The sequence below is a fragment of the Calliopsis andreniformis genome, chromosome 11 (assembly GCF_051401765.1).
Source record: "Calliopsis andreniformis isolate RMS-2024a chromosome 11, iyCalAndr_principal, whole genome shotgun sequence".
Lineage (NCBI taxonomy): Eukaryota > Metazoa > Arthropoda > Insecta > Hymenoptera > Andrenidae > Calliopsis > Calliopsis andreniformis.
This window is the reverse complement of record NC_135072.1, coordinates 10,421,153-10,709,510: the sequence shown is the minus strand read 5'-3', so window position 1 is coordinate 10,709,510 and position 288,358 is coordinate 10,421,153.

Sequence of the window (288,358 nt, the reverse complement as noted above, 5' to 3'; positions counted from 1 at the left end):
TTGCAACCAGTTTGAAAGTGATGGCCAATTCTACGTTCCGGGCAACCTAGGCTTCACTCTATTGCGTTGCTCCACCAGATCGAATAGTTAGTGCCTTAGGAGTCAACGCCAGAAGCATAAAATACAATATAAATACAACAGTTTTTCCATCGAATAAAACGAATAATTGCAACCAGTATGAAACTTATGGAAATTTCTATTTTCCGAGCAACCTAGGCTTCACCCTAGGGCGTTGCTCCAACAGATTGAATAGTTAGGGCCTTAGAAGTCAACGCCCGAACCATAAAATGCAAGAAAAATACAACAGTGTTTCCATCATATATCAGGAATAATTGCAACCAGTTTGAAAGCGATGGCCAATTCTACGTTCCGGGCAACCTAGGTTTCACTCCAGGGCGTTGCTCCACCAGACCGAATAGTTACGGCCTAAGAAGTCAACGCCAGAAGCATAAAATACGATATAAATACAACAGCTTTTCCATCGTATAAAACGAATAATTGCAACCAGTATGAAACTTATGGACATTTCTACTTTCCGAGCAACCTAGGCTTCACCCTAGGGCGTTGCTCCAAAAGATTGAATAGTTAGGGCCTTAGAAGTCAACGCCCGAACCATAAAATGCAAGAAAAATGCAACAGTGTTTCCATCATATATCAGGAATAATTGCAACCAGTTTGAAAGCGATGGCCAATTCTACGTTCCGGGCAACCTAGGTTTCACTCCAGGGCGTTGCTCCACCAGACCGAATAGTTACGGCCTAAGAAGTCAACGCCAGAAGCATAAAATACGATATAAATACAACAGCTTTTCCATCGTATAAAACGAATAATTGCAAACCAGTATGAAACTTATGGTCATTTCTACTTTCCGAGCAAGCTAGGCTTCACCCTAGGGCGTTGGTCCGACAGATTGAATAGTTAGGGCCTTAGAAGTCATCGCCCGAAGCATAAAATGCAATAAAAATACAACAGTGTATCCATCATATAACAGGAATAATTGCAACCAGTTTGAAAGCGATGGCCAATTCTACGTTCCGGGCAACCTAGGCTTCACTCCAGGGCGTTGCTCCACCTGATCGAATAGTTAGTGCCATAGAAGTCAACGCCAGAAGCATAAAATACAATATAAATACAACAGTTTTTCCGTCGTATAAAACGAATAATTGCAACCAGTATGAAACTTATGGACATTTCTACTTTCCGAGCAACCTAGGCTTCGCCCTAGGGCGTTGCTCCAACAGATTGAATAGTTAGGGCCTTAGAAGTCAACGCCCGAACCATAAAATGCAAGAAAAATACAACAGTGTTTCCATCATATATCAGGAATAATTGCAACCAGTTTGAAAGCGATGGCCAATTCTACGTTCCGGGCAACCTAGGTTTCACTCCAGGGCGTTGCTCCACCAGACCGAATAGTTACGGCCTAAGAAGTCAACGCCAGAAGCATAAAATACGATATAAATACAACAGCTTTTCCATCGTATAAAACGAATAATTGCAACCAGTATGAAACTTATGGACATTTCTACTTTCCGAGCAACCTAGGCTTCACCCTAGGGCGTTGCTCCAAAAGATTGAATAGTTAGGGCCTTAGAAGTCAACGCCCGAAGCATAAAATGCAATAAAAATACAACAGTGTATCCATCATATAACAGGAATAATTGCAACCAGTTTGAAAGTGATGGCCAATTCTACGTTCCGGGCAACCTAGGCTTCACTCTATTGCGTTGCTCCACCAGACCGAATAGTTAGTGCCTTAGAAGTCAACGCCAGAAGCATAAAGTACAATATAAATACAACAGTTTTTCCATCGTATAAAACGAATAATTGCAACCAGTATGAAACTTATGGACATTTCTACCTTCCGAGCAACCTAGGCTTCACCCTAGGGCGTTGCTCCAACAGATTGAATAGTTAGGGCCTTAGAAGTCAACGCCCGAACCATAAAATGCAAGAAAAATACAACAGTGTTTCCATCATATATCAGGAATAATTGCAACCAGTTTGAAAGCGATGGCCAATTCTACGTTCCGGGCTACCTAGGTTTCATTTCAGGGCGTTGCTCCACCAGACCGAATAGTTACGGCCGAAGAAGTCAACGCCAGAAGCATAAAATACGATATAAATACAACAGCTTTTCCATCGTATAAAACGAATAATTGCAACCAGTATGAAACTTATGGACATTTCTACTTTCCGAGCAACCTAGGCTTCACCCTAGGGCGTTGCTCCAAAAGATTGAATAGTTATGGCCTTAGAAGTCAACGCCCGAACCATAAAATGCAAGAAAAATACAACAGTGTTTCCATCATATATCAGGAATAATTGCAACCAGTTTGAAAGCGATGGCCAATTCTACGTTCCGGGCAACCTAGGTTTCACTCCAGGGCGTTGCTCCACCAGACCGAATAGTTACGGCCTGAGAAGTCAACGCCAGAAGCATAAAATACGATATAAATACAACAGCTTTTCCATCGTATAAAACGAATAATTGCAACCAGTATGAAACTTATGGTCATTTCTACTTTCCGAGCAAGCTAGGCTTCACCCTAGGGCGTTGGTCCAACAGATTGAATAGTTAGGGCCTTAGAAGTCATCGCCCGAAGCATAAAATGCAATAAAAATACAACAGTGTATTCATCATATAACAGGAATAATTGCAACCAGTTTGAAAGCGATGGCCAATTCTACGTTCCGGGCAACCTAGGCTTCACTCCAGGGCGTTGCTCCACCTGATCGAATAGTTAGTGCCATAGAAGTCAACGCCAGAAGCATAAAATACAATATAAATACAACAGTTTTTCCATCGTATAAAACGAATAATTGCAACCAGTATGAAACTTATGGTCATTTCTACTTTCCGAGCAACCTAGGCTTCACCCTAGGGCGTTGCTCCAACAGATTGAATAGTTAGGACCTTAGAAGTCAACGCCCTAACCATAAAATGCAAAAAAAATACAACAGTATTTCCATCATATAAAAGGAATAATTGCAACCAGTTTCAAAGTGATGGCCAATTCTACGTTCCGGGCAACCTAGGCTTCGCTCTAGGGCGTTGCTCCACCAGATCGAATAGATAGTGCCTTAGAAGTCAACGCCAGAAGCATAAAATACGATATAAATACAACAGTTTTTCCATCGTATAAAACGAATAATTGCAACCAGTATGAAACTTATGGTCATTTCTACCTTCCGAGCAACCTAGGCTTCACCCTAGGGCGTTGCTCCAACAGATTGAATAGTTAGGGCCTTAGAAGTCAACGCCCGAACCATAAAATGCAAGAAAAATACAACAGTGTTTCCATCATATATCAGGAATAATTGCAACCAGTTTGAAAGCGATGGCCAATTCTACGTTCCGGGCTACCTAGGTTTCATTTCAGGGCGTTGCTCCACCAGACCGAATAGTTACGGCCGAAGAAGTCAACGCCAGAAGCATAAAATACGATATAAATACAACAGCTTTTCCATCGTATAAAACGAATAATTGCAACCAGTATGAAACTTATGGACATTTCTACTTTCCGAGCAACCTAGGCTTCACCCTAGGGCGTTGCTCCAAAAGATAGAATAGTTATGGCCTTAGAAGTCAACGCCCGAACCATAAAATGCAAGAAAAATACAACAGTGTTTCCATCATATATCAGGAATAATTGCAACCAGTTTGAAAGCGATGGCCAATTCTACGTTCCGGGCAACCTAGGTTTCACTCCAGGGCGTTGCTCCACCAGACCGAATAGTTACGGCCTGAGAAGTCAACGCCAGAAGCATAAAATACGATATAAATACAACAGCTTTTCCATCGTATAAAACGAATAATTGCAACCAGTATGAAACTTATGGTCATTTCTACTTTCCGAGCAAGCTAGGCTTCACCCTAGGGCGTTGGTCCAACAGATTGAATAGTTAGGGCCTTAGAAGTCATCGCCCGAAGCATAAAATGCAATAAAAATACAACAGTGTATCCATCATATAACAGGAATAATTGCAACCAGTTTGAAAGCGATGGCCAATTCTACGTTCCGGGCAACCTAGGCTTCACTCCAGGGCGTTGCTCCACCTGATCGAATAGTTAGTGCCATAGAAGTCAACGCCAGAAGCATAAAATACGATATAAATACAACAGCTTTTCCATCGTATAAAACGAATAATTGCAACCAGTATGAAACTTATGGTCATTTCTACTTTCCGAGCAAGCTAGGCTTCACCCTAGGGCGTTGGTCCAACAGATTGAATAGTTAGGGCCTTAGAAGTCATCGCCCGAAGCATAAAATGCAATAAAAATACAACAGTGTATCCATCATATAACAGGAATAATTGCAACCAATTTGAAAGTGATGGCCAATTCTACGTTCCGGGCAACCTAGGCTTCACTCTAGGGCGTTGCTCCACCAGATCGAATAGTTAGTGCCTTAGAAGCCAACGCTAGAAGCATAAAATACAATATAAATACAACAGTTTTTCCATCGTATAAAACGAATAATTGCAACAAGTATGAAACTTATGGTCATTTCTACTTTCCGAGCAACCTAGGCTTCACCCTAGGGCGGTGCTCCAACAGATTGAATAGCTAGGGCCTTAGAAGTCAACGCCCGAACCATAAAATGCAAAAAAAATACAACAGTGTTTCCATCGTATAAAACGAATAATTGCAACCAGTATGAAACTTATGGACATTTCTACTTTCTGAGCAACCTAGGCTTCACCCTAGGCCGTTGGTCCAACAGATTGAATAGCTAGGGCCTTAGAAGTCATCGCCCGAAGCATAAAATGCAATAAAAATACAACAGTGTATCCATCGTATAACCGGAATAATTGCAACCAGTTTGAAAGCGATGGCCAATTCTACGTTCCGGGCAACCTAGGCTTCACTCCAGGGCGTTGCTCCACCTGATCGAATAGTTAGTGCCATAGAAGTCAACGCCAGAAGCATAAAATACAATATAAATACAACAGTTTTTCCATCGTATAAAACGAATAATTGCAACAAGTATGAAACTTATGGTCATTTCTACTTTCCGAGCAACCTAGGCTTCACCCTAGGGCGTTGCTCCAACAGATTGAATAGTTAGGACCTTAGAAGTCAACGCCCTAACCATAAAATGCAAAAAAAATACAACAGTGTTTCCATCATATAACAGGAATAATTGCAACCAGTTTGAAAGTGATGGCCAATTCTACGTTCCGAGCAACCTAGGCTTCACTCCAGGGCGTTGCTCCACCAGATCGAATAGTTACGGCCTAAGAAGTCAACGCCAGAAGCATAAAATACGATATAAATACAACAGCTTTTCCATCGTATAAAACGAATAATTGCAACCAGTACGAAACTTATGGACATTTCTACTTTCCGAGCAACCTAGGCTTCACCCTAGGGCGTTGCTCCAAAAGATTGAATAGTTAGGGCCTTAGAAGTCAACGCCCGAACCATAAAATGCAAGAAAAATACAACAGTGTATCCATCATATAACAGGAATAATTGCAACCAGTTTGAAAGCGATGGCCAATTCTACGTTCCGGGCAACCTAGGCTACACTCTAGGGCGTTGCTCCACCAGATCGAATAGTTAGTGCCTTAGAAGCCAACGCTAGAAGCATAAAATACAATATAAATACAACAGTTTTTCCATCGTATAAAACGAATAATTGCAACAAGTATGAAACTTATGGTCATTTCTACTTTCCGAGCAACCTAGGCTTCACCCTAGGGCGGTGCTCCAACAGATTGAATAGTTAGGACCTTAGAAGTCAACGCCCTAACCATAAAATGCAAAAAAAATACAACAGTGTTTCCATCATATAACAGGAATAATTGCAACCAGTTTGAAAGTGATGGCCAATTCTACGTTCCGGGCAACCTAGGCTTCACCCTATTGCGTTGCTCCACCAGATCGAATAGTTAGTGCCTTAGAAGTCAACGCCAGAAGCATAAAATACAATATAAATACAACAGTTTTTCCATCGTATAAAACGAATAATTGCAACCAGTATGAAACTTATGGACATTTCTACTTTCCGAGCAACCTAGGCTTCACCCTAGGGCGTTGCTCCAACAGATTGAATAGTTAGGGCCTTAGAAGTCAACGCCAGCAGCATAAAATACAATATAAATACAACAGTTTTTCCATCGTATAAAACGAATAATTGCAACCAGTATGAAACTTATGGTCATTTCTACTTTCCGAGCAACCTAGGCTTCACCCTAGGGCGTTGCTCCAACAGATTGAATAGTTAGGACCTTAGAAGTCAACGCCCTAACCATAAAATGCAAAAAAAATACAACAGTATTTCCATCATATAAAAGGAATAATTGCAACCAGTTTGAAAGTGATGGCCAATTCTACGTTCCGGGCAACCTAGGCTTCGCTCTAGGGCGTTGCTCTACCAGATCGAATAGATAGTGCCTTAGAAGTCAACGCCAGAAGCATAAAATACGATATAAATACAACAGTTTTTCCATTGTATAAAACGAATAATTGCAACCAGTATGAAACTTAAGGTCATTTCTACTTTCCGAGCAACCTAGGATTCAGTCTAGGGCGTTGCTCCAACAGATTGAATAGTTAGGGCCTTAGAACTCAACGCCCGAAGCATAAAATGCAATAAGAATACAACAGTGTATCCATCATATAACAGGAATAATTGCAACCAATTTGAAAGTGATGGCCAATTCTACGTTCCGGGCAACCTAGGCTTCACTCTAGGGCGTTGCTCCACCAGATCGAATAGTTAGTGCCTTAGAAGCCAACGCTAGAAGCATAAAATACAATATAAATACAACAGTTTTTCCATCGTATAAAACGTATATTGCAACCAGTATGAAACTTATGGTCATTTCTACTTTCCGAGCAACCTAGGCTTCACCCTAGGGCGGTGCTCCAACAGATTGAATAGCTAGGGCCTTAGAAGTCAACGACCGAACCATAAAATGCAAAAAAAATACAACAGTGTTTCCATCATATAACAGGAATAATTGCAACCAGTTTGAAAGTGAAGGCCAATTCTACGTTCCGGGCAACCTAGGCTTCACTCTATTGCGTTGCTCCACCAGATCGAATAGTTAGTGCCTTAGAAGTCAACGCCAGAAGCCTAAAATACAATATAAATACAACAGTTTCCATCGTATAAAACGAATAATTGCAACCAGTATGAAACTTATGGACATTTCTACTTTCCGAGCAACCTAGGCTTCACCCTAGGGCGTTGCTCCAACAGATTGAATAGTTAGGGCCTTAGAAGTCAACGCCCGAACCATAAAATGCAATAAAAATACAACAGTGTATCCATCATATAACAGGAATAATTGCAACCAGTTTGAAAGCGATGGCCAATTCTACGTTCCGGGCAAGCTAAGCTTCACTCCAGGGCGTTGCTCCACCTGATCGAATTGTTAGTGCCATAGAAGTCAACGCCAGAAGCATAAAATACAATATAAATACAACAGTTTTTCCATCGTATAAAACGAATAATTGCAACAAGTATGAAACTTATGGTCATTTCTACTTTCCGAGCAACCTAGGCTTCACCCTAGGGCGTTGCTCCAGCAGATTGAATAGTTAGGACCTTAGAAGTCAACGCCCTAACCATAAAATGCAAAAAAAATACAACAGTGTTTCCATCATATAACAGGAATAATTGCAACCAGTTTGAAAGTGATAGCCAATTCTACGTTCCGGGCAACCTAGGCTTCACTCTATTGCGTTGCTCCAGCAGATCGAATAGTTAGTGCCTTAGAAGTCAACGCCAGAAGCATAAAATACAATATAAATACAACAGTTTTTCCATCGTATAAAACGAATAATTGCAACCAGTATGAAACTTATGGACATTTCTACTTTCCGACCAACCTAGGCTTCACCCTAGGGCGTTGCTCCAACAGATTGAATAGTTAGGGCCTTAGAAGTCAACGCCCGAACCATAAAATGCAAGAAAAATACAACAGTGTTTCCATCATATATCAGGAATAATTGCAACCAGTTTGAAAGCGATGGCCAATTCTACGTTCCGGGCAACCTAGGTTTCATTCCAGGGCGTTGCTCCACCAGACCGAATAGTTACGGCCTAAGAAGTCAACGCCAGAAGCATAAAATACGATATAAATACAACAGCTTTTCCATCGTATAAAACGAATAATTGCAACCAGTATGAAACTTATGGACATTTCTACTTTCCGAGCAACCTAGGCTTCACCCTAGGGCGTTGCTCCAAAAGATTGAATAGTTAGGGCCTTAGAAGTCAACGCCCGAACCATAAAATGCAAGAAAAATACAACAGTGATTCCATCATATATCAGGAATAATTGCAACCAGTTTGAAAGCGATGGCCAATTCTACGTTCCGGGCAACCTATGTTTCACTCCAGGGCGTTGCTCCACCAGACCGAATAGTTACGGCCTAAGAAGTCAACGCCAGAAGCATAAAATACGATATAAATACAACAGCTTTTCCATCGTATAAAACGAATAATTGCAACCAGTATGAAACTTATGGTCATTTCTACTTTCCGAGCAAGCTAGGCTTCACCCTAGGGCGTTGGTCCAACAGATTGAATAGTTAGGGCCTTAGAAGTCATCGCCCGAAGCATAAAATGCAATAAAAATACAACAGTGTATCCATCATATAACAGGAATAATTGCAACCAGTTTGAAAGCGATGGCCAATTCTACGTTCCGGGCAACCTAGGCTTCACTCCAGGGCGTTGCTCCACCTGATCGAATAGTTAGTGCCATAGAAGTCAACGCCAGAAGCATAAAATACAATATAAATACAACAGTTTTTCCATCGTATAAAACGAATAATTGCAACCAGTATGAAACTTATGGTCATTTCTACTTTCCGAGCAACCTAGGCTTCACCCTTGGGCGTTGGTCCAACAGATTGAATAGCTAGGGCCTTAGAAGTCATCGCCCGAAGCATAAAATGCAATAAAAATACAACAGTGTTTCCATCATATAAAAGGAATAATTGCAACCAGTTTGAAAGTGATGGCCAATTCTACGTTCCGGGCAACCTAGGCTTCGCTCTAGGGCGTTGCTCCACCAGATCGAATAGATAGTGCCTTAGAAGTCAACGCCAGAAGCATAAAATACGATATAAATACAACAGTTTTTCCATCGTATAAAACGAATAATTGCAACCAGTATGAAACTCATGGTCATTTCTACTTTCCGAGCAACCTAGGATTCAGTCTAGGGCGTTGCTCCAACAGATTGAATAGTTAGGGCCTTAGAAGTCAACGCCCGAAGCATAAAATGCAATAAGAATACAACAGTGTATCCATCATATAACAGGAATAATTGCAACCAGTTTGAAAGTGATGGCCAATTCTACGTTCCGGGCAACCTAGGCTTCACTCCAGGGCGTTGCTCCACCTGATCGAATAGTTAGTGCCATAGAAGTCAACGCTAGAAGCATAAAATACAATATAAATACAACAGTTTTTCCATCGTATAAAACGTATGTTGCAACCAGTATGAAACTTATGGTCATTTCTACTTTCCGAGCAACCTAGGCTTCACCCTAGGGCGGTGCTCCAACAGATTGAATAGCTAGGGCCTTAGAAGTCAACGCCCGAACCATAAAATGCAAAAAAAATACAACAGTGTTTCCATCATATAACAGGAATAATTGCAACCAGTTTGAAAGTGAAGGCCAATTCTACGTTCCGGGCAACCTAGGCTTCACTCTATTGCGTTGCTCCACCAGGTCGAATATTTAGTGCCTTAGAAGTCAACGCCAGAAGCATAATATACAATATAAATACAACAGCTTTCCATCGTATAAAACGAATAATTGCAACCAGTATGAAACTTATGGACATTTCTACTTTCCGAGCAACCTAGGCTTCACCCTAGGGCGGTGCTCCAACAGATTGAATAGTTAGGACCTTAGAAGTCAACGCCCTAACCATAAAATGCAAAAAAAATACAACAGTGTTTCCATCATATAACAGGAATAATTGCAACCAGTTTGAAAGTGATGGCCAATTCTACGTTCCGGGCAACCTAGGCTTCACTCTATTGCGTTGCTCCACCAGATTGAATAGTTAGTGCCTTAGAAGTCAACGCCAGAAGCATAAAATACAATATAAATACAACAGTTTTTCCATCGTATAAAACGAATAATTGCAACCAGTATGAAACTTATGAACATTTCTACTTTCCGAGCAACCTAGGCTTCACCCTAGGGCGTTGCTCCAACAGATTGAATAGTTAGGGCCTTAGAAGTCAACGCCCGAACCATAAAATGCAAGAAAAATACAACAGTGTTTCCATCATATATCAGGAATAATTGCAACCAGTTTGAAAGCGATGGCCAATTCTACGTTCCGGGCAACCTAGGTTTCACTCCAGGGCGTTGCTCCACCAGACCGAATAGTTACGGCCTAAGAAGTCAACGCCAGAAGAATAAAATACGATATAAATACAACAGCTTTTCCATCGTATAAAACGAATAATTGCAACCAGTATGAAACTTATGGTCATTTCTACTTTCCGAGCAAGCTAGTCTTCACCCTAGGGCGTTGGTCCAACAGATTGAATAGTTAGGGCCTTAGAAGTCAACGCCCGAACCATAAAATGCAAGAAAAATACAACAGTGTTTCCATCATATATCAGGAATAATTGCAACCAGTCTGAAAGCGATGGCCAATTCTACGTTCCGGGCAACCTAGGCTTCACTCCAGGGCGTTGCTCCACCTGATCGAATAGTTAGTGCCATAGAAGTCAACGCCAGAAGCATAAAATACAATATAAATACAACAGTTTTTCCATCGTATAAAACGAATAATTGCAACCAGTATGAAACTTATGGTCATTTCTACTTTCCGAGCAACCTAGGCTTCACCCTAGGGCGTTGCTCCAACAGATTGAATAGTTAGGACCTTAGAAGTCAACGCCCTAACCATAAAATGCAAAAAAAATACAACAGTATTTCCATCATATAAAAGGAATAATTGCAACCAGTTTGAAAGTGATTGCCAATTCTACGTTCCGGGCAACCTAGGCTTCGCTCTAGGGCGTTGCTCCACCAGATCGAATAGATAGTGCCTTAGAAGTCAACGCCAGAAGCATAAAATACGATATAAATACAACAGTTTTTCCATTGTATAAAACGAATAATTGCAACCAGTATGAAACTTATGGTCATTTCTACTTTCCGAGCAACCTAGGATTCAGTCTAGGGCGTTGCTCCAACAGATTGAATAGTTAGGGCCTTAGAACTCAACGCCCGAAGCATAAAATGCAATAAGAATACAACAGTGTATCCATCATATAACAGGAATAATTGCAACCAATTTGAAAGTGATGGCCAATTCTACGTTCCGGGCAACCTAGGCTTCACTCTAGGGCGTTGCTCCACCAGATCGAATAGTTAGTGCCTTAGAAGCCAAGGCTAGAAGCATAAAATACAATATAAATACAACAGTTTTTCCATCGTATAAAACGTATATTGCAACCAGTATGAAACTTATGGTCATTTCTACTTTCCGAGCAACCTAGGCTTCACCCTAGGGCGGTGCTCCAACAGATTGAATAGCTAGGGCCTTAGAAGTCAACGCCCGAACCATAAAATGCAAAAAAAATACAACAGTATTTCCATCATATAACAGGAATAATTGCAACCAGTTTGAAAGTGAAGGCCAATTCTACGTTCCGGGCAACCTAGGCTTCACTCTATTGCGTTGCTCCACCAGATCGAATAGTTAGTGCCTTAGCAGTCAACGCCAGAAGCATAAAATACAATATAAATACAACAGTTTCCATCGTATAAAACGAATAATAGCAACCAGTATGAAACTTATGGACATTTCTACTTTCCGAGCAACCTAGGCTTCACCCTAGGGCGTTGCTCCAACAGATTGAATAGTTAGGTCCTTAGAAGTCAACGCCCGAACCATAAAATGCAATAAAAATACAACAGTGTATCCATCATATAACAGGAATAATTGCAACCAGTTTGAAAGCGATGGCCAATTCTACGTTCCGGGCAAGCTAGGCCTCACTCCAGGGCGTTGCTCCACCTGATCGCATAGTTAGTGCCATAGAAGTCAACGCCAGAAGCATAAAATACAATATAAATACAACAGTTTTTCCATCGTATAAAACGAATAATTGCAACAAGTATGAAACTTATGGTCATTTCTACTTTCCGAGCAACCTAGGCTTCACCCTAGGGCGTTGCTCCAACAGATTGAATAGTTAGGACCTTAGAAGTCAACGCCCTAACCATAAAATGCAAAAAAAATACAACAGTGTTTCCATCATATAACAGGAATAATTGCAACCAGTTTGAAAGTGATGGCCAATTCTACGTTCCGGGCAACCTAGGCTTCACTCTATTGCGTTGCTCCACCAGATAGAATAGTTAGTGCCTTAGAAGTCAACGCCAGAAGCATAAAATACAATATAAATACAACAGTTTTTCCATCGTATAAAACGAATAATTGCAACCAGTATGAAACTTATGGACATTTCTACTTTCCGAGCAACCTAGGCTTCACCCTAGGGCGTTGCTCCAACAGATTGAATAGTTAGAGCCTTAGAAGTCAACGCCCGAACCATAAAATGCAAGAAAAATACAACAGTGTTTCCATCATATATCAGGAATAATTGCAACCAGTTTGAAAGCGATGGCCAATTCTACGTTCCGGGCAACCTAGGTTTCATTCCAGGGCGTTGCTCCACCAGACCGAATAGTTACGGCCTAAGAAGTCAACGCCAGAAGCATAAAATACGATATAAATACAACAGCTTTTCCATCGTATAAAACGAATAATTGCAACCAGTATGAAACTTATGGACATTTCTACTTTCCGAGCAACCTAGGCTTCACCCTAGGGCGTTGCTCCAAAAGATTGAATAGTTAGGGCCTTAGAAGTCAACGCCCGAACCATAAAATGCAAGAAAAATACAACAGTGATTCCATCATATATCAGGAATAATTGCAACCAGTTTGAAAGCGATGGCCAATTCTACGTTCCGGGCAACCTAGGTTTCACTCCAGGGCGTTGCTCCACCAGACCGAATAGTTACGGCCTAAGAAGTCAACGCCAGAAGCATAAAATACGATATAAATACAACAGCTTTTCCATCGTATAAAACGAATAATTGCAACCAGTATGAAACTTATGGTCATTTCTACTTTCCGAGCAAGCTAGGCTTCACCCTAGGGCGTTGGTCCAACAGATTGAATAGTTAGGGCCTTAGAAGTCATCGCCCGAAGCATAAAATGCAATAAAAATACAACAGTGTATCCATCATATAACAGGAATAATTGCAACCAGTTTGAAAGCGATGGCCAATTCTACGTTCCGGGCAACCTAGGCTTCACTCCAGGGCGTTGCTCCACCTGATCGAATAGTTAGTGCCATAGAAGTCAACGCCAGAAGCATAAAATACAATATAAATACAACAGTTTTTCCATCGTATAAAACGAATAATTGCAACCAGTATGAAACTTATGGTCATTTCTACTTTCCGAGCAACCTAGGCTTCACCCTAGGGCGTTGCTCCAACAGATTGAATAGTTAGGACCTTAGAAGTCAACGCCCTAACCATAAAATGCAAAAAAAATACAACAGTATTTCCATCATATAAAAGGAATAATTGCAACCAGTTTGAAAGTGATGGCCAATTCTACGTTCCGGGCAACCTAGGCTTCGCTCTAGGGCGTTGCTCCACCAGATCGAATAGATAGTGCCTTAGAAGTCAACGCCAGAAGCATAAAATACGATATAAATACAACAGTTTTTCCATCGTATAAAACGAATAATTGCAACCAGTATGAAACTTATGGTCATTTCTACTTTCCGAGCAACCTAGGATTCAGTCTAGGGCGTTGTTCCAACAGATTGAATAGTTAGAGCCTTAGAACTCAACGCCCGAAGCATAAAATGCAATAAGAATACAACAGTGTATCCATCATATAACAGGAATAATTGCAACCAATTTGAAAGTGATGGCCAATTCTACGTTCCGGGCAACCTAGGCTTCACTCTAGGGCGTTGCTCCACCAGATCGAATAGTTAGTGCCTTAGAAGCCAACGCTAGAAGCATAAAATACAATATAAATACAACAGTTTTTCCATCGTATAAAACGTATATTGCAACCAGTATGAAACTTATGGTCATTTCTACTTTCCGAGCAACCTAGGCTTCACCCTAGGGCGGTGCTCCAACAGATTGAATAGCTAGGGCCTTAGAAGTCAACGCCCGAACCATAAAATGCAAAAAAAATACAACAGTGTTTCCATCATATAACAGGAATAATTGCAACCAGTTTGAAAGTGAAGGCCAATTCTACGTTCCGGGCAACCTAGGCTTCACTCTATTGCGTTCCTCCACCAGATCGATTAGTTAGTGCCTTAGAAGTCAACGCCAGAAGCATAAAATACAATATAAATACAACAGTTTCCATCGTATAAAACGAATAATTGCATCCAGTATGAAACTTATGGACATTTCTACTTTCTGAGCAACCTAGGCTTCACCCTAGGCCGTTGCTCCAACAGATTGAATAGTTAGGGCCTTAGAAGTCAACGCCCGAACCATAAAACGCAAAAAAAATACAACAGTGTTTCCATCATATAACAGGAATAATTGCAACCAGTTTGAAAGTGATGGCCAATTCTACGTTCCGGGCAACCTGGGCTTCACTCTATGGCGTAGCTCCACCAGATCGAATAGTTAGTGCCTTAGAAGTCAGCGCCAGAAGCATAAAATACGATATAAATACAACAGCTTTTCCATCGTATAAAACGAATAATTGCAACCAGTATGAAACTTATAGTCATTTCTACTTTCCGAGCAAGCTAGGCTTCACCCTAGGGCGTTGGTCCAACAGATTGAATAGCTAGGGCCTTAGAAGTCATCGCCCGAAGCATAAAATGCAATAAAAATACAACAGTGTATCCATCGTATAACCGGAATAATTGCAACCAGTTTGAAAGCGATGGCCAATTCTACGTTCCGGGCAACCTAGGCTTCACTCCAGGGCGTTGCTCCACCTGATCGAATAGTTAGTGCCATAGAAGTCAACGCCAGAAGCATAAAATACAATATAAATACAACAGTTTTTCCATCGTATAAAACGAATAATTGCAACAAGTATGAAACTTATGGTCATTTCTACTTTCCGAGCAACCTAGGCTTCACCCTAGGGCGTTGCTCCAACAGATTGAATAGTTAGGACCTTAGAAGTCAACGCCCTAACCATAAAATGCAAAAAAAATACAACAGTGTTTCCATCATATAAAAGGAATAATTGCAACCAGTTTGAAAGTGATGGCCAATTCTACGTTCCGGGCAACCTAGGCTTCGCTCTAGGGCGTTGCTCCACCAGATCGAATAGATAGTGCCTTAGAAGTCAACGCCAGAAGCATAAAATACGATATAAATACAACAGTTTTTCCATCGTATAAAACGAATAATTGCAACCAGTATGAAACTTATGGTCATTTCTACTTTCCGAGCAACCTAGGATTCAGTCTAGGGCGTTGCTCCAACAGATTGAATAGTTAGGGCCTTAGAAGTCAACGCCCGAAGCATAAAATGCAATAAGAATACAACAGTGTATCCATCATATAACAGGAATAATTGCAACCAGTTTGAAAGTGATGGCCAATTCTACGTTCCGGGCAACCTAGGCTTCACTCCAGGGCGTTGCTCCACCTGATCGAATAGTTAGTGCCATAGAAGTCAACGCTAGAAGCATAAAATACAATATAAATACAACAGTTTTTCCATCGTATAAAACGTATATTGCAACCAGTATGAAACTTATGGTCATTTCTACTTTCCGAGCAACCTAGGCTTCACCCTAGGGCGGTGCTCCAACAGATTGAATAGCTAGGGCCTTAGAAGTCAACGCCCGAACCATAAAATGCAAAAAAAATACAACAGTGTTTCCATCATATAACAGGAATAATTGCAACCAGTTTGAAAGTGAAGGCCAATTCTACGTTCCGGGCAACCTAGGCTTCACTCTATTGCGTTGCTCCACCAGATCGAATATTTAGTGCCTTAGAAGTCAACGCCAGAAGCATAAAATACAATATAAATACAACAGCTTTCCATCGTATAAAACGAATAATTGCAACCAGTATGAAACTTATGGACATTTCTACTTTCTGAGCAACCTAGGCTTCACCCTAGGGCGTTGCTCCAACAGATTGAATAGTTAGGGCCTTAGAAGTCAACGCCCGAACCATAAAACGCAAAAAGAATACAACAGTGTTTCCATCATATAACAGGAATAATTGCAACCAGTTTGAAAGTGATGGCCAATTCTACGTTCCGGGCAACCTGGGCTTCACTCTATGGCGTGGCTCCACCAGATCGAATAGTTAGTGCCTTAGAAGTCAGCGCCAGAAGCATAAAATACAATATAAATACAACAGTTTTTCCATCGTATAAAACGAATAATTGCAACCAGTATGAAACTTATGGTCATTTCAACTTTCCGAGCAACCTAGGCTTCACCCTAGGGCGCTGCTCCAACGGATTGAATAGTTAGGCCCTTAGAAGTCAACGCCCGAACCATAAAATGCAAAAAAAATACAGCAGTGTTTCCATCATATAACAGGTATAATTGCAACCAGTTTGAAATTGATGGCCAATTCTACGTTCCGGGCAACCTAGGCATCACTCTATTGCGTTGCTCCACCAGATCGAATAGTTAGTGCCTTAGAAGTCAACGCCAGAAGCATAAAATACGATATTAATACAACAGCTTTTCCATCGTATAAAACGAATAATTACAACCAGTATGAAACTTATGGTCATTTCCACTTTCCGAGCAAGATAGGCTTCACCCTAGGGCGTTGGTCCAACAGATTGAATAGTTAGGGCCTTAGAAGTCAACGCCCGAACCATAAAATGCAAGAAAAATACAACAGTGATTCCATCATATATCAGGAATAATTGCAACCAGTTTGAAAGCGATGGCCAATTCTACGTTCCGGGCAACCTAGGTTTCACTCCAGGGCGTTGCTCCACCAGACCGAATAGTTACGGCCTAAGAAGTCAACGCCAGAAGCATAAAATACGATATAAATACAACAGCTTTTCCATCGTATAAAACGAATAATTGCAACCAGTATGAAACTTATGGTCATTTCTACTTTCCGAGCAAGCTAGGCTTCACCCTAGGGCGTTGGTCCAACAGATTGAATAGTTAGGGCCTTAGAAGTCATCGCCCGAAGCATAAAATGCAATAAAAATACAACAGTGTATCCATCATATAACAGGAATAATTGCAACCAGTTTGAAAGCGATGGCCAATTCTACGTTCCGGGCAACCTAGGCTTCACTCCAGGGCGTTGCTCCACCTGATCGAATAGTTAGTGCCATAGAAGTCAACGCCAGAAGCATAAAATACAATATAAATACAACAGTTTTTCCATCGTATAAAACGAATAATTGCAACCAGTATGAAACTTATGGTCATTTCTACTTTCCGAGCAACCTAGGCTTCACCCTAGGGCGTTGCTCCAACAGATTGAATAGTTAGGACCTTAGAAGTCAACGCCCTAACCATAAAATGCAAAAAAAATACAACAGTATTTCCATCATATAAAAGGAATAATTGCAACCAGTTTGAAAGTGATGGCCAATTCTACGTTCCGGGCTACCTAGGCTTCGCTCTAGGGCGTTGCTCCACCAGATCGAATAGATAGTGCCTTAGAAGTCAACGCCAGAAGCATAAAATACGATATAAATACAACAGTTTTTCCATCGTATAAAACGAATAATTGCAACCAGTATGAAACTTATGGTCATTTCTACTTTCCGAGCAACCTAGGATTCAGTCTAGGGCGTAGCTCCAACAGATTGAATAGTTAGGGCCTTAGAACTCAACGCCCGAAGCATAAAATGCAATAAGAATACAACAGTGTATCCATCATATAACAGGAATAATTGCAACCAATTTGAAAGTGATGGCCAATTCTACGTTCCGGGCAACCTAGGCTTCACTCTAGGGCGTTGCTCCACCAGATCGAATAGTTAGTGCCTTAGAAGCCAACGCTAGAAGCATAAAATACAATATAAATACAACAGTTTTTCCATCGTATAAAACGTATATTGCAACCAGTATGAAACTTATGGTCATTTCTACTTTCCGAGCAACCTAGGCTTCACCCTAGGGCGTTGCTCCAACAGATTGAATAGTTAGGACCTTAGAAGTCAACGCCCTAACCATAAAATGCAAAAAAAATACAACAGTGTTTCCATCATATAAAAGGAATAATTGCAACCAGTTTGAAAGTGGTGGCCAATTCTACGTTCCGGGCAACCTAGGCTTCGCTCTAGGGCGTTGCTCCACCAGATCGAATAGATAGTGCCTTAGAAGTCAACGCCAGAAGCATAAAATACGATATAAATACAACAGTTTTTCCATCGTATAAAACGAATAATTGCAACCAGTATGAAACTTATGGTCATTTCTACTTTCCGAGCAACCTAGGATTCAGTCTAGGGCGTTGCTCCAACAGATTGAATAGTTAGGGCCTTAGTAGTCAACGCCCGAAGCATAAAATCCAATAAGAATACAACAGTGTATCCATCATATAACAGGAATAATTGCAACCAGTTTGAAAGTGATGGCCAATTCTACGTTCCGGGCAACCTAGGCTTCACTCCAGGGCGTTGCTCCACCTGATCGAATAGTTAGTGCCATAGAAGTCAACGCTAGAAGCATAAAATACAATATAAATACACCAGTTTTTCCATCGTATGAAACGAATAATTGCAACCAGTATGAAACTTATGGACATTTCTACTTTCTGAGCAACCTAGGCTTCACCCTAGGGCGTTGCTCCAACAGATTGAATAGTTAGGGCCTTAGAAGTCAACGCCCGAACCATAAAATGCAAAAAAAATACAGCAGTGTTTCCATCATATAACAGGTATAATTGCAACCAGTTTGAAATTGATGGCCAATTCTACGTTCCGGGCAACCTAGGCATCACTCTATTGCGTTGCTCCACCAGATCGAATAGTTAGTGCCTTAGAAGTCAACGCCAGAAGCATAAAATACGATATAAATACAACAGCTTTTCCATCGTATAAAACGAATAATTACAACCAGTATGAAACTTATGGTCATTTCCACTTTCCGAGCAAGATAGGCTTCACCCTAGGGCGTTGGTCCAACAGATTGAATAATTAGGGCCTTAGAAGTCAACGCCCGAAGCATAAAATGCAATAAAAATACAACAGTGTATCCATCATATAACAGGAATAATTGCAACCAGTTCGAAAGCGATGGCAAATTCTACGTTCCGGGCAACCTAGGCTTCACTGTAGGGCGTTGCTCTACCAGATCGAATAGTTAGAGCCTTAGATGTCAACGGCCGAAGCATAAAATGCAATAAAAATACAACAGTGTAGCCATCATATATCAGGAATAATTGCAACCAGTTTGAAAGCGATGGCCAATTCTACGTTCCGGGCAACCTAGGCTTCACTCCAGGGCGTTGCTCCACCTGATCGAATAGATAGTGCCATAGAAGTCAACGCCAGAAGCATAAAATACAATATAAATACAACAGTTTTTCCATCGTATAAAACGAATAATTGCAACCAGTATGAAACTTATGGTCATTTCTACTTTCCGAGCAACCTAGGCTTCACCCTAGGGCGTTGCTCCAACAGATTGAATAGTTAGGACCTTAGAAGTCAACGCCCTAACCATAAAATGCAAAAAAAATAGAACAGTGTTTCCATCATATAAAAGGAATAATTGCAACCAGTTTGAAAGTGATGGCCAATTCTACGTTCCGGGCAACCTAGGCTTCGCTCTAGGGCGTTGCTCAAACAGATCGAATAGATAGTGCCTTAGAAGTCAACGCCAGAAGCATAAAATACGATATAAATACAACAGTTTTTCCATCGTATAAAACGAATAATTGCAACCAGTATGAAACTTATGGTCATTTCTACTTTCCGAGCAACCTAGGATTCAGTCTAGGGCGTTGCTCCAACAGATTGAATAGTTAGGGCCTTAGAAGTCAACGCCCGAAGCATAAAATGCAATAAGAATACAACAGTGTATCCATCATATAACAGGAATAATTGCAACCAGTTTGAAAGTGATGGCCAATTCTACGTTCCGGGCAACCTAGGCTTCACTCTAGGGAGTTGCTCCACCAGATCGAATAGTTAGTGCCTTAGAAGTCAACGCTAGAAGCATAAAATACAATATAAATACAACAGTTTTTCCATCGTATAAAACGTATATTGCAACCAGTATGAAACTTATGGTCATTTCTACTTTCCGAGCAACCTAGGCTTCACCCTAGGGCGGTGCTCCAACAGATTGAATAGCTAGGGCCTTAGAAGTCAACGCCCGAACCATAAAATGCAAAAAAAATACAACAGTGTTTCCATCATATAACAGGAATAATTGCAACCAGTTTGAAAGTGAAGGCCAATTCTACGTTCCGGGCAACCTAGGCTTCACTCTATTGCGTTGCTCCACCAGATCGAATTGTTAGTGCCTTAGAAGTCAACGCCAGAAGCATAAAATACAATATAAATACAACAGCTTTCCATCGTATAAAACGAATAATTGCAACCAGTATGAAACTTATGGACATTTCTACTTTCTGAACAACCTAGGCTTCACCCTAGGGCGTTGCTCCAACAGATTGAATAGTTAGGGCCTTAGAAGTCAACGCCCGAACCATAAAACGCAAAAAAAATACAACAGTGTTTCCATCATATAACAGGAATAATTGAAACCAGTTTGAAAGTGATGGCCATTTCTACGTTCCGGACAACCTAGGTTTCACTCCAGGGCGTTGCTCCACCAGACCCAATATTTACGGCCTAAGAAGTCAACGCCAGAAGCATAAAATACGATATAAATACAACAGCTTTTCCATCGTATAAAACGAATAATTGCAACCAGTATGAAACATATGGTCATTTCTACTTTCCGAGCAAGATAGGCTTCACCCTAGGGCGTTGGTCCAACAGATTGAATAGTTAGGGCCTTAGAAGTCAACGCCCGAAGCATCAAATGCAATAAAAATACAACAGTGTATCCATCATATAACAGGAATAATTGCAACCAGTTCGAAAGCGATGGCAAATTCTACGTTCCGGGCATCCTAGGCTTCACTGTAGGGCGTTGCTCTACCAGATCGAATAGTTAGTGCCTTAGATGTCAACGCCCGAAGCATAAAATGCAATAAAAATACAACAGTGTAGCCATCATATAACAGGAATAATTGCAACCAGTTTGAAAGCGATGGCCAATTCTACGTTCCGGGCAACCTAGGCGTCACTCCAGGGCGTAGCTGCACCTGATCGAATAGTTAGTGCCTTAGAAGTCAACGCCAGAAGCATAAAATACAATATAAATACAACAGTTTTTCCATCGTATAAAACGAATAATTGCAACCAATGAAACTTATGGTCATTTCTACTTTCCGAGCAACCTAGGCTTCACCCTAGGACGTTGCTCCAACAGATTGAATAATTAGGACCTTAGAAGTCATCGCTCTAACCATAAAATGCAAAAAAAATACAACAGTGTTTCCATCATATAACAGGAATAATTGCAACCAGTTTGAAAGTGATGGCCAATTCTACGTTCCGGGCAACCTAGGCTTCGCTCTAGGGCGTTGCTCCACCAGATCGAATAGATAGTGCCTTAGAAGTCAACGCCAGAAGCATAAATTACGATATAAATACAACAGTTTTTCCACCGTATAAAACGAATAATTGCAACCAGTATGAAACTTATGGTCATTTCTACTTTCCGAGCAACCTAGGCTTCACCCTAGGGCGTTGCTCCAACAGATTGAATAGTTAGGACCTTAGAAGTCAACGCCCTAACCATAAAATGCAAAAAAAATACAACAGTGTTTCCATCATATAAAAGGAATAATTGCAACCAGTTTGAAAGTGATGGCCAATTCTACGTTCCGGTGAACCTAGGCTTCACTGTAGGGCGTTGCTCTACCAGATCGAATAGTTAGAGCCTTAGATGTCAACGGCCGAAGCATAAAATGCAAAAAAAATACAACAGTGTTTCCATCATATAAAAGGAATAATTGCAACCAGTTTGAAAGTGATGGCCAATTCTACGTTCCGGGCAACCTAGGCTTCGCTCTAGGGCGTTGCTCCACCAGATCGAATAGATAGTGCCTTAGAAGTCAACGCCAGAAGCATAAAATACGATATAAATACAACAGTTTTTCCATCGTATAGAACGAATAATTGCAACCAGTATGAAACTTACGGTCATTTCTACTTTCCGAGCAACCTAGGATTCAGTCTAGGGCGTTGCTCCAACAGATTGAATAGTTAGGGCCTTAGAAGTCAACGCCCGAAGCATAAAATGCAATAAGAATACAACAGTGTATCCATCATATAACAGGAATAATTGCAACCAGTTTGAAAGTGATGGCCAATTCTACGTTCCGGGCAACCTGGGCTTCACTCTATGGCGTAGCTCCACCAGATCGAATAGTTAGTGCCTTAGAAGTCAGCGCCAGAAGCATAAAATACGATATAAATACAACAGCTTTTCCATCGTATAAAACGAATAATTGCAACCAGTATGAAACTTATAGTCATTTCTACTTTCCGAGCAAGCTAGGCTTCACCCTAGGGCGTTGGTCCAACAGATTGAATAGCTAGGGCCTTAGAAGTCATCGCCCGAAGCATAAAATGCAATAAAAATACAACAGTGTATCCATCGTATAACCGGAATAATTGCAACCAGTTTGAAAGCGATGGCCAATTCTACGTTCCGGGCAACCTAGGCTTCACTCCAGGGCGTTGCTCCACCTGATCGAATAGTTAGTGCCATAGAAGTCAACGCCAGAAGCATAAAATACAATATAAATACAACAGTTTTTCCATCGTATAAAACGAATAATTGCAACAAGTATGAAACTTATGGTCATTTCTACTTTCCGAGCAACCTAGGCTTCACCCTAGGGCGTTGCTCCAACAGATTGAATAGTTAGGACCTTAGAAGTCAACGCCCTAACCATAAAATGCAAAAAAAATACAACAGTGTTTCCATCATATAAAAGGAATAATTGGAACCAGTTTGTAAGTGGTGGCCAATTCTACGTTCCGGGCAACCTAGGCTTCGCTCTAGGGCGTTGCTCCACCAGATCGAATAGATAGTGCCTTAGAAGTCAACGCCAGAAGCATAAAATACGATATAAATACAACAGTTTTTCCATCGTATAAAACGAATAATTGCAACCAGTATGAAACTTATGGTCATTTCTACTTTCCGAGCAACCTAGGATTCAGTCTAGGGCGTTGCTCCAACAGATTGAATAGTTAGGGCCTTAGAAGTCAACGCCCGAAGCATAAAATGCAATAAGAATACAACAGTGTATCCATCATATAACAGGAATAATTGCAACCAGTTTGAAAGTGATGGCCAATTCTACGTTCCGGGCAACCTAGGCTTCACTCCAGGGCGTTGCTCCACCTGATCGAATAGTTAGTGCCATAGAAGTCAACGCTAGAAGCATAAAATACAATATAAATACAACAGTTTTTCCATCGTATAAAACGTATATTGCAACCTGTATGAAACTTATGGTCATTTCTACTTTCCGAGCAACCTAGGCTTCACCCTAGGGCGGTGCTCCGGCAGATTGAATAGCTAGGGCCTTAGAAGTCAACGCCCGAACCATAAAATGCAAAAAAAATACAACAGTGTTTCCATCATATAACAGGAATAATTGCAACCAGTTTGAAAGTGAAGGCCAATTCTACGTTCCGGGCAACCTAGGCTTCACTCTATTGCGTTGCTCCACCAGATCGAATATTTAGTGCCTTAGAAGTCAACGCCAGAAGCATAAAATACGATATTAATACAACAGCTTTTCCATCGTATAAAACGAATAATTACAACCAGTATGAAACTTATGGTCATTTCCACTTTCCGAGCAAGATAGGCTTCGCCCTAGGGCGTTGGTCCAACAGATTGAATAGTTAGGGCCTTAGAAGTCAACGCCCGAACCATAAAATGCAAGAAAAATACAACAGTGATTCCATCATATATCAGGAATAATTGCAACCAGTTTGAAAGCGATGGCCAATTCTACGTTCCGGGCAACCTAGGTTTCACTCCAGGGCGTTGCTCCACCAGACCGAATAGTTACGGCCTAAGAAGTCAACGCCAGAAGCATAAAATACGATATAAATACAACAGCTTTTCCATCGTATAAAACGAATAATTGCAACCAGTATGAAACTTATGGTCATTTCTACTTTCCGAGCAAGCTAGGCTTCACCCTAGGGCGTTGGTCCAACAGATTGAATAGTTAGGGCCTTAGAAGTCATCGCCCGAAGCATAAAATGCAATAAAAATACAACAGTGTATCCATCATATAACAGGAATAATTGCAACCAGTTTGAAAGCGATGGCCAATTCTACGTTCCGGGCAACCTAGGCTTCACTCCAGGGCGTTGCTCCACCTGATCGAATAGTTAGTGCCATAGAAGTCAACGCCAGAAGCATAAAATACAATATAAATACAACAGTTTTTCCATCGTATAAAACGAATAATTGCAACCAGTATGAAACTTATGGTCATTTCTACTTTCCGAGCAACCTAGGCTTCACCCTAGGGCGTTGCTCCAACAGATTGAATAGTTAGGACCTTAGAAGTCAACGCCCTAACCATAAAATGCAAAAAAAATACAACAGTATTTCCATCATATAAAAGGAATAATTGCAACCAGTTTGAAAGTGATGGCCAATTCTACGTTCCGGGCTACCTAGGCTTCGCTCTAGGGCGTTGCTCCACCAGATCGAATAGATAGTGCCTTAGAAGTCAACGCCAGAAGCATAAAATACGATATAAATACAACAGTTTTTCCATCGTATAAAACGAATAATTGCAACCAGTATGAAACTTATGGTCATTTCTACTTTCCGAGCAACCTAGGATTCAGTCTAGGGCGTTGCTCCAACAGATTGAATAGTTAGGGCCTTAGAACTCAACGCCCGAAGCATAAAATGCAATAAGAATACAACAGTGTATCCATCATATAACAGGAATAATTGCAACCAATTTGAAAGTGATGGCCAATTCTACGTTCCGGGCAACCTAGGCTTCACTCTAGGGCGTTGCTCCACCAGATCGAATAGTTAGTGCCTTAGAAGCCAACGCTAGAAGCATAAAATACAATATAAATACAACAGTTTTTCCATCGTATAAAACGTATATTGCAACCAGTATGAAACTTATGGTCATTTCTACTTTCCGAGCAACCTAGGCTTCACCCTAGGGCGTTGCTCCAACAGATTGAATAGTTAGGACCTTAGAAGTCAACGCCCTAACCATAAAATGCAAAAAAAATACAACAGTGTTTCCATCATATAAAAGGAATAATTGCAACCAGTTTGAAAGTGGTGGCCAATTCTACGTTCCGGGCAACCTAGGCTTCGCTCTAGGGCGTTGCTCCACCAGATCGAATAGATAGTGCCTTAGAAGTCAACGCCAGAAGCATAAAATACGATATAAATACAACAGTTTTTCCATCGTATAAAACGAATAATTGCAACCAGTATGAAACTTATGGTCATTTCTACTTTCCGAGCAACCTAGGATTCAGTCTAGGGCGTTGCTCCAACAGATTGAATAGTTAGGGCCTTAGTAGTCAACGCCCGAAGCATAAAATCCAATAAGAATACAACAGTGTATCCATCATATAACAGGAATAATTGCAACCAGTTTGAAAGTGATGGCCAATTCTACGTTCCGGGCAACCTAGGCTTCACTCCAGGGCGTTGCTCCACCTGATCGAATAGTTAGTGCCATAGAAGTCAACGCTAGAAGCATAAAATACAATATAAATACACCAGTTTTTCCATCGTATGAAACGAATAATTGCAACCAGTATGAAACTTATGGACATTTCTACTTTCTGAGCAACCTAGGCTTCACCCTAGGGCGTTGCTCCAACAGATTGAATAGTTAGGGCCTTAGAAGTCAACGCCCGAACCATAAAACGCAAAAAGAATACAACAGTGTTTCCATCATATAACAGGAATAATTGCAACCAGTTTGAAAGTGATGGCCAATTCTACGTTCCGGGCAACCTGGGCTTCACTCTATGGCGTGGCTCCACCAGATCGAATAGTTAGTGCCTTAGAAGTCAGCGCCAGAAGCATAAAATACAATATAAATACAACAGTTTTTCCATCGTATGAAACGAATAATTGCAACCAGTATGAAACTTATGGTCATTTCAACTTTCCGAGCAACCTAGGCTTCACCCTAGGGCGTTGCTCCAACGGATTGAATAGTTAGGCCCTTAGAAGTCAACGCCCGAACCATAAAATGCAAAAAAAATACAGCAGTGTTTCCATCATATAACAGGTATAATTGCAACCAGTTTGAAAGTGGTGGCCAATTCTACGTTCCGGGCAACCTAGGCTTCGCTCTAGGGCGTTGCTCCACCAGATCGAATAGATAGTGCCTTAGAAGTCAACGCCAGAAGCATAAAATACGATATAAATACAACAGTTTTTCCATCGTATAAAACGAATAATTGCAACCAGTATGAAACTTATGGTCATTTCTACTTTCCGAGCAACCTAGGATTCAGTCTAGGGCGTTGCTCCAACAGATTGAATAGTTAGGGCCTTAGTAGTCAACGCCCGAAGCATAAAATCCAATAAGAATACAACAGTGTATCCATCATATAACAGGAATAATTGCAACCAGTTTGAAAGTGATGGCCAATTCTACGTTCCGGGCAACCTAGGCTTCACTCCAGGGCGTTGCTCCACCTGATCGAATAGTTAGTGCCATAGAAGTCAACGCTAGAAGCATAAAATACAATATAAATACACCAGTTTTTCCATCGTATGAAACGAATAATTGCAACCAGTATGAAACTTATGGACATTTCTACTTTCTGAGCAACCTAGGCTTCACCCTAGGGCGTTGCTCCAACAGATTGAATAGTTAGGGCCTTAGAAGTCAACGCCCGAACCATAAAACGCAAAAAGAATACAACAGTGTTTCCATCATATAACAGGAATAATTGCAACCAGTTTGAAAGTGATGGCCAATTCTACGTTCCGGGCAACCTGGGCTTCACTCTATGGCGTGGCTCCACCAGATCGAATAGTTAGTGCCTTAGAAGTCAGCGCCAGAAGCATAAAATACAATATAAATACAACAGTTTTTCCATCGTATGAAACGAATAATTGCAACCAGTATGAAACTTATGGTCATTTCAACTTTCCGAGCAACCTAGGCTTCACCCTAGGGCGTTGCTCCAACGGATTGAATAGTTAGGCCCTTAGAAGTCAACGCCCGAACCATAAAATGCAAAAAAAATACAGCAGTGTTTCCATCATATAACAGGTATAATTGCAACCAGTTTGAAATTGATGGCCAATTCTACGTTCCGGGCAACCTAGGCATCACTCTATTGCGTTGCTCCACCAGATCGAATAGTTAGTGCCTTAGAAGTCAACGCCAGAAGCATAAAATACGATATAAATACAACAGCTTTTCCATCGTATAAAACGAATAATTACAACCAGTATGAAACTTATGGTCATTTCCACTTTCCGAGCAAGATAGGCTTCACCCTAGGGCGTTGGTCCAACAGATTGAATAATTAGGGCCTTAGAAGTCAACGCCCGAAGCATAAAATGCAATAAAAATACAACAGTGTATCCATCATATAACAGGAATAATTGCAACCAGTTCGAAAGCGATGGCAAATTCTACGTTCCGGGCAACCTAGGCTTCACTGTAGGGCGTTGCTCTACCAGATCGAATAGTTAGAGCCTTAGATGTCAACGGCCGAAGCATAAAATGCAATAAAAATACAACAGTGTAGCCATCATATATCAGGAATAATTGCAACCAGTTTGAAAGCGATGGCCAATTCTACGTTCCGGGCAACCTAGGCTTCACTCCAGGGCGTTGCTCCACCTGATCGAATAGATAGTGCCATAGAAGTCAACGCCAGAAGCATAAAATACAATATAAATACAACAGTTTTTCCATCGTATAAAACGAATAATTGCAACCAGTATGAAACTTATGGTCATTTCTACTTTCCGAGCAACCTAGGCTTCACCCTAGGGCGTTGCTCCAACAGATTGAATAGTTAGGACCTTAGAAGTCAACGCCCTAACCATAAAATGCAAAAAAAATAGAACAGTGTTTCCATCATATAAAAGGAATAATTGCAACCAGTTTGAAAGTGATGGCCAATTCTACGTTCCGGGCAACCTAGGCTTCGCTCTAGGGCGTTGCTCAAACAGATCGAATAGATAGTGCCTTAGAAGTCAACGCCAGAAGCATAAAATACGATATAAATACAACAGTTTTTCCATCGTATAAAACGAATAATTGCAACCAGTATGAAACTTATGGTCATTTCTACTTTCCGAGCAACCTAGGATTCAGTCTAGGGCGTTGCTCCAACAGATTGAATAGTTAGGGCCTTAGAAGTCAACGCCCGAAGCATAAAATGCAATAAGAATACAACAGTGTATCCATCATATAACAGGAATAATTGCAACCAGTTTGAAAGTGATGGCCAATTCTACGTTCCGGGCAACCTAGGCTTCACTCTAGGGAGTTGCTCCACCAGATCGAATAGTTAGTGCCTTAGAAGTCAACGCTAGAAGCATAAAATACAATATAAATACAACAGTTTTTCCATCGTATAAAACGTATATTGCAACCAGTATGAAACTTATGGTCATTTCTACTTTCCGAGCAACCTAGGCTTCACCCTAGGGCGGTGCTCCAACAGATTGAATAGCTAGGGCCTTAGAAGTCAACGCCCGAACCATAAAACGCAAAAAAAATACAACAGTGTTTCCATCATATAACAGGAATAATTGAAACCAGTTTGAAAGTGATGGCCATTTCTACGTTCCGGACAACCTAGGTTTCACTCCAGGGCGTTGCTCCACCAGACCCAATATTTACGGCCTAAGAAGTCAACGCCAGAAGCATAAAATACGATATAAATACAACAGCTTTTCCATCGTATAAAACGAATAATTGCAACCAGTATGAAACATATGGTCATTTCTACTTTCCGAGCAAGATAGGCTTCACCCTAGGGCGTTGGTCCAACAGATTGAATAGTTAGGGCCTTAGAAGTCAACGCCCGAAGCATCAAATGCAATAAAAATACAACAGTGTATCCATCATATAACAGGAATAATTGCAACCAGTTCGAAAGCGATGGCAAATTCTACGTTCCGGGCATCCTAGGCTTCACTGTAGGGCGTTGCTCTACCAGATCGAATAGTTAGTGCCTTAGATGTCAACGCCCGAAGCATAAAATGCAATAAAAATACAACAGTGTAGCCATCATATAACAGGAATAATTGCAACCAGTTTGAAAGCGATGGCCAATTCTACGTTCCGGGCAACCTAGGCGTCACTCCAGGGCGTAGCTGCACCTGATCGAATAGTTAGTGCCTTAGAAGTCAACGCCAGAAGCATAAAATACAATATAAATACAACAGTTTTTCCATCGTATAAAACGAATAATTGCAACCAATGAAACTTATGGTCATTTCTACTTTCCGAGCAACCTAGGCTTCACCCTAGGACGTTGCTCCAACAGATTGAATAATTAGGACCTTAGAAGTCATCGCTCTAACCATAAAATGCAAAAAAAATACAACAGTGTTTCCATCATATAACAGGAATAATTGCAACCAGTTTGAAAGTGATGGCCAATTCTACGTTCCGGGCAACCTAGGCTTCGCTCTAGGGCGTTGCTCCACCAGATCGAATAGATAGTGCCTTAGAAGTCAACGCCAGAAGCATAAATTACGATATAAATACAACAGTTTTTCCACCGTATAAAACGAATAATTGCAACCAGTATGAAACTTATGGTCATTTCTACTTTCCGAGCAACCTAGGCTTCACCCTAGGGCGTTGCTCCAACAGATTGAATAGTTAGGACCTTAGAAGTCAACGCCCTAACCATAAAATGCAAAAAAAATACAACAGTGTTTCCATCATATAAAAGGAATAATTGCAACCAGTTTGAAAGTGATGGCCAATTCTACGTTCCGGGCTACCTAGGCTTCGCTCTAGGGCGTTGCTCCACCAGATCGAATAGATAGTGCCTTAGAAGTCAACGCCAGAAGCATAAAATACGATATAAATACAACAGTTTTTCCATCGTATAAAACGAATAATTGCAACCAGTATGAAACTTATGGTCATTTCTACTTTCCGAGCAACCTAGGATTCAGTCTAGGGCGTTGCTCCAACAGATTGAATAGTTAGGGCCTTAGAACTCAACGCCCGAAGCATAAAATGCAATAAGAATACAACAGTGTATCCATCATATAACAGGAATAATTGCAACCAATTTGAAAGTGATGGCCAATTCTACGTTCCGGGCAACCTAGGCTTCACTCTAGGGCGTTGCTCCACCAGATCGAATAGTTAGTGCCTTAGAAGCCAACGCTAGAAGCATAAAATACAATATAAATACAACAGTTTTTCCATCGTATAAAACGTATATTGCAACCAGTATGAAACTTATGGTCATTTCTACTTTCCGAGCAACCTAGGCTTCACCCTAGGGCGTTGCTCCAACAGATTGAATAGTTAGGACCTTAGAAGTCAACGCCCTAACCATAAAATGCAAAAAAAATACAACAGTGTTTCCATCATATAAAAGGAATAATTGCAACCAGTTTGAAAGTGGTGGCCAATTCTACGTTCCGGGCAACCTAGGCTTCGCTCTAGGGCGTTGCTCCACCAGATCGAATAGATAGTGCCTTAGAAGTCAACGCCAGAAGCATAAAATACGATATAAATACAACAGTTTTTCCATCGTATAAAACGAATAATTGCAACCAGTATGAAACTTATGGTCATTTCTACTTTCCGAGCAACCTAGGATTCAGTCTAGGGCGTTGCTCCAACAGATTGAATAGTTAGGGCCTTAGTAGTCAACGCCCGAAGCATAAAATCCAATAAGAATACAACAGTGTATCCATCATATAACAGGAATAATTGCAACCAGTTTGAAAGTGATGGCCAATTCTACGTTCCGGGCAACCTAGGCTTCACTCCAGGGCGTTGCTCCACCTGATCGAATAGTTAGTGCCATAGAAGTCAACGCTAGAAGCATAAAATACAATATAAATACACCAGTTTTTCCATCGTATGAAACGAATAATTGCAACCAGTATGAAACTTATGGACATTTCTACTTTCTGAGCAACCTAGGCTTCACCCTAGGGCGTTGCTCCAACAGATTGAATAGTTAGGGCCTTAGAAGTCAACGCCCGAACCATAAAACGCAAAAAGAATACAACAGTGTTTCCATCATATAACAGGAATAATTGCAACCAGTTTGAAAGTGATGGCCAATTCTACGTTCCGGGCAACCTGGGCTTCACTCTATGGCGTGGCTCCACCAGATCGAATAGTTAGTGCCTTAGAAGTCAGCGCCAGAAGCATAAAATACAATATAAATACAACAGTTTTTCCATCGTATGAAACGAATAATTGCAACCAGTATGAAACTTATGGTCATTTCAACTTTCCGAGCAACCTAGGCTTCACCCTAGGGCGTTGCTCCAACGGATTGAATAGTTAGGCCCTTAGAAGTCAACGCCCGAACCATAAAATGCAAAAAAAATACAGCAGTGTTTCCATCATATAACAGGTATAATTGCAACCAGTTTGAAAGTGGTGGCCAATTCTACGTTCCGGGCAACCTAGGCTTCGCTCTAGGGCGTTGCTCCACCAGATCGAATAGATAGTGCCTTAGAAGTCAACGCCAGAAGCATAAAATACGATATAAATACAACAGTTTTTCCATCGTATAAAACGAATAATTGCAACCAGTATGAAACTTATGGTCATTTCTACTTTCCGAGCAACCTAGGATTCAGTCTAGGGCGTTGCTCCAACAGATTGAATAGTTAGGGCCTTAGTAGTCAACGCCCGAAGCATAAAATCCAATAAGAATACAACAGTGTATCCATCATATAACAGGAATAATTGCAACCAGTTTGAAAGTGATGGCCAATTCTACGTTCCGGGCAACCTAGGCTTCACTCCAGGGCGTTGCTCCACCTGATCGAATAGTTAGTGCCATAGAAGTCAACGCTAGAAGCATAAAATACAATATAAATACACCAGTTTTTCCATCGTATGAAACGAATAATTGCAACCAGTATGAAACTTATGGACATTTCTACTTTCTGAGCAACCTAGGCTTCACCCTAGGGCGTTGCTCCAACAGATTGAATAGTTAGGGCCTTAGAAGTCAACGCCCGAACCATAAAACGCAAAAAGAATACAACAGTGTTTCCATCATATAACAGGAATAATTGCAACCAGTTTGAAAGTGATGGCCAATTCTACGTTCCGGGCAACCTGGGCTTCACTCTATGGCGTGGCTCCACCAGATCGAATAGTTAGTGCCTTAGAAGTCAGCGCCAGAAGCATAAAATACAATATAAATACAACAGTTTTTCCATCGTATGAAACGAATAATTGCAACCAGTATGAAACTTATGGTCATTTCAACTTTCCGAGCAACCTAGGCTTCACCCTAGGGCGTTGCTCCAACGGATTGAATAGTTAGGCCCTTAGAAGTCAACGCCCGAACCATAAAATGCAAAAAAAATACAGCAGTGTTTCCATCATATAACAGGTATAATTGCAACCAGTTTGAAATTGATGGCCAATTCTACGTTCCGGGCAACCTAGGCATCACTCTATTGCGTTGCTCCACCAGATCGAATAGTTAGTGCCTTAGAAGTCAACGCCAGAAGCATAAAATACGATATAAATACAACAGCTTTTCCATCGTATAAAACGAATAATTACAACCAGTATGAAACTTATGGTCATTTCCACTTTCCGAGCAAGATAGGCTTCACCCTAGGGCGTTGGTCCAACAGATTGAATAATTAGGGCCTTAGAAGTCAACGCCCGAAGCATAAAATGCAATAAAAATACAACAGTGTATCCATCATATAACAGGAATAATTGCAACCAGTTCGAAAGCGATGGCAAATTCTACGTTCCGGGCAACCTAGGCTTCACTGTAGGGCGTTGCTCTACCAGATCGAATAGTTAGAGCCTTAGATGTCAACGGCCGAAGCATAAAATGCAATAAAAATACAACAGTGTAGCCATCATATATCAGGAATAATTGCAACCAGTTTGAAAGCGATGGCCAATTCTACGTTCCGGGCAACCTAGGCTTCACTCCAGGGCGTTGCTCCACCTGATCGAATAGATAGTGCCATAGAAGTCAACGCCAGAAGCATAAAATACAATATAAATACAACAGTTTTTCCATCGTATAAAACGAATAATTGCAACCAGTATGAAACTTATGGTCATTTCTACTTTCCGAGCAACCTAGGCTTCACCCTAGGGCGTTGCTCCAACAGATTGAATAGTTAGGACCTTAGAAGTCAACGCCCTAACCATAAAATGCAAAAAAAATAGAACAGTGTTTCCATCATATAAAAGGAATAATTGCAACCAGTTTGAAAGTGATGGCCAATTCTACGTTCCGGGCAACCTAGGCTTCGCTCTAGGGCGTTGCTCAAACAGATCGAATAGATAGTGCCTTAGAAGTCAACGCCAGAAGCATAAAATACGATATAAATACAACAGTTTTTCCATCGTATAAAACGAATAATTGCAACCAGTATGAAACTTATGGTCATTTCTACTTTCCGAGCAACCTAGGATTCAGTCTAGGGCGTTGCTCCAACAGATTGAATAGTTAGGGCCTTAGAAGTCAACGCCCGAAGCATAAAATGCAATAAGAATACAACAGTGTATCCATCATATAACAGGAATAATTGCAACCAGTTTGAAAGTGATGGCCAATTCTACGTTCCGGGCAACCTAGGCTTCACTCTAGGGAGTTGCTCCACCAGATCGAATAGTTAGTGCCTTAGAAGTCAACGCTAGAAGCATAAAATACAATATAAATACAACAGTTTTTCCATCGTATAAAACGTATATTGCAACCAGTATGAAACTTATGGTCATTTCTACTTTCCGAGCAACCTAGGCTTCACCCTAGGGCGGTGCTCCAACAGATTGAATAGCTAGGGCCTTAGAAGTCAACGCCCGAACCATAAAACGCAAAAAAAATACAACAGTGTTTCCATCATATAACAGGAATAATTGAAACCAGTTTGAAAGTGATGGCCATTTCTACGTTCCGGACAACCTAGGTTTCACTCCAGGGCGTTGCTCCACCAGACCCAATATTTACGGCCTAAGAAGTCAACGCCAGAAGCATAAAATACGATATAAATACAACAGCTTTTCCATCGTATAAAACGAATAATTGCAACCAGTATGAAACATATGGTCATTTCTACTTTCCGAGCAAGATAGGCTTCACCCTAGGGCGTTGGTCCAACAGATTGAATAGTTAGGGCCTTAGAAGTCAACGCCCGAAGCATCAAATGCAATAAAAATACAACAGTGTATCCATCATATAACAGGAATAATTGCAACCAGTTCGAAAGCGATGGCAAATTCTACGTTCCGGGCATCCTAGGCTTCACTGTAGGGCGTTGCTCTACCAGATCGAATAGTTAGTGCCTTAGATGTCAACGCCCGAAGCATAAAATGCAATAAAAATACAACAGTGTAGCCATCATATAACAGGAATAATTGCAACCAGTTTGAAAGCGATGGCCAATTCTACGTTCCGGGCAACCTAGGCGTCACTCCAGGGCGTAGCTGCACCTGATCGAATAGTTAGTGCCTTAGAAGTCAACGCCAGAAGCATAAAATACAATATAAATACAACAGTTTTTCCATCGTATAAAACGAATAATTGCAACCAATGAAACTTATGGTCATTTCTACTTTCCGAGCAACCTAGGCTTCACCCTAGGACGTTGCTCCAACAGATTGAATAATTAGGACCTTAGAAGTCATCGCTCTAACCATAAAATGCAAAAAAAATACAACAGTGTTTCCATCATATAACAGGAATAATTGCAACCAGTTTGAAAGTGATGGCCAATTCTACGTTCCGGGCAACCTAGGCTTCGCTCTAGGGCGTTGCTCCACCAGATCGAATAGATAGTGCCTTAGAAGTCAACGCCAGAAGCATAAATTACGATATAAATACAACAGTTTTTCCACCGTATAAAACGAATAATTGCAACCAGTATGAAACTTATGGTCATTTCTACTTTCCGAGCAACCTAGGCTTCACCCTAGGGCGTTGCTCCAACAGATTGAATAGTTAGGACCTTAGAAGTCAACGCCCTAACCATAAAATGCAAAAAAAATACAACAGTGTTTCCATCATATAAAAGGAATAATTGCAACCAGTTTGAAAGTGATGGCCAATTCTACGTTCCGGTGAACCTAGGCTTCACTGTAGGGCGTTGCTCTACCAGATCGAATAGTTAGAGCCTTAGATGTCAACGGCCGAAGCATAAAATGCAAAAAAAATACAACAGTGTTTCCATCATATAAAAGGAATAATTGCAACCAGTTTGAAAGTGATGGCCAATTCTACGTTCCGGGCAACCTAGGCTTCGCTCTAGGGCGTTGCTCCACCAGATCGAATAGATAGTGCCTTAGAAGTCAACGCCAGAAGCATAAAATACGATATAAATACAACAGTTTTTCCATCGTATAGAACGAATAATTGCAACCAGTATGAAACTTATGGTCATTTCTACTTTCCGAGCAACCTAGGATTCAGTCTAGGGCGTTGCTCCAACAGATTGAATAGTTAGGGCCTTAGAAGTCAACGCCCGAAGCATAAAATGCAATAAGAGTACAACAGTGTATCCATCATATAACAGGAATAATTGCAACCAGTTTGAAAGTGATGGCCAATTCTACGTTCCGGGCAACCTGGGCTTCACTCAATGGCGTAGCTCCACCAGATCGAATAGTTAGTGCCTTAGAAGTCAGCGCCAGAAGCATAAAATACGATATAAATACAACAGCTTTTCCATCGTATAAAACGAATAATTGCAACCAGTATGAAACTTATAGTCATTTCTACTTTCCGAGCAAGCTAGGCTTCACCCTAGGGCGTTGGTCCAACAGATTGAATAGCTAGGGCCTTAGAAGTCATCGCCCGAAGCATAAAATGCAATAAAAATACAACAGTGTATCCATCGTATAACCGGAATAATTGCAACCAGTTTGAAAGCGATGGCCAATTCTACGTTCCGGGCAACCTAGGCTTCACTCCAGGGCGTTGCTCCACCTGATCGAATAGTTAGTGCCATAGAAGTCAACGCCAGAAGCATAAAATACAATATAAATACAACAGTTTTTCCATCGTATAAAACGAATAATTGCAACAAGTATGAAACTTATGGTCATTTCTACTTTCCGAGCAACGTAGGCTTCACCCTAGGGCGTTGCTCCAACAGATTGAATAGTTAGGACCTTAGAAGTCAACGCCCTAACCATAAAATGCAAAAAAAATACAACAGTGTTTCCATCATATAAAAGGAATAATTGGAACCAGTTTGTAAGTGGTGGCCAATTCTACGTTCCGGGCAACCTAGGCTTCGCTCTAGGGCGTTGCTCCACCAGATCGAATAGATAGTGCCTTAGAAGTCAACGCCAGAAGCATAAAATACGATATAAATACAACAGTTTTTCCATCGTATAAAACGAATAATTGCAACCAGTATGAAACTTATGGTCATTTCTACTTTCCGAGCAACCTAGGATTCAGTCTAGGGCGTTGCACCAACAGATTGAATAGTTAGGGCCTTAGAAGTCAACGCCCGAAGCATAAAATGGAATAAGAATACAACAGTGTATCCATCATATAACAGGAATAATTGCAACCAGTTTGAAAGTGATGGCCAATTCTACGTTCCGGGCAACCTAGGCTTCACTCCAGGGCGTTGCTCCACCTGATCGAATAGTTAGTGCCATAGAAGTCAACGCTAGAAGCATAAAATACAATATAAATACAACAGTTTTTCCATCGTATAAAACGTATATTGCAACCTGTATGAAACTTATGGTCATTTCTACTTTCCGAGCAACCTAGGCTTCACCCTAGGGCGGTGCTCCGGCAGATTGAATAGCTAGGGCCTTAGAAGTCAACGCCCGAACCATAAAATGCAAAAAAAATACAACAGTGTTTCCATCATATAACAGGAATAATTGCAACCAGTTTGAAAGTGAAGGCCAATTCTACGTTCCGGGCAACATAGGCTTCACTCTATTGCGTTGCTCCACCAGATCGAATATTTAGTGCCTTAGAAGTCAACGCCAGAAGCATAAAATACAATATAAATACAACAGCTTCCCATCGTATAAAACGAATAATTGCAACCAGTATGAAACTTATGGACATTTCTACTTTCTGAGCAACCTAGGCTTCACCCTAGGGCGTTGCTCCAACAGATTGAATAGTTAGGGCCTTAGAAGTCAACGCCCGAACCATAAAACGCAAAAAGAATACAACAGTGTTTCCATCATATAACAGGAATAATTGCAACCAGTTTGAAAGTGATGGCCAATTCTACGTTCCGGGCAACCTGGGCTTCACTCTATGGCGTGGCTCCACCAGATCGAATAGTTAGTGCCTTAGAAGTCAACGCCAGAAGCATAAAATACGATATAAATACAACAGCTTTTCCATCGTATAAAACGAATAATTACAACCAGTATGAAACTTATGGTCATTTCCACTTTCCGAGCAAGATAGGCTTCACCCTAGGGCGTTGGTCCAACAGATTGAATAATTAGGGCCTTAGAAGTCAACGCCCGAAGCATAAAATGCAATAAAAATACAACAGTGTATCCATCATATAACAGGAATAATTGCAACCAGTTCGAAAGCGATGGCAAATTCTACGTTCCGGGCAACCTAGGCTTCACTGTAGGGCGTTGCTCTACCAGATCGAATAGTTAGAGCCTTAGATGTCAACGGCCGAAGCATAAAATGCAATAAAAATACAACAGTGTAGCCATCATATATCAGGAATAATTGCAACCAGTTTGAAAGCGATGGCCAATTCTACGTTCCGGGCAACCTAGGCTTCACTCCAGGGCGTTGCTCCACCTGATCGAATAGATAGTGCCATAGAAGTCAACGCCAGAAGCATAAAATACAATATAAATACAACAGTTTTTCCATCGTATAAAACGAATAATTGCAACCAGTATGAAACTTATGGTCATTTCTACTTTCCGAGCAACCTAGGCTTCACCCTAGGGCGTTGCTCCAACAGATTGAATAGTTAGGACCTTAGAAGTCAACGCCCTAACCATAAAATGCAAAAAAAATACAACAGTGTTTCCATCATATAAAAGGAATAATTGCAACCAGTTTGAAAGTGATGGCCAATTCTACGTTCCGGGCAACCTAGGCTTCGCTCTAGGGCGTTGCTCAAACAGATCGAATAGATAGTGCCTTAGAAGTCAACGCCAGAAGCATAAAATACGATATAAATACAACAGTTTTTCCATCGTATAAAACGAATAATTGCAACCAGTATGAAACTTATGGTCATTTCTACTTTGCGAGCAACCTAGGATTCAGTCTAGGGCGTTGCTCCAACAGATTGAATAGTTAGGGCCTTAGAAGTCAACGCCCGAAGCATAAAATGCAATAAGAATACAACAGTGTATCCATCATATAACAGGAATAATTGCAACCAGTTTGAAAGTGATGGCCAATTCTACGTTCCGGGCAACCTAGGCTTCACTCTAGGGAGTTGCTCCACCAGATCGAATAGTTAGTGAATTAGAAGTCAACGCTAGAAGCATAAAATACAATATAAATACAACAGTTTTTCCATCGTATAAAACGTATATTGCAACCAGTATGAAACTTATGGTCATTTCTACTTTCCGAGCAACCTAGGCTTCACCCTAGGGCGGTGCTCCAACAGATTGAATAGCTAGGGCCTTAGAAGTCAACGCCCGAACCATAAAATGCAAAAAAAATACAACAGTGTTTCCATCATATAACAGGAATAATTGCAACCAGTTTGAAAGTGAAGGCCAATTCTACGTTCCGGGCAACCTAGGCTTCACTCTATTGCGTTGCTCCACCAGATCGAATTGTTAGTGCCTTAGAAGTCAACGCCAGAAGCATAAAATACAATATAAATACAACAGCTTTCCATCGTATAAAACGAATAATTGCAACCAGTATGAAACTTATGGACATTTCTACTTTCTGAACAACCTAGGCTTCACCCTAGGGCGTTGCTCCAACAGATTGAATAGTTAGGGCCTTAGAAGTCAACGCCCGAACCATAAAACGCAAAAAAAATACAACAGTGTTTCCATCATATAACAGGAATAATTGAAACCAGTTTGAAAGTGATGGCCAATTCTACGTTCCGGGCAACCTGGGCTTCACTCTATGGCGTGGCTCCACCAGATCGAATAGTTAGTGCCTTAGAAGTCAGCGCCAGAAGCATAAAATACAATATAAATACAACAGTTTTTCCATCGTATAAAACGAATAATTGCAACCAGTATGAAACTTATGGTCATTTCAACTTTCCGAGCAACCTAGGCTTCACCCTAGGGCGTTGCTCCATCGGATTGAATAGTTAGGGCCTTAGAAGTCAACGCCCGAACCATAAAATGCAAAAAAAATACAGCAGTGTTTCCATCATATAACAGGTATAATTGCAACCAGTTTGAAATTGATGGCCAATTCTACGTTCCGGGCAACCTAGGCATCACTCTATTGCGTTGCTCCACCAGATCGAATAGTTAGTGCCTTAGAAGTCAACGCCAGAAGCATAAAATACGATATAAATACAACAGCTTTTCCATCGTATAAAACGAATAATTGCAACCAGTATGAAACTTATGGTCATTTCCACTTTCCGAGCAAGCTAGGCTTCACCCTAGGGCGTTGGTCCAACAGATTGAATAGTTAGGGCCTTAGATGTCTACGCCCGAAGCATAAAATGCAATAAAAATACAACAATGTTTCCATCATATATCAGGAATAATTGCAACCAGTTTGAAAGTGATGGCCATTTCTACGTTCCGGACAACCTAGGTTTCACTCCAGGGCGTTGCTCCACCAGACCCAATATTTACGGCCTAAGAAGTCAACGCCAGAAGCATAAAATACGATATAAATACAACAGCTTTTCCATCGTATAAAACGAATAATTGCAACCAGTATGAAACATATGGTCATTTCTACTTTCCGAGCAAGATAGGCTTCACCCTAGGGCGTTGGTCCAACAGATTGAATAGTTAGGGCCTTAGAAGTCAACGCCCGAAGCATAAGATGCAATAAAAATACAACAGTGTATCCATCATATAACAGGAATAATTGCAACCAGTTCGAAAGCGATGGCAAATTCTACGTTCCGGGCATCCTAGGCTTCACTGTAGGGCGTTGCTCTACGAGATCGAATAGTTAGTGCCTTAGATGTCAACGCCCGAAGCATAAGATGCAATAAAAATACAACAGTGTAGCCATCATATAACAGGAATAATTGCAACCAGTTTGAAAGCGATGGCCAATTCTACGTTCCGGGCAACATGGCGTCACTCCAGGGCGTTGCTGCACCTGATCGAATAGTTAGTGCCTTAGAAGTCAACGCCAGAAGCATAAAATACAATATAAATACAACAGTTTTTCCATCGTATAAAACGAATAATTGCAACCAATGAAACTTATGGTCATTTCTACTTTCCGAGCAACCTAGGCTTTACCCTAGGGCGTTGCTCCAACAGATTGAATAATTAGGACCTTAGAAGTCATCGCCCTAACCGTAAAATGCAAAAAAAATACAACAGTGTTTCCATCATATAACAGGAATAATTGCAACCAGTTTGAAAGTGATGGCCAATTCTACGTTCCGGGCAACCTAGGCTTCGCTCTAGGGCGTTGCTCCACCAGATCGAATAGATAGTGCCTTAGAAGTCAACGCCAGAAGCATAAATTACGATATAAATACAACAGTTTTTCCACCGTATAAAACGAATAATTGCAACCAGTATGAAACTTATGGTCATTTCTACTTTCCCAGCAACCTAGGCTTCACCCTAGGGCGTTGCTCCAACAGATTGAATAGTTAGGGCCTTAGAAGTCAACGCCCGAAGCATAAAATGCAATAAAAATACAACAGTGTATCGATCATATAACAGGAATAATTGCAACCAGTTTGAAAGCGATGGCCAATTCTACGTTCCGGGCAACCTAGGCTTCACTCCAGGGCGTTGCTCCACCTGATCGAATAGTTAGTGCCTTAGAAGTCAACGCCAGAAGCATAAAATATAATATAAATACAACAGTTTTTCCATCGTATAAAACGAATAATTGCAACCAGTATGAAACTTATGGTCATTTCTACTTTCCGAGCAAGCTAGGCTTCACCCTAGGGCGTTGGTCCAACAGATTGAATAATTAGGGCCTTAGAAGTCAACGCCCGAACCATAAAATGCAAGAAAAATACAACAGTGTTTCCATCATATATCAGGAATAATTGCAACCAGTTTGAAAGCGATGGCCAATTCTACGTTCCGGGCCACCTAGGTTTCACTCCAGGGCGTTGCTCCACCAGACCGAATAGTTACGGCCTAAGAAGTCAACGACAGAAGCATAAAATACGATATAAATACAACAGCTTTTCCATCGTATAAAACGAATAATTGCAACCAGTATGAAACTTATGGACATTTCTACTTTCCCAGCAACCTAGGCTTCACCCTCGGGCGTTGCTCCAACAGATTGAATAGTTAGGGCCTTAGAAGTCAACGCCCGAAGCATAAAATGCAATAAAAATACAACAGTGTATCGATCATATAACAGGAATAATTGCAACCAGTTTGAAAGCGATGGCCAATTCTACGTTCCGGGCAACCTAGGCTTCACACTAGGGCGTTGCTCCAGCAGATCGAATAGTTAGTGCCTTAGACGTCAACGCCAGAAACATAAAATACAATATAAATACAACAGCTTTTCCATCGTATAAAACGAATAATTGCAACAAGTATGAAACTTATGGTCATTTCTACTTTCCGAGCAACCTAGGCTTCACCCTAGGTCGTTGCTCCAACCGATTGAATAGTTAGGGCCTTAGAAGTCAACGCCCGAACCATAAAATGCAAAAAAAATGCAACAGTGTTTCCTTCATATATCGGGAATAATTGCAACCAGTTTGACAGTGATGGCCAATTCTACGTTCCGGGCAACCTAGGCTTCGCTCTAGGGCGTTGCTCCACCAGATCGAATAGATAGTGCCTTAGAAGTCAACACCAGAAGCATAAAATACGTTATAAATACAACAGTTTTTCCATCGTATAAAACGAATAATTGCAACCAGTATGAAACTTATGGTCATTTCTACTTTCCGAGCAAGATAGGCTTCACCCTAGGGCGTTGGTCCAACAGATTGAATAGTTAGGGCCTTAGAAGTCAACGCCCGAAGCATAAAATGCAATAAAAATACAACAGTGTATCCATCATATAACAGGAATAATTGCAACCAGTTCGAAAGCGATGGCAAATTCTACGTTCCGGGCATCCTAAGCTTCACTGTAGGGCGTTGCTCTACCAGATCGAATAGTTAGTGCCTTAGATGTCAACGCCCGAAGAGATAAAATGCAATAAAAATACAACAGTGTAGCCATCATATAACAGGAATAATTGCAACCAGTTTGAAAGCGATGGCCAATTCTACGTTCCGGGCAACCTAGGCGTCACTCCAGGGCGTTGCTCCACCTGATCGAATAGTTAGTGCCTCAGAAGTCAACGCCAGAAGCATAAAATACAATATAAATACAACAGTTTTTCCATCGTATAAAACGAATAATTGCAACCAATACGAAACTTATGGTCATTTCTACTTTCCGAGCAACCTAGGCTTCACCCTAGGGCGTTGCTCCAACAGATTGAATAATTAGGACCTTAGAAGTCATCGCCCTAACCATAAAATGCAAAAAAAATACAACAGTGTTTCCATCATATAACAGGAATAATTGCAACCAGTTTGAAAGTGATGGCCAATTCTACGTTCCGGGCAACCTAGGCTTCGCTCTAGGGCGTTGCTCCACCAGATCGAATAGATAGTGCCTTAGAAGTCAACGCCAGAAGCATAAATTACGATATAAATACAACAGTTTTTCCACCGTATAAAACGAATAATTGCAACCAGTATGAAACTTATGGTCATTTCCACTTTCCGAGCAACCTAGGCTTCACCCTAGGGCGTTGCTCCAACAGATTGAATAGTTAGGGCCTTAGAAGTCAACGCCGGAAGCATAAAATGCAATAAAAATACAACAGTGTATCCATCATATAACAGGAATAATTGCAACCAGTTTGAAAGTGATGTCCAATTCTACGTTCCGGGCAACCTAGGCTTCACTCTAGGGCGTTGCTCCACCAGATCGAATAGTTAGTGCCTTAGAAGTCAACGCCAGAAGCATAAAATACAATATAAATACAACAGTTTTTCCATCGTATAAAACGTATATTGCAACCAGTATGAAACTTATGGTCATTTCTACTTTCCGAGCAACCTAGGCTTCACCCTAGGGCGTTGCTCCAACAGATTGAATAGTTAGTGCCTTAGAAGTCAACGCCAGAAGCATAAAATACGATATAAATACAACAGCTTTTCCATCGTATAAAACGAATAATTGCAACCAGTATGAAACTTATGGACATTTCTGCTTTCCGAGCAACCTAGGCTTCACCCTAGGGCGTTGCTCCAACAGATTGAATAGTTAGGGCCTTAGAAGTCAACGCCCGAACCATAAAATGCAAGAAAAATACAACAGTGTTTCCATCATATATCAGGAATAATTGCAACCAGTTTGAAAGGGATGGCCAATTCTACGTTCCGGGCAACCTAGGTTTCACTCCATGGCGTTGCTCCACCAGACCGAATAGTTACGGCCTAAGAAGTCAACGACAGAAGCATAAAATACGATATAAATACAACAGCTTTTCCATCGTATAAAACGAATAATTGCAACCAGTATGAAACTTATGGTCATTTCTACTTTCCGAGCAAGCTAGGCATCACCCTAGGGCGTTGCTCCAACAGATTGAATTGTTAGGGCCTTAGAAGCCAACGCCCGAACCATAAAATGCAAAAAAAATACCACAGTGTTTCCATCATATAACAGGAATAATTGCAACCAGTTTGAAAGTGATGGCCAATTCTACGTTCCGGGCAACCTAGGCTTCACTCTATTGCGTTGCTCCACCAGATCGAATAGTTAGTGCCTTAGAAGTCATCGCCAGAAGCATAAAATACAATATAAATACAACAGTTTTTCCATCGTATAAAACGAATAATTGCAACCAGTATGAAACTTATGGACATTTCTACTTTCCCAGCATCCTAGGCTTCACCCTAGGGCGTTGCTCCAACAGATTGAATAGTTAGGGCCTTAGAAGTCAACGCCCGAAGCATAAAATGCAATAAAAATACAACAGTGTATGGATCATATAACAGGAATAATTGCAACCAGTTTGAAAGCGATGGCCAATTCTACGTTCCGGGCAACCTAGGCTTCACTCTAGGGCGTTGCTCCAGCAGATCGAATAGCTAGTGCCTTAGAAGTCAACGCCAGAAGCATAAAATACAATATAAGTACAACAGTTTTTCCATCGTATAAAACGAATAATTGCAACCAGTATGAAACTTATGGTCATTTCTACTTTCCGAGCAACCTAGGATTCAGTCTAGGCCGTTGCTCCAACAGATTGAATAGTTAGGGCCTTAGAAGTCAACGCCCGAAGCATAAAATGCAATAAGAATACAACAGTGTATCCATCATATAACAGGAATAATTGCAACCAGTTTGAAAGTGATGGCCAATTCTACGTTCCGGGCAACCTAGGCTTCACTCTAGGGAGTTGCTCCACCAGATCGAATAGTTAGTGCCTTAGAAGTCAACGCTAGAAGCATAAAATACAATATAAATACAACAGTTTTTCCATCGTATAAAACGTATATTGCAACCAGTATGAAACTTATGGTCATTTCTACATTCCGAGCAACCTAGGCTTCACCCTAGGGCGGTGCTCCAACAGATTGAATAGCTAGGGCCTTAGAAGTCAACGCCCGAACCATAAAATGCAAAAAAAATACAACAGTGTTTCCATCATATAACAGGAATAATTGCAACCAGTTTGAAAGTGAAGGCCAATTCTACGTTCCGGGCAACCTAGGCTTCACTCTATTGCGTTGCTCCAACAGACCGAATAGTTAGGGCCTAAGAAGTCAACGCCAGAAGCATAAAATACGATATAAATACAACAGCTTTTCCATCGTATAAAACGAATAATTGCAACCAGTATGAAACATATGGTCATTTCTACTTTCCGAGCAAGATAGGCTTCACCCTAGGGCGTTGGTCCAACAGATTGAATAGTTAGGGCCTTGGAAGTCAACGCCCGAAGCATAAAATGCAATAAAAATACAACAGTGTATCCATCATATAACAGGAATAATTGCAACCAGTTTGAAAGTGATGTCCAATTCTACGTTCCGGGCAACCTAGGCTTCACTCTAGGGCGTTGCTCCACCAGATCGAATAGTTAGCGCCTTAGAAGTCAACGCCAGAAGCATAAAATACAATATAAATACAACAGTTTTTCCATCGTATAAAACGTATATTGCAACCAGTATGAAACTTATGGTCATTTCTACTTTCCGAGCAACCTAGGCTTCACCCTAGGGCGTTGCTCCAACAGATTGAATAGTTAGTGCCTTAGAAGTCAACGCCAGAAGCATAAAATACGATATAAATACAACAGCTTTTCCATCGTATAAAACGAATAATTGCAACCAGTATGAAACTTATGGACATTTCTGCTTTCCGAGCAACCTAGGCTTCACCCTAGGGCGTTGCTCCAACAGATTGAATAGTTAGGGCCTTAGAAGTCAACGCCCGAACCATAAAATGCAAGAAAAATACAACAGTGTTTCCATCATATATCAGGAATAATTGCAACCAGTTTGAAAGGGATGGCCAATTCTACGTTCCGGGCAACCTAGGTTTCACTCCATGGCGTTGCTCCACCTGACCGAATAGTTACGGCCTAAGAAGTCAACGACAGAAGCATAAAACACGATATAAATACAACAGCTTTTCCATCGTATAAAACGAATAATTGCAACCAGTATGAAACTTATGGTCATTTCTACTTTCCGAGCAAGCTAGGCATCACCCTAGGGCGTTGCTCCAACAGATTGAATTGTTAGGGCCTTAGAAGCCAACGCCCGAACCATAAAATGCAAAAAAAATACCACAGTGTTTCCATCATATAACAGGAATAATTGCAACCAGTTTAAAAGTGATGGCCAATTCTACGTTCCGGGCAACCTAGGCTTCACTCTATTGCGTTGCTCCACCAGATCGAATAGTTAGTGCCTTAGAAGTCATCGCCAGAAGCATAAAATACAATATAAATACAACAGTTTTTCCATCGTATAAAACGAATAATTGCAACCAGTATGAAACTTATGGACATTTCTACTTTCCCAGCAACCTAGGCTTCACCCTAGGGCGTTGCTCCAACAGATTGAATAGTTAGGGCCTTAGAAGTCAACGCCCGAAGCATAAAATGCAATAAAAATACAACAGTGTATGGATCATATAACAGGAATAATTGCAACCAGTTTGAAAGCGATGGCCAATTCTACGTTCCGGGCAACCTAGGCTTCACTCTAGGGCGTTGCTCCAGCAGATCGAATAGCTAGTGCCTTAGAAGTCAACGCCAGAAGCATAAAATACAATATAAATACAACAGTTTTTCCATCGTATAAAACGAATAATTGCAACCAGTATGAAACTTATGGACATTTCTGCTTTCCGAGCAACCTAGGCTTCACCCTAGGGCGTTGCTCCAACAGATTGAATAGTTAGGGCCTTAGAAGTCAACGCCCGAACCATAAAATGCAAGAAAAATACAACAGTGTTTCCATCATATATCAGGAATAATTGCAACCAGTTTGAAAGGGATGGCCAATTCTACGTTCCGGGCAACCTAGGTTTCACTCCATGGCGTTGCTCCACCAGACCGAATAGTTACGGCCTAAGAAGTCAACGACAGAAGCATAAAACACGATATAAATACAACAGCTTTTCCATCGTATAAAACGAATAATTGCAACCAGTATGAAACTTATGGTCATTTCTACTTTCCGAGCAAGCTAGGCATCACCCTAGGGCGTTGCTCCAACAGATTGAATTGTTAGGGCCTTAGAAGCCAACGCCCGAACCATAAAATGCAAAAAAAATACCACAGTGTTTCCATCATATAACAGGAATAATTGCAACCAGTTTGAAAGTGATGGCCAATTCTACGTTCCGGGCAACCTAGGCTTCACTCTATTGCGTTGCTCCACCAGATCGAATAGTTAGTGCCTTAGAAGTCATCGCCAGAAGCATAAAATACAATATAAATACAACAGTTTTTCCATCGTATAAAACGAATAATTGCAACCAGTATGAAACTTATGGACATTTCTACTTTCCCAGCAACCTAGGCTTCACCCTAGGGCGTTGCTCCAACAGATTGAATAGTTAGGGCCTTAGAAGTCAACGCCCGAAGCATAAAATGCAATAAAAATACAACAGTGTATGGATCATATAACAGGAATAATTGCAACCAGTTTGAAAGCGATGGCCAATTCTACGTTCCGGGCAACCTAGGCTTCACTCTAGGGCGTTGCTCCAGCAGATCGAATAGCTAGTGCCTTAGAAGTCAACGCCAGAAGCATAAAATACAATATAAATACAACAGTTTTTCCATCGTATAAAACGAATAATTGCAACCAGTATGAAACTTATGGTCATTTCTACTTTCCGAGCAACCTAGGCTTCACCCTAGGGCGTTGCTCCAGCAGATTGAGTAGTCAGGACCTCAGAAGTCAACGCCCGAACCATAAAGTGCAAAAAAAATACAACAGTGTTTCCATCATATAACAGGAATAATTGCAACCACTTTGAAAGTGATGGCCAATTCTACGTTCCGGGCAACCTAGGCTTCGCTCTAGGGCGTTGCTCCACCAGATCGAATAGATAGTGCTTTAGAAGTCAACACCAGAAGCATAAAATACGTTATAAATACAACAGTTTTTCCATCGTATAAAACGAATAATTGCAACCAGAATGAAACTTATGGTCATTTCTACTTTCCGAGCAACCTAGGCTTCACCATAGGGCGTTGCTCCAACAGATTGAATAGTTAGGGCCTTAGAAGTCAACGCCCGAACCATAATATGCAAAAAAAATACAACAGTGTATCCATCATATAACAGGAATAATTGCAACCAGTTTGAAAGTGATGGCCAATTCTACGTTCCGGGCTACCTAGGCTTCACTCTAGGGCGTTGCTCCACCAGATCGAATAGTTAGTGCCTTAGAAGTCAACGCCAGAAGCATAAAATACAATATAAATACAACAGTTTTTCCATCGTATAAAACGAATAATTGCAACCAGTATGAACTTATGGTCATTTCTACTTTCCGAGCAACCTAGGCTTCACCCTAGGGCGTTGCTCCAACAGATTGAATAGTTAGGGCCTTAGAAGTCAGCGCCCGAACCATAAAATGCAAAAAAAATACAACAGTGTATCCATCATATAACAGGAATAATTGCAACCAGTTTGAAAGCGATGGCCAATTCTACGTTCCGGGCAACCTAGGCTTCACTCCAGGGCGTTGCTCCACCTGATCGAATAGTTAGTGCCTAAGAAGTCAACGCCAGAAGCATAAAATATAATATAAATACAACAGTTTTTCCATCGTATAAAACGAATAATTGCAACCAGTATGAAACTTATGGTCATTTCTACTTTCCGAGCAAGCTAGGCTTCACCCTAGGGCGTTGGTCCAACAGATTGAATAATTAGGGCCTTAGAAGTCAACGCCCGAACCATAAAATGCAAGAAAAATACAACAGTGTTTCCATCATATATCAGGAATAATTGCAACCAGTTTGAAAGCGATGGCCAATTCTACGTTCCGGGCAACCTAGGTTTCACTCCAGGGCGTTGCTCCACCAGACCGAATAGTTACGGCCTAAGAAGTCAACGACAGAAGCATAAAATACGATATAAATACAACAGCTTTTCCATCGTATAAAACGAATAATTGCAACCAGTATGAAACTTATGGACATTTCTACTTTCCCAGCAACCTAGGCTTCACCCTAGGGCGTTGCTCCAACAGATTGAATAGTTAGGGCCTTAGAAGTCAACGCCCGAAGCATAAAATGCAATAAAAATACAACAGTGTATCGATCATATAACAGGAATAATTGCAACCAGTTTGAAAGCGATGGCCAATTCTACGTTCCGGGCAACCTAGGCTTCACACTAGTGCGTTGCTCCAGCAGATCGAATAGTTAGTGCCTTAGACGTCAACGCCAGAAACATAAAATACAATATAAATACAACAGCTTTTCCATCGTATAAAACGAATAATTGCAACAAGTATGAAACTTATGGTCATTTCTACTTTCCGAGCAACCTAGGCTTCACCCTAGGTCGTTGCTCCAACCGATTGAATAGTTAGGGCCTTAGAAGTCAACGCCCGAACCATAAAATGCAAAAAAAATGCAACAGTGTTTCCTTCATATATCGGGAATAATTGCAACCAGTTTGACAGTGATGGCCAATTCTACGTTCCGGGCAACCTAGGCTTCGCTCTAGGGCGTTGCTCCACCAGATCGAATAGATAGTGCCTTAGAAGTCAACACCAGAAGCATAAAATACGTTATAAATACAACAGTGTATGGATCATATAACAGGAATAATTGCAACCAGTTTGAAAGCGATGGCCAATTCTACGTTCCGGGCAACCTAGGCTTCACTCTAGGGCGTTGCTCCAGCAGATCGAATAGCTAGTGCCTTAGAAGTCAACGCCAGAAGCATAAAATACAATATAAATACAACAGTTTTTCCATCGTATAAAACGAATAATTGCAACCAGTATGAAACTTATGGTCATTTCTACTTTCCGAGCAACCTAGGCTTCACCCTAGGGCGTTGCTCCAGCAGATTGAGTAGTCAGGACCTCAGAAGTCAACGCCCGAACCATAAAGTGCAAAAAAAATACAACAGTGTTTCCATCATATAACAGGAATAATTGCAACCACTTTGAAAGTGATGGCCAATTCTACGTTCCGGGCAACCTAGGCTTCGCTCTAGGGCGTTGCTCCACCAGATCGAATAGATAGTGCTTTAGAAGTCAACACCAGAAGCATAAAATACGTTATAAATACAACAGTTTTTCCATCGTATAAAACGAATAATTGCAACCAGAATGAAACTTATGGTCATTTCTACTTTCCGAGCAACCTAGGCTTCACCATAGGGCGTTGCTCCAACAGATTGAATAGTTAGGGCCTTAGAAGTCAACGCCCGAACCATAATATGCAAAAAAAATACAACAGTGTATCCATCATATAACAGGAATAATTGCAACCAGTTTGAAAGTGATGGCCAATTCTACGTTCCGGGCTACCTAGGCTTCACTCTAGGGCGTTGCTCCACCAGATCGAATAGTTAGTGCCTTAGAAGTCAACGCCAGAAGCATAAAATACAATATAAATACAACAGTTTTTCCATCGTATAAAACGAATAATTGCAACCAGTATGAACTTATGGTCATTTCTACTTTCCGAGCAACCTAGGCTTCACCCTAGGGCGTTGCTCCAACAGATTGAATAGTTAGGGCCTTAGAAGTCAGCGCCCGAACCATAAAATGCAAAAAAAATACAACAGTGTATCCATCATATAACAGGAATAATTGCAACCAGTTTGAAAGCGATGGCCAATTCTACGTTCCGGGCAACCTAGGCTTCACTCCAGGGCGTTGCTCCACCTGATCGAATAGTTAGTGCCTAAGAAGTCAACGCCAGAAGCATAAAATATAATATAAATACAACAGTTTTTCCATCGTATAAAACGAATAATTGCAACCAGTATGAAACTTATGGTCATTTCTACTTTCCGAGCAAGCTAGGCTTCACCCTAGGGCGTTGGTCCAACAGATTGAATAATTAGGGCCTTAGAAGTCAACGCCCGAACCATAAAATGCAAGAAAAATACAACAGTGTTTCCATCATATATCAGGAATAATTGCAACCAGTTTGAAAGCGATGGCCAATTCTACGTTCCGGGCAACCTAGGTTTCACTCCAGGGCGTTGCTCCACCAGACCGAATAGTTACGGCCTAAGAAGTCAATGACAGAAGCATAAAATACGATATAAATACAACAGCTTTTCCATCGTATAAAACGAATAATTGCAACCAGTATGAAACTTATGGACATTTCTACTTTCCCAGCAACCTAGGCTTCACCCTAGGGCGTTGCTCCAACAGATTGAATAGTTAGGGCCTTAGAAGTCAACGCCCGAAGCATAAAATGCAATAAAAATACAACAGTGTATCGATCATATAACAGGAATAATTGCAACCAGTTTGAAAGCGATGGCCAATTCTACGTTCCGGGCAACCTAGGCTTCACACTAGTGCGTTGCTCCAGCAGATCGAATAGTTAGTGCCTTAGACGTCAACGCCAGAAACATAAAATACAATATAAATACAACAGCTTTTCCATCGTATAAAACGAATAATTGCAACAAGTATGAAACTTATGGTCATTTCTACTTTCCGAGCAACCTAGGCTTCACCCTAGGTCGTTGCTCCAACCGATTGAATAGTTAGGGCCTTAGAAGTCAACGCCCGAACCATAAAATGCAAAAAAAATGCAACAGTGTTTCCTTCATATATCGGGAATAATTGCAACCAGTTTGACAGTGATGGCCAATTCTACGTTCCGGGCAACCTAGGCTTCGCTCTAGGGCGTTGCTCCACCAGATCGAATAGATAGTGCCTTAGAAGTCAACACCAGAAGCATAAAATACGTTATAAATACAACAGTTTTTCCATCGTATAAAACGAATAATTGCAACCAGTATGAAACTTATGGTCATTTCTACTTTCCGAGCAAGATAGGCTTCACCCTAGGGCGTTGGTCCAACAGATTGAATAGTTAGGGCCTTGGAAGTCAACGCCCGAAGCATAAAATGCAATAAAAATACAACAGTGTATCCATCATATAACAGGAATAATTGCAACCAGTTTGAAAGTGATGTCCAATTCTACGTTCCGGGCAACCTAGGCTTCACTCTAGGGCGTTGCTCCACCAGATCGAATAGTTAGTGCCTTAGAAGTCAACGCCAGAAGCATAAAATACAATATAAATACAACAGTTTTTCCATCGTATAAAACGTATATTGCAACCAGTATGAAACTTATGGTCATTTCTACTTTCCGAGCAACCTAGGCTTCACCCTAGGGCGTTGCTCCAACAGTTTGAATAGTTAGTGCCTTAGAAGTCAACGCCAGAAGCATAAAATACGATATAAATACAACAGCTTTTCCATCGTATAAAACGAATAATTGCAACCAGTATGAAACTTATGGACATTTCTGCTTTCCGAGCAACCTAGGCTTCACCCTAGGGCGTTGCTCCAACAGATTGAACAGTTAGGGCCTTAGAAGTCAACGCCCGAACCATAAAATGCAAGAAAAATACAACAGTGTTTCCATCATATATCAGGAATAATTGCAACCAGTTTGAAAGGGATGGCCAATTCTACGTTCCGGGCAACCTGGGTTTCACTCCATGGCGTTGCTCCACCAGACCGAATAGTTACGGCCTAAGAAGTCAACGACAGAAGCATAAAATACGATATAAATACAACAGCTTTTCCATCGTATAAAACGAATAATTGCAACCAGTATGAAACTTATGGTCATTTCTACTTTCCGAGCAAGCTAGGCATCACCCTAGGGCGTTGCTCCAACAGATTGAATTGTTAGGGCCTTAGAAGCCAACGCCCGAACCATAAAATGCAAAAAAAATACCACAGCGTTTCCATCATATAACAGGAATAATTGCAACCAGTTTGAAAGTGAGGGCCAATTCTACGTTCCAGGCAACCTAGGCTTCACTCTATTGCGTTGCTCCACCAGATCGAATAGTTAATGCCTTAGAAGTCATCGCCAGAAGCATAAAATACAATATAAATACAACAGTTTTTCCATCGTATAAAACGAATAATTGCAACCAGTACGAAACTTATGGACATTTCTACTTTCCCAGCAACCTAGGCTTCACCCTAGGGCGTTGCTCCAACAGATTGAATAGTTAGGGCCTTAGAAGTCAACGCCCGAAGCATAAAATGCAATAAAAATACAACAGTGTATGGATCATATAACAGGAATAATTGCAACCAGTTTGAAAGCGATGGCCAATTCTACGTTCCGGGCAACCTAGGCTTCACACTAGTGCGTTGCTCCAGCAGATCGAATAGTTAGTGCCTTAGACGTCAACGCCAGAAACATAAAATACAATATAAATACAACAGCTTTTCCATCGTATAAAACGAATAATTGCAACAAGTATGAAACTTATGGTCATTTCTACTTTCCGAGCAACCTAGGCTTCACCCTAGGTCGTTGCTCCAACCGATTGAATAGTTAGGGCCTTAGAAGTCAACGCCCGAACCATAAAATGCAAAAAAAATGCAACAGTGTTTCCTTCATATATCGGGAATAATTGCAACCAGTTTGACAGTGATGGCCAATTCTACGTTCCGGGCAACCTAGGCTTCGCTCTAGGGCGTTGCTCCACCAGATCGAATAGATAGTGCCTTAGAAGTCAACACCAGAAGCATAAAATACGTTATAAATACAACAGTTCTGCCATCGTATAAAACGAATAATTGCAACCAGTATGAAACTTATGGTCATTTCTACTTTCCGAGCAAGATAGGCTTCACCCTAGGGCGTTGGTCCAACAGATTGAATAGTTAGGGCCTTGGAAGTCAACGCCCGAAGCATAAAATGCAATAAAAATACAACAGTGTATCCATCATATAACAGGAATAATTGCAACCAGTTTGAAAGTGATGTCCAATTCTACGTTCCGGGCAACCTAGGCTTCACTCGAGGGCGTTGCTCCACCAGATCGAATAGTTAGTGCCTTAGAAGTCAACGCCAGAAGCATAAAATACAATATAAATACAACAGTTTTTCCATCGTATAAAACGTATATTGCAACCAGTATGAAACTTATGGTCATTTCTACTTTCCGAGCAACCTAGGCTTCACCCTAGGGCGTTGCTCCAACAGATTGAATAGTTAGTGCCTTAGAAGTCAACGCCAGAAGCATAAAATACGATATAAATACAACAGCTTTTCCATCGTATAAAACGAATAATTGCAACCAGTATGAAACTTATGGACATTTCTGCTTTCCGAGCAACCTAGGCTTCACCCTAGGGCGTTGCTCCAACAGATTGAATAGTTAGGGCCTTAGAAGTCAACGCCCGAACCATAAAATGCAAGAAAAATACAACAGTGTTTCCATCATATATCAGGAATAATTGCAACCAGTTTGAAAGGGATGGCCAATTCTACGTTCCGGGCAACCTAGGTTTCACTCCATGGCGTTGCTCCACCAGACCGAATAGTTACGGCCTAAGAAGTCAACGACAGAAGCATAAAATACGATATAAATACAACAGCTTTTCCATCGTATAAAACGAATAATTGCAACCAGTATGAAACTTATGGTCATTTCTACTTTCCGAGCAACCTATGCTTCACCCTAGGGCGTTGCTCCAACAGATTGAGTAGTCAGGACCTCAGAAGTCAACGCCCGAACCATAAAGTGCAAAAAAAATACAACAGTGTTTCCATCATATAACAGGAATAATTGCAACCACTTTGAAAGTGATGGCCAATTCTACGTTCCGGGCAACCTAGGCTTCGCTCTAGGGCGTTGCTCCACCAGATCGAATAGATAGTGCTTTAGAAGTCAACACCAGAAGCATAAAATACGTTATAAATACAACAGTTTTTCCATCGTATAAAACGAATAATTGCAACCAGAATGAAACTTATGGTCATTTCTACTTTCCGAGCAACCTAGGCTTCACCATAGGGCGTTGCTCCAACAGATTGAATAGTTAGGGCCTTAGAAGTCAACGCCCGAACCATAATATGCAAAAAAAATACAACAGTGTATCCATCATATAACAGGAATAATTGCAACCAGTTTGAAAGTGATGGCCAATTCTACGTTCCGGGCTACCTAGGCTTCACTCTAGGGCGTTGCTCCACCAGATCGAATAGTTAGTGCCTTAGAAGTCAACGCCAGAAGCATAAAATACAATATAAATACAACAGTTTTTCCATCGTATAAAACGAATAATTGCAACCAGTATGAAACTTATGGTCATTTCTACTTTCCGAGCAACCTAGGCTTCACCCTAGGGCGTTGCTCCAACAGATTGAGTAGTCAGGACCTCAGAAGTCAACGCCCGAACCATAAAGTGCAAAAAAAATACAACAGTGTTTCCATCATATAACAGGAATAATTGCAACCACTTTGACAGTGACGGCCAATTCTACGTTCCGGGCAACCTAGGCTTCGCTCTAGGGCGTTGCTCCACCAGATCGAATAGATAGTGCCTTAGAAGTCAACACCAGAAGCATAAAATACGTTATAAATACAACAGTTTTTCCATCGTATAAAACGAATAATTGCAACCAGTATGAAACTTATGGTCATTTCTACTTTCCGAGCAACCTAGGCTTCACCATAGGGCGTTGCTCCAACAGATTGAATAGTTAGGGCCTTAGAAGTCAACGCCCGAACCATAAAATGCAAAAAAAATACAACAGTGTATCCATCATATAACAGGAATAATTGCAACCAGTTTGAAGGTGATGGCCAATTCTACGTTCCGGGCTACCTAGGCTTCACTCCAGGGCGTTGCTCCACCTGATCGAATAGTTAGTGCCTTAGAAGTCAACGCCAGAAGCATAAAATATAATATAAATACAACAGTTTTTCCATCGTATAAAACGAATAATTGCAACCAGTATGAAACTTATGGTCATTTCTACTTTCCGAGCAACCTAGGATTCACCCTAGGGCGTTGCTCCAACAGATTGAATAGTTAGGACCTTAGAAGTCAACGCCCTAACCATAAAATGCAAAATAAATACAACAGTGTTTCCATCATATAACAGGAATAATTGCAACCAGTTTGAAAGTGATGGCCAATTCTACGTTCCGGGCAACCTAGGCTTCGCTCTAGGGCGTTGCTCGACCAGATCGAATAGATAGTGCCTTAGAAGTCAACACCAGAAGCATAAAATACGATGTAAATACAACAGTTTTTCCATCGTATAAAACGAATAATTGCAACCAGTATGAAACTTATGGTCATTTCTACTTTCCGAGCAACCTATGCTTCACCCTAGGGCGTTGCTCCAACAGATTGAGTAGTCAGGACCTCAGAAGTCAACGCCCGAACCATAAAGTGCAAAAAAAATACAACAGTGTTTCCATCATATAACAGGAATAATTGCAACCACTTTGAAAGTGATGGCCAATTCTACGTTCCGGGCAACCTAGGCTTCGCTCTAGGGCGTTGCTCCACCAGATCGAATAGATAGTGCTTTAGAAGTCAACACCAGAAGCATAAAATACGTTATAAATACAACAGTTTTTCCATCGTATAAAACGAATAATTGCAACCAGAATGAAACTTATGGTCATTTCTACTTTCCGAGCAACCTAGGCTTCACCATAGGGCGTTGCTCCAACAGATTGAATAGTTAGGGCCTTAGAAGTCAACGCCCGAACCATAATATGCAAAAAAAATACAACAGTGTATCCATCATATAACAGGAATAATTGCAACCAGTTTGAAAGTGATGGCCAATTCTACGTTCCGGGCTACCTAGGCTTCACTCTAGGGCGTTGCTCCACCAGATCGAATAGTTAGTGCCTTAGAAGTCAACGCCAGAAGCATAAAATACAATATAAATACAACAGTTTTTCCATCGTATAAAACGAATAATTGCAACCAGTATGAACTTATGGTCATTTCTACTTTCCGAGCAACCTAGGCTTCACCCTAGGGCGTTGCTCCAACAGATTGAATAGTTAGGGCCTTAGAAGTCAACGCCCGAAGCATAAAATGCAATAAAAATACAACAGTGTATCGATCATATAACAGGAATAATTGCAACCAGTTTGAAAGCGATGGCCAATTCTACGTTCCGGGCAACCTAGGCTTCACACTAGAGCGTTGCTCCAGCAGATCGAATAGTTAGTGCCTTAGAAGTCAACGCCAGAAGCATAAAATACAATATAAATACAACAGTTTTTCCATCGTATAAAACGAATAATTGCAACCAGTATGAAACTTATGGTCATTTCTACTTTCCGAGCAACCTAGGCTTCACCCTAGGGCGTTGCTCCAACAGATTGAGTAGTCAGGACCTCAGAAGTCAACGCCCGAACCATAAAGTGCAAAAAAAATACAACAGTGTTTCCATCATATAACAGGAATAATTGCAACCACTTTGACAGTGACGGCCAATTCTACGTTCCGGGCAACCTAGGCTTCGCTCTAGGGCGTTGCTCGACCAGATCGAATAGATAGTGCCTTAGAAGTCAACACCAGAAGCATAAAATACGTTATAAATACAACAGTTTTTCCATCGTATAAAACGAATAATTGCAACCAGTATGAAACTTATGGTCATTTCTACTTTCCGAGCAACCTAGGCTTCACCATAGGGCGTTGCTCCAACAGATTGAATAGTTAGGGCCTTAGAAGTCAACGCCCGAACCATAAAATGCAAAAAAAATACAACAGTGTATCCATCATATAACAGGAATAATTGCAACCAGTTTGAAGGTGATGGCCAATTCTACGTTCCGGGCTACCTAGGCTTCACTCCAGGGCGTTGCTCCACCTGATCGAATAGTTAGTGCCTTAGAAGTCAACGCCAGAAGCATAAAATATAATATAAATACAACAGTTTTTCCATCGTATAAAACGAATAATTGCAACCAGTATGAAACTTATGGTCATTTCTACTTTCCGAGCAACCTAGGATTCACCCTAGGGCGTTGCTCCAACAGATTGAATAGTTAGGACCTTAGAAGTCAACGCCCTAACCATAAAATGCAAAATAAATACAACAGTGTTTCCATCATATAACAGGAATAATTGCAACCAGTTTGAAAGTGATGGCCAATTCTACGTTCCGGGCAACCTAGGCTTCGCTCTAGGGCGTTGCTCGACCAGATCGAAAAGATAGTGCCTTAGAAGTCAACACCAGAAGCATAAAATACGATGTAAATACAACAGTTTTTCCATCGTATAAAACGAATAATTGCAACCAGTATGAAAGTTATGGACATTTCTACTTTCCGAGCAACCTAGGCTTCACCCTAGGGCGTTGCTCCAACAGATTGAATAGTTAACGCCTTAGAAGTCAACGCCCGAATCATAAAATGCATGAAAAATACAACAGTGTTTCCATCATATATCAGGAATAATTGCAACCAGTTTGAAAGCGATGGCCAATTCTACGTTCCGGGCAACCTAGGTTTCACTCCAGGGCGTTGCTCCACCAGACCGAATAGTTACGGCCTAAGAAGTCAACGCCAGAAGCATAAAATACGATATAAATACAACTGCTTTTCCATCGTATAAAACGATTAATTGCAACCAGTATGAAACTTATGGTCATTTCTACTTTCCGAACAAGCTAGGATTCACCCTAGGGCGTTGCTCCAACAGATTGAATAGTTAGGACCTTAGAAGTCAACGCCCTAACCATAAAATGCAAAATAAATACAACAGTGTTTCCATCATATAACAGGAATAATTGCAACCAGTTTGAAAGTGATGGCCAATTCTACGTTCCGGGCAACCTAGGCTTCGCTCTAGGGCGTTGCTCGACCAGATCGAATAGATAGTGCCTTAGAAGTCAACACCAGAAGCATAAAATACGATGTAAATACAACAGTTTTTCCATCGTATAAAACGAATAATTGCAACCAGTATGAAACTTATGGTCATTTCTACTTTCCGAGCAACCTATGCTTCACCCTAGGGCGTTGCTCCAACAGATTGAGTAGTCAGGACCTCAGAAGTCAACGCCCGAACCATAAAGTGCAAAAAAAATACAACAGTGTTTCCATCATATAACAGGAATAATTGCAACCACTTTGAAAGTGATGGCCAATTCTACGTTCCGGGCAACCTAGGCTTCGCTCTAGGGCGTTGCTCCACCAGATCGAATAGATAGTGCTTTAGAAGTCAACACCAGAAGCATAAAATACGTTATAAATACAACAGTTTTTCCATCGTATAAAACGAATAATTGCAACCAGAATGAAACTTATGGTCATTTCTACTTTCCGAGCAACCTAGGCTTCACCATAGGGCGTTGCTCCAACAGATTGAATAGTTAGGGCCTTAGAAGTCAACGCCCGAACCATAATATGCAAAAAAAATACAACAGTGTATCCATCATATAACAGGAATAATTGCAACCAGTTTGAAAGTGATGGCCAATTCTACGTTCCGGGCTACCTAGGCTTCACTCTAGGGCGTTGCTCCACCAGATCGAATAGTTAGTGCCTTAGAAGTCAACGCCAGAAGCATAAAATACAATATAAATACAACAGTTTTTCCATCGTATAAAACGAATAATTGCAACCAGTATGAACTTATGGTCATTTCTACTTTCCGAGCAACCTAGGCTTCACCCTAGGGCGTTGCTCCAACAGATTGAATAGTTAGGGCCTTAGAAGTCAACGCCCGAAGCATAAAATGCAATAAAAATACAACAGTGTATCGATCATATAACAGGAATAATTGCAACCAGTTTGAAAGCGATGGCCAATTCTACGTTCCGGGCAACCTAGGCTTCACACTAGAGCGTTGCTCCAGCAGATCGAATAGTTAGTGCCTTAGAAGTCAACGCCAGAAGCATAAAATACAATATAAATACAACAGTTTTTCCATCGTATAAAACGAATAATTGCAACCAGTATGAAACTTATGGTCATTTCTACTTTCCGAGCAACCTAGGCTTCACCCTAGGGCGTTGCTCCAACAGATTGAGTAGTCAGGACCTCAGAAGTCAACGCCCGAACCATAAAGTGCAAAAAAAATACAACAGTGTTTCCATCATATAACAGGAATAATTGCAACCACTTTGACAGTGACGGCCAATTCTACGTTCCGGGCAACCTAGGCTTCGCTCTAGGGCGTTGCTCCACCAGATCGAATAGATAGTGCCTTAGAAGTCAACACCAGAAGCATAAAATACGTTATAAATACAACAGTTTTTCCATCGTATAAAACGAATAATTGCAACCAGTATGAAACTTATGGTCATTTCTACTTTCCGAGCAACCTAGGCTTCACCATAGGGCGTTGCTCCAACAGATTGAATAGTTAGGGCCTTAGAAGTCAACGCCCGAACCATAAAATGCAAAAAAAATACAACAGTGTATCCATCATATAACAGGAATAATTGCAACCAGTTTGAAGGTGATGGCCAATTCTACGTTCCGGGCTACCTAGGCTTCACTCCAGGGCGTTGCTCCACCTGATCGAATAGTTAGTGCCTTAGAAGTCAACGCCAGAAGCATAAAATATAATATAAATACAACAGTTTTTCCATCGTATAAAACGAATAATTGCAACCAGTATGAAACTTATGGTCATTTCTACTTTCCGAGCAACCTAGGATTCACCCTAGGGCGTTGCTCCAACAGATTGAATAGTTAGGACCTTAGAAGTCAACGCCCTAACCATAAAATGCAAAATAAATACAACAGTGTTTCCATCATATAACAGGAATAATTGCAACCAGTTTGAAAGTGATGGCCAATTCTACGTTCCGGGCAACCTAGGCTTCGCTCTAGGGCGTTGCTCGACCAGATCGAAAAGATAGTGCCTTAGAAGTCAACACCAGAAGCATAAAATACGATGTAAATACAACAGTTTTTCCATCGTATAAAACGAATAATTGCAACCAGTATGAAAGTTATGGACATTTCTACTTTCCGAGCAACCTAGGCTTCACCCTAGCGCGTTGCTCCAACAGATTGAATAGTTAACGCCTTAGAAGTCAACGCCCGAATCATAAAATGCATGAAAAATACAACAGTGTTTCCATCATATATCAGGAATAATTGCAACCAGTTTGAAAGCGATGGCCAATTCTACGTTCCGGGCAACCTAGGTTTCACTCCAGGGCGTTGCTCCACCAGACCGAATAGTTACGGCCTAAGAAGTCAACGCCAGAAGCATAAAATACGATATAAATACAACTGCTTTTCCATCGTATAAAACGATTAATTGCAACCAGTATGAAACTTATGGTCATTTCTACTTTCCGAACAAGCTAGGCTTCACCCTAGGGCGTTGGTCCAACAGATTGAATAGTTCGGGCCTTAGAAGTCAACGCCCGAACCATAAAATGCAAGAAAAATACAACAGTGTTTCCATCATATATCAGGAATAATTGCAACCAGTTTGAAAGCGATGGCCAATTCTACGTTCCGGGCAACCTAGGTTTCACTCCAGGGCGTTGCTCCACCAGACCGAATAGTTACGGCCTAACAAGTCAACGCCAGAAGCATAAAATACGATATAAATACAACAGCTTTTCCATCGTATAAAACGAATAATTGCAACCAGTATGAAACTTATGGTCATTTCTACTTTCCGAGCAAGCTATGCTTCACCCTAGGGCGTTGGTCCAACAGATTGAATAGTTAGGGCCTTAGAAGTCATCGCCCGAAGCATAAAATGCAATAAAAATACAACAGTGTATCCATCATATAACAGGAATAATTGCAACCAGTTTGAAAGTGGTGGCCAATTCTACGTTCCGGGCAACCTAGGCTTCACTCTAGGGCGTTGCTCCACCAGATCGAATAGTTTGTGCCTTAGAAGTCAACGCTAGAAGCATAAAATACAATATAAATACAACAGTTTTTCCATCGTATAAAACGTATATTGCAACCAGTATGAAACTTATGGTCATTTCTACTTTCCGAGCAACCTAGGCTTCACCCTAGGGCGGTGCTCCAACAGATTGAATAGCTAGGGCCTTAGAAGTCAACGCCCGAACCATAAAATGCAAAAAAAATACAACAGTGTTTCCATCATATAACAGGAATAATTGCAACCAGTTTGAAAGTGAAGGCCAATTCTACGTTCCGGGCAACCTAGGCTTCACTCTATTGCGTTGCTCCACCAGATCGAATAGTTAGTGCCTCAGAAGTCAACGCCAGAAGCATAAAATACAATATAAATACAACAGCTTTCAATCGTATAAAACGAATAATTGCAACCAGTATGAAACTTATGGACATTTCTACTTTCTGAGCAAGCTAGGCTTTACCTTAGGGCGTTGCTCCAACAGATTGAATAGTTAGGGCCTTAGAAGTCAACGCCCCAACCATAAAATGCAAAAAAAATGCCACAGTGTTTCCATCATATAACAGGAATAATTGCAACCAGTTTGAAAGTGATGGCCAATTCTACGTTCCGGGCAACCTAGGCTTCGCTCTAGGGCGTTGCTCCACCAGATCGAATAGATAGTGCTTTAGAAGTCAACACCAGAAGCATAAAATACGTTATAAATACAACAGTTTTTCCATCGTATAAAACGAATAATTGCAACCAGAATGAAACTTATGGTCATTTCTACTTTCCGAGCAAGCTAGGCTTCACCCTAGGGCGTTGGTCCAACAGATTGAATAATTAGGGCCTTAGAAGTCAACGCCCGAACCATAAAATGCAAGAAAAATACAACAGTGTTTCCATCATATATCAGGAATAATTGCAACCAGTTTGAAAGCGATGGCCAATTCTACGTTCCGGGCAACCTAGGTTTCACTCCAGGGCGTTGCTCCACCAGACCGAATAGTTACGGCCTAAGAAGTCAACGACAGAAGCATAAAATACGATATAAATACAACAGCTTTTCCATCGTATAAAACGAATAATTGCAACCAGTATGAAACTTATGGACATTTCTACTTTCCCAGCAACCTAGGCTTCACCCTAGGGCGTTGCTCCAACAGATTGAATAGTTAGGGCCTTAGAAGTCAACGCCCGAAGCATAAAATGCAATAAAAATACAACAGTGTATCGATCATATAACAGGAATAATTGCAACCAGTTTGAAAGCGATGGCCAATTCTACGTTCCGGGCAACCTAGGCTTCACTCCAGGGCGTTGCTCCACCTGATCGAATAGTTAGTGCCTTAGAAGTCAACGCCAGAAGCATAAAATATAATATAAATACAACAGCTTTTCCATCGTATAAAACGAATAATTGCTACCAGTATGAAACTTATGGTCATTTCTACTTTCCGAGCAAGCTAGGCTTCACCCTAGGGCGTTGGTCCAACAGATTGAATAATTAGGGCCTTAGAAGTCAACGCCCGAACCATAAAATGCAAGAAAAATACAACAGTGTTTCCATCATATATCAGGAATAATTGCAACCAGTTTGAAAGCGATGGCCAATTCTACGTTCCGGGCAACCTAGGTTTCACTCCAGGGCGTTGCTCCACCAGACCGAATAGTTACGGCCTAAGAAGTCAACGACAGAAGCATAAAATACGATATAAATACAACAGCTTTTCCATCGTATAAAACGAATAATTGCAACCAGTATGAAACTTATGGACATTTCTACTTTCCCAGCAACCTAGGCTTCACCCTAGGGCGTTGCTCCAACAGATTGAATAGTTAGGGCCTTAGAAGTCAACGCCCGAAGCATAAAATGCAATAAAAATACACCAGTGTATCGATCATATAACAGGAATAATTGCAACCAGTTTGAAAGCGATGGCCAATTCTACGTTCCGGGCAACCTAGGCTTCACACTAGGGCGTTGCTCCAGCAGATCGAATAGTTAGTGCCTTAGAAGTCAACGCCAGAAGCATAAAATACAATATAAATACAACAGTTTTTCCATCGTATAAAACGAATAATTGCAACCAGTATGAAACTTATGGTCATTTCTACTTTCCGAGCAACCTAGGCTTCACCCTAGGGCGTTGCTCCAACAGATTGAGTAGTCAGGACCTCAGAAGTCAACGCCCGAACCATAAAGTGCAAAAAAAATACAACAGTGTTTCCATCATATAACAGGAATAATTGCAACCACTTTGACAGTGACGGCCAATTCTACGTTCCGGGCAACCTAGGCTTCGCTCTAGGGCGTTGCTCCACCAGATCGAATAGATAGTGCCTTAGAAGTCAACACCAGAAGCATAAAATACGTTATAAATACAACAGTTTTTCCATCGTATAAAACGAATAATTGCAACCAGTATGAAACTTATGGTCATTTCTACTTTCCGAGCAACCTAGGCTTCACCATAGGGCGTTGCTCCAACAGATTGAATAGTTAGGGCCTTAGAAGTCAACGCCCGAACCATAAAATGCAAAAAAAATACAACAGTGTATCCATCATATAACAGGAATAATTGCAACCAGTTTGAAAGTGATGGCCAATTCTACGTTCCGGGCTACCTAGGCTTCACTCCAGGGCGTTGCTCCACCTGATCGAATAGTTAGTGCCTTAGAAGTCAACGCCAGAAGCATAAAATATAATATAAATACAACAGTTTTTCCATCGTATAAAACGAATAATTGCAACCAGTATGAAACTTATGGACATTTCTACTTTCTGAGCAACCTAGGCTTCACCCTAGGGCGTTGCTCCAACAGATTGAATAGTTAAGGCCTTAGAAGTCAACGCCCGAATCATAAAATGCATGAAAAATACAACAGTGTTTCCATCATATATCAGGAATAATTGCAACCAGTTTGAAAGCGATGGCCAATTCTACGTTCCGGGCAACCTAGGTTTCACTCCAGGGCGTTGCTCCACCAGACCGAATAGTTACGGCCTAAGAAGTCAACGCCAGAAGCATAAAATACGATATAAATACAACAGCTTTTCCATCGTATAAAACGAATAATAGCAACCAGTATGAAACTTATGGTCATTTCTCCTTTCCGAGCAAGCTATGCTTCACCCTAGGGCGTTGGTCCAACAGATTGAATAGTTAGGGCCTTAGAAGTCATCGCCCGAAGCATAAAATGCAATAAAAATACAACAGTGTATCCATCATATAACAGGAATAATTGCAACCACTTTGACAGTGACGGCCAATTCTACGTTCCGGGCAACCTAGGCTTCGCTCTAGGGCGTTGCTCCACCAGATCGAATAGATAGTGCCTTAGAAGTCAACACCAGAAGCATAAAATACGTTATAAATACAACAGTTTTTCCATCGTATAAAACGAATAATTGCAACCAGTATGAAACTTATGGTCATTTCTACTTTCCGAGCAACCTAGGCTTCACCATAGGGCGTTGCTCCAACAGATTGAATAGTTAGGGCCTTAGAAGTCAACGCCCGAACCATAAAATGCAAAAAAAATACAACAGTGTATCCATCATATAACAGGAATAATTGCAACCAGTTTGAAAGTGATGGCCAATTCTACGTTCCGGGCTACCTAGGCTTCACTCCAGGGCGTTGCTCCACCTGATCGAATAGTTAGTGCCTTAGAAGTCAACGCCAGAAGCATAAAATATAATATAAATACAACAGTTTTTCCATCGTATAAAACGAATAATTGCAACCAGTATGAAACTTATGGACATTTCTACTTTCCGAGCAACCTAGGCTTCACCCTAGGGCGTTGCTCCAACAGATTGAATAGTTAAGGCCTTAGAAGTCAACGCCCGAATCATAAAATGCATGAAAAATACAACAGTGTTTCCATCATATATCAGGAATAATTGCAACCAGTTTGAAAGCGATGGCCAATTCTACGTTCCGGGCAACCTAGGTTTCACTCCAGGGCGTTGCTCCACCAGACCGAATAGTTACGGCCTAAGAAGTCAACGCCAGAAGCATAAAATACGATATAAATACAACAGCTTTTCCATCGTATAAAACGATTAATTGCAACCAGTATGAAACTTATGGTCATTTCTACTTTCCGAACAAGCTAGGCTTCACCCTAGGGCGTTGGTCCAACAGATTGAATAGTTCGGGCCTTAGAAGTCAACGCCCGAACCATAAAATGCAAGAAAAATACAACAGTGTTTCCATCATATATCAGGAATAATTGCAACCAGTTTGAAAGCGATGGCCAATTCTACGTTCCGGGCAACCTAGGTTTCACTCCAGGGCGTTGCTCCACCAGACCGAATAGTTACGGCCTAAGAAGTCAACGCCAGAAGCATAAAATACGATATAAATACAACAGCTTTTCCATCGTATAAAACGAATAATTGCAACCAGTATGAAACTTATGGTCATTTCTACTTTCCGAGCAAGCTATGCTTCACCCTAGGGCGTTGGTCCAACAGATTGAATAGTTAGGGCCTTAGAAGTCATCGCCCGAAGCATAAAATGCAATAAAAATACAACAGTGTATCCATCATATAACAGGAATAATTGCAACCAGTTTGAAAGTGATGGCCAATTCTACGTTCCGAGCAACCTAGGCTTCACTCTAGGGCGTTGCTCCACCAGATCGAATAGTTTGTGCCTTAGAAGTCAACGTTAGAAGCATAAAATACAATATAAATACAACAGTTTTTCCATCGTATAAAACGTATATTGCAACCAGTATGAAACTTATGGTCATTTCTACTTTCCGAGCAACCTAGGCTTCACCCTAGGGCGGTGCTCCAACAGATTGAATAGCTAGGGCCTTAGAAGTCAACGCCCGAACCATAAAATGCAAAAAAAATACAACAGTGTTTCCATCATATAACAGGAATAAGTGCAACCAGTTTGAAAGTGAAGGCCAATTCTACGATCCGGGCAACCTAGGCTTCACTCTATTGCGTTGCTCCACCAGATCGAATAGTTAGTGCCTTAGAAGTCAACGCCAGAAGCATAAAATACAATATAAATACAACAGCTTTCAATCGTATAAAACGAATAATTGCAACCAGTATGAAACTTATGGACATTTCTACTTTCCGAGCAACCTAGGCTTCACCCTAGGGCGTTGCTCCAACAGATTGAATAGTTAGGGCCTTAGAAGTCAGCGCCCGAACCATAAAATGCAAAAAAAATACAACAGTGTATCCATCATATAACAGGAATAATTGCAACCAGTTTGAAAGCGATGGCCAATTCTACGTTCCGGGCAACCTAGGCTTCACTCCAGGGCGTTGCTCCACCTGATCGAATAGTTAGTGCCTTAGAAGTCAACGCCAGAAGCATAAAATATAATATAAATACAACAGTTTTTCCATCGTATAAAACGAATAATTGCAACCAGTATGAAACTTATGGTCATTTCTACTTTCCGAGCAAGCTAGGCTTCACCCTAGGGCGTTGGTCCAACAGATTGAATAATTAGGGCCTTAGAAGTCAACGCCCGAACCATAAAATGCAAGAAAAATACAACAGTGTTTCCATCATATATCAGGAATAATTGCAACCAGTTTGAAAGCGATGGCCAATTCTACGTTCCGGGCAACCTAGGTTTCACTCCAGGGCGTTGCTCCACCAGACCGAATAGTTACGGCCTAAGAAGTCAACGACAGAAGCATAAAATACGATATAAATACAACAGCTTTTCCATCGTATAAAACGAATAATTGCAACCAGTATGAAACTTATGGACATTTCTACTTTCCCAGCAACCTAGGCTTCACCCTAGGGCGTTGCTCCAACAGATTGAATAGTTAGGGCCTTAGAAGTCAACGCCCGAAGCATAAAATGCAATAAAAATACAACAGTGTATCGATCATATAACAGGAATAATTGCAACCAGTTTGAATGCGATGGCCAATTCTACGTTCCGGGCAACCTAGGCTTCACACTAGGGCGTTGCTCCACCTGATCGAATAGTTAGTGCCTTAGAAGTCAACGCCAGAAGCATAAAATATAATATAAATACAACAGTTTTTCCATCGTATAAAACGAATAATTGCAACCAGTATGAAACTTATGGTCATTTCTACTTTCCGAGCAAGCTAGGCTTCACCCTAGGGCGTTGGTCCAACAGATTGAATAATTAGGGCCTTAGAAGTCAACGCCCGAACCATAAAATGCAAGAAAAATACAACAGTGTTTCCATCATATATCAGGAATAATTGCAACCAGTTTGAAAGCGATGGCCAATTCTACGTTCCGGGCAACCTAGGTTTCACTCCAGGGCGTTGCTCCACCAGACCGAATAGTTACGGCCTAAGAAGTCAACGACAGAAGCATAAAATACGATATAAATACAACAGCTTTTCCATCGTATAAAACGAATAATTGCAACCAGTATGAAACTTATGGACATTTCTACTTTCCCAGCAACCTAGGCTTCACCCTAGGGCGTTGCTCCAACAGATTGAATAGTTAGGGCCTTAGAAGTCAACGCCCGAAGCATAAAATGCAATAAAAATACAACAGTGTATCGATCATATAACAGGAATAATTGCAACCAGTTTGAAAGCGATGGCCAATTCTACGTTCCGGGCAACCTAGGCTTCACACTAGGGCGTTGCTCCAGCAGATCGAATAGTTAGTGCCTTAGAAGTCAACGCCAGAAGCATAAAATACAATATAAATACAACAGTTTTTCCATCGTATAAAACGAATAATTGCAACCAGTATGAAACTTATGGTCATTTCTACTTTCCGAGCAACCTAGGCTTCACCCTAGGGCGTTGCTCCAACAGATTGAGTAGTCAGGACCTCAGAAGTCAACGCCCGAACCATAAAGTGCAAAAAAAATACAACAGTGTTTCCATCATATAACAGGAATAATTGCAACCACTTTGACAGTGACGGCCAATTCTACGTTCCGGGCAACCTAGGCTTCGCTCTAGGGCGTTGCTCCACCAGATCGAATAGATAGTGCCTTAGAAGTCAACACCAGAAGCATAAAATACGTTATAAATACAACAGTTTTTCCATCGTATAAAACGAATAATTGCAACCAGTATGAAACTTATGGTCATTTCTACTTTCCGAGCAACCTAGGCTTCACCATAGGGCGTTGCTCCAACAGGTTGAATAGTTAGGGCCTTAGAAGTCAACGCCCGAACCATAAAATGCAAAAAAAATACAACAGTGTATCCATCATATAACAGGAATAATTGCAACCAGTTTGAAAGTGATGGCCAATTCTACGTTCCGGGCTACCTAGGCTTCACTCCAGGGCGTTGCTCCACCTGATCGAATAGTTAGTGCCTTAGAAGTCAACGCCAGAAGCATAAAATATAATATAAATACAACAGTTTTTCCATCGTATAAAACGAATAATTGCAACCAGTATGAAACTTATGGTCATTTCTACTTTCCGAGCAACCTAGGATTCACCCTAGGGCGTTGCTCCAACAGATTGAATAGTTAGGACCTTAGAAGTCAACGCCCTAACCATAAAATGCAAAATAAATACAACAGTGTTTCCATCATATAACAGGAATAATTGCAACCAGTTTGAAAGTGATGGCCAATTCTACGTTCCGGGCAACCTAGGCTTCGCTCTAGGGCGTTGCTCGACCAGATCGAATAGATAGTGCCTTAGAAGTCAACACCAGAAGCATAAAATACGATGTAAATACAATAGTTTTTCCATCGTATAAAACGAATAATTGCAACCAGTATGAAACTTATGGACATTTCTACTTTCCGAGCAACCTAGGCTTCACCCTAGGGCGTTGCTCCAACAGATTGAATAGTTAAGGCCTTAGAAGTCAACGCCCGAATCATAAAATGCATGAAAAATACAACAGTGTTTCCATCATATATCAGGAATAATTGCAACCAGTTTGAAAGCGATGGCCAATTCTACGTTCCGGGCAACCTAGGTTTCACTCCAGGGCGTTGCTCCACCAGACCGAATAGTTACGGCCTAAGAAGTCAACGCCAGAAGCATAAAATACGATATAAATACAACAGCTTTTCCATCGTATAAAACGAATAATTGCAACCAGTATGAAACTTATGGTCATTTCTACTTTCCGAGCAAGCTATGCTTCACCCTAGGGCGTTGGTCCAACAGATTGAATAGTTAGGGCCTTAGAAGTCATCGCCCGAAGCATAAAATGCAATAAAAATACAACAGTGTATCCATCATATAACAGGAATAATTGCAACCAGTTTGAAAGTGATGGCCAATTCTACGTTCCGGGCAACCTAGGCTTCACTCTAGGGCGTTGCTCCACCAGATCGAATAGTTTGTGCCTTAGAAGTCAACGCTAGAAGCATAAAATACAATATAAATACAACAGTTTTTCCATCGTATAAAACGTATATTGCAACCAGTATGAAACTTATGGTCATTTCTACTTTCCGAGCAACCTAGGCTTCACCCTAGGGCGGTGCTCCAACAGATTGAATAGCTAGGGCCTTAGAAGTCAACGCCCGAACCATAAAATGCAAAAAAAATACAACAGTGTTTCCATCATATAACAGGAATAATTGCAACCAGTTTGAAAGTGAAGGCCAATTCTACGTTCCGGGCAACCTAGGCTTCACTCTATTGCGTTGCTCCACCAGATCGAATAGTTAGTGCCTTAGAAGTCAACGCCAGAAGCATAAAATACAATATAAATACAACAGCTTTCAATCGTATAAAACGAATAATTGCAACCAGTATGAAACTTATGGACATTTCTACTTTCTGAGCAAGCTAGGCTTTACCCTAGGGCGTTGCTCCAACAGATTGAATAGCTAGGGCCTTAGAAGTCAACGCCCCAACCATAAAATGCAAAAAAAATGCCACAGTGTTTCCATCATATAACAGGAATAATTGCAACCAGTTTGAAAGTGATGGCCAATTCTACGTTCCGGGCAACCTAGGCTTCACTCCAGGGCGTTGCTCCACCTGATCGAATAGTTAGTGCCTTAGAAGTCATCGCCAGAAGCATAAAATACAATATAAATACAACAGTTTTTCCATTGTATAAAACGAATAATTGCAACCAGTATGAAACTTATGGACATTTCTACTTTCCCAGCAACCTAGGCTTCACCCTAGGGCGTTGCTCCAACAGACTGAATAGTTAGAGCCTTAGAAGTCAACGCCCGAAGCATAAAATGCAATAAAAATACAACAGTGTATTGATCACATAACAGGAATAATTGCAACCAGTTTGAAAGCGATGGCCAATTCTACGTTCCGGGCAACCTAGGCTTCACACTAGGGCGTTGCTCCAGCAGATCGAATAGTTAGTGCCTTAGAAGTCAACGCCAGAAGCATAAAATACAATATAAATACAACAGTTTTTCCATCGTATAAAACGAATAATTGCAACCAGTATGAAACTTATGGTCATTTCTACTTTCCGAGCAACCTAGGCTTCACCCTAGGGCGTTGCTCCAACAGATTGAGTAGTCAGGACCTCAGAAGTCAACGCCCGAACCATAAAGTGCAAAAAAAATACAACAGTGTTTCCATCATATAACAGGAATAATTGCAACCACTTTGACAGTGATGGCCAATTCTACGTTCCGGGCGACCTAGGCTTCGCTCTAGGGCGTTGCTCCACCAGATCGAATAGATAGTGCCTTAGAAGTCAACACCAGAAGCATAAAATACAATATAAATACAACAGTTTTTCCATCGTATAAAACGAATAATTGCAACCAGTATGAACTTATGGTCATTTCTACTTTCCGAGCAACCTAGGCTTCACCCTAGGGCGTTGCTCCAACAGATTGAATAGTTAGGGCCTTAGAAGTCAGCGCCCGAACCATAAAATGCAAAAAAAATACAACAGTGTATCCATCATATAACAGGAATAATTGCAACCAGTTTGAAAGCGATGGCCAATTCTACGTTCCGGGCAACCTAGGCTTCACTCCAGGGCGTTGCTCCACCTGATCGAATAGTTAGTGCCTTAGAAGTCAACGCCAGAAGCATAAAATATAATATAAATACAACAGTTTTTCCATCGTATAAAACGAATAATTGCAACCAGTATGAAACTTATGGTCATTTCTACTTTCCGAGCAACCTATGCTTCACCATAGGGCGTTGCTCCAACAGATTGAATAGTTAGGGCCTTAGAAGTCAACGCCCGAACCATAAAATGCAAAAAAAATACAACAGTGTATCCATCATATAACAGGAATAATTGCAACCAGTTTGAAAGTGATGGCCAATTCTACGTTCCGGGCTACCTAGGCTTCACTCTAGGGCGTTGCTCCACCAGATCGAATAGTTAGTGCCTTAGAAGTCAACGCCAGAAGCATAAAATACAATATAAATACATCAGTTTTTCCATCGTATAAAACGAATAATTGCAACCAGTATGAACTTATGGTCATTTCTGCTTTCCGAGCAACCTAGGCTTCACCCTAGGGCGTTGCTCCAACAGATTGAATAGTTAGGGCCTTAGAAGTCAGCGCCCGAACCATAAAATGCAAAAAAAATACAACAGTGTATCCATCATATAACAGGAATAATTGCAACCAGTTTGAAAGCGATGGCCAATTCTACGTTCCGGGCAACCTAGGCTTCACTCCAGGGCGTTGCTCCACCTGATCGAATAGTTAGTGCCTTAGAAGTCAACGCCAGAAGCATAAAATATAATATAAATACAACAGTTTTTCCATCGTATAAAACGAATAATTGCAACCAGTATGAAACTTATGGTCATTTCTACTTTCCGAGCAACCTAGGCTTCACCCTAGGGCGTTGCTCCAACAGATTGAATAGTTAGGACCTTAGAAGTCAACGCCCGAACCATAAAATGCATGAAAAATACAACAGTGTTTCCATCATATATCAGGAATAATTGCAACCAGTTTGAAAGTGATGGCCAATTCTACGTTCCGGGCAACCTAGGCTTCACTCTATTGCGTTGCTCCACCAGATCGAATAGTTAGTGCCTTAGAAGTCAACGCCAAAAGCATAAAATACAATATAAATACAACAGTTTTTTCATCGTATAAAACGAATAATTGCAACCAGTATGAAACTTATGGTCATTTCTACTTTCCGAGCAACCTAGGCTTCACCATAGGGCGTTGCTCCAACAGATTGAATAGTTAGGGCCTTAGAAGTCAACGCCCGAACCATAAAATGCAAAAAAAATACAACAGTGTATCCATCATATAACAGGAATAATTGCAACCAGTTTGAAAGTGATGGCCAATTCTACGTTCCGGGCAACCTAGGCTTCACTCCAGGGCGTTGCTCCACCTGATCGAATAGTTAGTGCCTTAGAAGTCATCGCCAGAAGCATAAAATACAATATAAATACAACAGTTTTTCCATTGTATAAAACGAATAATTGCAACCAGTATGAAACTTATGGACATTTCTACTTTCCCAGCAACCTAGGCTTCACCCTAGGGCGTTGCTCCAACAGACTGAATAGTTAGAGCCTTAGAAGTCAACGCCCGAAGCATAAAATGCAATAAAAATACAACAGTGTATTGATCATATAACAGGAATAATTGCAACCAGTTTGAAAGCGATGGCCAATTCTACGTTCCGGGCAACCTAGGCTTCACACTAGGGCGTTGCTCCAGCAGATCGAATAGTTAGTGCCTTAGAAGTCAACGCCAGAAGCATAAAATACAATATAAATACAACAGTTTTTCCATCGTATAAAACGAATAATTGCAACCAGTATGAAACTTATGGACATTTCTACTTTCCGAGCAACCTAGGCTTCACCCTAGGGCGTTGCTCCAACAGATTGAATAGTTAAGGCCTTAGAAGTCAACGCCCGAACCATAAAATGCATGAAAAATACAACAGTGTTTCCATCATATAAAAGGAATAATTGCAACCAGTTTGAAAGCGATGGCCAATTCTACGTTCCGGGCAACCTAGGCTTCACTCTATTGCGTTGCTCCACCAGGTCGAATAGTTAGTACCATAGAAGTCAACGCCAGAAGCATAAAATACGATATAAATACAACAGCTTTTCCATCGTATAAAACGAATAATTGCAACCAGTATGAAACTTATGGTCATTTCTACTTTCCGAGCAAGCTAGGCTTCACCCTAGGACGTTGGTCCAATAGATTGAATAGTTAGGGCCTTAGAAGTCATCGCCCGAAGCATAAAATGCAAAAAAAATACAACAGTGTTTCCATCATATAACAGGAATAATTGCAACCAGTTTGAAAGTGATGGCCAATTCTACGTTCCGGGCAACCTAGGCTTCACTCTATTGCGTTGCTCCACCAGATCGAATAGTTAGTGCCTTAGAAGTCAACGCCAGAAGCATAAAATACAATATAAATACAACAGTTTTTCCATCGTATAAAACGAATAATTGCAACCAGTATGAAACTTATGGTCATTTCTACTTTCCGAGCAACCTAGGCTTCACCCTAGGGCGTTGCTCCAACAGATTGAATAGTTAGGACCTTAGAAGTCAACGCCCTAACCATAAAATGCAAAAAAAATACAACAGTGTTTCCATCATATAACAGGAATAATTGCAACCAGTTTGAAAGCGATGGCCAATTCTACGTTCCGGGCAACCTAGGCTTCACTCCAGGGCGTTGCTCCACCTGATCGAATAGTTAGTGCCTTAGAAGTCAACGCTAGAAGCATAAAATATAATATAAATACAACAGTTTTTCCATCGTATAAAACGAATAATTGCAACCAGTATGAAACTTATGGTCATTTCTACTTTCCGAGCAACCTAGGCTTCACCCTAGGGCGTTGCTCCAACAGATTGAATAGTTAGGACCTTAGAAGTCAACGCCCTAACCATAAAATGCAAAATAAATACAACAGTGTTTCCATCATATAACAGGAATAATTGCAACCAGTTTGAAAGTGATGGCCAATTCTACGTTCCGGGCAACCTAGGCTTCGCTCTAGGGCGTTGCTCCACCAGATCGAATAGATAGTGCCTTAGAAGTCAACACCAGAAGCATAAAATACGATGTAAATACAACAGTTTTTCCATCGTATAAAACGAATAATTGCAACCAGTATGAAACTTATGGTCATTTCCACTTTCCGAGCAAGCTAGGCTTCACCCTAGGGCGTTGCTCCAACAGATTTAATAGTTAGGGCCTTAGAAGTCAACGCTCGAAGCATAAAATGCAATAAGAATACAACAGTGTATCCATCATAAAACAGGAATAATTGCAACCAGTTTGAAAGTGATGGCCAATTCTACGTTCCGGGCAACCTAGGCTTCACTCTAGGGCGTTGCTCCACCAGATCGAATAGTTAGTGCCTTAGAAGTCAACGCTAGAAGCATAAAATACAATATAAATACAACAGTTTTTCCATCGTATAAAACGTATATTGCAACCAGTATGAAACTTATGGACATTTCTACTTTCCGAGCAACCTAGGCTTCAACCTAGGGCGTTGCTCCACCAGATCGAATAGTTAGGGCCTTAGAAGTCAACGCTCGAAGCATAAAATGCAATAAAAATACAACAGTGTTTCCATCGTATAAAACGAATAATTGCAACCAGTGTGAAAGTTATGGTCATTTCTACATTCCGAGCAACATAGGATTCACTCTAGGGCGTTGCTCCACCAGATCGAATAGTTAGGGAATTAGAAGTCAACGCCCGAAGCATAAAATGCAATAAAAATACAACAGTGTTTCCATCGTATAAAACGAATAATTGCAACCAGTATGGAACGTATGGTCATTTCTACTTTCCGAGCAAGCTAGGCTTCACCCTAGGGCGTTGATCCAACAGATTGAATAGTTAGGGCCTTAGAAGTCAACGCCCGAAGCATAAAATGCAATAAAAATACAACAGTGTTTCCATAATATAACAGGAATAATTGCAACCAGCTTGAAAGTGATGGCCAATTCTACGTCCCGGGCAACCTAGGCATCACTCTAGGGCGTTGCTCCACCAGATCAAATAGTTAGTGCCTTAGAAGTCAACGCCAGAAGCATAAAATACAATATAAATACAACAGTCTTTCCATCGTATGAAACAAATAATTGCAACCAGTATGAAACTTATGGTCATTTCTACTTTCCGAACAACCTAGGCTTCACCCTAGGGCGTTGCTCTAACGGATTGAATAGTTAGGTCCTTAGAAGTCAACGGCCGAACCATAAAATGCAAAAAAAATACAACAGTGTTTCCATCATATATCAGGAATAATTGCAACCAGTTTGAAAGTGATGGCCAATTCTACGTTCCGGGCAACCTAGGTTTCAATCCAGGGCGTTGCTCCACCAGACCGAATAGCTACGGCCTAAGAAGTCAACGCCAGAAGCATAAAACACGATATAAATGCAACAGCTTTTCCATCGTATAAAACGAATAATTGCAACCAGTATGAAACTTATGGTCATTTCTACTTTCCGAGAAACCTAGGCTTGACCCTAGGGCGTTGCTCCAACAGACTGAATAGTTAGGGCCTCAGAGGTTAACGCCCGAACCATAAAATGCAAAAAAAATACAACAGTGTTTCCATCATATAACAGGAATAATTGCAACCAGTTTGAAAGTGATGGCCAATTCGACGTTCCGGGCAACCTAGGTTTCACACCAGGGCGTTGCTCCACCAGACGGAATAGTTACGGCCTAAGAAGTCAACGCCAGAAGCATAAAATACGATAGAAATACAAGAGATTTTCAATCGTATAAAACGTATAATTGCAACCAGTGTGAAAGTAATCATCATTTCTACGTTCCGAGCACCCTAGGCGTCACTCTAGGGCGTTGCTCCACCACATCTAATAGCTACGGCCTTAGAAGTCAACGCCAGAGGCATAAAATACAATATAAATACAACAGCGTTTCCATCGTATAAAACGAATAATTGCAACCAGTGTGAAAGTTATGGTCATTTCCATATTCCGAGCAACCTAGGCTTCACTCTAGGGCGTTGCTCCACCAGATCGAATAGTTAGGTCCTTAGAAGTAAACGCCAGAAGCATAAAATTCGATATAAATACAACAGCTTTTCCATGGTATAAAAGGTTTAATTTCAACCACTCTGAACGTGATGGTCATTTCTCCTTTCCGGGCAACCTAGACTTCACTCTAGGGCGTTGCTCCACTAGATCGAACAGCTAGGGCCTTAGAAGTCAACGCCAGAAGCATAAAATACAATATAAATACAACAGTTTTTCCATCGTATAAAACGAATAATTGCAACCAGTATGAAACTTATGGTCATTTCTACTTTCCGAGCAACCTAGGCTACACCCTAGGGCATTGCTCCAACAGATTGAATAGCTAGGGCCTTAGAAGTCAACGCCCGAAGCAGAAAATGCATTAAAAATACAACAGTGTTTCCATAATGTAACAGGAATAACTGCAACCAGTTTGAAAGTGATGGCCAATTCTACGTCCCGGGCAACCTAGGCTTCACTCTAGTGCGTTGCTCCACCAGATCGAATAGTTAGTGCCTTAGAAGTCAACGCCAGAAGCATAAGATACAATATAAATACAACAGCTTTTCCATCGTATAAAACGAATAATTGCAACCAGTATGAAACTTATGGTCATTTCTACTTTCGGAGCAACCTAGGCTTCACCCTAGGGCGTTGCTCCAACAGACTGAATAGCTAGGGCCTTAGAAGTCTACGCCCGAACCATAAAATGCAAAAAAAATACAACAGTGTTTCAATCATATAACAGGAATAATTGCGACCAGTTTGAAAGTGATGGCCAATTCTACGTTCCGGGCAACCTAGTCTTCACTCTAGGGCGTTGCTCCACCAGATCGAATAGTTAGTGCCTTAGAAGTCAACGCCAGAAGCATAAAATACAATATAAATACAACAGTTTTCCATCGTATAAAACGAATAATAGCAACCAGTATGAAACTTATGGTCATTTCTACTTTCCGAGCAACCTAGGCTTCACCCTAGGGCGTTGCTCCAACAGATTGAATAGTTAGGGCCTTAGAAGTCTACGCCCGAACCATAAAATGCAAAAAAAATACAAAAGTGTTTCCATCATATAACAGGAATAATTTCGACCAGTTTGAAAGTGATGGCCAATTCTACGTTCCGGTCAACCTAGGCTTCACTCTAGGGCGTTGCTCCACCAGATCGAATAGTTAGTACCTTAGAAGTCAACGTCGGAAGCATAAAATACAATATAGATACAACAGCTTTTCCATCGTATGAAACAAATAATTGCAACCAGTATGAAGCATATGGTCATTTCTACTTTCCGAGCAACCTAGGCGTCACCCTAGGGCGTTGCTCCAACGGATTGAATAGTTAGGTCCTTAGAAGTGAACGCCAGAAGCATAAAATGCAATAAAAATACAACAGTTTTTCCATCGTATAACAGCATTAATTGCAACCAGTTTGAAAGTGATGGTCATTTCTCCTTTCCGGGCAACCTAGGCTTCACTCTAGGGCGTTGCTCCAACAGATTGAATAGTTAGGGCCTTAGAAGTCAACGCCCGCAGCAGAAAATGCAATAAAAATACAACAGTGTTTCCATCGTATAAAACGAATAATTGCAACCAGTATGAAACATATGGTCATTTCTACTTTCCGAGCAAGCTAGGCTTCACCCTAGGGCGTTGCTCCAACAGATTCAATAGTTAGGACCTTAGAAGTCAACGCCAGGAGCATAAAATACGATATAAATACAACAGCTTTTCCATCGTATAAAAGGAATAATTGCAAACAGTGTGAAAGTAATGGTAATTTCTACGTTCCGGGCAACCTAGGCTTCACTGTATGGCGTTCTTCCACCACATCGAATAGCTACGGCCTCAGAAGTCAGCGCCTGAAGTATAAAATACAATAAAAATACAACAGTATTTCCATTCTATAACAGGAATAATTGCATCCCGTGTGAAAGTGATGGTAATTTCTACGTTCCGGGCAACCTAGGCATCACCCTAGGCCGTTGTTCCACCAGATCGAATAGTTAGGGCCTAAGAAGTGAACGCCAGAAGCATAAAATGCAATAAAAATACAACAGTTTTTCCATCGTATAGCAGGAATAATTTGCAACCAGTGTGATAGTTGTGGTCATTTCTACGTTTCGGGCAACCTAGGTTTCACTCCAGGACGTTGCTCCACCAGATCGAATAGTTACGGCCTAAGAAGTCAACGCCAGAAGCATAAAATACGATAAAGATGCAACAGTTTTTCCACCGTGTAAAATGAATAATTGCAAACAGTGAAAGGTATAGACATTTCTACGTTCCGGGCTACCTAGGCTTCACTCTATGGCGTTCTTCCACCACATCGAATAGCAACGGCCTCAGAAGTCAACGCCAGAAGCATAAAATACAATATAAATATAACAGCTTTTCCATCGTATAAAACGAATAATTGCTACCATTGTAAAAGTTATGGTCATTTGTACGTTCCGGGCAACCTAGGCTTCACTGTATGGCGTTCTTCCACCACATCGAATAGCTACGGCCTCAGAAGTCAACGCCTGAAGTATAAAATACAATAAAAATACAACAGTCTTTCCATCCTATAACAGGAATAATTGCAACCCGTGTGAAAGTGATGGTCATTTCTACGTTCCAGGCAACCTAGGCTTCACTCCAGGGCGTTGCTCTACCAGATCAAACAGTTAGGGCCTAAGAAGTCAACGCCCGAAGCATAAAATGCAATAAAAATACAACAGTGTTTCCATCGTATAAAACGAATAATTGCAACCAGTATGAAACGTATGGTCATTTCTACTTTCCGAGCAAGCTAGGCTTCACCCTAGGGCGTTGCTCCAACAGATTGAATAGTTAGGGCCTTAGAAGTCAACGCCCGAAGCATAACATGCAATAAAAATACAACAGTGTTTCCATAATATAACAGGAATAATTGCAACCAGCTTGAAAGTGATGGCCAATTCTACGTCCCGGGCAACCTAGGCATCACTCAAGGGCGTTGCTCCACCAGATCAAATAGTTAGTGCCTTAGAAGTCAACGCCAGAAGCATAAAATACAATATAAATACAACAGCTTTTCCAACGTATAAAACGAATAATTGCAACCAGTATGAAACTTATGGTCATTTCTACTTTCCGAGCAACCTAGGCTTCACCCTAGGGCGTTGCTCCAACATATTGAATAGTCAGGGCCTTAGAAGTCTACGCCCGAACCATAAAATGCAAAAAAAATACAACAGTGTTTCAATCATATAACAGGAATAATTGCGACCAGTTTGAAAGTGATGGCCAATTCTACGTTCCGGGCAACCTAGGCTTCACTCTAGGGCGTTGATCCACCAGATCGAATAGTTAGCGCCTTAGAAGTCAACGCCAGAAGCATAAAATACAATATAAATACAACAGTTTTTCCATCGTATGAAACAAATAATTGCAACCAGTATGAAACTTATGGTCATTTCTACTTTCCGAACAACCTAGGCTTCACCCTAGGGCGTTGCTCGAACGGATTGAATAGTTAGGTCCTTAGAAGTCAACGCCCGAACCATAAAATGCAAAAAAAATACAACAGTGTTTCCCTCATATAACAGGAATAATTGCAACCAGTTTGAAAGTGATGGCCAATTCTACGTTCCGGGCAACCTAGGCTTCTCTCTAGGGCGTTACTCCACCAGATCGAATAGATAGTACCTTAGAAGTCAACGCTAGAAGCATAAAATACAATATAAATACAACAGTTTTTCCATCGTATAAAACGAATAATTGCAACCAGTATGAAACTTATGGTCATTTCTACTTTCCGAGCAACCTAGGCTTCACCCTAGGGCGTTGGTCCAACAGATTGAATAGTTAGGGCCTTAGAAGTCAACGCCCGAAGCATAAAATGCAATAAAAATACAACAGTGAATCCATCATATAACAGGAATAATTGCATCCAGTTTGAAAGTGATGGCCAATTCTACGTTCCGGGCTACCTAGGCTTCACTCTAGGGCGTTGCTCCACCAGATCGAATAGTTAGTGCCTTAGAAGTCAACGCCAGAAGCATAAAATACAATATAAATACAACAGTTTTTCCATCGTATAAAACGAATAATTGCAACTAGTATGAAACTTATGGTCATTTCTACTTTCCGAGCAACCTAGGCGTCACCATAGGGCGTTGCTCCAACAGATTGAATAGTTAGGGCCTTAGAAGTCAACGCCCGAACCATAAAATGCAAAAAAAAATACCACAGTGTTTCCATCATATAACAGGAATAATTGCAACCAGTTTGAAAGTGATGGCCAATTCTACGTTCCGGGCAGCCTAGGCTTCACTCTATTGCGTTGCTCCACCAGATCGAATAGTTAGTGCCTTAGAAGTCAACGCCAGAAGCATAAAATACAATATAAATACAACAGTTTTTCCATCGTATAAAACGAATAATTGCAACCAGTATGAAACTTATGGACATTTCTACTTTCCGAGCAACCTAGGCTTCAGCCTAGGGCGTTGCTCCAACCAATTGAATAGTTAGGGCCTTAGAAGTCAACGCCCGAACCATAAAATGCAAGAAAAATACAACAGTGTTTCCATCATATATCAGGAATAATTGCAACCAGTTTGAAAGTGATGGCCAATTCTACGTTCCGGGCAACCTAGGTTTCACTCTAGGGCGTTGCTCCACCAGATCGAATAGTTAGGTCCTTAGAAGTAAACGCCAGAAGCATAAAATACGATATAAATACAACAGCGTTTCCATCGTATAAAACGAATAATTGCAACCAGTGTGAAACTTATGGTCATTTCTACATTCCGAGCAACCTAGGATTCAGTCTAGGGCGTTACTCCACCAGATCGAATAGTTAGGTCCTTCGAAGTAAACGCCAGAAGCATAAAATACGATATAAATACAACAGCTTTTCCATCGTATAAAAGGAATAATTGCAACCAGTGTGAAAGTTATGGTCGTTTCTACGTTCCGGGCAAGCTAGCCTTCACCCAAGGCGCTTGTTCCACCAGATCGAATAGTCAGGGCCTAAGGAGTGAACGCCAGAGGCATAAAATGCAATAAAAATACAACAGTTTTTCCATCGTATAACAGGATTAATTGCAACCAGTTTGAAAGTTATGGTCATATCTCCTTTCCGGGCAACCTAGGCTTCACTCTAGGGCGTTGCTCCACTAGATCGAATAGCTAGGGCCTTAGAAGTCAACGCCAGAAGCATAAAATACACTATAAATACAACAGTTTTTCCATCGTATAAAACGAATAATTGCAACCAGTATGAAACTATATGGTCATTTCTACTTTCCGAGCAACCTAGGCTTCAACCTAGGGCGTTGCTCCACCAGATCGAATAGTTAGCGCCTTAGAAGTCAACGCCCGAAGCATAAAATGCAATAAAAATACAACAGTGTTTCCATCGTATAAAACGAATAATTGCAACCAGTGTGACAGTTATGGTCATTTCTACATTCCGAGCAACCTAGGATTCACTCTAGGGCGTTGCTCCACCAGATCGAATAGTTAGGGAATTAGAAGTCTACGCCCGAAGCATAAAATGCAATAAAAATACAACAGTGTTTCCATCGTATAAAACGAATAATTGCAACCAGTATGAAACGTATGGTCATTTCTACTTTCCGAGCAAGCTAGGCTTCACCCTAGGGCGTTGCTCCAACAGATTGAATAGTTAGGGCCTTAGAAGTCAACGCCCGAAGCATAAAATGCAATAAAAATACAACAGTGTTTCCATAATATAACAGGAATAATTGCAACCAGCTTGAAAGTGATGGCCAATTCTACGTCCCGGGCAACCTGAGCATCACTCTAGGGCGTTGCTCCACCAGATCAAATAGTTAGTGCCTTAGAAGTCAACGCCAGAAGCATAAAATACAATATAAATACAACAGCTTTTCCAACGTATAAAACGAATAATTGCAACCAGTATGAAACTTATGGTCATTTCTACTTTCCGAGCAACCTAGGCTTCACCCTAGGGCGTTGCTCCAACATATTGAATAGTCAGGGCCTTAGAAGTCTACGCCCGAACCATAAAATGCAAAAAAAATACAACAGTGTTTCAATCATATAACAGGAATAATTGCGACCAGTTTGAAAGTGATGGCCAATTCTACGTTCCGGGCAACCTAGGCTTCACTCTAGGGCGTTGCTCCACCAGATCGAATAGTTAGCGCCTTAGAAGTCAACGCCAGAAGCATAAAATACAATATAAATACAACAGTTTTTCCATCGTATGAAACAAATAATTGCAACCAGTATGAAACTTATGGTCATTTCTACTTTCCGAACAACCCAGGTTTCACCCTAGGGCGTTGCTCTAACGGATTGAATAGTTAGGGCCTTAGAAGTCAACGCCCGAAGCATAAAATGCAAGAAAAATACAACAGTGAATCCATCATATAACAGGAATAATTGCAACCAGTTTGAAAGTGATGGCCAATTCTACGTTCCGGGCTACCTAGGCTTCACTCTAGGGCGTTGCTCCACCAGATCGAATAGTTAGTGCCTTAGAAGTCAACGCCAGAAGCATAAAATACAATAGAAATACAACAGTTTTTCCATCGTATAAAACGAATAATTGCAACTAGTATGAAACTTATGGTCATTTCTACTTTCCGAGCAACCTAGGCTTCACCATAGGGCGTTGCTCCAACAGATTGAATAGTTAGGGCCTTAGAAGTCAACGCCCGAACCATAAAATGCAAAAAAAAATACCACAGTGTTTCCATCATATAACAGGAATAATTGCAACCAGTTTGAAAGTGATGGCCAATTCTACGTTCCGGGCAGCCTAGGCTTCACTCTATTGCGTTGCTCCACCAGATCGAATAGTTAGTGCCTTAGAAGTCAACGCCAGAAGCATAAAATACAATATAAATACAACAGTTTTTCCATCGTATAAAACGAATAACTGCAACCAGTATGAAACTTATGGACATTTCTACTTTCCGAGCAACCTAGGCTTCACCCTAGGGCGTTGCTCCAACCAATTGAATAGTTAGGGCCTTAGAAGTCAACGCCCGAACCATAAAATGCAAGAAAAATACAACAGTGTTTCCATCATATATCAGGAATAATTGCAACCAGTGTGAAACTTATAGTCATTTCTACATTCCGAGCAACCTAGGATTCAGTCTAGGGCGTTACTCCACCAGATCTAATAGTTAGGTCCTTCGAAGTAAACGCCAGAAGCATAAAATACGATATAAATACAACAGCTTTTCCATCGTATAAAAGGAATAATTGCAACCAGTGTGAAAGTTATGGTCATTTCTACGTTCCGGGCAAGCTAGCCTTCACCCAAGGCGCTTGTTCCACCAGATCGAATAGTCAGGGCCTAAGGAGTGAACGCCAGAGGCATAAAATGCAATAAAAATACAACAGTTTTTCCATCGTATAACAGGATTAATTGCAACCAGTTTGAAAGTGATGGTCATTTCTCCTTTCCGGGCAACCTAGGCTTCACTCTAGGGCGTGGCTCCAACAGATCGAATAGCTAGGGCCTTAGAAGTCAACGCCAGAAGCATAAAATACAATATAAATACAACAGTTTTTCCATCGTATAAAACGAATAATTGCAACCAGTATGAAACTGATGGTCATTTCTACTTTCCGAGCAACCTAGGCTTCACCCTAGGGCGTTGCTCCAACAGATTGAATAGATAGGGCCTTAGAAGTCAACGCCAGAGGCTTAAAGTACAATATAAATACAACAGCGTTTCCATCGTACAAAACGAATAATTGCAACCGGTGTGAAAGTTATGGTCATTTCTACATTCCGAGCAACCTAGAATTCACTCTAGGGCGTTGCTCCACCAGATCGAATAGTTAGGTCCTTAGAAGTAAACGCCAGAAGCATAAAATACGATATAAATACAACAGCGTTTCCATCGTATAAAACGAATAATTGCAACCAGTGTGAATGTTATGGTCATTTCTACATTCCGAGCAACCTAGGATTCACTCTAGGGCGTTGCTCCACCAGATCGAATAGTTAGGGAATTAGAAGTCTACGCCCGAAGCATAAAATGCAATAAAAATACAACAGTGTTTCCATCGTATAAAACGAATAATTGCAACCAGTATGAAACGTATGGTCATTTCTACTTTCCGAGCAAGCTAGGCTTCACCCTAGGGCGTTGCTCCAACAGATTGAATAGTTAGGGCCTTAGAAGTCAACGCCCGAAGCATAAAATGCAATAAAAATACAACAGTGTTTCCATAATATAACAGGAATAATTGCAACCAGCTTGAAAGTGATGGCCAATTCTACGTCCCGGGCAACCTGGGCATCACTCTAGGGCGTTGCTCCACCAGATCAAATAGCTAGTGCCTTAGAAGTCAACGCCAGAAGCATAAAATACAATATAAATACAACAGTTTTTCCATCGTATAAAACGAATAATTGCAACTAGTATGAAACTTATGGTCATTTCTACTTTCCGAGCAACCTAGGCTTCACCATAGGGCGTTGCTCCAACAGATTGAATAGTTAGGGCCTTAGAAGTCAACGCCCGAACCATAAAATGCAAAAAAAAATACCACAGTGTTTCCATCATATAACAGGAATAATTGCAACCAGTTTGAAAGTGATGGCCAATTCTACGTTCCGGGCAGCCTAGGCTTCACTCTATTGCGTTGCTCCACCAGATCGAATAGTTAGTGCCTTAGAAGTCAACGCCAGAAGCATAAAATACAATATAAATACAACAGTTTTTCCATCGTATAAAACGAATAATTGCAACCAGTATGAAACTTATGGACATTTCTACTTTCCGAGCAACCTAGGCTTCACCCTAGGGCGTTGCTCCAACCAATTGAATAGTTAGGGCCTTAGAAGTCAACGCCCGAACCATAAAATGCAAGAAAAATACAACAGTGTTTCCATCATATATCAGGAATAATTGCAACCAGTTTGAAAGTGATGGCCAATTCTAGGTTCCGGGCAACCTAGGTTTCACTCTAGGGCGTTGCTCCACCAGATCGAATAGTTAGGTCCTTAGAAGTAAACGCCAGAAGCATAAAATACGATATAAATACAACAGCGTTTCCATCGTATAAAACGAATAATTGCAACCAGTGTGAAACTTATGGTCATTTCTACATTCCGAGCAACCTAGGATTCAGTCTAGGGCGTTACTCGACCAGATCGAATAGTTAGGTCCTTCGAAGTAAACGCCAGAAGCATAAAATACGATATAAATACAACAGCTTTTCCATCGTATAAAAGGAATAATTGCAACCAGTGTGAAAGTTATGGTCATTTCTACGTTCCGGGCAAGCTAGCCTTCACCCAAGGCGCTTGTTCCACCAGATCGAATAGTCAGGGCCTAAGGAGTGAACGCCAGAGGCATAAAATGCAATAAAAATACAACAGTTTTTCCATCGTATAACAGGATTAATTGCAACCAGTTTGAAAGTGATGGTCATTTCTCCTTTCCGGGCAACCTAGGCTTCACTCTAGGGCGTGGCTCCAACAGATCGAATAGCTAGGGCCTTAGAAGTCAACGCCAGAAGCATAAAATACAATATAAATACAACAGTTTTTCCATCGTATAAAACGAATAATTGCAACCAGTATGAAACTGATGGTCATTTCTACTTTCCGAGCAACCTAGGCTTCACCCTAGGGCGTTGCTCCAACAGATTGAATAGATAGGGCCTTAGAAGTCAACGCCAGAGGCTTAAAGTACAATATAAATACAACAGCGTTTCCATCGTACAAAACGAATAATTGCAACCAGTGTGAAAGTTATGGTCATTTCTACATTCCGAGCAACCTAGGCTTCACTCTAGGGCGTTGCTCCACCAGATCGAATAGTTAGTGCCTTAGAAGTCAACGCCAGAAGCATAAAATACAATATAAATACAAGAGTTTTTCCATCGTATAAAACGAATAATTGCAACCAGTATGAAACTTATGGACATTTCTACTTTCCGAGCAACCTAGGCTTCACCCTAGGGCGTTGCTCCAACCGATTGAATAGTTAGGGCCTTAGAAGTCAACGCCCGAACCATAAAATGCAAGAAAAATACAACAGTGTTTCCATCATATATCAGGAATAATTGCAACCAGTTTGAAAGTGATGGCCAATTCTACGTTCCGGGCAACCTAGGTTTCACTCTAGGGCGTTGCTCCACCAGATCGAATAGTTAGGTCCTTAGAAGTAAACGCCAGAAGCATAAAATACGATATAAATACAACAGCGTTTCCATCGTATAAAACGAATAATTGCAACCAGTATGAAACTTATGGTCATTTCTACTTTCCGAGCAACCTAGGCTTCACCCTAGGGCGTTGCTCCAACAGATTGAATAGTTAGGGCCGTAGAAGTCAACGCCCGAACCATAAAATGCAAAAAAAAATACAACAGTTTTTCCATCGTATAAAAGGATTAATTGCAACCAGCTTGAAAGTGATGGTCACTTCTACGTTCCGGGCAACCTAGGCTTCACTCTAGGGCGTTGCTCCACCAGATCGAATAGCTAGGGCCTTAGAAGTCAACGCCCGAAGCATAAAATACAAAATAAATAGTACAGTTTTTCCATCGTATAAAACGAATAATTGCTACCAGTGTGAAAGTTATGGTCATTTCTACTTTCCGGGCAACCTACGCTTCACCCTAGGGCGTTGTTCCACCAGATGGAACAGTTACGGCCTAAGAAGTCAACGCCAGAAGCATAAAATACGGTATAAATACAACAGCTTATCCATCGCATAAAACGAATAATTGCAACCAGTGTGAAAGTTATGGTCATTTCTACGTTCCGCGCAACCTAGGATTCACCCTAGGGCGTTGTTACACCACATCGAATAGCTACGGCCTCAGCAGTCAACGCCTGAAGCATAAAATACAATAAAAATACAACAGTTTTTCCATCATATAACAGGAATAATTGCAACCAGTTTGAAAGTGATGGTCATTTCTACGTTCCGGGCAACCTAGGCTTCACTCTAGGGCATTGATCCACTAGAGGGAATAGTTAGTGCCTTAGAAGTCAACGCCGGATGCATAAAATACAATATAATACAACAGTTTTTCCATCGTATAAAACGAATAATTGCAACCAATATGAAAGTTAACGTCATTTCTGCTTTCCGGGCAACCTAGGCTTCACCCTAGGGAGTTGCTCCAACAGATTGAATAGTTAGGGCCTTAGAAGTCAACGCCCGAAGCATAAAAGGCAATAAAAATACAACAGTTTTTCCATCGTATAACAGGATTAATTGCAACCAGTTTGAAAGTGATGGTCATTTCTACGTTCCGGGCAACCTAGGCTTCACTCTTGGACGTTGCCCCACCAGATCGAATAGCTAGGACCTTTGAATTCAAATACAGAAGCAGAAAGTACAATAAAAATGCAACAGTTCTTCAATCGTATAGCATGAATAATTGCAACCAGTGTGAAAGTAACGATCATTTCGACGTTTCGGGCATCCTAGACTTAACTCTGAGGCATTGCTCCACCAGGTCGAAGTGTTAGGGCCTTGGAATTCAACGCCAGAAACATAAACTACAAAATAAATACAACAGTCTTTCAATCGTATAAAACGAATAATTGCAACCTGTGTGAAGGTTATGGTCATATCTACGTTCCGGACAAAGTAGGCTTCACTCTGGGGCGTTGTTCCACCAGATCGAATAGTTAGGGCCTAAGAAGTCAACGGCAGAAGCATAAAATACAATATAAATATAACAGTCTTTCCATCGTATAAAACGAATAATAGCAACCAGTGTGAGAGCTATGGCCATTTCTACGATCCGGGTAAATCATGTTTCACTCTAGGGCATTACTCCACCACATCGAATAGCTACGGCCGTAGAAGTCAACGCCTGAAGCATAAAATGCAATAAAAATACAACAGTTTTTTCATCGTATAAAACGAATAATTGCAACCAGTATGAAACTTATGGTCATTTCTACTTTCCGAGCAACCTAGGCATCACCCTAGGGCCTTGCTCCAACAAATTGAATAGTTAGGGTCTTAGAAGTCAACGCCCGAGCCATAAAATGCAAAAAAAAAAATACAACAGTGTTTCCATCATATATCAGGAATAATTGCAACCAGTTTGAAAGTGATGGCCAATTCTACGTTCCGGGCAACCTAGGTTTCAATCCAGGGCGTTGCTCCACCAGACCGAATAGCTACGGCCTAAGAAGTCAACGCCAGAAGCATAAAATACGATAGAAATACAAGAGATTTTCAATCGTATAAAACGTATAATTGCAACCAGTGTGAAAGTAATCATCATTTCTACGTCCCGAGCACCCTAGGCGTCACTCTAGGGCGTTGCTCCACCACATCTAATAGCTACGGCCTTAGAAGTCAACGCCAGAGGCATAAAATACAATATAAATACAACAGCGTTTCCATCGTATAAAACGAATAATTGCAACCAGTGTGAAAGTTATGGTCATTTCCATATTCCGAGCAACCTAGGCTTCACTCTAGGGCGTTGCTCCACCAGATCGAATAGTTAGGTATTTAGAAGTAAACGCCAGAAGCATAAAATTCGATATAAATACAACAGCTTTTCCATGGTATAAAAGGATTAATTTCAACCAGTCTGATCGTGATGGTCATTTCTCCTTTCCGGGCAACCTAGACTTCACTCTAGGGCGTTGCTCCACCACATCTAATAACTACGGCCTTAGAAGTCAACGCCAGAGGCATAAAATACAATATAAATACAACAGCGTTTCCATCGTATAAAACGAATAATTGCAACCAGTATGAAACTTATGGTCATTTCTACTTTCCGAGCAACCTAGGCTACACCCTAGGGCATTGCTCCAACAGATTGAATAGCTAGGGCCTTAGAAGTCAACGCCCGAAGCAGAAAATGCAATAAAAATACAACAGTGTTTCCATAATATAACAGGAATAACTGCAACCAGTTTGAAAGTGATGGCCAATTCTACGTCCCGGGCAACCTAGGCTTCACTCTAGGGCGTTGCTCCACCAGATCGAATAGTTAGTGCCTTAGAAGTCAACGCCAGAAGCATAAGATACAATATAAATACAACAGCTTTTCCATCGTATAAAACGAATAATTGCAACCAGTATGAAACTTATGGTCATTTCTACTTTCCGAGCAACCTAGGCTTCACCCTAGGGCGTTGCTCCAACAGATTGAATAGCTAGGGCCTTAGAAGTCTACGCCCGAACCATAAAATGCAAAAAAAATACAACAGTGTTTCAATCATATAACAGGTATAATTGCGACCAGTTTGAAAGTGATGGCCAATTCTACGTTCCGGGCAACCTAGTCTTCACTCTAGGGCGTTGCTCCACCAGATCGAATAGTTAGTGGCTTAGAAGTCAACGCCAGAAGCATAAAATACAATATAAATACAACAGTTTTCCATCGTATAAAACGAATAATAGCAACCAGTATGAAACTTATGGTCATTTCTACTTTCCGAGCAACCTAGGCTTCACCCTAGGGCGTTGCTCCAACAGATTGAATAGTTAGGGCCTTAGAAGTCTACGCCCGAACCATAAAATGCAAAAAAAATACAACAGTGTTTCCATCATATAACAGGAATAATTTCGACCAGTTTGAAAGTGATGGCCAATTCTACGTTCCGGTCAACCTAGGCTTCACTCTAGAGCGTTGCTCCACCAGATCGAATAGTTAGTACCTTAGAAGTCAACGTCAGAAGCATAAAATACAATATAGATACAACAGCTTTTCCATCGTATGAAACAAATAATTGCAACCAGTATGAAGCATATGGTCATTTCTACTTTCCGAGCAACCTAGGCTTCACCCTAGGGCGTTGCTCCAACGGATTGAATAGTTAGGGCCTTAGAAGTCAACGCCCGAACCATAAAGTGCAAAAAAAATACAACAGTGTTTCCATCATATAACAGGAATAATTTCGGCCAGTTTGAAAGTGATGGCCAATTCTACGTTCCGGTCAACCTAGGCTTCACTCTAGGGCGTTGCTCCACCAGATCGAATAGTTAGTGCCTTAAAAGTCAACGTCAGAAGCATAAAATACAATATAAATACAACAGTTTTTCCATCGTTTGAAACAAATAATTGCAACCAGTATGAAGCATATGGTCATTTCTACTTTCCGAGCAACCTAGGCTTCACCCTAGGGCGTTGCTCCAACGGATTGAATAGTTAGGGCCTTAGAAGTCAACACCCGAACCATAAAGTGCAAAAAAAATACAACTGTGTTTCCATCATATAACAGGAATAATTGCAACCAGTTTGAAAGTGATGGCCAATTCTACGTTCCGGGCAACCTAGGATTCACTCTAGGGCGTTGCTCCACCAGATCGAATAGTTAGGTCCTTAGAAGTAAACGCCAGAAGCATAAAATACGATATAAATACAACAGCGTTTCCATCGTATAAAACGAATAATTGCAACCAGTGTGAAAATTATGGTCATTTCTACATTCCGAGCCACCTAGGATTCACTCTAGGGCGTTGCTCCACCAGATCGAATAGTTAGGTCCTTAGAAGTAAACGCCAGAAGCATAAAATACGATATAAATACAACAGCGTTTCCATCGTATAAAACGAGTAATTGCAACCAGTGTGAAAGTTATGGTCATTTCTACATTCCGAGCAACCTAGGATTCACCCTAGGGCGTTGCTCCACCAGATCGAATAGTTAGGTCCTTAGAAGTAAACGCCAGAAGCATAAAATACGATATAAATACAACAGGTTTTCCATCGTATAAAAGGAATAATTGCAAACAGTGTGAAAGTAATGGTCATTTCTACGTTCCGGGCAAGCTAGGCTTCACCCTAGGCCGTTGCTCCACCAGATCGAATAGTTAGGTCCTTAGAAGCAAACGCCAGAAGCATAAAATACGATATAAATACAACAGCGTTTCCATCGTATAAAACGAGTAATTGCAACCAGTGTGAAAGTTATGGTCATTTCTCCTTTCCGGGCAACCTAGGCTTCACTCTAGGGCGTTGCTCCACTAGATCGGATAGCTAGGGCCTTAGAAGTCAACGCCAGAAGCATAAAATACACTATAAATACAACAGTTTTTCCATCGTATAAAACGAATAATTGCAACCAGTACGAAACTGATGGTCATTTCTACTTTCCGAGCAACCTAGGCTTCAACCTACGGCGTTGCTCCACCAGATCGAATAGTTAGGGCCTTAGAAGTCAACGCCCGAAGCATAAAATGCAATAAAAATACAACAGTGTTTCCATCGTATAAAACGAATAATTGCAACCAGTGTGAAAGTTATGGTCATTTCTACATTCCGAGCAACCTAGGATTCACTCTAGGGCGTTGCTCGACCAGATCGAATAGTTAGAGAATTAGAAGTCAACGCCCGAAGCATAAAATGCAATAAAAATACAACAGTGTTTCCATCGTATAAAACGAATAATTGCAACCAGTATGAAACGTATGGTCATTTCTACTTTCCGAGCAAGCAAGGCTTCACCCTAGGGCGTTGCTCCAACAGATTGAATAGTTAGGGCCTTAGAAGTCAACGCCCGAAGCATAAAATGCAATAAAAATACAACAGTGTTTCCATAATATAACAGGAATAATTGCAACCAGCTTGAAAGTGATGGCCAATTGTACGTCCCGGGCAACCTAGGCATCACTCTAGGGCGTTGCTCCACCAGATCAAATAGTTAGTGCCTTAGAAGTCAACGCCAGAAGCATAAAATACAATATAAATACAACAGCTTTTCCAACGTATAAAACGAATAATTGCAACCAGTATGAAACTTATGGTCATTTCTACTTTCCGAGCAACCTAGGCTTCACCCTAGGGCGTTGCTCCAACATATTGAATAGTCAGGGCCTTAGATGTCTACGCCCGAACCATAAAATGCAAAAAAAATACAACAGTGTTTCAATCATATAACAGGAATAATTGCGACCAGTTTGAAAGTGATGGCCAATTCTACGTTCCGGGCAACCTAGGCTTCACTCTAGGGCGTTGCTCCACCAGATCGAATAGTTAGCGCCTTAGAAGTCAACGCCAGAAGCATAAAATACAATATAAATACAACAGTTTTTCCATCGTATGAAACAAATAATTGCAACCAGTATGAAACTTATGGTCATTTCTACTTTCCGAACAACCTAGGTTTCACCCTAGGGCGTTGCTCTAACGGATTGAATAGTTAGGGCCTTAGAAGTCAACGCCCGAACCATTAAATGCAAAAAAAATACAACAGTGTTTCCCTCATATAACAGGAATAATTGCAACCAGTTTGAAAGTGATGGCCAATTCTACGTTCCGGGCAACCTAGGCTTCTCTCTAGGGCGTTGCTCCACCAGATCGAATAGATAGTACCTTAGAAGTCAACGCTAGAAGCATAAAATACAATATAAATACAACAGTTTTTCCATCGTATAAAACGAATAATTGCAACCAGTATGAAACTTATGGTCATTTCTACTTTCCGAGCAACCTAGGCATCACCCTAGGGCCTTGCTCCAACAAATTGAATAGTTAGGGTCTTAGAAGTCAACGCCCGAGCCATAAAATGCAAAAAAAAAAATACAACAGTGTTTCCATCATATATCAGGAATAATTGCAACCAGTTTGAAAGTGATGGCCAATTCTACGTACCGGGCAACCTAGGTTTCAATCCAGGGCGTTGCTCCACCAGACCGAATAGCTACGGCCTAAGAAGTCAACGCCAGAAGCATAAAATACGATAGAAATACAAGAGATTTTCAATCGTATAAAACGTATAATTGCAACCAGTGTGAAAGTAATCATCATTTCTACGTCCCGAGCACCCTAGGCGTCACTCTAGGGCGTTGCTCCACCACATCTAATAGCTACGGCCTTAGAAGTCAACGCCAGAGGCATAAAATACAATATAAATACAACAGCGTTTCCATCGTATAAAACGAATAATTGCAACCAGTGTGAAAGTTATGGTCATTTCCATATTCCGAGCAACCTAGGCTTCACTCTAGGGCGTTGCTCCACCAGATCGAATAGTTAGGTCCTTAGAAGTAAACGCCAGAAGCATAAAATTCGATATAAATACAACAGCTTTTCCATGGTATAAAAGGATTAATTTCAACCAGTCTGATCGTGATGGTCATTTCTCCTTCCCGGGCAACCTAGACTTCACTCTAGGGCGTTGCTCCACTAGATCGAACAGCTAGGGCCTTAGAAGTCAACGCCAGAAGCATAAAATACAATATAAATACAACAGTTTTTCCATGGTATAAAACGAATAATTGCAACCAGTATGAAACTTATGGTCATTTCTACTTTCCGAGCAACCTAGGCTTCACCCTAGGGCGTTGCTCCAACAGATTGAATAGCTAGGGCCTTAGAAGTCTACGCCCGAACCATAAAATGCAAAAAAAATACAACAGTGTTTCAATCATATAACAGGTATAATTGCGACCAGTTTGAAAGTGATGGCCAATTCTACGTTCCGGGCAACCTAGTCTTCACTCTAGGGCGTTGCTCCACCAGATCGAATAGTTAGTGGCTTAGAAGTCAACGCCAGAAGCATAAAATACAATATAAATACAACAGTTTTCCATCGTGTAAAACGAATAATAGCAACCAGTATGAAACTTATGGTCATTTCTACTTTCCGAGCAACCTAGGCTTCACCCTAGGGCGTTGCTCCAACAGATTGAATAGTTAGGGCCTTAGAAGTCTACGCCCGAACCATAAAATGCAAAAAAAATACAACAGTGTTTCCATCATATAACAGGAATAATTTCGGCCAGTTTGAAAGTGATGGCCAATTCTACGTTCCGGTCAACCTAGGCTTCACTCTAGGGCGTTGCTCCACCAGATCGAATAGTTAGTGCCTTAGAAGTCAACGTCAGAAGCATAAAATACAATATAAATACAACAGTTTTTCCATCGTTTGAAACAAATAATTGCAACCAGTATGAAGCATATGGTCATTTCTACTTTCCGAGCAACCTAGGCTTCACCCTAGGGCGTTGCTCCAACGGATTGAATAGTTAGGGCCTTAGAAGTCAACACCCGAACCATAAAGTGCAAAAAAAATACAACTGTGTTTCCATCATATAACAGGAATAATTGCAACCAGTTTGAAAGTGATGGCCAATTCTACGTTCCGGGCAACCTAGATTTCACTCCAGGGCGTTGCTCCACCAGACCCAATAGTTACGGCCTAAGAAGTCAACGCCAGAAGCATAATATACGATATAAATACAACAGCTTTTCCACCATATAAAACGAATAATTGCAACCAGTGTGAAAGTAATGGTCATTTCTACGTTCCGAGCACCCTAGGCGTCACTCTAGGGCGTTGCTCCACCACATCTAATAGCTACGGCCTTAGAAGTCAACGCCAGAGGCATAAAATACGATATATATACAACAGCGTTTGCATCGTATAAGACGAATATTTGCAACCAGTGTGAAAGTTATGGTCAGTTCTACATTCCGAGCAACCTAGGATTCACTCTAGGGCGTTGCTGCACCAGATCGAATAGTTAGGTCCTCAGAAGTAAACGCCAGAAGCATAAAATACGATATAAATACAACAGCTTTTCCATGGTATAAAAGGAATAATTGCAAACAGTGTGAAAGTAATGGTCATTTCTACGTTCCGGGCAAGCTAGGCTTCACCCTAGGCCGTTGGTACACCAGATCGAATAGTTAGGTCCTTAGAAGTGAACGCCAGGAGCATAAAATGCAATAAAAATACAACAGTTTTTCCATCGTATAACAGGATTAATTGCAACCAGTTTGAAAGTGATGGTCATTTCTCCTTTCCGGGCAACCTAGGCTTCACTCTAGGGCGTTGCTCCAACAGATTTAATAGTTAGGGCCTTAGAAGTCAACGCCCGAAGCATAAAATGCAATAAAAATACAACAGTGTTTCCATCGTATAAAACGAATAATTGCAACCAGTATGAAACGCATGGTCATTTCTACTTTCCGAGCAAGCTAGGCTTCACCCTAGGGCGTTGCTCCAACAGATTGAATAGTTAGGGCCTTAGAAGTCAACGCCCGAAGCATAAAATGCAATAAAAATACAACAATGTTTCCATAATATAACAGGAATAATTGCAACCAGCTTGAAAGTGATGGCCAATTCTACGTCCCGGGCAACCTAGGCATCACTCTAGGGCGTTGCTCCACCAGATCAAATAGTTAGCGCCCTAGAAGTCAACGCCAGAAGCATAAAATACAATATAAATACAACAGTTTTTCCATCGTATGAAACAAATAATTGCAACCAGTATGAAACTTATGGTCATTTCTACTTTCCGAACAACCTAGGCTTCACCCTAGGGCGTTGCTCTAACGGATTGAATAGTTAGGGCCTTAGAAGTCAACGCCCGAACCATAAAATGCAAAAAAAATACAACAGTGTTTCCCTCATATAACAGGAATAATTGCAACCAGTTTGAAAGTGATGGCCAATTCTACGTTCCGGGCAACCTAGGCTTCTCTCTAGGGCGTTGCTCCACCAGATCGAATAGATAGTACCTTAGAAGTCAACGCTAGAAGCATAAAATACAATATAAATACAACAGTTTTTCCATCGTATAAAACGAATAATTGCAACCAGTATGAAACTTATGGTCATTTCTACTTTCCGAGCAACCTAGGCATCACCCTAGGGCCTTGCTCCAACAAATTGAATAGTTAGGGTCTTAGAAGTCAACGCCCGAGCCATAAAATGCAAAAAAAAATACAACATTGTTTCCATCATATATCAGGAACAATTGCAACCAGTTTGAAAGTGATGGCCAATTCTACGTTCCGGGCAACCTAGGTTTCAATCCAGGGCGTTGCTCCACCAGACCGAATAGCTACGGCCTAAGAAGTCAACGCCAGAAGCGTAAAACACGATATAAATACAACAGCTTTTCCATCGTATAAAACGAATAATTGCAACCAGTATGAAACTTATGGTCATTACTACTTTCCGAGCAACCTAGGCTTGACCCTAGGGCGTTGCTCCAACAGATTGAATAGTTAGGGCCTTAGAGGTCAACGCCCGAACCATAAAATGCAAAAAAAATACAACAGTGTTTCCATCATATAACAGGAATAATTGCAACCAGTTTGAAAGTGATGGCCAATTCGACGTTCCGGGCAACCTAGGTTTCACACCAGGGCGTTGCTCCACCAGACGGAATAGTTACGGCCTAAGAAGTCAACGCCAGAAGCATAAAATACGATAGAAATACAAGAGATTTTCAATCGTGTAAAACGTATAATTGCAACCAGTGTGAAAGTAATCATCATTTCTACGTTCCGAGCACCCTAGGCGTCACTCTAGGGCGTTGCTCCACCACATCTAATAGCTACGGCCTTAGAAGTCAACGCCAGAGGCATAAAATACAATATAAATACAACAGCGTTTCCATCGTATAAAACGAATAATTGCAACCAGTGTGAAAGTTATGGTCATTTCCATATTCCGAGCAACCTAGGCTTCACTCTAGGGCGTTGCTCCACCAGATCGAATAGTTAGTACCTTAGAAGTCAACGTCAGAAGCATAAAATACAATATAGATACAACAGCTTTTCCATCGTATGAAACAAATAATTGCAACCAGTATGAAGCATATGGTCATTTCTACTTTCCGAGCAACCTAGGCTTCACCCTAGGGCGTTGCTCCAACGGATTGAATAGTTAGGTCCTTAGAAGTGAACGCCAGAAGCATAAAATGCAATAAAAATACAACAGTTTTTCCATCGTATAACAGCATTAATTGCAACCAGTTTGAAAGTGATGGTCATTTCTCCTTTCCGGGCAACCTAGGCTTCACTCCAGGGCGTTGCTCCAACAGATTGAATAGTTAGGGCCTTAGAAGTAAATGCCCGAAGCATAAAATGCAATAAAAATACAACAGTGTTTCCATCGTATAAAACGAATAATTGCAACCAGTATGAAACATATGGTCATTTCTACTTTCCGAGCAAGCTATGCTTCACCCTAGGGCGTTGCTCCAACAGATTCAATAGTTAGGACCTTAGAAGTCAACGCCAGGAGCATAAAATACGATATAAATACAACAGCTTTTCCATCGTATAAAAGGAATAATTGCAAACAGTGTGAAAGTAATGGTCATTTCTACGTTCCGGGCAACCTAGGCTTCACTGTATGGCGTTCTTCCACCACATCGAATAGATACGGCCTCAGAAGTCAGCGCCTGAAGTATAAAATACAATAAAAATACAACAGTATTTCCATTCTATAACAGGAATAATTGCATCCCGTGTGAAAGTGATGGTAATTTCTACGTTCCGGGCAACCTAGGCATCACCCTAGGCCGTTGTTCCACCAGATCGAATAGTTAGGGCCTAAGAAGTGAACGCCAGAAGCATAAAATGCAATAAAAATACAACAGTTTTTCCATCGTATAAAACGAATAATTGCTACCATTGTAAAAGTTATGGTCATTTCTACGTTCCGGGCAACCTAGGCTTCACTGGATGGCGTTCTTCCACCACATCGAATAGCTACGGCCTCAGAAGTCAACGCCTGAAGTATAAAGTACAATAAAAATACAACAGTCTTTCCATCCTATAACAGGAATAATTGCAACCCGTGTGAAAGTGATGGTCATTTCTACGTTCCAGGCAACCTAGGCTTCACTCCAGGGCGTTGCTCTACCAGATCAAACAGTTAGGGCCTAAGAAGTCAACGCCAGAAGCGGAAAAAACGATATAAATACAACAGCTGTTCCTTCGAATAAAACGAATAATTGCAACCAGTGTGGAAGTTATGGTCATTTCTACCTTCCGGGCAACCTAGGCTTCACTCTAGGGCGTTGTTCCACCAGATCGAATTGTTAGGGCCTAAGAAGTCAACGCCAGAAGCACAAGGTACAATATATATATAACAGTTTTTCCATCGTATAAAACGAATAATTCCAACCAGTGTGAAAGTTATGGTCAGTTCTACATTCCGAGCAACCTAGGATTCACTCTAGGGCGTTGCTCCACCAGATCGAATAGTTAGGTCCTTGGAAGTAAACGCCAGAAGCATAAAATACGATATAAATACAACAGCTTTTCCATCGTATAAAACGAATAATTGCAACCAGTGTGAAAGTTATGGTCATTTCTACGTTCCGGGTAACCTAGGCTTCACCCTAGGGCGTTGCTCCACCAGATCAAACAGTTAGGGCCTTAGAAGCCAACGCCCGAAGCATTAAATACAAAATAAATAGAACAGTTTTTCCATCGTATAAAACGAGTAATTGCAACCAGTGTGAAAGTTATGGTCATTTCTACATTCCGCGCAACCTAGGATTCACCCTAGGGCGTTGCTCCACCAGATCGAATAGTTAGGTCCTTAGAAGTAAACGCCAGAAGCATAAAATACGATATAAATACAACAGCTTTTCCATCGTATAAAAGGAATAATTGCAAACAGTGTGAAAGTAATGGTCATTTCTACGTTCCGGGCAAGCTAGGCTTCACCCTAGGCCGTTGCTCCACCAGATCGAATAGTTAGGTCCTTAGAAGTAAACGCCAGAAGCATAAAATACGATATAAATACAACAGCGTTTCCATCGTATAAAACGAGTAATTGCAACCAGTATGAAACTTATGGTCATTTCTACTTTCCGAGCATCCTAGGCTTCACGCTAGGCCGTTGCTCCAACAGATGGAATAGTTAGGGCCTTAGAAGTCAACGCCCGAAGCATAAAATGCATAAAAATACAACAGTGTTTCCATCGTATAAAACGAATAATTGCAACCAGTGTGAAAGTTATGGTCATTTCTACATTCCGAGCAACCTAGGCATCACTCTAGGGCGTTGCTCCACCAGATCGAATAGTTAGAGAATTAGAAGTCAACGCCCGAAGCATAAAATGCAATAAAAATACAACAGTGTTTCCATCGTATAAAACGAATAATTGCAACCAGTATGAAACGTATGGTCATTTCTACTTTCCGAGCAAGCAAGGCTTCACCCTAGGGCGTTGCTCCAACAGATTGAATAGTTAGGGCCTTAGAAGTCAACGCCAGAAGCATAAAATACAATATAAATACAACAGCTTTTCCAACGTATAAAACGAATAATTGCAACCAGTATGAAACTTATGGTCATTTCTACTTTCCGAGCAACCTAGGCTTCACCCTAGGGCGTTGCTCCAACATATTGAATAGTCAGGGCCTTAGAAGTCTACGCCCGAACCATAAAATGCAAAGAAAATACAACAGTGTTTCAATCATATAACAGGAATAATTGCGACCAGTTTGAAAGTGATGGCCAATTCTACGTTCCGGGCAATCTAGGCTTCACTCTAGGGCGTTGCTCCACCAGATCGAATAGTTAGCGCCTTAGAAGTCAACGCCAGAAGCATAAAATACAATATAAATACAACAGTTTTTCCATCGTATGAAACAAATAATTGCAACCAGTATGAAACTTATGGTCATTTCTACTTTCCGAACAACCTAGGCTTCACCCTAGGGCGTTGCTCTAACGGATTGAATAGTTAGGGCCTTAGAAGTCAACGCCCGAACCATAAAATGCAAAAAAAATACAACAGTGTTTCCCTCATATAACAGGAATAATTGCAACCAGTTTGAAAGTGATGGCCAATTCTACGTTCCGGGCAACCTAGGCTTCTCTCTAGGGCGTTGCTCCACCAGATCGAATAGATAGTACCTTAGAAGTCAACGCTAGAAGCATAAAATACAATATAAATACAACAGTTTTTCCATCGTATAAAACGAATAATTGCAACCAGTATGAAATTTATGGTCATTTCTACTTTCCGAGCAACCTAGGCATCACCCTAGGGCCTTGCTCCAACAAATTGAATAGTTAGGGTCTTAGAAGTCAACGCCCGAGCCATAAAATGCAAAAACAAAAATACAACAGTGTTTCCATCATATATCAGGAATAATTGCAACCAGTTTGAAAGTGATGCCCAATTCTACGTTCCGGGCAACCTAGGTTTCAATCCAGGGCGTTGCTCCACCAGACCGAATAGCTACGGCCTAAGAAGTCAACGCCAGAAGCATAAAACACGATATAAATACAACAGCTTTTCCATCGTATAAAACGAATAATTGCAACCAGTATGAAACTTATGGTCATTTCTACTTTCCGAGCAACCTAGGCTTGACCCTAGGGCGTTGCTCCAACAGATTGAATAGTTAGGGCCTTAGAGGTCAACGCCCGAACCATAAAATGCAAAAAAAATACAACAGTGTTTCCATCATATAACAGGAATAATTGCAACCAGTTTGAAAGTGATGGCCAATTCGACGTTCCGGGCAACCTAGGTTTCACACCAGGGCGTTGCTCCACCAGACGGAATAGTTACGGCCTAAGAAGTCAACGCCAGAAGCATAAAATACGATAGAAATACAAGAGATTTTCAATCGTGTAAAACGTATAATTGCAACCAGTGTGAAAGTAATCATCATTTCTACGTTCCGAGCACCCTAGGCGTCACTCTAGGGCGTTGCTCCACCACATCTAATAGCTACGGCCTTAGAAGTCAACGCCAGAGGCATAAAATACAATATAAATACAACAGCGTTTCCATCGTATAAAACGAATAATTGCAACCAGTGTGAAAGTTATGGTCATTTCCATATTCCGAGCAACCTAGGCTTCACTCTAGGGCGTTGCTCCACCAGATCGAATAGTTAGTACCTTAGAAGTCAACGTCAGAAGCATAAAATACAATATAGATACAACAGCTTTTCCATCGTATGAAACAAATAATTGCAACCAGTATGAAGCATATGGTCATTTCTACTTTCCGAGCAACCTAGGCTTCACCCTAGGGCGTTGCTCCAACGGATTGAATAGTTAGGTCCTTAGAAGTGAACGCCAGAAGCATAAAATGCAATAAAAATACAACAGTTTTTCCATCGTATAACAGCATTAATTGCAACCAGTTTGAAAGTGATGGTCATTTCTCCTTTCCGGGCAACCTAGGCTTCACTCCAGGGCGTTGCTCCAACAGATTGAATAGTTAGGGCCTTAGAAGTAAATGCCCGAAGCATAAAATGCAATAAAAATACAACAGTGTTTCCATCGTATAAAACGAATAATTGCAACCAGTATGAAACATATGGTCATTTCTACTTTCCGAGCAAGCTATGCTTCACCCTAGGGCGTTGCTCCAACAGATTCAATAGTTAGGACCTTAGAAGTCAACGCCAGGAGCATAAAATACGATATAAATACAACAGCTTTTCCATCGTATAAAAGGAATAATTGCAAACAGTGTGAAAGTAATGGTCATTTCTACGTTCCGGGCAACCTAGGCTTCACTGTATGGCGTTCTTCCACCACATCGAATAGATACGGCCTCAGAAGTCAGCGCCTGAAGTATAAAATACAATAAAAATACAACAGTATTTCCATTCTATAACAGGAATAATTGCATCCCGTGTGAAAGTGATGGTAATTTCTACGTTCCGGGCAACCTAGGCATCACCCTAGGCCGTTGTTCCACCAGATCGAATAGTTAGGGCCTAAGAAGTGAACGCCAGAAGCATAAAATGCAATAAAAATACAACAGTTTTTCCATCGTATAAAACGAATAATTGCTACCATTGTAAAAGTTATGGTCATTTCTACGTTCCGGGCAACCTAGGCTTCACTGGATGGCGTTCTTCCACCACATCGAATAGCTACGGCCTCAGAAGTCAACGCCTGAAGTATAAAGTACAATAAAAATACAACAGTCTTTCCATCCTATAACAGGAATAATTGCAACCCGTGTGAAAGTGATGGTCATTTCTACGTTCCAGGCAACCTAGGCTTCACTCCAGGGCGTTGCTCTACCAGATCAAACAGTTAGGGCCTAAGAAGTCAACGCCAGAAGCGGAAAAAACGATATAAATACAACAGCTGTTCCTTCGAATAAAACGAATAATTGCAACCAGTGTGGAAGTTATGGTCATTTCTACCTTCCGGGCAACCTAGGCTTCACTCTAGGGCGTTGTTCCACCAGATCGAATTGTTAGGGCCTAAGAAGTCAACGCCAGAAGCACAAGGTACAATATATATATAACAGTTTTTCCATCGTATAAAACGAATAATTCCAACCAGTGTGAAAGTTATGGTCAGTTCTACATTCCGAGCAACCTAGGATTCACTCTAGGGCGTTGCTCCACCAGATCGAATAGTTAGGTCCTTGGAAGTAAACGCCAGAAGCATAAAATACGATATAAATACAACAGCTTTTCCATCGTATAAAACGAATAATTGCAACCAGTGTGAAAGTTATGGTCATTTCTACGTTCCGGGTAACCTAGGCTTCACCCTAGGGCGTTGCTCCACCAGATCAAACAGTTAGGGCCTTAGAAGCCAACGCCCGAAGCATTAAATACAAAATAAATAGAACAGTTTTTCCATCGTATAAAACGAGTAATTGCAACCAGTGTGAAAGTTATGGTCATTTCTACATTCCGCGCAACCTAGGATTCACCCTAGGGCGTTGCTCCACCAGATCGAATAGTTAGGTCCTTAGAAGTAAACGCCAGAAGCATAAAATACGATATAAATACAACAGCTTTTCCATCGTATAAAAGGAATAATTGCAAACAGTGTGAAAGTAATGGTCATTTCTACGTTCCGGGCAAGCTAGGCTTCACCCTAGGCCGTTGCTCCACCAGATCGAATAGTTAGGTCCTTAGAAGTAAACGCCAGAAGCATAAAATACGATATAAATACAACAGCGTTTCCATCGTATAAAACGAGTAATTGCAACCAGTATGAAACTTATGGTCATTTCTACTTTCCGAGCATCCTAGGCTTCACGCTAGGCCGTTGCTCCAACAGATGGAATAGTTAGGGCCTTAGAAGTCAACGCCCGAAGCATAAAATGCATAAAAATACAACAGTGTTTCCATCGTATAAAACGAATAATTGCAACCAGTGTGAAAGTTATGGTCATTTCTACATTCCGAGCAACCTAGGCATCACTCTAGGGCGTTGCTCCACCAGATCGAATAGTTAGAGAATTAGAAGTCAACGCCCGAAGCATAAAATGCAATAAAAATACAACAGTGTTTCCATCGTATAAAACGAATAATTGCAACCAGTATGAAACGTATGGTCATTTCTACTTTCCGAGCAAGCAAGGCTTCACCCTAGGGCGTTGCTCCAACAGATTGAATAGTTAGGGCCTTAGAAGTCAACGCCAGAAGCATAAAATACAATATAAATACAACAGCTTTTCCAACGTATAAAACGAATAATTGCAACCAGTATGAAACTTATGGTCATTTCTACTTTCCGAGCAACCTAGGCTTCACCCTAGGGCGTTGCTCCAACATATTGAATAGTCAGGGCCTTAGAAGTCTACGCCCGAACCATAAAATGCAAAGAAAATACAACAGTGTTTCAATCATATAACAGGAATAATTGCGACCAGTTTGAAAGTGATGGCCAATTCTACGTTCCGGGCAATCTAGGCTTCACTCTAGGGCGTTGCTCCACCAGATCGAATAGTTAGCGCCTTAGAAGTCAACGCCAGAAGCATAAAATACAATATAAATACAACAGTTTTTCCATCGTATGAAACAAATAATTGCAACCAGTATGAAACTTATGGTCATTTCTACTTTCCGAACAACCTAGGCTTCACCCTAGGGCGTTGCTCTAACGGATTGAATAGTTAGGGCCTTAGAAGTCAACGCCCGAACCATAAAATGCAAAAAAAATACAACAGTGTTTCCCTCATATAACAGGAATAATTGCAACCAGTTTGAAAGTGATGGCCAATTCTACGTTCCGGGCAACCTAGGCTTCTCTCTAGGGCGTTGCTCCACCAGATCGAATAGATAGTACCTTAGAAGTCAACGCTAGAAGCATAAAATACAATATAAATACAACAGTTTTTCCATCGTATAAAACGAATAATTGCAACCAGTATGAAATTTATGGTCATTTCTACTTTCCGAGCAACCTAGGCATCACCCTAGGGCCTTGCTCCAACAAATTGAATAGTTAGGGTCTTAGAAGTCAACGCCCGAGCCATAAAATGCAAAAACAAAAATACAACAGTGTTTCCATCATATATCAGGAATAATTGCAACCAGTTTGAAAGTGATGCCCAATTCTACGTTCCGGGCAACCTAGGTTTCAATCCAGGGCGTTGCTCCACCAGACCGAATAGCTACGGCCTAAGAAGTCAACGCCAGAAGCATAAAACACGATATAAATACAACAGCTTTTCCATCGTATAAAACGAATAATTGCAACCAGTATGAAACTTATGGTCATTTCTACTTTCCGAGCAACCTAGGCTTGACCCTAGGGCGTTGCTCCAACAGATTGAATAGTTAGGGCCTTAGAGGTCAACGCCCGAACCATAAAATGCAAAAAAAATACAACAGTGTTTCCATCATATAACAGGAATAATTGCAACCAGTTTGAAAGTGATGGCCAATTCGACGTTCCGGGCAACCTAGGTTTCACACCAGGGCGTTGCTCCACCAGACGGAATAGTTACGGCCTAAGAGGTCAACGCCAGAAGCATAAAATACGATAGAAATACAAGAGATTTTCAATCGTATAAAACGTATAATTGCAACCAGTGTGAAAGTAATCATCATTTCTACGTTCCGAGCACCCTAGGCGTCACTCTAGGGCGTTGCTCCATCACATCTAATAGCTACGGCCTTAGAAGTCAACGCCAGAGGCATAAAATACAATATAAATACAACAGCGTTTCCATCGTATAAAACGAATAATTGCAACCAGTGTGAAAGTTATGGTCATTTCCATATTCCGAGCAACCTAGGCTTCACTCCAGGGCGTTGCTCCACCAGATCGAATAGTTAGGTCCTTAGAAGTAAACGCCAGAAGCATAAAATTCGATATAAATACAACAGCTTTTCCATGGTATAAAAGGATTAATTTCAACCAGTCTGAACGTGATGGTCATTTCTCCTTTCCGGGCAACCTAGACTTCACTCTAGGGCGTTGCTCCACCAGACCGAATAGCTACGGCCTAAGAAGTCAACGCCAGAAGCATAAAACACGATATAAATACAACAGCTTTTCCATCGTATAAAACGAATAATTGCAACCAGTATGAAACTTATGGTCATTTCTACTTTCCGAGCAACCTAGGCTTGACCCTAGGGCGTTGCTCCAACAGATTGAATAGTTAGGGCCTTAGAAGTCAACGCCCGAACCATAAAATGCAAAAAAAATACAACAGTGTTTCCATCATATAACAGGAATAATAGCAACCAGTTTGAAAGTGATGGCCAATTCGACGTTCCGGGCAACCTAGGTTTCACACCAGGGCGTTGCTCCACCAGACGGTATAGTTACGGCCTAAGAAGTCAACGCCAGAAGCATAAAATACGATAGAAATACATGAGATTTTCAATCGTATAAAACGTATAATTGCAACCAGTGTGAAAGTAATCATCATTTCTACGTTCCGAGCACCCTAGGCGTCACTCTAGGGCGTTGCTCCATCACATCTAATAGCTACGGCCTTAGAAGTCAACGCCAGAGGCATAAAATACAATATAAATACAACAGCGTTTCCATCGTATAAAACGAATAATTGCAACCAGTGTGAAAGTTATGGTCATTTCCATATTCCGAGCAACCTAGGCTTCACTCCAGGGCGTTGCTCCACCAGATCGAATAGTTAGGTCCTTAGAAGTAAACGCCAGAAGCATAAAATTCGATATAAATACAACAGCTTTTCCATGGTATAAAAGGATTAATTTCAACCAGTCTGAACGTGATGGTCATTTCTCCTTTCCGGGCAACCTAGACTTCACTCTAGGGCGTTGCTCCACTAGATCGAACAGCTAGGGCCTTAGAAGTCAACGCCAGAAGCATAAAATACAATATAAATACAACAGCTTTTCCATCGTATAAAACGAATAATTGCAACCAGTATGAAACTTATGGTCATTTCTACTTTCCGAGCAACCTAGGCTACACCCTAGGGCATTGCTCCAACAGATTGAATAGCTAGGGCCTTAGAAGTCAACGCCCGAAGCAGAAAATGCAATAAAAATACAACAGTGTTTCCATAATATAACAGGAATAACTGCAACCAGTTTGAAAGTGATGGCCAATTCTACGTCCCGGGCAACCTAGGCTTCACTCTAGGGCGTTGCTCCACCAGATCGAATAGTTAGTGCCTTAGAAGTCAACGCCAGAAGCATAAAATACAATATAAATACAACAGTTTTCCATCGTATAAAACGAATAATAGCAACCAGTATGAAACTTATGGTCATTTCTACTTTCCGAGCAACCTAGGCTTCACCATAGGGCGTTGCTCCAACAGATTGAATAGTTAGGGCCTTAGAAGTCTACGCCCGAACCATAAAATGCAAAAAAAATACAACAGTGTTTCCATCATATAACAGGAATAATTTCGACCAGTTTGAAAGTGATGGCCAATTCTACGTTCCGGTCAACCTAGGCTTCACTCTAGGGCGTTGCTCCACCAGATCGAATAGTTAGTACCTTAGAAGTCAACGTCAGAAGCATAAAATACAATATAGATACAACAGCTTTTCCATCGTATGAAACAAATAATTGCAACCAGTATGAAGCATATGGTCATTTCTACTTTCCGAGCAACCTAGGCTTCACCCTAGGGCGTTGCTCCAACGGATTGAATAGTTAGGGCCTTAGAAGTCAACGCCCGAACCATAAAGTGCAAAAAAAACACAACAGTGTTTCCATCATATAACAGGAATAATTTCGGCCAGTTTGAAAGTGATGGCCAATTCTACGTTCCGGTCAACCTAGGCTTCACTCTAGGGCGTTGCTCCACCAGATCGAATAGTTAGTGCCTTAGAAGTCAACGTCAGAAGCATAAAATACAATATAAATACAACAGTTTTTCCATCGTTTGAAACAAATAATTGCAACCAGTATGAAGCATATGGTCATTTCTACTTTCCGAGCAACGTAGGCTTCACCCTAGGGTGTTGCTCCAACGGATTGAATAGTTAGGGCCTTAGAAGTCAACGCCCGAACCATAAAGTGCAAAAAAAATACAACTGTGTTTCCATCATATAACAGGAATAATTGCAACCAGTTTGAAAGTGATGGCCAATTCTACGTTCCGGGCAACCTAGATTTCACTCCAGGGCGTTGCTCCACCAGACCCAATAGTTACGGCCTAAGAAGTCAACGCCAGAAGCATAAAATACGATATAAATACAACAGCTTTTCCACCATATAAAACGAATAATTGCAACCAGTGTGAAAGTAATGGTCATTTCTACGTTCCGAGCACCCTAGGCGTCACTCTAGGGCGTTGCTCCACCACATCTAATAGCTACGGCCTTAGAAGTCAACGCCAGAGGCATAAAATACGATATATATACAACAGCGTTTGCATCGTATAAATCGAATATTTGCAACCAGTGTGAAAGTTATGGTCAGTTCTACATTCCGAGCAACCTAGGATTCACCCTAGGGCGTTGCTGCACCAGATCGAATAGTTAGGTCCTCAGAAGTAAACGCCAGAAGCATAAAATACGATATAAATATAACAGTTTTTCCATCGTATAGAACGAATAATAGCAACCAGTGTGAAAGTTATGGTCATTTCTACGTTCCGGGCAACCTAGGCTTCACCCTAGGGCGTTGTTCCACCAGATCGAATAGTTAGGGCCTAAGAAGTGAACGCCAGAAGCATAAAATACAATATAAATACAACAGTTTTTCCATCATATAAAACGAGTAATTGCAACCAGTATGAAAGTTGTGGTCATTTCTCCTTTCCGAGCAACCTAGGCTTCACCCTAGGGCGTTGCTCCAACAGATTGAATAGTTAGGGCCGTAGAAGTCAACACCCGAACCATAAAATGCAAAAAAAATACAACAGTGTTACCATCATATAACAGGAGTAATTGCAACCAGTTTGAAAGTGATGGTCATTTCTACGTTCCGGGCAACCTAGGCTTCACTCTAGGTCGTTGTTCCACCAGATCGAATAGTTAGTGCCTTAGAAGTCAACGCCAGAAGCATAAAATACAATATAAATACAACAGTTTTTCCATCGTATAAAACGAATATTTGCAACCAGCATGAAACTTATGGTCATTTCTACTTTCCGAGCAACCTAGGCTTCACCCTAGGGCGTTGTTCCACCAGATCGAATAGCTAGGGCCTAAGAAGTGAACGCCAGAAGCATAAAATACAAAATAAATATAACAGTTTTTCCATCATATAAAACGAATAATTGCAACCAGTATGAAAGCTCTTGTCATTTCTACTTTACGGGCAACCTAGGCTACACCCTAGGGCGTTGCTCCACCAGATCGAATAGTTAGTGCCTTAGAAGTCAACGCCAGAAGCATAAAACACAATAAAAATACAACAGTTTTTCAATCGTATAAAACGAATAATTGCAACCAGTATGAAACTTATGGTCATTCCTACTTTCCGAGAATCCTAGGCTTCAACCCTAGGGCGTTGCTCCAACAGATTGAATAGTTAGGGCCTTAGAAGTCAACGCCCGAAGCATAAAATGCAATAAAAATACAACAGCGTTTCCATCATATAACAGGAATAATTGCAACCAGTTTGAAAGTGATGGCCAATTCTACGATCTGGGCAACATAGGCTTCACTCTAGGGCATTGCTCGACCAGATCGAATAGTTTGTGCCTTAGAAGTCAACGCCAGAAGCATAAATTACAATATAAATACAACAGTTTTTCCATCGTATAAAACGAATGATTGCTACCAGTATGGAAGTGATGGTCATTTCTACGTTCCGGGCAACCTAGGCCTCACTCTAGGGTGTTGTTCCACGAGATTGAATAGTTAGGGCCTAAGAAATCAACGCCAGAAGCATAAAATACAATTTAAGTACAACAGTTTTTCCATCGTATAAGACGAATAATAGCAACCAGAGTGAATGTTATGGTCATTTCTACGTTCCGGGCAACCTAGGCTTCACCCCAGGGCGTTGTTCCACCACATCGAATAGTTAGGGCCTAAGAAGAGAACGCCAGCAGCATAAAATACAATATAAATACAACAGCTCTTCCATCATATAAAACGAATAATTGCAACCAGTGTGAAAGATATGGTCATTTCTACGTTCCGGGCAACCTAGGCTTCTCTCTAGGGCGTTGTTCCACCAGATTGAACAGCTAGGGCCTAAGAAGGCAACGCCAGAAGCATAAAATACAATATAAATATAACAGTTTCTCCATCGTATAAAACGAATAATAGCGACCAGTGTGAAAGTTATGGTCATTTCTACGTTCCCGGCAACCTAGGCTTCACCCCAGGGCGTTGTTCCACCAGATCGAATAGTTAGGGCCTAAGAAGTGAACGCCAGCAGCATAAAATACAATATAAATACAACAGCTTTTCCATCATATGAAACGAATTATTGCCACCAGCATGAAAGTTATGGTCATTTGTACGTTCCGGGCAACCTAGGCTTCACTCTATGGCGTTCTTCCACCACATCGAATAGCTGCGGCCTCAGAAGTCAACGCCTGAAGCATAAAGTACAATAGAAATGCAACAGTCTTTCCATCCTATAACAGGAATAATTGCAACCCTTGTGAAAGTGATGGTCATTTGTACGTTCCAGGCAACCTAGGCTTCACTCTAGGGCGTTGTTCCACCAGATCGAATTGTTAGGGCCTAAGAAGTGAACGCCAGAAGCATAAGGTACAATATAAATATAACAGTTTTTCCATCGTATAGAACGAATAATAGCAACCAGTGTGAAAGTTATGGTCATTTCTACGTTCCGGGCAACCGAGGCTTCACCCTAGGCCGTTGTTCCACCAGATCGAATAGTTAGGGCCTAAGAAGTGAACGCCAGAAGCATAAAATACAATAAAAATACAACAGTTTTTCAATCGTATAAAACGAATAATTGCAACCAGTATGAAACTTATGGTCATTCCTACTTTCCGAGAATCCTAGGCTTCAACCCTAGGGCGTTGCTCCAACAGATTGAATAGTTAGGGCCTTAGAAGTCAACGCCCGAAGCATAAAATGCAATAAAAATACAACAGCGTTTCCATCATATAACAGGAATAATTGCAACCAGTTTGAAAGTGATGGCCAATTCTACGATCTGGGCAACATAGGCTTCACTCTAGGGCATTGCTCGACCAGATCGAATAGTTTGTGCCTTAGAAGTCAACGCCAGAAGCATAAATTACAATATAAATACAACAGTTTTTCCATCGTATAAAACGAATGATTGCTACCAGTATGGAAGTGATGGTCATTTCTACGTTCCGGGCAACCTAGGCCTCACTCTAGGGTGTTGTTCCACGAGATTGAATAGTTAGGGCCTAAGAAATCAACGCCAGAAGCATAAAATACAATTTAAGTACAACAGTTTTTCCATCGTATAAGACGAATAATAGCAACCAGAGTGAATGTTATGGTCATTTCTACGTTCCGGGCAACCTAGGCTTCACCCCAGGGCGTTGTTCCACCACATCGAATAGTCAGGGCCTAAGAAGAGAACGCCAGCAGCATAAAATACAATATAAATACAACAGCTCTTCCATCATATAAAACGAATAATTGCAACCAGTGTGAAAGATATGGTCATTTCTACGTTCCGGGCAACCTAGGCTTCTCTCTAGGGCGTTGTTCCACCAGATTGAACAGCTAGGGCCTAAGAAGGCAACGCCAGAAGCATAAAATACAATATAAATATAACAGTTTCTCCATCGTATAAAACGAATAATAGCGACCAGTGTGAAAGTTATGGTCATTTCTACGTTCCCGGCAACCTAGGCTTCACCCCAGGGCGTTGTTCCACCAGATCGAATAGTTAGGGCCTAAGAAGTGAACGCCAGCAGCATGACATACAATATAAATACAACAGCTTTTCCATCGTATAAAACGAATAATTTCAACCAGTGTGAATGTTATGGTCATTTCTACATTCCGAGCAATCTTGGCTTCACTCTAGGGCGTTGATCCAACAGATTGAATAGTTAGGGCCTTAGAAGTCAACGCCCGAAGTATAAAATACAATATAAATACAACAGCTTTTCCATCGTATAAAACGAATAATTGCAAGCAGTATGAAAGTTATGGTCATTTCTACTTTCCGGGCAACCTAGGCTTCACCCTAGGGCGTTGCTCCAACAGATTGAATAGTTAGGGCCGTAGAAGTCAACGCCCGAACCATAAAATGCAAAAAAAATACAACAGTGTTACCATCATATAACAGGAATAATTGCAACCAGTTTGAAAGTGAAGGTCATTTCTACGTTCCGGGCAACCTAGGCTTCACTCTAGGGCGTTGTTCCACCAGATCGAATAGTTAGTGCCTTAGAAGTCAACGCCAGAAGCATAAAATACAATATAAATACAACAGCTTTTCCATCGTATAAAACGAATAATTGCAACCAGTATGAAACTTATGGTCATTTCTACTTTCCGAGCAACCTAGGCTTCACCCTAGGGCGTTGTTCCACCAGATAGAATAGCTAGGGCCTAAGAAGTGAACGCCAGAAGCATAAAATACAATATAAATATAACAGTTCTTCCATCATATAAAACGAATAATTGCAACCAGTATGAAAGCTCTTGTCATTTCTACTTTACGGGCAACCTAGGCTACACCCTAGGGCGTTGCTCCACCAGATCGAATAGTTAGTGCCTTAGAAGTCAACGCCAGAAGCATAAAATACAATAAAAATACAACAGTTTTTCAATCGTATAAAACGAATAATAGCAACCAGTATGAAACTTATGGTCATTCCTACTTTCCGAGAATCCTAGGCTTCAACCCTAGGGCGTTGCTCCAACAGATTGAATAGTTAGGGGCTTAGAAGTCAACGCCCGAAGCATAAAATGCAATAAAAATACAACAGCGTTTCCATCATATAACAGGAATAATTGCAGCCAGTTTGAAAGTGATGGCCAATTCTACGATCCGGGCAACCTAGGCTACACTCTAGGGCGTTGCTCCAACAGATTGAATAGTTAGGGCCTTAGAAGTCAATGCCCGAAGCATAAAATGCAATAAAAGTACAACAGTTTTTCCATCATATAACAGGAATAATTGCAACCAGTTTGAAAGTGATGGTCATTTCTACGTTCCGGGAAACCTCGGCTTCACTCTAGGGAGTTGCTCCGCCAGGTCGAATAGTTAGTGAATTAAAAGTCAACGCCAGAAGCATATAATACAATTTAATACAACAGTTTTTCCATCGTATAAAACGAATAATAGCAACCAGTGTGAAAGTTATGGTCACTTCTACGTTCCGGCAACCTAGGCTTCACCCCAGGACGTTGTTCCACCAGATCGAATAGTTAGGGCCTAAGAAGTGAACGCCAGCAGCATAAAATACAATATAAATACAACAGTTCTTCCATCATATAAAACGAATAATTGCAACCAGTGTGAAAGTTATGGTCATTTCTACGTTCCGGACAACCTAGGCTTCACTCTATGGCGTTCTTCCACCACATCGAATAGCTGCGGCCTCAGAAGTCAACGCCTGAAGCATAAAATACAATAGAAATGCAACAGTCTTTCCATCCTATAACAGGAATAATTGCAGCCCTTGTGAAAGTGATGGTCATTTGTACGTTCCAGGCAACCTAGGCTTCACTCTAGGGCGTTGTTCCACCAGATCGAATTGTTAGGGCCTAAGAAGTGAACGCCAGAAGCATAAAATGCAATAAAAATACAACAGCTTTTCCATCGTATAACAGGATTAATTGCAACCTGTTTGAAAGTGATGGTCATTTCTCCTTTCCGGGCAACCTAGGCTCCACTCTAGGGCGTTGCTCCACTAGATCGAATAGCTAGGGCCTAAGAAGTCTACGCCAGAAGCATAAAATACGATATAAATACACAGCTTTTCCATCGTATAAAACGAATAATTGCAACCAGTGTGAAAGTACTGGTCATTTCTACGTTCCGAGCACCCTAGGCGTCACTCTAGGGCGTTGCTCCACCACATCTAACAGCTACGGCCTTAGAAGCCAACGCCAGAGGCATAAAATCCAATATAAATACAACAGCCGTTACACCGTATATAACGAATAATTGCAACCTGTGTGATGGTCATGGTCATATCTACGTTCCGGGCAACCTAGGCTTCACTGTAGGGCGTTGCTCCACCAGATCGAAGTGTTAGGGCCTAAGAAGTCAACGCCAGAAGCATAAGATGCAATATAAATATAACAGTTTTTCCATCGTATAGAACGAATAATAGCAACCAGTGTGAAAGTTATGGTCATTTCTACGTTCCGGGCAACCTAGGCTTCACTCTAGGGCATTGCTCGACCAGATCGAATAGTTTGTGCCTTAGAAGTCAACGCCAGAAGCATAAAATACAATAAAGATGCAACAGCTTTTCCATCGTATAAAACGAATAATTGCAACCAGTGTGAAAGTTATTGTTATTTCTACTTTCCGGGCAACCTAGGCTTCACCCTAGGGCGTCGCTCCAACAGATTGAATAGTTAGGACCTTAGAAGTCAATGCCCGAAGCATAAAATGCAATAAAAATGCAACAGTTTTTCCATCATATAACAGGAATAATTGCAACCAGTTTGAAAGAGATGGTCATTTCTACGTTCCGGGCAACATAGGCTTCACTCTAGGGCATTGCTCGACCAGATCGAATAGTTTGTGCCTTAGAAGTCAACGCCAGACGCATAAATTACAATATAAATACAACAGTTTTTCCATCGTATAAAACGAATGATTGCTACCAGTAAGGAAGTGATGGTCATTTCTACGTTCCGGGCAACCTAGGCTTCACTCTAGGGTGTTGTTCCACGAGATTGAATAGTTAGGGCCTAAGAAGTCAACGCCAGAAGCATAAAATACAATTTAAATACAACAGTTTTTCCATCGTATAAGACGAATAATTTCAACCAGTGTGAATGTTATGGTCATTTTTACATTCCGAGCAATCTAGGCTTCACTCTAGGGCATTTATACACAAGATAGAATAGTTAGGGCCTTAGAAGTCAACGCCAGAAGCATAAAATTCAATAAAGATGCAACAGTTTTTCCATCGTATAACAGGAGTCACTGCAAACAGTGTGAAAGTACTGGTCATTTCTACGTTCCGGGTAACCTAGGCTTCACTCTAGGCCGTTGTTCCACCAGATCGAACAGTTAGTGCCTAAGAAGGCAACGCCAGAAGCATAAAGCACAATATAAATATAACAGTTTTTCCATCGTATAAAACGAATAATAGCAACCAGAGTGAATGTTATGGTCATTTCTACGTTCCGGGCAACCTAGGCTTCACCCCAGGGCGTTGTTCCACCACATCGAATAGTTAGGGCCTAAGAAGAGAACGCCAGCAGCATAAAATACAATATAAATACAACAGCTTTTCCATCATATGAAACGAATTATTGCCACCAGCATGAAAGTTATGGTCATTTGTACGTTCCGGGCAACCTAGGCTTCACTCTATGGCGTTCTTCCACCACATCGAATAGCTGCGGCCTCAGAAGTCAACGCCTGAAGCATAAAGTACAATAGAAATGCAACAGTCTTTCCACCCTATAACAGGAATAATTGCAACCCTTGTGAAAGTGATGGTCATTTGTACGTTCCAGGCAACCTAGGCTTCACTCTAGGGCGTTGTTCCACCAGATCGAATTGTTAGGGCCTAAGAAGTGAACGCCAGAAGCATAAGGTACAATATAAATATAACAGTTTTTCCATCGTATAGAACGAATAATAGCAACCAGTGTGAAAGTTATGGTCATTTCTACGTTCCGGGCAACCGAGGCTTCACCCTAGGGCGTTGTTCCACCAGATCGAATAGTTAGGGCCTAAGAAGTGAACGCCAGAAGCATAAAATACAATATAAATACAACAGTTTTTCCATCATATAAAACGAGTAATTGCAACCAGTATGAAAGTTGTGGTCATTTCTACTTTCCGAGCAACCTAGGCTCCACCCTAGGGCGTTGCTCCAACAGATTGAATAGTTAGGGCCGTAGAAGTCAACACCCGAACCATAAAATGCAAAAAAAATACAACAGTGTTACCATCATATAACAGGAGTAATTGCAACCAGTTTGAAAGTGATGGTCATTTCTACGTTCCGGGCAACCTAGGCTTCACTCTAGGTCGTTGTTCCACCAGATCGAATAGTTTGTGCCTTAGAAGTCAACGCCAGACGCATAAATTACAATATAAATACAACAGTTTTTCCATCGTACAAAACGAATGATTGCTACCAGTATGGAAGTGATGGTCATTTCTACGTTCCGGGCAACCTAGGCCTCACTCTAGGGTGTTGTTCCACGAGATTGAATAGTTAGGGCCTAAGAAGTCAACGCCAGAAGCATAAAATACAATTTAAATACAACAGTTTTTCCATCGTATAAGACGAATAATTTCAACCAGTGTGAATGTTATGGTCATTTTTACATTCCGAGCAACCTAGGCTTCACTCTAGGGCATTTATACACCAGATAGAATAGTTAGGGCCTTAGAAGTCAACGCCAGAAGCATAAAATTCAATAAAGATGCAACAGTTTTTCCATCGTATAACAGGAGTCACTGTAAACAGTGTGAAAGTACTGGTCATTTCTACGTTCCGGGTAACCTAGGCTTCATTCTAGGGCGTTGTTCCACCAGATCGAACAGTTAGTGCCTAAGAAGGCAACGCCAGAAGCATAAAGCACAATATAAATATAACAGTTTTTCCATCGTATAAAACGAATAATAGCAACCAGAGTGAATGTTATGGTCATTTCTACGTTCCGGGCAACCTAGGCTTCACCCCAGGGCGTTGTTCCACCACATCGAATAGTTAGGGCCTAAGAAGAGAACGCCAGCAGCATAAAATACAATATAAATACAACAGCTTTTCCATCATATGAAACGAATTACTGCCACCAGCATGAAAGTTATGGTCATTTGTACGTTCCGGGCAACCTAGGCTTCACTCTATGGCGTTCTTCCACCACATCGAATAGCTGCGGCCTCAGAAGTCAACGCCTGAAGCATAAAGTACAATAGAAATGCAACAGTCTTTCCATCCTATAACAGGAATAATTGCAACCCTTGTGAAAGTGATGGTCATTTCTACGTTCCAGGCAACCTAGGCTTCACTCTAGGGCGTTGTTCCACCAGATCGAATTGTTAGGGCCTAAGAAGTGAACGCCAGAAGCATAAGGTACAATATAAATATAACAGTTTTTCCATCGTATAGAACGAATAATAGCAACCAGTGTGAAAGTTATGGTCATTTCTACGTTCCGGGCAACCTAGGCTTCACCCTAGGGCGTTGTTCCACCAGATCGAATAGTTAGGGCCTAAGAAGTGAACGCCAGAAGCATAAAATACAATATAAATACAACAGTTTTTCCATCATATAAAACGAGTAATTGCAACCAGTATGAAAGTTGTGGTCATTTCTACTTTCCGAGCAACCTAGGCTTCACCCTAGGGCGTTGCTCCAACAGATTGAATAGTTAGGGCCGTAGAAGTCAACACCCGAACCATAAAATGCAAAAAAAATACAACAGTGTTACCATCATATAACAGGAGTAATTGCAACCAGTTTGAAAGTGATGGTCATTTCTACGTTCCGGGCAACCTAGGCTTCACTCTAGGTCGTTGTTCCACCAGATCGAATAGTTAGTGCCTTAGAAGTCAACGCCAGAAGCATAAAATACAATATAAATACAACAGTTTTTCCATCGTATAAAACGAATATTTGCAACCAGCATGAAACTTATGGTCATTTCTACTTTCCGAGCAACCTAGGCTTCACCCTAGGGCGTTGTTCCACCAGATCGAATAGCTAGGGCCTAAGAAGTGAACGCCAGAAGCATAAAATACAAAATAAATATAACAGTTTTTCCATCATATAAAACGAATAATTGCAACCAGTATGAAAGCTCTTGTCATTTCTACTTTACGGGCAACCTAGGCTACACCCTAGGGCGTTGCTCCACCAGATCGAATAGTTAGTGCCTTAGAAGTCAACGCCAGAAGCATAAAACACAATAAAAATACAACAGTTTTTCAATCGTATAAAACGAATAATTGCAACCAGTATGAAACTTATGGTCATTCCTACTTTCCGAGAATCCTAGGCTTCAACCCTAGGGCGTTGCTCCAACAGATTGAATAGTTAGGGGCTTAGAAGTCAACGCCCGAAGCATAAAATGCAATAAAAATACAACAGCGTTTCCATCATATAACAGGAATAATTGCAGCCAGTTTGAAAGTGATGGCCAATTCTACGATCCGGGCAACCTAGGCTACACTCTAGGGCGTTGCTCCAACAGATTGAATAGTTAGGGCCTTAGAAGTCAATGCCCGAAGCATAAAATGCAATAAAAGTACAACAGTTTTTCCATCATATAACAGGAATAATTGCAACCAGTTTGAAAGTGATGGTCATTTCTACGTTCCGGGAAACCTCGGCTTCACTCTAGGGAGTTGCTCCGCCAGGTCGAATAGTTAGTGAATTAAAAGTCAACGCCAGAAGCATATAATACAATTTAATACAACAGTTTTTCCATCGTATAAAACGAATAATAGCAACCAGTGTGAAAGTTATGGTCACTTCTACGTTCCGGCAACCTAGGCTTCACCCCAGGACGTTGTTCCACCAGATCGAATAGTTAGGGCCTAAGAAGTGAACGCCAGCAGCATAAAATACAATATAAATACAACAGTTCTTCCATCATATAAAACGAATAATTGCAACCAGTGTGAAAGTTATGGTCATTTCTACGTTCCGGACAACCTAGGCTTCACTCTATGGCGTTCTTCCACCACATCGAATAGCTGCGGCCTCAGAAGTCAACGCCTGAAGCATAAAATACAATAGAAATGCAACAGTCTTTCCATCCTATAACAGGAATAATTGCAGCCCTTGTGAAAGTGATGGTCATTTGTACGTTCCAGGCAACCTAGGCTTCACTCTAGGGCGTTGTTCCACCAGATCGAATTGTTAGGGCCTAAGAAGTGAACGCCAGAAGCATAAAATGCAATAAAAATACAACAGCTTTTCCATCGTATAACAGGATTAATTGCAACCTGTTTGAAAGTGATGGTCATTTCTCCTTTCCGGGCAACCTAGGCTCCACTCTAGGGCGTTGCTCCACTAGATCGAATAGCTAGGGCCTAAGAAGTCTACGCCAGAAGCATAAAATACGATATAAATACAACAGCTTTTCCATCGTATAAAACGAATAATTGCAACCAGTGTGAAAGTACTGGTCATATCTACGTTCCGGGCAACCTAGGCTTCACTGTAGGGCGTTGCTCCACCAGATCGAAGTGTTAGGGCCTAAGAAGTCAACGCCAGAAGCATAAGATGCAATATAAATATAACAGTTTTTCCATCGTATAGAACGAATAATAGCAACCAGTGTGAAAGTTATGGTCATTTCTACGTTCCGGGCAACCTAGGCTTCACTCTAGGGCATTGCTCGACCAGATCGAATAGTTTGTGCCTTAGAAGTCAACGCCAGAAGCATAAAATACAATAAAGATGCAACAGCTTTTCCATCGTATAAAACGAATAATTGCAACCAGTGTGAAAGTTATTGTTATTTCTACTTTCCGGGCAACCTAGGCTTCACCCTAGGGCGTCGCTCCAACAGATTGAATAGTTAGGACCTTAGAAGTCAATGCCCGAAGCATAAAATGCAATAAAAATGCAACAGTTTTTCCATCATATAACAGGAATAATTGCAACCAGTTTGAAAGAGATGGTCATTTCTACGTTCCGGGCAACATAGGCTTCACTCTAGGGCATTGCTCGACCAGATCGAATAGTTTGTGCCTTAGAAGTCAACGCCAGACGCATAAATTACAATATAAATACAACAGTTTTTCCATCGTATAAAACGAATGATTGCTACCAGTAAGGAAGTGATGGTCATTTCTACGTTCCGGGCAACCTAGGCTTCACTCTAGGGTGTTGTTCCACGAGATTGAATAGTTAGGGCCTAAGAAGTCAACGCCAGAAGCATAAAATACAATTTAAATACAACAGTTTTTCCATCGTATAAGACGAATAATTTCAACCAGTGTGAATGTTATGGTCATTTTTACATTCCGAGCAATCTAGGCTTCACTCTAGGGCATTTATACACAAGATAGAATAGTTAGGGCCTTAGAAGTCAACGCCAGAAGCATAAAATTCAATAAAGATGCAACAGTTTTTCCATCGTATAACAGGAGTCACTGCAAACAGTGTGAAAGTACTGGTCATTTCTACGTTCCGGGTAACCTAGGCTTCACTCTAGGCCGTTGTTCCACCAGATCGAACAGTTAGTGCCTAAGAAGGCAACGCCAGAAGCATAAAGCACAATATAAATATAACAGTTTTTCCATCGTATAAAACGAATAATAGCAACCAGAGTGAATGTTATGGTCATTTCTACGTTCCGGGCAACCTAGGCTTCACCCCAGGGCGTTGTTCCACCACATCGAATAGTTAGGGCCTAAGAAGAGAACGCCAGCAGCATAAAATACAATATAAATACAACAGCTTTTCCATCATATGAAACGAATTATTGCCACCAGCATGAAAGTTATGGTCATTTGTACGTTCCGGGCAACCTAGGCTTCACTCTATGGCGTTCTTCCACCACATCGAATAGCTGCGGCCTCAGAAGTCAACGCCTGAAGCATAAAGTACAATAGAAATGCAACAGTCTTTCCACCCTATAACAGGAATAATTGCAACCCTTGTGAAAGTGATGGTCATTTGTACGTTCCAGGCAACCTAGGCTTCACTCTAGGGCGTTGTTCCACCAGATCGAATTGTTAGGGCCTAAGAAGTGAACGCCAGAAGCATAAGGTACAATATAAATATAACAGTTTTTCCATCGTATAGAACGAATAATAGCAACCAGTGTGAAAGTTATGGTCATTTCTACGTTCCGGGCAACCGAGGCTTCACCCTAGGGCGTTGTTCCACCAGATCGAATAGTTAGGGCCTAAGAAGTGAACGCCAGAAGCATAAAATACAATATAAATACAACAGTTTTTCCATCATATAAAACGAGTAATTGCAACCAGTATGAAAGTTGTGGTCATTTCTACTTTCCGAGCAACCTAGGCTCCACCCTAGGGCGTTGCTCCAACAGATTGAATAGTTAGGGCCGTAGAAGTCAACACCCGAACCATAAAATGCAAAAAAAATACAACAGTGTTACCATCATATAACAGGAGTAATTGCAACCAGTTTGAAAGTGATGGTCATTTCTACGTTCCGGGCAACCTAGGCTTCACTCTAGGTCGTTGTTCCACCAGATCGAATAGTTTGTGCCTTAGAAGTCAACGCCAGACGCATAAATTACAATATAAATACAACAGTTTTTCCATCGTACAAAACGAATGATTGCTACCAGTATGGAAGTGATGGTCATTTCTACGTTCCGGGCAACCTAGGCCTCACTCTAGGGTGTTGTTCCACGAGATTGAATAGTTAGGGCCTAAGAAGTCAACGCCAGAAGCATAAAATACAATTTAAATACAACAGTTTTTCCATCGTATAAGACGAATAATTTCAACCAGTGTGAATGTTATGGTCATTTTTACATTCCGAGCAACCTAGGCTTCACTCTAGGGCATTTATACACCAGATAGAATAGTTAGGGCCTTAGAAGTCAACGCCAGAAGCATAAAATTCAATAAAGATGCAACAGTTTTTCCATCGTATAACAGGAGTCACTGTAAACAGTGTGAAAGTACTGGTCATTTCTACGTTCCGGGTAACCTAGGCTTCATTCTAGGGCGTTGTTCCACCAGATCGAACAGTTAGTGCCTAAGAAGGCAACGCCAGAAGCATAAAGCACAATATAAATATAACAGTTTTTCCATCGTATAAAACGAATAATAGCAACCAGAGTGAATGTTATGGTCATTTCTACGTTCCGGGCAACCTAGGCTTCACCCCAGGGCGTTGTTCCACCACATCGAATAGTTAGGGCCTAAGAAGAGAACGCCAGCAGCATAAAATACAATATAAATACAACAGCTTTTCCATCATATGAAACGAATTACTGCCACCAGCATGAAAGTTATGGTCATTTGTACGTTCCGGGCAACCTAGGCTTCACTCTATGGCGTTCTTCCACCACATCGAATAGCTGCGGCCTCAGAAGTCAACGCCTGAAGCATAAAGTACAATAGAAATGCAACAGTCTTTCCATCCTATAACAGGAATAATTGCAACCCTTGTGAAAGTGATGGTCATTTCTACGTTCCAGGCAACCTAGGCTTCACTCTAGGGCGTTGTTCCACCAGATCGAATTGTTAGGGCCTAAGAAGTGAACGCCAGAAGCATAAGGTACAATATAAATATAACAGTTTTTCCATCGTATAGAACGAATAATAGCAACCAGTGTGAAAGTTATGGTCATTTCTACGTTCCGGGCAACCTAGGCTTCACCCTAGGGCGTTGTTCCACCAGATCGAATAGTTAGGGCCTAAGAAGTGAACGCCAGAAGCATAAAATACAATATAAATACAACAGTTTTTCCATCATATAAAACGAGTAATTGCAACCAGTATGAAAGTTGTGGTCATTTCTACTTTCCGAGCAACCTAGGCTTCACCCTAGGGCGTTGCTCCAACAGATTGAATAGTTAGGGCCGTAGAAGTCAACACCCGAACCATAAAATGCAAAAAAAATACAACAGTGTTACCATCATATAACAGGAGTAATTGCAACCAGTTTGAAAGTGATGGTCATTTCTACGTTCCGGGCAACCTAGGCTTCACTCTAGGTCGTTGTTCCACCAGATCGAATAGTTAGTGCCTTAGAAGTCAACGCCAGAAGCATAAAATACAATATAAATACAACAGTTTTTCCATCGTATAAAACGAATATTTGCAACCAGCATGAAACTTATGGTCATTTCTACTTTCCGAGCAACCTAGGCTTCACCCTAGGGCGTTGTTCCACCAGATCGAATAGCTAGGGCCTAAGAAGTGAACGCCAGAAGCATAAAATACAAAATAAATATAACAGTTTTTCCATCATATAAAACGAATAATTGCAACCAGTATGAAAGCTCTTGTCATTTCTACTTTACGGGCAACCTAGGCTACACCCTAGGGCGTTGCTCCACCAGATCGAATAGTTAGTGCCTTAGAAGTCAACGCCAGAAGCATAAAACACAATAAAAATACAACAGTTTTTCAATCGTATAAAACGAATAATTGCAACCAGTATGAAACTTATGGTCATTCCTACTTTCCGAGAATCCTAGGCTTCAACCCTAGGGCGTTGCTCCAACAGATTGAATAGTTAGGGGCTTAGAAGTCAACGCCCGAAGCATAAAATGCAATAAAAATACAACAGCGTTTCCATCATATAACAGGAATAATTGCAGCCAGTTTGAAAGTGATGGCCAATTCTACGATCCGGGCAACCTAGGCTACACTCTAGGGCGTTGCTCCAACAGATTGAATAGTTAGGGCCTTAGAAGTCAATGCCCGAAGCATAAAATGCAATAAAAGTACAACAGTTTTTCCATCATATAACAGGAATAATTGCAACCAGTTTGAAAGTGATGGTCATTTCTACGTTCCGGGAAACCTCGGCTTCACTCTAGGGAGTTGCTCCGCCAGGTCGAATAGTTAGTGAATTAAAAGTCAACGCCAGAAGCATATAATACAATTTAATACAACAGTTTTTCCATCGTATAAAACGAATAATAGCAACCAGTGTGAAAGTTATGGTCACTTCTACGTTCCGGCAACCTAGGCTTCACCCCAGGACGTTGTTCCACCAGATCGAATAGTTAGGGCCTAAGAAGTGAACGCCAGCAGCATAAAATACAATATAAATACAACAGTTCTTCCATCATATAAAACGAATAATTGCAACCAGTGTGAAAGTTATGGTCATTTCTACGTTCCGGACAACCTAGGCTTCACTCTATGGCGTTCTTCCACCACATCGAATAGCTGCGGCCTCAGAAGTCAACGCCTGAAGCATAAAATACAATAGAAATGCAACAGTCTTTCCATCCTATAACAGGAATAATTGCAGCCCTTGTGAAAGTGATGGTCATTTGTACGTTCCAGGCAACCTAGGCTTCACTCTAGGGCGTTGTTCCACCAGATCGAATTGTTAGGGCCTAAGAAGTGAACGCCAGAAGCATAAAATGCAATAAAAATACAACAGCTTTTCCATCGTATAACAGGATTAATTGCAACCTGTTTGAAAGTGATGGTCATTTCTCCTTTCCGGGCAACCTAGGCTCCACTCTAGGGCGTTGCTCCACTAGATCGAATAGCTAGGGCCTAAGAAGTCTACGCCAGAAGCATAAAATACGATATAAATACAACAGCTTTTCCATCGTATAAAACGAATAATTGCAACCAGTGTGAAAGTAATGGTCATTTCTACGTTCCGAGCACCCTAGGCGTCACTCTAGGGCGTTGCTCCACCACATCTAACAGCTACGGCCTTAGAAGCCAACGCCAGAGGCATAAAATCCAATATAAATACAACAGCCGTTACACCGTATATAACGAATAATTGCAACCTGTGTGATGGTCATGGTCATATCTACGTTCCGGGCAACCTAGGCTTCACTGTAGGGCGTTGCTCCACCAGATCGAAGTGTTAGGGCCTAAGAAGTCAACGCCAGAAGCATAAGATGCAATATAAATATAACAGTTTTTCCATCGTATAGAACGAATAATAGCAACCAGTGTGAAAGTTATGGTCATTTCTACGTTCCGGGCAACCTAGGCTTCACTCTAGGGCATTGCTCGACCAGATCGAATAGTTTGTGCCTTAGAAGTCAACGCCAGAAGCATAAAATACAATAAAGATGCAACAGCTTTTCCATCGTATAAAACGAATAATTGCAACCAGTGTGAAAGTTATTGTTATTTCTACTTTCCGGGCAACCTAGGCTTCACCCTAGGGCGTCGCTCCAACAGATTGAATAGTTAGGACCTTAGAAGTCAATGCCCGAAGCATAAAATGCAATAAAAATGCAACAGTTTTTCCATCATATAACAGGAATAATTGCAACCAGTTTGAAAGAGATGGTCATTTCTACGTTCCGGGCAACATAGGCTTCACTCTAGGGCATTGCTCGACCAGATCGAATAGTTTGTGCCTTAGAAGTCAACGCCAGACGCATAAATTACAATATAAATACAACAGTTTTTCCATCGTATAAAACGAATGATTGCTACCAGTAAGGAAGTGATGGTCATTTCTACGTTCCGGGCAACCTAGGCTTCACTCTAGGGTGTTGTTCCACGAGATTGAATAGTTAGGGCCTAAGAAGTCAACGCCAGAAGCATAAAATACAATTTAAATACAACAGTTTCTCCATCGTATAAGACGAATAATTTCAACCAGTGTGAATGTTATGGTCATTTTTACATTCCGAGCAATCTAGGCTTCACTCTAGGGCATTTATACACAAGATAGAATAGTTAGGGCCTTAGAAGTCAACGCCAGAAGCATAAAATTCAATAAAGATGCAACAGTTTTTCCATCGTATAACAGGAGTCACTGCAAACAGTGTGAAAGTACTGGTCATTTCTACGTTCCGGGTAACCTAGGCTTCACTCTAGGGCGTTGTTCCACCAGATCGAACAGTTAGTGCCTAAGAAGGCAACGCCAGAAGCATAAAGCACAATATAAATATAACAGTTTTTCCATCGTATAAAACGAATAATAGCAACCAGAGTGAATGTTATGGTCATTTCTACGTTCCGGGCAACCTAGGCTTCACCCCAGGGCGTTGTTCCACCACATCGAATAGTTAGGGCCTAAGAAGAGAACGCCAGCAGCATAAAATACAATATAAATACAACAGCTTTTCCATCATATGAAACGAATTATTGCCACCAGCATGAAAGTTATGGTCATTTGTACGTTCCGGGCAACCTAGGCTTCACTCTATGGCGTTCTTCCACCACATCGAATAGCTGCGGCCTCAGAAGTCAACGCCTGAAGCATAAAGTACAATAGAAATGCAACAGTCTTTCCATCCTATAACAGGAATAATTGCAACCCTTGTGAAAGTGATGGTCATTTGTACGTTCCAGGCAACCTAGGCTTCACTCTAGGGCGTTGTTCCACCAGATCGAATTGTTAGGGCCTAAGAAGTGAACGCCAGAAGCATAAGGTACAATATAAATATAACAGTTTTTCCATCGTATAGAACGAATAATAGCAACCAGTGTGAAAGTTATGGTCATTTCTACGTTCCGGGCAACCGAGGCTTCACCCTAGGGCGTTGTTCCACCAGATCGAATAGTTAGGGCCTAAGAAGTGAACGCCAGAAGCATAAAATACAATATAAATACAACAGTTTTTCCATCATATAAAACGAGTAATTGCAACCAGTATGAAAGTTGTGGTCATTTCTACTTTCCGAGCAACCTAGGCTCCACCCTAGGGCGTTGCTCCAACAGATTGAATAGTTAGGGCCGTAGAAGTCAACACCCGAACCATAAAATGCAAAAAAAATACAACAGTGTTACCATCATATAACAGGAGTAATTGCAACCAGTTTGAAAGTGATGGTCATTTCTACGTTCCGGGCAACCTAGGCTTCACTCTAGGTCGTTGTTCCACCAGATCGAATAGTTTGTGCCTTAGAAGTCAACGCCAGACGCATAAATTACAATATAAATACAACAGTTTTTCCATCGTACAAAACGAATGATTGCTACCAGTATGGAAGTGATGGTCATTTCTACGTTCCGGGCAACCTAGGCCTCACTCTAGGGTGTTGTTCCACGAGATTGAATAGTTAGGGCCTAAGAAGTCAACGCCAGAAGCATAAAATACAATTTAAATACAACAGTTTTTCCATCGTATAAGACGAATAATTTCAACCAGTGTGAATGTTATGGTCATTTTTACATTCCGAGCAACCTAGGCTTCACTCTAGGGCATTTATACACCAGATAGAATAGTTAGGGCCTTAGAAGTCAACGCCAGAAGCATAAAATTCAATAAAGATGCAACAGTTTTTCCATCGTATAACAGGAGTCACTGTAAACAGTGTGAAAGTACTGGTCATTTCTACGTTCCGGGTAACCTAGGCTTCATTCTAGGGCGTTGTTCCACCAGATCGAACAGTTAGTGCCTAAGAAGGCAACGCCAGAAACATAAAGCACAATATAAATATAACAGTTTTTCCATCGTATAAAACGAATAATAGCAACCAGAGTGAATGTTATGGTCATTTCTACGTTCCGGGCAACCTAGGCTTCACCCCAGGGCGTTGTTCCACCACATCGAATAGTTAGGGCCTAAGAAGAGAACGCCAGCAGCATAAAATACAATATAAATACAACAGCTTTTCCATCATATGAAACGAATTATTGCCACCAGCATGAAAGTTATGGTCATTTGTACGTTCCGGGCAACCTAGGCTTCACTCTATGGCGTTCTTCCACCACATCGAATAGCTGCGGCCTCAGAAGTCAACGCCTGAAGCATAAAGTACAATAGAAATGCAACAGTCTTTCCATCCTATAACAGGAATAATTGCAACCCTTGTGAAAGTGATGGTCATTTGTACGTTCCAGGCAACCTAGGCTTCACTCTAGGGCGTTGTTCCACCAGATCGAATTGTTAGGGCCTAAGAAGTGAACGCCAGAAGCATAAGGTACAATATAAATATAACAGTTTTTCCATCGTATAGAACGAATAATAGCAACCAGTGTGAAAGTTATGGTCATTTCTACGTTCCGGGCAACCTAGGCTTCACCCTAGGGCGTTGTTCCACCAGATCGAATAGTTAGGGCCTAAGAAGTGAACGCCAGAAGCATAAAATACAATATAAATACAACAGTTTTTCCATCATATAAAACGAGTAATTGCAACCAGTATGAAAGTTGTGGTCATTTCTACTTTCCGAGCAACCTAGGCTTCACCCTAGGGCGTTGCTCCAACAGATTGAATAGTTAGGGCCGTAGAAGTCAACACCCGAACCATAAAATGCAAAAAAAATACAACAGTGTTACCATCATATAACAGGAGTAATTGCAACCAGTTTGAAAGTGATGGTCATTTCTACGTTCCGGGCAACCTAGGCTTCACTCTAGGTCGTTGTTCCACCAGATCGAATAGTTAGTGCCTTAGAAGTCAACGCCAGAAGCATAAAATACAATATAAATACAACAGTTTTTCCATCGTATAAAACGAATATTTGCAACCAGCATGAAACTTATGGTCATTTCTACTTTCCGAGCAACCTAGGCTTCACCCTAGGGCGTTGTTCCACCAGATCGAATAGCTAGGGCCTAAGAAGTGAACGCCAGAAGCATAAAATACAAAATAAATATAACAGTTTTTCCATCATATAAAACGAATAATTGCAACCAGTATGAAAGCTCTTGTCATTTCTACTCTACGGGCAACCTAGGCTACACCCTAGGGCGTTGCTCCACCAGATCGAATAGTTAGTGCCTTAGAAGTCAACGCCAGAAGCATAAAACACAATAAAAATACAACAGTTTTTCAATCGTATAAAACGAATAATTGCAACCAGTATGAAACTTATGGTCATTCCTACTTTCCGAGAATCCTAGGCTTCAACCCTAGGGCGTTGTTCCACCAGATCGAATAGCTAGGGCCTAAGAAGTGAACGCCAGAAGCATAAAATACAAAATAAATATAACAGTTTTTCCATCATATAAAACGAATAATTGCAACCAGTATGAAAGCTCTTGTCATTTCTACGGTCCGGTAACCTAGGCTTCACCCCAGGGCGTTGTTCCACCAGATCGAATAGTTAGGGCCTAAGAAGTGAACGCCAGAGGCATAAAATACAATATAAATACAACAGTTCTTCTATCATGTAAAACGAGTAATTGCAACCAGTTTGAAAGTGATGGCCAATTCTACGATCTGGGCAACCTAGGCTTCACTCTAGGGCGTCGTTCCACCAGATCGAATTGTTAGGTCCTAAGAAGTCAACGCCAGAAGCATCAGATACAATATAAATATAACAGTTTTTCCATCGTATAGAACGAATAATAGCAACCAGTGTGAAAGATATGGTCATTTCTACGTTCCGGGCAACCTAGGCTTCTCTCTAGGGCGTTGTTCCACCAGATCGAACAGCTAGGGCCTAAGAAGGCAACGCCAGAAGCATAAATTACAATATAAATACAACAGTTTTTCCATCGTATAAAACGAATGATTGCTACCAGTATGGAAGTGATGGTCATTTCTACGTTCCGGGCAACCTAGGCCTCACTCTAGGGTGTTGTTCCACGAGATTGAATAGTTAGGGCCTAAGAAATCAACGCCAGAAGCATAAAATACAATTTAAGTACAACAGTTTTTCCATCGTATAAGACGAATAATAGCAACCAGAGTGAATGTTATGGTCATTTCTACGTTCCGGGCAACCTATGCTTCACCCCAGGGCGTTGTTCCACCACATCGAATAGTTAGGGCCTAAGAAGAGAACGCCAGCAGCATAAAATACAATATAAATACAACAGCTCTTCCATCATATAAAACGAATAATTGCAACCAGTGTGAAAGATATGGTCATTTCTACGTTCCGGGCAACCTAGGCTTCTCTCTAGGGCGTTGTTCCACCAGATTGAACAGCTAGGGCCTAAGAAGGCAACGCCAGAAGCATAAAATACAATATAAATATAACAGTTTCTCCATCGTATAAAACGAATAATAGCGACCAGTGTGAAAGTTATGGTCATTTCTACGTTCCCGGCAACCTAGGCTTCACCCCAGGGCGTTGTTCCACCAGATCGAATAGTTAGGGCCTAAGAAGTGAACGCCAGCAGCATGACATACAATATAAATACAACAGCTTTTCCATCGTATAAAACGAATAATTTCAACCAGTGTGAATGTTATGGTCATTTCTACATTCCGAGCAATCTTGGCTTCACTCTAGGGCGTTGATCCAACAGATTGAATAGTTAGGGCCTTAGAAGTCAACGCCCGAAGTATAAAATACAATATAAATACAACAGCTTTTCCATCGTATAAAACGAATAATTGCAAGCAGTATGAAAGTTATGGTCATTTCTACTTTCCGGGCAACCTAGGCTTCACCCTAGGGCGTTGCTCCAACAGATTGAATAGTTAGGGCCTTAGAAGTCAACGGCCGAAGCATAAAATACAAAATAAATAGAACTGCTTTTCTAGCGTATAAAACGAATAATCGCTACCGGTGTGAAAGATATTTCCATTTCTACGTTGCGGGCAACCTAGACTTCACCCTAGGGCGTTGTTCCACCAGATGGAATAGTTATGGCATAAGAAGTCAACGCCAGAAGCATAAAATACAATATAAGTACAACAGTTTTTCTATCGTATAAAATGAATAATTGCAAACATTGCGAAAGTAATGGTCATTCCACGTTCCGGGCAACCTAGGCGTCACTCTAGTGCGTTGCTCCACCACATCTAATCGCTACGGCCCTAGACGCCAACGACAGAAGCATAAAATGCAATAAAGATGCAACAGCTTTTCCATCGTATAAAGCAAATAAGTGCAACCAGTGTGAAAGTTATTGTCATTCCTACTTCCCGCGCAACCTAGGCTTCACCCTAGGGCGTTGCTCCAACAGATTGAATAGTTAGGTCCTTAGAAGTCAATGCCCGAAGCATAAAATGCAATAAAAATACAACAGTTTTTCCATCATATAACAGGAATAATTGCAACCAGTTTGAAAGCGATGGTCATTTCTACGTTCCGGGCAACCTAGGCTTCTCTCTAGGGCGTTGCTCCACCAGATCGAATTGTTAGAGCCTTAGAAGTCAACGCCAGAAGCATAAAATACAATATAAATACAACAGTTTTTCCATCATATAAAAGGAGTAATTGCAACCAGTATGAAAGTTGTGGTCATTTCTACTTTCCGGGCAACCTAGGCTACACGCTAGGGCGTTGCTCCAACAGATTGAATAGTTAGGGCCTTAGAAGTCAACGCAAGAAGCATAAAAAACAACATAAATACAACAGTTTTTCCATCGTATAAAACGAATAATTGCAACAAGTATGAAAGTAGTGGTTATTTCTACGTTCCGGGCAACCTAGGCTTCACTCTATGGCGTTCTTCCACCACATCAAATAGCTACGGCCTCAGAAGTCAACGCCTGAAGCATAAAATACAATAAAAATACAACAGTCTTTCCATCCTATAACAGGAATAATTGCAACCCGTGTGAAAGTGATGGTCATTTGTACGTTCCAGGCAACCTAGGCTTCACTCTAGGGCGTCGTTCCACCAGATCGAATTGTTAGGTCCTAAGAAGTCAACGCCAGAAGCATCAGATACAATATAAATATAACAGTTTTTCCATCGTATAGAACGAATAATAGCAACCAGTGTGAAAGATATGGTCATTTCTACGTTCCGGGCAACCTAGGCTTCTCTCTAGGGCGTTGTTCCACCAGATCGAACAGCTAGGGCCTAAGAAGGCAACGCCAGAAGCATAAAATACAATATAAATATAACAGTTTCTCCATCGTATAAAACGAATAATAGCGACCAGTGTGAAAGTTATGGTCATTTCTACGTTCCCGGCAACCTAGGCTTCACCCCAGGGCGTTGTTCCACCAGATCGAATAGTTAGGGCCTAAGAAGTCAACGCCAGAAGCATCAGATACAATATAAATATAACAGTTTTTCCATCGCATAGAACGAATAATAGCAACCAGTGTGAAAGATATGGTCATTTCTACGTTCCGGGCAACCTAGGCTTCACCCTAGGGCGTCGCTCCAACAGATTGAATAGTTAGGACCTTAGAAGTCAATGCCCGAAACATAAAATGCAATAAAAATGCAACAGTTTTTCCATCATATAACAGGAATAATTGCAACCAGTTTGAAAGAGATGGTCATTTCTACGTTCCGGGCAACATAGGCTTCACTCTAGGGCACTGCTCGACCAGATCGAATAGTTTGTGCCTTAGAAGTCAACGCCAGACGCATAAATTACAATATAAATACAACAGTTTTTCCATCGTATAAAACGAATGATTGCTACCAGTAAGGAAGTGATGGTCATTTCTACGTTCCGGGCAACCTAGGCCTCACTCTAGGGTGTTGTTCCACGAGATTGAATAGTTAGGGCCTAAGAAGTCAACGCCAGAAGCATAAAATACAATTTAAATACAACAGTTTTTCCATCGTATAAGACGAATAATTTCAACCAGTGTGAATGTTATGGTCATTTTTACATTCCGAGCAACCTAGGCTTCACTCTAGGGCATTTATACACCAGATAGAATAGTTAGGGCCTTAGAAGTCAACGCCAGAAGCATAAAATTCAATAAAGATGCAACAGTTTTTCCATCGTATAACAGGAGTCACTGTAAACAGTGTGAAAGTACTGGTCATTTCTACGTTCCGGGTAACCTAGGCTTCATTCTAGGGCGTTGTTCCACCAGATCGAACAGTTAGTGCCTAAGAAGGCAACGCCAGAAGCATAAAGCACAATATAAATATAACAGTTTTTCCATCGTATAAAACGAATAATAGCAACCAGAGTGAATGTTATGGTCATTTCTACGTTCCGGGCAACCTAGGCTTCACCCCAGGGCGTTGTTCCACCACATCGAATAGTTAGGGCCTAAGAAGAGAACGCCAGCAGCATAAAATACAATATAAATACAACAGCTTTTCCATCATATGAAACGAATTATTGCCACCAGCATGAAAGTTATGGTCATTTGTACGTTCCGGGCAACCTAGGCTTCACTCTATGGCGTTCTTCCACCACATCGAATAGCTGCGGCCTCAGAAGTCAACGCCTGAAGCATAAAGTACAATAGAAATGCAACAGTCTTTCCATCCTATAACAGGAATAATTGCAACCCTTGTGAAAGTGATGGTCATTTGTACGTTCCAGGCAACCTAGGCTTCACTCTAGGGCGTTGTTCCACCAGATCGAATTGTTAGGGCCTAAGAAGTGAACGCCAGAAGCATAAGGTACAATATAAATATAACAGTTTTTCCATCGTATAGAACGAATAATAGCAACCAGTGTGAAAGTTATGGTCATTTCTACGTTCCGGGCAACCTAGGCTTCACCCTAGGGCGTTGTTCCACCAGATCGAATAGTTAGGGCCTAAGAAGTGAACGCCAGAAGCATAAAATACAATATAAATACAACAGTTTTTCCATCATATAAAACGAGTAATTGCAACCAGTATGAAAGTTGTGGTCATTTCTACTTTCCGAGCAACCTAGGCTTCACCCTAGGGCGTTGCTCCAACAGATTGAATAGTTAGGGCCGTAGAAGTCAACACCCGAACCATAAAATGCAAAAAAAATACAACAGTGTTACCATCATATAACAGGAGTAATTGCAACCAGTTTGAAAGTGATGGTCGTTTCTACGTTCCGGGCAACCTAGGCTTCACTCTAGGTCGTTGTTCCACCAGATCGAATAGTTAGTGCCTTAGAAGTCAACGCCAGAAGCATAAAATACAATATAAATACAGCAGTTTTTCCATCGTATAAAACGAATAATTGCAACCAGCATGAAACTTATGGTCATTTCTACTTTCCGAGCAACCTAGGCTTCACCCTAGGGCGTTGTTCCACCAGATCGAATAGCTAGGGCCTAAGAAGTGAACGCCAGAAGCATAAAATACAAAATAAATATAACAGTTTTTCCATCATATAAAACGAATAATTGCAACCAGTATGAAAGCTCTTGTCATTTCTACTTTACGGGCAACCTAGGCTACACCCTAGGGCGTTGCTCCACCAGATCGAATAGTCGGTGCCTTAGAAGTCAACGCCAGAAGCATAAAACACAATAAAAATACAACAGTCTTTCAATCGTATAAAACGAATAATTGCAACCAGTATGAAACTTATGGTCATTCCTACTTTCCGAGAATCCTAGGCTTCAACCCTAGGGCGTTGCTCCAACAGATTGAATAGTTAGGGCCTTAGAAGTCAACGCCCGAAGCATAAAATGCAATAAAAATACAACAGCGTTTCCATCATATAACAGGAATAATTGCAACCAGTTTGAAAGTGATGGCCAATTCTACGATCTGGGCAACATAGGCTTCACTCTAGGGCATTGCTCGACCAGATCGAATAGTTTGTGCCTTAGAAGTCAACGCCAGAAGCATAAATTACAATATAAATACAACAGTTTTTCCATCGTATAAAACGAATGATTGCTACCAGTATGGAAGTGATGGTGATTTCTACGTTCCGGGCAACCTAGGCCTCACTCTAGGGTGTTGTTCCACGAGATTGAATAGTTAGGGCCTAAGAAATCAACGCCAGAAGCATAAAATACAATTTAAGTACAACAGTTTTTCCATCGTATAAGACGAATAATAGCAACCAGAGTGAATGTTATGGTCATTTCTACGTTCCGGGCAACCTAGGCTTCACCCCAGGGCGTTGTTCCACCACATCGAATAGTTAGGGCCTAAGAAGAGAACGCCAGCAGCATAAAATACAATATAAATACAACAGCTCTTCCATCATATAAAACGAATAATTGCAACCAGTGTGAAAGATATGGTCATTTCTACGTTCCGGGCAACCTAGGCTTCTCTCTAGGGCGTTGTTCCACCAGATCGAACAGCTAGGGCCTAAGAAGGCAACGCCAGAAGCATAAAATACAATATAAATATAACAGTTTCTCCATCGTATAAAACGAATAATAGCGACCAGTGTGAAAGTTATGGTCATTTCTACGTTCCCGGCAACCTAGGCTTCACCCCAGGGCGTTGTTCCACCAGATCGAATAGTTAGGGCCTAAGAAGTGAACGCCAGCAGCATGACATACAATATAAATACAACAGCTTTTCCATCGTATAAAACGAATAATTTCAACCAGTGTGAATGTTATGGTCATTTCTACATTCCGAGCAATCTTGGCTTCACTCTAGGGCGTTGATCCAACAGATTGAATAGTTAGGGCCTTAGAAGTCAACGCCCGAAGTATAAAATACAATATAAATACAACAGCTTTTCCATCGTATAAAACGAATAATTGCAAGCAGTATGAAAGTTATGGTCATTTCTACTTTCCGGGCAACCTAGGCTTCACCCTAGGGCGTTGCTCCAACAGATTGAATAGTTAGGGCCTTAGAAGTCAACGGCCGAAGCATAAAATACAAAATAAATAGAACTGTTTTTCTAGCGTATAAAACGAATAATCGCTACCGGTGTGAAAGATATTTCCATTTCTACGTTGCGGGCAACCTAGACTTCACCCTAGGGCGTTGTTCCACCAGATGGAATAGTTATGGCATAAGAAGTCAACGCCAGAAGCATAAAATACAATATAAGTACAACAGTTTTTCTATCGTATAAAATGAATAATTGCAAACATTGCGAAAGTAATGGTCATTCCACGTTCCGGGCAACCTAGGCGTCACTCTAGTGCGTTGCTCCACCACATCTAATCGCTACGGCCCTAGACGCCAACGACAGAAGCATAAAATGCAATAAAGATGCAACAGCTTTTCCATCGTATAAAGCAAATAAGTGCAACCAGTGTGAAAGTTATTGTCATTCCTACTTCCCGCGCAACCTAGGCTTCACCCTAGGGCGTTGCTCCAACAGATTGAATAGTTAGGACCTTAGAAGTCAATGCCCGAAGCATCAAATGCAATAAAAATACAACAGTTTTTCCATCATATAACAGGAATAATTGCAACCAGTTTGAAAGCGATGGTCATTTCTACGTTCCGGGCAACCTAGGCTTCTCTCTAGGGCGTTGCTCCACCAGATCGAATTGTTAGAGCCTTAGAAGTCAACGCCAGAAGCATAAAATACAATATAAATACAACAGTTTTTCCATCATATAAAAGGAGTAATTGCAACCAGTATGAAAGTTGTGGTCATTTCTACTTTCCGGGCAACCTAGGCTACACGCTAGGGCGTTGCTCCAACAGATTGAATAGTTAGGGCCTTAGAAGTCAACGCCAGAAGCATAAAAAACAACATAAATACAACAGTTTTTCCATCGTATAAAACGAATAATTGCAACAAGTATGAAAGTAGTGGTTATTTCTACGTTCCGGGCAACCTAGGCTTCACTCTATGGCGTTCTTCCACCACATCAAATAGCTACGGCCTCAGAAGTCAACGCCTGAAGCATAAAATACAATAAAAATACAACAGTCTTTCCATCCTATAACAGGAATAATTGCAACCCGTGTGAAAGTGATGGTCATTTGTACGTTCCAGGCAACCTAGGCTTCACTCTAGGGCGTCGTTCCACCAGATCGAGTTGTTAGGTCCTAAGAAGTCAACGCCAGAAGCATCAGATACAATATAAATATAACAGTTTTTCCATCGTATAGAACGAATAATAGCAACCAGTGTGAAAGATATGGTCATTTCTACGTTCCGGGCAACCTAGGCTTCTCTCTAGGGCGTTGTTCCACCAGATCGAACAGCTAGGGCCTAAGAAGGCAACGCCAGAAGCATAAAATACAATATAAATATAACAGTTTCTCCATCGTATAAAACGAATAATAGCGACCAGTGTGAAAGTTATGGTCATTTCTACGTTCCCGGCAACCTAGGCTTCACCCCAGGGCGTTGTTCCACCAGATCGAATAGTTAGGGCCTAAGAAGTCAACGCCAGAAGCATCAGATACAATATAAATATAACAGTTTTTCCATCGCATAGAACGAATAATAGCAACCAGTGTGAAAGATATGGTCATTTCTACGTTCCGGGCAACCTAGGCTTCACCCTAGGGCGTTGCTCCACCAGATCGAATAGTTTGTGCCTTAGAAGTCAACGCCAGAAGCATAAAATACAATAAAGATGCAACAGCTTTTCCATCGTATAAAACGAATAATTGCAACCAGTGTGAAAGTTATTGTTATTTCTACTTTCCGGGCAACCTAGGCTTCACCCTAGGGCGTCGCTCCAACAGATTGAATAGTTAGGACCTTAGAAGTCAATGCCCGAAACATAAAATGCAATAAAAATGCAACAGTTTTTCCATCATATAACAGGAATAATTGCAACCAGTTTGAAAGAGATGGTCATTTCTACGTTCCGGGCAACATAGGCTTCACTCTAGGGCATTGCTCGACCAGATCGAATAGTTTGTGCCTTAGAAGTCAACGCCAGACGCATAAATTACAATATAAATACAACAGTTTTTCCATCGTATAAAACGAATGATTGCTACCAGTAAGGAAGTGATGGTCATTTCTACGTTCCGGGCAACCTAGGCCTCACTCTAGGGTGTTGTTCCACGAGATTGAATAGTTAGGGCCTAAGAAGTCAACGCCAGAAGCATAAAATACAATTTAAATACAACAGTTTTTCCATCGTATAAGACGAATAATTTCAACCAGTGTGAATGTTATGGTCATTTTTACATTCCGAGCAACCTAGGCTTCACTCTAGGGCATTTATACACAAGATAGAATAGTTAGGGCCTTAGAAGTCAACGCCAGAAGCATAAAATTCAATAAAGATGCAACAGTTTTTCCATCGTATAACAGGAGTCACTGTAAACAGTGTGAAAGTACTGGTCATTTCTACGTTCCGGGTAACCTAGGCTTCATTCTAGGGCGTTGTTCCACCAGATCGAACAGTTAGTGCCTAAGAAGGCAACGCCAGAAGCATAAAGCACAATATAAATATAACAGTTTTTCCATCGTATAAAACGAATAATAGCAACCAGAGTGAATGTTATGGTCATTTCTACGTTCCGGGCAACCTAGGCTTCACCCCAGGGCGTTGTTCCACCACATCGAATAGTTAGGGCCTAAGAAGAGAACGCCAGCAGCATAAAATACAATATAAATACAACAGCTTTTCCATCATATGAAACGAATTATTGCCACCAGCATGAAAGTTATGGTCATTTGTACGTTCCGGGCAACCTAGGCTTCACTCTATGGCGTTCTTCCACCACATCGAATAGCTGCGGCCTCAGAAGTCAACGCCTGAAGCATAAAGTACAATAGAAATGCAACAGTCTTTCCATCCTATAACAGGAATAATTGCAACCCTTGTGAAAGTGATGGTCATTTGTACGTTCCAGGCAACCTAGGCTTCACTCTAGGGCGTTGTTCCACCAGATCGAATTGTTAGGGCCTAAGAAGTGAACGCCAGAAGCATAAGGTACAATATAAATATAACAGTTTTTCCATCGTATAGAACGAATAATAGCAACCAGTGTGAAAGTTATGGTCATTTCTACGTTCCGGGCAACCGAGGCTTCACCCTAGGGCGTTGTTCCACCAGATCCAATAGTTAGGGCCTAAGAAGTGAACGCCAGAAGCATAAAATACAATATAAATACAACAGTTTTTCCATCATATAAAACGAGTAATTGCAACCAGTATGAAAGTTGTGGTCATTTCTACTGTCCGAGCAACCTAGGCTCCACCCTAGGGCGTTGCTCCAACAGATTGAATAGTTAGGGCCGTAGAAGTCAACACCCGAACCATAAAATGCAAAAAAAATACAACAGTGTTACCATCATATAACAGGAGTAATTGCAACCAGTTTGAAAGTGATGGTCATTTCTACGTTCCGGGCAACCTAGGCTTCACTCTAGGTCGTTGTTCCACCAGATCGAATAGTTTGTGCCTTAGAAGTCAACGCCAGACGCATAAATTACAATATAAATACAACAGTTTTTCCATCGTACAAAACGAATGATTGCTACCAGTATGGAAGTGATGGTCATTTCTACGTTCCGGGCAACCTAGGCCTCACTCTAGGGTGTTGTTCCACGAGATTGAATAGTTAGGGCCTAAGAAGTCAACGCCAGAAGCATAAAATACAATTTAAATACAACAGTTTTTCCATCGTATAAGACGAATAATTTCAACCAGTGTGAATGTTATGGTCATTTTTACATTCCGAGCAACCTAGGCTTCACTCTAGGGCATTTATACACCAGATAGAATAGTTAGGGCCTTAGAAGTCAACGCCAGAAGCATAAAATTCAATAAAGATGCAACAGTTTTTCCATCGTATAACAGGAGTCACTGTAAACAGTGTGAAAGTACTGGTCATTTCTACGTTCCGGGTAACCTAGGCTTCATTCTAGGGCGTTGTTCCACCAGATCGAACAGTTAGTGCCTAAGAAGTCAACGCCCGAAGCATAAAATACAAAATAAATAGAACAGTTTTTCCATTGTATAAAACGAATAATTGCAACCAGTGTAAAAGTTATGGTCATTTCTACGTTCCGGGCAACCTAGGCTTTACTCTAGGGCGTTGTTCCACCACATCGAATAGTTAGGGCCTAAGAAGAGAACGCCAGCAGCATAAAATACAATATAAATACAACAGCTTTTCCATCATATGAAACGAATTATTGCCACCAGCATGAAAGTTATGGTCATTTGTACGTTCCGGGCAACCTAGGCTTCACTCTATGGCGTTCTTCCACCACATCGAATAGCTGCGGCCTCAGAAGTCAACGCCTGAAGCATAAAGTACAATAGAAATGCAACAGTCTTTCCATCCTATAACAGGAATAATTGCAACCCTTGTGAAAGTGATGGTCATTTGTACGTTCCAGGCAACCTAGGCTTCACTCTAGGGCGTTGTTCCACCAGATCGAATTGTTAGGGCCTAAGAAGTGAACGCCAGAAGCATAAGGTACAATATAAATATAACAGTTTTTCCATCGTATAGAACGAATAATAGCAACCAGTGTGAAAGTTATGGTCATTTCTACGTTCCGGGCAACCTAGGCTTCACCCTAGGGCGTTGTTCCACCAGATCGAATAGTTAGGGCCTAAGAAGTGAACGCCAGAAGCATAAAATACAATATAAATACAACAGTTTTTCCATCATATAAAACGAGTAATTGCAACCAGTATGAAAGTTGTGGTCATTTCTACTTTCCGAGCAACCTAGGCTTCACCCTAGGGCGTTGCTCCAACAGATTGAATAGTTAGGGCCGTAGAAGTCAACACCCGAACCATAAAATGCAAAAAAAATACAACAGTGTTACCATCATATAACAGGAGTAATTGCAACCAGTTTGAAAGTGATGGTCGTTTCTACGTTCCGGGCAACCTAGGCTTCACTCTAGGTCGTTGTTCCACCAGATCGAATAGTTAGTGCCTTAGAAGTCAACGCCAGAAGCATAAAATACAATATAAATACAACAGTTTTTCCATCGTATAAAACGAATAATTGCAACCAGCATGAAACTTATGGTCATTTCTACTTTCCGAGCAACCTAGGCTTCACCCTAGGGCGTTGTTCCACCAGATCGAATAGCTAGGGCCTAAGAAGTGAACGCCAGAAGCATAAAATACAAAATAAATATAACAGTTTTTCCATCATATAAAACGAATAATTGCAACCAGTATGAAAGCTCTTGTCATTTCTACTTTACGGGCAACCTAGGCTACACCCTAGGGCGTTGCTCCACCAGATCGAATAGTCAGTGCCTTAGAAGTCAACGCCAGAAGCATAAAACACAATAAAAATACAACAGTTTTTCAATCGTATAAAACGAATAATTGCAACCAGTATGAAACTTATGGTCATTCCTACTTTCCGAGAATCCTAGGCTTCAACCCTAGGGCGTTGCTCCAACAGATTGAATAGTTAGGGCCTTAGAAGTCAACGCCCGAAGCATAAAATGCAATAAAAATACAACAGCGTTTCCATCATATAACAGGAATAATTGCAACCAGTTTGACAGTGATGGCCAATTCTACGATCTGGGCAACATAGGCTTCACTCTAGGGCATTGCTCGACCAGATCGAATAGTTTGTGCCTTAGAAGTCAACGCCAGAAGCATAAATTACAATATAAATACAACAGTTTTTCCATCGTATAAAACGAATGATTGCTACCAGTATGGAAGTGATGGTCATTTCTACGTTCCGGGCAACCTAGGCCTCACTCTAGGGTGTTGTTCCACGAGAGTGAATAGTTAGGGCCTAAGAAATCAACGCCAGAAGCATAAAATACAATTTAAGTACAACAGTTTTTCCATCGTATAAGACGAATAATAGCAACCAGAGTGAATGTTATGGTCATTTCTACGATCCGGGCAACCTAGGCTTCACCCCAGGGCGTTGTTCCACCACATCGAATAGTTAGGGCCTAAGAAGAGAACGCCAGCAGCATAAAATACAATATAAATACAACAGCTCTTCCATCATATAAAACGAATAATTGCAACCAGTGTGAAAGATATGGTCATTTCTACGTTCCGGGCAACCTAGGCTTCTCTCTAGGGCGTTGTTCCACCAGGTCGAACAGCTAGGGCCTAAGAAGGCAACGCCAGAAGCATAAAATACAATATAAATATAACAGTTTCTCCAACGTATAAAACGAATAATAGCGACCAGTGTGAAAGTTATGGTCATTTCTACGTTCCCGGCAACCTAGGCTTCACCCCAGGGCGTTGTTCCACCAGATCGAATAGTTAAGGCCTAAGAAGTGAACGCCAGCAGCATGACATACAATATAAATACAACAGCTTTTCCATCGTATAAAACGAATAATTTCAACCAGTGTGAATGTTATGGTCATTTCTACATTCCGAGCAATCTTGGCTTCACTCTAGGGCGTTGATCCAACAGATTGAATAGTTAGGGCCTTAGAAGTCAACGCCCGAAGTATAAAATACAATATAAATACAACAGCTTTTCCATCGTATAAAACGAATAATTGCAAGCAGTATGAAAGTTATGGTCATTTCTACTTTCCGGGCAACCTAGGCTTCACCCTAGGGCGTTGCTCCAACAGATTGAATAGTTAGGGCCTTAGAAGTCAACCACCGCAGCATAAAATACAAAATAAATAGAACTGTTTTTCTAGCGTATAAAACGAATAATCGCTACCGGTGTGAAAGATATTTCCATTTCTACGTTGCGGGCAACCTAGACTTCACCCTAGGGCGTTGTTCCACCAGATGGAATAGTTATGGCATAAGAAGTCAACGCCAGAAGCATAAAATACAATATAAGTACAACAGTTTTTCTATCGTATAAAATGAATAATTGCAAACATTGCGAAAGTAATGGTCATTCCACGTTCCGGGCAACCTAGGCGTCACTCTAGTGCGTTGCTCCACCACATCTAATCGCTACGGCCCTAGACGCCAACGAAGGAAGCATAAAATGCAATAAAGATGCAACAGCTTTTCCATCGTATAAAGCAAATAAGTGCAACCAGTGTGAAAGTTATTGTCATTCCTACTTCCCGCGCAACCTAGGCTTCACCCTAGGGCGTTGCTCCAACAGATTGAATAGTTAGGACCTTAGAAGTCAATGCCCGAAGCATAAAATGCAATAAAAATACAACAGTTTTTCCATCATATAACAGGAATAATTGCAACCAGTTTGAAAGCGATGGTCATTTCTACGTTCCGGGCAACCTAGGCTTCTCTCTAGGGCGTTGCTCCACCAGATCGAATTGTTAGAGCCTTAGAAGTCAACGCCAGAAGCATAAAATACAATATAAATACAACAGTTTTTCCATCATATAAAAGGAGTAATTGCAACCAGTATGAAAGTTGTGGTCATTTCTACTTTCCGGGCAACCTAGGCTACACGCTAGGGCGTTGCTCCAACAGATTGAATAGTTAGGGCCTTAGAAGTCAACGCCAGAAGCATAAAAAACAACATAAATACAACAGTTTTTCCATCGTATAAAACGAATAATTGCAACAAGTATGAAAGTAGTGGTTATTTCTACGTTCCGGGCAACCTAGGCTTCACTCTATGGCGTTCTTCCACCACATCAAATAGCTACGGCCTCAGAAGTCAACGCCTGAAGCATAAAATACAATAAAAATACAACAGTCTTTCCATCCTATAACAGGAATAATTGCAACCCGTGTGAAAGTGATGGTCATTTGTACGTTCCAGGCAACCTAGGCTTCACTCTAGGGCGTCGTTCCACCAGATCGAATTGTTAGGTCCTAAGAAGTCAACGCCAGAAGCATCAGATACAATATAAATATAACAGTTTTTCCATCGTATAGAACGAATAATAGCAACCAGTGTGAAAGATATGGTCATTTCTACGTTCCGGGCAACCTAGGCTTCTCTCTAGGGCGTTGTTCCACCAGATCGAACAGCTAGGGCCTAAGAAGGCAACGCCAGAAGCATAAAATACAATATAAATATAACAGTTTTTCCATCGCATAGAACGAATAATAGCAACCAGTGTGAAAGATATGGTCATTTCTACGTTCCGGGCAACCTAGGCTTCACCCTAGGGCGTTGCTCCACCAGATCGAATAGTTAGGGCCTAAGAAGTGAACGCCAGAAGCATAAAATACAATATAAATACAACAGTTTTTCCATCATATAAAACGAGTAATTGCAACCAGTATGAAAGTTGTGGTCATTTCTACTTTCCGGGCAACCTAGGCTACACCCTAGGGCGTTGCTCCAACAGATTGAATAGTTACGGCCTTAGAAGTCAATGCCCGAAGCATAAAATGCAATAAAAATACAACAGTATTTCCACCATATAACCGGAATAATTGCAACCAGTTTGAAAGTGATTGTCATTTCTACGTTCCGGGCAACCAAGGCTTCACTCTAGGGCGTTGCTCCACCAGATCGAATAGTTAGGGCCTAAGAAGTGAACGCCAGCAGCATAAAATACAATATAAATACAACAGTTCTTCCATCATATAAAACGAATAATTGCAACCAGTATGAAAGTTATGGTCATTTCTACGTTCCGGGCAACCTACGCTTCACTCTATGGCGTTCTTCCACCACATCGAATAGCTGCGGCCTCAGAAGTCAACGCCTGAAGCATAAAATACAATAAAAATACAACAGTCTTTCCATCCTATAACAGGAATAATTGCAACCCGTGTGAAAGTGATGGTCATTTGTACGTTCCAGGCAACCTAGGCTTCACTCTAGGGCGTCGTTCCACCAGATCGAATTGTTAGGGCCTAAGAAGTCAACGCCAGAAGCATCAGATACAATATAAATATAACAGTTTTTCCATCGTATAGAACGAATAATAGCAACCAGTGTGAACGTTATGGTCATTTCTACGTTCCGGGCAACCTAGGCTTTACTCTAGGGCGTTGCTCCACCAGATCAAACAGTTAGGGCCTTAGAAGTCAACGCCCGAAGCATAAAACACAAAATAAATAGAACAGTTTTTCCATTGTATAAAACGAATAATTGCAACCAGTGTAAAAGTTATGGTCATTTCTACGTTCCGGGCAACCTAGGCTTCACCCTAGGGCGTTGTTCCACCAGATCGAATAGTTAGGGCCTAAGAAGTGAACGCCAGAAGCATAAAATACAATATAAATACAACAGTTTTTCCATCATATAAAACGAGTAATTGCAACCAGTATGAAAGTTGTGGTCATTTCTACTTTCCGGGAAACCTAGGCTACACCCTAGGGCGTTGCTCCAACAGATTGAATAGTTACGGCCTTAGAAGTCAATGCCCGAAGCATAAAATGCAATAAAAATACAACAGTTTTTCCATCATATAACCGGAATAATTGCAACCAGTTTGAAAGTGATTGTCATTTCTACGTTCCGGGCAACCTCGGCTTCACTCTAGGGCGTTGCTCCACCAGATCGAATAGTTAGGGCCTAAGAAGTGAATGCCAGCCACATAAAATACAATATAAATACAACAGTTCTTCCATCATATAAAACGAATAATTGCAACCAGTATGAAAGTTATGGTCATTTCTACGTTCCGGGCAACCTACGCTTCACTCTATGGCGTTCTTCCACCACATCGAATAGCTGCGCCCTCAGAAGTCAACGCCTGAAGTATAAAATACAATAAAAATACAACAGTCTTTCCATCCTATAACAGGAATAATTGCAACCAGTTTGAAAGTGATGGTCATTTCTACGTTCTGGGCAACCTAGGCTTCACTCTAGGTCGTTGTTCCACCAGATCGAATTGTTAGTGCCTTAGAAGTCACCGCCAGAAGCATAAAATACAATATAAATACAACAGTTTTTCCATCGTATAAAACGAATAATTGCAACCAGTATGAAACTTATGGTCATTTCTACTTTCCGAGCAACCTAGGCTTCACCCTAGGGCGTTGTTCCACCAGATCGAATAGCTAGGGCCTAAGAAGTGAACGCCAGAAGCATAAAAGCAAAATAAATATAACAGTTTTTCCATCATATAAAACGAATAATTGCAACCAGTATGAAAGCTCTTGTCATTTCTACTTTACGGGCAACCTAGGCTACACCCTAGGGCGTTGCTCCACCAGATCGAATAGTTAGTGCCTTAGAAGTCAACGCCAGAAGCATAAAACACAATAAAAATACAACAGTTTTTCAATCGTATAAAACGAATAATTGCAACCAGTATGAAACTTATGGTCATTCCTACTTTCCGAGAATCCTAGGCTTCAACCCTAGGGCGTTGCTCCAACAGATTGAATAGTTAGGGCCTTAGAAGTCAACGCCCCAAGCATAAAATGCAATAAAAATACAACAGCGTTTCCATCATATAACAGGAATAATTGCAACCAGTTTGAAAGTGATGGCCAATTCTACGATCTGGGCAACATAGGCTTCACTCTAGGGCATTGCTCGACCAGATCGAATAGTTTGTGCCTTAGAAGTCAACGCCAGAAGCATAAATTACAATATAAATACAACAGTTTTTCCATCGTATAAAACGAATGATTGCTACCAGTATGGAAGTGATGGTCATTTCTACGTTCCGGGCAACCTAGGCCTCACTCTAGGGTGTTGTTCCACGAGATTGAATAGTTAGGGCCTAAGAAATCAACGCCAGAAGCATAAAATACAATTTAAGTACAACAGTTTTTCCATCGTATAAGACGAATAATAGCAACCAGAGTGAATGTTATGGTCATTTCTACGTTCCGAGCAACCTAGGCTTCACCCCAGGGCGTTGTTCCACCACATCGAATAGTTAGGGCCTAAGAAGAGAACGCCAGCAGCATAAAATACAATATAAATACAACAGCTGTTCCATCATATAAAACGAATAATTGCAACCAGTGTGAAAGATATGGTCATTTCTACGTTCCGGGCAACCTAGGCTTCTCTCTAGGGCGTTGATCCAACAGATTGAATAGTTAGGGCCTTAGAAGTCAACGCCCGAAGTATAAAAGAGAATATAAATACAACAGTTTTTCCATCGTATAAAACGAATAATTGCAAGCAGTATGAAAGTTATGGTCATTTCTACTTTCCGGGCAACCTAGGCTTCACCCTAGGGCGTTGCTCCAACAGATTGAATAGTTAGGGCCTAAGAAGTGAACGCCAGCAGCATAAAATACAATATAAATACAACAGTTCTTCCGTCATATAAAACGAATAATTGCAACCAGTATGAAAGTTATGGTCATTTCTACTTTCCGGGCAACCTACGCCTCACTCTATGGCGTTCTTCCACCACATCGAATAGCTGCGGCCTCAGAAGTCAACGCCTGAAGCATAAAATACATTAAAAATACAACAGTCTTTCCATCCTATAACAGGAATAATTGCAACCCGTGTGAAAGTGATGGTCATTTGTACGTTCCAGGCAACCTAGGCTTCACTCTAGGGCGTTGTTCCACCAGATCGAATTGTTAGGGCCTAAGAAGTCAACGCCAGAAGCATAAGATACGATATAAATATAACAGTTTTTCCATCGTATAGAACGAATAATAGCAACCAGTGTGAAAGTTATGGTCATTTCTACGTTCCGGGCAATCTAGGCTTTACTCTAGGGCGTTGCTCCACCAGATCAAACAGTTAGGGCCTTAGAAGTCAACGCCCGAAGCATAAAATACAAAATAAATAGAACAGTTTTTCCATTGTATAAAACGAATAATTGCAACCAGTGTAAAAGTTATGGTCATTTCTACGTTCCGGGCAACCTAGGCTTTACTCTAGGGCGTTGATACACCAGATAGAATAGTTAGGGCCTTAGAAGTCAATGCCCGAAGCACAAAATGCAATAAAAATACAACAGTTTTTCCATCATATAACAGGAATAATTCCAACCAGTTTGAAAGTGATGGTCATTTCTACGTTCCGGGCAACCTCGGCTTCACTCTAGGGCGTTGCTCCACCAGATCGAATAGTTAGGGCCTAAGAAGTGAACGCCAGAAGCATAAAGTACAATATAAATATAACAGTTTTTCCATCATATAAAACGAGTAATTGCAACCATTATGAAAGTTGTGGTCATTTCTACTTTCCGTGCAACCTAGGTTTCACTCTAGGGCGTCGCTCCACCAGATCGAATACCTAGGGACTTGGAACTCAACGCCAGAAGAATAAAACACAATATAGGTACAACCGTTCTTCCATTGTATAAAATGAATAATTGCAAACATTGTGAAATTAATGGTCATTTCTACATTCCGGGCAACCTAGGCGTCACTGTAGGGCGTTGCTCCACCACAGCTAATAGCTACGGCCTTAGAAGTCAACGCCAGAAGCATAAAATACAATATCAATACAACAGCTTTTCCATCGTATAAAATGAATAATTGCAAACAGTGTGAAAGTACTGGTCATTCCTACGTTCCGTGTAATCTAGGCTTCACTCTAGGGCGTTGTTCCACCAGATTGAATAGTTAGGGCCTAAGATGGCAACGCCAGAAGCATAAAATACAATATAAATATAACAGTTTTTCCATCGTATAAAACGAATAATAGCAACCAGTGTGAAAGCTATGGTCATTTCTACGTTCCGGGCAACCTAGGCTTCACCCCAGGGCGTTGTTCCTCCAGATCCAATAGTTAGGGCCTAAGAAGTGAACGCCAGCAGCATAAAATACAATATAATTACAACAGTTCTTCCATCATATAAAGCGAATAATTGCAACCAGTATGAAAGTTATGGTCATTTCTACGTTCCGGGCAACCTAGGCTTCACTCTATGGCGTTCTTCTACCACATCAAATAGCTACGGCCTCAGAAGTCAACGCCTGAAGCATAAAATACAATATAAATACAACAGTCTTTCCATCCTATAACAGGAATAATTGCAACCCGTGTGAAAGTGATGGTCATTTGTACGTTCGAGGCAACCTAGGCTTCACTCTAGGGCGTTGCTCCAACAGATTGAATAGTTACGGCCTTAGAAGTCAATGCCCGAAGCATAAAATGCAATAAAAATACAACAGTTTTTCCACCATATAACCGGAATAATTGCAACCAGTTTGAAAGTGATTCTCATTTCTACGTTCCGGGCAACCAAGGCTTCACTCTAGGGCGTTGCTCCACCAGATCGAATAGTTAGGGCCTAAGAAGTGAACGCCAGCAGCATAAAATACAATATAAATACAACAGCTCTTCCATCATATAAAACGAATAATTGCAACCAGTATGAAAGTTATGGTCATTTCTACGTTCCGGGCAACCTACGCTTCACTCTATGGCGTTCTTCCACCACATCGAATAGCTGCGGCCTCAGAAGTCAACGCCTGAAGCATAAAATACAATAAAAATACAACAGTCTTTCCATCCTATAACAGGAATAATTGCAACCCGTGTGAAAGTGATGGTCGTTTGTACGTTCCAGGCAACCTAGGCTTCACTCTAGGGCGTTGTTCCACCAGATCAAATTGTTAGGGCCTAAGAAGTCAACGTCAGAAGCATAAGATACAATATAAAAATAACAGCTTTTCCATCGTATAGAACGAATAATAGCAACCAGTGTGAAAGTTATGGTCATTTCTACGTTCCGGGCATCCCAGGCTTTACTCTAGGGCGTTGCTCCAACAGATTGAATAGTTAGGGCCTTAGAAGTCAATGCCCGAAGCATAAAATGCAATAAAAATACAACAGTTTTTCCATCATATAACCGGAATAATTGCAACCAGTTTGAAAGTGATTGTCATTTCTACGTTCCGGGCAACCTCGGCTTCACTCTAGGGCGTTGCTCCACCAGATCGAATAGTTAGGGCCTAAGAAGTGAATGCCAGCCACATAAAATACAATATAAATACAACAGTTCTTCCATCATATAAAACGAATAATTGCAACCAGTATGAAAGTTATGGTCATTTCTACGTTCCGGGCAACCTACGCTTCACTCTATGGCGTTCTTCCACCACATCGAATAGCTGCGCCCTCAGAAGTCAACGCCTGAAGCATAAAATACAATAAAAATACAACAGTCTTTCCATCCTATAACAGGAATAATTGCAACCCGTGTGAAAGTGATGGTCATTTGTACGTTCCAGGCAACCTAGGCTTCACTCTAGAGCGTTGTTCCACCATATCGAATTGTTAGGGCCTAAGAAGTCAACGTCAGAAGCATAAGATACAATATAAATATAACAGTTTTTCCATCGTATAGAACGAATAATAGCAACCAGTGTGAAAGTTATGGTCATTTCTACGTTCCGGGCATCCTAGGCTTTACTCTAGGGCGTTGCTCCACCAGATCAAACAGTTAGGGCCTTAGAAGTCAACGCCCGAAGCATAAAATACAAAATAAATAGAACAGTTTTTCCATTGTATAAAACGAATAATTGCAACCAGTGTAAAAGTTATGGTCATTTCTACGTTCCGGGCAACCTAGGCTTTACTCTAGGGCGTTGCTCCACCAGATCAAACAGTTAGGGCCTAAGAAGTCAACGTCAGAAGCATAAGATACAATATAAATACAACAGTTTTTCCATCATATAAAACGAGTAATTGCAACCAGTATGAAAGTTGTGGTCATTTCTACTTTCCGTGCAACCTAGGTTTCGCTCTAGGGCGTCGCTCCATCAGATCGAATACCTAGGGACTTGGAACTCAACGCCAGAAGAATAAAACACAATATAGGTACAACCGTTCTTCCATTGTATAAAATGAATAATTGCAAACATTGTGAAATTAATGGTCATTTCTACATTCCGGGCAACCTAGGCGTCACTGTAGGGCGTTGCTCCACCACAGCTAATAGCTACGGCCTTAGAAGTCAACGCCAGAAGCATAAAATACAATATCAATACAACAGCTTTTCCATCGTATAAAATGAATAATTGCAAACAGTGTGAAAGTACTGGTCATTCCTACGTTCCGTGTAATCTAGGCTTCACTCTAGGGCGTTGTTCCACCAGATTGAATAGTTAGGGCCTAAGATGGCAACGCCAGAAGCATAAAATACAATATAAATATAACAGTTTTTCCATCGTATAAAACGAATAATAGCAACCACTGTGAAAGCTATGGTCATTTCTACGTTCCGGGCAACCTAGGCTTCACCCCAGGGCGTTGTTCCTCCAGATCCAATAGTTAGGGCCTAAGAAGTGAACGCCAGCAGCATAAAATACAATATAATTACAACAGTTCTTCCATCATATAAAGCGAATAATTGCAACCAGTATGAAAGTTATGGTCATTTCTACGTTCCGGGCAACCTAGGCTTCACTCTATGGCGTTCTTCTACCACATCAAATAGCTACGGCCTCAGAAGTCAACGCCTGAAGCATAAAATACAATATAAATACAACAGTCTTTCCATCCTATAACAGGAATAATTGCAACCCGTGTGAAAGTGATGGTCATTTGTACGTTCGAGGCAACCTAGGCTTCACTCTAGGGCGTTGCTCCAACAGATTGAATAGTTACGGCCTTAGAAGTCAATGCCCGAAGCATAAAATGCAATAAAAATACAACAGTTTTTCCACCATATAACCGGAATAATTGCAACCAGTTTGAAAGTGATTCTCATTTCTACGTTCCGGGCAACCAAGGCTTCACTCTAGGGCGTTGCTCCACCAGATCGAATAGTTAGGGCCTAAGAAGTGAACGCCAGCAGCATAAAATACAATATAAATACAACAGCTCTTCCATCATATAAAACGAATAATTGCAACCAGTATGAAAGTTATGGTCATTTCTACGTTCCGGGCAACCTACGCTTCACTCTATGGCGTTCTTCCACCACATCGAATAGCTGCGGCCTCAGAAGTCAACGCCTGAAGCATAAAATACAATAAAAATACAACAGTCTTTCCATCCTATAACAGGAATAATTGCAACCCGTGTGAAAGTGATGGTCGTTTGTACGTTCCAGGCAACCTAGGCTTCACTCTAGGGCGTTGTTCCACCAGATCGAATTGTTAGGGCCTAAGAAGTCAACGTCAGAAGCATAAGATACAATATAAAAATAACAGCTTTTCCATCGTATAGAACGAATAATAGCAACCAGTGTGAAAGTTATGGTCATTTCTACGTTCCGGGCATCCCAGGCTTTACTCTAGGGCGTTGCTCCACCAGATCGAATAGTTAGGGCCTAAGAAGTGAATGCCAGCCACATAAAATACAATATAAATACAACAGTTCTTCCATCATATAAAACGAATAATTGCAACCAGTATGAAAGTTATGGTCATTTCTACGTTCCGGGCAACCTACGCTTCACTCTATGGCGTTCTTCCACCACATCGAATAGCTGCGCCCTCAGAAGTCAACGCCTGAAGCATAAAATACAATAAAAATACAACAGTCTTTCCATCCTATAACAGGAATAATTGCAACCCGTGTGAAAGTGATGGTCATTTGTACGTTCCAGGCAACCTAGGCTTCACTCTAGAGCGTTGTTCCACCATATCGAATTGTTAGGGCCTAAGAAGTCAACGTCAGAAGCATAAGATACAATATAAATATAACAGTTTTTCCATCGTATAGAACGAATAATAGCAACCAGTGTGAAAGTTATGGTCATTTCTACGTTCCGGGCATCCTAGGCTTTACTCTAGGGCGTTGCTCCACCAGATCAAACAGTTAGGGCCTTAGAAGTCAACGCCCGAAGCATAAAATACAAAATAAATAGAACAGTTTTTCCATTGTATAAAACGAATAATTGCTACCAGTCTAAAAGTTATGGTCATTTCTACGTTCCGGGCAACCTAGGCTTCACCCTAGGGCGTTGTTCCACCAGATCGAATAGTTAGGGCCTAAGAAGTGAACGCCAGAAGCATTAAATACAATATAAATACAACAGTTTTTCCATCATATAAAACGAGTAATTGCAACCAGTATGAAAGTTGTGGTCATTTCTACGTTCCGGGCAACATAGGTTTCACTCTAGTGCATTGCTCGACCAGATCGAATAGTATGTGCCTTAGAAGTCAACGCCAGAAGCATAAAATACAATACAAATACAACAGTTTTTCCATCGTATAAAACGAAAGATAGCTACCAGTATGGAAGTGATGGTCATTTCTACGTTCCGGGCAACCTAGGCCTCACTCTAGGGTGTTGTTCCACCTGATTGAATAGTTAGGGCCTAAGAAATCAACGCCAGAAGCATAAAATACAATTTAAATATAATAGTTTTTCCATCGTATCAAACGAATAATTTCAACCAGTGTGAATGTTATGGTCATTTTTACATTCCGAGCAACCTAGGCTTCACTATAGGGCGTTGATACACCAGATAGAATAGTTAGGGCCTTAGAGGTCAACGCCAGAAGCTTAAATACAATTTAAATATAACAGTTTTTCCATCGTATAAATCGAATAATTTCAACCAGTGTGAATGTTATAGTCATTTTTACATTCCGAGCAACCTAGGCTTCACTCTAGGGCGTTGATACACCAGATAGAATAGTTAGGGCCTTAGAAGTCAATGCCCGAAGCACAAAATGCAATAAAAATACAACAGTTTTTCCATCATATAACAGGAATAATTCCAACCAGTTTGAAAGTGATGGTCATTTCTACGTTCCGGGCAACCTCGGCTGCACTCTAGGGCGTTGCTCCACCAGATCGAATAGTTAGGGCCTAAGAAGTGAACGCCAGAAGCATAAAATACAATATAAATACAACAGTTTTTCCATCATATAAAACGAGTAATTGCAACCAGTATGAAAGTTGTGGACATTTCTCCTTCCCGGCAACCTAGGCTACACGCTAGGGCGTTGCTCAAACAGATTGAATAGTTAGGGCCTTAGAAGTCAACGCCAGAAGCATAAAAAACAACATAAATACAACAGTTTCTCCATCGTAGAAAACGAATAATTGCAACAAGTATGAAAGTAGTGGCTTTTTCTACGTTCCGGGCAACCTAGGTTTCACTCTAGGGCGTTGCACCACCAGATCGAATAGTGAGGGCCTTAGAAGTAAACGCCCGAAGCATAAAATACGATACAAAATACAACAGCTTTTCCATCGTATAAAACGAATAATTGGGACCAGTGTGTAAGTTAAAGACATTTCTACAGTCCGAGCAACCTAGGTTTCACTCTAGGGCGTTGCTCCACCAGATCGAATACCTAGGGACTTGGAACTCAACGCCAGAAGAATAAAACACAATATAGGTACAACCGTTTTTCCATTGTATAAAATGATTAATTGCAAACATTGTGAAATTCATGGTCATTTCTACGTTACGGGCAACCTAGGCGTCACTGTAGGGTGTTGCTCCACCACAGCTAATAGCTCCGGCCTTAGAAGTCAACGCCAGAAGCATAAAATACAATATCAATACAACAGCTTTTCCATCGTATAAAATGAATAATTGCAAACAGTGTGAAAGTACTGGTCATTTCTACGTTCCGTGTAATCTAGGCTTCACTCTAGGGCGTTGTTCCACCAGATCGAATAGTTAGGGCCTAAGATGGCAACGCCAGAAGCATAAAATACAATATAAATATAACAGTTTTTCCATCGTATAAAACGAGTAATTGCAACCAGTGTGAAAGTTATGGTCATTTCTACGTTCCGGGCAACCTAGGCTTCACGCCAGGGCGTTGTTCCACCAGATCCAGTAGTTAGGGCCTAAGAAGTGAACGCCAGCAGCATAAAATACAATATAATTACAACAGTTCTTCCATCATATAAAGCGAATAATTGCTACCAGTATGAAAGTTATGGTCATTTCTACGTTCCGGGCAACCTAGGCTTCACTCTATGGCGTTCTTCCACCACATCAAATAGCTACGGCCTCAGAAGTCAACGCCTGAAGCATAAAATACAATAAGAATACAACAGTCTTTCCATCCTATAACAGGAATAATTGCAACCCGTGTGAAAGTGATGGTCATTTGTACGTTCCAGGCAACCTAGGCTTCACTCTAGGGCGCCGTTCCACCAGATCGAATTGTTAGGGCCTAAGAAGTCAACGCCAGAAGCATCAGATACAATATAAATATAACAGTTTTTCCATCGTATAGAACGAATAATAGCAACCAGTGTGAAAGATATGGTCATTTCTACGTTCCGGGCAACCTAGGCTTCTCTCTAGGGCGTTGTTCCACCAGATCGAACATCTAGGGCCTAAGAAGGCAACGCCAGAAACATAAAATACAATATAAATATAACAGTTTCTCCATCGTATAAAACGAATAATAGCGACCAGTGTGAAAGTTATGGTCATTTCTACGTTCCCGGCAACCTAGGCTTCACCCCAGGGCGTTGTTCCACCAGATCGAATAGTTAGGGCCTAAGAAGTGAACGCCAGCAGCATAATATACAATATAAATACAACAGCTTTTCCATCGTATAAAACGAATAATTTCAACCAGTGTGAATGTTATGGTCGTTTCTACATTCCGAGCAACCTTGGCTTCACTCTAGGGCGTTGATCCAACAGATTGAATAGTTAGGGCCTTAGAAGTCAACGCCCGAACTATAAAATACAATATAAGTACAACAGTTTTTCCATCGTATAAAACGAATAATTGCAAGCAGTATGAAAGTTATGGTCATTTCTACGTTCCGGGCAACCTAGGCTTCACTCTATGGCGTTCTTCCACCACATCGAATAGCTACGGCCTCAGAAGTCAACGCCTGAAGCATAAAATACAATAAGAATACAACAGACTTTCCATCCTATAACAGGAATAATTGCAACCCGTGTGAAAGTGATGGTCACTTGTACGTTCCAGGCAACCTAGGCTTCACTCTAGGGCGTTGTTCCACCAGATCGAATTGTTAGGGCCTAAGAAGTCAACGCCAGAAGCATCAGATACAATATAAATATAACAGTTTTTCCATCGTATAGAACGAATAATAGCAACCAGTGTGATAGATATGGTCATTTCTACGTTCCGGGCAACCTAGGCTTCTCTCTAGGGCGTTGCTCCACCAGATCGAACAGCTAGGGCCTAAGAAGGCAACGCCAGAAGCATAAAATACAATATAAATATAACAGTTTCTCCATCGTATAAAACGAATAATAGCGACCAGTGTGAAAGTTTTGGTCATTTCAACGTTCCCGGCAACCTAGGCTTCACCCCAGGGCGTTGTTCCACCAGATCGAATAGTTAGGGCCTAAGAAGTGAACGCCAGAAGCATAAAATACAATATAAATACAACAGCTTTTCCATCGTATAAAACGAATAATTTCAACCAGTGTGAATGTTATGGTCGTTTCTACATTCCGAGCAACCTTGGCTTCACTCTAGGGCGTTGATCCAACAGATTGAATAGTTAGGGCCTTAGAAGTCAATGCCCGAAGCATAAAATGCAATTAAAATACAACAGTTTTTCCACCATATAACCGGAATAATTGCAACCAGTTTGAAAGTGATTATCATTTCTACGTTCCGGGCAACCTAGGCTTCACTCTAGGGCGTTGCTCCACCAGATCGAATAGTTAGGGCCTAAGAAGTGAACGCCAGCAGCATAAAATACAATATAAATACAACAGTTCTTCCATCATATAAAACGAATAATTGCAACCAGTATGAAAGTTATGGTCATTTCTACGTTCCGGGCAACCTACGCTTCACTCTATGGCGTTCTCCCACCACATCGAATAGCTGCGGCCTCAGAAGTCAACGCCCGAAGTATAAAATACAATATAAGTACAACAGTTTTTCCATCGTATAGGACGAATAATAGCATCCAGTGTGAAAGTTATGGTCATTTCTACGTTCCGGGCAACCTAGGCTTCACTCTAGGGCGTTGCTCCACCAGATCAAACAGTTAGGGCCTTAGAAGTCAACGCCCGAAGCATAAAATACAAAATAAATAGAACAGTTTTTCCATCGTATAGAACGAATAATAGCAACCAGTGTGAAAGTTATGGTCATTTCTACGTTCCGGGCAACCTAGGCTTTACTCTAGGGCGTTGGTCCACCAGATCAAACAGTTAGGGCCTTAGAAGTCAACGCCCGAAGCATAAAATACAAAATAAATATAACAGTTTTTCCATTGTATAAAACGAATAATTGCAACCAGTGTAAAAGTTATGGTCATTTCTACGTTCCGGGCAACCTAGGCTTCACCCTAGGGCGTTGCTCCACCAGATCGAATAGTTAGGGCCTAAGAAGTGAACGCCAGAAGCATAAAATACAATATAAATACAACAGCTTTTCCATCGTATAAAACGAATAATTTCAACCAGTGTGAATGTTATGGTCGTTTCTACATTCCGAGCAACCTTGGCTTCACTCTAGGGCGTTGATCCAACAGATTGAATAGTTAGGGCCTTAGAAGTCAATGTCCGAAGCATAAAATGCAATAAAAATACAACAGCTTTTCCACCATATAACCGGAATAATTGCAACCAGTTTGAAAGTGATTGTCATTTCTACGTTCCGGGCAACCTAGGCTTCACTCTAGGACGTTGCTCCACCAGATCGAATAGTTAGGGCCTAAGAAGTGAACGCCAGCAGCATAAAATACAATATAAATACAACAGTTCTTCCATCATATAAAACGAATAATTGCAACCAGTATGAAAGTTATGGTCATTTCTACGTTCCGGGCAACCTACGCTTCACTCTATGGCGTTCTTCCACCACATCGAATAGCTGCGGCCTCAGAAGTCAACGCCTGAAGCATAAAATACAATAAAAATACAACAGTCTTTCCATCCTATAACAGGAATAATTGCAACCCGTGTGAAAGTGATGGTCCTTTGTACGTTCCAGGCAACCTAGGCTTCACTCTAGGGCGTTGTTCCACCAGATCGAATTGTTAGGGCCTAAGAAGTCAACGTCAGAAGCTTAAGATACAATATAAAAATAACAGCTTTTCCATCGTATAGAACGAATAATAGCAACCAGTGTGAAAGTTATGGTCATTTCTACGTTCCGGGCATCCCAGGCTTTACTCTAGGGCGTTGCTCCACCAGATCAAACAGATAGGGCCTTAGAAGTCAACGCCCGAAGCATAAAATACAAAATAAATAGAACAGTTTTTCCATTGTATAAAACGAATAATTGCTACCAGTCTAAAAGTTATCGTCATTTCTACGTTCCGGGCAACCTAGGCTTCACCCTAGGGCGTTGTTCCACCAGATGGAATAGTTAGGGCATAAGAAGTCAACGCCAGAAGCATAAAATACAATATAAGTACAACAGTTTTTCCATCGTATAAAATGAATAATTGCAAACATTGCGAAAGTAATGGTCATTCCATGTTCCGGGCAACCTAGGCGTCACTCTAGTGCGTTGCTCCACCACATCTAATAGCTACGGCCCTAGACGCCAACGACAGAAGCATAAAATACAATAAAGATGCAACAGCTTTTCCATCGTATAAAACGAATAATTGCAACCAGTGTGAAAGTTATTGTCATTTCTACTTCCCGCGCAACCTAGGCTTCACCCCAGGGCGTTGCTCCAACAGATTGAATAGTTAGGACCTTAGAAGTCAATGCCCGAAGCGTAAAATGCAATAAAAATACAACAGTTTTTCCATCATATAACAGGAATAATTGCAACCAGTTTGAAAGTGATGGTCATTTCTACGTTCCGGGCAACATAGGTTTCACTCCAGGGCATTGCTCGACCAGATCGAATAGCTTGTGCCTTAGAAGTCAACGCCACAAGCATAAAATACAATATAAATACAACAGTTTTTCCATCGTATAAAACGAATGATTGCTACCAGTATGGAAGTGATGGTCATTTCTACGTTCCGGGCAACCTAGGCCTCACTCTAGGGTGTTGTTCCACCAGATTGAATAGTTAGGGCCTAAGAAGTGAACGCCAGAAGCATAAAATACAATATAAATACAACAGTTTTTCCATCGTATAAAACGAATAATTGCAACAAGCATGAAAGTTGTGGTTGTTTCTACGTTCGGGGCAACCTAGGTTTCACTCTAGGGCGTTGCTCCACCAGATCGAATAGTGAGGGCCTTAGAAGTAAACGCCCGAAGCATAAAATACGATACAAAATACAACAGCTTTTCCATCGTATAAAACGAATAATTGGGACCAGTGTGAAAGTTAAAGTCATTTCTACATTCCGAGCAACCTAGGTTTCACTCTAGGGCGTTGCTCCACCAGATCGAATACCTAGGGACTTGGAATTCAACGCCAGAAGAATAAAACACAATATAGGTACAACCGTTCTTCCATTGTATAAAATGAATGATTGCAAACATTGTGAAATTAATGATCATTTCTACGTTCCGGGCAACCTAGGCGTCACTGTAGGGCGTTGCTCCACCACAGCTAATAGCTACGGCCTTAGAAGTCAACGCCAGAAGCATAAAATACAATATCAATACAACAGCTTTTCCATCGTATAAAATGAATAATTGCAAACAGTGTGAAAGTACTGGTCCTTTCTACGTTCCGTGTAATCTAGGCTTCACTCTAGGTCGTTGTTCCACCATATCGAATAGTTAGGGCCTAAGATGGCAACGCCAGCAGCATAAAATACAATATAAATACAACAGTTCTTCCATCATATAAAGCGAATAATTGCAACCAGTATGAAAGTTATGGTCATTTCTACGTTCCGGGCAACCTAGGCTTCACTCTATGGCGTTCTTCTACCACATCAAATAGCTACGGCCTCAGAAGTCAACGCCTGAAGCATAAAATACAATAAGAATACAACAGTCTTTCCATCCTATAACAGGAATAATTGCAACCCGTGTGAAAGTGATGGTCATTTGTACGTTCCAGGCAACCTAGGCTTCACTCTAGGGCGTTGTTCCACCAGATCGAATTGTTAGGGCCTAAGAAGTCAACGCCAGAAGCATAAGATACGATATAAATATAACAGTTTTTCCATCGTATAGAACGAATAATAGCAACCAGTGTGAAAGTTATGGTCATTTCTACGTTCCGGGCAACCAAGGCTTTACTCTAGGGCGTTGCTCCACCAGATCAAACAGTTAGGGCCTTAGAAGTCAACGCCCGAAGCATAAAATACAAAATAAATAGAACAGTTTTTCCATTGTATAAAACGAATAATTGCAACCAGTGTAAAAGTTATGGTCATTTCTACGTTCCGGTCAACCTAGGCTTTACTCTAGGGCGTTGCTCCACCAGATCAAACAGTTAGGGCCTAAGAAGTCAACGTCAGAAGCATAAGATACAATATAAATACAACAGTTTTTCCATCATATAAAACGAGTAATTGCAACCAGTATGAAAGTTGTGGTCATTTCTACTTTCCGTGCAATCTAGGTTTCACTCTAGGGCGTTGCTCCACCAGATCGAATACCTAGGGATTTGGAACTCAACGCCAGAAGAATAAAACACAATATAGGTACAACCGTTCTTCCATTGTATAAAATGAATAATTGCAAACATTGTGAAATTAATGGTCATTTCTACGTTCCGGGCAACCTAGGCGTCACTGTAGGGCGTTGCTCCACCACAGCTAATAGCTACGGCCTTAGAAGTCAACGCCAGAAGCATAAAATACAATATCAATACAACAGCTTTTCCATCGTATAAAATGAATAATTGCAAACAGTGTGAAAGTACTGGTCATTTCTACGTTCCGTGTAATCTAGGCTTCACTCTAGGGCGTTGTTCCACCAGATTGAATAGTTAGGGCCTAAGATGGCAACGCCAGAAGCATAAAATACAATATAAATATAACAGTTTTTCCATCGTATAAAACGAATAATAGCAACCAGTGTGAAAGCTATGGTCATTTCTACGTTCCGGGCAACCTAGGCTTCACCCCAGGGCGTTGTTCCTCCAGATCCAATAGTTAGGGCCTAAGAAGTGAACGCCAGCAGCATAAAATACAATATAATTACAACAGTTCTTCCATCATATAAAGCGAATAATTGCAACCAGTATGAAAGTTATGGTCATTTCTACGTTCCGGGCAACCTAGGCTTCACTCTATGGCGTTCTTCCACCACATCAAATAGCTACGGCCTCAGAAGTCAACGCCTGAAGCATAAAATACAATAAGAATACAACAGTCTTTCCATCCTATAACAGGAATAATTGCAACCCGTGTGAAAGTGATGGTCATTTGTACGTTCGAGGCAACCTAGGCTTCACTCTAGGGCGTCGTTCCACCAGATCGAATTGTTAGGGCCTAAGAAGTCAACGCCAGAAGCATCAGATACAATATAAATATAACAGTTTTTCCATCGTATAGAACGAATAATAGCAACCAGTGTGAAAGATATGGTCATTTCTACGTTCCGGGCAACCTAGGCTTCTCTCTAGGGCGTTGTTCCACCAGATCGAACAGCTAGGGCCTAAGAAGGCAACGCCAGAAGCATAAAATACAATATAAATATAACAGTTTCTCCATCGTATAAAACGAATAATAGTGACCAGTGTGAAAGTTATGGTCATTTCTACGTTCCCGGCAACCTAGGCCTCACTCTAGGGTGTTGTTCCACCTGATTGAATAGTTAGGGCCTAAGAAATCAACGCCAGAAGCATAAAATACAATTTAAATGTAATAGTTTTTCCATCGTATAAAACGAATAATTTCAACCAGTGTGAATTTTATGGTCATTTTTACATTCCGAGCAACCTAGGCTTCACTATAGGGCGTTGATACACCAGATAGAATAGTTAGGGCCTTAGAGGTCAACGCCAGAAGCATAAAATACAATTTAAATATAACAGTTTTTCCATCGTATAAATCGAATAATTTCAACCAGTGTGAATGTTATAGTCATTTTTACATTCCGAACAACCTAGGCATCACTCTAGGGCGTTGATACACCAGATAGAATAGTTAGGGCCTTAGAAGTCAATGCCCGAAGCACAAAATGCAATAAAAATACAACAGTTTTTCCATCATATAACAGGAATAATTCCAACCAGTTTGAAAGTGATGGTCATTTCTACGTTCCGGGCAACCTCGGCTTCATCCTAGGGCGTTGTTCCACCAGATGGAATAGTTAGGGCATAAGAAGTCAACGCCAGAAGCATAAAATACAATATAAGTACAACAGTTTTTCCATCGTATAAAATGAATAATTGCAAACATTGCGAAAGTAATGGTCATTCCATGTTCCGGGCAACCTAGGCGTCACTCTAGTGCGTTGCTCCACCACATCTAATAGCTACGGCCCTAGACGCCAACGACAGAAGCATAAAATACAATAAAGATGCAACAGCTTTTCCATCGTATAAAACGAATAATTGCAACCAGTGTGAAAGTTATTGTCATTTCTACTTCCCGCGCAACCTAGGCTTCACCCCAGGGCGTTGCTCCAACAGATTGAATAGTTAGGACCTTAGAAGTCAATGCCCGAAGCGTGAAATGCAATAAAAATACAACAGTTTTTCCATCATATAACAGGAATAATTGCAACCAGTTTGAAAGTGATGGTCATTTCTACGTTCCGGGCAACATAGGTTTCACTCCAGGGCATTGCTCGACCAGATCGAATAGCTTGTGCCTTAGAAGTCAACGCCACAAGCATAAAATACAATATAAATACAACAGTTTTTCCATCGTATAAAACGAATGATTGCTACCAGTATGAAAGTGATGGTCATTTCTACGTTCCGGGCAACCTAGGCCTCACTCTAGGGTGTTGTTCCACCAGATTGAATAGTTAGGGCCTAAGAAATCAACGCCAGAAGCATAAAATACAATATAAATATAACAGTTTTTCCATCGTATAAAACGAATAATTTCAACCAGTGTGAATGTTATGGTCATTTTTACATTCCGAGCAACCTAGGCTTCACTATAGGGCGTTGATACACCAGATAGAATAGTTAGAGCCTTAGACGTCAACGCCAGAAGCATAAAATACAATTTAAATATAACTGTTTTTCCATCGTATAAAACGAATAATTTCAACCAGTGTGAATGTTATGGTCATTTTTACATTCCGAGCAACCTAGGCTTCACTCCAGGGCGTTGATACACCAGATAGATTAGTTAGGGCCTTAGAAGTCAATGCCCGAAGCACAAAATGCAATAAAAATACAACAGTTTTTCCATCATATAACAGGAATAATTCCAACCAGTTTGAAAGTGATGGTCATTTCTACGTTCCGGGCAACCTCGGCTGCACTCTAAGGCGTTGCTCCACCAGATCGAATAGTTAGGGCCTAAGAAGTGAACGCCAGAAGCATAAAATACAATATAAATACAACAGTTTTTCCATCATATAAAACGAGTAATTGCAACCAGTATGAAAGTTGTGGTCATTTCTACTTTCCGGGCAACCTAGGCTACACGCTAGGGCGTTGCTCCAACAGTTTGAATAGTTAGGTCCTTAGAAGTCAACGCCAGAAGCATAAAAAACAACATAAATACAACAGTTTTTCCATCGTATAAAACGAATAATTGCAACAAGCATGAAAGTTGTGGTTGTTTCTACGTTCCGGGCAACCTAGGTTTCACTCTAGGGCGTTGCTCCACCAGGTCGAATAGTGAGGGCCTTAGAAGTAAACGCCCGAAGCATAAAATACGATACAAAATACAACAGCTTTTCCATCGTATAAAACGAATAATTGGGACCAGTGTGAAAGTTAAAGTCATTTCTACATTCCGAGCAACCTAGGTTTCACTCTAGGGCGTTGCTCCACCAGATCGAATACCTAGGGACATGGAATTCAACGCCAGAAGAATAAAACACAATATAGGTACAACCGTTCTTCCATTGTATAAAATGAATGATTGCAAACATTGTGAAATTAATGGTCATTTCTACGTTCCGGGCAACCTAGGCGTCACTGTAGGGCGTTGCTCCACCACAGCTAATAGCTACGGCCTTAGAAGTCAACGCCAGAAGCATAAAATACAATATCAATACAACAGCTTTTCCATCGTATAAAATGAATAATTGCAAACAGTGTGAAAGTACTGGTCCTTTCTACGTTCCGTGTAATCTAGGCTTCACTCTAGGTCGTTGTTCCACCATATCGAATAGTTAGGGCCTAAGATGGCAACGCCAGCAGCATAAAATACAATATAAATACAACAGTTCTTCCATCATATAAAGCGAATAATTGCAACCAGTATGAAAGTTATGGTCATTTCTACGTTCCGGGCAACCTAGGCTTCACTCTATGGCGTTCTTCTACCACATCAAATAGCTACGGCCTCAGAAGTCAACGCCTGAAGCATAAAATACAATAAGAATACAACAGTCTTTCCATCCTATGACAGGAATAATTGCAACCCGTGTGAAAGTGATGGTCATTTGTACGTTCCAGGCAACCTAGGCTTCACTCTAGGGCGTTGTTCCACCAGATCGAATTGTTAGGGCCTAAGAAGTCAACGCCAGAAGCATAAGATACGATATAAATATAACAGTTTTTCCATCGTATAGAACGAATAATAGCAACCAGTGTGAAAGTTATGGTCATTTCTACGTTCCGGGCAACCAAGGCTTTACTCTAGGGCGTTGCTCCACCAGATCAAACAGTTAGGGCTTTAGAAGTCAACGCCCGAAGCATAAAATACAAAATAAATAGAACAGTTTTTCCATTGTATAAAACGAATAATTGCAACCAGTGTAAAAGTTATGGTCATTTCTACGTTCCGGTCAACCTAGGCTTTACTCTAGGGCGTTGCTCCACCAGATCAAACAGTTAGGGCCTAAGAAGACAACGTCAGAAGCATAAGATACAATATAAATACAACAGTTTTTCCATCATATAAAACGAGTAATTGCAACCAGTATGAAAGTTGTGGTCATTTCTACTTTCCGTGCAATCTAGGTTTCACTCTAGGGCGTTGCTCCACCAGATCGAATACCTAGGGATTTGGAACTCAACGCCAGAAGAATAAAACACAATATAGGTACAACCGTTCTTCCATTGTATAAAATGAATAATTGCAAACATTGTGAAATTAATGGTCATTTCTACGTTCCGGGCAACCTAGGCGTCACTGTAGGGCGTTGCTCCACCACAGCTAATAGCTACGGCCTTAGAAGTCAACGCCAGAAGCATAAAATACAATATCAATACAACAGCTTTTCCATCGTATAAAATGAATAATTGCAAACAGTGTGAAAGTACTGGTCATTTCTACGTTCCGTGTAATCTAGGCTTCACTCTAGGGCGTTGTTCCACCAGATTGAATAGTTAGGGCCTAAGATGGCAACGCCAGAAGCATAAAATACAATATAAATATAACAGTTTTTCCATCGTATAAAACGAATAATAGCAACCAGTGTGAAAGCTATGGTCATTTCTACGTTCCGGGCAACCTAGGCTTCACCCCAGGGCGTTGTTCCTCCAGATCCAATAGTTAGGGCCTAAGAAGTGAACGCCAGCAGCATAAAATACAATATAATTACAACAGTTCTTCCATCATATAAAGCGAATAATTGCAACCAGTATGAAAGTTACGGTCATTTCTACGTTCCGGGCAACCTAGGCTTCACTCTATGGCGTTCTTCCACCACATCAAATAGCTACGGCCTCAGAAGTCAACGCCTGAAGCATAAAATACAATAAGAATACAACAGTCTTTCCATCCTATAACAGGAATAATTGCAACCCGTGTGAAAGTGATGGTCATTTGTACGTTCGAGGCAACCTAGGCTTCACTCTAGGGCGTCGTTCCACCAGATCGAATTGTTAGGGCCTAAGAAGTCAACGCCAGAAGCATCAGATACAATATAAATATAACAGTTTTTCCATCGTATAGAACGAATAATAGCAACCAGTGTGAAAGATATGGTCATTTCTACGTTCCGGGCAACCTAGGCTTCTCTCTAGGGCGTTGTTCCACCAGATCGAACAGCTAGGGCCTAAGAAGGCAACGCCAGAAGCATAAAATACAATATAAATATAACAGTTTCTCCATCGTATAAAACGAATAATAGTGACCAGTGTGAAAGTTATGGTCATTTCTACGTTCCCGGCAACCTAGGCTTCACCCCAGGGCGTTGTTCCACCAGATCGAATAGTTAGGGCCTAAGAAGTGAACGCCAGCAGCATAATATACAATATAAATACAACAGCTTTTCCATCGTATAAAACGAATAATTTCAACCAGTGTGAATGTTATGGTCGTTTCTACATTCCGAGCAACCTTGGCTTCACTCTAGGGCGTTGATCCAACAGATTGAATAGTTAGGGCCTTAGAAGTCAACGCCCGAAGTATAAAATACAATATAAGTACAACAGTTTTTCCATCGTATAACAGGAATAATTCCAACCAGTTTGAAAGTGATGGTCATTTCTACGTTCCGGGCAACCTCGGCTGCACTCTAAGGCGTTGCTCCACCAGATCGAATAGTTAGGGCCTAAGAAGTGAACGCCAGAAGCATAAAATACAATATAAATACAACAGTTTTTCCATCATATAAAACGAGTAATTGCAACCAGTATGAAAGTTGTGGTCATTTCTACTTTCCGGGCAACCTAGGCTACACGCTAGGGCGTTGCTCCAACAGATTGAATAGTTAGGTCCTTAGAAGTCAACGCCAGAAGCATAAAAAACAACATAAATACAACAGTTTTTCCATCGTATAAAACGAATAATTGCAACAAGCATGAAAGTTGTGGTTGTTTCTACGTTCCGGGCAACCTAGGTTTCACTCTAGGGCGTTGCTCCACCAGATCGAATAGTGAGGGCCTTAGAAGTAAACGCCCGAAGCATAAAATACGATACAAAATACAACAGCTTTTCCATCGTATAAAACGAATAATTGGGACCAGTGTGAAAGTTAAAGTCATTTCTACATTCCGAGCAACCTAGGTTTCACTCTAGGGCGTTGCTCCACCAGATCGAATACCTAGGGACTTGGAATTCAACGCCAGAAGAATAAAACACAATATAGGTACAACCGTTCTTCCATTGTATAAAATGAATGATTGCAAACATTGTGAAATTAATGATCATTTCTACGTTCCGGGCAACCTAGGCGTCACTGTAGGGCGTTGCTCCACCACAGCTAATAGCTACGGCCTTAGAAGTCAACGCCAGAAGCATAAAATACAATATCAATACAACAGCTTTTCCATCGTATAAAATGAATAATTGCAAACAGTGTGAAAGTACTGGTCCTTTCTACGTTCCGTGTAATCTAGGCTTCAGTCTAGGTCGTTGTTCCACCATATCGAATAGTTAGGGCCTAAGATGGCAACGCCAGCAGCATAAAATACAATATAAATACAACAGTTCTTCCATCATATAAAGCGAATAATTGCAACCAGTATGAAAGTTATGGTCATTTCTACGTTCCGGGCAACCTAGGCTTCACTCTATGGCGTTCTTCTACCACATCAAATAGCTACGGCCTCAGAAGTCAACGCCTGAAGCATAAAATACAATAAGAATACAACAGTCTTTCCATCCTATAACAGGAATAATTGCAACCCGTGTGAAAGTGATGGTCATTTGTACGTTCCAGGCAACCTAGGCTTCACTCTAGGGCGTTGTTCCACCAGATCGAATTGTTAGGGCCTAAGAAGTCAACGCCAGAAGCATAAGATACGATATAAATATAACAGTTTTTCCATCGTATAGAACGAATAATAGCAACCAGTGTGAAAGTTATGGTCATTTCTACGTTCCGGGCAACCAAGGCTTTACTCTAGGGCGTTGCTCCACCAGATCAAACAGTTAGGGCCTTAGAAGTCAACGCCCGAAGCATAAAATACAAAATAAATAGAACAGTTTTTCCATTGTATAAAACGAATAATTGCAACCAGTGTAAAAGTTATGGTCATTTCTACGTTCCGGGCAACCTAGGCTTTACTCTAGGGCGTTGCTCCACCAGATCAAACAGTTAGGGCCTAAGAAGTCAACGTCAGAAGCATAAGATACAATATAAATACAACAGTTTTTCCATCATATAAAACGAGTAATTGCAACCAGTATGAAAGTTGTGGTCATTTCTACTTTCCGTGCAACCTAGGTTTCACTCTAGGGCGTTGCTCCACCAGATCGAATACCTAGGGACTTGGAACTCAACGCCAGAAGAATAAAACACAATATAGGTACAACCGTTCTTCCATTGTATAAAATGAATAATTGCAAACATTGTGAAATTAATGGTCATTTCTACGTTCCGGGCAACCTAGGCGTCACTGTAGGGCGTTGCTCCACCACAGCTAATAGCTACGGCCTTAGAAGTCAACGCCAGAAGCATAAAATACAATATCAATACAACAGCTTTTCCATCGTATAAAATGAATAATTGCAAACAGTGTGAAAGTACTGGTCATTTCTACGTTCCGTGTAATCTAGGCTTCACTCTAGGGCGTTGTGCCACCAGATTGAATAGTTAGGGCCTAAGATGGCAACGCCAGAAGCATAAAATACAATATAAATATAACAGTTTTTCCATCGTATAAAACGAATAATAGCAACCAGTGTGAAAGCTATGGTCATTTCTACGTTCCGGGCAACCTAGGCTTCACCCCAGGGCGTTGTTCCTCCAGATCCAATAGTTAGGGCCTAAGAAGTGAACGCCAGCAGCATAAAATACAATATAATTACAACAGTTCTTCCATCATATAAAGCGAATAATTGCAACCAGTATGAAAGTTATGGTCATTTCTACGTTCCGGGCAACCTAGGCTTCACTCTATGGCGTTCTTCCACCACATCAAATAGCTACGGCCTCAGAAGTCAACGCCTGAAGCATAAAATACAATAAGAATACAACAGTCTTTCCATCCTATAACAGGAATAATTGCAACCCGTGTGAAAGTGATGGTCATTTGTACGTTCGAGGCAACCTAGGCTTCACTCTAGGGCGTCGTTCCACCAGATCGAATTGTTAGGGCCTAAGAAGTCAACGCCAGAAGCATCAGATACAATATAAATATAACAGTTTTTCCATCGTATAGAACGAATAATAGCAACCAGTGTGAAAGATATGGTCATTTCTACGTTCCGGGCAACCTAGGCTTCTCTCTAGGGCGTTGTTCCACCAGATCGAACAGCTAGGGCCTAAGAAGTGAACGCCAGAAGCATAAAATACAATATAAATACAACAGTTTTTCCATCATATAAAACGAGTAATTGCAACCAGTATGAAAGTTGTGGTCGTTTCTACTTTCCGGGCAACCTAGGCTACACCCTAGGGCGTTGCTCCAACAGATTGAATAGTTACGGCCTTAGAAGTCAATGCCCGAAGCATAAAATGCAATAAAAATACAACAGTTTTTCCACCATATAACCGGAATAATTGCAACCAGTTTGAAAGTGATTGTCATTTCTACGTTCCGGGCAACCTAGGCTTCACTCTAGGGCGTTGCTCCACCAGATCGAATAGTTAGGGCCTAAGAAGTGAACGCCAGCAGCATAAAATACAATATAAATACAACAGTTCTTCCATCATATAAAACGAATAATTGCAACCAGTATGAAAGTTATGGTCATTTCTACGTTCCGGGCAACCTACGCTTCACTCTATGGCGTTCTTCCACCACATCGAATAGCTGCGGCCTCAGAAGTCAACGCCTGAAGCATAAAATACAATAAAAATACAACAGTCTTTCCATCCTATAACAGGAATAATTGCAACCCGTGTGAAAGTGATGGTCATTTGTACGTTCCAGGCAACCTAGGCTTCACTCTAGAGCGTTGTTCCACCATATCGAATTGTTAGGGCCTAAGAAGTCAACGTCAGAAGCATAAGATACAATATAAATATAACAGTTTTTCCATCGTATAGAACGAATAATAGCAACAAGTGTGAAAGTTATGGTCATTTCTACGTTCCGGGCATCCTAGGCTTTACTCTAGGGCGTTGCTCCACCAGATCAAACAGTTAGGGCCTTAGAAGTCAACGCCCGAAGCATAAAATACAAAATAAGTACAACAGTTTTTCCATTGTATAAAACGAATAATTGCTACCAGTCTAAAAGTTATGGTCATTTCTACGTTCCGGGCAACCTAGGCTTCACCCTAGGGCGTTGTTCCACCAGATCGAACAGCTAGGGCCTAAGAAGGCAACGCCAGAAGCATAAAATACAATATAAATATAACAGTTTCTCCATCGTATAAAACGAATAATAGTGACCAGTGTGAAAGTTATGGTCATTTCTACGTTCCCGGCAACCTAGGCCTCACTCTAGGGTGTTGTTCCACCTGATTGAATAGTTAGGGCCTAAGAAATCAACGCCAGAAGCATAAAATACAATTTAAATGTAATAGTTTTTCCATCGTATAAAACGAATAATTTCAACCAGTGTGAATTTTATGGTCATTTTTACATTCCGAGCAACCTAGGCTTCACTATAGGGCGTTGATACACCAGATAGAATAGTTAGGGCCTTAGAGGTCAACGCCAGAAGCATAAAATACAATTTAAATATAACAGTTTTTCCATCGTATAAATCGAATAATTTCAACCAGTGTGAATGTTATAGTCATTTTTACATTCCGAACAACCTAGGCATCACTCTAGGGCGTTGATACACCAGATAGAATAGTTAGGGCCTTAGAAGTCAATGCCCGAAGCACAAAATGCAATAAAAATACAACAGTTTTTCCATCATATAACAGGAATAATTCCAACCAGTTTGAAAGTGATGGTCATTTCTACGTTCCGGGCAACCTCGGCTTCATCCTAGGGCGTTGTTCCACCAGATGGAATAGTTAGGGCATAAGAAGTCAACGCCAGAAGCATAAAATACAATATAAGTACAACAGTTTTTCCATCGTATAAAATGAATAATTGCAAACATTGCGAAAGTAATGGTCATTCCATGTTCCGGGCAACCTAGGCGTCACTCTAGTGCGTTGCTCCACCACATCTAATAGCTACGGCCCTAGACGCCAACGACAGAAGCATAAAATACAATAAAGATGCAACAGCTTTTCCATCGTATAAAACGAATAATTGCAACCAGTGTGAAAGTTATTGTCATTTCTACTTCCCGCGCAACCTAGGCTTCACCCCAGGGCGTTGCTCCAACAGATTGAATAGTTAGGACCTTAGAAGTCAATGCCCGAAGCGTAAAATGCAATAAAAATACAACAGTTTTTCCATCATATAACAGGAATAATTGCAACCAGTTTGAAAGTGATGGTCATTTCTACGTTCCGGGCAACATAGGTTTCACTCCAGGGCATTGCTCGACCAGATCGAATAGCTTGTGCCTTAGAAGTCAACGCCACAAGCATAAAATACAATATAAATACAACAGTTTTTCCATCGTATAAAACGAATGATTGCTACCAGTATGAAAGTGATGGTCATTTCTACGTTCCGGGCAACCTAGGCCTCACTCTAGGGTGTTGTTCCACCAGATTGAATAGTTAGGGCCTAAGAAATCAACGCCAGAAGCATAAAATACAATTTAAATATAACAGTTTTTCCATCGTATAAAACGAATAATTTCAACCAGTGTGAATGTTATGGTCATTTTTACATTCCGAGCAACCTAGGCTTCACTATAGGGCGTTGATACACCAGATAGAATAGTTAGGGCCTTAGACGTCAACGCCAGAAGCATAAAATACAATTTAAATATAACTGTTTTTCCATCGTATAAAACGAATAATTTCAACCAGTGTGAATGTTATGGTCATTTTTACATTCCGAGCAACCTAGGCTTCACTCCAGGGCGTTGATACACCAGATAGATTAGTTAGGGCCTTAGAAGTCAATGCCCGAAGCACAAAATGCAATAAAAATACAACAGTTTTTCCATCATATAACAGGAATAATTCCAACCAGTTTGAAAGTGATGGTCATTTCTACGTTCCGGGCAACCTCGGCTGCACTCTAAGGCGTTGCTCCACCAGATCGAATAGTTAGGGCCTAAGAAGTGAACGCCAGAAGCATAAAATACAATATAAATACAACAGTTTTTCCATCATATAAAACGAGTAATTGCAACCAGTATGAAAGTTGTGGTCATTTCTACTTTCCGGGCAACCTAGGCTACACGCTAGGGCGTTGCTCCAACAGTTTGAATAGTTAGGTCCTTAGAAGTCAACGCCAGAAGCATAAAAAACAACATAAATACAACAGTTTTTCCATCGTATAAAACGAATAATTGCAACAAGCATGAAAGTTGTGGTTGTTTCTACGTTCCGGGCAACCTAGGTTTCACTCTAGGGCGTTGCTCCACCAGGTCGAATAGTGAGGGCCTTAGAAGTAAACGCCCGAAGCATAAAATACGATACAAAATACAACAGCTTTTCCATCGTATAAAACGAATAATTGGGACCAGTGTGAAAGTTAAAGTCATTTCTACATTCCGAGCAACCTAGGTTTCACTCTAGGGCGTTGCTCCACCAGATCGAATACCTAGGGACATGGAATTCAACGCCAGAAGAATAAAACACAATATAGGTACAACCGTTCTTCCATTGTATAAAATGAATGATTGCAAACATTGTGAAATTAATGGTCATTTCTACGTTCCGGGCAACCTAGGCGTCACTGTAGGGCGTTGCTCCACCACAGCTAATAGCTACGGCCTTAGAAGTCAACGCCAGAAGCATAAAATACAATATCAATACAACAGCTTTTCCATCGTATAAAATGAATAATTGCAAACAGTGTGAAAGTACTGGTCCTTTCTACGTTCCGTGTAATCTAGGCTTCACTCTAGGTCGTTGTTCCACCATATCGAATAGTTAGGGCCTAAGATGGCAACGCCAGCAGCATAAAATACAATATAAATACAACAGTTCTTCCATCATATAAAGCGAATAATTGCAACCAGTATGAAAGTTATGGTCATTTCTACGTTCCGGGCAACCTAGGCTTCACTCTATGGCGTTCTTCTACCACATCAAATAGCTACGGCCTCAGAAGTCAACGCCTGAAGCATAAAATACAATAAGAATACAACAGTCTTTCCATCCTATAACAGGAATAATTGCAACCCGTGTGAAAGTGATGGTCATTTGTACGTTCCAGGCAACCTAGGCTTCACTCTAGGGCGTTGTTCCACCAGATCGAATTGTTAGGGCCTAAGAAGTCAACGCCAGAAGCATAAGATACGATATAAATATAACAGTTTTTCCATCGTATAGAACGAATAATAGCAACCAGTGTGAAAGTTATGGTCATTTCTACGTTCCGGGCAACCAAGGCTTTACTCTAGGGCGTTGCTCCACCAGATCAAACAGTTAGGGCCTTAGAAGTCAACGCCCGAAGCATAAAATACAAAATAAATAGAACAGTTTTTCCATTGTATAAAACGAATAATTGCAACCAGTGTAAAAGTTATGGTCATTTCTACGTTCCGGTCAACCTAGGCTTTACTCTAGGGCGTTGCTCCACCAGATCAAACAGTTAGGGCCTAAGAAGTCAACGTCAGAAGCATAAGATACAATATAAATACAACAGTTTTTCCATCATATAAAACGAGTAATTGCAACCAGTATGAAAGTTGTGGTCATTTCTACTTTCCGTGCAATCTAGGTTTCACTCTAGGGCGTTGCTCCACCAGATCGAATACCTAGGGATTTGGAACTCAACGCCAGAAGAATAAAACACAATATAGGTACAACCGTTCTTCCATTGTATAAAATGAATAATTGCAAACATTGTGAAATTAATGGTCATTTCTACGTTCCGGGCAACCTAGGCGTCACTGTAGGGCGTTGCTCCACCACAGCTAATAGCTACGGCCTTAGAAGTCAACGCCAGAAGCATAAAATACAATATCAATACAACAGCTTTTCCATCGTATAAAATGAATAATTGCAAACAGTGTGAAAGTACTGGTCATTTCTACGTTCCGTGTAATCTAGGCTTCACTCTAGGGCGTTGTTCCACCAGATTGAATAGTTAGGGCCTAAGATGGCAACGCCAGAAGCATAAAATACAATATAAATATAACAGTTTTTCCATCGTATAAAACGAATAATAGCAACCAGTGTGAAAGCTATGGTCATTTCTACGTTCCGGGCAACCTAGGCTTCACCCCAGGGCGTTGTTCCTCCAGATCCAATAGTTAGGGCCTAAGAAGTGAACGCCAGCAGCATAAAATACAATATAATTACAACAGTTCTTCCATCATATAAAGCGAATAATTGCAACCAGTATGAAAGTTACGGTCATTTCTACGTTCCGGGCAACCTAGGCTTCACTCTATGGCGTTCTTCCACCACATCAAATAGCTACGGCCTCAGAAGTCAACGCCTGAAGCATAAAATACAATAAGAATACAACAGTCTTTCCATCCTATAACAGGAATAATTGCAACCCGTGTGAAAGTGATGGTCATTTGTACGTTCGAGGCAACCTAGGCTTCACTCTAGGGCGTCGTTCCACCAGATCGAATTGTTAGGGCCTAAGAAGTCAACGCCAGAAGCATCAGATACAATATAAATATAACAGTTTTTCCATCGTATAGAACGAATAATAGCAACCAGTGTGAAAGATATGGTCATTTCTACGTTCCGGGCAACCTAGGCTTCTCTCTAGGGCGTTGTTCCACCAGATCGAACAGCTAGGGCCTAAGAAGGCAACGCCAGAAGCATAAAATACAATATAAATATAACAGTTTCTCCATCGTATAAAACGAATAATAGTGACCAGTGTGAAAGTTATGGTCATTTCTACGTTCCCGGCAACCTAGGCTTCACCCCAGGGCGTTGTTCCACCAGATCGAATAGTTAGGGCCTAAGAAGTGAACGCCAGCAGCATAATATACAATATAAATACAACAGCTTTTCCATCGTATAAAACGAATAATTTCAACCAGTGTGAATGTTATGGTCGTTTCTACATTCCGAGCAACCTTGGCTTCACTCTAGGGCGTTGATCCAACAGATTGAATAGTTAGGGCCTTAGAAGTCAACGCCCGAAGTATAAAATACAATATAAGTACAACAGTTTTTCCATCGTATAACAGGAATAATTCCAACCAGTTTGAAAGTGATGGTCATTTCTACGTTCCGGGCAACCTCGGCTGCACTCTAAGGCGTTGCTCCACCAGATCGAATAGTTAGGGCCTAAGAAGTGAACGCCAGAAGCATAAAATACAATATAAATACAACAGTTTTTCCATCATATAAAACGAGTAATTGCAACCAGTATGAAAGTTGTGGTCATTTCTACTTTCCGGGCAACCTAGGCTACACGCTAGGGCGTTGCTCCAACAGATTGAATAGTTAGGTCCTTAGAAGTCAACGCCAGAAGCATAAAAAACAACATAAATACAACAGTTTTTCCATCGTATAAAACGAATAATTGCAACAAGCATGAAAGTTGTGGTTGTTTCTACGTTCCGGGCAACCTAGGTTTCACTCTAGGGCGTTGCTCCACCAGATCGAATAGTGAGGGCCTTAGAAGTAAACGCCCGAAGCATAAAATACGATACAAAATACAACAGCTTTTCCATCGTATAAAACGAATAATTGGGACCAGTGTGAAAGTTAAAGTCATTTCTACATTCCGAGCAACCTAGGTTTCACTCTAGGGCGTTGCTCCACCAGATCGAATACCTAGGGACTTGGAATTCAACGCCAGAAGAATAAAACACAATATAGGTACAACCGTTCTTCCATTGTATAAAATGAATGATTGCAAACATTGTGAAATTAATGATCATTTCTACGTTCCGGGCAACCTAGGCGTCACTGTAGGGCGTTGCTCCACCACAGCTAATAGCTACGGCCTTAGAAGTCAACGCCAGAAGCATAAAATACAATATCAATACAACAGCTTTTCCATCGTATAAAATGAATAATTGCAAACAGTGTGAAAGTACTGGTCCTTTCTACGTTCCGTGTAATCTAGGCTTCAGTCTAGGTCGTTGTTCCACCATATCGAATAGTTAGGGCCTAAGATGGCAACGCCAGCAGCATAAAATACAATATAAATACAACAGTTCTTCCATCATATAAAGCGAATAATTGCAACCAGTATGAAAGTTATGGTCATTTCTACGTTCCGGGCAACCTAGGCTTCACTCTATGGCGTTCTTCTACCACATCAAATAGCTACGGCCTCAGAAGTCAACGCCTGAAGCATAAAATACAATAAGAATACAACAGTCTTTCCATCCTATAACAGGAATAATTGCAACCCGTGTGAAAGTGATGGTCATTTGTACGTTCCAGGCAACCTAGGCTTCACTCTAGGGCGTTGTTCCACCAGATCGAATTGTTAGGGCCTAAGAAGTCAACGCCAGAAGCATAAGATACGATATAAATATAACAGTTTTTCCATCGTATAGAACGAATAATAGCAACCAGTGTGAAAGTTATGGTCATTTCTACGTTCCGGGCAACCAAGGCTTTACTCTAGGGCGTTGCTCCACCAGATCAAACAGTTAGGGCCTTAGAAGTCAACGCCCGAAGCATAAAATACAAAATAAATAGAACAGTTTTTCCATTGTATAAAACGAATAATTGCAACCAGTGTAAAAGTTATGGTCATTTCTACGTTCCGGGCAACCTAGGCTTTACTCTAGGGCGTTGCTCCACCAGATCAAACAGGTAGGGCCTAAGAAGTCAACGTCAGAAGCATAAGATACAATATAAATACAACAGTTTTTCCATCATATAAAACGAGTAATTGCAACCAGTATGAAAGTTGTGGTCATTTCTACTTTCCGTGCAACCTAGGTTTCACTCTAGGGCGTTGCTCCACCAGATCGAATACCTAGGGACTTGGAACTCAACGCCAGAAGAATAAAACACAATATAGGTACAACCGTTCTTCCATTGTATAAAATGAATAATTGCAAACATTGTGAAATTAATGGTCATTTCTACGTTCCGGGCAACCTAGGCGTCACTGTAGGGCGTTGCTCCACCACAGCTAATAGCTACGGCCTTAGAAGTCAACGCCAGAAGCATAAAATACAATATCAATACAACAGCTTTTCCATCGTATAAAATGAATAATTGCAAACAGTGTGAAAGTACTGGTCATTTCTACGTTCCGTGTAATCTAGGCTTCACTCTAGGGCGTTGTGCCACCAGATTGAATAGTTAGGGCCTAAGATGGCAACGCCAGAAGCATAAAATACAATATAAATATAACAGTTTTTCCATCGTATAAAACGAATAATAGCAACCAGTGTGAAAGCTATGGTCATTTCTACGTTCCGGGCAACCTAGGCTTCACCCCAGGGCGTTGTTCCTCCAGATCCAATAGTTAGGGCCTAAGAAGTGAACGCCAGCAGCATAAAATACAATATAATTACAACAGTTCTTCCATCATATAAAGCGAATAATTGCAACCAGTATGAAAGTTATGGTCATTTCTACGTTCCGGGCAACCTAGGCTTCACTCTATGGCGTTCTTCCACCACATCAAATAGCTACGGCCTCAGAAGTCAACGCCTGAAGCATAAAATACAATAAGAATACAACAGTCTTTCCATCCTATAACAGGAATAATTGCAACCCGTGTGAAAGTGATGGTCATTTGTACGTTCGAGGCAACCTAGGCTTCACTCTAGGGCGTCGTTCCACCAGATCGAATTGTTAGGGCCTAAGAAGTCAACGCCAGAAGCATCAGATACAATATAAATATAACAGTTTTTCCATCGTATAGAACGAATAATAGCAACCAGTGTGAAAGATATGGTCATTTCTACGTTCCGGGCAACCTAGGCTTCTCTCTAGGGCGTTGTTCCACCAGATCGAACAGCTAGGGCCTAAGAAGTGAACGCCAGAAGCATAAAATACAATATAAATACAACAGTTTTTCCATCATATAAAACGAGTAATTGCAACCAGTATGAAAGTTGTGGTCGTTTCTACTTTCCGGGCAACCTAGGCTACACCCTAGGGCGTTGCTCCAACAGATTGAATAGTTACGGCCTTAGAAGTCAATGCCCGAAGCATAAAATGCAATAAAAATACAACAGTTTTTCCACCATATAACCGGAATAATTGCAACCAGTTTGAAAGTGATTGTCATTTCTACGTTCCGGGCAACCTAGGCTTCACTCTAGGGCGTTGCTCCACCAGATCGAATAGTTAGGGCCTAAGAAGTGAACGCCAGCAGCATAAAATACAATATAAATACAACAGTTCTTCCATCATATAAAACGAATAATTGCAACCAGTATGAAAGTTATGGTCATTTCTACGTTCCGGGCAACCTACGCTTCACTCTATGGCGTTCTTCCACCACATCGAATAGCTGCGGCCTCAGAAGTCAACGCCTGAAGCATAAAATACAATAAAAATACAACAGTCTTTCCATCCTATAACAGGAATAATTGCAACCCGTGTGAAAGTGATGGTCATTTGTACGTTCCAGGCAACCTAGGCTTCACTCTAGAGCGTTGTTCCACCATATCGAATTGTTAGGGCCTAAGAAGTCAACGTCAGAAGCATAAGATACAATATAAATATAACAGTTTTTCCATCGTATAGAACGAATAATAGCAACAAGTGTGAAAGTTATGGTCATTTCTACGTTCCGGGCATCCTAGGCTTTACTCTAGGGCGTTGCTCCACCAGATCAAACAGTTAGGGCCTTAGAAGTCAACGCCCGAAGCATAAAATACAAAATAAGTACAACAGTTTTTCCATTGTATAAAACGAATAATTGCTACCAGTCTAAAAGTTATGGTCATTTCTACGTTCCGGGCAACCTAGGCTTCACCCTAGGGCGTTGTTCCACCAGATCGAATAGTTAGGGCCTAAGAAGTGAACGCCAGAAGCATAAAGTACAATATAAATATAACAGTTTTTCCATCATATAAAACGAGTAATTGCAACCAGTATGAAAGTTGTGGACATTTCTACTTTCCGGGCAACCTAGGCTACACGCTAGGGCGTTGCTCCAACAGATTGAATAGTTAGGGCCTTAGAAGTCAACGCCAGAAGCATAAAAAACAACATAAATACAACAGTTTTTCCATCGTATAAAACGAATAATTGCAACAAGTATGAAAGTAGTGGTTATTTCTACGTTCCGGGCAACCTAGGTTTCACTCTAGGGCGTTGCACCACCAGATCGAATAGTGAGGGCCTTAGAAGTAAACGCCCGAAGCATAAAATACGATACAAAATACAACAGCTTTTCCATCGTATAAAACGAATAATTGGGACCAGTGTGTAAGTTAAAGACATTTCTACAGTCCGAGCAACCTAGGTTTCACTCTAGGGCGTTGCTCCACCAGATCGAATACCTAGGGACTTGGAACTCAACGCCAGAAGAATAAAACACAATATAGGTACAACCGTTTTTCCATTGTATAAAATGAATAATTGCAAACATTGTGAAATTAATGGTCATTTCTACGTTCCGGGCAACCTAGGCGTCACTGTAGGGCGTTGCTCCACCACAGCTAATAGCTACGGCCTTAGAAGTCAACGCCAGAAGCATAAAATACAATATCAATACAACAGCTTTTCCATCGTATAAAATGAATGATTGCAAACAGTGTGAAAGTACTGGTCATTTCTACGTTCCGTGTAATCTAGGCTTCACTCTAGGGCGTTGTTCCACAAGATTGAATAGTTAGGGCCTAAGATGGCAACGCCAGAAGCATAAAATACAATATAAATATAACAGTTTTTCCATCGTATAAAACGAATAATAGCAACCAGTGTGAAAGTTATGGTCATTTCTACGTTCCGGGCAACCTAGGCTTCACCCCAGGGCGTTGTTCCTCCAGATCCAATAGTTAGGGCCTAAGAAGTGAACGCCAGCAGCATAAAATACAATATAATTACAACAGTTCTTCCATCATATAAAGCGAATAATTGCAACCAGTATGAAAGTTATGGTCATTTCTACGTTCCGGGCAACCTAGGCTTCACTCTATGGCGTTTTTCCACCACATCAAATAGCTACGGCCTCAGAAGTCAACGCCTGAAGCATAAAATACAATAAGAATACAACAGTCTTTCCACCCTATAACAGGAATAATTGCACCCGTGTGAAAATGATGGTCATTTGTACGTTCCAGGCAACCTAGGCTTCACTCTAGGGCGCCGTTCCACCAGATCGAATTGTTAGGGCCTAAGAAGTCAACGCCAGAAGCATCAGATACAATATAAATATAACAGTTTTTCCATCGTATAGAACGAATAATAGCAACCAGTGTGAAAGATATGGTCATTTCTACGTTCCGGGCAACCTAGACTTCTCTCTAGGGCGTTGTTCCACCAGATCGAACAGCTAGGGCCTAAGAAGGCAACGCCAGAAGCATAAAATACAATATAAATATAACAGTTTCTCCATCGTATAAAACGAATAATAGCGACCAGTGTGAAAGTTATGGTCATTTCTACTTCCCGCGCAACCTAGGCTTCACCCCAGGGCGTTGCTCCAACAGATTGAATAGTTAGGACCTTAGAAGTCAATGCCCGAAGCGTAAAATGCAATAAAAATACAACAGTTTTTCCATCATATAACAGGAATAATTGCAACCAGTTTGAAAGTGATGGTCATTTCTACGTTCCGGGCAACATAGGTTTCACTCCAGGGCATTGCTCGAGCAGATCGAATAGCTTGTGCCTTAGAAGTCAACGCCAGAAGCATAAAATACAATATAAATACAACAGTTTTTCCATCGTATAAAACGAATGATTGCTACCAGTATGGAAGTGATGGTCATTTCTACGTTCCGGGCAACCTAGGCCTCACTCTAGGGTGTTGTTCCACCAGATTGAATAGCTAGGGCCTAAGAAATCAACGCCAGAAGCATAAAATGCAATTTAAATATAACAGTTTTTCCATCGTATAAAACGAATAATTTCAACCAGTGTGAATGTTATGGTCATTTTTACATTCCGAGCAACCTAGGCTCCACTATAGGGCGTTGATACACCAGATAGAATAGTTAGGGCCTTAGAAGTCAACGCCAGAAGCATAAAATACAATTTAAATATAACTGTTTTTCCATCGTATAAAACGAATAATTTCAACCAGTGTGAATGTTATGGTCATTTTTACATTCCGAGCAACCTAGGCTTCACTCTAGGGCGTTGATACACCAGATAGAATAGTTAGGGCCTTAGAAGTCAATGCCCGAAGCACAAAATGCAATAAAAATACAACAGTTTTTCCATCATATAACAGGAATAATTCCAACCAGTTTGAAAGTGATGGTCATTTCTACGTTCCGGGCAACCTCGGCTTCACTCTAGGGCGTTGCTCCACCAGATCGAATAGTTAGGGCCTAAGAAGTGAACGCCAGAAGCATAAAATACAATATAAATACAACAGTTTTTCCATCATATAAAACGAGTAATTGCAACCAGTATGAAAGTTGTGGTCATTTCTACTTTCCGGGCAACCTAGGCTTCACTCTAGGGCGTTGCTCCACCAGATCAAACAGTTAGGGCCTTAGAAGTCAACGCCCGAAGCATAAAATACAAAATTAATAGAACAGTTTTTCCATTGTATAAAACGAATAATTGCTAACAGTGTAAAAGTTATGGTCATTTCTACTTTCCGGGCAACCTAGGCTACACCCTAGGGCGTTGTTCCACCAGATCGAATTGTTAGGGCCAAAGAAGTCAACGCCTGAAGCATAAGATACAATATAAATATAACAGTTTTTCCATCGTATAGAACGAATAATAGCAACCAGTGTGAAAGTTATAGTCATTTCTACGTTCCGGGCAACCTAGGATTCACTCTAGGGCATCGTTCCACCAGATCGAATAGGTAGGGCCTAAAAAGTCAACGCCAGAAGCATAAAATACAATATAAATATAACAGTTCTTCCATCGTATAAAACGAACAATTGCAACCAGTATGAAAGCTATGGTCATTTCTACTTTACGGGCTACCTAGGCTACACCCTAGGGCGTTGCTCCTACAGATTGAATAGTTAGGGCCTTAGAAATCATTGCCCGAAGCATAACATACAAAATAAATAGAACAGTTTTTCCATCGTGTAAAACGAATAATTGCTACCGGTGTGAAAGTTATGGTCATTTCTACGTTCCGGGCAACATAGGCTACACCCTACGGCGTTGTTCCACCAGATCGAATAGTTAGGGCCTTAGAAGTCAACGCCAGAAGCATAAAGTACAATAAAGATGCAACAGCTTCTTCATCGTATAACAGGAATAATTGCAACCAGTGTAAAGGTAATGGTATGTCCTACGTTCCGGGCAACCTAGGCTTCACTCTAGGGCGTTGTTCCACCAGATCGAATTGTTAGGGCCTAAGAAGTCAACGCCAGAAGCATAAAATACAATATAAGTATAACAGTTTTTCCATCGTATAAAACGAATAATAGCAACCAATGTGAAAGTAATGGTCATCTCTAAGTTCCGGGCAACCTAGGCTTCACTCTAGGGCGTTGCTCCACCAGATCGAATAGTTGGGGGCTTAGAAGTCAACGCCAGAAGCATAAAATACAATATAAATATAACAGGTTTTCCATCGTAAAAAACGAATAATAGCAACCAGTGTGAAAGTTATGGTTATTACTCCGTTCCAGGCAACCTAGGCTTCACTCTAGTGCGTTGCACCACCAGATCGAATAGTTAGGGGCTTAGAATTCAACGCCATAAGTATAAAATACAATATAAATATAACAGTTTTTCCATCGTATAAAACGAATATGAGCAACCAGTGTGAAAGTTATGGTCATTTCAACGTTCCGGGCAATCTAGGCTTCACTCTAGGGCGTTGCTCCTCCAGATCAATCAGTTAGGGCCTTAGAAGTCAACGCCCGAAGCATAAAATGCAAAATAAATAGAACAGTTTTTCCATTGTATAAAACGAATAAATGCTAGCAGTGTAAAAGTTATGGTCATTTCTACGTTCCGGGCAACCTAGGCTTCACCCTAGGGAGTTGTTCCATCAGATGGAATAGTTAGGGCCTAAGAAGTCAGCGCCAGAAGCATAAAATACGATATAAATACAACAGCTTTTCCAACGTATAAAACGAATAATTGCAACCAGTGTGAAAGTTATGGTCATTTCTACATTTCGAGCAACCTAGGCTTCACTCTAGGGCGTTGCTCCACCAGATCGAATAGTTAGGTCCTTAGAAGTCAACGCCAGAAGCTTAAAATACGATATAAATAGAACAGCTTTTCCATCGTATAAAAGGAATAATTGCAATCAGTGTGAAAGTAATGGTCATTTCTACGTTCCGGGCAACCTGGGCTTCACTCTACGGCGTTGTTCCACCAGATCGAATAGTTAGGGCCTAAGAAGTCAACACCAGAATAGTAAAATACAAAATAAACACAACAGCCTTTACACCGTATAAAACGAGTAATTGCAACCTGTGTGAAGGTTATGGTCATATCTACGTTCCGGGCAACATAGGCTTCACTGTAGGGCGTTGCTCCACCAGATCGAATAGTTAGTGCCTAAGAAGTGAACGCCAGCAGCATGACATACAATATAAATACAACAGCTTTTCCATCGTATAAAACGAATAATTTCAACCAGTGTGAATGTTATGGTCATTTCAACATTCCGAGCAATCTTGGCTTCACTCTAGGGCGTTGATCCACCAGATCGAATACCTAGGGACTTGAAACTCAACGCCAGAAGAATAAAACACAATATAGGTACAACCGTTTTTCCATTGTATAAAATGATTAATTGCAAACATTGTGAAATTCATGGTCATTTCTACGTTACGGGCAACCTAGGCGTCACTGTAGGGTGTTGCTCCACCACAGCTAATAGCTACGGCCTTAGAAGTCAACGCCAGAAGCATAAAATACAATATCAATACAACAGCTTTTCCATCGTATAAAATGAATAATTGCAAACAGTGTGAAAGTACTGGTCATTTCTACGTTCCGTGTAATCTAGGCTTCACTCTAGGGCGTTGTTCCACCAGATCGAATAGTTAGGGCCTAAGATGGCAACGCCAGAAGCATAAAATACAATATAAATATAACAGTTTTTCCATCGTATAAAACGAGTAATTGCAACCAGTGTGAAAGTTATGGTCATTTCTACGTTCCGGGCAACCTAGGCTTCACGCCAGGGCGTTGTTCCACCAGATCCAGTAGTTAGGGCAAAAGAAGTGAACGCCAGCAGCATAAAATACAATATAATTACAACAGTTCTTCCATCATATAAAGCGAATAATTGCTACCAGTATGAAAGTTATGGTCATTTCTACGTTCCGGGCAACCTAGGCTTCACTCTATGGCGTTCTTCCACCACATCAAATAGCTACGGCCTCAGAAGTCAGCGCCTGAAGCATAAAATACAATAAGAATACAACAGTCTTTCCATCCTATAACAGGAATAATTGCAACCCGTGTGAAAGTGATGGTCATTTGTACGTTCCAGGCAACCTAGGCTTCACTCTAGGGCGCCGTTCCACCAGATCGAATTGTTAGGGCCTAAGAAGTCAACGCCAGAAGCATCAGATACAATATAAATATAACAGTTTTCATCGTATAGAACGAATAATAGCAACCAGTGTGAAAGATATGGTCATTTCTACGTTCCGGGCAACCTAGGCTTCTCTCTAGGGCGTTGTTCCACCAGATCGAACATCTAGGGCCTAAGAAGGCAACGCCAGAAGCATAAAATACAATATAAATATAACAGTTTCTCCATCGTATAAAACGAATAATAGCGACCAGTGTGAAAGTTATGGTCATTTCTACGTTCCCGGCAACCTAGGCTTCACCCCAGGGCGTTGTTCCACCAGATCGAATAGTTAGGGCCTAAGAAGTGAACGCCAGCAGCATAATATACAATATAAATACAACAGCTTTTCCATCGTATAAAACGAATAATTTCAACCAGTGTGAATGTTATGGTCGTTTCTACATTCCGAGCAACCTTGGCTTCACTCTAGGGCGTTGATCCAACAGATTGAATAGTTAGGGCCTTAGAAGTCAACGCCCGAAGTATAAAATACAATATAAGTACAACAGTTTTTCCATCGTATAAAACGAATAATTGCAACCAGTATGAAAGTTATGGTCATTTCTACGTTCCGGGCAACCTAGGCTTCACTCTATGGCGTTCTTCTACCACATCAAATAGCTACGGCCTCAGAAGTCAACGCCTGAAGCATAAAATACAATAAGAATACAACAGTCTTTCCATCCTATAACAGGAATAATTGCAACCCGTGTGAAAGTGATGGTCATTTGTACGTTCCAGGCAACCTAGGCTTCACTCTAGGGCGTTGTTCCGCCAGATCGAATTGTTAGGGCCTAAGAAGTCAACGCCAGAAGCATAAGATACGATATAAATATAACAGTTTTTCCATCGTATAGAACGAATAATAGCAACCAGTGTGAAAGTTATGGTCATTTCTACGTTCCGGGCAACCAAGGCTTTACTCTAGGGCGTTGCTCCACCAGATCAAACAGTTAGGGCCTTAGAAGTCAACGCCCGAAGCATAAAATACAAAATAAATACAACAGTTTTTCCATCATATAAAACGAGTAATTGCAACCAGTATGAAAGTTGTGGTCATTTCTACTTTCCGTGCAACCTAGGTTTCACTCTAGGGCGTTGCTCCACCAGATCGAATACCTAGGGACTTGGAACTCAACGCCAGAAGAATAAAACACAATATAGGTACAACCGTTCTTCCATTGTATAAAATGAATAATTGCAAACATTGTGAAATTAATGGTCATTTCTACGTTCCGGGCAACCTAGGCGTCACTGTAGGGCGTTGCTCCACCACAGCTAATAGCTACGGCCTTAGAAGTCAACGCCAGAAGCATAAAATACAATATCAATACAACAGCTTTTCCATCGTATAAAATGAATAATTGCAAACAGTGTGAAAGTACTGGTCATTTCTACGTTCCGTGTAATCTAGGCTTCACTCTAGGGCGTTGTTCCACCAGATTGAATAGTTAGGGCCTAAGATGGCAACGCCAGAAGCATAAAATACAATATAAATATAACAGTTTTTCCATCGTATAAAACGAATAATAGCAACCAGTGTGAAAGCTATGGTCATTTCTACGTTCCGGGCAACCTAGGCTTCACCCCAGGGCGTTGTTCCTCCAGATCCAATAGTTAGGGCCTAAGAAGTGAACGCCAGCAGCATAAAATACAATATAATTACAACAGTTCTTCCATCATATAAAGCGAATAATTGCAACCAGTATGAAAGTTATGGTCATTTCTACGTTCCGGGCAACCTAGGCTTCACTCTATGGCGTTCTTCCACCACATCAAATAGCTACGGCCTCAGAAGTCAGCGCCTGAAGCATAAAATACAATAAGAATACAACAGTCTTTCCATCCTATAACAGGAATAATTGCAACCCGTGTGAAAGTGATGGTCATTTGTACGTTCCAGGCAACCTAGGCTTCACTCTAGGGCGCCGTTCCACCAGATCGAATTGTTAGGGCCTAAGAAGTCAACGCCAGAAGCATCAGATACAATATAAATATAACAGTTTTTCCATCGTATAGAACGAATAATAGCAACCAGTGTGAAAGATATGGTCATTTCTACGTTCCGGGCAACCTAGGCTTCTCTCTAGGGCGTTGTTCCACCAGATCGAACATCTAGGGCCTAAGAAGGCAACGCCAGAAGCATAAAATACAATATAAATATAACAGTTTCTCCATCGTATAAAACGAATAATAGCGACCAGTGTGAAAGTTATGGTCATTTCTACGTTCCCGGCAACCTAGGCTTCACCCCAGGGCGTTGTTCCACCAGATCGAATAGTTAGGGCCTAAGAAGTGAACGCCAGCAGCATAATATACAATATAAATACAACAGCTTTTCCATCGTATAAAACGAATAATTTCAACCAGTGTGAATGTTATGGTCGTTTCTACATTCCGAGCAACCTTGGCTTCACTCTAGGGCGTTGATCCAACAGATTGAATAGTTAGGGCCTTAGAAGTCAACGCCCGAAGTATAAAATACAATATAAGTACAACAGTTTTTCCATCGTATAAAACGAATAATTGCAACCAGTATGAAAGTTATGGTCATTTCTACGTTCCGGGCAACCTAGGCTTCACTCTATGGCGTTCTTCTACCACATCAAATAGCTACGGCCTCAGAAGTCAACGCCTGAAGCATAAAATACAATAAGAATACAACAGTCTTTCCATCCTATAACAGGAATAATTGCAACCCGTGTGAAAGTGATGGTCATTTGTACGTTCCAGGCAACCTAGGCTTCACTCTAGGGCGTTGTTCCGCCAGATCGAATTGTTAGGGCCTAAGAAGTCAACGCCAGAAGCATAAGATACGATATAAATATAACAGTTTTTCCATCGTATAGAACGAATAATAGCAACCAGTGTGAAAGTTATGGTCATTTCTACGTTCCGGGCAACCAAGGCTTTACTCTAGGGCGTTGCTCCACCAGATCAAACAGTTAGGGCCTTAGAAGTCAACGCCCGAAGCATAAAATACAAAATAAATACAACAGTTTTTCCATCATATAAAACGAGTAATTGCAACCAGTATGAAAGTTGTGGTCATTTCTACTTTCCGTGCAACCTAGGTTTCACTCTAGGGCGTTGCTCCACCAGATCGAATACCTAGGGACTTGGAACTCAACGCCAGAAGAATAAAACACAATATAGGTACAACCGTTCTTCCATTGTATAAAATGAATAATTGCAAACATTGTGAAATTAATGGTCATTTCTACGTTCCGGGCAACCTAGGCGTCACTGTAGGGCGTTGCTCCACCACAGCTAATAGCTACGGCCTTAGAAGTCAACGCCAGAAGCATAAAATACAATATCAATACAACAGCTTTTCCATCGTATAAAATGAATAATTGCAAACAGTGTGAAAGTACTGGTCATTTCTACGTTCCGTGTAATCTAGGCTTCACTCTAGGGCGTTGTTCCACCAGATTGAATAGTTAGGGCCTAAGATGGCAACGCCAGAAGCATAAAATACAATATAAATATAACAGTTTTTCCATCGTATAAAACGAATAATAGCAACCAGTGTGAAAGCTATGGTCATTTCTACGTTCCGGGCAACCTAGGCTTCACCCCAGGGCGTTGTTCCTCCAGATCCAATAGTTAGGGCCTAAGAAGTGAACGCCAGCAGCATAAAATACAATATAATTACAACAGTTCTTCCATCATATAAAGCGAATAATTGCAACCAGTATGAAAGTTATGGTCATTTCTACGTTCCGGGCAACCTAGGCTTCACTCTATGGCGTTCTTCCACCACATCAAATAGCTACGGCCTCAGAAGTCAACGCCTGAAGCATAAAATACAATAAGAATACAACAGTCTTTCCATCCTATAACAGGAATAATTGCAACCCGTGTGAAAGTGATGGTCATTTGTACGTTCGAGGCAACCTAGGCTTCACTCTAGGGCGTCGTTCCACCAGATCGAATTGTTAGGGCCTAAGAAGGCAACGCCAGAAGCATAAAATACAATATAAATATAACAGTTTCTCCATCGTATAAAACGAATAATAGTGACCAGTGTGAAAGTTATGGTCATTTCTACGTTCCCGGCAACCTAGGCTTCACCCCAGGGCGTTGTTCCACCAGATCGAATAGTTAGGGCCTAAGAAGTGAGCGCCAGCAGCATAATATACAATATAAATACAACAGCTTTTCCATCGTATAAAACGAATAATTTCAACCAGTGTGAATGTTATGGTCGTTTCTACATTGCGAGCAACCTTGGCTTCACTCTAGGGCGTTGATCCAACAGATTGAATAGTTAGGGCCTTAGAAGTCAACGCCCGAAGTATAAAATACAATATAAGTACAACAGTTTTTCCATCGTATAAAACGAATAATTGCAAGCAGTATGAAAGTTATGGCCATTTCTACGTTCCGGGCAACCTAGGCTTCACCCTAGGGCGTTGTTCCACAAGATCGAATAGTTAGGGCCTAAGAAGTGAACGCCAGAAGCATAAAATACAATATAAATACAACAGTTTTTCCATCATATAAAACGAGTAATTGCAACCAGTATGAAAGTTGTGGTCATTTCTACTTTCCGGGCAACCTAGGCTACACCCTAGGGCGTTGCTCCAACAGATTGAATAGTTACGGCCTTAGAAGTCAATGCCCGAAGCATAAAATGCAATAAAAATACAACAGTTTTTCCACCATATAACCGGAATAATTGCAACCAGTTTGAAAGTGATTGTCATTTCTACGTTCCGGGCAACCTAGGCTTCACTCTAGGGCGTTGCTCCACCAGATCGAATAGTTAGGGCCTAAGAAGTGAACGCCAGCAGCATAAAATACAATATAAATACAACAGTTCTTCCATCATATAAAACGAATAATTGCAACCAGTATGAAAGTTATGGTCATTTCTACGTTCCGGGCAACCTACGATTCACTCTATGGCGTTCTTCCACCACACCGAATAGCTGCGGCCTCAGAAGTCAACGCCTGAAGCATAAAATACAATAAAAATACAACAGTCTTTCCATCCTGTAACAGGAATAATTGCAACCAGTATGAAAGTTGTGGTCATTTCTACTTTCCGGGCAACCTAGACTACACCCTAGGGCGTTGCTCCAACAGATAGAATAGTTACGGCCTTAGAAGTCAATGCCCGAAGCATAAAATGCAATAAAAATACAACAGTTTTTCCACCATATAACCGGAATAATTGCAACCAGTTTGAAAGTGATTGTCATTTCTACGTTCCGGGCAACCTAGGCTTCACTCTAGGGCGTTGCTCCACCAGATCGAATAGTTAGGGCCTAAGAAGTGAACGCCAGCAGCATAAAATACAATATAAATACAACAGTTCTTCCATCATATAAAACGAATAATTGCAACCAGTATGAAAGTTATGGTCATTTCTACGTTCCGGGCAACCTACGCTTCACTCTATGGCGTTCTTCCACCACATCGAATAGCTGCGGCCTCAGAAGTCAACGCCTGAAGCATAAAATACAATAAAAATACAACAGTCTTTCCATCCTATAACAGGAATAATTGTAACCCGTGTGAAAGTGATGGTCATTTGTACGTTCCAGGCAACCTAGGCTTCACTCTAGAGCGTTGTTCCACCATATCGAATTGTTAGGGCCTAAGAAGTCAACGTCAGAAGCATAAGATACAATATAAATATAACAGTTTTTCCATCGTATAGAACGAATAATAGCAACAAGTGTGAAAGTTATGGTCATTACTACGTTCCGGGCATCCTAGGCTTTACTCTAGGGCGTTGCTCCACCAGATCAAACAGTTAGGGCCTTAGAAGTCAACGCCCGAAGCATAAAATACAAAATAAGTACAACAGTTTTTCCATTGTATAAAACGAATAATTGCTACCAGTCTAAAAGTTATGGTCATTTCTACGTTCCGGGCAACCTAGGCTTCACCCTAGGGCGTTGTTCCACCAGATCGAATAGTTAGGGCCTAAGAAGTGAACGCCAGAAGCATTAAATACAGTATAAATACAACAGTTTTTCCATCATATAAAACGAGTAATTGCAACCAGTATGAAAGTTGTGGTCATTTCTACGTTCCGGGCAACATAGGTTTCACTCTAGGGCATTGCTCGACCAGATCGAATAGTATGTGCCTTAGAAGTCAACGCCAGAAGCATAAAATACAATACAAATACAACACTTTTTCCATCGTATAAAACGAATGATAGCTACCAGTATGGAAGTGATGGTCATTTCTACGTTCCGGGCAACCTAGGCGTCACTCTAGGGTGTTGTTCCACCTGATTGAATAGTTAGGGCCTAAGAAATCAACGCCAGAAGCATAAAATACAATTTAAATGTAATAGTTTTTCCATCGTATAAAACGAATAATTTCAACCAGTGTGAATGTTATGGTCATTTTTACATTCCGAGCAACCTAGGCTTCACTATAGGGCGTTGATACACCAGATAGAATAGTTTGGGCCTTAGAGGTCAACGCCAGATGCATAAAATACAATTTAAATATAACAGTTTTTCCATCGTATAAATCGAATAATTTCAACCAGTGTGGATGTTATAGTCATTTTTACATTCCGAACAACCTAGGCATCACTCTAGGGCGTTGATACACCAGATAGAATAGTTAGGGCCTTAGAAGTCAATGCCCGAAGCACAAAATGCAATAAAAATACAACAGTTTTTCCATCATATAACAGGAATAATTCCAACCAGTTTGAAAGTGATGGTCATTTCTACGTTCCGGGCAACCTCGGCTTCACTCTAGGGCGTTGCTCCACCAGATCGAATAGTTAGGGCCTAAGAAGTGAACGCCAGAAGCATAAAGTACAATATAAATATAACAGTTTTTCCATCATATAAAACGAGTAATTGCAACCAGTATGAAAGTTGTGGACATTTCTACTTTCCGGGCAACCTAGGCTACACGCTAGGGCGTTGCTCCAACAGATTGAATAGTTAGGGCCTTAGAAGTCAACGCCAGAAGCATAAAAAACAACATAAATACAACAGTTTTTCCATCGTATAAAACGAATAATTGCAACAAGTATGAAAGTAGTGGTTATTTCTACGTTCCGGGCAACCTAGGTTTCACTCTAGGGCGTTGCACCACCAGATCGAATAGTGAGGGCCTTAGAAGTAAACGCCCGAAGCATAAAATACGATACAAAATACAACAGCTTTTCCATCGTATAAAACGAATAATTTCAACCAGTGTGAATGTTATGGTCGTTTCTACATTCCGGGCAACCTAGGCTACACCCTAGGGCGTTGCTCCAACAGATTGAATAGTTACGGCCTTAGAAGTCAATGCCCGAAGCATAAAATGCAATAAAAATACAACAGTTTTTCCACCATATAACCGGAATAATTGCAACCAGTTTGAAAGTGATTGTCATTTCTACGTTCCGGGCAACCTAGGCTTCACTCTAGGGCGTTGCTCCACCAGATCGAATAGTTAGGGCCTAAGAAGTGAACGCCAGCAGCATAAAATACAATATAAATACAACAGTTCTTCCATCATATAAAACGAATAATTGCAACCAGTATGAAAGTTATGGTCATTTCTACGTTCCGGGCAACCTACGATTCACTCTATGGCGTTCTTCCACCACATCGAGTAGCTGCGGCCTCAGAAGTCAACGCCTGAAGCATAAAATACAATAAAAATACAACAGTCTTTCCATCCTGTAACAGGAATAATTGCAACCCGTGTGAAAGTGATGGTCATTTGTACGTTCCAGGCAACCTAGGCTTCACTCTAGGGCGTTGTTCCACCAGATCGAATTGTTAGGGCCTAAGAAGTCAACGTCAGAAGCATAAGATACAATATAAATACAACAGTTTTTCCATCATATAAAACGAGTAATTGCAACCAGTATGAAAGTTGTGGTCATTTCTACTTTCCGGGCAACCTAGGCTACACCCTAGGGCGTTGCTCCAACAGATAGAATAGTTACGGCCTTAGAAGTCAATGCCCGAAGCATAAAATGCAATAAAAATACAACAGTTTTTCCACCATATAACCGGAATAATTGCAACCAGTTTGAAAGTGATTATCATTTCTACGTTCCGGGCAACCTAGGCTTCACTCTAGGGCGTTGCTCCACCAGATCGAATAGTTAGGGCCTAAGAAGTGAACGCCAGCAGCATAAAATACAATATAAATACAACAGTTCTTCCATCATATAAAACGAATAATTGCAACCAGTATGAAAGTTATGGTCATTTCTACGTTCCGGGCAACCTACGCTTCACTCTATGGCGTTCTTCCACCACATCGAATAGCTGCGGCCTCAGAAGTCAACGCCTGAAGCATAAAATACAATAAAAATACAACAGTCTTTCCATCCTATAACAGGAATAATTGCAACCCGTGTGAAAGTGATGGTCATTTGTACGTTCCAGGCAACCTAGGCTTCACTCTAGAGCGTTGTTCCACCATATCGAATTGTTAGGGCCTAAGAAGTCAACGTCAGAAGCATAAGATACAATATAAATATAACAGTTTTTCCATCGTATAGAACGAATAATAGCAACAAGTGTGAAAGTTATGGTCATTTCTACGTTCCGGGCATCCTAGGCTTTACTCTAGGGCGTTGCTCCACCAGATCAAACAGTTAGGGCCTTAGAAGTCAACGCCCGAAGCATAAAATACAAAATAAGTACAACAGTTTTTCCATTGTATAAAACGAATAATTGCTACCAGTCTAAAAGTTATGGTCATTTCTACGTTCCGGGCAACCTAGGCTTCACCCTAGGGCGTTGTTCCACCAGATCGAATAGTTAGGGCCTAAGAAGTGAACGCCAGAAGCATTAAATACAGTATAAATACAACAGTTTTTCCATCATATAAAACGAGTAATTGCAACCAGTATGAAAGTTGTGGTCATTTCTACGTTCCGGGCAACATAGGTTTCACTCTAGGGCATTGCTCGACCAGATCGAATAGTATGTGCCTTAGAAGTCAACGCCAGAAGCATAAAATACAATACAAATACAACACTTTTTCCATCGTATAAAACGAATGATAGCTACCAGTATGGAAGTGATGGTCATTTCTACGCTCCGGGCAACCTAGGCGTCACTCTAGGGTGTTGTTCCACCTGATTGAATAGTTAGGGCCTAAGAAATCAACGCCAGAAGCATAAAATACAATTTAAATGTAATAGTTTTTCCATCGTATAAAACGAATAATTTCAACCAGTGTGAATGTTATGGTCATTTTTACATTCCGAGCAACCTAGGCTTCACTATAGGGCGTTGATACACCAGATAGAATAGTTTGGGCCTTAGAGGTCAACGCCAGAAGCATAAAATACAATTTAAATATAACAGTTTTTCCATCGTATAAATCGAATAATTTCAACCAGTGTGAATGTTATAGTCATTTTTACATTCCGAACAACCTAGGCATCACTCTAGGGCGTTGATACACCAGATAGAATAGTTAGGGCCTTAGAAGTCAATGCCCGAAGCACAAAATGCAATAAAAATACAACAGTTTTTCCATCATATAACAGGAATAATTCCAACCAGTTTGAAAGTGATGGTCATTTCTACGTTCCGGGCAACCTCGGCTTCACTCTAGGGCGTTGTTCCACCAGATCGAATTGTTAGGGCCTAAGAAGTCAACGTCAGAAGCATAAGATACAATATAAATACAACAGTTTTTCCATCATATAAAACGAGTAATTGCAACCAGTATGAAAGTTGTGGTCATTTCTACTTTCCGGGCAACCTAGACTACACCCTAGGGCGTTGCTCCAACAGATAGAATAGTTACGGCCTTAGAAGTCAATGCCCGAAGCATAAAATGCAATAAAAATACAACAGTTTTTCCACCATATAACCGGAATAATTGCAACCAGTTTGAAAGTGATTATCATTTCTACGTTCCGCGCAACCTAGGCTTCACTCTAGGGCGTTGCTCCATCAGATCGAATAGTTAGGGCCTAAGAAGTGAACGCCAGCAGCATAAAATACAATATAAATACAACAGTTCTTCCATCATATAAAACGAATAATTGCAACCAGTATGAAAGTTATGGTCATTTCTACGTTCCGGGCAACCTACGCTTCACTCTATGGCGTTCTTCCACCACATCGAATAGCTGCGGCCTCAGAAGTCAACGCCTGAAGCATAAAATACAATAAAAATACAACAGTCTTTCCATCCTATAACAGGAATAATTGCAACCCGTGTGAAAGTGATGGTCATTTGTACGTTCCAGGCAACCTAGGCTTCACTCTAGAGCGTTGTTCCACCATATCGAATTGTTAGGGCCTAAGAAGTCAACGTCAGGAGCATAAGATACAATATAAATATAACAGTTTTTCCATCGTATAGAACGAATAATAGCAACAAGTGTGAAAGTTATGGTCATTTCTACGTTCCGGGCATCCTAGACTTTACTCTAGGGCGTTGCTCCACCAGATCAAACAGTTAGGGCCTTAGAAGTCAACGCCCGAAGCATAAAATACAAAATAAGTACAACAGTTTTTCCATTGTATAAAACGAATAATTGCTACCAGTCTAAAAGTTATGGTCATTTCTACGTTCCGGGCAACCTAGGCTTCACCCTAGGGCGTTGTTCCACCAGATCGAATAGTTAGGGCCTAAGAAGTGAACGCCAGAAGCATTAAATACAGTATAAATACAACAGTTTTTCCATCATATAAAACGAGTAATTGCAACCAGTATGAAAGTTGTGGTCATTTCTACGTTCCGGGCAACATAGGTTTCACTCTAGGGCATTGCTCGACCAGATCGAATAGTATGTGCCTTAGAAGTCAACGCCAGAAGTATAAAATACAATACAAATACAACACTTTTTCCATCGTATAAAACGAATGATAGCTACCAGTATGGAAGTGATGGTCATTTCTACGTTCCGGGCAACCTAGGCCTCACTCTAGGGTGTTGTTCCACCTGATTGAATAGTTAGGGCCTAAGAAATCAACGCCAGAAGCATAAAATACAATTTAAATGTAATAGTTTTTCCATCGTATAAAACGAATAATTTCAACCAGTGTGAATGTTATGGTCATTTTTACATTCCGAGCAACCTAGGCTTCACTATAGGGCGTTGATACACCAGATAGAATAGTTAGGGCCTTAGAGGTCAACGCCAGAAGCATAAAATACAATTTAAATATAACAGTTTTTCCATCGTATAAATCGAATAATTTCAACCAGTGTGAATGTTATAGTCATTTTTACATTCCGAACAACCTAGGCATCACTCTAGGGCGTTGATACACCAGATAGAATAGTTAGGGCCTTAGAAGCCAATGCCCGAAGCACAAAATGCAATAAAAATACAACAGTTTTTCCATCATATAACAGGAACAATTCCAACCAGTTTGAAAGTGATGGTCATTTCTACGTTCCGGGCAACCTCGGCTTCACTCTAGGGCGTTGCTCCACCAGATCGAATAGTTAGGGCCTAAGAAGTGAACGCCAGAAGCATAAAGTACAATATAAATATAACAGTTTTTCCATCATATAAAACGAGTAATTGCAACCAGTATGAAAGTTGTGGACATTTCTACTTTCCGGGCAACCTAGGCTACACGCTATGGCGTTGCTCCAACAGATTGAATAGTTAGGGCCTTAGAAGTCAACGCCAGAAGCATAAAAAACAACATAAATACAACAGTTTTTCCATCGTATAAAACGAATAATTGCAACAAGTATGTAAGTAGTGGTTATTTCTACGTTCCGGGCAACCTAGGTTTCACTCTAGGGCGTTGCACCACCAGATCGAATAGTGAGGGCCTTAGAAGTAAACGCCCGAAGCATAAAATACGATACAAAATACAACAGCTTTTCCATCGTATAAAACGAATAATTTCAACCAGTGTGAATGTTATGGTCGTTTCTACATTCCGAGCAACCTTGGCTTCACTCTAGGGCGTTGATCCAACAGATTGAATAGTTAGGGCCTTAGAAGTCAACGCCCGAAGTATAAAATACAATATAAGTACAACAGTTTTTCCATCGTATAAAACGAATAATTGCAAGCAGTATGAAAGTTATGGCCATTTCTACGTTCCGGGCAACCTAGGCTTCACCCTAGGGCGTTGTTCCACAAGATCGAATAGTTAGGGCCTAAGAAGTGAACGCCAGAAGCATAAAATACAATATAAATACAACAGTTTTTCCATCATATAAAACGAGTAATTGCAACCAGTATGAAAGTTGTGGTCATTTCTACTTTCCGGGCAACCTAGGCTACACCCTAGGGCGTTGCTCCAACAGATTGAATAGTTACGGCCTTAGAAGTCAATGCCCGAAGCATAAAATGCAATAAAAATACAACAGTTTTTCCACCATATAACCGGAATAATTGCAACCAGTTTGAAAGTGATTGTCATTTCTACGTTCCGGGCAACCTAGGCTTCACTCTAGGGCGTTGCTCCACCAGATCGAATAGTTAGGGCCTAAGAAGTGAACGCCAGCAGCATAAAATACAATATAAATACAACAGTTCTTCCATCATATAAAACGAATAATTGCAACCAGTATGAAAGTTATGGTCATTTCTACGTTCCGGGCAACCTACGATTCACTCTATGGCGTTCTTCCACCACATCGAATATTTGCGGCCTCAGAAGTCAACGCCTGAAGCATAAAATACAATAAAAATACAACAGTCTTTCCATCCTGTAACAGGAATAATTGCAACCCGTGTGAAAGTGATGGTCATTTGTACGTTCCAGGCAACCTAGGCTTCACTCTAGGGCGTTGTTCCACCAGATCGAATTGTTAGGGCCTAAGAAGTCAACGTCAGAAGCATAAGATACAATATAAATACAACAGTTTTTCCATCATATAAAACGAGTAATTGCAACCAGTATGAAAGTTATGGTCATTTCTACGTTCCGGGCAACCTACGCTTCACTCTATGGCGTTCTTCCACCACATCGAATAGCTGCGGCCTCAGAAGTCAACGCCTGAAGCATAAAATACAATAAAAATACAACAGTCTTTCCATCCTATAACAGGAATAATTGCAACCCGTGTGAAAGTGATGGTCATTTGTACGTTCCAGGCAACCTAGGCTTCACTCTAGAGCGTTGTTCCACCATATCGAATTGTTAGGGCCTAAGAAGTCAACGTCAGAAGCATAAGATACAATATAAATATAACAGTTTTTCCATCGTATAGAACGAATAATAGCAACAAGTGTGAAAGTTATGGTCATTTCTACGTTCCGGGCATCCTAGGCTTTACTCTAGGGCGTTGCTCCACCAGATCAAACAGTTAGGGCCTTAGAAGTCAACGCCCGAAGCATAAAATACAAAATAAGTACAACAGTTTTTCCATTGTATAAAACGAATAATTGCTACCAGTCTAAAAGTTATGGTCATTTCTACGTTCCGGGCAACCTAGGCTTCACCCTAGGGCGTTGTTCCACCAGATCGAATAGTTAGGGCCTAAGAAGTGAACGCCAGAAGCATTAAATACAGTATAAATACAACAGTTTTTCCATCATATAAAACGAGTAATTGCAACCAGTATGAAAGTTGTGGTCATTTCTACGTTCCGGGCAACATAGGTTTCACTCTAGGGCATTGCTCGACCAGATCGAATAGTATGTGCCTTAGAAGTCAACGCCAGAAGCATAAAATACAATACAAATACAACACTTTTTCCATCGTATAAAACGAATGATAGCTACCAGTATGGAAGTGATGGTCATTTCTACGTTCCGGGCAACCTAGGCGTCACTCTAGGGTGTTGTTCCACCTGATTGAATAGTTAGGGCCTAAGAAATCAACGCCAGAAGCATAAAATACAATTTAAATGTAATAGTTTTTCCATCGTATAAAACGAATAATTTCAACCAGTGTGAATGTTATGGTCATTTTTACATTCCGAGCAACCTAGGCTTCACTATAGGGCGTTGATACACCAGATAGAATAGTTTGGGCCTTAGAGGTCAACGCCAGAAGCATAAAATACAATTTAAATATAACAGTTTTTCCATCGTATAAATCGAATAATTTCAACCAGTGTGAATGTTATAGTCATTTTTACATTCCGAACAACCTAGGCATCACTCTAGGGCGTTGATACACCAGATAGAATAGTTAGGGCCTTAGAAGTCAATGCCCGAAGCACAAAATGCAATAAAAATACAACAGTTTTTCCATCATATAACAGGAATAATTCCAACCAGTTTGAAAGTGATGGTCATTTCTACGTTCCGGGCAACCTCGGCTTCACTCTAGGGCGTTGCTCCACCAGATCGAATAGTTAGGGCCTAAGAAGTGAACGCCAGAATCATAAAGTACAATATAAATATAACAGTTTTTCCATCATATAAAACGAGTAATTGCAACCAGTATGAAAGTTGTGGACATTTCTACTTTCCGGGCAACCTAGGCTACACGCTAGGGCGTTGCTCCAACAGATTGAATAGTTAGGGCCTTAGAAGTCAACGCCAGAAGCATAAAAAACAACATAAATACAACAGTTTTTCCATCGTATAAAACGAATAATTGCAACAAGTATGAAAGTAGTGGTTATTTCTACGTTCCGGGCAACCTAGGTTTCACTCTAGGGCGTTGCACCACCAGATCGAATAGTGAGGGCCTTAGAAGTAAACGCCCGAAGCATAAAATACGATACAAAATACAACAGCTTTTCCATCGCATAAAACGAATAATTTCAACCAGTGTGAATGTTATGGTCGTTTCTACATTCCGGGCAACCTAGGCTACACCCTAGGGCGTTGCTCCAACAGATTGAATAGTTACGGCCTTAGAAGTCAATGCCCGAAGCATAAAATGCAATAAAAATACAACAGTTTTTCCACCATATAACCGGAATAATTGCAACCAGTTTGAAAGTGATTGTCATTTCTACGTTCCGGGCAACCTAGGCTTCACTCTAGGGCGTTGCTCCAGCAGATCGAATAGTTAGGGCCTAAGAAGTGAACGCCAGGAGCATAAAATACAATATAAATACAACAGTTCTTCCATCATATAAAACGAATAATTGCAACCAGTATGAAAGTTACGGTCATTTCTACGTTCCGGGCAACCTACGATTCACTCTATGGCGTTCTTCCACCACATCGAATAGCTGCGGCCTCAGAAGTCAACGCCTGAAGCATAAAATACAATAAAAATACAACAGTCTTTCCATCCTGTAACAGGAATAATTGCAACCCGTGTGAAAGTGATGGTCATTTGTACGTTCCAGGCAACCTAGGCTTCACTCTAGGGCGTTGTTCCACCAGATCGAATTGTTAGTGCCTAAGAAGTCAACGTCAGAAGCATAAGCTACAATATAAATACAACAGTTTTTCCATCATATAAAACGAGTAATTGCAACCAGTATGAAAGTTGTTGTCATTTCTACTTTCCGGGCAACCTAGACTACACCCTAGGGCGTTGCTCCAACAGATGGAATAGTTACGGCCTTAGAAGTCAATGCCCGAAGCATAAAATGCAATAAAAATACAACAGTTTTTCCACCATATAACCGGAATAATTGCAACCAGTTTGAAAGTGATTATCATTTCTACGTTCCGGGCAACCTAGGCTTCACTCTAGGGCGTTGCTCCACCAGATCGAATAGTTAGGGCCTAAGAAGTGAACGCCAGCAGCATAAAATACAATATAAATACAACAGTTCTTCCATCATATAAAACGAATAATTGCAACCAGTACGAAAGTTATGGTCATTTCTACGTTCCGGGCAACCTACGCTTCACTCTATGGCGTTCTTCCACCACATCGAATAGCTGCGGCCTCAGAAGTCAACGCCTGAAGCATAAAATACAATAAAAATACAACAGTCTTTCCATCCTATAACAGGAATAATTGCAACCCGTGTGAAAGTGATGGTCATTTGTACGTTCCAGGCAACCTAGGCTTCACTCTAGAGCGTTGTTCCACCATATCGAATTGTTAGGGCCTAAGAAGTCAACGTCAGAAGCATAAGATACAATATAAATATAACAGTTTTTCCATCGTATAGAACGAATAATAGCAACAAGTGTGAAAGTTATGGTCATTTCTACGTTCCGGGCATCCTAGGCTTTACTCTAGGGCGTTGCTCCACCAGATCAAACAGTTAGGGCCTTAGAAGTCAACGCCCGAAGCATAAAATACAAAATAAGTACAACAGTTTTTCCATTGTATAAAACGAATAATTGCTACCAGTCTAAAAGTTATGGTCATTTCTACGTTCCGGGCAACCTAGGCTTCACCCTAGGGCGTTGTTCCACCAGATCGAATAGTTAGGGCCTAAGAAGTGAACGCCAGAAGCATTAAATACAGTATAAATACAACAGTTTTTCCATCATATAAAACGAGTAATTGCAACCAGTATGAAAGTTGTGGTCATTTCTACGTTCCGGGCAACATAGGTTTCACTCTAGGGCATTGCTCGACCAGATCGAATAGTATGTGCCTTAGAAGTCAACGCCAGAAGTATAAAATACAATACAAATACAACACTTTTTCCATCGTATAAAACGAATGATAGCTACCAGTATGGAAGTGATGGTCATTTCTACGTTCCGGGCAACCTAAGCCTCACTCTAGGGTGTTGTTCCACCTGATTGAATAGTTAGGGCCTAAGAAATCAACGCCAGAAGCATAAAATACAATTTAAATGTAATAGTTTTTCCATCGTATAAAACGAATAATTTCAACCAGTGTGAATGTTATGGTCATTTTTACATTCCGAGCAACCTAGGCTTCACTATAGGGCGTTGATACACCAGATAGAATAGTTAGGGCCTTAGAGGTCAACGCCAGAAGCATAAAATACAATTTAAATATAACAGTTTTTCCATCGTATAAATCGAATAATTTCAACCAGTGTGAATGTTATAGTCATTTTTACATTCCGAACAACCTAGGCATCACTCTAGGGCGTTGATACACCAGATAGAACAGTTAGGGCCTTAGAAGTCAATGCCCGAAGCACAAAATGCAATAAAAATACAACAGTTTTTCCATCATATAACAGGAATAATTCCAACCAGTTTGAAAGTGATGGTCATTTCTACGTTCCGGGCAACCTCGGCTTCACTCTAGGGCGTTGCTCCACCAGATCGAATAGTTAGGGCCTAAGAAGTGAACGCCAGAAGCATAAAGTACAATATAAATATAACAGTTTTTCCATCATATAAAACGAGTAATTGCAACCAGTATGAAAGTTGTGGACATTTCTACTTTCCGGGCAACCTAGGCTACACGCTAGGGCGTTGCTCCAACAGATTGAATAGTTAGGGCCTTAGAAGTCAACGCCAGAAGCATAAAAAACAACATAAATACAACAGTTTTTCCATCGTATAAAACGAATAATTGCAACAAGTATGAAAGTAGTGGTTATTTCTACGTTCCGGGCAACCTAGGTTTCACTCTAGGGCGTTGCACCACCAGATCGAATAGTGAGGGCCTTAGAAGTAAACGCCCGAAGCATAAAATACGATACAAAATACAACAGCTTTTCCATCGTATAAAACGAATAATTTCAACCAGTGTGAATGTTATGGTCGTTTCTACATTCCGAGCAACCTTGGCTTCACTCTAGGGCGTTGATCCAACAGATTGAATAGTTAGGGCCTTAGAAGTCAACGCCCGAAGTGTAAAATACAATATAAGTACAACAGTTTTTCCATCGTATAAAACGAATAATTGCAAGCAGTATGAAAGTTATGGCCATTTCTACGTTCCGGGCAACCTAGGCTTCACCCTAGGGCGTTGCTTTAACAGATTGAATAGTTAGGGCCTTAGAAGTCAACGCCCGAAGCATAAAATGCAATAAAAATAAAACAGTGTTTCCATCATATAACAGGAATAATTGCAACCAGTTTGGAAGTGTTGGCCAATTCTACGTTCCGGGCAACCTAGGCTTCACTCTAGGGCGTTGCTCCACCAGATCGAATAGTTAGTGCCTTAGAAGTCAACGCCAGAAGCATAAAATACAATATAAATACAACAGTTTTTCCATCGTATAACACGAATACTTGCAACCAGTATGAAGCTTATGGTCATTTCTACTTTCCGAGCATCCTAGGCTTCACCGTAGGGCGTTGCTCCAACAGATTGAATAGTTAGGGCCCTAGAAGCCTTCGCCCGAACCATATAATGCAATCAAAATACAACAATGTTTCCATCATATAACAGGAATAATTGCAACCAGTTTGAAAGTGATGGACAATTCTACGTTCCGGGCAACCTAAGCTTCACTCTAGGGCGTTGCTCCACCAGACCGAATAGTTAATGCCTTAGAAGTCAGCGCCAGAAGCATAAAATACAATATAAATACAACAGTTTTTCCATCGTATAAAACGAGTAATTGCAACCAGTATGAAACTTATGGTCATTTCTACGTTCCGGGCAACCTACGATTCACTCTATGGCGTTCTTCCACCACATCGAATATTTGCGGCCTCAGAAGTCAACGCCTGAAGCATAAAATACAATAAAAATACAACAGTCTTTCCATCCTGTAACAGGAATAATTGCAACCCGTGTGAAAGTGATGGTCATTTGTACGTTCCAGGCAACCTAGGCTTCACTCTAGGGCGTTGTTCCACCAGATCGAATTGTTAGGGCCTAAGAAGTCAACGTCAGAAGCATAAGATACAATATAAATACAACAGTTTTTCCATCATATAAAACGAGTAATTGCAACCAGTACGAAAGTTGTGGTCATTTCTACTTTCCGGGCAACCTAGACTACACCCTAGGGCGTTGCTCCAACAGATAGAATAGTTACGGCCTTAGAAGTCAATGCCCGAAGCATAAAATGCAATAAAAATACAACAGTTTTTCCACCATATAACCGGAATAATTGCAACCAGTTTGAAAGTGATTATCATTTCTACGTTCCGGGCAACATAGGCTTCACTCTAGGGCGTTGCTCCACCAGATCGAATAGTTAGGGCCTAAGAAGTGAACGCCAGCAGCATAAAATACAATATAAATACAACAGTTCTTCCATCATATAAAACGAATAATTGCAACCAGTATGAAAGTTATGGTCATTTCTACGTTCCGGGCAACCTACGCTTCACTCTATGGCGTTCTTCTACCTCATCGAATAGCTGCGGCCTCAGAAGTCAACGCCTGAAGCATAAAATACAATAAAAATACAACAGTCTTTCCATCCTATAACAGGAATAATTGCAACCCGTGTGAAAGTGATGGTCATTTGTACGTTCCAGGCAACCTAGGCTTCACTCTAGAGCGTTGTTCCACCATATCGAATTGTTAGGGCCTAAGAAGTCAACGTCAGCAGCATAAGATACAATATAAATATAACAGTTTTTCCATCGTATAGAACGAATAACAGCAACAAGTGTGAAAGTTATGGTCATTTCTACGTTCCGGGCATCCTAGGCTACACCCTAGGGCGTTGCTCCTACAGATTGAATAGTTAGGGCCTTAGAAATCATTGCCCGAAGCATAACATACAAAATAAATAGAACAGTTTTTCCATCGTGTAAAACGAATAATTGCTACCGGTGTGAAAGTTATGGTCATTTCTACGTTCCGGGCAACATAGGCTACACCCTACGGCGTTGTTCCACCAGATCGAATAGTTAGGGCCTTAGAAGTCAACGCCAGAAGCATAAAGTACAATAAAGATGCAACAGCTTTTTCATCGTATAACAGGAATAATTGCAACCAGTGTAAAGGTAATGGTATGTCCTACGTTCCGGGCAACCTAGGCTTCACTCTAGGGCGTTGTTCCACCAGATCGAATTGTTAGGGCCTAAGAAGTCAACGCCAGAAGCATAAAATACAATATAAGTATAACAGTTTTTCCATCGTATAAAACGAATAATAGCAACCAATGTGAAAGTAATGGTCATCTCTAAGTTCCGGGCAACCTAGACTTCACTCTAGGGCGTTGCTCCACCAGATCGAATAGTTGGGGGCTTAGAAGTCAACGCCAGAAGCATAAAATACAATATAAATATAACAGGTTTTCCATCGTAAAAAACGAATAATAGCAACCAGTGTGAAAGTTATGGTTATTACTCCGTTCCAGGCAACCTAGGCTTCACTCTAGTGCGTTGCAGCACCAGATCGAATAGTTAGGGGCTTAGAATTCAACGCCATAAGAATAAAATACAATATAAGTACAACAGTATTTCCATCGTATAAAATGAATAATTGCAACCAGTGTGAAAGTTATGGTCACTTCTACATTTCGAGCAACCTAGGTTTCACTCTGGGGCGTTGCTCCACCTGATCGAATAGTTAGGGCCTTAGAAGTCAACGCCAGAAGAATAAAATACAATAAAGATGCAACACTTTTTCCATCGTATAACAGGAATAACTGCAAAGAGTGTGAAAGTACTGGTCATTTCTGCGGTCCGGGTAACCTAGGTTTCACTCTAGGGCGTTGCTCCACCAGATCAAATAGCTAGGGACTTAGAATTCAACGCCATAAGTATAAAATACAATATAAATATAACAGTTTTTCCATCGTATAAAACGAATATTAGCAACCAGTGTGAAAGTTATGGTCATTTCAACGTTCCGGGCAATCTAGGCTTCACTCTAGGGCGTTGCTCCTCCAGATCAATCAGTTAGGGCCATAGAAGTCAACGCCCGAAGCATAAAATGCAAAATAAATAGAACAGTTTTTCCATTGTATAAAACGAATAAATGCTAGCAGTGTAAAAGTTATGGTCATTTCTACGTTCCGGGCAACCTAGGCTTCACCCTAGGGCGTTGTTCCATCAGATGGAATAGTTAGGGCCTAAGAAGTCAGCGCCAGAAGCATAAAATACGATATAAATACAACAGCTTTTCCAACGTATAAAACGAATAATTGCAACCAGTGTGAAAGTTATGGTCATTTCTACATTTCGAGCAACCTAGGCTTCACTCTAGGGCGTTGCTCCACCAGATCGAATAGTTAGGTCCTTAGAAGTCAACGCCAGAAGCTTAAAATACGATATAAATAGAACAGCTTTTCCATCGTATAAAAGGAATAATTGCAATCAGTGTGAAAGTAATGGTCATTTCTACGTTCCGGGCAACCTGGGCTTCACTCTACGGCGTTGTTCCACCAGATCGAATAGTTAGGGCCTAAGAAGTCAACACCAGAATAGTAAAATACAAAATAAACACAACAGCCTTTACACCGTATAAAACGAGTAATTGCAACCTGTGTGAAGGTTATGGTCATATCTACGTTCCGGGCAACATAGGCTTCACTGTAGAGCGTTGCTCCACCAGATCGAAATGTTAGGGCCTAAGAAGTCAACGCCCGAAGCATAAAAAACAATATAAGTATAACAGTTTTTCCATCGTATAAAACGAATAATAGCAACCAATGTGAAAGTAGTGGTCATTTCTAAGTTCCGGCAACCTAGGCTTCACTGTAGGGCGTTGCTCCACCAGATCGAATAGTTAGTGCCTTAGAAGTCAACGCCAGAAGCATAAAATACAATAAATATACAAGAGTTTTTCCATCGTATAAGACGAATAATTGCAACCTGTATGAAACTTATGGTCATTTCTACTTTCCGAGCAACCTAGGCTTCACCCTAGGGCGTTGCTTTAACAGATTGAATAATTAGGGCCTTAGAAGTCAACGCCCGAAGCATAAAATGCAATAAAAATAAAACAGTGTTTCCATCATATAACAGGAATAATTGCAACCAGTTTGAAAGTGTTGGCCAATTCTACGTTCCGGGCAACCTAGGCTTCACTCTAGGGCGTTGCTCCACCAGATCGAATAGTTAGTGCCTTAGAAGTCAACGCCAGAAGCATAAAATACAATATAAATACAACAGTTTTTCCATCGTATAACACGAATACTTGCAACCAGTATGAAGCTTATGGTCATTTCTACTTTCCGAGCATCCTAGGCTTCACCCTAGGGCGTTGCTCCAACAGATTGAATAGTTAGGGCCCTAGAAGCCTTCGCCCGAACCATATAATGCAATCAAAATACAACAATGTTTCCATCATATAACAGGAATAATTGCAACCAGTTTGAAAGTGATGGACAATTCTACGTTCCGGGCAACCTAAGCTTCACTCTAGGGCGTTGCTCCACCAGACCGAATAGTTAATGCCTTAGAAGTCAGCGCCAGAAGCATAAAATACAATATAAATACAACAGTTTTTCCATCGTATAAAACGAGTAATTGCAACCAGTATGAAACTTATGGTCATTTCTACGTTCCGGGCAACCTACGATTCACGCTATGGCGTTCTTCCACCACATCGAATATTTGCGGCCTCAGAAGTCAACGCCTGAAGCATAAAATACAATAAAAATACAACAGTCTTTCCATCCTGTAACAGGAATAATTGCAACCCGTGTGAAAGTGATGGTCATTTGTACGTTCCAGGCAACCTAGGCTTCACTCTAGGGCGTTGTTCCACCAGATCGAATTGTTAGGGCCTAAGAAGTCAACGTCAGAAGCATAAGATACAATATAAATACAACAGTTTTTCCATCATATAAAACGAGTAATTGCAACCAGTACGAAAGTTGTGGTCATTTCTACTTTCCGGGCAACCTAGACTACACCCTAGGGCGTTGCTCCAACAGATAGAATAGTTACGGCCTTAGAAGTCAATGCCCGAAGCATAAAATGCAATAAAAATACAACAGTTTTTCCACCATATAACCGGAATAATTGCAACCAGTTTGAAAGTGATTATCATTTCTACGTTCCGGGCAACATAGGCTTCACTCTAGGGCGTTGCTCCACCAGATCGAATAGTTAGGGCCTAAGAAGTGAACGCCAGCAGCATAAAATACAATATAAATACAACAGTTCTTCCATCATATAAAACGAATAATTGCAACCAGTATGAAAGTTATGGTCATTTCTACGTTCCGGGCAACCTACGCTTCACTCTATGGCGTTCTTCTACCTCATCGAATAGCTGCGGCCTCAGAAGTCAACGCCTGAAGCATAAAATACAATAAAAATACAACAGTCTTTCCATCCTATAACAGGAATAATTGCAACCCGTGTGAAAGTGATGGTCATTTGTACGTTCCAGGCAACCTAGGCTTCACTCTAGAGCGTTGTTCCACCATATCGAATTGTTAGGGCCTAAGAAGTCAACGTCAGCAGCATAAGATACAATATAAATATAACAGTTTTTCCATCGTATAGAACGAATAACAGCAACAAGTGTGAAAGTTATGGTCATTTCTACGTTCCGGGCATCCTAGGCTACACCCTAGGGCGTTGCTCCTACAGATTGAATAGTTAGGGCCTTAGAAATCATTGCCCGAAGCATAACATACAAAATAAATAGAACAGTTTTTCCATCGTGTAAAACGAATAATTGCTACCGGTGTGAAAGTTATGGTCATTTCTACGTTCCGGGCAACATAGGCTACACCCTACGGCGTTGTTCCACCAGATCGAATAGTTAGGGCCTTAGAAGTCAACGCCAGAAGCATAAAGTACAATAAAGATGCAACAGCTTTTTCATCGTATAACAGGAATAATTGCAACCAGTGTAAAGGTAATGGTATGTCCTACGTTCCGGGCAACCTAGGCTTCACTCTAGGGCGTTGTTCCACCAGATCGAATTGTTAGGGCCTAAGAAGTCAACGCCAGAAGCATAAAATACAATATAAGTATAACAGTTTTTCCATCGTATAAAACGAATAATAGCAACCAATGTGAAAGTAATGGTCATCTCTAAGTTCCGGGCAACCTAGACTTCACTCTAGGGCGTTGCTCCACCAGATCGAATAGTTGGGGGCTTAGAAGTCAACGCCAGAAGCATAAAATACAATATAAATATAACAGGTTTTCCATCGTAAAAAACGAATAATAGCAACCAGTGTGAAAGTTATGGTTATTACTCCGTTCCAGGCAACCTAGGCTTCACTCTAGTGCGTTGCAGCACCAGATCGAATAGTTAGGGGCTTAGAATTCAACGCCATAAGAATAAAATACAATATAAGTACAACAGTATTTCCATCGTATAAAATGAATAATTGCAACCAGTGTGAAAGTTATGGTCACTTCTACATTTCGAGCAACCTAGGTTTCACTCTGGGGCGTTGCTCCACCTGATCGAATAGTTAGGGCCTTAGAAGTCAACGCCAGAGGAATAAAATACAATAAAGATGCAACACTTTTTCCATCGTATAACAGGAATAACTGCAAAGAGTGTGAAAGTACTGGTCATTTCTGCGGTCCGGGTAACCTAGGTTTCACTCTAGGGCGTTGCTCCACCAGATCAAATAGCTAGGGACTTAGAATTCAACGCCATAAGTATAAAATACAATATAAATATAACAGTTTTTCCATCGTATAAAACGAATATTAGCAACCAGTGTGAAAGTTATGGTCATTTCAACGTTCCGGGCAATCTAGGCTTCACTCTAGGGCGTTGCTCCTCCAGATCAATCAGTTAGGGCCATAGAAGTCAACGCCCGAAGCATAAAATGCAAAATAAATAGAACAGTTTTTCCATTGTATAAAACGAATAAATGCTAGCAGTGTAAAAGTTATGGTCATTTCTACGTTCCGGGCAACCTAGGCTTCACCCTAGGGCGTTGTTCCATCAGATGGAATAGTTAGGGCCTAAGAAGTCAGCGCCAGAAGCATAAAATACGATATAAATACAACAGCTTTTCCAACGTATAAAACGAATAATTGCAACCAGTGTGAAAGTTATGGTCATTTCTACATTTCGAGCAACCTAGGCTTCACTCTAGGGCGTTGCTCCACCAGATCGAATAGTTAGGTCCTTAGAAGTCAACGCCAGAAGCTTAAAATACGATATAAATAGAACAGCTTTTCCATCGTATAAAAGGAATAATTGCAATCAGTGTGAAAGTAATGGTCATTTCTACGTTCCGGGCAACCTGGGCTTCACTCTACGGCGTTGTTCCACCAGATCGAATAGTTAGGGCCTAAGAAGTCAACACCAGAATAGTAAAATACAAAATAAACACAGCAGCCTTTACACCGTATAAAACGAGTAATTGCAACCTGTGTGAAGGTTATGGTCATATCTACGTTCCGGGCAACATAGGCTTCACTGTAGAGCGTTGCTCCACCAGATCGAAATGTTAGGGCCTAAGAAGTCAACGCCCGAAGCATAAAAAACAATATAAGTATAACAGTTTTTCCATCGTATAAAACGAATAATAGCAACCAATGTGAAAGTAGTGGTCATTTCTAAGTTCCGGCAACCTAGGCTTCACTGTAGGGCGTTGCTCCACCAGATCGAATAGTTAGTGCCTTAGAAGTCAACGCCAGAAGCATAAAATACAATAAATATACAAGAGTTTTTCCATCGTATAAGACGAATAATTGCAACCTGTATGAAACTTATGGTCATTTCTACTTTCCGAGCAACCTAGGCTTCACCCTAGGGCGTTGCTTTAACAGATTGAATAGTTAGGGCCTTAGAAGTCAACGCCCGAAGCATAAAATGCAATAAAAATAAAACAGTGTTTCCATCATATAACAGGAATAATTGCAACCAGTTTGAAAGTGTTGGCCAATTCTACGTTCCGGGCAACCTAGGCTTCACTCTAGGGCGTTGCTCCACCAGATCGAATAGTTAGTGCCTTAGAAGTCAACGCCAGAAGCATAAAATACAATATAAATACAACAGTTTTTCCATCGTATAACACGAATACTTGCAACCAGTATGAAGCTTATGGTCATTTCTACTTTCCGAGCATCCTAGGCTTCACCCTAGGGCGTTGCTCCAACAGATTGAATAGTTAGGGCCCTAGAAGCCTTCGCCCGAACCATATAATGCAATCAAAATACAACAATGTTTCCATCATATAACAGGAATAATTGCAACCAGTTTGAAAGTGATGGACAATTCTACGTTCCGGGCAACCTAAGCTTCACTCTAGGGCGTTGCTCCACCAGACCGAATAGTTAATGCCTTAGAAGTCAGCGCCAGAAGCATAAAATACAATATAAATACAACAGTTTTTCCATCGTATAAAACGAGTAATTGCAACCAGTATGAAACTTATGGTCATTTCTACGTTCCGGGCAACCTACGATTCACGCTATGGCGTTCTTCCACCACATCGAATATTTGCGGCCTCAGAAGTCAACGCCTGAAGCATAAAATACAATAAAAATACAACAGTCTTTCCATCCTGTAACAGGAATAATTGCAACCCGTGTGAAAGTGATGGTCATTTGTACGTTCCAGGCAACCTAGGCTTCACTCTAGGGCGTTGTTCCACCAGATCGAATTGTTAGGGCCTAAGAAGTCAACGTCAGAAGCATAAGATACAATATAAATACAACAGTTTTTCCATCATATAAAACGAGTAATTGCAACCAGTACGAAAGTTGTGGTCATTTCTACTTTCCGGGCAACCTAGACTACACCCTAGGGCGTTGCTCCAACAGATAGAATAGTTACGGCCTTAGAAGTCAATGCCCGAAGCATAAAATGCAATAAAAATACAACAGTTTTTCCACCATATAACCGGAATAATTGCAACCAGTTTGAAAGTGATTATCATTTCTACGTTCCGGGCAACATAGGCTTCGCTCTAGGGCGTTGCTCCACCAGATCGAATAGTTAGGGCCTAAGAAGTGAACGCCAGCAGCATAAAATACAATATAAATACAACAGTTCTTCCATCATATAAAACGAATAATTGCAACCAGTATGAAAGTTATGGTCATTTCTACGTTCCGGGCAACCTACGCTTCACTCTATGGCGTTCTTCTACCACATCGAATAGCTGCGGCCTCAGAAGTCAACGCCTGAAGCATAAAATACAATAAAAATACAACAGTCTTTCCATCCTATAACAGGAATAATTGCAACCCGTGTGAAAGTGATGGTCATTTGTACGTTCCAGGCAACCTAGGCTTCACTCTAGAGCGTTGTTCCACCATATCGAATTGTTAGGGCCTAAGAAGTCAACGTCAGCAGCATAAGATACAATATAAATATAACAGTTTTTCCATCGTATAGAACGAATAACAGCAACAAGTGTGAAAGTTATGGTCATTTCTACGTTCCGGGCATCCTAGGCTACACCCTAGGGCGTTGCTCCTACAGATTGAATAGTTAGGGCCTTAGAAATCATTGCCCGAAGCATAACATACAAAATAAATAGAACAGTTTTTCCATCGTGTAAAACGAATAATTGCTACCGGTGTGAAAGTTATGGTCATTTCTACGTTCCGGGCAACATAGGCTACACCCTACGGCGTTGTTCCACCAGATCGAATAGTTAGGGCCTTAGAAGTCAACGCCAGAAGCATAAAGTACAATAAAGATGCAACAGCTTTTTCATCGTATAACAGGAATAATTGCAACCAGTGTAAAGGTAATGGTATGTCCTACGTTCCGGGCAACCTAGGCTTCACTCTAGGGCGTTGTTCCACCAGATCGAATTGTTAGGGCCTAAGAAGTCAACGCCAGAAGCATAAAATACAATATAAGTATAACAGTTTTTCCATCGTCTAAAACGAATAATAGCAACCAATGTGAAAGTAATGGTCATCTCTAAGTTCCGGGCAACCTAGGCTTCACTCTAGGGCGTTGCTCCACCAGATCGAATAGTTGGGGGCTTAGAAGTCAACGCCAGAAGCATAAAATACAATATAAATATAACAGGTTTTCCATCGTAAAAAACGAATAATAGCAACCAGTGTGAAAGTTATGGTTATTACTCCGTTCCAGGCAACCTAGGCTTCACTCTAGTGCGTTGCAGCACCAGATCGAATAGTTAGGGGCTTAGAATTCAACGCCATAAGAATAAAATACAATATAAGTACAACAGTATTTCCATCGTATAAAATGAATAATTGCAACCAGTGTGAAAGTTATGGTCACTTCTACATTTCGAGCAACCTAGGTTTCACTCTGGGGCGTTGCTCCACCTGATCGAATAGTTAGGGCCTTAGAAGTCAACGCCAGAAGAATAAAATACAATAAAGATGCAACACTTTTTCCATCGTATAACAGGAATAACTGCAAAGAGTGTGAAAGTACTGGTCATTTCTGCGGTCCGGGTAACCTAGGTTTCACTCTAGGGCGTTGCTCCACCAGATCAAATAGCTAGGGACTTAGAATTCAACGCCATAAGTATAAAATACAATATAAATATAACAGTTTTTCCATCGTATAAAACGAATATTAGCAACCAGTGTGAAAGTTATGGTCATTTCAACGTTCCGGGCAATCTAGGCTTCACTCTAGGGCGTTGCTCCTCCAGATCAATCAGTTAGGGCCATAGAAGTCAACGCCCGAAGCATAAAATGCAAAATAAATAGAACAGTTTTTCCATTGTATAAAACGAATAAATGCTAGCAGTGTAAAAGTTATGGTCATTTCTACGTTCCGGGCAACCTAGGCTTCACCCTAGGGCGTTGTTCCATCAGATGGAATAGTTAGGGCCTAAGAAGTCAGCGCCAGAAGCATAAAATACGATATAAATACAACAGCTTTTCCAACGTATAAAACGAATAATTGCAACCAGTGTGAAAGTTATGGTCATTTCTACATTTCGAGCAACCTAGGCTTCACTCTAGGGCGTTGCTCCACCAGATCGAATAGTTAGGTCCTTAGAAGTCAACGCCAGAAGCTTAAAATACGATATAAATAGAACAGCTTTTCCATCGTATAAAAGGAATAATTGCAATCAGTGTGAAAGTAATGGTCATTTCTACGTTCCGGGCAGCCTGGGCTTCACTATACGGCGTTGTTCCACCAGATCGAATAGTTAGGGCCTAAGAAGTCAACACCAGAATAGTAAAATACAAAATAAACACAACAGCCTTTACACCGTATAAAACGAGTAATTGCAACCTGTGTGAAGGTTATGGTCATATCTACGTTCCGGGCAACATAGGCTTCACTGTAGAGCGTTGCTCCACCAGATCGAAATGTTAGGGCCTAAGAAGTCAACGCCCGAAGCATAAAAAACAATATAAGTATAACAGTTTTTCCATCGTATAAAACGAATAATAGCAACCAATGTGAAAGTAGTGGTCATTTCTAAGTTCCGGCAACCTAGGCTTCACTGTAGGGCGTTGCTCCACCAGATCGAATAGTTAGTGCCTTAGAAGTCAACGCCAGAAGCATAAAATACAATAAATATACAAGAGTTTTTCCATCGTATAAGACGAATAATTGCAACCTGTATGAAACTTATGGTCATTTCTACTTTCCGAGCAACCTAGGCTTCACCCTAGGGCGTTGCTTTAACAGATTGAATAGTTAGGGCCTTAGAAGTCAACGCCCGAAGCATAAAATGCAATAAAAATAAAACAGTGTTTCCATCATATAACAGGAATAATTGCAACCAGTTTGAAAGTGTTGGCCAATTCTACGTTCCGGGCAACCTAGGCTTCACTCTAGGGCGTTGTTCCACCAGATCGAATTGTTAGGGCCTAAGAAGTCAACGTCAGAAGCATAAGATACAATATAAATACAACAGTTTTTCCATCATATAAAACGAGTAATTGCAACCAGTACGAAAGTTGTGGTCATTTCTACTTTCCGGGCAACCTAGACTACACCCTAGGGCGTTGCTCCAACAGATAGAATAGTTACGGCCTTAGAAGTCAATGCCCGAAGCATAAAATGCAATAAAAATACAACAGTTTTTCCACCATATAACCGGAATAATTGCAACCAGTTTGAAAGTGATTATCATTTCTACGTTCCGGGCAACATAGGCTTCACTCTAGGGCGTTGCTCCACCAGATCGAATAGTTAGGGCCTAAGAAGTGAACGCCAGCAGCATAAAATACAATATAAATACAACAGTTCTTCCATCATATAAAACGAATAATTGCAACCAGTATGAAAGTTATGGTCATTTCTACGTTCCGGGCAACCTACGCTTCACTCTATGGCGTTCTTCTACCACATCGAATAGCTGCGGCCTCAGAAGTCAACGCCTGAAGCATAAAATACAATAAAAATACAACAGTCTTTCCATCCTATAACAGGAATAATTGCAACCCGTGTGAAAGTGATGGTCATTTGTACGTTCCAGGCAACCTAGGCTTCACTCTAGAGCGTTGTTCCACCATATCGAATTGTTAGGGCCTAAGAAGTCAACGTCAGCAGCATAAGATACAATATAAATATAACAGTTTTTCCATCGTATAGAACGAATAACAGCAACAAGTGTGAAAGATATGGTCATTTCTACGTTCCGGGCATCCTAGGCTACACCCTAGGGCGTTGCTCCTACAGATTGAATAGTTAGGGCCTTAGAAATCATTGCCCGAAGCATAACATACAAAATAAATAGAACAGTTTTTCCATCGTGTAAAACGAATAATTGCTACCGGTGTGAAAGTTATGGTCATTTCTACGTTCCGGGCAACATAGGCTACACCCTACGGCGTTGTTCCACCAGATCGAATAGTTAGGGCCTTAGAAGTCAACGCCAGAAGCATAAAGTACAATAAAGATGCAACAGCTTTTTCATCGTATAACAGGAATAATTGCAACCAGTGTAAAGGTAATGGTATGTCCTACGTTCCGGGCAACCTAGGCTTCACTCTAGGGCGTTGTTCCACCAGATCGAATTGTTAGGGCCTAAGAAGTCAACGCCAGAAGCATAAAATACAATATAAGTATAACAGTTTTTCCATCGTATAAAACGAATAATAGCAACCAATGTGAAAGTAATGGTCATCTCTAAGTTTCGGGCAACCTAGGCTTCACTCTAGGGCGTTGCTCCACCAGATCGAATAGTTGGGGGCTTAGAAGTCAACGCCAGAAGCATAAAATACAATATAAATATAACAGGTTTTCCATCGTAAAAAACGAATAATAGCAACCAGTGTGAAAGTTATGGTTATTACTCCGTTCCAGGCAACCTAGTCTTCACTCTAGTGCGTTGCAGCACCAGATCGAATAGTTAGGGGCTTAGAATTCAACGCCATAAGAATAAAATACAATATAAGTACAACAGTATTTCCATCGTATAAAATGAATAATTGCAACCAGTGTGAAAGTTATGGTCACTTCTACATTTCGAGCAACCTAGGTTTCACTCTGGGGCGTTGCTCCACCTGATCGAATAGTTAGGGCCTTAGAAGTCAACGCCAGAAGAATAAAATACAATAAAGATGCAACACTTTTTCCATCGTATAACAGGAATAACTGCAAAGAGTGTGAAAGTACTGGTCATTTCTGCGGTCCGGGTAACCTAGGTTTCACTCTAGGGCGTTGCTCCACCAGATCAAATAGCTAGGGACTTAGAATTCAACGCCATAAGTATAAAATACAATATAAATATAACAGTTTTTCCATCGTATAAAACGAATATTAGCAACCAGTGTGAAAGTTATGGTCATTTCAACGTTCCGGGCAATCTAGGCTTCACTCTAGGGCGTTGCTCCTCCAGATCAATCAGTTAGGGCCATAGAAGTCAACGCCCGAAGCATAAAATGCAAAATAAATAGAACAGTTTTTCCATTGTATAAAACGAATAAATGCTAGCAGTGTAAAAGTTATGGTCATTTCTACGTTCCGGGCAACCTAGGCTTCACCCTAGGGCGTTGTTCCATCAGATGGAATAGTTAGGGCCTAAGAAGTCAGCGCCAGAAGCATAAAATACGATATAAATACAACAGCTTTTCCAACGTATAAAACGAATAATTGCAACCAGTGTGAAAGTTATGGTCATTTCTACATTTCGAGCAACCTAGGCTTCACTCTAGGGCGTTGCTCCACCAGATCGAATAGTTAGGTCCTTAGAAGTCAACGCCAGAAGCTTAAAATACGATATAAATAGAACAGCTTTTCCATCGTATAAAAGGAATAATTGCAATCAGTGTGAAAGTAATGGTCATTTCTACGTTCCGGGCAACCTGGGCTTCACTCTACGGCGTTGTTCCACCAGATCGAATAGTTAGGGCCTAAGAAGTCAACACCAGAATAGTAAAATACAAAATAAACACAACAGCCTTTACACCGTATAAAACGAGTAATTGCAACCTGTGTGAAGGTTATGGTCATATCTACGTTCCGGGCAACATAGGCTTCACTGTAGAGCGTTGCTCCACCAGATCGAAATGTTAGGGCCTAAGAAGTCAACGCCCGAAGCATAAAAAACAATATAAGTATAACAGTTTTTCCATCGTATAAAACGAATAATAGCAACCAATGTGAAAGTAGTGGTCATTTCTAAGTTCCGGCAACCTAGGCTTCACTGTAGGGCGTTGCTCCACCAGATCGAATAGTTAGTGCCTTAGAAGTCAACGCCAGAAGCATAAAATACAATAAATATACAAGAGTTTTTCCATCGTATAAGACGAATAATTGCAACCTGTATGAAACTTATGGTCATTTCTACTTTCCGAGCAACCTAGGCTTCACCCTAGGGCGTTGCTTTAACAGATTGAATAGTTAGGGCCTTAGAAGTCAACGCCCGAAGCATAAAATGCAATAAAAATAAAACAGTGTTTCCATCATATAACAGGAATAATTGCAACCAGTTTGAAAGTGTTGGCCAATTCTACGTTCCGGGCAACCTAGGCTTCACTCTAGGGCGTTGCTCCACCAGATCGAATAGTTAGTGCCTTAGAAGTCAACGCCAGAAGCATAAAATACAATATAAATACAACAGTTTTTCCATCGTATAACACGAATACTTGCAACCAGTATGAAGCTTATGGTCATTTCTACTTTCCGAGCATCCTAGGCTTCACCCTAGGGCGTTGCTCCAACAGATTGAATAGTTAGGGCCCTAGAAGCCTTCGCCCGAACCATATAATGCAATCAAAATACAACAATGTTTCCATCATATAACAGGAATAATTGCAACCAGTTTGAAAGTGATGGACAATTCTACGTTCCGGGCAACCTAAGCTTCACTCTAGGGCGTTGCTCCACCAGACCGAATAGTTAATGCCTTAGAAGTCAGCGCCAGAAGCATAAAATACAATATAAATACAACAGTTTTTCCATCGTATAAAACGAGTAATTGCAACCAGTATGAAACTTATGGTCATTTCTACTTTCCGAGCAACCTAGGCTTCACCCTAGGGCGTTGCTCCAACAGATTGAATAGTTAGGGCCTTAGAAGTCAACGCCAGTAGCATAAGATACGATATAAATACAACAGCTTTTCCATCGTATAAAAGGAGTAATTGCAACCAGTTTGAAAGTGATGGTCACTTCTACGTACCGGGCAACCTAGGCTTCACTCTAGGGCGTTGCTCCACCAGATCGAATAGTTAGGGCCTTAGAAGTCAACGCCAGAAGCATAAAATACAAAATAAGTAAAACAGTTTTTCCATCGTATAAAACGAATAATTGCTACCAGTGTTAAAGTTATGGTCATTTCTACGTTCCGCGCAACCTACACTTCACTCTAGGGCGTTGCTCCACCAGATCGAATAGTTAGGGCCTTAGAACTCAACGCCCGTGGCCTAAAATACAAAATAAATAAAACAGTTTTTCCATCGTATAAAACGAATAATTGCTACCAGTGTGAAATTAATGGTCATTTCTACGTTCCGGGTGACCTAGGCTTCACTCTAGGGCGGTGCTACACCAGATCAAATAGTTAGGGCCTAAGAAGTCAACGCCAGAAGCATAGAATACAATAAAGATGCAAAAGTTTTTCCATCGTATAACAGGAATAACTGCAAACAGTATGAATGTACTGGTCATTTCTACGTTCCGGGTAACCTAGGTTTCACTCTAGGGCGTTGCTCCACCAGATCGAATAGCTAGGGACTTAGAATTCAACGCCATAAGAATAAAATACAATATAAGTCCAACAGTTTTTCCATCGTATAAAATGAATAATTGCAACCAGTGTGAAAGTTATGGTCATTTCTACATTTCGAGCAACCTAGGCTTCACTCTAGGGCGTTGCTCCACCTGATCGAATAGTTAGGGCCTCGGAAGTCAACGCCAGAAGCATAAAATACAATAAAGATGCAACAGTTTTACCATCGTATAACAGGAATAACCGCAAACAGTGTGAAAGTACTGGTCATTTGTACGTTCCGGGTAACCTAGGTTTCACTCTAGGGCGTTGCTCCATCGAATAGCTAGGGTCTTAGAATTCAACGCCATAACAATAAAATACAATATAAATAGAACAGTTTTTCCATCGTATAAAACGAATATTAGCAACCAGAGTGAAAGTTATGGTCATTTCAACGTTCCGGGCAATCTAGGCTTCACCCTAGGGCGTTGTTCCATCAAATGGAATAGTTAGGGCCTAAGAAGTCAGCGCCAGAAGCATAAAATACGATATTAATACAACAGCTTTTCCATCGTATAAAATGAGTAATTGCAAACAGTGTGAAAGTTATGGTCATTTCTACGTTCCCGGCAACCTAGGCTTCAATCTAGGGCGTTGCTCCACCAGATCAAACAGTTAGGGCCTTAGAAGTCAACGCCTGAAGCATAAAATACAAAATAAATAGAACGGTTTTTCCATTGTATAAAACGAATAATTGCTACCAGTGTAAAAGTTATGGTCTTTTCTACGTTCCGGGCAGCCTAGGCTTCACACTAGGGCGTTGCTCCTCCAGATCAATCAGTTAGGGCCTTAGAAGTCAACGCCCGAAGCATAAAATGCAAAATAAATAGAACAGTTTTTCCATTGTATAAAACGAATAATTGCTACCAGTGTAAAAGTTATGGTCATTTCTACGTTTCGGGCAACCTAGGCTTCACCCTAGGGCGTTGTTCCACCAGATCGAATAGTTAGGGCCTAAGAAGTGAACGCCGGAAGCATAAAATACAATATAAATACAACAGTTTATCCATCATATAAAACGAATGATAGCAACCAGTGTGAAAGTTATGGTCATTTCTACGTTCCGGGCAACCTAGGCTTCACTCTAGGCCGTTGTTCCACCAGATCGAATAGTTAGGGCCTAAGAAGTGAACGCCAGAAGCATAAAATACAATATAAATACAACAGTTTTTCCATCATATAAAGCGAATGATAACAACCAGTGTGAAAGTTATGGTCATTTCTACGTGCCGGGCAACCTAGGCTTCACTCTAGGGCGTTGCTCCACCAGATCGAATAGATAGGGCCTTAGAAGTCAACGCCCGAAGCATAAACTACAAAATAAATAAAACAGTCTTTCAATCGTATAAAACGAATAATTGCAACCTGTGTGAAGGTTATGGTCATATCTACGTTCCGGACAAACTAGGCTTCACTGTACGGTGTTGCTCCACCAGATCGAATAGGTAGGGCCATAGAAGTCAACGCCCGAAGCATAAAATACGATAAATATACGAGAGTTTTTCCATCGTATAACAGGAATAATTGCAACTAGTGTGATAGTGATGGTCATTTCTACGTTCCGGGCAACCTAGGTTTCACTCTAGGGCGTTGTACCACCAGATCAAATAGTTAGGGCCTAAGAAGTCAACGCCAGGAGCACAAAATACAACATAAATACAACAGACTTTCCATCATATTAAATGAATAATAGCAAACAATGTGAAAGAAGTGGTCATTTCTACGTTCCGAGTCACCTAGGGTTCACTCTAGGACTGTGCTCCACCATATCGAATAGCTACGGCCTTAGAAGCCTACGCCTGAGGCACAAAATAAAGTAAAAATACAACAGACTTTTCATGGTATAACAGGAATAATTGCAACAAGCGTGAAAGTAATGATCATTTCGGCGTTTCGGGCATCCTAGACTTAACTCTGAGGCATTGCTCCACCAGATCGAATAGTTAGGGCCTAAGAAGTCAACGCCAGAAGCATGAAATACAATATAAATACAACAGCATTGCCATCGTATAAAATGAATAATTGCAAACAGTGTGAAAGCTATGGTCATTACCACATTCCGAGGAACCTAGGCTTCACTCTAGGGCGTTGCTCCACCAGACCGAATAGTTAGGTCCTTAGAAGTAAACGTCAGAAGCATAAAATACGATATAAATACAACAGCTCTTCCATCGTATATAAGGATTAATTGCAACCAGTTTGAACGTGATGGCCAATTCTACGTTCCGGGCAACCTAGGCTTCACTCTAAGGCGTTGCTCCACCAGATCGAATAGTTAGGGCCTAAGAAGTCAACGCCAGAAGCATAAAATACAATATGAATATAACAGTTTTTCCATCGTATAAAACGAATAATAGCAACCAGTGTGAAAGTTATGGTCATTTCTACGTTCCGGGCAACCTAGGCTTCACTCTAGGGCGTTGCTCCACCACATCTAATAGCTACGGCCTTAAAAGTCAACGCCAGAAGAATAAAATGCAATATAAATACAACAACTTTTCCATCGTATAAAATGAATAATTGCAAACAGTGTGAAAGTAATGGTCATTTCTACGTTCCGGGCAACCTAGGCTTCGCCCTACGGCGTTGCTCCACCAGATCGAATAGTTGAGAGCCTTAGAAGTCAACGCCAGGAGCATAAAATACGATATAAATACAACCGCTTTTCCATCGTATAAAACGAATAATAGCAACCAGTGTGAAAGTTATGGTCATTTCTACGTTCCGGGCAACCTAGGCTTCAATCTAGGGCGTTGCTCCGCCAGATCAAACAGTTAGGGCCTTAGAAGTCAACGCCCGAAGCATAAAATACAAAATAAATAGAACGGTTTTTCCATTGTATAAAACGAATAATTGCTACCAGTGTGAAAGTTATGGTCTTTTCTACGTTCCGGGCAACCTAGGCTTCACACTAGGGCGTTGCTCCTCCAGATCAATCAGTTAGGGCCTTAGAAGTCAACGCCCGAAGCATAAAATGCAAAATAAATAGAACAGTTTTTCCATTGTATAAAACGAATAATTGCTACCAGTGTAAAAGTTATGGTCATTTCTACGTTTCGGGCAACCTAGGCTTCACCCTAGGGCGTTGCTCTACCAGATCGAATAGTTAGGGCCTAAGAAGTGAACGCCAGAAGCATAAAATACAATATAAATACAACAGTTTATCCATCATATAAAACGAATGATAGCAACCAGTGTGAAAGTTATGGTCATTTCTACGTTCCGGGCAACCTAGGCTTCACTCTAGGCCGTCGTTCCGCCAGTTCGAATAGTTAGGGCCTAAGAAGTGAACGCCAGAAGCATAAAATACAATATAAATACAACAGTTTTTCCATCATATAAAGCGAATGATAACAACCAGTGTGAAAGTTATGGTCATTTCTACCTGCCGGGCAACCTAGGCTTCACTCTAGGGCGTTGCTCCACCAGATCGAATAGATAGGGCCTTAGAACTCAACGCCCGAAGCATAAACTACAAAATAAATACAACAGTCTTTCCATCGTATAAAACGAATAATTGCTACCAGTGTGAAAGTTATGGTCATTTCTACTTTCCGGGCAACCTACGCTTCACCCTAGGGCGTTGTTCCACCAGATGGAATAGTTAGGGCCTAAGAAGTCAACGCCAGAAGCATAAAATACGATATAAATACAACAGCTTTTCCATCGTATAAAACGAATAATTGCAACCAGTGTGAAAGTTATGGTCATTTCTACATTCCGAGCAACCTAGGCTTCACTCTAGGGCGTTGCTCCACCAGATCGAATAGTTAGGTCCTTAGAAGTCAACGCCAGAAGCATAAAATACGATATAAATACAACAGCTTTTCCATCGTATAAAAGGAATAATTGCAAACAGTGTGCAAGTAATGGTCATTTCTACGTTCCGGGCAACCTAGGCTTCACTCTGCGGCGTTGTTCCACCAGATCGAATAGTTAGGGCCTATGAAGTCAACACCAGAAGAATAAAATACAAAATAAACACAACAGCCTTTACACCGTATAAAACGAATAATTGCAACCTGTGTGAAGGTTATGGTCATATCTACGTTCCGGGCAACATAGGCTTCACTGTAGGGCGTTGCTCCACAAGATCGAAATGTTAGGGCCTAAGAAGTCAGCGCCCGAAGCATAAAATACGATATAAATACAACAGCTTTTCCATCATATTAAATGAATAATTGCAAACAGTGTGAAAGAAGTGGTCATTTCTACGTTCCGAGCAACCTAGGCTTCACTCTAGGGCGGTGCTCCACCATATCAAATAGCTACGGCCTTAGAAGCCTACGCCTGAAATACAAAATACAATAAAAATACAACAGTCTTTTCATGGTATAACAGGAATAATTGCAACAAGCGTGAAAGTAATGATCATTTATACGTTCCAGGCAACCTAGGCTTCACTCTAGGGCGTTGATCCACTAGACGGAATAGTTAGTGCCTTAGAAGTCAACGCCAGATGCACAAAATACAATATAATTACAACAGTTTTTCCATCGTATAAAACGAATAATTGCAACCAATATGAAAGCTAACGTCATTTCTACTTTCCGGGCAACCTAGGCTTCACCCTAGGGCGTTGCTCCAACAGATTGAATAGTTAGGCCCATAGAAGTCAACGCCCGAAGCATAAAAGGTAATAAAATTACAACAGTTTTTCCACCGTATAACAGGATTAATTGCAACCAGTTTGAAAGTGATGGTCATTTCTACGTTCCGGGCAACCTAGTCTTCACCCTAGGGCGTTGCACCAACAGATTGAATAGTTAGGGCCTCAGAAGTCAACGCCCGAAGCATAAAACACAAAATAAGTAGAACAGTTTTTCCATCGTATAAAACGAATAGTTGCTACCGGTGTGAAAGTTATGGTCATTTCTACGTTCCGGGCAACCTAGGCGTCACTCTAGGGCGTTGCTCCACCACATCTAATAGCTACGGCCTTAGAAGTCAGCCCCAGATGAATAACATACAATAAAGAAGCCACAGCTTTTCCATCGTATAAAACGAATAAGTGCAACCAGTGTGAAAGTTATGGTCATTTCTACTTTCCCGGCAACCTGGGCTTCACCCTAGGGCGTTGTTCCACCAGATCGAACAGTTAGGGCCTAAGAAGTCAACGCCAGAAGTATAAAATACAATATAAATATAACAGCCTTTCCATCGTATAAAACGAAAGATAACAACCAGTGTGAAAGTTATGGTCATTTCTACGTTCCGGGCAACCTAGGCTTCAGTCTAGGCCGTTGCTCCACCAGATCGAATAGTTAGGGCCTCAGAAGTCAACGCCCGAAGCATAAAATACGATATAAATACAACAGCTTATGCATCGTATAAAACTAATAGTTGCAACCAGTGTGAAAGTAATGGTCATTTCTACGTTCCGGGCAGCCTAGGCTTCACTCTAGGTCGTTGCTCCACCAGATCAAATAGCTCGCGACTTAGAATGAAACGTCACAAGCATAGAATACAATAAAAATACGACAGTTTTTCCATCGTATAAGAGGAATAATTGCAACCAGTGTGAATGTAATGGTGATTTCTACGTTCCGGGCAACCTAGGTTTCACTCTAGGGCGTTGCTCCACCAGGTCGAATAGTTAGGGCCTAAGAAGTCAACGCCAGAAGCATAAAATACGATATAAATACAACAGCTTTTACATCGTATAAAACGATTAATTGCAACCAGTGTCAGAGTTCTGGTCATTTCGACGTTCCGGGCAACCTAGGCTTCACTCCAGGGTGTTGCTCCACCAGATCGAATAGTTAGGGCCTTAGAAGTCAACGCCAGGAGCATAAGATACAACAAAAATGCAACAGTCTTTTCATCGCATTACAGGAATAATTGCAATAAGCGTGAAAGTAATGACCATTTCGGCGTTTCGGGCATCCTAGACTTAACTCTGATGCATTGCTCCTCCAGATCGAATAGTTGGTGCCTAAGAAGTCAATGCCAGAAGCATAAAATACAATATAAATACAACAGCTTTGGCATCGAATAAATTAATAATTGCAAACAGTGTGAAAGATGTGGTCATTTCTACGTCCCGGGCAACCTAGGCTTCATTCTAGGGCGTTCGTCCACCAGATCAAACAGTTAGGGCCTTAGAAGTCAACGCCCGAAACATAAAATTCAAAATAAATCGAACAGGTTTTCCATTGTATAAAACGAATAATTGCTACCAGTGTGAAAGTTCTGGTCATGTCGACGTTCCGGGCAACCTAGGCTTCACTCCAGGGTGTTGCTCCACCAGATCGAATAGTTAGGGCCTTAGAAGACAACGCCAGGAGCATAAGATACAATAAAAATACAACAGCCTTTTCATCGTATTACAGGAATAATTGCAATAAGCGTGAAAGTAATGATCATTTCGGCGTTTCGGGCATCCTAGACTTAACTCTGATGCATTGCTCCTCTAGATCGAATAGTAGGGTCCTAAGAAGTCAATGCCAGAAGCATAAAATACAATATAAATACAACAGCTTTGGCATCGAATAAATTAATAATTGCAAACAGTGTGAAAGTTATGGTCATTTCTACGTTCCGGGCAACCTAGGCGTCACTCTAGGGCGTTGCTCCACCACATCTAATAGCTACGGCCTTAGAAGTCAGCCCCAGATGAATAACATACAATAAAGAAGCCACAGCTTTTCCATCGTATAAAACGAATAATTGCAACCAGTGTGAAAGTTATGGTCATTTCTACTTTCCCGGCAACCTGGGCTTCACCCTAGGGCGTTGTTCCACCAGATCTAACAGTTAGGGCCTAAGAAGTCAACGCCAGAAGTATAAAATACAATATAAATATAACAGCCTTTCCATCGTATAAAACGAATAATTGCAACCAGTGTGAAAGTTATGGTCATTTCTACATTCCGGGCAACCTAGGCTTCAGTCTAGGCCGTTGCTCCACCAGATCGAATAGTTAGGGCCTCAGAAGTCAACGCCCGAAGCATAAAATACGATATAAATACAACAGCTTATGCATCGTATAAAACTAATAGTTGCAACCAGTGTGAAAGTAATGGTCATTTCTACGTTCCGGGCAGCCTAGGCTTCACTCTAGGTCGTTGCTCCACCAGATCAAATAGCTCGCGACTTAGAATGAAACGTCACAAGCATAGAATACAATAAAAATACGACAGTTTTTCCATCGTATAAGAGGAATAATTGCAACCAGTGTGAATGTAATGGTGATTTCTACGTTCCGGGCAACCTAGGTTTCACTCTAGGGCGTTGCTCCACCAGGTCGAATAGTTAGGGCCTAAGAAGTCAACGCCAGAAGCATAAAATACGATATAAATACAACAGCTTTTACATCGTATAAAACGATTAATTGCAACCAGTGTCAGAGTTCTGGTCATTTCGACGTTCCGGGCAACCTAGGCTTCACTCCAGGGTGTTGCTCCACCAGATCGAATAGTTAGGGCCTTAGAAGTCAACGCCAGGAGCATAAGATACAACAAAAATGCAACAGTCTTTTCATCGCATTACAGGAATAATTGCAATAAGCGTGAAAGTAATGACCATTTCGGCGTTTCGGGCATCCTAGACTTAACTCTGATGCATTGCTCCTCCAGATCGAATAGTTGGTGCCTAAGAAGTCAATGCCAGAAGCATAAAATACAATATAAATACAACAGCTTTGGCATCGAATAAATTAATAATTGCAAACAGTGTGAAAGATGTGGTCATTTCTACGTCCCGGGCAACCTAGGCTTCATTCTAGGGCGTTCGTCCACCAGATCAAACAGTTAGGGCCTTAGAAGTCAACGCCCGAAACATAAAATTCAAAATAAATCGAACAGGTTTTCCATTGTATAAAACGAATAATTGCTACCAGTGTGAAAGTTCTGGTCATGTCGACGTTCCGGGCAACCTAGGCTTCACTCCAGGGTGTTGCTCCACCAGATCGAATAGTTAGGGCCTTAGAAGACAACGCCAGGAGCATAAGATACAATAAAAATACAACAGCCTTTTCATCGTATTACAGGAATAATTGCAATAAGCGTGAAAGTAATGATCATTTCGGCGTTTCGGGCATCCTAGACTTAACTCTGATGCATTGCTCCTCTAGATCGAATAGTAGGGTCCTAAGAAGTCAATGCCAGAAGCATAAAATACAATATAAATACAACAGCTTTGGCATCGAATAAATTAATAATTGCAAACAGTGTGAAAGTTATGGTCATTTCTACGTTCCGGGCAACCTAGGCGTCACTCTAGGGCGTTGCTCCACCACATGTAATAGCTACGGCCTTAGAAGTCAGCCCCAGATGAATAAAATACAATAAAGTAGCCACAGCTTTTCAATCGTATAAAACGAATAATTGCAACCAGTGTGAAAGTTATGGTCACTTCCACTTTCCCGGCAACCTAGGCTTCACTCTAGGGCGTTGCTCCACCAGATCGAATAGATAGGGCCTTAGAAGTCAACGCCCGAAGCATAAACTACAAAATAAATAAAACAGTCTTTCAATCGTATAAAACGAATAATTGCAACCTGTGTGAAGGTTATGGTCATATCTACGTTCCGGACAAACTAGGCTTCACTGTACAGTGTTGCTCCACCAGATCGAATAGGTAGGGCCATAGAAGTCAACGCCCGAAGAATAAAATACGATAAATATACGAGAGTTTTTCCATCGTATAACAGGAATAATTGCAACTAGTGTGAAAGTGATGGTCATTTCTACGTTCCGGGTAACCTAGGTTTCACTCTAGGGCGTTGCTCCACCAGATCAAATAGCTAGGGACTTAGAATTCAACGCCATAAGTATAAAATACAAAATAAATATAACAGTTTTTCCATCGTATAAAACGAATATTAGCAACCAGTGTGAAAGTTATGGTCATTTCAACGTTCCGGGCAATCTAGGCTTCACTCTAGGGCGTTGCTCCTCCAGATCAATCAGTTAGGGCCTTAGAGGTCAACGCCCGAAGCATAAAATGCAAAATAAGTAGAACAGTTTTTCCATTGTATAAAACGAATAAATGCTAGCAGTGTAAAAGTTATGATCATTTCTACGTTCCGGGCAACCTAGGCTTCACCCTAGGGCGTTGTTCCACCAGATCGAATAGTTAGGGCCTAAGAAGTGAACGCCAGAAGCATAAAATACGATATAAATACAACAGTTTTTCCATCATATAAAACGAATAATTGCAACCAGTGTGAAGGTGATGGTCATTTCTACGTACCGGGCAACCTAGGCTTCACTCTAGGGTGTTGCTCCACCAGATCGAATAGTTAGGGCCTTAGAAGTCAACGCCGGAAGCATAAAATACAATATAAATACAACAGTTTTTCCATCATATAAAACGAATGATAGCAACCAGTGTGGAAGTTATGGTCACTTCTACGTTCCGGGCAACCTAGGCTTCACCCTAGGCCGTTGTTCCACCAGATCGAATAGTTACGGCCTAAGAAGTGAGCGCCAGAAGCATAAAATGCAATATAAATACAACAGTTTTTCCATCATATAAAACGAATGATAGCAACCAGTGTGAAAGTTATGGTCATTTCTACGTTCCGCGCAACCTAGGCTTCACTCTAGGGCGTTGCTCCGCCAGATGGAATAGTTAGGTCCTTAGAAGTCAACGCCCGAAGCATAAAATACAAAATAAGTAAAACAGTTTTTCCATCGTATAAAACGAATAATTGCTACCAGTGTGAAAGTTATGGTCATTTCTACGTTCCGCGCAACCTACACTTCACTCTAGGGCGTTGCTCCACCAGATCGAATAGTTAGGGCCTTAGAACTCAACGCCCGTGGCCTAAAATACAAAATAAATAAAACAGTTTTTCCATCGTATAAAACGAATAATTGCTACCAGTGTGAAATTAATGGTCATTTCTACCTTCCGGGCGACCTAGGCTTCACTCTAGGGCGGTGCTACACCAGATCAAATAGTTAGGGCCTAAGAAGTCAACGCCAGAAGCATAGAATACAATAAAGATGCAAAAGTTTTTCCATCGTATAACAGGAATAACTGCAAACAGTATGAATGTACTGGTCATTTCTACGTTCCGGGTAACCTAGGTTTCACTCTAGGGCGTTGCTCCACCAGATCGAATAGCTAGGGACTTAGAATTCAACGCCATAAGAATAAAATACAATATAAGTCCAACAGTTTTTCCATCGTATAAAATGAATAATTGCAACCAGTGTGAAAGTTATGGTCATTTCTACATTTCGAGCAACCTAGGCTTCACTCTAGGGCGTTGCTCCACCTGATCGAATAGTTAGGGCCTCGGAAGTCAACGCCAGAAGCATAAAATACAATAAAGATGCAACAGTTTTACCATCGTATAACAGGAATAACCGCAAACAGTGTGAAAGTACTGGTCATTTGTACGTTCCGGGTAACCTAGGTTTCACTCTAGGGCGTTGCTCCATCGAATAGCTAGGGACTTAGAATTCAACGCCATAACAATAAAATACAATATAAATAGAACAGTTTTTCCATCGTATAAAACGAATATTAGCAACCAGAGTGAAAGTTATGGTCATTTCAACGTTCCGGGCAATCTAGGCTTCACCCTAGGGCGTTGTTCCATCAAATGGAATAGTTAGGGCCTAAGAAGTCAGCGCCAGAAGCATAAAATACGATATTAATACAACAGCTTTTCCATCGTATAAAATGAATAATTGCAAACAGTGTGAAAGTTATGGTCATTTCTACGTTCCCGGCAACCTAGGCTTCAATCTAGGGCGTTGCTCCACCAGATCAAACAGTTAGGGCCTTAGAAGTCAACGCCTGAAGCATAAAATACAAAATAAATAGAACGGTTTTTCCATTGTATAAAACGAATAATTGCTACCAGTGTAAAAGTTATGGTCTTTTCTACGTTCCGGGCAGCCTAGGCTTCACACTAGGGCGTTGCTCCTCCAGATCAATCAGTTAGGGCCTTAGAAGTCAACGCCCGAAGCATAAAATGCAAAATAAATAGAACAGTTTTTCCATTGTATAAAACGAATAATTGCTACCAGTGTAAAAGTTATGGTCATTTCTACGTTTCGGGCAACCTAGGCTTCACCCTAGGGCGTTGTTCCACCAGATCGAATAGTTAGGGCCTAAGAAGTGAACGCCGGAAGCATAAAATACAATATAAATACAACAGTTTTTCCATCATATAAAGCGAATGATAACAACCAGTGTGAAAGTTATGGTCATTTCTACGTGCCGGGCAACCTAGGCTTCACTCTAGGGCGTTGCTCCACCAGATCGAATAGATAGGGCCTTAGAAGTCAACGCCCGAAGCATAAACTACAAAATAAATAAAACAGTCTTTCAATCGTATAAAACGAATAATTGCAACCTGTGTGAAGGTTATGGTCATATCTACGTTCCGGACAAACTAGGCTTCACTGTACGGTGTTGCTCCACCAGATCGAATAGGTAGGGCCATAGAAGTCAACGCCCGAAGCATAAAATACGATAAATATACGAGAGTTTTTCCATCGTATAACAGGAATAATTGCAACTAGTGTGAAAGTGATGGTCATTTCTACGTTCCGGGCAACCTAGGTTTCACTCTAGGGCGTTGTACCACCAGATCAAATAGTTAGGGCCTAAGAAGTCAACGCCAGGAGCAAAAAATACAACATAAATACAACAGACTTTCCATCATATTAAATGAATAATAGCAAACAATGTGAAAGAAGTGGTCATTTCTACGTTCCGAGTCACCTAGGGTTCACTCTAGGACTGTGCTCCACCATATCGAATAGCTACGGCCTTAGAAGCCTACGCCTGAGGCACAAAATAAAGTAAAAATACAACAGACTTTTCATGGTATAACAGGAATAATTGCAACAAGCGTGAAAGTAATGATCATTTCGGCGTTTCGGGCATCCTAGACTTAACTCTGAGGCATTGCTCCACCAGATCGAATAGTTAGGGCCTAAGAAGTCAACGCCAGAAGCATGAAATACAATATAAATACAACAGCATTGCCATCGTATAAAATGAATAATTGCAAACAGTGTGAAAGTTATGGTCATTACCACATTCCGAGGAACCTAGGCTTCACTCTAGGGCGTTGCTCCACCAGACCGAATAGTTAGGTCCTTAGAAGTAAACGTCAGAAGCATAAAATACGATATAAATACAACAGCTCTTCCATCGTATATAAGGATTAATTGCAACCAGTTTGAACGTGATGGCCAATTCTACGTTCCGGGCAACCTAGGCTTCACTTTAAGGCGCTGCTCCACCAGATCGAATAGTTAGGGCCTAAGAAGTCAACGCCAGAAGCATAAAATACAATATGAATATAACAGTTTTTCCATCGTATAAAACGAATAATAGCAACCAGTGTGAAAGTTATGGTCATTTCTACGTTCCGGGCAACCTAGGCTTCACTCTAGGGCGTTGCTCCACCACATCTAATAGCTACGGCCTTAAAAGTCAACGCCAGAAGAATAAAATGCAATATAAATACAACAACTTTTCCATCGTATAAAATGAATAATTGCAAACAGTGTGAAAGTAATGGTCATTTCTACGTTCCGGGCAACCTAGGCTTCGCCCTACGGCGTTGCTCCACCAGATCGAATAGTTGAGAGCCTTAGGAGTCAACGCCAGGAGCATAAAATACGATATAAATACAACCGCTTTTCCATCGTATAAAACGAATAATAGCAACCAGTGTGAAAGTTATGGTCATTTCTACGTTCCGGGCAACCTAGGCTTCAATCTAGGGCGTTGCTCCACCAGATCAAACAGTTAGGGCCTTAGAAGTCAACGCCCGAAGCATAAAATACAAAATAAATAGAACGGTTTTTCCATTGTATAAAACGAATAATTGCTACCAGTGTGAAAGTTATGGTCTTTTCTACGTTCCGGGCAACCTAGGCTTCACACTAGGGCGTTGCTCCTCCAGATCAATCAGTTAGGGCCTTAGAAGTCAACGCCCGAAGCATAAAATGCAAAATAAATAGAACAGTTTTTCCATCGTATAAAACGAATAATTGCTACCAGTGTAAAAGTTATGGTCATTTCTACGTTTCGGGCAACCTAGGCTTCACCCTAGGGCGTTGCTCTAGCAGATCGAATAGTTAGGGCCTAAGAAGTGAACGCCAGAAGCATAAAATACAATATAAATACAACAGTTTATCCATCATATAAAACGAATGATAGCAACCAGTGTGAAAGTTATGGTCATTTCTACGTTCCGGGCAACCTAGGCTTCACTCTAGGCCGTTGTTCCGCCAGTTCGAATAGTTAGGGCCTAAGAAGTGAACGCCAGAAGCATAAAATACAATATAAATACAACAGTTTTTCCATCATATAAAGCGAATGATAACAACCAGTGTGAAAGTTATGGTCATTTCTACCTGCCGGGCAACCTAGGCTTCACTCTAGGGCGTTGCTCCACCAGATCGAATAGATAGGGCCTTAGAACTCAACGCCCGAAGCATAAACTACAAAATAAATACAACAGTCTTTCCATCGTATAAAACGAATAATTGCTACCAGTGTGAAAGTTATGGTCATTTCTACTTTCCGGGCAACCTACGCTTCACCCTAGGGCGTTGTTCCACCAGATGGAATAGTTAGGGCCTAAGAAGTCAACGCCAGAAGCATAAAATACGATATAAATACAACAGCTTTTCCATCGTATAAAACGAATAATTGCAACCAGTGTGAAAGTTATGGTCATTTCTACATTCCGGGCAACCTAGGCTTCAGTCTAGGCCGTTGCTCCACCAGATCGAATAGTTAGGGCCTCAGAAGTCAACGCCCGAAGCATAAAATACGATATAAATACAACAGCTTATGCATCGTATAAAACGAATAGTTGCAACCAGTGTGAAAGTAATGGTCATTTCTACGTTCCGGGCAGCCTAGGCTTCACTCTAGGTCGTTGCTCCACCAGATCAAATAGCTCGCGACTTAGAATGAAACGTCACAAGCATAGAATACAATAAAAATACGACAGTTTTTCCATCGTATAAGAGGAATAATTGCAACCAGTGTGAATGTAATGGTGATTTCTACGTTCCGGGCAACCTAGGTTTCACTCTAGGGCGTTGCTCCACCAGGTCGAATAGTTAGGGCCTAAGAAGTCAACGCCAGAAGCATAAAATACGATATAAATACAACAGCTTTTACATCGTATAAAACGATTAATTGCAACCAGTGTCAGAGTTCTGGTCATTTCGACGTTCCGGGCAACCTAGGCTTCACTCCAGGGTGTTGCTCCACCAGATCGAATAGTTAGGGCCTTAGAAGTCAACGCCAGGAGCATAAGATACAACAAAAATGCAACAGTCTTTTCATCGCATTACAGGAATAATTGCAATAAGGGTGAAAGTAATGACCATTTCGGCGTTTCGGGCATCCTAGACTTAACTCTGATGCATTGCTCCTCCAGATCGAATAGTTGGTGCCTAAGAAGTCAATGCCAGAAGCATAAAATACAATATAAATACAACAGCTTTGGCATCGAATAAATTAATAATTGCAAACAGTGTGAAAGATATGGTCATTTCTACGTCGCGGGCAACCTAGGCTTCATTCTAGGGCGTTCGTCCACCAGATCAAACAGTTAGGGCCTTAGAAGTCAACGCCCGAAGCATAAAATACAAAATAAATAGAACGGTTTTTCCATTGTATAAAACGAATAATTGCTACCAGTGTGAAAGTTCTGGTCATGTCGACGTTCCGGGCAACCTAGGCTTCACTCCAGGGTGTTGCTCCACCAGATCGAATAGTTAGGGCCTTAGAAGACAACGCCAGGAGCATAAGATACAATAAAAATACAACAGCCTTTTCATCGTATTACAGGAATAATTGCAATAAGCGTGAAAGTAATGATCATTTCGGCGTTTCGGGCATCCTAGACTTAACTCTGATGCATTCCTCCTCTAGATCGAATAGTAGGGTCCTAAGAAGTCAATGCCAGAAGCATAAAATACAATATAAATACAACAGCTTTGGCATCGAATAAATTAATAATTGCAAACAGTGTGAAAGTTATGGTCATTTCTACGTTCCGGGCAACCTAGGCGTCACTCTAGGGCGTTGCTCCACCACATGTAATAGATACGGCCTTAGAAGTCAGCCCCAGATGAATAAAATACAATAAAGAAGCCACAGCTTTTCAATCGTATAAAACGAATAATTGCAACCAGTGTGAAAGTTATGGTCACTTCCACTTTCCCGGCAACCTAGGCTTCACTCTAGGGCGTTGCTCCACCAGATCGAATAGATAGGGCCTTAGAAGTCAACGCCCGAAGCATAAACTACAAAATAAATAAAACAGTCTTTCAATCGTATAAAACGAATAATTGCAACCTGTGTGAAGGTTATTGTCATATCTACGTTCCGGACAAACTAGGCTTCACTGTACGGTGTTGCTCCACCAGATCGAATAGGTAGGGCCATAGAAGTCAACGCCCGAAGCATAAAATACAATATGAATATAACAGTTTTTCCATCGTATAAAACGAATAATAGCAACCAGTGTGAAAGTTATGGTCATTTCTACGTTCCGGGCAACCTAGGCTTCACTCTAGGGCGTTGCTCCACCACATCTAATAGCTACGGCCTTAAAAGTCAACGCCAGAAGAATAAAATGCAATATAAATACAACAACTTTTCCATCGTATAAAATGAATAATTGCAAACAGTGTGAAAGTAATGGTCATTTCTACGTTCCGGGCAACCTAGGCTTCGCCCTACGGCGTTGCTCCACCAGATCGAATAGTTGAGAGCCTTAGAAGTCAACGCCAGGAGCATAAAATACGATATAAATACAACCGCTTTTCCATCGTATAAAACGAATAATAGCAACCAGTGTGAAAGTTATGGTCATTTCTACGTTCCGGGCAACCTAGGCTTCAATCTAGGGCGTTGCTCCACCAGATCAAACAGTTAGGGCCTTAGAAGTCAACGCCCGAAGCATAAAATACAAAATAAATAGAACGGTTTTTCCATTGTTTAAAACGAATAATTGCTACCAGTGTGAAAGTTATGGTCTTTTCTACGTTCCGGGCAACCTAGGCTTCACACTAGGGCGTTGCTCCTCCAGATCAATCAGTTAGGGCCTTAGAAGTCAACGCCCGAAGCATAAAATGCAAAATAAATAGAACAGTTTTTCCATTGTATAAAACGAATAATTGCTACCAGTGTAAAAGTTATGGTCATTTCTACGTTTCGGGCAACCTAGGCTTCACCCTAGGGCGTTGCTCTAGCAGATCGAATAGTTAGGGCCTAAGAAGTGAACGCCAGAAGCATAAAATACAATATAAATACAACAGTTTATCCATCATATAAAACGAATGATAGCAACCAGTGTGAAAGTTATGGTCATTTCTACGTTCCGGGCAACCTAGGCTTCACTCTAGGCCGTTGTTCCGCCAGTTCGAATAGTTAGGGCCTAAGAAGTGAACGCCAGAAGCATAAAATACAATATAAATACAACAGTTTTTCCATCATATAAAGCGAATGATAACAACCAGTGTGAAAGTTATGGTCATTTCTACCTGCCGGGCAACCTAGGCTTCACTCTAGGGCGTTGCTCCACCAGATCGAATAGATAGGGCCTTAGAACTCAACGCCCGAAGCATAAACTACAAAATGAATACAACAGTCTTTCCATCGTATAAAACGAATAATTGCTACCAGTGTGAAAGTTATGGTCATTTCTACTTTCCGGGCAACCTACGCTTCACCCTAGGGCGTTGTTCCACCAGATGGAATAGTTAGGGCCTAAGAAGTCAACGCCAGAAGCATAAAATACGATATAAATACAACAGCTTTTCCATCGTATAAAACGAATAATTGCAACCAGTGTGAAAGTTATGGTCATTTCTACATTCCGGGCAACCTAGGCTTCAGTCTAGGCCGTTGCTCCACCAGATCGAATAGTTAGGGCCTCAGAAGTCAACGCCCGAAGCATAAAATACGATATAAATACAACAGCTTATGCATCGTATAAAACGAATAGTTGCAACCAGTGTGAAAGTAATGGTCATTTCTACGTTCCGGGCAGCCTAGGCTTCACTCTAGGTCGTTGCTCCACCAGATCAAATAGCTCGCGACTTAGAATGAAACGTCACAAGCATAGAATACAATAAAAATACGACAGTTTTTCCATCGTATAAGAGGAATAATTGCAACCAGTGTGAATGTAATGGTGATTTCTACGTTCCGGGCAACCTAGGTTTCACTCTAGGGCGTTGCTCCACCAGGTCGAATAGTTAGGGCCTAAGAAGTCAACGCCAGAAGCATAAAATACGATATAAATACAACAGCTTTTACATCGTATAAAACGATTAATTGCAACCAGTGTCAGAGTTCTGGTCATTTCGACGTTCCGGGCAACCTAGGCTTCACTCCAGGGTGTTGCTCCACCAGATCGAATAGTTAGGGCCTTAGAAGTCAACGCCAGGAGCATAAGATACAACAAAAATGCAACAGTCTTTTCATCGCATTACAGGAATAATTGCAATAAGCGTGAAAGTAATGACCATTTCGGCGTTTCGGGCATCCTAGACTTAACTCTGATGCATTGCTCCTCCAGATCGAATAGTTGGTGCCTAAGAAGTCAATGCCAGAAGCATAAAATACAATATAAATACAACAGCTTTGGCATCGAATAAATTAATAATTGCAAACAGTGTGAAAGATATGGTCATTTCTACGTCGCGGGCAACCTAGGCTTCCTTCTAGGGCGTTCGTCCACCAGATCAAACAGTTAGGGCCTTAGAAGTCAACGCCCGAAACATAAAATTCAAAATAAATCGAACAGGTTTTCCATTGTATAAAACGAATAATTGCTACCAGTGTGAAAGTTCTGGTCATGTCGACGTTCCGGGCAACCTAGGCTTCACTCCAGGGTGTTGCTCCACCAGATCGAATAGTTAGGGCCTTAGAAGACAACGCCAGGAGCATAAGATACAATAAAAATACAACAGCCTTTTCATCGTATTACAGGAATAATTGCAATAAGCGTGAAAGTAATGATCATTTCGGCGTTTCGGGCATCCTAGACTTAACTCTGATGCATTCCTCCTCTAGATCGAATAGTAGGGTCCTAAGAAGTCAATGCCAGAAGCATAAAATACAATATAAATACAACAGCTTTGGCATCGAATAAATTAATAATTGCAAACAGTGTGAAAGTTATGGTCATTTCTACGTTCCGGGCAACCTAGGCGTCACTCTAGGGCGTTGCTCCACCACATGTAATAGATACGGCCTTAGAAGTCAGCCCCAGATGAATAAAATACAATAAAGAAGCCACAGCTTTTCAATCGTATAAAACGAATAATTGCAACCAGTGTGAAAGTTATGGTCACTTCCACTTTCCCGGCAACCTAGGCTTCACTCTAGGGCGTTGCTCCACCAGATCGAATAGATAGGGCCTTAGAAGTCAACGCCCGAAGCATAAACTACAAAATAAATAAAACAGTCTTTCAATCGTATAAAACGAATAATTGCAACCTGTGTGAAGGTTATGGTCATATCTGCGTTCCGGACAAACTAGGCTTCACTGTACGGTGTTGCTCCACCAGATCGAATAGGTAGGGCCATAGAAGTCAACGCCCGAAGCATAAAATACGATAAATATACGAGAGTTTTTCCATCGTATAACAGGAATAATTGCAACTAGTGTGAAAGTGATGGTCATTTCTACGTTCCGGGCAACCTAGGTTTCACTCTAGGGCGTTGTACCACCAGATCAAATAGTTAGGGCCTAAGAAGTCAACGCCAGGAGCACAAAATACAACATAAATACAACAGACTTTCCATCATATTAAATGAATAATAGCAAACAATGTGAAAGAAGTGGTCATTTCTACGTTCCGAGTCACCTAGGGTTCACTCTAGGACTGTGCTCCACCATATCGAATAGCTACGGCCTTAGAAGCCTACGCCTGAGGCACAAAATAAAGTAAAAATACAACAGACTTTTCATGGTATAACAGGAATAAATGCAACAAGCGTGAAAGTAATGATCATTTCGGCGTTTCTGGCATCCTAGACTTAACTCTGAGGCATTGCTCCACCAGATCGAATAGTTAGGGCCTAAGAAGTCAACGCCAGAAGCATGAAATACAATATAAATACAACAGCATTGCCATCGTATAAAATGAATAATTGCAAACAGTGTGAAAGTTATGGTCATTACCACATTCCGAGGAACCTAGGCTTCACTCTAGGGCGTTGCTCCACCAGACCGAATAGTTAGGTCCTTAGAAGTAAACGTCAGAAGCATAAAATACGATATAAATACAACAGCTCTTCCATCGTATATAAGGATTAATTGCAACCAGTTTGAACGTGATGGCCAATTCTACGTTCCGGGCAACCTAGGCTTCACTCTAAGGCGTTGCTCCACCAGATCGAATAGTTAGGGCCTAAGAAGTCAACGCCAGAAGCATAAAATACAATATGAATATAACAGTTTTTCCATCGCATAAAACGAATAATAGCAACCAGTGTGAAAGTTATGGTCATTTCTACGTTCCGGGCAACCTAGGCTTCACTCTAGGGCGTTGCTCCACCACATCTAATAGCTACGGCCTTAAAAGTCAACGCCAGAAGAATAAAATGCAATATAAATACAACAACTTTTCCATCGTATAAAATGAATAATTGCAAACAGTGTGAAAGTAATGGTCATTTCTACGTTCCGGGAAACCTAGGCTTCGCCCTACGGCGTTGCTCCACCAGATCGAATAGTTGAGAGCCTTAGAAGTCAACGCCAGGAGCATAAAATACGATATAAATACAACCGCTTTTCCATCGTATAAAACGAATAATAGCAACCAGTGTGAAAGTTATGGTCATTTCTACGTTCCGGGCAACCTAGGCTTCAATCTAGGGCGTTGCTCCACCAGATCAAACAGTTAGGGCCTTAGAAGTCAACGCCCGAAGCATAAAATACAAAATAAATAGAACGGTTTTTCCATTGTATAAAACGAATAATTGCTACCAGTGTGAAAGTTATGGTCTTTTCTACGTTCCGGGCAACCTAGGCTTCACACTAGGGCGTTGCTCCTCCAGATCAATCAGTTAGGGCCTTAGAAGTCAACGCCCGAAGCATAAAATGCAAAATAAATAGAACAGTTTTTCCATTGTATAAAACGAATAATTGCTACCAGTGTAAAAGTTATGGTCATTTCTACGTTTCGGGCAACCTAGGCTTCACCCTAGGGCGTTGCTCTACCAGATCGAATAGTTAGGGCCTAAGAAGTGAACGCCAGAAGCATAAAATACAATATAAATACAACAGTTTATCCATCATATAAAACGAATGATAGCAACCAGTGTGAAAGTTATGGTCATTTCTACGTTCCGGGCAACCTAGGCTTCACTCTAGGCCGTTGTTCCGCCAGTTCGAATAGTTAGGGCCTAAGAAGTGAACGCCAGAAGCATAAAATACAATATAAATACAACAGTTTTTCCATCGTATAAAACGAATAATAGCAACCAGTGTGAAAGTTATGGTCATTTCTACGTTCCGGGCAACCTAGGCTTCACTCTAGGGCGTTGCTCCACCACATCTAATAGCTACGGCCTTAAAAGTCAACGCCAGAAGAATAAAATGCAATATAAATACAACAACTTTTCCATCGTATAAAATGAATAATTGCAAACAGTGTGAAAGTAATGGTCATTTCTACGTTCCGGGCAACCTAGGCTTCGCCCTACGACGTTGCTCCACCAGATCGAATAGTTGAGAGCCTTAGAAGTCAACGCCAGGAGCATAAAATACGATATAAATACAACCGCTTTTCCATCGTATAAAACGAATAATAGCAACCAGTGTGAAAGTTATGGTCATTTCTACGTTCCGGGCAACCTAGGCTTCAATCTAGGGCGTTGCTCCACCAGATCAAACAGTTAGGGCCTTAGAAGTCAACGCCCGAAGCATAAAATACAAAATAAATAGAACGGTTTTTCCATTGTATAAAACGAATAATTGCTACCAGTGTGAAAGTTATGGTCTTTTCTACGTTCCGGGCAACCTAGGCTTCACACTAGGGCGTTGCTCCTCCAGATCAATCAGTTAGGGCCTTAGAAGTCAACGCCCGAAGCATAAAATGCAAAATAAATAGAACAGTTTTTCCATTGTATAAAACGAATAATTGCTACCAGTGTAAAAGTTATGGTCATTTCTACGTTTCGGGCAACCTAGGCTTCACCCTAGGGCGTTGCTCTACCAGATCGAATAGTTAGGGCCTAAGAAGTGAACGCCAGAAGCATAAAATACAATATAAATACAACAGTTTATCCATCATATAAAACGAATGATAGCAACCAGTGTGAAAGTTATGGTCATTTCTACGTTCCGGGCAACCTAGGCTTCACTCTAGGCCGTTGTTCCGCCAGTTCGAATAGTTAGGGCCTAAGAAGTGAACGCCAGAAGCATAAAATACAATATAAATACAACAGTTTTTCCATCATATAAAGCGAATGATAACAACCAGTGTGAAAGTTATGGTCATTTCTACCTGCCGGGCAACCTAGGCTTCACTCTAGGGCGTTGCTCCACCAGATCGAATAGATAGGGCCTTAGAACTCAACGCCCGAAGCATAAACTACAAAATAAATACAACAGTCTTTCCATCGTATAAAACGAATAATTGCTACCAGTGTGAAAGTTATGGTCATTTCTACTTTCCGGGCAACCTACGCTTCACCCTAGGGCGTTGTTCCGCCAGATGGAATAGTTAGGGCCTAAGAAGTCAACGCCAGAAGCATAAAATACGATATAAATACAACAGCTTTTCCATCGTATAAAACGAATAATTGCAACCAGTGTGAAAGTTATGGTCATTTCTACATTCCGAGCAACCTAGGCTTCACTCTAGGGCGTTGCTCCACCAGATCGAATAGTTAGGTCCTTAGAAGCCTACGCCTGAAGCACAAAATACAATAAAAATACAACAGTCTTTTCATGGTATAACAGGAATAATTGCAACAAGCGTGAAAGTAATGATCATTTATACGTTCCAGGCAACCTAGGCTTCACTCTAGGGCGTTGATCCACTAGACGGAATAGTTAGTGCCTTAGAAGTCAACGCCAGATGCACAAAATACAAAATAATTACAACAGTTTTTCCATCGTACAAAACGAATAATTGCAACCAGTATGAAACTTATGGTCATTTCTCCTTTCCGAGCAACCTAGTCTTCACCATAGGGCGTTGCTCCAACAGATTGAATAGGTAGGGCCTTAGAAGCCAACGCCCGAACCATAAATTGCAAAAAAAGTACAACAGTGTTTCCATCATATATCAGGAATAATTGCAACCAGTATGAAACTTATGGTCATTTCTACTTTCCGTGCAACCTAGGCTTCACCCTAGAGCGTTGCTCCAACGGCTTGAATAGTTAGGGCCTTAGAAGTCAGCGCCCGAACCATAAAATGCAAAAAAAATACAGCAGTGTTTCCATCATATAACAGGTATAATTGCAACCAGTTTGAAATTGATAGCCAATTCTACGTTCCGGGCAACCTAGGCATCACTCTATTGCGTTGCTCCACCAGATCGAATAGTTAGTGCCTTAGAAGTCAACGCCAGAAGCATAAAATACAATATAAATACAACAGTTTTTCAATCCTATAAATGAATAATTGCAGCCAGTATGTAACTTATGGTCATTTCTACTTGCCGAGCAACCTAGGCTTCACCCTAGGGCGTTGCTCCAACGGATTGAATAGTTAGGGCCTTGGAAGTCAGCGCCCGAACCATAAAATGCAAAAAAAATACAGCAGTGTTTCCATCATATATCAGGAATAATTGCAACCAGTTTGAAAGTGATGGCCAATTCTACGTTCCGGGCAACCTAGGTTTCACACCAGGGCGTTGCTCCACCAGACCGAATAGTTAGTGCCTTAGAAGTCAACGCCAGAAGCATAAAATACAATATAAATACAACAGCTTTTCCATCGTATAAAACGAATAATTGCAACCAATATGAAACTTATGGTCATTTCTACTTTCCGTGCAACATAGGCTTCACCCTACGGCGTTGCTCCAACAGATTGAATAGTTAGGGCCTTAGAAGTCAACGCCCGAACCATAAAATGCACAAAAAATACAACAGTGTTTCCATCATATATCAGGAATAATTGCAACCAGTTTGAAAGTGATGGCCAATTCTACGTTCCGGGCAACCTAGGCTTCACTCTAGGGCGTTGCTCCACCAGATCGTATAGTTAGTGCCTTAGAAGTCAACGCCAGAAGCATAAAATACAATATAAATACAACAGTTTTTCAATCCTATAAATGAATAATTGCAGCCAGTATGTAACTTATGGTCATTTCTACTTGCCGAGCAACCTAGGCTTCACCCTAGGGCGTTGCTCCACCAGACCGAATAGTTACGGCCTAAGAAGTCAACGCCAGAAGCATAAAATACGATATAAATACAACAGCTTTTCCATCGTATAAAACGAATAATTGCAACCAGTATGAAACTTATGGTCATTTCTACTTTCCCAGCAAGCTAGGCTTCACCCTAGGGCGTTGCTCCACCAGATGGAGTAGTTAGTGCCTTAGAAGTCAACGCCAGAAGCATAAAATACAATATAAATACAACAGTTTTTCAATCCTATAAATGAATAATTGCAGCCAGTATGTAACTTATGGTCATTTCTACTTGCCGAGCAACCTAGGCTTCACCCTAGGGCGTTGCTCCAACAGATTGAATAGTTAGGGCCTTAGAAGTCAACGCCCGAACCATAAAATGCAAAAAAAATACAACAGTGTTTCCATCATATATCAGGAATAATTGCAACCACTTTGAAAGTGATGGCCAATTCTACGTTCCGGGCAACCTAGGCTTCACTCTAGGGCGTTGCTCCACCAGATAGAATAGTTAGTGCCTTAGAAGTCAACGCCAGAACCATAAAATACAATATAAATACAACAGTTTTTCCATCGTATAAAACGAATAATTGCAACCAGTATGAAACTTATGGTCATTTCTACTTTCCGTGCAACCTAGGCTTCACCCTAGAGCGTTGCTCCAACGGATTGAATAGTTAGGGCCTTAGAAGTCAGCGCCCGAACCATAAAATGCAAAAAAAATACAGCAGTGTTTCCATCATATAACAGGTATAATTGCAACCAGTTTGAAATTGATAGCCAATTCTACGTTCCGGGCAACCTAGGCATCACTCTATTGCGTTGCTCCACCAGATCGAATAGTTAGGGCCTAAGAAGTCAACGCCAGAAGCATAAAATACGATATAAATACAACAGCTTTTCCATCGTATAAAACGAATAATTGCAACCAGTGTGAAAGTTATGGTCATTTCTACATTCCGGGCAACCTAGGCTTCAGTCTAGGCCGTTGCTCCACCAGATCGAATAGTTAGGGCCTCAGAAGTCAACGCCCGAAGCATAAAATACGATATAAATACAACAGCTTATGCATCGTATAAAACGAATAGTTGCAACCAGTGTGAAAGTAATGGTCATTTCTACGTTCCGGGCAGCCTAGGCTTCACTCTAGGTCGTTGCTCCACCAGATCAAATAGCTCGCGACTTAGAATGAAACGTCACAAGCATAGAATACAATAAAAATACGACAGTTTTTCCATCGTATAAGAGGAATAATTGCAACCAGTGTGAATGTAATGGTGATTTCTACGTTCCGGGCAACCTAGGTTTCACTCTAGGGCGTTGCTCCACCAGGTCGAATAGTTAGGGCCTAAGAAGTCAACGCCAGAAGCATAAAATACGATATAAATACAACAGCTTTTACATCGTATAAAACGATTAATTGCAACCAGTGTCAGAGTTCTGGTCATTTCGACGTTCCGGGCAACCTAGGCTTCACTCCAGGGTGTTGCTCCACCAGATCGAATAGTTAGGGCCTTAGAAGTCAACGCCAGGAGCATAAGATACAACAAAAATGCAACAGTCTTTTCATCGCATTACAGGAATAATTGCAATAAGCGTGAAAGTAATGACCATTTCGGCGTTTCGGGCATCCTAGACTTAACTCTGATGCATTGCTCCTCCAGATCGAATAGTTGGTGCCTAAGAAGTCAATGCCAGAAGCATAAAATACAATATAAATACAACAGCTTTGGCATCGAATAAATTAATAATTGCAAACAGTGTGAAAGATATGGTCATTTCTACGTCGCGGGCAACCTAGGCTTCATTCTAGGGCGTTCGTCCACCAGATCAAACAGTTAGGGCCTTAGAAGTCAACGCCCGAAACATAAAATTCAAAATAAATCGAACAGGTTTTCCATTGTATAAAACGAATAATTGCTACCAGTGTGAAAGTTATGGTCATTTCTACGTTCCGGGCAACCTAGGCTTCAATCTAGGGCGTTGCTCCACCAGATCAAACAGTTAGGGCCTTAGAAGTCAACGCCCGAAGCATAAAATACAAAATAAATAGAACGGCTTTTCCATTGTATAAAACGAATAATTGCTACCAGTGTGAAAGTTATGGTCTTTTCTACGTTCCGGGCAACCTAGGCTTCACACTAGGGCGTTGCTCCTCCAGATCAATCAGTTAGGGCCTTAGAAGTCAACGCCCGAAGCATAAAATGCAAAATAAATAGAACAGTTTTTCCATTGTATAAAACGAATAATTGCTACCAGTGTAAAAGTTATGGTCATTTCTACGTTTCGGGCAACCTAGGCTTCACCCTAGGGCGTTGCTCTACCAGATCGAATAGTTAGGGCCTAAGAAGTGAACGCCAGAAGCATAAAATACAATATAAATACAACAGTTTATCCATCATATAAAACGAATGATAGCAACCAGTGTGAAAGTTATGGTCATTTCTACGTTCCGGGCAACCTAGGCTTCACTCTAGGCCGTTGTTCCGCCAGTTCGAATAGTTAGGGCCTAAGAAGTGAACGCCAGAAGCATAAAATACAATATAAATACAACAGTTTTTCCATCGTATAAAACGAATAATAGCAACCAGTGTGAAAGTTATGGTCATTTCTACGTTCCGGGCAACCTAGGCTTCACTCTAGGGCGTTGCTCCACCACATCTAATAGCTACGGCCTTAAAAGTCAACGCCAGAAGAATAAAATGCAATATAAATACAACAACTTTTCCATCGTATAAAATGAATAATTGCAAACAGTGTGAAAGTAATGGTCATTTCTACGTTCCGGGCAACCTAGGCTTCGCCCTACGACGTTGCTCCACCAGATCGAATAGTTGAGAGCCTTAGAAGTCAACGCCAGGAGCATAAAATACGATATAAATACAACCGCTTTTCCATCGTATAAAACGAATAATAGCAACCAGTGTGAAAGTTATGGTCATTTCTACGTTCCGGGCAACCTAGGCTTCAATCTAGGGCGTTGCTCCACCAGATCAAACAGTTAGGGCCTTAGAAGTCAACGCCCGAAGCATAAAATACAAAATAAATAGAACGGTTTTTCCATTGTATAAAACGAATAATTGCTACCAGTGTGAAAGTTATGGTCTTTTCTACGTTCCGGGCAACCTAGGCTTCACACTAGGGCGTTGCTCCTCCAGATCAATCAGTTAGGGCCTTAGAAGTCAACGCCCGAAGCATAAAATGCAAAATAAATAGAACAGTTTTTCCATTGTATAAAACGAATAATTGCTACCAGTGTAAAAGTTATGGTCATTTCTACGTTTCGGGCAACCTAGGCTTCACCCTAGGGCGTTGCTCTACCAGATCGAATAGTTAGGGCCTAAGAAGTGAACGCCAGAAGCATAAAATACAATATAAATACAACAGTTTATCCATCATATAAAACGAATGATAGCAACCAGTGTGAAAGTTATGGTCATTTCTACGTTCCGGGCAACCTAGGCTTCACTCTAGGCCGTTGTTCCGCCAGTTCGAATAGTTAGGGCCTAAGAAGTGAACGCCAGAAGCATAAAATACAATATAAATACAACAGTTTTTCCATCATATAAAGCGAATGATAACAACCAGTGTGAAAGTTATGGTCATTTCTACCTGCCGGGCAACCTAGGCTTCACTCTAGGGCGTTGCTCCACCAGATCGAATAGATAGGGCCTTAGAACTCAACGCCCGAAGCATAAACTACAAAATAAATACAACAGTCTTTCCATCGTATAAAACGAATAATTGCTACCAGTATGAAAGTTATGATCATTTCTACTTTCCGGGCAACCTACGCTTCACCCTAGGGCGTTGTTCCACCAGATGGAATAGTTAGGGCCTAAGAAGTCAACGCCAGAAGCATAAAATACGATATAAATACAACAGCTTTTCCATCGTATAAAACGAATAATTGCAACCAGTGTGAAAGTTATGGTCATTTCTACATTCCGAGCAACCTAGGCTTCACTCTAGGGCGTTGCTCCACCAGATCGAATAGTTAGGTCCTTAGAAGCCTACGCCTGAAGCACAAAATACAATAAAAATACAACAGTCTTTTCATGGTATAACAGGAATAATTGCAACAAGCGTGAAAGTAATGATCATTTATACGTTCCAGGCAACCTAGGCTTCACTCTAGGGCGTTGATCCACTAGACGGAATAGTTAGTGCCTTAGAAGTCAACGCCAGATGCACAAAATACAAAATAATTACAACAGTTTTTCCATCGTACAAAACGAATAATTGCAACCAGTATGAAACTTATGGTCATTTCTCCTTTCCGAGCAACCTAGTCTTCACCATAGGGCGTTGCTCCAACAGATTGAATAGGTAGGGCCTTAGAAGCCAACGCCCGAACCATAAATTGCAAAAAAAGTACAACAGTGTTTCCATCATATATCAGGAATAATTGCAACCAGTATGAAACTTATGGTCATTTCTACTTTCCGTGCAACCTAGGCTTCACCCTAGAGCGTTGCTCCAACGGCTTGAATAGTTAGGGCCTTAGAAGTCAGCGCCCGAACCATAAAATGCAAAAAAAATACAGCAGTGTTTCCATCATATAACAGGTATAATTGCAACCAGTTTGAAATTGATAGCCAATTCTACGTTCCGGGCAACCTAGGCATCACTCTATTGCGTTGCTCCACCAGATCGAATAGTTAGTGCCTTAGAAGTCAACGCCAGAAGCATAAAATACAATATAAATACAACAGTTTTTCAATCCTATAAATGAATAATTGCAGCCAGTATGTAACTTATGGTCATTTCTACTTGCCGAGCAACCTAGGCTTCACCCTAGGGCGTTGCTCCAACGGATTGAATAGTTAGGGCCTTGGAAGTCAGCGCCCGAACCATAAAATGCAAAAAAAATACAGCAGTGTTTCCATCATATATCAGGAATAATTGCAACCAGTTTGAAAGTGATGGCCAATTCTACGTTCCGGGCAACCTAGGTTTCACACCAGGGCGTTGCTCCACCAGACCGAATAGTTAGTGCCTTAGAAGTCAACGCCAGAAGCATAAAATACAATATAAATACAACAGCTTTTCCATCGTATAAAACGAATAATTGCAACCAGTATGAAACTTATGGTCATTTCTACTTTCCGTGCAACATAGGCTTCACCCTACGGCGTTGCTCCAACAGATTGAATAGTTAGGGCCTTAGAAGTCAACGCCCGAACCATAAAATGCACAAAAAATACAACAGTGTTTCCATCATATATCAGGAATAATTGCAACCAGTTTGAAAGTGATGGCCAATTCTACGTTCCGGGCAACCTAGGCTTCACTCTAGGGCGTTGCTCCACCAGATCGTATAGTTAGTGCCTTAGAAGTCAACGCCAGAAGCATAAAATACAATATAAATACAACAGTTTTTCAATCCTATAAATGAATAATTGCAGCCAGTATGTAACTTATGGTCATTTCTACTTGCCGAGCAACCTAGGCTTCACCCTAGGGCGTTGCTCCACCAGACCGAATAGTTACGGCCTAAGAAGTCAACGCCAGAAGCATAAAATACGATATAAATACAACAGCTTTTCCATCGTATAAAACGAATAATTGCAACCAGTATGAAACTTATGGTCATTTCTACTTTCCCAGCAAGCTAGGCTTCACCCTAGGGCGTTGCTCCACCAGATGGAGTAGTTAGTGCCTTAGAAGTCAACGCCAGAAGCATAAAATACAATATAAATACAACAGTTTTTCAATCCTATAAATGAATAATTGCAGCCAGTATGTAACTTATGGTCATTTCTACTTGCCGAGCAACCTAGGCTTCACCCTAGGGCGTTGCTCCAACAGATTGAATAGTTAGGGCCTTAGAAGTCAACGCCCGAACCATAAAATGCAAAAAAAATACAACAGTGTTTCCATCATATATCAGGAATAATTGCAACCACTTTGAAAGTGATGGCCAATTCTACGTTCCGGGCAACCTAGGCTTCACTCTAGGGCGTTGCTCCACCAGATAGAATAGTTAGTGCCTTAGAAGTCAACGCCAGAACCATAAAATACAATATAAATACAACAGTTTTTCCATCGTATAAAACGAATAATTGCAACCAGTATGAAACTTATGGTCATTTCTACTTTCCGTGCAACCTAGGCTTCACCCTAGAGCGTTGCTCCAACGGCTTGAATAGTTAGGGCCTTAGAAGTCAGCGCCCGAACCATAAAATGCAAAAAAAATACAGCAGTGTTTCCATCATATAACAGGTATAATTGCAACCAGTTTGAAATTGATAGCCAATTCTACGTTCCGGGCAACCTAGGCATCACTCTATTGCGTTGCTCCACCAGATCGAATAGTTAGGGCCTAAGAAGTCAACGCCAGAAGCATAAAATACGATATAAATACAACAGCTTTTCCATCGTATAAAACGAATAATTGCAACCAGTGTGAAAGTTATGGTCATTTCTACATTCCGGGCAACCTAGGCTTCAGTCTAGGCCGTTGCTCCACCAGATCGAATAGTCAGGGCCTCAGAAGTCAACGCCCGAAGCATAAAATACGATATAAATACAACAGCTTATGCATCGTATAAAACGAATAGTTGCAACCAGTGTGAAAGTAATGGTCATTTCTACGTTCCGGGCAGCCTAGGCTTCACTCTAGGTCGTTGCTCCACCAGATCAAATAGCTCGCGACTTAGAATGAAACGTCACAAGCATAGAATACAATAAAAATACGACAGTTTTTCCATCGTATAAGAGGAATAATTGCAACCAGTGTGAATGTAATGGTGATTTCTACGTTCCGGGCAACCTAGGTTTCACTCTAGGGCGTTGCTCCACCAGGTCGAATAGTTAGGGCCTAAGAAGTCAACGCCAGAAGCATAAAATACGATATAAATACAACAGCTTTTACATCGTATAAAACGATTAATTGCAACCAGTGTCAGAGTTCTGGTCATTTCGACGTTCCGGGCAACCTAGGCTTCACTCCAGGGTGTTGCTCCACCAGATCGAATAGTTAGGGCCTTAGAAGTCAACGCCAGGAGCATAAGATACAACAAAAATGCAACAGTCTTTTCATCGCATTACAGGAATAATTGCAATAAGCGTGAAAGTAATGACCATTTCGGCGTTTCGGGCATCCTAGACTTAACTCTGATGCATTGCTCCTCCAGATCGAATAGTTGGTGCCTAAGAAGTCAATGCCAGAAGCATAAAATACAATATAAATACAACAGCTTTGGCATCGAATAAATTAATAATTGCAAACAGTGTGAAAGATATGGTCATTTCTACGTCGCGGGCAACCTAGGCTTCATTCTAGGGCGTTCGTCCACCAGATCAAACAGTTAGGGCCTTAGAAGTCAACGCCCGAAACATAAAATTCAAAATAAATCGAACAGGTTTTCCATTGTATAAAACGAATAATTGCTACCAGTGTGAAAGTTCTGGTCATGTCGACGTTCCGGGCAACCTAGGCTTCACTCCAGGGTGTTGCTCCACCAGATCGAATAGTTAGGGCCTTAGAAGACAACGCCAGGAGCATAAGATACAATAAAAATACAACAGCCTTTTCATCGTATTACAGGAATAATTGCAATAAGCGTGAAAGTAATGATCATTTCGGCGTTTCGGGCATCCTAGACTTAACTCTGATGCATTCCTCCTCTAGATCGAATAGTAGGGTCCTAAGAAGTCAATGCCAGAAGCATAAAATACAATATAAATACAACAGCTTTGGCATCGAATAAATTAATAATTGCAAACAGTGTGAAAGTTATGGTCATTTCTACGTTCCGGGCAACCTAGGCGTCACTCTAGGGCGTTGCTCCACCACATGTAATAGATACGGCCTTAGAAGTCAGCCCCAGATGAATAAAATACAATAAAGAAGCCACAGCTTTTCAATCGTATAAAACGAATAATTGCAACCAGTGTGAAAGTTATGGTCACTTCCACTTTCCCGGCAACCTAGGCTTCACTCTAGGGCGTTGCTCCACCAGATCGAATAGATAGGGCCTTAGAAGTCAACGCCCGAAGCATAAACTACAAAATAAATAAAACAGTCTTTCAATCGTATAAAACGAATAATTGCAACCTGTGTGAAGGTTATGGTCATATCTGCGTTCCGGACAAACTAGGCTTCACTGTACGGTGTTGCTCCACCAGATCGAATAGGTAGGGCCATAGAAGTCAACGCCCGAAGCATAAAATACGATAAATATACGAGAGTTTTTCCATCGTATAACAGGAATAATTGCAACTAGTGTGAAAGTGATGGTCATTTCTACGTTCCGGGCAACCTAGGTTTCACTCTAGGGCGTTGTACCACCAGATCAAATAGTTAGGGCCTAAGAAGTCAACGCCAGGAGCACAAAATACAACATAAATACAACAGACTTTCCATCATATTAAATGAATAATAGCAAACAATGTGAAAGAAGTGGTCATTTCTACGTTCCGAGTCACCTAGGGTTCACTCTAGGACTGTGCTCCACCATATCGAATAGCTACGGCCTTAGAAGCCTACGCCTGAGGCACAAAATAAAGTAAAAATACAACAGACTTTTCATGGTATAACAGGAATAAATGCAACAAGCGTGAAAGTAATGATCATTTCGGCGTTTCGGGCATCCTAGACTTAACTCTGAGGCATTGCTCCACCAGATCGAATAGTTAGGGCCTAAGAAGTCAACGCCAGAAGCATGAAATACAATATAAATACAACAGCATTGCCATCGTATAAAATGAATAATTGCAAACAGTGTGAAACTTATGGTCATTACCACATTCCGAGGAACCTAGGCTTCACTCTAGGGCGTTGCTCCACCAGACCGAATAGTTAGGTCCTTAGAAGTAAACGTCAGAAGCATAAAATACGATATAAATACAACAGCTCTTCCATCGTATATAAGGATTAATTGCAACCAGTTTGAACGTGATGGCCAATTCTACGTTCCGGGCAACCTAGGCTTCACTCTAAGGCGTTGCTCCACCAGATCGAATAGTTAGGGCCTAAGAAGTCAACGCCAGAAGCATAAAATACAATATGAATATAACAGTTTTTCCATCGTATAAAACGAATAATAGCAACCAGTGTGAAAGTTATGGTCATTTCTACGTTCCGGGCAACCTAGGCTTCACTCTAGGGCGTTGCTCCACCACATCTAATAGCTACGGCCTTAAAAGTCAACGCCAGAAGAATAAAATGCAATATAAATACAACAACTTTTCCATCGTATAAAATGAATAATTGCAAACAGTGTGAAAGTAATGGTCATTTCTACGTTCCGGGCAACCTAGGCTTCGCCCTACGGCGTTGCTCCACCAGATCGAATAGTTGAGAGCCTTAGAAGTCAACGCCAGGAGCATAAAATACGATATAAATACAACCGCTTTTCCATCGTATAAAACGAATAATAGCAACCAGTGTGAAAGTTATGGTCATTTCTACGTTCCGGGCAACCTAGGCTTCAATCTAGGGCGTTGCTCCACCAGATCAAACAGTTAGGGCCTTAGAAGTCAACGCCCGAAGCATAAAATACAAAATAAATAGAACGGTTTTTCCATTGTATAAAACGAATAATTGCTACCAGTGTGAAAGTTATGGTCTTTTCTACGTTCCGGGCAACCTAGGCTTCACACTAGGGCGTTGCTCCTCCAGATCAATCAGTTAGGGCCTTAGAAGTCAACGCCCGAAGCATAAAATGCAAAATAAATAGAACAGTTTTTCCATTGTATAAAACGAATAATTGCTACCAGTGTAAAAGTTATGGTCATTTCTACGTTTCGGGCAACCTAGGCTTCACCCTAGGGCGTTGCTCTACCAGATCGAATAGTTAGGGCCTAAGAAGTGAACGCCAGAAGCATAAAATACAATATAAATACAACAGTTTATCCATCATATAAAACGAATGATAGCAACCAGTGTGAAAGTTATGGTCATTTCTACGTTCCGGGCAACCTAGGCTTCACTCTAGGCCGTTGTTCCGCCAGTTCGAATAGTTAGGGCCTAAGAAGTGAACGCCAGAAGCATAAAATACAATATAAATACAACAGTTTTTCCATCATATAAAGCGAATGATAACAACCAGTGTGAAAGTTATGGTCATTTCTACCTGCCGGGCAACCTAGGCTTCACTCTAGGGCGTTGCTCCACCAGATCGAATAGATAGGGCCTTAGAACTCAACGCCCGAAGCATAAACTACAAAATAAATACAACAGTCTTTCCATCGTATAAAACGAATAATTGCTACCAGTGTGAAAGTTATGGTCATTTCTACTTTCCGGGCAACCTACGCTTCACCCTAGGGCGTTGTTCCACCAGATGGAATAGTTAGGGCCTAAGAAGTCAACGCCAGAAGCATAAAATACGATATAAATACACCAGCTTTTCCATCGTATAAAACGAATAATTGCAACCAGTGTGAAAGTTATGGTCATTTCTACATTCCGAGCAACCTAGGCTTCACTCTAGGGCGTTGCTCCACCAGATCGAATAGTTAGGTCCTTAGAAGCCTACGCCTGAAGCACAAAATACAATAAAAATACAACAGTCTTTTCATGGTATAACAGGAATAATTGCAACAAGCGTGAAAGTAATGATCATTTATACGTTCCAGGCAACCTAGGTTTCACACCAGGGCGTTGCTCCACCAGACCGAATAGTTAGTGCCTTAGAAGTCAACGCCAGAAGCATAAAATACAATATAAATACAACAGCTTTTCCATCGTATAAAACGAATAATTGCAACCAGTATGAAACTTATGGTCATTTCTACTTTCCGTGCAACATAGGCTTCACCCTACGGCGTTGCTCCAACAGATTGAATAGTTAGGGCCTTAGAAGTCAACGCCCGAACCATAAAATGCACAAAAAATACAACAGTGTTTCCATCATATATCAGGAATAATTGCAACCAGTTTGAAAGTGATGGCCAATTCTACGTTCCGGGCAACCTAGGCTTCACTCTGGGGCGTTGCTCCACCAGATCGTATAGTTAGTGCCTTAGAAGTCAACGCCAGAAGCATAAAATACAACATAAATACAACAGTTTTTCAATCCTATAAATGAATAATTGCAGCCAGTATGTAACTTATGGTCATTTCTACTTGCCGAGCAACCTAGGCTTCACCCTAGGGCGTTGCTCCACCAGACCGAATAGTTACGGCCTAAGAAGTCAACGCCAGAAGCATAAAATACGATATAAATACAACAGCTTTTCCATCGTATAAAACGAATAATTGCAACCAGTATGAAACTTATGGTCATTTCTACTTTCCCAGCAAGCTAGGCTTCACCCTAGGGCGTTGCTCCACCAGATGGAGTAGTTAGTGCCTTAGAAGTCAACGCCAGAAGCATAAAATACAATATAAATACAACAGTTTTTCAATCCTATAAATGAATAATTGCAGCCAGTATGTAACTTATGGTCATTTCTACTTGCCGAGCAACCTAGGCTTCACCCTAGGGCGTTGCTCCAACAGATTGAATAGTTAGGGCCTTAGAAGTCAACGCCCGAACCATAAAATGCAAAAAAAATACAACAGTGTTTCCATCATATATCAGGAATAATTGCAACCAGTTTGAAAGTGATGGCCAATTCTACGTTCCGGGCAACCTAGGCTTCACTCTAGGGCGTTGCTCCACCAGATCGAATAGTTAGTGACTTAGAAGTCAACGCCAGAACCATAAAATACAATATAAATACAACAGTTTTTCCATCGTATAAAACGAATAATTGCAACCAGTATGAAACTTATGGTCATTTCTACTTTCCGTGCAACCTAGGCTTCACCCTAGAGCGTTGCTCCAACGGCTTGAATAGTTAGGGCCTTAGAAGTCAGCGCCCGAACCATAAAATGCAAAAAAAATACAGCAGTGTTTCCATCATATAACAGGTATAATTGCAACCAGTTTGAAATTGATAGCCAATTCTACGTTCCGGGCAACCTAGGCATCACTCTATTGCGTTGCTCCACCAGATCGAATAGTTAGGGCCTAAGAAGTCAACGCCAGAAGCATAAAATACGATATAAATACAACAGCTTTTCCATCGTATAAAACGAATAATTGCAACCAGTGTGAAAGTTATGGTCATTTCTACATTCCGGGCAACCTAGGCTTCAGTCTAGGCCGTTGCTCCACCAGATCGAATAGTTAGGGCCTCAGAAGTCAACGCCCGAAGCATAAAATACGATATAAATACAACAGCTTATGCATCGTATAAAACGAATAGTTGCAACCAGTGTGAAAGTAATGGTCATTTCTACGTTCCGGGCAGCCTAGGCTTCACTCTAGGTCGTTGCTCCACCAGATCAAATAGCTCGCGACTTAGAATGAAACGTCACAAGCATAGAATACAATAAAAATACGACAGTTTTTCCATCGTATAAGAGGAATAATTGCAACCAGTGTGAATGTAATGGTGATTTCTACGTTCCGGGCAACCTAGGTTTCACTCTAGGGCGTTGCTCCACCAGGTCGAATAGTTAGGGCCTAAGAAGTCAATGCCAGAAGCATAAAATACAATATAAATACAACAGCTTTGGCATCGAATAAATTAATAATTGCAAACAGTGTGAAAGATATGGTCATTTCTACGTCGCGGGCAACCTAGGCTTCATTCTAGGGCGTTCGTCCACCAGATCAAACAGTTAGGGCCTTAGAAGTCAACGCCCGAAACATAAAATTCAAAATAAATCGAACAGGTTTTCCATTGTATAAAACGAATAATTGCTACCAGTGTGAAAGTTCTGGTCATGTCGACGTTCCGGGCAACCTAGGCTTCACTCCAGGGTGTTGCTCCACCAGATCGAATAGTTAGGGCCTTAGAAGACAACGCCAGGAGCATAAGATACAATAAAAATACAACAGCCTTTTCATCGTATTACAGGAATAATTGCAATAAGCGTGAAAGTAATGATCATTTCGGCGTTTCGGGCATCCTAGACTTAACTCTGATGCATTCCTCCTCTAGATCGAATAGTAGGGTCCTAAGAAGTCAATGCCAGAAGCATAAAATACAATATAAATACAACAGCTTTGGCATCGAATAAATTAATAATTGCAAACAGTGTGAAAGTTATGGTCATTTCTACGTTCCGGGCAACCTAGGCGTCACTCTAGGGCGTTGCTCCACCACATGTAATAGATACGGCCTTAGAAGTCAGCCCCAGATGAATAAAATACAATAAAGAAGCCACAGCTTTTCAATCGTATAAAACGAATAATTGCAACCAGTGTGAAAGTTATGGTCACTTCCACTTTCCCGGCAACCTAGGCTTCACTCTAGGGCGTTGCTCCACCAGATCGAATAGATAGGGCCTTAGAAGTCAACGCCCGAAGCATAAACTACAAAATAAATAAAACAGTCTTTCAATCGTATAAAACGAATAATTGCAACCTGTGTGAAGGTTATGGTCATATCTGCGTTCCGGACAAACTAGGCTTCACTGTACGGTGTTGCTCCACCAGATCGAATAGGTAGGGCCATAGAAGTCAACGCCCGAAGCATAAAATACGATAAATATACGAGAGTTTTTCCATCGTATAACAGGAATAATTGCAACTAGTGTGAAAGTGATGGTCATTTCTACGTTCCGGGCAACCTAGGTTTCACTCTAGGGCGTTGTACCACCAGATCAAATAGTTAGGGCCTAAGAAGTCAACGCCAGGAGCACAAAATACAACATAAATACAACAGACTTTCCATCATATTAAATGAATAATAGCAAACAATGTGAAAGAAGTGGTCATTTCTACGTTCCGAGTCACCTAGGGTTCACTCTAGGACTGTGCTCCACCATATCGAATAGCTACGGCCTTAGAAGCCTACGCCTGAGGCACAAAATAAAGTAAAAATACAACAGACTTTTCATGGTATAACAGGAATAAATGCAACAAGCGTGAAAGTAATGATCATTTCGGCGTTTCGGGCATCCTAGACTTAACTCTGAGGCATTGCTCCACCAGATCGAATAGTTAGGGCCTAAGAAGTCAACGCCAGAAGCATGAAATACAATATAAATACAACAGCATTGCCATCGTATAAAATGAATAATTGCAAACAGTGTGAAAGTTATGGTCATTACCACATTCCGAGGAACCTAGGCTTCACTCTAGGGCGTTGCTCCACCAGACCGAATACTTAGGTCCTTAGAAGTAAACGTCAGAAGCATAAAATACGATATAAATACAACAGCTCTTCCATCGTATATAAGGATTAATTGCAACCAGTTTGAACGTGATGGCCAATTCTACGTTCCGGGCAACCTAGGCTTCACTCTAAGGCGTTGCTCCACCAGATCGAATAGTTAGGGCCTAAGAAGTCAACGCCAGAAGCATAAAATACAATATGAATATAACAGTTTTTCCATCGTATAAAACGAATAATAGCAACCAGTGTGAAAGTTATGGTCATTTCTACGTTCCGGGCAACCTAGGCTTCACTCTAGGGCGTTGCTCCACCACATCTAATAGCTACGGCCTTAAAAGTCAACGCCAGAAGAATAAAATGCAATATAAATACAACAACTTTTCCATCGTATAAAATGAATAATTGCAAACAGTGTGAAAGTAATGGTCATTTCTACGTTCCGGGCAACCTAGGCTTCGCCCTACGGCGTTGCTCCACCAGATCGAATAGTTGAGAGCCTTAGAAGTGAACGCCAGAAGCATAAAATACAATATAAATACAACAGTTTATCCATCATATAAAACGAATGATAGCAACCAGTGTGAAAGTTATGGTCATTTCTACGTTCCGGGCAACCTAGGCTTCACTCTAGGCCGTTGTTCCGCCAGTTCGAATAGTTAGGGCCTAAGAAGTGAACGCCAGAAGCATAAAATACAATATAAATACAACAGTTTTTCCATCGTATAAAACGAATAATAGCAACCAGTGTGAAAGTTATGGTCATTTCTACGTTCCGGGCAACCTAGGCTTCAGTCTAGGGCGTTGCTCCACCACATCTAATAGCTACGGCCTTAAAAGTCAACGCCAGAAGATTAAAATGCAATATAAATACAACAACTTTTCCATCGTATAAAATGAATAATTGCAAACAGTGTGAAAGTAATGGTCATTTCTACGTTCCGGGCAACCTAGGCTTCGCCCTACGACGTTGCTCCACCAGATCGAATAGTTGAGAGCCTTAGAAGTCAACGCCAGGAGCATAAAATACGATATAAATACAACCGCTTTTCCATCGTATAAAACGAATAATAGCAACCAGTGTGAAAGTTATGGTCATTTCTACGTTCCGGGCAACCTAGGCTTCAATCTAGGGCGTTGCTCCACCAGATCAAACACTTAGGGCCTTAGAAGTCAACGCCCGAAGCATAAAATACAAAATAAATAGAACGGTTTTTCCATTGTATAAAACGAATAATTGCTACCAGTGTGAAAGTTATGGTCTTTTCTACGTTCCGGGCAACCTAGGCTTCACACTAGGGCGTTGCTCCTCCAGATCAATCAGTTAGGGCCTTAGAAGTCAACGCCCGAAGCATAAAATGCAAAATAAATAGAACAGTTTTTCCATTGTATAAAACGAATAATTGCTACCAGTGTAAAAGTTATGGTCATTTCTACGTTTCGGGCAACCTAGGCTTCACCCTAGGGCGTTGCTCTACCAGATCGAATAGTTAGGGCCTAAGAAGTGAACGCCAGAAGCATAAAATACAATATAAATACAACAGTTTATCCATCATATAAAACGAATGATAGCAACCAGTGTGAAAGTTATGGTCATTTCTACGTTCCGGGCAACCTAGGCTTCACTCTAGGCCGTTGTTCCGCCAGTTCGAATAGTTAGGGCCTAAGAAGTGAACGCCAGAAGCATAAAATACAATATAAATACAACAGTTTTTCCATCATATAAAGCGAATGATAACAACCAGTGTGAAAGTTATGGTCATTTCTACCTGCCGGGCAACCTAAGCTTCACTCTAGGGCGTTGCTCCACCAGATCGAATAGATAGGGCCTTAGAACTCAACGCCCGAAGCATAAACTACAAAATAAATACAACAGTCTTTCCATCGTATAAAACGAATAATTGCTACCAGTGTGAAAGTTATGGTCATTTCTACTTTCCGGGCAACCTACGCTTCACCCTAGGGCGTTGTTCCACCAGATGGAATAGTTAGGGCCGAAGAAGTCAACGCCAGAAGCATAAAATACGATATAAATACAACAGCTTTTCCATCGTATAAAACGAATAATTGCAACCAGTGTGAAAGTTATGGTCATTTCTACATTCCGAGCAACCTAGGCTTCACTCTAGGGCGTTGCTCCACCAGATCGAATAGTTAGGTCCTTAGAAGCCTACGCCTGAAGCACAAAATACAATAAAAATACAACAGTCTTTTCATGGTATAACAGGAATAATTGCAACAAGCGTGAAAGTAATGATCATTTATACGTTCCAGGCAACCTAGGTTTCACACCAGGGCGTTGCTCCACCAGACCGAATAGTTAGTGCCTTAGAAGTCAACGCCAGAAGCATAAAATACAATATAAATACAACAGCTTTTCCATCGTATAAAACGAATAATTGCAACCAGTATGAAACTTATGGTCATTTCTACTTTCCGTGCAACATAGGCTTCACCCTACGGCGTTGCTCCAACAGATTGAATAGTTAGGGCCTTAGAAGTCAACGCCCGAACCATAAAATGCACAAAAAATACAACAGTGTTTCCATCATATATCAGGAATAATTGCAACCAGTTTGAAAGTGATGGCCAATTCTACGTTCCGGGCAACCTAGGCTTCACTCTAGGGCGTTGCTCCACCAGATCGTATAGTTAGTGCCTTAGAAGTCAACGCCAGAAGCATAAAATACAACATAAATACAACAGTTTTTCAATCCTATAAATGAATAATTGCAGCCAGTATGTAACTTATGGTCATTTCTACTTGCCGAGCAACCTAGGCTTCACCCTAGGGCGTTGCTCCACCAGACCGAATAGTTACGGCCTAAGAAGTCAACGCCAGAAGCATAAAATACGATATAAATACAACAGCTTTTCCATCGTATAAAACGAATAATTGCAACCAGTATGAAACTTATGGTCATTTCTACTTTCCCAGCAAGCTAGGCTTCACCCTAGGGCGTTGCTCCACCAGATGGAGTAGTTAGTGCCTTAGAAGTCAACGCCAGAAGCATAAAATACAATATAAATACAACAGTTTTTCAATCCTATAAATGAATAATTGCAGCCAGTATGTAACTTATGGTCATTTCTACTTGCCGAGCAACCTAGGCTTCACCCTAGGGCGTTGCTCCAACAGATTGAATAGTTAGGGCCTTAGAAGTCAACGCCCGAACCATAAAATGCAAAAAAATACAACAGTGTTTCCATCATATATCAGGAATAATTGCAACCAGTTTGAAAGTGATGGCCAATTCTACGTTCCGGGCAACCTAGGCTTCACTCTAGGGCGTTGCTCCACCAGATCGAATAGTTAGTGACTTAGAAGTCAACGCCAGAACCATAAAATACAATATAAATACAACAGTTTTTCCATCGTATAAAACGAATAATTGCAACTAGTATGAAACTTATGGATATTTCTACTTTCCGTGCAACCTAGGCTTCACCCTAGAGCGTTGCTCCAACGGCTTGAATAGTTAGGGCCTTAGAAGTCAGCGCCCGAACCATAAAATGCAAAAAAAATACAGCAGTGTTTCCATCATATAACAGGTATAATTGCAACCAGTTTGAAATTGATAGCCAATTCTACGTTCTGGGCAACCTAGGCATCACTCTATTGCGTTGCTCCACCAGATCGAATAGTTAGGGCCTAAGAAGTCAACGCCAGAAGCATAAAATACGATATAAATACAACAGCTTTTCCATCGTATAAAACGAATAATTGCAACCAGTGTGAAAGTTATGGTCATTTCTACATTCCGGGCAACCTAGGCTTCAGTCTAGGCCGTTGCTCCACCAGATCGAATAGTTAGGGCCTCAGAAGTCAACGCCCGAAGCATAAAATACGATATAAATACAACAGCTTATGCATCGTATAAAACGAATAGTTGCAACCAGTGTGAAAGTAATGGTCATTTCTACGTTCCGGGCAGCCTAGGCTTCACTCTAGGTCGTTGCTCCACCAGATCAAATAGCTCGCGACTTAGAATGAAACGTCACAAGCATAGAATACAATAAAAATACGACAGTTTTTCCATCGTATAAGAGGAATAATTGCAACCAGTGTGAATGTAATGGTGATTTCTACGTTCCGGGCAACCTAGGTTTCACTCTAGGGCGTTGCTCCACCAGGTCGAATAGTTAGGGCCTAAGAAGTCAATGCCAGAAGCATAAAATACAATATAAATACAACAGCTTTGGCATCGAATAAATTAATAATTGCAAACAGTGTGAAAGATATGGTCATTTCTACGTCGCGGGCAACCTAGGCTTCATTCTAGGGCGTTCGTCCACCAGATCAAACAGTTAGGGCCTTAGAAGTCAACGCCCGAAACATAAAATTCAAAATAAATCGAACAGGTTTTCCATTGTATAAAACGAATAATTGCTACCAGTGTGAAAGTTCTGGTCATGTCGACGTTCCGGGCAACCTAGGCTTCACTCCAGGGTGTTGCTCCACCAGATCGAATAGTTAGGGCCTTAGAAGACAACGCCAGGAGCATAAGATACAATAAAAATACAACAGCCTTTTCATCGTATTACAGGAATAATTCCAATAAGCGTGAAAGTAATGATCATTTCGGCGTTTCGGGCATCCTAGACTTAACTCTGATGCATTCCTCCTCTAGATCGAATAGTAGGGTCCTAAGAAGTCAATGCCAGAAGCATAAAATACAATATAAATACAACAGCTTTGGCATCGAATAAATTAATAATTGCAAACAGTGTGAAAGTTATGGTCATTTCTACGTTCCGGGCAACCTAGGCGTCACTCTAGGGCGTTGCTCCACCACATGTAATAGATACGGCCTTAGAAGTCAGCCCCAGATGAATAAAATACAATAAAGAAGCCACAGCTTTTCAATCGTATAAAACGAATAATTGCAACCAGTGTGAAAGTTATGGTCACTTCCACTTTCCCGGCAACCTAGGCTTCACTCTAGGGCGTTGCTCCACCAGATCGAATAGATAGGGCCTTAGAAGTCAACGCCCGAAGCATAAACTACAAAATAAATAAAACAGTCTTTCAATCGTATAAAACGAATAATTGCAACCTGTGTGAAGGTTATGGTCATATCTGCGTTCCGGACAAACTAGGCTTCACTGTACGGTGTTGCTCCACCAGATCGAATAGGTAGGGCCATAGAAGTCAACGCCCGAAGCATAAAATACGATAAATATACGAGAGTTTTTCCATCGTATAACAGGAATAATTGCAACTAGTGTGAAAGTGATGGTCATTTCTACGTTCCGGGCAACCTAGGTTTCACTCTAGGGCGTTGTACCACCAGATCAAATAGTTAGGGCCTAAGAAGTCAACGCCAGGAGCACAAAATACAACATAAATACAACAGACTTTCCATCATATTAAATGAATAATAGCAAACAATGTGAAAGAAGTGGTCATTTCTACGTTCCGAGTCACCTAGGGTTCACTCCAGGACTGTGCTCCACCATATCGAATAGCTACGGCCTTAGAAGCATACGCCTGAGGCACAAAATAAAGTAAAAATACAACAGACTTTTCATGGTATAACAGGAATAAATGCAACAAGCGTGAAAGTAATGATCATTTCGGCGTTTCGGGCATCCTAGACTTAACTCTGAGGCATTGCTCCACCAGATCGAATAGTTAGGGCCTAAGAAGTCAACGCCAGAAGCATGAAATACAATATAAATACAACAGCATTGCCATCGTATAAAATGAATAATTGCAAACAGTGTGAAAGTTATGGTCATTACCACATTCCGAGGAACCTAGGCTTCACTCTAGGGCGTTGCTCCACCAGACCGAATAGTTAGGTCCTTAGAAGTAAACGTCAGAAGCATAAAATACGATATAAATACAACAGCTCTTCCATCGTATATAAGGATTAATTGCAACCAGTTTGAACGTGATGGCCAATTCTACGTTCCGGGCAACCTAGGCTTCACTCTAAGGCGTTGCTCCACCAGATCGAATAGTTAGGGCCTAAGAAGTCAACGCCAGAAGCATAAAATACAATATGAATATAACAGTTTTTCCATCGTATAAAACGAATAATAACAACCAGTGTGAAAGTTATGGTCATTTCTACGTTCCGGGCAACCTAGGCTTCACTCTAGGGCGTTGCTCCACCACATCTAATAGCTACGGCCTTAAAAGTCAACGCCAGAAGAATAAAATGCAATATAAATACAACAACTTTTCCATCGTATAAAATGAATAATTGCAAACAGTGTGAAAGTAATGGTCATTTCTACGTTCCGGGCAACCTAGGCTTCGCCCTACGGCGTTGCTCCACCAGATCGAATAGTTGAGACCCTTAGAAGTCAACGCCAGGAGCATAAAATACGATATAAATACAACCGCTTTTCCATCGTATAAAACGAATAATAGCAACCAGTGTGAAAGTTATGGTCATTTCTACGTTCCGGGCAACCTAGGCTTCAATCTAGGGCGTTGCTCCACCAGATCAAACAGTTAGGGCCTTAGAAGTCAACGCCCGAAGCATAAAATACAAAATAAATAGAACGGTTTTTCCATTGTATAAAACGAATAATTGCTACCAGTGTGAAAGTTATGGTCTTTTCTACGTTCCGGGCAACCTAGGCTTCACACTAGGGCGTTGCTCCTCCAGATCAATCAGTTAGGGCCTTAGAAGTCAACGCCCGAAGCATAAAATGCAAAATAAATAGAACAGATTTTCCATTGTATAAAACGAATAATTGCTACCAGTGTAAAAGTTATGGTCATTTCTACGTTTCGGGCAACCTAGGCTTCACCCTAGGGCGTTGCTCTACCAGATCGAATAGTTAGGGCCTAAGAAGTGAATGCCAGAAGCATAAAATACAATATAAATACAACAGTTTATCCATCATATAAAACGAATGATAGCAACCAGTGTGAAAGTTATGGTCATTTCTACGTTCCGGGCAACCTAGGCTTCACTCTAGGCCGTTGTTCCGCCAGTTCGAATAGTTAGGGCCTAAGAAGTGAACGCCAGAAGCATAAAATACAATATAAATACAACAGTTTTTCCATCGTATAAAACGAATAATAGCAACCAGTGTGAAAGTTATGGTCATTTCTACGTTCCGGGCAACCTAGGCTCCACTCTAGGGCGTTGCTCCACCACATCTAATAGCTACGGCCTTAAAAGTCAACGCCAGAAGAATAAAATGCAATATAAATACAACAACTTTTCCATCGTATAAAATGAATAATTGCAAACAGTGTGAAAGTAATGGTCATTTCTACGTTCCGGGCAACCTAGGCTTCGCCCTACGACGTTGCTCCACCAGATCGAATAGTTGAGAGCCTTAGAAGTCAACGCCAGGAGCATAAAATACGATATAAACACAACCGCTTTTCCATCGTATAAAACGAATAATAGCAACCAGTGTGAAAGTTATGGTCATTTCTACGTTCCGGGCAACCTAGGCTTCAATCTAGGGCGTTGCTCCACCAGATCAAACAGTTAGGGCCTTAGAAGTCAACGCCCGAAGCATAAAATACAAAATAAATAGAACGGTTTTTCCATTGTATAAAACGAATAATTGCTACCAGTGTGAAAGTTATGGTCTTTTCTACGTTCCGGGCAACCTAGGCTTCACACTAGGGCGTTGCTCCTCCAGTTCAATCAGTTAGGGCCTTAGAAGTCAACGCCCGAAGCATAAAATGCAAAATAAATAGAACAGTTTTTCCATTGTATAAAACGAATAATTGCTACCAGTGTAAAAGTTATGGTCATTTCTACGTTTCGGGCAACCTAGGCTTCACCCTAGGGCGTTGCTCTACCAGATCGAATAGTTAGGGCCTAAGAAGTGAACGCCAGAAGCATAAAATACAATATAAATACAACAGTTTATCCATCATATAAAACGAATGATAGCAACCAGTGTGAAAGTTATGGTCATTTCTACGTTCCGGGCAACCTAGGCTTCACTCTAGGCCGTTGTTCCGCCAGTTCGAATAGTTAGGGCCTAAGAAGTGAACGCCAGAAGCATAAAATACAATATAAATACAACAGTTTTTCCATCATATAAAGCGAATGATAACAACCAGTGTGAAAGTTATGGTCATTTCTACCTGCCGGGCAACCTAGGCTTCACCCTAGGGCGTTGCTCCAACAGATTGAATAGTTAGGGCCTTAGAAGTCAACGCCCGAACCATAAAATGCAAAAAAAATACAACAGTGTTTCCATCATATATCAGGAATAATTGCAATCAGTTTGAAAGTGATGGCCAATTCTACGTTCCGGGCAACCTAGGCTTCACTCTAGGGCGTTGCTCCACCAGATCGAATAGTTAGTGCCTTAGAAGTCAACGCCAGAACCATAAAATACAATATAAATACAACAGTTTTTCCATCGTATAAAACGAATAATTGCAACCAGTATGAAACTTATGGTCATTTCTACTTTCCGTGCAACCTAGGCTTCACCCTAGAGCGTTGCTCCAACGGCTTGAATAGTTAGGGCCTTAGAAGTCAGCGCCCGAACCATAAAATGCAAAAAAAATACAGCAGTGTTTCCATCATATAACAGGTATAATTGCAACCAGTTTGAAATTGATAGCCAATTCTACGTTCCGGGCAACCTAGGCATCACTCTATTGCGTTGCTCCACCAGATCGAATAGTTAGTGCCTTAGAAGTCAACGCCAGAAGCATAAAATACAATATAAATACAACAGTTTTTCAATCCTATAAATGAATAATTGCAGCCAGTATGTAACTTATGGTCATTTCTACTTGCCGAGCAACCTAGGCTTCACCCTAGGGCGTTGCTCCAACGGATTGAATAGTTAGGGCCTTGGAAGTCAGCGCCCGAACCATAAAATGCAAAAAAAATACAGCAGTGTTTCCATCATATATCAGGAATAATTGCAACCAGTTTGAAAGTGATGGCCAATTCTACGTTCCGGGCAACCTAGGTTTCACACCAGGGCGTTGCTCCACCAGACCGAATAGTTAGTGCCTTAGAAGTCAACGCCAGAAGCATAAAATACAATATAAATACAACAGCTTTTCCATCGTATAAAACGAATAATTGCAACCAGTACGAAACTTATGGTCATTTCTACTTTCCGTGCAACATAGGCTTCACCCTACGGCGTTGCTCCAACAGATTGAATAGTTAGGGCCTTAGAAGTCAACGGCCGAACCATAAAATGCACAAAAAATACAACAGTGTTTCCATCATATATCAGGAATAATTGCAACCAGTTTGAAAGTGATGGCCAATTCTACGTTCCGGGCAACCTAGGCTTCACTCTAGGGCGTTGCTCCACCAGATCGAATAGTTAGTGCCTTAGAAGTCAACGCCAGAACCATAAAATACAATATAAATACCACAGTTTTTCCATCGTATAAAACGAATAATTGCAACCAGTATGAAACATATGGTCATTTCTACTTTCCGAGCAACCTAGGCTTCACCCTAGGGCGTTGCTCCAACGGATTGAATAGTTAGGGCCTTAGAAGCCAGCGCCCGAACCATAAAATGCAAAAAAAATACAGCAGTGTTTCCATCATATAACAGGAATAATTGCAAACCAGTTTGAAAGTGATGGCCAATTCTACGTTCCAGGCAACCTAGGCTTCACTCTAGGGCGTTGCTCCACCAGATCGAATAGTTAGTGCCTTAGAAGTCAACGCCAGCAGCATAAAATACAATATAAATACAACAGTTTTTCCATCGTATAAAACGAATAATTGCAACCAGTATGAAACTTATGGATATTTCTACTTGCCGAGCAACCTAGGCTTCACCCTAGGGCGTTGCTCCAACCGATTGTATAGTTAGGACCTTAGAAGTCAACGCCCGAACCATAAAATGCAAAAAAAATACAACAGTGTTTACACCATATATCAGGTATAATTGCAACCAGTTTGAAATTGATGGCCAATTCTACGTTCCGGGCAACCTAGGCATCACTCTATTGCGTTGCTCCACCAGATCGAATAGTTAGTGCCTTAGAAGTCAACGCCAGAAGCATAAAATACAATATAAATACAACAGTTTTTCCATCGTATAAAACGAATAATTGCAACCAGTATGAAACTTATGGTCATTTCTACTTTCCGAGCAACCTAGGCTTCACCCTAGGGCGTTGCTCCAACGGATTGAATAGTTAGGGCCTTGGAAGTCAGCGCCCGAACCATAAAATGCAAAAAAAATACAGCAGTGTTTCCATCATATAACAGGTATAATTGCAACCAGTTCGAAATTGATTGCCAATTCTACGTTCCGGGCAACCTAGGCATCACTCTGTTGCGCTGCTCCACCAGATCGAATAGTTAGTGCCTTAGAAGTCAACGCCAGAAGCATAAAATACAATATAAATACAACAGTTTTTCCTTCGTATAAAACGAATAATTGCAACAAGTATGAAACTTATGGTCATTTCTACTTTCCGAGCAACCTAGGCTTCACCCTAGGGCGTTGCTCCAACAGATTGAATAGTTAGGGCCTTAGAAGTCAACGCCAGAAGCATAAATTACAATATAAATACAACAGTTTTTCCATCGTATAAAACGAATAATTGCAACCAGTATGAAACATATGGTCATTTCTACTTTCCGTGCATCCTAGGCTTCACCCTACGGCGTTGCTCCATCAGATTGAATAGTTAGGGCCTTAGAAGTCAACGCCCGAACCATAAAATGCAAAAAAAATACAACAGTGTTTCCATCATATATCAGGAATAATTGCAACCAGTTTGAAAGTGATGGCCAATTCTACGTTCCGGGCAACCTAGGCTTCACTCTAGGGCGTTGCTCCACCAGATCGTATAGTTAGTGCCTTAGAAGTCAACGCCAGAAGCATAAAATACAATATAAATACAACAGTTTTTCCATCGTATAAAACGAATAATTGCAACCAGTATGAAACTTATGGTCATTTCTACTTTCCGTGCAACCTAGGCTTCACCCTAGGGCGTTGCTCCAACGGCTTGAATAGTTAGGGCCTTAGAAGTCAGCGCCCGAACCATAAAATGCAAAAAAAATACAGCAGTGTTTCCATCATATAACAGGTATAATTGCAACCAGTTTGAAATTGATGGCCAATTCTACGTTCCGGGCAACGTAGGCATCACTCTGTTGCGTTGCTCCACCAGATCGAATAGTTAGTGCCTTAGAAGTCAACGCCAGAAGCATAAAATACAATATAAATACAACAGTTTTTCCTTCGTATAAAACGAATAATTGCAACAAGTATGAAACTTATGGTCATTTCTACTTTCCGAGCAACCTAGGCTTCACCCTAGGGCGTTGCTCCAACAGATTGAATAGTTAGGGCCTTAGAAGTCAACGCCAGAAGCATAAATTACAATATAAATACAACAGTTTTTCCATCGTATAAAACGAATAATTGCAACCAGTATGAAACTTATGGACATTTCTACTTTCCGAGCAACCTAGGCTTCACCCTAGGGCGTTGCTCCAACAGATTGAATAGTTAGGGCCTTAGAAGTCAGCGCCCGAAGCATAAAATGCAATAAAAATACAACAGTGTTTCCAACATATATCAGGAATAATTGCAACCAGTTTGAAAGTGATGGTCAATTCTACGTTCCGGGCAACCTAGGTTTCACTCCAGGGCGTTGCTGCACCAGACCGAATAGTTACGGCCCAAGAAGTCAACGCCAGAAGCATAAAATACGATATAAATACAACAGCTTTTCCATTGTATAAAATGCATAATTGCAACCAGTATGAAACTTATGGTCATTTCTACTTTCCGTGCATCCTAGGCTTCACCCTACGGCGTTGCTCCATCAGATTGAATAGTTAGGGCCTTAGAAGTCAACGCCCGAACCATAAAATGCAAAAAAAATACAACAGTGTTTCCATCATATATCAGGAATAATTGCAACCAGTTTGAAAGTGATGGCCAATTCTACGTTCCGGGCAACCTAGGCTTCACTCTAGGGCGTTGCTCCACCAGATCGTATAGTTAGTGCCTTAGAAGTCAACGCCAGAAGCATAAAATACGATATAAATACAACAGTTTTTCCATCGTATAAAACGAATAATTGCAACCAGTATGAAACTTATGGATATTTCTACTTGCCGAGCAACCTAGGCTTCACCCTAGGGCGTTGCTCCAACCGATTGTATAGTTAGGGCCTTAGAAGTCAACGCCCGAACCATAAAATGCAAAAAAAATACAGCAGTGTTTCCATCATATAACAGGTATAATTGCAACCAGTTTGAAATAGATGGCCAATTCTGCGTTCCGGGCAACCTAGGCATCACCCTACGGCGTTGCTCCAACAGATTGAATAGTTAGGGCCTTAGAAGTCAACGCCCGAACCATAAAATGCACAAAAAATACAACAGTGTTTCCATCATATATCAGGAATAATTGCAACCAGTTTGAAAGTGATGGCCAATTCTACGTTCCGGGCAACCTAGGCTTCACTCTAGGGCGTTGCTCCACCAGATCGAATAGTTAGTGCCTTAGAAGTCAACGCCAGAACCATAAAATACAATATAAATACAACAGTTTTTCCATCGTATAAAACGAATAATTGCAACCAGTATGAAACTTATGGTCATTTCTACTTTCCGTGCAACCTAGGCTTCACCCTAGAGCGTTGCTCCAACGGCTTGAATAGTTAGGGCCTTAGAAGTCAGCGCCCGAACCATAAAATGCAAAAAAAAATACAGCAGTGTTTCCATCATATAACAGGTATAATTGCAACCAGTTTGAAATTGATAGCCAATTCTACGTTCCGGGCAACCTAGGCATCACTCTATTGCGTTGCTCCACCAGATCGAATAGTTAGTGCCTTAGAAGTCAACGCCAGAAGCATAAAATACAATATAAATACAACAGTTTTTCAATCCTATAAATGAATAATTGCAGCCAGTATGTAACTTATGGTCATTTCTACTTGCCGAGCAACCTAGGCTTCACCCTAGGGCGTTGCTCCAACGGATTGAATAGTTAGGGCCTTGGAAGTCAGCGCCCGAACCATAAAATGCAAAAAAAATACAGCAGTGTTTCCATCATATATCAGGAATAATTGCAACCAGTTTGAAAGTGATGGCCAATTCTACGTTCCGGGCAACCTAGGTTTCACACCAGGGCGTTGCTCCACCAGACCGAATAGTTAGTGCCTTAGAAGTCAACGCCAGAAGCATAAAATACCATATAAATACAACAGCTTTTCCATCGTATAAAACGAATAATTGCAACCAGTACGAAACTTATGGTCATTTCTACTTTCCGTGCAACATAGGCTTCACCCTACGGCGTTGCTCCAACAGATTGAATAGTTAGGGCCTTAGAAGTCAACGCCCGAACCATAAAATGCACAAAAAATACAACAGTGTTTCCATCATATATCAGGAATAATTGCAACCAGTTTGAAAGTGATGGCCAATTCTACGTTCCGGGCAACCTAGGCTTCACTCTAGGGCGTTGCTCCACCAGATCGAATAGTTAGTGCCTTAGAAGTCAACGCCAGAACCATAAAATACAATATAAATACAACAGTTTTTCCATCGTATAAAACGAATAATTGCAACCAGTATGAAACATATGGTCATTTCTACTTTCCGAGCAACCTAGGCTTCACCCTAGGGCGTTGCTCCAACGGATTGAATAGTTAGGGCCTTAGAAGCCAGCGCCCGAACCATAAAATGCAAAAAAAATACAGCAGTGTTTCCATCATATAACAGGAATAATTGCAAACCAGTTTGAAAGTGATGGCCAATTCTACGTTCCAGGCAACCTAGGCTTCACTCTAGGGCGTTGCTCCACCAGATCGAATAGTTAGTGCCTTAGAAGTCAACGCCAGCAGCATAAAATACAATATAAATACAACAGTTTTTCCATCGTATAAAACGAATAATTGCAACCAGTATGAAACTTATGGATATTTCTACTTGCCGAGCAACCTAGGCTTCACCCTAGGGCGTTGCTCCAACCGATTGTATAGTTAGGGCCTTAGAAGTCAACGCCCGAACCATAAAATGCAAAAAAAATACAACAGTGTTTACACCATATATCAGGTATAATTGCAACCAGTTTGAAATTGATGGCCAATTCTACGTTCCGGGCAACCTAGGCATCACTCTATTGCGTTGCTCCACCAGATCGAATAGTTAGTGCCTTAGAAGTCAACGCCAGAAGCATAAAATACAATATAAATACAACAGTTTTTCCATCGTATAAAACGAATAATTGCAACCAGTATGAAACTTATGGTCATTTCTACTTTCCGAGCAACCTAGGCTTCACCCTAGGGCGTTGCTCCAACGGATTGAATAGTTAGGGCCTTGGAAGTCAGCGCCCGAACCATAAAATGCAAAAAAAATACAGCAGTGTTTCCATCATATAACAGGTATAATTGCAACCAGTTCGAAATTGATTGCCAATTCTACGTTCCGGGCAACCTAGGCATCACTCTGTTGCGCTGCTCCACCAGATCGAATAGTTAGTGCCTTAGAAGTCAACGCCAGAAGCATAAAATACAATATAAATACAACAGTTTTTCCATCGTATAAAACGAATAATTGCAACCAGTATGAAACATATGGTCATTTCTACTTTCCGTGCATCCTAGGCTTCACCCTACGGCGTTGCTCCATCAGATTGAATAGTTAGGGCCTTAGAAGTCAACGCCCGAACCATAAAATGCAAAAAAAATACAACAGTGTTTCCATCATATATCAGGAATAATTGCAACCAGTTTGAAAGTGATGGCCAATTCTACGTTCCGGGCAACCTAGGCTTCACTCTAGGGCGTTGCTCCACCAGATCGTATAGTTAGTGCCTTAGAAGTCAACGCCAGAAGCATAAAATACAATATAAATACAACAGTTTTTTCATCGTATAAAACGAATAATTGCAACCAGTATGAAACTTATGGTCATTTCTACTTTCCGTGCAACCTAGGCTTCACCCTAGGGCGTTGCTCCAACGGCTTGAATAGTTAGGGCCTTAGAAGTCAGCGCCCGAACCATAAAATGCAAAAAAAATACAGCAGTGTTTCCATCATATAACAGGTATAATTGCAACCAGTTTGAAATTGATGGCCAATTCTACGTTCCGGGCAACGTAGGCATCACTCTATTGCGTTGCTCCACCAGATCGAATAGTTAGTGCCTTGGAAGTCAACTCCAGAAGCATAAAATACGATATAAATACAACAGCTTTTCCATCGTATAAAACGAATAATTGCAACCAGTATGAAACTTAAGGTCATTTCTACTTTCCGTGCATCCTAGGCTTCACCCTACGGCGTTGCTCCATCAGATTGAATAGTTGGGGCCTTAGAAGTCAACGCCCGAACCATAAAATGCAAAAAAAATAAAACAGTGTTTCCATCATATATCAGGAATAATTGCAACCAGTTTGAAAGTGATGGCCAATTCTACGTTCCGGGCAACCTAGGCTTCACTCTAGGGCGTTGCTCCACCAGATCGTATAGTTAGTGCCTTAGAAGTCAACGCCAGAAGCATAAAATACAATATAAATACAACAGTTTTTCCATCGTATAAAACGAATAATTGCAACCAGTATGAAACTTATGGTCATTTCTACTTTACGTGCAACCTAGGCTTCACCCTAGGGCGTTGCTCCAACGGCTTGAATAGTTAGGGCCTTAGAAGTCAGCGCCCGAACCATAAAATGCAAAAAAAATACAGCAGTGTTTCCATCATATAACAGGTATAATTGCAACCAGTTTGAAATTGATGGCCAATTCTACGTTCCGGGCAACCTAGGCATCACTCTATTGCGTTGCTCCACCAGATCGAATAGTTAGTGCCTTAGAAGTCAACGCCAGAAGCATAAAATACAATATAAATACAACAGTTTTTCCATCGTATAAAACGAATAATTGCAACCAGTATGAAACTTATGGTCATTTCTACTTTCCGAGCAACCTAGGCTTCACCCTAGGGCGTTGCTCCAACGGATTGAATAGTTAGGGCCTTGGAAGTCAGCGCCCGAACCATAAAATGCAAAAAAAATACAGCAGTGTTTCCATCATATAACAGGTATAATTGCAACCAGTTCGAAATTGATGGCCAATTCTACGTTCCGGGCAACCTAGGCATCACTCTGTTGCGCTGCTCCACCAGATCGAATAGTTAGTGCCTTAGAAGTCAACGCCAGAAGCATAAAATACAATATAAATACAACAGTTTTTCCTTCGTATAAAACGAATAATTGCAACAAGTATGAAACTTATGGTCATTTCTACTTTCCGAGCAACCTAGGCTTCACCCTAGGGCGTTGCTCCAACAGATTGAATAGTTAGGGCCTTAGAAGTCAACGCCAGAAGCATAAATTACAATATAAATACAACAGTTTTTCCATCGTATAAAACGAATAATTGCAACCAGTATGAAACTTATGGACACTTCTACTTTCCGAGCAACCTAGGCTTCACCCTAGGGCGTTGCTCCAACAGATTGAATAGTTAGGGCCTTAGAAGTCAGCGCCCGAAGCATAAAATGCAATAAAAATACAACAGTGTTTCCAACATATATCAGGAATAATTGCAACCAGTTTGAAAGTGATGGTCAATTCTACGTTCCGGGCAACCTAGGTTTCACTCCAGGGCGTTGCTGCACCAGACCGAATAGTTACGGCCCAAGAAGTCAACGCCAGAAGCATAAAATACGATATAAATACAACAGCTTTTCCATTGTATAAAATGCATAATTGCAACCAGTATGAAACTTATGGTCATTTCTACTTTCCGTGCATCCTAGGCTTCACCCTACGGCGTTGCTCCATCAGATTGAATAGTTAGGGCCTTAGAAGTCAACGCCCGAACCATAAAATGCAAAAAAAATACAACAGTGTTTCCATCATATATCAGGAATAATTGCAACCAGTTTGAAAGTGATGGCCAATTCTACGTTCCGGGCAACCTAGGCTTCACTCTAGGGCGTTGCTCCACCAGATCGTATAGTTAGTGCCTTAGAAGTCAACGCCAGAAGCATAAAATACGATATAAATACAACAGTTTTTCCATCGTATAAAACGAATAATTGCAACCAGTATGAAACTTATGGATATTTCAACTTGCCGAGCAACCTAGGCTTCACCCTAGGGCGTTGCTCCAACCGATTGTATAGTTAGGGCCTTAGAAGTCAACGCCCGAACCATAAAATGCAAAAAAAATACAGCAGTGTTTCCATCATATAACAGGTATAATTGCAACCAGTTTGAAATAGATGGCCAATTCTGCGTTCCGGGCAACCTAGGCATCACCCTACGGCGTTGCTCCAACAGATTGAATAGTTAGGGCCTTAGAAGTCAACGCCCGAACCATAAAATGCACAAAAAATACAACAGTGTTTCCATCATATATCAGGAATAATTGCAACCAGTTTGAAAGTGATGGCCAATTCTACGTTCCGGGCAACCTAGGCTTCACTCTAGGGCGTTGCTCCACCAGATCGAATAGTTAGTGCCTTAGAAGTCAACGCCAGAACCATAAAATACAATATAAATACAACAGTTTTTCCATCGTATAAAACGAATAATTGCAACCAGTATGAAACATATGGTCATTTCTACTTTCCGAGCAACCTAGGCTTCACCCTAGGGCGTTGCTCCAACGGATTGAATAGTTAGGGCCTTAGAAGCCAGCGCCCGAACCATAAAATGCAAAAAAAATACAGCAGTGTTTCCATCATATAACAGGAATAATTGCAAACCAGTTTGAAAGTGATGGCCAATTCTACGTTCCAGGCAACCTAGGCTTCACTCTAGGGCGTTGCTCCACCAGATCTAATAGTTAGTGCCTTAGAAGTCAACGCCAGCAGCATAAAATACAATATAAATACAACAGTTTTTCCATCGTATAAAACGAATAATTGCAACCAGTATGAAACTTATGGATATTTCTACTTGCCGAGCAACCTAGGCTTCACCCTAGGGCGTTGCTCCAACCGATTGTATAGTTAGGGCCTTAGAAGTCAACGCCCGAACCATAAAATGCAAAAAAAATACAACAGTGTTTACACCATATATCAGGTATAATTGCAACCAGTTTGAAATTGATGGCCAATTCTACGTTCCGGGCAACCTAGGCATCACTCTATTGCGTTGCTCCACCAGATCGAATAGTTAGTGCCTTAGAAGTCAACGCCAGAAGCATAAAATACAATATAAATACAACAGTTTTTCCATCGTATAAAACGAATAATTGCAACCAGTATGAAACTTATGGTCATTTCTACTTTCCGAGCAACCTAGGCTTCACCCTAGGGCGTTGCTCCAACGGATTGAATAGTTAGGGCCTTGGAAGTCAGCGCCCGAACCATAAAATGCAAAAAAAATACAGCAGTGTTTCCATCATATAACAGGTATAATTGCAACCAGTTCGAAATTGATTGCCAATTCTACGTTCCGGGCAACCTAGGCATCACTCTGTTGCGCTGCTCCACCAGATCGAATAGTTAGTGCCTTAGAAGTCAACGCCAGAAGCATAAAATACAATATAAATACAACAGTTTTTCCTTCGTATAAAACGAATAATTGCAACAAGTATGAAACTTATGGTCATTTCTACTTTCCGAGCAACCTGGGCTTCACCCTAGGGCGTTGCTCCAACAGATTGAATAGTTAGGGCCTTAGAAGTCAACGCCAGAAGCATAAATTACAATATAAATACAACAGTTTTTCCATCGTATAAAACGAATAATTGCAACCAGTATGAAACATATGGTCATTTCTACTTTCCGAGCAACCTAGGCTTCACCCTAGGGCGTTGCTCCAACGGATTGAATAGTTAGGGCCTTAGAAGCCAGCGCCCGAACCATAAAATGCAAAAAAAATACAGCAGTGTTTCCATCATATAACAGGAATAATTGCAAACCAGTTTGAAAGTCATGGCCAATTCTACGTTCCAGGCAACCTAGGCTTCACTCTAGGGCGTTGCTCCACCAGATCGAATAGTTTGTGCCTTAGAAGTCAACGCCAGCAGCATAAAATACAATATAAATACAACAGTTTTTCCATCGTATAAAACGAATAATTGCAACCAGTATGAAACTTATGGATATTTCTACTTTCCGAGCAACCTAGGCTTCACCCTAGGGCGTTGCTCCAACAGATTGTATAGTTAGGGCCTTAGAAGTCAACGCCCGAACCATAAAATGCAAAAAAAATACAACAGTGTTTACACCATATATCAGGTATAATTGCAACCAGTTTGAAAGTGATGGCCAATTCTACGTTCCGGGCAACCTAGGTTTCACTCCAGGGCGTTACTCCACCAGACCGAATAGTTAGTGCCTTAGAAGTCAATGCCAGAAGCATAAAATACAATATAAATACAACAGCTTTTCCATCGTATAAAACGAATGATTGCAACCAGTATGAAACTTATGGCCATTTCTACTTTCCGTGCATCCTAGGCTTCACCCTACGGCGTTGCTCCATCAGATTGAATAGTTAGGGCCTTAGAAGTCAACGCCCGAACCATAAAATGCAAAAAAAATACAACAGTGTTTCCATCATATATCAGGAATAATTGCAACCAGTTTGAAAGTGATGGCCAATTCTACGTTCCGGGCAACCTAGGCTTCACTCTAGGGCGTTGCTCCACCAGATCGTATAGTTAGTGCCTTAGAAGTCAACGCCAGAAGCATAAAATACAATATAAATACAACAGTTTTTCCATCGTATAAAACGAATAATTGCAACCAGTATGAAACTTATGGTCATTTCTACTTTCCGTGCAACCTAGGCTTCACCCTAGGGCGTTGCTCCAACGGCTTGAATAGTTAGGGCCTTAGAAGTCAGCGCCCGAACCATAAAATGCAAAAAAAATACAGCAGTGTTTCCATCATATAACAGGTATAATTGCAACCAGTTTGAAATTGATGGCCAATTCTACGTTCCGGGCAACGTAGGCATCACTCTATTGCGTTGCTCCACCAGATCGAATAGTTAGTGCCTTGGAAGTCAACTCCAGAAGCATAAAATACGATATAAATACAACAGCTTTTCCATCGTATAAAACGAATAATTGCAACCAGTATGAAACTTAAGGTCATTTCTACTTTCCGTGCATCCTAGGCTTCACCCTACGGCGTTGCTCCATCAGATTGAATAGTTGGGGCCTTAGAAGTCAACGCCCGAACCATAAAATGCAAAAAAAATACAACAGTGTTTCCATCATATATCAGGAATAATTGCAACCAGTTTGAAAGTGATGGCCAATTCTACGTTCCGGGCAACCTAGGCTTCACTCTAGGGCGTTGCTCCACCAGATCGTATAGTTAGTGCCTTAGAAGTCAACGCCAGAAGCATAAAATACAATATAAATACAACAGTTTTTCCATCGTATAAAACGAATAATTGCAACCAGTATGAAACTTATGGTCATTTCTACTTTCCGTGCAACCTAGGCTTCACCCTAGGGCGTTGCTCCAACGGCTTGAATAGTTAGGGCCTTAGAAGTCAGCGCCCGAACCATAAAATGCAAAAAAAATACAGCAGTGTTTCCATCATATAACAGGTATAATTGCAACCAGTTTGAAATTGATGGCCAATTCTACGTTCCGGGCAACCTAGGCATCACTCTATTGCGTTGCTCCACCAGATCGAATAGTTAGTGCCTTAGAAGTCAACGCCAGAAGCATAAAATACAATATAAATACAACAGTTTTTCCATCGTATAAAACGAATAATTGCAACCAGTATGAAACTTATGGTCATTTCTACTTTCCGAGCAACCTAGGCTTCACCCTAGGGCGTTGCTCCAACGGATTGAATAGTTAGGGCCTTGGAAGTCAGCGCCCGAACCATAAAATGCAAAAAAAATACAGCAGTGTTTCCATCATATAACAGGTATAATTGCAACCAGTTCGAAATTGATGGCCAATTCTACGTTCCGGGCAACCTAGGCATCACTCTGTTGCGCTGCTCCACCAGATCGAATAGTTAGTGCCTTAGAAGTCAACGCCAGAAGCATAAAATACAATATAAATACAACAGTTTTTCCTTCGTATAAAACGAATAATTGCAACAAGTATGAAACTTATGGTCATTTCTACTTTCCGAGCAACCTAGGCTTCACCCTAGGGCGTTGCTCCAACAGATTGAATAGTTAGGGCCTTAGAAGTCAACGCCAGAAGCATAAATTACAATATAAATACAACAGTTTTTCCATCGTATAAAACGAATAATTGCAACCAGTATGAAACTTATGGACATTTCTACTTTCCGAGCAACCTAGGCTTCACCCTAGGGCGTTGCTCCAACAGATTGAATAGTTAGGGCCTTAGAAGTCAGCGCCCGAAGCATAAAATGCAATAAAAATACAACAGTGTTTCCAACATATATCAGGAATAATTGCAACCAGTTTGAAAGTGATGGTCAATTCTACGTTCCGGGCAACCTAGGTTTCACTCCAGGGCGTTGCTGCACCAGACCGAATAGTTACGGCCCAAGAAGTCAACGCCAGAAGCATAAAATACGATATAAATACAACAGCTTTTCCATTGTATAAAATGCATAATTGCAACCAGTATGAAACTTATGGTCATTTCTACTTTCCGTGCATCCTAGGCTTCACCCTACGGCGTTGCTCCATCAGATTGAATAGTTAGGGCCTTAGAAGTCAACGCCCGAACCATAAAATGCAAAAAAAATACAACAGTGTTTCCATCATATATCAGGAATAATTGCAACCAGTTTGAAAGTGATGGCCAATTCTACGTTCCGGGCAACCTAGGTTTCACTCCAGGGCGTTGCTGTACCAGACCGAATAGTTACGGCCCAAGAAGTCAACGCCAGAAGCATAAAATACGATATAAATACAACAGCTTTTCCATCGTATAAAACGAATAATTGCAACCAGTATGAAACTTATGGTCATTTCTACTTTCCGAGCAAGCTAGCCTTCACCCTAGGTCGTTGGTCCAACAGATTGAATAGTTAGGGCCTTAGAAGTCAACGCCCGAACCATAAAATGCAAAAAAAATACAACAGTGTTTCCACCATATATCAGGAATAATTGCAACCAGTTTGAACGTGATGGCCAATTCTACGTTCCGGGCAACCTAGGTTTCACTCCAGGGCGTTGCTGCACCAGACCGAATAGTTACGGCCCAAGAAGTCAACGCCAGAAGCATAAAATACAATATAAATACAACAGTTTTTCCATCGTACAGAACGAATAATTGCAACCAGTATGAAACTTATGGTCATTTCTACTTTCCGAGCAACCTAGGCTTCACCCTAGGGCGTTGCTCCAACGGATTGAATAGTTAGGGCCTTAGAAGTCAGCGCCCGAACCATAAAATGCAAAAAAAATACAGCAGTGTTTCCATCATATAACAGGTATAATTGCAACCAGTTTGAAATAGATGGCCAATTCTGCGTTCCGGGCAACCTAGGCATCACTCTATTGCGTTGCTCCACCAGATCGAATAGTTAGTGCCTTAGAAGTCAACGCCAGAAGCATAAAATACAATATAAATACAACAGTTTCTCCATCGTATAAAACGAATAATTGCAACCAGTATGAAACTTATGGATATTTCTACTTTCCGAGCAACCTAGGCTTCACCCTAGGGCGTTGCTCCAACAGATTGAATAGTTAGGGCCTTAGAAGTCAACGCCCGAACCATAAAATGCAAAAAAAATACAACAGAGTTTCCATCATATATCAGGAATAATTGCAACCAGTTTGAAAGTGATGGCCAATTCTACGTTCCGGGCAACCTAGGCTTCACTCTAGGGCGTTGCTCCACCAGATCGAATAGCTAGTGCCTTAGAAGTCAGCGCCAGAAGCATAAAATACAATATAAGCACAACAGCTTTTCCATCGTATAAAACGAATAATTGCAACCAGTATGAAACTTATGGACATTTCCACTTTCCGAGCAACCTAGGCTTCACCCTAGGTCATTGCTCCAACAGATTGAATAGTTAGGGCCTTAGAAGTCAACGCTCGAACCATAAAATGCAAAAAAAATACAGCAGTGTTTCCATTATATAACAGGTATAATTGCAACCAGTTTGAAATTGATGGCCAATTCTACGTTCCGGGCAACCTAGGTTTCACTCCAGGGCGTTGCTGTACCAGACCGAATAGTTACGGCCCAAGAAGTCAACGCCAGAAGCATAAAATACGATATAAATACAACAGCTTTTCCATCGTATAAAACGAATAATTGCAACCAGTATGAAACTTATGGTCATTTCTACTTTCCGAGCAAGCTAGCCTTCACCGTAGGGCGTTGGTCCAACAGATTGAATAGTTAGGGCCTTAGAAGTCAACGCCCGAAGCATAAAATGCAATAAAAATACAACAGTGTATCCATCATATAACAGGAATAATTGCAACCACTTTGAAAGTGATGGCCAATTCTACGTTCCGGGCACCCTAGGCATCACTCTATTGCGTCGCTCCACCAGATCGAATAGTTAGAGCCTTGGAAGTCAACGCCAGAAGCATAAAATATGATATAAATACAACAGCTTTTCCATCGTATAAAACGAATAATTGCAACCAGTATGAAACTTATGGTCATTTCTACTTTCCGAGCAACCTAGGCTTCACCCTAGGGCGTTGCTCCAACAGATTGAATAGTTAGGGCCTTAGAAGTCAACGCCCGACAGATAAAATGCAATAAAAATACAACAGTGTATCCATCATATAACAGGAATAATTGCAACCAGTTTGAAAGTGATGGCCAATTCTACGTTCCGGGCAACCTAGGCATCACTCTATTGCGTCGCTCCACCAGATCGAATAGTTAGTGCCTTAGAAGTCAACGCCAGAAGCATAAAATACAATATAAATACAACAGTTTTTCCATCGTATAAAACGAATAATTGCAACCAGTATGAAACTTATGGACATTTCCACTTTCCGAGCAACCTAGGCTTCACCCTAGGTCGTTGCTCCAACAGATTGAATAGTTAGGGCCTTAGAAGTCAACGCCCGAACCATAAAATGCAAAAAAAATACAGCAGTGTTTCCATTATATAACAGGTATAATTGCAACCAGTTTGAAATTGATGGCCAATTCTACGTTCCGGGCAACCTAGGTTTCACTCCAGGGCGTTGCTCCACCAGACCTCATAGTTACGGCCTAAGAAGTCAACACCAGAAGCATAAAATACGATATAAATACAACAGCTTTTCCATCGTATAAAACGAATAATTGCAACCTGTATGAAACTTATGGTCATTCCTACTTTCCGAGCAAGCTAGCCTTCACCCTAGGGCGTTGGTCCAACAGATTGAATAGTTAGGGCCTTAGAAGTCAACGCCCGAAGCATAAAATGCAATAAAAATACAACAGTGTATCCATCATATAACAGGAATAATTGCAACCAGTTTGAAAGTGATGGCCAATTCTACGTTCCGGGCAACCTAGGCATCACTCTATTGCGTCGCTCCACCAGATCGAATAGTTAGTGCCTTGGAAGTCAACGCCAGAAGCATAAAATACGATATAAATACAACAGTTTTTCCATCGTACAGAACGAATAATTGCAACCAGTATGAAACTTATGGTCATTTCTACTTTCCGAGCAACCTAGGCTTCACCCTAGGGCGTTGCTCCAACGGATTGAATAGTTAGGGCCTTAGAAGTCAGCGCCCGAACCATAAAATGCAAAAAAAATACAGCAGTGTTTCCATCATATAACAGGTATAATTGCAACCAGTTTGAAATTGATGGCCAATTCTACGTTCCGGGCAACCTAGGCATCACTCTATTGCGTTGCTCCACCAGATCGGTCAGTTAGTGCCTTAGAAGTCAACGCCAGAAGCATAAAATACAATATAAATACAACAGTTTTTCCATCGTATAAAACGAATAATTGCAACCAGTATGAAACTTATGGATATTTCTACTTTCCGAGCAACCTAGGCTTCACCCTAGGGCGTTGCTCCAACAGATTGAATAGTTAGGGCCTTAGAAGCCAGCGCCCGAACCATAAAATGCAAAAAAAATACAGCAGTGTTTCCATCATATAACAGGAATAATTGCAAACCAGTTTGAAAGTCATGGCCAATTCTACGTTCCAGGCAACCTAGGCTTCACTCTAGGGCGTTGCTCCACCAGATCGAATAGTTTGTGCCTTAGAAGTCAACGCCAGCAGCATAAAATACAATATAAATACAACAGTTTTTCCATCGTATAAAACGAATAATTGCAACCAGTATGAAACTTATGGATATTTCTACTTTCCGAGCAACCTAGGCTTCACCCTAGGGCGTTGCTCCAACAGATTGTATAGTTAGGGCCTTAGAAGTCAACGCCCGAACCATAAAATGCAAAAAAAATACAACAGTGTTTACACCATATATCAGGTATAATTGCAACCAGTTTGAAAGTGATGGCCAATTCTACGTTCCGGGCAACCTAGGTTTCACTCCAGGGCGTTACTCCACCAGACCGAATAGTTAGTGCCTTAGAAGTCAATGCCAGAAGCATAAAATACAATATAAATACAACAGCTTTTCCATCGTATAAAACGAATAATTGCAACCAGTATGAAACTTATGGTCATTTCTACTTTCCGTGCATCCTAGGCTTCACCCTACGGCGTTGCTCCATCAGATTGAATAGTTAGGGCCTTAGAAGTCAACGCCCGAACCATAAAATGCAAAAAAAATACAACAGTGTTTCCATCATATATCAGGAATAATTGCAACCAGTTTGAAAGTGATGGCCAATTCTACGTTCCGGGCAACCTAGGCTTCACTCTAGGGCGTTGCTCCACCAGATCGTATAGTTAGTGCCTTAGAAGTCAACACCAGAAGCATAAAATACAATATAAATACAACAGTTTTTCCATCGTATAAAACGAATAATTGCAACCAGTATGAAACTTATGGTCATTTCTACTTTCCGTGCAACCTAGGCTTCACCCTAGGGCGTTGCTCCAACGGCTTGAATAGTTAGGGCCTTAGAAGTCAGCGCCCGAACCATAAAATGCAAAAAAAATACGGCAGTGTTTCCATCATATAACAGGTATAATTGCAACCAGTTTGAAATTGATGGCCAATTCTACGTTCCGGGCAACGTAGGCATCACTCTATTGCGTTGCTCCACCAGATCGAATAGTTAGTGCCTTGGAAGTCAACGCCAGAAGCATAAAATACGATATAAATACAACAGCTTTTCCATCGTATAAAACGAATAATTGCAACCAGTATGAAACTTAAGGTCATTTCTACTTTCCGTGCATGCTAGGCTTCACCCTACGGCGTTGCTCCATCAGATTGAATAGTTGGGGCCTTAGAAGTCAACGCCCGAACCATAAAATGCAAAAAAAATACAACAGTGTTTCCATCATATATCAGGAATAATTGCAACCAGTTTGAAAGTGATGGCCAATTCTACGTTCCGGGCAACCTAGGCTTCACTCTAGGGCGTTGCTCCACCAGATCGTATAGTTAGTGCCTTAGAAGTCAACGCCAGAAGCATAAAATACAATATAAATACAACAGTTTTTCCATCGTATAAAACGAATAATTGCAACCAGTATGAAACTTATGGTCATTTCTACTTTCCGTGCAACCTAGGCTTCACCCTAGGGCGTTGCTCCAACGGCTTGAATAGTTAGGGCCTTAGAAGTCAGCGCCCGAACCATAAAATGCAAAAAAAATACAGCAGTGTTTCCATCATATAACAGGTATAATTGCAACCAGTTTGAAATTGATGGCCAATTCTACGTTCCGGGCAACCTAGGCATCACTCTATTGCGTTGCTCCACCAGATCGAATAGTTAGTGCCTTAGAAGTCAACGCCAGAAGCATAAAATACAATATAAATACAACAGTTTTTCCTTCGTATAAAACGAATAATTGCAACAAGTATGAAACTTATGGTCATTTCTACTTTCCGAGCAACCTAGGCTTCACCCTAGGGCGTTGCTCCAACAGATTGAATAGTTAGGGCCTTAGAAGTCAACGCCAGAAGCATAAATTACAATATAAATACAACAGTTTTTCCATCGTATAAAACGAATAATTGCAACCAGTATGAAACTTATGGACATTTCTACTTTCCGAGCAACCTAGGCTTCACCCTAGGGCGTTGCTCCAACAGATTGAATAGTTAGGGCCTTAGAAGTCAGCGCCCGAAGCATAAAATGCAATAAAAATACAACAGTGTTTCCAACATATATCAGGAATAATTGCAACCAGTTTGAAAGTGATGGTCAATTCTACGTTCCAGGCAACCTAGGTTTCACTCCAGGGCGTTGCTGCACCAGACCGAATAGTTACGGCCCAAGAAGTCAACGCCAGAAGCATAAAATACGATATAAATACAACAGCTTTTCCATTGTATAAAATGCATAATTGCAACCAGTATGAAACTTATGGTCATTTCTACTTTCCGTGCATCCTAGGCTTCACCCTACGGCGTTGCTCCATCAGATTGAATAGTTAGGGCCTTAGAAGTCAACGCCCGAACCATAAAATGCAAAAAAAATACAACAGTGTTTCCATCATATATCAGGAATAATTGCAACCAGTTTGAAAGTGATGGCCAATTCTACGTTCCGGGCAACCTAGGTTTCACTCCAGGGCGTTGCTGCACCAGACCGAATAGTTACGGCCCAAGAAGTCAACGCCAGAAGCATAAAATACGATATAAATACAACAGCTTTTCCATCGTATAAAACGAATAATTGCAACCAGTATGAAACTTATGGTCATTTCTACTTTCCGAGCATCCTACGCTTCACCCTAGGGCGTTGCTCCAACAGATTGAATAGTTAGCGCCTTAGAAGTCAACGCCCGAACCATAAAATGCGAAAAAAATACAACAGTGTTTCCATCATATATCAGGAATAATTGCAAGCAGTTTGAAAGTGATGACCAATTCTACGTTCCGGGCAACCTAGGTTTCACTCCAGGGCGTTGCTGTACCAGACCGAATAGTTACGGCCCAAGAAGTCAACGCCAGAAGCATAAAATACGATATAAATACAACAGCTTTTCCATCGTATAAAACGAATAATTGCAACCAGTATGAAACTTATGGTCATTTCTACTTTCCGAGCAAGCTAGCCTTCACCCTAGGTCGTTGGTCCAACAGATTGAATAGTTAGGGCCTTAGAAGTCAACGCCCGAACCATAAAATGCAAAAAAAATACAACAGAGTTTCCATCATATATCAGGAATAATTGCAACCAGTTTGAAAGTGATGGCCAATTCTACGTTCCGGGCAACCTAGGCTTCACTCTAGGGCGTTGCTCCACCAGATCGAATAGCTAGTGCCTTAGAAGTCAGCGCCAGAAGCATAAAATACAATATAAGCACAACAGCTTTTCCATCGTATAAAACGAATAATTGCAACCAGTATGAAACTTATGGACATTTCCACTTTCCGAGCAACCTAATTTCACCCTAGGTCATTGCTCCAACAGATTGAATAGTTAGGGCCTTAGAAGTCAACGCTCGAACCATAAAATGCAAAAAAAATACAGCAGTGTTTCCATTATATAACAGGTATAATTGCAACCAGTTTGAAATTGATGGCCAATTCTACGTTCCGGGCAACCTAGGTTTCACTCCAGGGCGTTGCTGTACCAGACCGAATAGTTACGGCCCAAGAAGTCAACGCCAGAAGCATAAAATACGATATAAATACAACAGCTTTTCCATCGTATAAAACGAATAATTGCAACCAGTATGAAACTTATGGTCATTTCTACTTTCCGAGCAAGCTAGCCTTCACCGTAGGGCGTTGGTCCAACAGATTGAATAGTTAGGGCCTTAGAAGTCAACGCCCGAAGCATAAAATGCAATAAAAATACAACAGTGTATCCATCATATAACAGGAATAATTGCAACCACTTTGAAAGTGATGGCCAATTCTACGTTCCGGGCAACCTAGGCATCACTCTATTGCGTCGCTCCACCAGATCGAATAGTTAGTGCCTTGGAAGTCAACGCCAGAAGCATAAAATATGATATAAATACAACAGCTTTTCCATCGTATAAAACGAATAATTGCAACCAGTATGAAACTTATGGTCATTTCTACTTTCCGAGCAAGCTAGCCTTCACCCTAGGGCGTTGGTCCAACAGATTGAATAGTTAGGGACTTAGAAGTCAACGCCCGAAGCATAAAATGCGAAAAAAATACAACAGTGTTTCCATCATATATCAGGAATAATTGCAACCAGTTTGAAAGTGATGGCCAATTCTACGTTCCGGGCAACCTAGGTTTCACTCCAGGGCGTTGCTGTACCAGACCGAATAGTTACGGCCCAAGAAGTCAACGCCAGAAGCATAAAATACGATATAAATACAACAGCTTTTCCATCGTATAAAACGAATAATTGCAACCAGTATGAAACTTATGGTCATTTCTACTTTCCGAGCAACCTAGGCTTCACCCTAGGGCGTTGCTCCAACAGATTGAATAGTTAGGGCCTTAGAAGTCAACGCCCGACAGATAAAATGCAATAAAAATACAACAGTGTATCCATCATATAACAGGAATAATTGCAACCAGTTTGAAAGTGATGGCCAATTCTACGTTCCGGGCAACCTAGGCATCACTCTATTGCGTCGCTCCACCAGATCGAATAGTTAGTGCCTTAGAAGTCAACGCCAGAAGCATAAAATACAATATAAATACAACAGTTTTTCCATCGTATAAAACGAATAATTGCAACCAGTATGAAACATATGGACATTTCCACTTTCCGAGCAACCTAGGCTTCACCCTAGGTCGTTGCTCCAACAGATTGAATAGTTAGGGCCTTAGAAGTCAACGCCCGAACCATAAAATGCAAAAAAAATACAGCAGTGTTTCCATTATATAACAGGTATAATTGCAACCAGTTTGAAATTGATGGCCAATTCTACGTTCCGGGCAACCTAGGTTTCACTCCAGGGCGTTGCTCCACCAGACCTCATAGTTACGGCCTAAGAAGTCAACACCAGAAGCATAAAATACGATATAAATACAACAGCTTTTCCATCGTATAAAACGAATAATTGCAACCTGTATGAAACTTATGGTCATTCCTACTTTCCGAGCAAGCTAGCCTTCACCCTAGGGCGTTGGTCCAACAGATTGAATAGTTAGGGCCTTAGAAGTCAACGCCCGAAGCATAAAATGCAATAAAAATACAACAGTGTATCCATCATATAACAGGAATAATTGCAACCAGTTTGAAAGTGATGGCCAATTCTACGTTCCGGGCAACCTAGGCATCACTCTATTGCGTCGCTCCACCAGATCGAATAGTTAGTGCCTTGGAAGTCAACGCCAGAAGCATAAAATACGATATAAATACAACAGTTTTTCCATCGTACAGAACGAATAATTGCAACCAGTATGAAACTTATGGTCATTTCTACTTTCCGAGCAACCTAGGCTTCACCCTAGGGCGTTGCTCCAACGGATTGAATAGTTAGGGCCTTAGAAGTCAGCGCCCGAACCATAAAATGCAAAAAAAATACAGCAGTGTTTCCATCATATAACAGGTATAATTGCAACCAGTTTGAAATTGATGGCCAATTCTACGTTCCGGGCAACCTAGGCATCACTCTATTGCGTTGCTCCACCAGATCGGTCAGTTAGTGCCTTAGAAGTCAACGCCAGAAGCATAAAATACAATATAAATACAACAGTTTTTCCATCGTATAAAACGAATAATTGCAACCAGTATGAAACTTATGGATATTTCTACTTTCCGAGCAACCTAGGCTTCACCCTAGGGCGTTGCTCCAACAGATTGAATAGTTAGGGCCTTAGAAGTCAACGCCCGAACCGTAAAATGCAAAAAAAATACAACAGTGTTTCCATCATATATCAGGAATAATTGCAACCAGTTTGAAAGTGATGCCAATTCTACGTTCCGGGCAACCTAGGCTTCACTCTAGGGCGTTGCTCCACCAGATCGAATAGTTAGTGCCTTAGAAGTCAACGCCAGAAGCATAAAATACAATATAAATACAACAGTCTTTCCATCGTATAAAACGAATAATTGCAACCAGTATGAAACCTATGGTCATTTCTACTTTCCGAGCAACCTAGGCTTCACCCTAGGGCGTTGTTCCAACGGATTGAATAGGTAGGGCCTTAGAAGCCAGCGCCCGAACCATAAAATGCAAAAAAAATACAGCAGTGCTTCCATCATATAACAGGTATAATTGCAACCAGTTTGAAATTGATGGCCAATTCGACGTTCCGGGCAACCTAGGCATCACTCTATTGCGTTGCTCCACCAGATCGAATAGTTAGTGCCTTAGAAGTCAACGCCAGAAGCATAAAATACAACATAAATACAACAGTTTTTCCATCGTATAAAACGAATAATTGCAACCAGTATGAAACTTATGGTCATTTCTACTTTCCGAGCAAGCTAGCCTTCACCCTAGTGCGTTGGTCCAACAGATTGAATAGTTAGGGCCTTAGAAGTCAACGCCCGAACCATAAAATGCAAAAAAAATACAACAGTGTTTCCATCATATATCAGGAATAATTGCAACCAGTTTGAAAGTGATGGCCAATTCTACGTTCCGGGCAACCTAGGCTTCACTCTAGGGCATTGCTCCACCAGACCGAATAGTTACGGCCTTAGAAGTCAATGCCAGAAGCATAAAATACGATATAAATACAACAGCTTTTCCATCGTATAAAACGAATAATTGCAACCAGTATGAAACTTATGGTCATTTCTACTTTCCGAGCAAGCTAGCCTTCACCCTAGTGCCTTGGTCCAACAGATTGAATAGTTAGGGCCTTAGAAGTCAACGCCCGAACCATAAAATGCAAAAAAAATACAACAGTGTTTCCATCATATATCAGGAATAATTGCAACCAGTTTGAAAGTGATGGTCATTTCTACGTTCCGGGCAACCTAGGTTTCACTCCAGGGCGTTGCTGCACCAGACCGAATAGTTACGGCCCAAGAAGTCAACGCCAGAAGCATAAAATACAATATAAATGCAACAGTTTTTCCATCGTACAGAACGAATAATTGCAACCAGTATGAAACTTATGGTCATTTCTACTTTCCGAGCAGCCTAGGCTTCACCCTAGGGCGTTGCTCCAACGGATTGAATAGTTAGGGCCTTAGAAGTCAGCGCCCGAACCATAAAATGCAAAAAAAATACAGCAGTGTTTCCATCATATAACAGGTATAATTGCAACCAGTTTGAAATTGATGGCCAATTCTACGTTCCGGGCAACCTAGGCTTCACTCTAGGGCGTTGCTCCACCAGACCCAATAGTTACGGCCTTAGAAGTCAATGCCAGAAGCATAAAATACGATATAAATACAACAGCTCTTCCATCGTATAAAACGAATAATTGCAACGAGTATGAAACTTATGGTCATTTCTACTTTCCGAGCAAGCTAGCCTTCACCCTAGGGCGTTGGTCCAACAGATTGAATAGTGAGGGCCTTAGAAGTCAACGCCCGAAGCATAAAATGCAATAAAAATACAACAGTGTATCCATCATATAACAGGAATAATTGCAACCAGTTTCAAATTGATGGCCAATTCTACGTTCCGGGCAACCTAGGCATCACTCTATTGCGTTGCTCCACCAGATCGAATAGTTAGTGCTTTGGAAGTCAACGCCAGAAGCATAAAATACAATATAAATACAACAGTTTTTCCATCGTATAAAACGAATAATTGCAACCAGTATGAAACTTATGGACATTTCCACTTTCCGAGCAACCTAGGCTTCACCCTAGGTCGTTGCTCCAACAGATTGAATAGTTAGGGCCTTAGAAGTCAACGCCTGAACCATAAAATGCAAAAAAAATACAGCAGTGTTTCCATCATATAACAGGTATAATTGCAACCAGTTTGAAATTGATGGCCAATTCTACGTTCCGGGCAACCTAGGCTTCACTCTAGGGCGTTGCTCCACCAGACCCAATAGTTACGGCCTTAGAAGTCAATGCCAGAAGCATAAAATACGATATAAATACAACAGCTTTTCCATCGTATAAAACGAATAATTGCAACGAGTATGAAACTTATGGTCATTTCTACTTTCCGAGCAAGCTAGCCTTCACCCTAGGGCGTTGGTCCAACAGATTGAATAGTTAGCGCCTTAGAAGTCAACGCCCGAACCATAAAATGCGAAAAAAATACAACAGTGTTTCCATCATATATCAGGAATAATTGCAACCAGTTTGAAAGTGATGGCCAATTCTACGTTCCGGGCAACCTAGGTTTCACTCCAGGGCGTTGCTGCACCAGACCGAATAGTTACGGCCCAAGAAGTCAACGCAAGAAGCATAAAATACAATATAAATACAACAGTTTTTCCATCGTACAGAACGAATAATTGCAACCAGTATGAAACTTATGGTCATTTCTACTTTCCGAGCAACCTAGGCTTCACCCTAGGGCGTTGCTCCAACGGATTGAATAGTTAGGGCCTTAGAAGTCAGCGCCCGAACCATAAAATGCAAAAAAAATACAGCAGTGTTTCCATCATATAACAGGTATAATTGCAACCAGTTTGAAATAGATGGCCAATTCTGCGTTCCGGGCAACCTAGGCATCACTCTATTGCGTTGCTCCACCAGATCGAATAGTTAGTGCCTTGGAAGTCAACGCCAGAAGCATAAAATACAATATAAATACAACAGTTTCTCCATCGTATAAAACGAATAATTGCAACCAGTATGACACTTATGGATATTTCTACTTTCCGAGCAACCTAGGCTTCACCCTAGGGCGTTGCTCCAACAGATTGAATAGTTAGGGCCTTAGAAGTCAACGCCCGAACCATAAAATGCAAAAAAAATACAACAGAGTTTCCATCATATATCAGGAATAATTGCAACCAGTTTGAAAGTGATGGCCAATTCTACGTTCCGGGCAACCTAGGCTTCACTCTAGGGCGTTGCTCCACCAGATCGAATAGCTAGTGCCTTAGAAGTCAGCGCCAGAAGCATAAAATGCAATATAAGCACAACAGCTTTTCCATCGTATAAAACGAATAATTGCAACCAGTATGAAACTTATGGACATTTCCACTTTCCGAGCAACCTAGGCTTCACCCTAGGTCATTGCTCCAACAGATTGAATAGTTAGGGCCTTAGAAGTCAACGCTCGAACCATAAAATGCAAAAAAAATACAGCAGTGTTTCCATTATATAACAGGTATAATTGCAACCAGTTTGAAATTGATGGCCAATTCTACGTTCCGGGCAACCTAGGTTTCACTCCAGTGCGTTGCTGTACCAGACCGAATAGTTACGGCCCAAGAAGTCAACGCCAGAAGCATAAAATACGATATAAATACAACAGCTTTTCCATCGTATAAAACGAATAATTGCAACCAGTATGAAACTTATGGTCATTTCTACTTTCCGAGCAAGCTAGCCTTCACCGTAGGGCGTTGGTCCAACAGATTGA